The sequence below is a fragment of the Pogoniulus pusillus genome, chromosome Z (genome assembly GCF_015220805.1).
Source record: "Pogoniulus pusillus isolate bPogPus1 chromosome Z, bPogPus1.pri, whole genome shotgun sequence".
In the NCBI taxonomy this organism is placed as follows: domain Eukaryota; kingdom Metazoa; phylum Chordata; class Aves; order Piciformes; family Lybiidae; genus Pogoniulus; species Pogoniulus pusillus.
In genome coordinates, this window is record NC_087309.1 from 55,623,017 (window position 1) to 55,911,374 (window position 288,358).

The 288,358-nt window shown below is 43.0% G+C and overlaps 5 protein-coding genes across 7 annotated transcripts; 3 read left to right on the plus strand and 2 right to left on the minus strand.

Moving 5' to 3' along the window:
• Nucleotides 1–24,056: 24,056 nt before the first annotated feature.
• Nucleotides 24,057–157,233, plus strand: JAK2 (Janus kinase 2). Of its 3 annotated transcripts, XM_064176463.1 has the most exons (26): nucleotides 24,057–24,145; nucleotides 24,974–25,041; nucleotides 81,959–82,012; nucleotides 86,224–86,474; nucleotides 106,470–106,593; nucleotides 107,213–107,330; nucleotides 107,897–108,042; nucleotides 109,107–109,428; nucleotides 112,767–112,886; nucleotides 116,604–116,761; nucleotides 117,962–118,073; nucleotides 119,571–119,757; nucleotides 122,138–122,265; nucleotides 122,796–122,930; nucleotides 124,720–124,807; nucleotides 127,075–127,202; nucleotides 127,955–128,093; nucleotides 130,948–131,099; nucleotides 133,587–133,737; nucleotides 134,926–135,062; nucleotides 136,724–136,913; nucleotides 137,438–137,562; nucleotides 143,090–143,262; nucleotides 144,543–144,660; nucleotides 145,678–145,791; nucleotides 152,913–157,233. In XM_064176463.1, the coding sequence occupies exons 4-26, from the start codon at nucleotides 86,255–86,257 to the stop codon at nucleotides 153,018–153,020; spliced, it is 3,393 nt and encodes a 1,130-aa protein (XP_064032533.1). In that variant the 5' UTR covers nucleotides 24,057–24,145; nucleotides 24,974–25,041; nucleotides 81,959–82,012; nucleotides 86,224–86,254; the 3' UTR covers nucleotides 153,021–157,233. The 3 variants fall into 3 exon arrangements, with proteins under 3 accessions (XP_064032533.1, XP_064032535.1, XP_064032534.1); XM_064176465.1 differs by lacking the exon at nucleotides 112,767–112,886; XM_064176464.1 differs by lacking the exon at nucleotides 24,974–25,041 and having other exon boundaries at nucleotides 24,111–24,145.
• A 12,867-nt stretch (nucleotides 157,234–170,100) lies between these two features.
• On the minus strand, nucleotides 170,101–173,334 carry LOC135193246 (relaxin-3-like). Its single transcript, XM_064176825.1, has 2 exons — nucleotides 173,044–173,334; nucleotides 170,101–170,779 (listed from the first exon to the last, which is right to left on the minus strand). The coding sequence occupies exons 1-2, from the start codon at nucleotides 173,273–173,275 to the stop codon at nucleotides 170,412–170,414; spliced, it is 600 nt and encodes a 199-aa protein (XP_064032895.1). The 5' UTR covers nucleotides 173,276–173,334; the 3' UTR covers nucleotides 170,101–170,411.
• An 8,876-nt stretch (nucleotides 173,335–182,210) lies between these two features.
• PLGRKT (plasminogen receptor with a C-terminal lysine) lies at nucleotides 182,211–227,887 on the minus strand. The gene is made up of 5 exons (XM_064140163.1): nucleotides 227,828–227,887; nucleotides 227,452–227,538; nucleotides 188,273–188,403; nucleotides 187,173–187,282; nucleotides 182,211–182,569 (listed from the first exon to the last, which is right to left on the minus strand). The coding sequence occupies exons 2-5, from the start codon at nucleotides 227,530–227,532 to the stop codon at nucleotides 182,448–182,450; spliced, it is 444 nt and encodes a 147-aa protein (XP_063996233.1). The 5' UTR covers nucleotides 227,533–227,538; nucleotides 227,828–227,887; the 3' UTR covers nucleotides 182,211–182,447.
• A 16,818-nt stretch (nucleotides 227,888–244,705) lies between these two features.
• On the plus strand, nucleotides 244,706–254,187 carry LOC135173277 (programmed cell death 1 ligand 1-like). Its single transcript, XM_064140067.1, has 7 exons — nucleotides 244,706–244,774; nucleotides 247,080–247,433; nucleotides 248,235–248,516; nucleotides 249,568–249,678; nucleotides 251,627–251,677; nucleotides 252,757–252,822; nucleotides 254,063–254,187. Exons 1-7 carry the CDS (start codon nucleotides 244,720–244,722, stop codon nucleotides 254,083–254,085), a joined length of 942 nt encoding a protein of 313 aa, XP_063996137.1. The 5' UTR covers nucleotides 244,706–244,719; the 3' UTR covers nucleotides 254,086–254,187.
• A 21,512-nt stretch (nucleotides 254,188–275,699) lies between these two features.
• On the plus strand, nucleotides 275,700–284,055 carry LOC135173584 (programmed cell death 1 ligand 2-like). Its single transcript, XM_064140578.1, has 6 exons — nucleotides 275,700–275,754; nucleotides 277,302–277,658; nucleotides 278,724–279,008; nucleotides 279,545–279,685; nucleotides 281,736–281,777; nucleotides 283,973–284,055. Exons 1-6 carry the CDS (start codon nucleotides 275,700–275,702, stop codon nucleotides 284,053–284,055), a joined length of 963 nt encoding a protein of 320 aa, XP_063996648.1.
• Nucleotides 284,056–288,358: the final 4,303 nt, after the last annotated feature.

Below are 288,358 nucleotides of genomic sequence, written 5' to 3' on the forward strand. Positions count from 1 at the left end.
GGGGAACATTTCCAGAAGAGGTTTTAGGTAATAGCTTTCTTAATATTCTTTGAGCTTCACATTTCGTGAGAAGTACTTATTAGGAGGAAATTCTGCAGATAAAACCTGTTTGTTTCATGTCAGAACAGCAAGTAATAGCTGTTTAGATCATCTGATCCCACAAGCAGTAAAATAGTTTAGTTTTACATCTAGGTAGAGGAACAATTTTTGGTGAAGGCAATTCATACACCTTAGATTCAGAGACTTTATGGTAAGGGTGTTATTTACTAGGAGATACATCTTTCATCTCAGTCCATCATGGCAGATTTGATAGTAAGGTGACTTGAGTTTGAGCTGATTATCTGTTTGTGAATAATTCTGTACTCATTGAGCAATTTAGTTAATGAGTTTGGGTGCTGTGATCAGAAACATTTCTACTTACATAAAGCTTCAAGGTTGTGTTGTGAGGAGGTACAGGCATGGGACGGGACTTATTAACTAATTTTGTAGTGTGCACTTTAGTTGCAGTGAACACGGGGAGAGGGTAAGAACACACAGAAAAATGTTTTTTGGAAAGAATGAACCAGAGTGCCTGGAATGTGTCCAGAGAAGGTGAACAAGGCTGGTGAAGGCCCTGGAACACAAACCCTATGAGGAAAGGCAGAGGGAGCTGGGGTTGTTTAGCCTGGAGAAGAGGAGGCTCAGGGGTGACCTCATTGCTGTCTACAACTACCTGAAGGGACATTGTAGCCAGGTGGGGGGTGGCCTCTTCTCCCAGGCAACCAGCAATAGAACAAGGGGACACAGTCTCAAGTTGTGCCGGGGTAAGTATAAGCTGGATGTTAGGAGGAAGTTCTTCCCAGAGAGAGTGATTGGCATTGGAATGGGCTGCCCAAGGAGGTGGTGGAGGCACCGTCCCTGGAGGTGTTCAAGACTGGATGAGGCACTTGGTGCCATGGTCTAGTTGATTGGATAGGGCTGGGTGCTAGGTTGGACTGGATGATCTTGGAGTTCTCTTCCAACCTGGTTGATTCTGTGATTCTAACAGGAAAGGCTCCTATAGTGGTGGTGTAAAAATTATTTGTCCTTTTAACTTGCACTTGTTTCTCCTTTTATAATGCGCTGTCAAATTCTTCAGTTTATAAGCTGTGACAGAAACTTGACTGCAACTTTGATGATTGTCAGAAAATTCATATCAACTTGCTGCTGGACAGGCCCTGGTGTAGTAGAGATTATGCTGAGGGTGAAATTGCTTCAATCCAAGGCAGTGCACTTTACTGAGAGCATACTACTAGAAGACAGAGTAGTAGCTGTCTGGGGAAACACAGCAGTTAAGTTAGCTATGCCAAAACAGTGAGTACATGGCTGTCCTGGGTAACGTTTTCAGAATGGTGATTATGTTGCTGCCAGACCATAGAAACTCTCTTTTTCTTCTTCCCTACAGGTGATGTTATGAGTCAAATGGATTTTGTTTCAATCCACTGAGGTGTAATTCTGTTGCTTGCACGCTCTGACATTCACTTCCCTGTTTTTCAGTGATGATGTTGAGACAGCAACAAAAGGAAAAGAAGTACCACGTTTCAGGAGACAGGATTTTGCTTAGGAGTTTCTTGTTTTTTGATAGTGCATGGCCATTCTTACACTTTGATTTTGTATTTCTCAACCATTTCTCTTTAGTCTAGATCCTAGAGAATACCATGTGAGATGTGCAGCTACATCAGAGCAACTCTAAAAGGTAAAAGTGCAAGTGGCATTTGTTACAGTTACTGCTTACATCTTGGTACACACTGTCTTAAAAGATCATTCTTGGTGGTATGTATACCATTTTCCTTATGTCTGATATAGCAGCAGCACCGACAAGCTCTGAAGAAACACCTGTTACCTGTTGTAAAAAACAGTAAAAAGGTAGAAAGTCCTGTAGGGAAGAGAGTGTATGGAATGAATTCTGGTTACATCATTGTATATGTAATTCATGCACTGCATCAGAGCATCACAGTCTTCAAGTAGCTCTTGTGCTAGGTAAAATTGAATTGTGACGTATTTGTTAGCATGATTTGTAGTATATCTGTAGCCACAGATGTTAAGTATAAGTGTGTCCTGGAAGGCTAATAAGCCTACTAGATGTCCTGGCTTGCCCCATCCTTCTGATGATGGGCGAAGCAAGGGTGGGAGGAAAACAAAGGCTCGGACCATTATGTCTCCTTCCAAAGTGATAAGTAGATACCCATAGGTGTTTAGGTACTTGTTGCTGTCTTACCCAAATAAGGCTGAGCAAGCCCTGCTTTCACCTAATATGGTCAGTTTTGGAAATGCCATTTTGATGGTGAATCTCTGTGGCCAAAGGAGCCATTGCACTCAGGTGAATAATATAAAGGGAACTAAGTTGCAAGCAGTTCTGCTGCTTCTGCCTTGCTGCCTCTGCCTCACTGCCCTTGGACAACAGTGTTGTGCTCTGCCTCGTGCTTCAGACCAGCTTAGCCCTGATATTTTGGGCTTGAACTACCTGGAGACTTAAGTGCCTCAAGTTTCCCAGGAGAAGCATTTAAGTGCCTCATGACGTGGCAAGAAGTACCACTGACATGGTGCCCTCTGCACATCTGCAAGAGATCCTGCCTGCACCTCTGCAAACCTTCATGCCCTGAGGAACCAGGATCAGGTCAGAGATCGTCTGCCTCTTTCCCAGCACCCTGGGAAGATGTAGGAGCCTCTCAACAGCTGTGAAGTTCCAACACTGCCACAAAGGAGCCAGGGACTATCTTGACATTTCTACTCCACCGTAGTGAGTAGAACAGACTTTCCCTAGGACTCCAGGCTATTTCTAAGTGGGGCAAAGCCATTTTGTGGCTAAACTTTAGCAACTTCCTGATTCTCCTAAATGAATTAATTGCCCATAAGCATCCTTGTCAAGATTTTTCCCAACTGAATTAGAACCCAAATTTCTCTAATTTGTATATAGTTGTGGGCGGGGCTTTCCAGAAAGTAAATTAGCTACATATTTTATAATTCCTTCCTTAATAATTGCCCCAGCTAAATCAAAGTGCTGATCTGTCTCCTGGAAGAGTAAGATGATTATATGTACACACACGAAGAAATCTGGCCTGGCTTATATTCCCTGTGTGCTACAGCATATAGAAACAATTGCACTTGTGGGGATAGCAATAAGGACATCTATGAAAAAGGACATCCATGAAGAGCATGTTTTGTTATAAAATGGTATTGATCAAGGGTGTAAACACAAGAACACAATAACCAAAAGCAACTCTTTGCATCACAGTGAGTGGTGGCTGGGAGCCTCTCATTGCACACAAACCTGCTGCACAACTGTATAGCTGCTAATGGGTGGGTCCATTGTGCATGCCAGGCATGCAGTGGTGTCTGTACATTTGCTTTCATGCTGCCAGGCATGCAGTGGTGTCTGTACATTTGCTTTCATGCTGTACATCTGCCAGACTGTCCACACTTGCCTTTATCACTTTGGACACACTTCTGTCACAGCCTCCACTGTGCTTTTCCACATCAGAAATCTGAATAGTGCCTTAGCAGCCCATGGTGAAAATATGTAGGGTCCATGTGAAACTGATCCTTGTGAAGTAACCAGTGCTTAGTTATAGTCAAGCTAGTAGAATTAAGAGGCTGATTCCAATGATCATCACTACAGACCAGCAACACATCTTATTATACAAAATGTGAGAGGCTCATTAGAGAACCCATATTTGTAGGCTTCATCACCATTTGAGAACAAATGTTTTACTTCTTACTCTGCTTCTGACCCGCAAGCACTCTTCTCCTTGGGAGATACCCAATTTGCCACCTTGGCAAATTCTAAACTGTCTCAATGGGTAGGAAAAAAAACATTTCATGAAAGTAGATCTATTTTGTAAGTTAAGACTGTTCTAAATGGTCATCCCTCAGTACCATCAGGGAAGACAACTCTCTTCCATGTGTCTAGAAATGTAGTTTCGGTAAGATGTAAAGAACTATGCATCTGCAAAATGTATCTAGGTCAAGGAAATTACAGTCCAGTCAGCCTTACCTCCACCCCTGGAAAAGTGGTGAAACAGCTTGTTCTGGGCATCATCTCAAAGCATGAGGAAGGTTATCAGAAGTAGCCAATATGGATTCACCAAGGGGAAGTTATGTTTGACTAATTCGATAGCCTTCTGCAAGGGCATGAATAGATGGATAGATGAGGGGAGGGCAGTGGAAGTTTTGTACCTTAACTTCAGCACAGCTTTTGACATGAACCTTCCTCACCATGCTCCATCCTTTTAGGAATAGACAGTGGAATGGATTGAAAATGGGCTGAAAGATAGAGCTCAAACGGTTGTGGTCAGTGGCACAGAGCCTAGTTGGAGGTCCATAACAAGTGGTTTTCCCTTGGCGTCGATACTGGGTCCAGTCCTGTTCATATGGTGAATACATCAACAACTGAGTGAAGGGGTAGAGTGCACCCTCAGTGAGATGGCTGATGACACAAAACTGGGAGGATTGCCTGACGCCACATCAGCCTATGCTGCCATTCAGTGAGATCTGCACAGGATGGAGAAGGTGGGAAGAAACTAACCTTAGGAAATTTAACAAGGGCAAGTATAAGGAGGAATAACATAATATATCAATGCAAGCTGGGGACTAACTTGCTGGAAAGCAGCTCTGTGGGGAAAAAAAAAGACTTGGGAGTCCTGGTAGGCAACAGGATTCCCATGAGCCAGCAATGTACCCTTGTGGCCACAAAAGCCAATGACACGCTGAGATGCATCAAGAAGAGTGTAGCAAGCAGCTTGAGAGAGGTTCTCCCTCTACTCTGACAAGGCCTGACGAGGCCTCGAATGGAGTGCTGTGTCCAGTTCTAGGGTCACCACCTCAAGAAGAACAGGGAACTGCTTGAAAGGGTATAGCAAAATGTTATGAAGATGATTAGAGAACTAGAATATCTGTCTTAGGAAGATAGGTCAGGGGGGGCATTTTAGCATAGAGGAGAATGGGGGTATCTTATCAATGCTTATTAATACTTAGAGGGTGGGTGTCAGGAGAACGGGGACAGCCTTTTTTCAGTGGCGCCAAGTGATAGGGCAAGAGGCAATGGGCGCAAACTTGAATGTAGGAAGCTCTGTCTAACGTGAGGAGGAACTCCTTTAGTTTAAGGGTGGTGAGGCATTGGAACAGGCTGCCCAGAGATGATTCTGTGGTGAATCTTTCATCTCTAGAGTCATTCAAAACCTGCTTGGATGCTGTCCTGTGCAACCCACTCCAGGTGAACCTGCTCTGGTAGGGAGATTGAAGTAAATGACACACAGAGGTCTCTTCCAACTCCTATCATTTTCTGGTTCTATTAAAATCTGCGTGTTTGGATTATTCTCTTTTTTTTTAACATCTGAAAGTGGGGATGGGGAGGGAAGAGGAGGGTGTGGGGGGAACCCCAACTTTATGGCTTCATTGTGTGTTAGCCTGATTCATTACATTTGCCTGACAGATTTGTTTGTCTATGTATAAACACATCTACAGACTCAGAATGTGTTCGCAGCAAAGGGTTTCTGCTGCAGAATGTTTCTGAGCGCAGAATGTAAACATACACTCAGTAATTCACACCACAAATGTATTATCCCTGTTTTCACAACTTAAGTAATGCATGTAATATACATGCAAATAAAACATCCACAATAAACCAGGACTAAATAAGACAGCCTAGAAAATACTATTCCTGTTTCTTCTGGAAATATGTTTGTTGCATAATGAATAAAAATAATGCTTCCTTATCTTTCACTATTAATGTCAGTCAGAAGTTTTCCCTTGATTTGTTTTAGTGTTTTCTAAGTAATGATGTATGGATTCAAAGTGAAGAAATGCTGATCTGAAAAGGTCTGTCTTTTTCCATGGTGTGTATTGCATCTTAGCAGAACAGGCAATCACACAATTAACACGCTCCCTGACAGCTTCCTATTCAACAAGAGAGTGATGAGGAGTATGCGCAGCTAATCTAAAGCTATGCCCTTTGGGGCTGGTCTTGTCACAGAAAGAATGTGACAGCTGCCTAAACAGTTTTTCCTCTTAATTTTCAGTTTCAATATACTAATAAATAACGACCATCTGTTTCAGCTTGCAGAGTTAATGTAAGCATAGTAACCAGATGTTTTTAAGAGTTGAAATTTATAGTAAGGAGTATTCATGAAAAAGGAGTGTAACATAAAAAGAAGGAGATTGGTCTTACAGAATCCTGTTACCCTTTTTTAACTCTCCCCAGCCTTACAAGTTTACAGAGAAGAGGGCAATTTGGCCAGAAATTGCCAGATACCTGTTGAGACACTATAAGGAAAATACAGGAAACTATCACAATATTCACTCAACTGAGTGAAACACAAAATAAAAAAAAGCCTGTTCACACATTTTCCTCACTGGCCCTGCTTTCAAAGGAAAAGCTGCTCAGAGACAGCTTGACTGAAACTTGCTTCACAGAATCCCCGCATGTCAGGGGCTGGAGGGACCTCCAAAGATCATCCAGTCCACCCCTGCTGCCAGAACAGGATCACCCACACCAGATCACACAGAAATGCATCCAGATGAGTTTCTAATATCTCCAGAGAGGGAGAATCCACAAGCCCCCTGGGCAGCCTGTTCCAGTGTTCTGCCACCCTCACAGTGAAAATATCTTTCCTCATGTTTCTATGGAACTTCCTATGCCTCAGCTTCCACCCATTGCCCCTTGTCCTGCCATCAGGCATCACTGAGAAGAGCCTGGCTCCATCCTCCTGGCACTCACCCTTTACATATTTATAAACAGTGATGAGGTCACCCCTCAATATCTTCTTCTCCAAGCTGAGGAGCCCCCACTTCCTCAGTCTCTCCTTGTAAGGAAGATGTTCCTCTCCCTTCATCATCTTTGTGGCTCTGCACTGCATTCTTTCAAGCTGTTCCCTGTCCTTCTTGAACTGAGGGGCTCAGACCTGGACACAGCACTCCAGATGTGGCCTCACCAGAGCAAAGTAGAGGGGTGCAAGAACTTCTCTTCTACTAACCACAGCCCTTCTAATACACCCCAAAATGGCATTGGCCTTCTTGGCTACAAGAGCACATTGATGACTCATGGTCAAGCTTCCATCCACTAGGACCCCCAGGTCCTTTTCCCCTCTGCTGCCTTCCAGCAGGTCAGTGCCCAGTGTATACTGATCCCTGGGGTTGCTCCTTCCCAGGTGCATGCAAGGCTATATGCTTGCTCTTGTTGAATTTTATTCAATTTCTCTCTGCCCAACCCTCCATCCTGTCCAAGTCTCGATGAATGCCAGCAGAGCAATAACATCAGGCAGTTCTCTCAGCACCCTTGGGTGCATCTCATCAGGGCCCATGGACTTGTGAATGTTCAACTTGTGTGACTGATCTCTAACCGAGTCTGCACTGACCAGTGGGGACCATTCCCTCCTCCAGGCTTTCTCTCCTTCATCCAGGGTCTGGAGTACACAGGGGAGTTCTGCCTTAGGTGTAAAGACTGAAGCAAAGAAGGCATTCAGCAGCTCTGCCTTCTCTGCATCCTCAGTTATCAGGGCTGCCTCCTCGTTCAGCAATGGACCCACATCTTCCCTATTCTTCCTTTCACTACTGATATATCCGAAGAAGCCTTTCTTGATCTGTTTAACTTAAATTGCCAGTACTAATTGCAAGAGGGCTTTAACTTTCCTTGTTGCCTTCTTACATACCGTGACAACTTCTGTATAGTTCTTCCAAGTTACAAATCTCTTCTTCCACGAACTGTAGGTTTCCGTCTTCCCAGAGACTTCATTCAGGAGCTCCTTGCTCAGCCATGCAGTTCTCCTAGCACATCTATCTGATTTTTTATTCAGGGCTTGGGCTTGGAGGAAGTGGTCTTTAAAAATTAACCAACTTTCTTGGGCTCCTTTACCCTCTTGAGCCTTAGCCTATGGGATTTCTGAATGCATGTCTCTGCAGTGTACAAAGCTAGCTCTGCAGAAGTCCAGAGTTGTAATTCTACTTGTTGGTCTGCTTCTACCCTGCATAATACTAAACTCCATCATATCATGATCAATGTCCCCAGTGCTGTTCCCAATCTTATTGTCCTCAACTACTCCCTCTTTATTAGTTAATACAAGGTCCAGAAGTGCACCTCTCCTTGATACATTGCAAGAGCCTTTTGGACTGTCTGTGCCTGGCTGTGTGAGCTTCCCAGCAAACATCAGGGTGATTGAAGTCACTCGAAAGTTAGCTCTAGAGGCTACCTCCAATTGTCTGTAGACACTCTCATCAACATCTTCCCCTTGGTTTGGTAGTCTATAGTAGAATTTTATGAATAGTACTGCTCCCAGTACTGACCCCTCAGGGACTCCACTAGATACAGGCCTCCAACTAGACTCCATCCCATTGACCACAGCTCTCTGATTTCTTTCCTTCAACCAGTTTCCAATTCATCTCATTACCTGATCATCCAGACCACACTGCCTCAGTTTAGCTGTGAGGATGCTTTGGGAGACAGTGTCAAATGCTTTACTGAAATCAAGATAAACCACATCCACTACTCTACCATCATCTATCCACCTCATAAAAGGCTATCAGGTTGCTCAAACATGACTTCCCCTTGATAAAACCATGTTGACTGCTCCTGATGACCCTCTTGTTCTTGATATGCCTAAGGACAGTGACAAGGATAAGTTTCTCCATTACTTTTCCACCTTTCCAGGGATGCAAGTGAGGCTGACTGGTCTATAGTTGCCTGGGTCCTCCTTCTTATTCTATTTGAAGATTGGAGTGACATGTGCCTTCCTCCAGTCCCCAGACACTTCTCCTGTCTGTCATGACTTACAAAAGATGGTGTACAGTGGTCTGGCAATGACTTGTTCCAGCTCCCTCAGCACCCATGGGAGCAACTTATCCTTAGGCATATGAAGGACAAGAGGGTCATTAGGAGGAGTCAACACGGTATGATCTGTTGTAGGTAATCCTGCTCTGGCAGGGGGGTTGGACTAGGTTGGTTTTGGAGATCCCTTCCAGCCTGTGACATTCTGCGATTCTGGATTTATGTATGTTCAGATCACTTAACTGTTCCCTCACCCAGTCCTCATCAACCCAGTCCTCATCAAGAAAAAAAATTCCTTTACCCTGTCTTCCTTTGGGACCTCAGGGGTCAGGGGCTCCTGAGAACAGTCTCCAGCAGTGTAGCTGGAGACAAAGAAGGCATTTAGTAACTGCTCTTTCTTTATATCCTCTGTCACCAAGGCACCTACTTCATTCAGCACTGGGCCTACATTGCCTCTAGTGTTAGGTTTCCCTGCAATGTATTTGAAGAAGCCCTTTCTGTTGTCCTTGACCTCTCTTGCAAGGTTGAATTCCCAGGAGGCCTGAGCCTTCCTAGTTGCCTCCCTACATCCTCTGACAACAGTCTTATACTCCTCCCAGGTGGTGAGCCTCTCCTTCTGTGATCTGTGTCCTGCAAAAGCAGACATTACCACAGAACCCAAAGCCCTGCCTGTAGCACCACCCTCAGAGCCAGGTATTTATGTACTGGACTCTTCTACTCCCTTCCCTAACATGGACAGGTACTGGAAGTAGGGAAGTGAAAATAATTTGTGCCCCTGACTCACCAACTCTCTTGAAATATCTCTTCATTTCCTTCAGACTATGGGATGCAGCTTCCTCCCCACCTGTCTAGAAGATCACTAATAGATAATAGTCTGGTGACTGCACCAATGCTGGGGAGTTCTAGAGGGATATCCCTGATTCAGGCTTCAGGAAGACTTCCCCATGACGAGGATCAATCCTGCATATTGGATCCTCTGTTCCTGCCAGGAGCAAGTCTCCAACAATCAGAATTCTTCTATTCTTCCTTGGAAGAGGTTGATGTATGCACTCAACCCCGGCCACAGCCATGACCCTGCCACCACTCACCTGCTTCGTTTAAGCTTCTGTCTTCCACCTAATAGGGATAGTACACAGGTGCCTCTTATCACACCTTCTCAGGATTCAGTAAAATGAAGTGACTTATTTGTATCCCTGTCAAGGTCCGTTGGAACAGAGATGAACAGTATCTCTGTCCCCAGGAGCTAGACCAGTTCTTATGGGTTCCGTGTTGTGAAATTAAGGTGCAAACGAGACCAGATATCACCATGAAACTGTTTATTAAAGGATAAGGTTGGGCAAGACGGAGGGAGAGAGGGGAGAAGGGGGGGAGAGAAAGATCAGAACAGAGGGAGAGAGGGGAGAAGGGGGAGAGAGAAAGCTAAAGAGAAGGATGGAGAAGAGAAGAAGGAGCAGGGAAGGAAAAAAGCTGTGATCATATTACCCTCAGTTGCAGATGGAGGGGAGAGAGAGACGGGTGCGTGGCCCAGGGATGATCTTCTGTGGAGTTTGTCAGAGTTTCTTCAGGTGGTGTGCAGCTGTGGTGGTCTGGTGATGGTCTGCCCTCGGTGGTCCGGTAGAGGTGCCACAGGTGGTCTGATGGGAATGCCACTGGTAGTCTGATGGAGGTGCCACCGATGGTCCGCTGGGAATGCCACCCTTTGGCAGGCATTTCTCCTGCCTTTTTATACAGTTTTCTGCTCAGTGTCCATCTGCAGCTCCCCAGGGCATCTTCCTGTGCATTCTCATGCATTCGCAGGGGTCTGGCGTCGCTGGGGAGAGGGCCTCCTCCCCCTCCCTGGCTGTACCTGTCCATACCCTGAATACACATAAACCTTTTCCCTTGGGGGTAGCTGAGATAAGATGTAGGCCTCCTGGGCATTCCAGCCAGGCTGAGATCCAGGAGTTTTGAAGGTGTTGTCTGTTGATTTGCATCCCTGAGCTTTGGGCCAAGCCCCGAGTCTGAGTCCCAGAAGTAACAAGATTAAGAAGAGATGATGCAATCTTTGTTGATGAACAAGAGAGAGGATTTAGACTCTCATAATCCCACAGTGAGGTGGACTAGAAAATATGGAGATCCACGGATTCATAGGTCTGTATAAACATTTCCCTCACCTTACAAAGACTACAAGCGTGGTGTGACTCTACAAGCCCGAATCTCCCTGGATTATTTTTGCTATTTGGTTTGGGTTTGGTTTGCTTTGGCTTGGTTTTGTCTTTTTCTGAAATTTGTGTCTGTTTTAGTCATAGAATTGTCTACATTACATACATTGTCTATAGATTCTTATAAAGAATACCCCATGCCATTTTCAATGAAGAAAGATTTCCTTTCTGGCACAGACTTTACTCTGCTGATGTATTCTTCCTCTTTGGGTCAGCTCCACATTCTTTCCTCCACTGCAGAATCTGGAAGAAGAGCACCCGTCATATTCATGTAGGGTTTTGAGCTGATGGATCATTTCTCTTCTCTGTTCCTTGGTACATACAGACTATCTGCAGGCTATCTGTCTCCCTGAACACTCACCCAGACAACTTCTCTTTCTTTTGTCCAGTGGTCACTGATCTGCCTCACTTTCAGGGACTTTCATGCAGGGTTTCTGTCCTGCTATGAGTTATAACTGAATGGATTCTATTCTGTCATTTTACTTTTCAGCTCAATCTCTTCTCAGTAACTCACTTCCTCACACTAAGGGCTTATTTCCACAATTTCTGGAAGTGATAATATTCAATGTTTCTACTTAGTGGTAAGAATTATTATGCTGATCACAGTGACTGCTAAATTCTGTGTACTGCATGGAGGTGCAGAATAAAAGGCTGCACCTGCAGTAAGGAGCACATGGGCCAGCTGACCCTGAACTGACCAGTGAGATATTTCATATGCACTGTATCCAATATAAACCTGAGACATCATGAGGGTCAAGCTCCCTTCACTGGCCAGTGTCAGAGGAGGACTCTGTCCATTATGCTTTTAGTTCTAATCCACAACTCCTGAATCTGGTTGCTGTCTCCCATCTCCAGTCAGGAGTTTCTGCCACAGTGTCAGTGGTGGTGGTTTGATTCAATATTAATTTTGTATATATTTGTGTATATTTTATATTATTATTATTATTATTATTATTATTATTATTATTATTATTATTATTATTAAAGTAGTTTTAGTTTTATTTTGTCTGTGACTAGCATGCAGAAGACCTCAGAGGAAAAGGATTTCTGATTTGGGGTCAAAGCCTTATCAGACACACAGAGGAAAAGTAATTGTCTTCTATCTGAATCCTCTGATTTTTGAAGTAGAGCAAGAATGCATGCTGTTTACCAGTGCTGATTTGCACTAAAATGTATAGGCTGCTTTATAACTGGTGGTAGGTCATGCTACTAAATGGACAATGGGTGCATTCTTATGAAGCCAGGGCTATGGAATGTACAAGAGAAACCTTGACACACAGCTCTGCTATTACGAAGCTGAAAGACTGTGGTCTTTTAGGACTCTCTGTTAAGGAAGGAGAATTCGTGTTGTGTTTATTTTGCACTCTTGTGTGTTTTTCTCCCATTACACTGGCACTGGTGAAATCCCTGACCGTGCTTCATTACATAAAGTATCTACCACAGCTATTACCAAGAGTACTCCCAACACAGTCAGCCACTGGCTTAAGACTAGTGGTTCTGGAGACGAGATATTCCATTTTAGCTCCTTGCTTCTCAAGGAGATAGGGCAGGGAATACAAATTAGAAAAAAAAAAAAAAAAAAAAGAGGTGAAGAACAGAACTACAAAAGTACACAGATTAATGTAGCTGTGGTAGTGTTTCAATTATTCCTTATATTTAAAGCAGTTAAAACTATTTATAACTATTGCTCTTTATCCCACTAACATATTACAGGGAATAATAACAAACAAACAACAGCAAAAACAAATCATAGCCCCTGCAGAATGTTTTTGCAGTACTGGTTCATATAACAAACCTAGAAATGCAGATACTAAGAATTTCAGTAGTTCTATGTCACTCATCATTCTCCTGGCATTCCACTCTTGATAGTGTCACTGCAGCCGCTGGCCAAATATTAAACCCAGCAAGCTGTGTGTGTCATAAGTTAGTTTCACTTTTGAGGGAAAGCAGTGGCAGTTCCAAGTAAAAACAGCCTTCCATGCAATCTTTTCATCTTACTTCTCCTGCCATTTACTAAAACGGTAGCCCATTCATAGGTCAGTAGAACATCTATTTATGTTGCCTGCTGGAGCATCTCTTGCACAGAAACTAGCTCCCATTTTCACGATTTCTGCTGAGTAAATGTATCTCCAGCTGGGCTTGGAGGTAAGTCTAGGTTTCCCACCTGCAGCTGACTCAATTGTGTAGCTGCAGAGGATGTAGCAGAGAAGATATTCAAAACTATGAGTGATAGACTAGCGCAGCTCATCTCAGAGGATCAAGTTTAGCTCCCAGGACCAGATATGTCAAAGGTGCTGGCAGGGCTACAAGGCATTCTTGTGGCTTCTCTGGCCCTGGGAATACCAGGTTCAACATCACTCAGCACTGGATAGAGCAATTAACAGAAACAATTAAAATTTCCTTTCCTTTATGTCCGTGGGTAAGAACTGGTTGTACTCTTTCAAGCAATTACATAAACACTTCTAATCAGTTTGGTCCTTCACATGAAATTTACCTTTGGAATGACAGACTTGAAGGCTACTTCCTGTGACGATCAAACTGAGTTAACTACTGTTCCCACCTCCCATACTAGATCAGTGATTTATAAATCCACAGGAGGTAGGTTAGGAACCTTAGTAGTTGCTGATACACATCTCTTTACCTAAGGAAGAACTTTCATGTTTTGTCCTGCATGTTTGCCTTGGTATGAGGGAACACTCACTGGAACTGCTTATTTAAAAGTCACACTCCTCCAAGAAAAGGAGTTTGTGGAAGCTGCTTCTAGATCCTGAAATGCTTTTCCTGAGAGGTACAATATGTTCTTTACTTTTTTTTTGTGTCATAAAGTAGAATAGGGAACCAACAATTTAAAATGTAATAGTTTATGGGTAGCTTTTGTTTAAATGGAAATAGGAAATGAAAACAGCTGAATTTATCATTTTAATTACAAAGAAAACACGTAGCTGATGTGACTGGAGATCAAAAATAAAGGAGAAAAAAAAGAGGAGTGACTGATTCATGTGGGTTTGATTTGTTTGCATCAACGTAAATGCAGAGCAAGAGTGAAAGCTGCTAATTAATTAATGTCGAGTCTGATGGCACAATTAATTAATTTAAGCAGTGTTATCCAATTGGTGGCCTGTGCACAGGTCTCTCTAAGAAGTGCTTCCTTATGCTGGTTTGCACAGGTACCTAGCAAGGTACCTTTTGAATTTTGATAACATGAAATTTACTTTGTGAAATCTGGGCCCCTGCTAGCTTGAACTGAAAACAGCCCAAAGATTCAAAAGCAGCTATACTTAAGCTACTAAGATACTTAATAATTAATGTTGATGTGAAATGTTCAGACGTTACAGTTTTGCCAGTGTGCCTATTTGATACCAACATGGATATTAATGCTTCTTGAAGTAACTTACCTTTTCAGAAATACTGATAAAGCTAAGCACCTCACACTGACTCTCATTTGAGACATAACTAGCACTTTTGAAAAATCAGCACAATAGATGGTTTCAAACTGAACTGTGTTTCTGATTTTAAATTAAATTCTGATCCTCTTTTTCCAGGGCTGTGAATCAAAACACAACTTGCTATTACGTTGTACAATCAGCAGAAATAAAGCTGAGTAGAATCCAAAGTGAAACTCAGCAGCTTTGCTTCATTGCAAAGGATACTAAGATGAGAATACCAGATGGAAAAAATAACTACAAAACATATAGTCCTAGGTTAGGCTGGATCCCTCCCCCAGTAGACTAAACATGGATTTTTTGGAAAGTCAGGAAAAACGAAATTGTATTCTCATAGTTTAAACTAAATATAACAGTATAAGGACAATTCTATAACTACCATAGAAATATAACAACCTTAAGGAAGATGGGGAAGGAGTCAGGCAGCAAACAAAGCAGCAAAAGCAGCAGCAGCCAAAACAGCGGCAGGGGAAGATAGCAGTGGGCACAGCAGAAGCAGCAAGGGGCAGGTACAAGCTGTGCTTCCAGACATAAAGCTCTTGATGCTCCAATGAAATTAACCCTAGAATGGTCATGTCTCCACTCAGAGCTTCTGCTTCTAAGTTTCTCTGTTCTGAATTTTTTTCATGTCTGAGCTAGAAATCTAGCTCAAATGGCCACACGTACAAAATGTTTAGCTTTGAATTTACTATGAGGAATTTGAAGAGTTTTAGAACCAGTTCTTAAAAGGTTCTAGTTTTTTACATTTGTGTATGCATTAAAGGGTCTTGCTCTTCAAGGTCTCTGGTACTAGATGTGAATACAGTATGCAGTTTGGAAGATGCATAAGCTAAGCTTGGTTCAGTTCTACAACACTAACTTCCATGTTGCATTCTAGTAGTCTAGTAATTGTATCTTAATCATACACAAAAAGGTTAGAAAACAATCTTAAAATATGATGATAAAAAAATATGGTTTATCTCTTCAGAAGGAAAATTCCAACATTTCAACAGTTGACCTCACAGAAATGTTCTTCTCTCTTTTGACCTTTAGGTTTCTAGTGGTATCGTAGTCATATTCTGTCACGCTGGATAAACCAGATTAAGTTCCACAAACAGACTAAATAATAATAAAAAACCCCAACAGGATATTACTAACTGAAATGAATTTATATAAACATTTGCATTTGAAGCTTCCTGACATTCACAGGTAGATAAGTGCTGCTGAACAAGTTCACAAGTTTAACTTTCCATAACAATGCTAAGTAAAACCACCTTGACAGATCTGCAGTTCATTGCACTTAAAACCAAATATCATTAATCAGTACATATTTAACTTTTAGAAACCCTATCTATATGTCCACAGATACCTTGAAACATAAGAGATATTCTAATACACGTAGACAAGTGAAAATGTGTATTTCAAATAACAAATATAATTTTCACAGATATATCTCAGGTCATTATGCAGCTCTGAACACCATACAAGATGAAGTCCTGGAGAAGGCATTCGCATAAACCTGTGGGGGAAACTTCAGCATTTGAGTATTTCTGGTGAGTTTCTGAGCCCCTCCAAGGCCTAAAGTAGAAATATTTGTTTGTTTACATGAGAGAAGTGGGCCGGTTCCTGTGTTTGGCTAAAGAAAGGCTCAAGTGGTTTTGCTTAGATTTTTCCAGAGGAAAAAAAAACAAACAAAAAAACCTGCCCTTGCCCATCTCAAAATCTGTTATGTTTTCAAGTTAGTAGACTTGAAATCTCCCAAGGCAATTTTGAATGAATTTTCAGTGCAGCTATAATCTATTGTCCTGGCATTAGGCAGGCCTGGGAAGGTATAAGTTTAACTTACTGTGAATACAAAAACATTCAATGTACACAACAGTATAATAAAAGCCCATATGAAATCATGTGCCATTTTGTTTAGGAACCAGTTAAATGCAGATGATATCCTGCTCTAAAGATGAAATGACAATGGAGAAAAGCACAATAAGCCAAAACAAAACCTATGCAAAATTCGATTGGGAAATAAAGTGGTAAAGTGTAACTCAGCGCAGACCTACACCAATGGACTCCAGAAGCATCTGTACTACTCTCTAGAGCTTCTCACTGCAAAGGCACCATCAAATTCTGCAAGCTGAGGTTTGCAGTGTCTATACTTCAAGGTTCTTCAACTCAGGTTGCACTTTTCTTGTGTTTACTTTACTTCATCTTGTTAGCAGGTTATGTTATAGAAGGAGAACCTCAAACTTTCCTTATCAACTGTTTTCCTCAATGGATGATGCTAGCACACCTATCAGTTTACTCCAACACCAAGTAAAATGCTCTGAAAGTAATAGTGACAGTATATTGTTCCCTGTAATGCCTCAGTGGACTTTTCAGTATTTTGTCATTTCTTTTCAAGAGGTTCTACAGTTAAGGCAATTGCCTGCACTTATTTGCCTACATGCTGCTTTTGCAATCTGTGTAACAGTTGTCTCCATGCTAGGTTTTATCCTGTTATAGGAGGAAGACACATGTTCCTTACAAGGAGATTACATGATGCTACTCAGTTAACTTGACAAGAAATTAATTTATTCCAGCTTGTGATGGTTTGGGTGTTCCCCCCCTCCCCCCCCCCCCCACTTTAGAAATCACCCAGACTAGACTCAGCCGGCTCTGGAAATATGAATGAAGCTTATATTTACAGCTGGCACAATAGACAAGCAGATATTTACAATATATACAGTTATACACAGAAATATACAAGGCAAAAAGGTAATACAGAAACACAACAGCCCTCCCAGAAACCTGAGTCCCCAGGAGGGGCTCTCAACTGCCCCTTCACCTTGCCCCTACCCCTCTCAACCTTACCCCAGTCCCAAGGAAGAATGGAGGTCCAGACAGGGGGTTAGGAAGCAAAGTGGATTAGCCCAAAATGGAGGGTGAGGTTAGAGAGATGCAACTCAGCCAGCAGCCCAAGGGAGAGTGCTGCTGAGTGAGTTATCTATGTTTTGACTTATGTTTTTATACATCTCAGCAAGCCTATGAAGAAAGTAGACATCACCATTGTTTTCCTTTTACAGCCTATAATCTAGTTCTTCTCACCAAAGCATTCTAGCTAGCTTCAAACCAGCATACAGCTCTAGATCAGATCCACACCAACCTGTGCTGAGCCATATGAATGAGAAGGTTAAAAATCTTGGAACATCTTAATAGAGCCATAGGTAGTGAATGTGGAGATCAGCACAGGCACTGTTGCTCATACAAGGCAGTCAGCTTCACTGAAATGAAAATAATAAAACTGCTTCATCTTTCTCTATTTGTAGAAATCCTGTCAGAAACTACTGAAACCACAATAGCTTTACATGAAAAAAATCTAAAGATCTTACATGCTACATGTTGTTGATTTGTGTGTATGCTACCAATACTGGTAAACAACATGGCAATACTGCTATGTCAGTGGTTTTCGTCATCCAGGTTTCATTGGCATTGCACATCTTAATCACTTAATCCAAGAGTCTGCCAGGTGCAGCCCTATTCTTGATCACTGTAGGCTACAAAATGGACCTTTTCACTGTATTTCTCTTGTATCACCCAAAGGGAACTCAAGAAACCTTTTGTAAAGTAGCAGTTTACCTGGCCCTGGACAATGTTGTGGAAAGAAAATGGGGCAGCATTAGCAGATTTTTTTCCCTTTCTGTTTCATAATTGTCCTTGAACTGATAGTCACTGTAGTGTCTGAGTGTTTTTCAGTTGCTCTGCAACTCAAATGAAGTCTGTTCTTTCAGGTATTTTCTGTCTTTTGGTTAGTTGGTTGGTTTTGGTTTTGGGTTGGGTTTGTGGCTTTTATTTTTTTCCCTTTAGGATTGTTTTATGATGCAGCATATTGTACATGAACAAAGACACAAAGCCCTGTTAGAGAAGGTAGTGTCAAAGAAGAGCATCTTCTATCAAGAACAATGCTAAGAGTAGAATTTAATGCCTGAGGAAGTGTATGTTGCATTCTTTGGTATATTCTTAGGTGCTCTCTACTCTCTTTCAGAGGAACAGTCATTAAGTGAATGTTTAGCAGGGGACAGACACATACATTCGGACACTCCTGTCCTTTCAGGAGCTGAATCATATGTCCTATACTCATAGGTTCTCTTTTTTCTCCTCTAGGAAAGTGAAGAAATAAGTTTCAGAGAATGACTATAAGTAATTAAAAAGGTTCCTTCATGGATGTACTTTGTGCCATATATTTAAAGAAAACGCATTGTTTTTTTTAGCCCAAGCATGTTTTTCTCTGAGGCTAGCACTACAAACAGACAAGGAGAAACCCATTACAACATATGTACTTATCTTTAAACACTAAGAATTTTATATCTTCCTCCAAATGTAGAATGAAAATCAAAATGCATGCAGCCTGGTTTCACAGATTTTACTTAAATGAGTAACTTCCTCCTCAGGCTTGTTCTAATTTGTGGTGGTTTTGTAAACCATCCACGTGATCCTGAATACAAAAGGTACTTAGAGATTAGTTTCAGATGGAAAATAAATCTAATATGAGAAGTTTTCTAGTAACTACAATAAAACTGTTTATATCATTTTTAGATGTTTGAAAAATGAAACAAAATCTGTTACTTGGTCTGTATATTAATGTCAGAATTTGGAACACAGAAGTAATAAAAGTAAAACAAAGTCTCTTGCATGGATGGCAAGTTTTGTAACTTACTTTGAATAGCTATCTGAATCTGAAGGGAAGTTGTTACAACAGCTGTAAAAATCACTTTTCAGTATAGCTAGTGATATTTTTGTTCAACATTTGGGGCCATAGGTTTGGTAAGTTTAGTGTTTTACATCCTTACTTAATTTAGAATTCTGTGGCTATGGCTTCATACCATACACATATTTGTGTTTGACATGGTGCAAGCATGTGAAATGAAATTCATAAACAGGATGTAGATAAATGTTCCTGCAATCCTTTCAATTTCCTGTGTGTCATAGGCTGACACTTGTAGACAACCATATCAACATGCAAACATATGGAGATTGTGCATGGTCATTCAGCAAAGAAAAAGGGAAAGGGGATGCTTAAACGGTAAGATGCAAAACTCAGATGTTGACAGTTTTTGGGTGCTGATGCTTTTGAATGGACTTGTTAAAGCAACACTCAGGGAAGTAATGAACGACCCTGAACAGAGTAGTGAACAAAAGAGTATTTTATAGGACAAGAGAGTTTCTTAATATACTATACTAAATTGTGTTTAAACTAATTGTAATAGAAGACAAGAAGAAGTTAAAACGTCGGGTATCATTAATTAAACTGTAATGTTTGGAGTCCTAGCACAGATCAGACTTTCAATCTTATCAACTGATGAACAAGTTTTATCAGTCAAGAGTTTGGCAACTTTTGCAGATACATCTAAACCTGACCCTGACAAAAAGTTGAAACTTCAGGATTTCCCACCTGTTTTGGTAGAATTCTTTGCTTTTGAAGTGTTCTTCCCACAGATACCTTGATGAACAGAGTCTTAGATATGCAGTGAGCACAGCCAACATAGGACACCACTTCTGTATTCTTTTAAGTGGTCTAGAGTTATTGTGGAGGTATATTCAGCAATTATATTAAAGAGTCTAGATAAGATTATTATGTAATGGTCCAGAACACAGGTCTCATGAGGAGTGGCTGAGGGAAATGGGGTTGTTCAGCCTGGAGAAAAGGAGGCTCGGGAGAGACCATATCAGTCTCCACAACCATCTGAAATAAGGCCGTAGCAAAGCGGGATTCAGACTGTTCTCCTAAGTAGCAAGCAATAGAAACCAGTTTCAAGTTGTGCCATAGGAGGCTTATATTGGATATTAGGAAAAAAAAATCCTCACATAAAGAGTTGGAAAGCACTGGAACAGGCTGCCCAGGGAAATGGTGGAGTCACTATCTCTGAAGGTATTTAATAGTGTAGATGTGATGCTTAGGGACATAGTTTTGTGGTAACCTAGCAGTGCTGGAATAATGGTTGAACTTGATGATCTTGAAGATCTCTTCAACCAACACTGTTGTATGATTCTATGATTTTGGAGGAGTCAGAATATTTTCATTTTACATGGTGTTTCCCTTTCCTGCTTGCAAGAAGTTCTGAGCGTCACTGCAGTACATGCTTGTAAGACTCTTCCACATTGCAGCCTAGAATGACAAAGACTTTGATAATGAAAAGCAAATTACACAAGGATGCAGTATCACGGAAACTCTCAGCAAGATCAGCATTTAGACCTACTAGGGGAAAAAATGCTATAACTAACTTTTACTTCAGAATCACCAGGTATCCTTTAAACTGCATGTTCAAGAAAACCAAATATGCAAAGCAATGTACATACCAAATTCAATTCTAATTCTGAAATAGCCTGGTTTTTTTTTTTTTTTTTTCTGTAAGATGCTGTTTGAAGCGCGAAAAGTAAAAAAAAAAACAAACCCATGCGCAGCACCACAGAAATGGTAGTTACATGGTTGACATTTTATTTGACAGCACCAAACTGTTAGCTGACAGTTAACAGGTTACTTTGAAATCACTGAAAATTATGACTGTGACTTCTTTGGCAGTTCTAAGACTCATCATCTATCATTTACATGTTTTCTTAGTTCTTCCCTGCCACAGTTTCTTCCCTCCTGGATAAAGGCACCACAGTACATACCTGTAGATCAAGTACTAGAATGTTAGGACTTTTTCAATTTTTTCAGGTCAGCAGTCAAGCTGTTTTACTGTTTGCTCATCCGCAATAGACACCCTGGTCCAACAGCTTTCAGATGAATCATAATTACATGCCATGAACAAGAGAAAAAGGAAGAAATTTGTCACATGAGAAGCTGCAGAAGAGTATACCTTTGCAAGATCAGACCTGTCCCTGGGAGTTAGGACAGATGCAATCTATCCTAAGGTGAAGAGAGAGTTGGCAGATGAGCTGGCCAAGCTGCTCTCCATCATTTATCAAGAGTCACGGCTCACTTGGAGAACTCCCAGATGACTGGAAGATGGCTGATGCCCACTCACAAGAAGTGTTGGAAGAAGGACCCACAAAATTACAAGCCTGTCAGCCTGACCTTGGTGTCATGCAAGATTATGGAACAGATCATCCTGAGTGCAATAACAGCATCTATGGCATGGCCAAGGGATCAGACCCAGCCAGCATGGACATGCTTTTATCACCAGGTGACCTGCCTGGTGGATGTGGGGGAGGCTGTGGGAATCTACCTGGACTTCAGCAAGGCCACTGACATTGGCTGCCAAAGCAAACTCCTGGCAAAGTCGACAGTCTATGGCTTGGACAGGGGCACTCTATGATGGGTTAAGAACTGGCTGGATGGCAGAGCCCAGAGAGTGGTGGTGAATGGTGCCACATCCAGTTGGCAGCCAGTCACAAGTGGTGTCCCCCAGGGGTCAGTGCTGGGCCCAGTCCTGTTCAATATCTTCACTGATGATCTGGATGAGCCGATTGAGTCCATCAGTGTCTTGGGTTCTAATTCAAATTCCCAGAGACTCTAATAAATTTGATAGACCCAATAACAATTTGTAAAGTGCCTTCCCCTCTTCCCCCTCCTTTCCCAAAGATAGGGATTAGATATAGGGAGAGAAAGAGATAAGCACACCCGAATAAATCAATCTCACTCGATTTGGAACTTAAAAGTGTAACAATAACTTAGAAAGGTATTGGAGTTATTGGAGGTAGGGAGGTTTACAAAGGATAGGGAAGGGAAAAATAGCAAAAAATACAAAAGGTATAAATACAACCCGAGTGGTGTGATGGTGGCTTTGTCTGCCTCGTGGCTGCTACATGGTAAGCTGGCATGCAGACAGAGGTGTGCAGAGTGTGGTGTGTGGCGAGAGAGAGCGGGAGAGAGGAACAGGAAGCCCCTCTCCTTTATAGGACAGGAAGTGTAGGGGAGTGGGCTAACCATCACCTGGAGTGTGACCCACCCCTGAGGAGGAGCCAAGACCCCTAGGGTCAGGTTCAGGGTTACTCCCCCTGGAGGGTTAACCCTATACAATCAGTAAGTTTGCAGATGACACCAAGCCGGGAGAAAGTGTCAATATGTTAGAGGGCAGGAGGGCTCTGAGGAGGGACCTGGACAGACTGGCTAGATGGGCACAGTCCAAGGCCATGATTTTTACCAAGTTCGAGTGCAAGGTTCTACACTTTGGCCACAACAACCCCACACAGTGCTACAGGATGAGGATAGAGTGGCTGGAGAGCAGCCAGGCATAGAGCGACCTGGGGGTGCTGACTGACAGCAGACCGAACATGAGCCAACAGTGTGCTCAGGTGGCCAAGAAGGCTAACAGCATCCTGGCCTGTACTGGGAATAGTGTTGCCAGCAGGACCAGCGAAGTCATTCTGACCCTGTACTCAGCACTGGTTGGGCCACATCTTGAGCACTGCAGCACCTCAATTTAAGAGAGATGTTGAGGTGCTTGAACGTGTCCAGAGAAGGCTGATGAGGGGGCTGGAGCACAAGCCCTATACGGACAGGCTGAAGGAACTGGGGTTGTTTAGCCTGGAGAAGAAGAGGCTCAGGGGAGACCTTCTTGCTCTCTTCAGCTCCTGAAAGGAGGTTGTAGCCAGGTGGAGGTTGGTTTCTTCTGCCAGGCACTCAGTGACAGAACAAGAGGACACAGTCTCAAGCTGTGCCAGAGTAGTTTCACTCCAGATGTTAAAAAGTTCTTTGTAGAATGAGTGATTTGCCACTGGAATGGGCTGCCTGGGGAGGTGGTGGTGTCACCATCCCTGGAGGTGTTTTAAAAGGAGTCTGGACGAGGCACCGAGTGCCATGGTTAACTAGAATGTATGATAGGTTTGACTCGATGATCTCGAAGGTCTTTTCCAAACCAGTTAATTCTGTGATTCTGTGAACTAAGATGCACAAGACTTGCTTAAAAAAAATACAAACTGCATTTATGCTTTGACCCCAAACCCACACAACACCGTGAGGTAAGATCACAGCTAAGATGCACTGCTTCTGTTCACCAGGGCTGAAGAAGGCAAGGACTGTCCCCTCACACTTGTGCTTGCCTGCACAATGTCCTTCGCCTCAGTTTATTTACAGTTTTTACCTCACGGCGGCTACCACGGGCGAGGGCAGACTGAAACTTGTGGGAGACAAGGAGACTGAGCTCTGCACCGAGACTGGAGAAGGCGGCAAGACAGCAAAAACTGCCCGGCGAAGACAGGTTCTCCTTTCCGCCTCTACAAACCCCTGGTACTTTGTACTGGTACGTACGAAGGAGCCTGCAGCCTCCACAGGCCAGCTGCTCTGTACGTACCCCGCGATGGCTGCGCTTACAGCGCTGACAGCCGGGACCCCGAACGGGACCCCTGGCGCGACTGCTGGCCCTACGCAAAAGGGAAAGCCCACCAGAGGGCGACCGTGCGCGGGGCCGAGGGGTGCCCCCTCCGCCCAGCCACGGCAGCTCTCCCGCCGGGAAGCGTCGCACGCCCCGGGGCGGCTCCGGCTCCCGCGAAACCGGAACCCGGCGCCAGCACGCCCCTCCTGGCAGCTGCGTGATGACGCATTTGGCGGGAGCCTGGCGGCTCAAGCCCCGCCCCGAGCGAGCGGGCGGCTCCCCCGCCCCTCCCCCTCTGCTTCCCGCTCGGGAGGGCGGGACGGACGGCCGGGGGGAGCGGGCAGAGCGCTGCTCGGCACGGCGCTGCCGCCGCGTCCCTCGGCGCCGTGCATGGCGAGAGAGCAGGCTCCTCCGGGGAAGCTGTCTGCGCACCCCTGGCTGCTCAGCACCGCTGGGGTGAGTGGGGCCAGCGCTACCCGACGGCTGTGCTCCGCTGTCCGGAGTGGCTGCTGGGGGGAGGCGGGTGGCCAAGGAGGCGGGGAGGGGGGTGGCCGAGGTGGTGGTTGCACCTCGGCGTATCCCACGTCTCGTCCCGCCAGCGAGGAGTTCCGCTGACCAGCCCCAGAGCTGTGTGTGGCGGCTGCCCATTCTCTGATATCGGGGCGGGTGAGTGCGGGGCGCCGGCGGGCGGGGGTGCGGGGCGAGGCTGGCGCTAGGCAACGCGGCGGCGGGGCCCCGTGGGAGGCGGTGGGCAGCGGGACAACCGCTCTTCTGTAGGCTGTTACCTGAGGCGGGAGAGGGACTGAAAGCCCCTCGGTCGGCACGGAAAGCCCTCCTTGCGTGGCGGTGTTTGTACAGGTCGGTGTTGCGTTTCCCCAACACCCCACGTAAACATTGCTCGCCAGAGGCTAGCCAGGCCGGTTCGGACCTCGCCGGGTCGGAGCTGAAATTCCGGCGGCCCTCCTCTGGGTGCCGCACCTCTGTGAAGGTGCTACATTTTGCTGGGGAACTTCTCGAGAAGACTTGGCTTTGCCGTTGGAAACGGAAGGGCAATCCGTCATCTCGCTGCAGAACCAGGGCAGGCAGGCACAGAAGCGGCTGTGGCTTTTTGCCATTGGCCTCTGTTGAACTTGCCCCTGAGGAAACATTCCCTCAGATGTGGGTTATGAATTAATTAACGTAATTTATATTTTCCTCTGTGTGTTGTTGCCGTTTTGTTTGCTTGTTTTGGAAAATAATTGTGGATAACGTTTAAGAAATTATTTTTTTGTGTGTACAACTCAGGTCTAATTAGAACCTGATTGGCTCTGTCTTCAAATTTCCCCTTCTCACCCCTGCAGTCTCTGTGACAGGTGAGAGAGTAACACTTTACTTTGGTTATTTGTAATTTGTTGCTGGAGAGACATAGGTCATATTCTTCTTTTTCGTTGTTGGGCAGAGGGAAACATAACTGGGAAGACTGTCATGACTGCTTACAGTTTTAAATGTGATTTTGCACTTGAGTTTAGTTCCTTAATGATCAGTGTTTATGATTTCTCAGTCCTTTACAGCTTTCCAGTTTATCATCTGCTTCACCACTGGCCCTGTGTTAGTTGAATTCTAATATATGTATAGTTTAGGTGAGAGAGATGTCTCTAAATTTCGTGTGTTTTTGGGAAAATCAATATTTGACAAGAGACTGTGGAAAGATCACATACTCTGCTGAAAACGATAATCTGCCCCAATTATATAGATCAGCTGCTTTTCCTTCCCCACTGCCCAGCCTTCCTAGTAATTGATGTGAGAGAAATATTGTAGTAGTATTCCTCATACATGTTTATCTTCCCTTCTTGGACCTGGTGACAGTAATTTGAGGATTCAGTAGGAACACAGTAGCCATCACAGTCCTCTGCTTGATGAGAATGAGTCCCAGGTGACTTCAATGGTGTCAGTAGAAAAATTTATGGCAAACAGCTTCAGTAGTATATGTGAAATGATAGGGATTTTAAGCAGAGATATGCTTTCCAGAGAAGCTTTGAATCTAAACTACAGAGTTTTTCATTTTTGCAGGTCCTAGTGACAGCAATGTAAGGAAGTAGTTTCTGCTGCTAGATGGGGAAGTTTAAGGGAGCAAAAAACAGAATGCAGATTGACTGAAGCTGCAGAATGGAAAATGAAAGGAGGCTACTGCATTTTCTGGGGTGTAGATGTTGAGAGTGGTGATTTGGCTCATAAAAAAACAAAGCTGAAATCTCTCTGGATTAACCATTTCCAGCCTGTGTGAAGTTAATGTTGTGTATGACCACTGAATACTACTACAGTGACTGTCACTTCCATCTTATACTAGCCGTGGCATCTTCTTGCTGAAGCTGTGAGAAAAACAATTACCAAGCGATGCCACTTTTGCTGTTGCTGTCTCTATCTCTGCTCTGGGGTGTTTTTGCGTGTTTACTGTATGTGAACAAAAAGCTTCAGTGATGATGTTTGCAGTTGTTACAGGAAATAATTTAGCTTCTTGGTTTAAAAAAAACCCAAAACTTAAAAGGGAAATAAACATGACTCAGAAATAGGGTAACGTCAGACAGATACATGAATTAAATGGTGATAGTTACGGTAAAAGAGAACTATTATTCAGAGTTACAAAACTTTCATCAAAAAGCCAATTAACTTAAACACTCAGTAATTTAAAAAACTCCACGTTTGTTTTGATGGTATTTTGAAAATTTAAGGGGAAGAATACAACCAGAGCTTCATAATTTTTTTGAGGGGGGAAGGGGATGTAATAAAAATAACTGGAACTTTGAGTCGGGAGCTCAACTGGATGACCAACTGGTGTGCCTTTCAACCCATTTTATCCTACTCTAGTGCTAACTATGCTGTTACAGGCTAGCATTTCTGTTTTAACACCTCCCCTTCTTTTTACTTTGGCTCATATGCAAATATTGACACTGTTACTACTCTATGCACAGTTGTGTTTTTTCCGTGTAAGTTTGTAGAGCTGCTGTTTCAAAGCCTCTGATGCTGGCTGTGCACTGATTTCAGTGGGTTCCAGATTAATTCATGTGTCCACCCACAGGGTTCTCAGCGACTTCAGTAAGATGAGTAATGTCAGTAAGAGTAGCAAGATCTGAGTCAACATTTGAGCTCATTTGTATTTCTCTAACTTGTGTCATATGTGATTAAAAATAAAATCATCTATCAGAAGTTAAATGAGCTGTCTTGAATTTCTGGATATGAGAATTTGCAGATCATTCCATATTGTAAATATGGCTTTACAGGGACTTGAAAAGCAAAGCAAAAATGTCTATATGTGATGTGTATATATGCTTCTTTGTAGTAGTTCTGCTGGAAGAATAGTAATCATATTTGTTTGCAACATGCGTTTTGATGCATGCGGTGGGTTATATGCATTGCAATACAGTGAGAGCTGCAAGATACCAGTGTAAAATACAGTGAGAGCTGCAAGATACCAGTGTAAGGTAGCTTGTCATTGTCAATAGCAACCTGTGAGATGCTGGAAGAAAAAGATGATGCCCCTCCAATTTATGCTCCCTGGGTTATGCAGTACTGATGTAGGGAGACCTGATCTGCACGGACAGTGATATAATCCCCTGTGTTATTATGGATATTGAGTTGCAGCTGATTTAACCTTTAAAAAATTATTCCAAGCTTGCTTTCTATTCCATTGACCTGTGCAGAATGCCATTTTCTGTGGAGGAAAATCTAAGTACTTTTTGAGTAGACAAGCAGAATGACTTGCTTGGAAGATAATTGTCCATTAATTTTCATTGTATTGCAGAGTCAAACACCAGTCAATATGTGACTCATATTAAAAAAAAAAAATCCAGTGAAATACAGCCAAAATTTGATTTAAAATCAATACAAACATTGTCCTTTCATGATGTGAGTTGTCTTTGCATCTGTGTCTTTGGCAGTGACTTCCACAATAGTATTACACTGTTCTTTTCATTGGTAATAGATTGCTTTTTAATCATGGTTGAATATTTCTTTATATTGGGGAAGCATTAGCACTTGATGTTTTGATTTGCTATACCTTGGTCCCTTCCTATGGGCTTCGGTGTGTTTCGTGTGTTTGGCTTGGTGTTTTATTTTGTTTATTCATTTCCTAGTATGTTTAGTATTCATCCATATCTCAATTAAACCTTTGAATTGCCTCTGCTTTTTCTGCAGTGCCACAAGAGGCAGTATCCCAGGTGAAATGTTTTCAATCTTTGGACACTGGAACACTTTGGGTTTTGTCATGAGTGTATGTGTATTAAGCAGGGATTCTGTTGAGCTGCACATCGTGTACGTGGTTCTTTTGCATATCCATTTATGTTTGGATTAAAATTCAATGCCGTGTGGCATGTGCCTAAAAGGACAACTTGCAGCAGTTTACTATGTTTGTTGACATCAAATGCTATCTGTAGTCAATGTTTTGGGTTTTTTTTTGACTTGGCTAGCTGTTAGTTTTGATCCTGCTCAAATCCTGTGTTGACTGGTTATCACCAAAGCTGGTTTTATGTTGCTGTTAATACTTAATGGCAAGCTGAAACTACCAGGCTTAGAAAACAGCTGAAATATTTTATAAACTTTCTAAAACTAAGATTGATTACTCAGACTGGGACTTAAGAAGTGCTTACATGCATACATAAGTGTATATATAGTGCCCTCTGTGTGCATCCCCATGTAGAAGCTTTTCTGATATTTATCCTGATCTACGTGTTGGCAGGGATGTAAATTTTTTTATTGGCAGTTTAGTGGAATTGTCTTATCTGATACTCCCCTTATCATTTTGCTTATGTGCTCAAGCAGTTGCAGTAGATTTCAGTGTTTCAGAAGTGTTTTAAATTAGTATATGTATGTTAAAATCAATCATTTGCATGTGTAATCAAGAATTTAAATGTTTCTTTATGTGGCTTTGATCTTAACAATTTTTTTGGTGGCCTTGAATACAAGTAATTACCCAGTTAGTTTAAAAAGTCTGTGAGGTCTGCTTGTTGTGTTGTTTTGGCTTTTTATTTAAAAAATATCCTGTTTCTCAAAAGTATGGGGACAAGAGATTTAAAAAAAAAATCTTGTGTTTTTAAATAACTTAGAGCAGTATTATTAACATTTGCTAGACCTTTAAGAACATGGCTAGTATGCTTTAAATGGGTGTTTTCTGTCTTTGTTCTTCATTAGTCTTATTTGTCTGCTAGGATTTTAAAGTTAGGAGCAAAATGTTCATCAGTTGTCTGTGGTGTGCCACAGCCTGTGTTTCCAACACTGTGAGATATTTTTAAAGTAGAAAAAAAAGCTTTAACTTTCAAATGTATTGCATTGGAATATTTCTCAAACAATTTTTAGAGGCCTTAATTGTTCAAGTGTATTTAGACTAGGAGCCCTGCGAACTCCAGCCTGAAATTGTGGGATTGATTTAATGAATTCAGTTACAAAGGTAGGGCCACAGGTGATGCCTGCATTTCATTGAATTTATTAGGTAAAACCTGACTGTGAGACTAAAGCAAGAACATTAGAAGACAAAGGCTACTGGAAAACAACTATTAATTTCTAATAAAAGAGGAGGTTTTGTAGCTTAAAAACATGCTTTGAAATCTATTAAGACAGTAAAATAACATAGGATGCACTGAGGTTATATAGACAAAAGCCTTTTAAAAATACAGATTTCAAGTGAGGGTTCTCATTGAGGGATGATGTTAAATATAGTCTGTTATGTGTGGTATAGTTGGCATATTGCATACTGCATTAGACAGTACAAGACAGCAAAAATGTTCTCTTTTGCAGCATTTCCCAATTGTGGGAAATGAGGACATTATTTAATATGTGTGGTGCTGGTTCTGCAAAACATAGCAGTACTGTATTACATTGGTTCATAAGTCAACCATAATGCAGTTGCAAAGGATATCAATCCCCATCTCTCTATAAGGTTTTCTGAAGCAAAGGAGGAAAAGGTTGCCAAAACGCAGAGAGGAAATGAAGCTGCTTACGTGTTTGTTGCATCCTGTCTGTATGAAGGAGTACTCCTCTCTGCTCAGAAATCAGGAACTGGAGCCAAATAGCAGCTGATCTGTACAAGGGAACATCCTCTCAGGACCAAGCAGAATCAGAAACATTCTAATGCTGTAGTCTACAAAAGATAAATAAGGAAAAATATTATCCTAAGAAACTGGAGTAAGTAGAAGGAGTTATTCCTGACACTACTTTGTCATACTTCACATCACCAGAACTGCAGGTTCTCTTGTAAAATCAGTTTCAAGCTAGCCCCTTAGACCTGTACTCTAAATAGAGTTTTGGTTTTAGTTGTGTGAGACTGAATGCCCACTTCTGTGTATTAGGGTCAGTGTTAATATATGGGTTTTAAGCAACGGATTTATTTTGATTATATTCACAAGTTGTGTGCTATGCAGAGTTTTCAGAACAGTGAAACTCTTATGGGTATTTCATATTTTCATGACTTCATGTTTTGCTCTTTGGAGCACTGGAAAGTAGGCTCTGCCTACTTAGCAACTGATGGCCAAAAGACAAGACAAATAGGGGGAAATCCAAACTCTGAAAGAGTTTGGGCCTTTCTGTCAGGAATTATAAACCATGAAGTCTCAAAGATCTGAGAGTAAGATAAAGGTTGTGGTTTTATGATGTGTGTTAAGTGTCCTCTTAAACTGTCTCTGAGGCACAAGCTGTTCCCTCGGCCTCTTGCAAACACTAGGATTGGCTGCCCCTTCGCAACAGCTCTTTGTACTTCTGTGCTGTAAAGTGTTATCAGAACACTGACCTAAGTGATAGGGTGGTTTTGGGTTTTTTTTGCTTTCAGAACAAGTGGTATTAGGGAAAGGGAATAGACAGGATAACTTCTTAAGCTGGCTTGCAGTGCCAGACAAAATGTTGTGTAACCACATCCTGGATAATCCCAAAGATGGACTGAGCTACAAAGGAAATTCTGGGTTCCCAGTGGAATCTGAGGACATGAGATTGCACAAGACCCCTATCCTCATCTGTGGGCAATAAAGCTGTGTCAAACCAACATATGTCTTCCAAAAGGCAAAGATTTTGGAACTATTCTAAAAAAAAGATATAATTGGGTGAATTTCCAAATGCACCTATTTCTGTAGGTTCCAAAGTATCTTTTATTTGCTTTATGGGTCTTCATACATCTTTCTAACTATGCTGTATGTCAGGGGATTTGTGAATAGAGACTTCTGGTTGCTTTTATCTTGGCTTTAGTTAAAGGAGATTTCAAGGTAGCTGGACATTGGACATTGTATTCCTGTGAGTCTTTGGATCCCTGAAACTTAAAATGATGCTTTGGGAATTGGTCTGAAGTTGCACTGAATTCCAGTGTGTATTTTGGAAACATCCTTGCAGATGTAGTGGAGAAGCATGTAAGGTAATGAGAATGTAGAACTTTAGCAGGATTCACAAGACATGTGCAAGGTGGGTGTAAAAAAATATCTGAAACATTCACTTTTCATTGTCATGCATTGTCAGACCTATAGACAGTGTAATAAAATATAGACTCAGATGTAAGTGGAAAATAAATAATCCAAGAAGTCTATTTGGTTGAGGTTAATGAGACTATACTAGTGTAAGTCAGAACTAAATCAGTCTGAAGCTATGTCTGTGGTATAGTGGCATTCATGATTGTGACACACATAAATGTACCTGAATCTGCTCATGTTTCACCAGCTGGAAGCTGTGGCAGTGTAAATTACACAGGACACTTGCAACTTCATGTTGCCTTTGCTACCCAAGATGATTCAGTCATTTTAACATTGTTTAGAAGCATATCTTTAGACTGCAGCAGAGATAAGCCATGCCATAATTTTCATGTGCTTTGGTATTATTCCAAGACTGTTTTCTAAGACCTCTGCCATTTGCTTACACTTACCAAAACTTTTGCCTGTGAGCTCATAAGACTGAGTTTTAAACTAACCTCAGAATGCTAAAATATTTTTACTTTTGTTTCCTATAAAAATGTTGTAGTATTTGTCAATTTTGTGGTGGTTCCGTGAGTTTTGACACAATTTTTTAAACTCTTCAACCTGGGGTAAAATCGTTTGGTTAAATTAATAATACATGGTGTCTGTTTTTATGGTCTAAGATATTATGCTGTGATTAGAAGACTGTGCATGGTGATGAAATAACATTTTTACAGTAATTTCTGGAAATACTGAAAAGCTTTATTTTTAAACTACTTGTAGGGCATTTGGTGTTTTGTGTTAATGTGTCAAACTGCTTTTGTCCTTCTCCCACATTTGAAGTCTGTCTTGGCTAAAAAGTGCACTATTGTTTTGATTTCCCACAATGTAGCTGACAGAATGCCTAAAGAGAAGTGACCTCAAGTGTCCTTCATCATACTGTTAGCACAATAGGTTAAATATGCAAGAAGCCAGGAAAAGTGGTGGAGTTGTTTAATGCTAAGGGAAAACAATTTAATACTAAGAAAGAAAACAAGCATATAATCTCTGATCTTGGGTGAACAGGTGGTTTATACAGCATTGCTTTGAACTGCTCTTTATTTTAAAGAAAATATTTGGGAGGTTATTGTTACAATTCTTATAAGGTATAAATAGAGTCCAATAATGTAACTTTTTGTTAAACAGAGATACTTTATTCATGGAATCATAGAATACTTTAGGTTTCTGTTCCAAACTCCTGCCAAAAAGCAGGGTTATTAATGAGACCTATCACTCTGACCTCAGTGCCAGGCAAGGTCATGGAGCACATCATCCTGAGTGCCATTATGAAGCATGTGCAGGACAACCAGTCAGCATAGGTTCATTAACAGCAGGCCTTGCTTGATGAACCCAATGTCCATGTGCAACAAGGTGATCCACTTAGTGGATGAGGGAAAGGCTGTAGATATTGTTTACCTGGGTTTTACTGAAGCCTTTGACCATCTCCCACAGCAGCCTCATGGAGAAACTGGTTGCTTGTGGCTTGGAATGTTAGATGAATCTCTGTGTTGATATCTACCTGGATGTCTGGACCCAAAGAGTGGTGGTAAATGGAGTTAAATCCAGCTGGCAACTAATTGTAAGTAGTGTTGTCCAAGGCTCAGTTTTGGAGCCAGTTTGTCTTAACATTTTAAGCCATGATCTGGATGAGGGGATAGAGTGCACCCTCATTAGGTTTGCAGATGACAACAGATTGGGTGGGAACCTTGATCTGCCCAAAGGTAGGAAGTCTCTGCAGAGGGACATGGACAGGCTGGAATGATGCAGTGAGATCAGTTGTATGATGTTTAACAAGGCCAAGTGCCAGGTCATGCAGCTGGTTCACAGCTCCATGCAATGTTACAGGCATGGGGAAGAGTGGCTGGAAAGCTCCTGGAGTGCTGTCTGACAGCTGGCTGAATGTGACCCAGCAGTGTGCTTAGGTGGGCAAGGAGATTAGCAGCATCCTGGCCTGTGTCAGAAATAGAATAGTGTGTCCAGCAGGAGTAGGGAAGTGAACATGCCCTTGTACTCAGCACTTTTGAGGCTGAACCATGAGTACTGTGCTCAGTTTTGGATCCTCAGTGAAATAAGGACGTCGAGTTCTTGGAATGTGTCCAGAGAAGGGCTATGAAGCTGGTGAAGGGCCTGAGGAACATATTTTGTGGAGAATGGCTGAGAGAACTGGGTTTGTTTAACCAGGAGAAGTAGGCTGAGAGGAGACCTCATTGCGCCTTACAGATACCTGAAAGGTTGTGATGAGGTGGGGATTGGTCTCTTCCCTCTAGTATAAAGCAATGGAACAAGACGAAAAGGCCTCAAGTTGTGCCAGAGGAAGTTTATATTGGATATTATGATTTTTTTTTTTTGCATGAAAGAGTGGTCAGGCGTTGGAATACACTGCCCAGGGAGGTGTTCAGTAAGGTGTAGACATGGCACTTTGGGACAGGGTTTAATGACTTTAGTAGCATTAGATTGATGGTTTGGCTTGATCTTAGAGGGCTTTTGCAATTGAAATGATTCTGTGGTTCTATGTGTTAAAGTCAGACCATAAAAGCATCCGAGGATGGACACAACCTCCATTGCTGAGCTGTCCTTAGGATGACAAACTTTCTCCTTGTATTGTTTCTGAGCCTCTTGTGTTTCAAATTCTGCCTGTTGGTTCTCTTATCCTGTAAAGAGCCTGGATACATCTTCTGAATAATCTTCTTAGTACTGCAAGCTGCTGTTAGGTTTCCTCAAAGCTTTTCTTTGCTTTAGGTGGAAGAGGTCCTGCTCCCCAGCCTATTATCCTCATAAGGTCTGCTATAGTCTCTGACTATGTTAGTGGCCTCTGCTGTGAACTCATTTTAGCATGTCAATGTTTTTGTTGTTTTTTTTTTTTTTCTCTGTCCTGGGGCAATAGGGTAGGGCATGGACACAACATTTTAACTTCAAGTTCTGAAGAAAAGCCAGGACAGTACATGGTCAGAGGCTTCTCAGCAACCAAACTGGGAACATATCCCTCTCCCAGTTTGTGTATAAAAATAACTGTAAGATGATGAGATACAACGGTTTTAAACCGTTGGAGGACATTGTGACCAAAAACAATCTGTTCAGTTCATATAATTATAGTGCTTCCTTTCTTTAAGGAACTGCTCATTTTGTAATGCAAAATGTATTTTGTTGGATTTCTTTTGGTGGTACAGCATTTCTTTAGAAGCGTTTTTAATAATGTCAATTGTGCATTACTTTTGCTTTAATGTTGTGTATGTTTTTATTATATTCCCATTTTCTAAATGCAACATACTAGAAATAAAAATTATCCTCTTGAAAACCATAGCCCATATGATTGTTAGCATAATGCATGAAATCTAGATGGAGCACATTGAATTCTATTGCTTTTTACATTAAAATGCAACGTAATGGGTCTTGTTAGATTAAAAAATAATTAGTACAAAGAATGATTTGACTGCTTCAGTGGTTAAGTGCACAGAACAATAGCTTTCCAGGTAAACCTGTGAACTGAGTGTTTCCCATTAAAGGTTTTCTTCAATTTCAGTCATTACTTAAGCTATTGTAAGTTAAGCTAAATAAATCAGTGCCTTGCCTTCAGAGTACTTAGTATAGAGTTTCTATGCATTTGACACGTGTTTTTGGTTTTGTTGTTTGGGTTTTTTTTAACTCCTTTTGGCTTTACAAGTTTCATGGACTAGTAAACCAACTGGAACTTTTGGAATATTGCAACCTTCTGTGTTTTGTCAGGTTGTTGAACTTCAGCTGGTTGAGCCCAATATGTTCTGTTTTGTCAGAATATCTTCTAGAGCTGGTTACAAGGGACTTGGTTGTTTTATCAAGCTGGATTCTTGTGTATGTGTTCACGAGTCAAGTTTTAGTATTTGTTTCTTTCTTAACAATTGCTCACTAACCTCTCTACTTACATTCCACAGTTGCCTTTGTTAGCAAGTTTCTTCCCTTGAGGAATATAAATGTTTGTTGAATAAGTGTGCCATTTTCCACACAATTTCATCGTATGTGAATTCGTTTAATAAGAGTGCATACTATTGATTTATTCCTAAAATTCCTATATATGTAATGTTAGAACACTTGCCTTCTGCTTCTTTTCATTTTGTCTTGCTGCCTCTGTTATCAAATTAAGACGAACTGAAATGTTGGGCTTTCTTCTGGATTATTTTAGATTAGTTCAAAAGGGGAATGAACAAATTTTAAGATATCAGAAATTAAGTACAATGTATTTGCCTTAACATTTTTAGTCTGTTTGAGAAATACAGAATCACAGAAACGGTCAGGGTTGGAAGGGACCACAAGGATCATCTAGTTCCAACCCCTCTGCCATGAGCAGGGACACCCTACCCTACAGCAGGCTGGCCAGAGCCTCATCCAGCCTGGCCTTAAACACCTCTAGGCATGGGGCCTCAACCACTTCCCTGGGCAGCTCATTCCAGAGTCTCACCAAATACATCTGTTTGGAAGCAGCTCTGAAACCGTTTGCTTATTTCTTATTCAAAAGCACAAATAAATTGTTATCTAGTGGTTATTTTGTGGTAGTCCATTGCAATTAATTTAGCATACATACTGTTTGGAGCAGCATCTTTCTCAACAGAGTTTCTAATTATTTACTGAACCTTTAAAGAAAGAAACAAAGCTTGATGTATGTCAGGAAAATGAAACAGGAAATCATCCTCCCGGGTAGCACATTAAGGAGAAGAAAGAGAGAATAAGGGAACCAGAACAGTATAAAAGCCTCTGTGGAAAGAACAAACAGGATGCACTTGTAGGCTCATTTGTTAAGCATACACAGCAAATGGAAGGAAAAGTGAAAGTTTTTTCAAATTGTAAAAGTGGGCTTTCTAATATGGACGATGCTGCCTCACACACAAGATAACTTTTGAACCTACAAATGAAAAAGGCAGCCTCAGTCAGAACCACTGCGAGGACATTGTGTATCATTACCCATTTTGAATGGTTAATGTTTCCTCTGCTGTGAGGAAAAAGAATTTTCTGCTGTTCCCAAAATAGTTAAAGTATCATTGCTTTCCTTCCTCTCATTAGTGAAGCAGGAGGTGAATTTAGAGACAGAAGCAGGAACTCAATGAGATTCTGGAAAAAAATATGGCTTAAAGTGAGGATGGAGCAAGTATGTAAACAGCTTTGTCTCTTCATGCCACTAGATGCCTCTCTGTTCTTTACTTTCTTACCTTCTCTTCACCCACTTTCTTTCAGGACTTTTCTGTCTTGTTCTTTTGTGGCTTTATTGGTTTTTCATAGAATTAACCAGGTTGGAAGACACCTCCAAAATCATCCAGTCCTACCCAGACCTGTCCAATCAACTAGACCATGGCACTAAGTGCCTTATCCAGTCTTTTCTTGAACACCTCCAGGGACGGCAACTCCACCACCATCCTGGGCAACCCATTCCAATGGCAAATCACTCTCTCTGTCCAGAAAGTCCTTCTAACATCCAGCCTGTATCTCCCCTGGCACAACTTCAGACATTATATTTTTTTTTATATTACTTCCTCCAGTTCCACAATAAATGGATCATTAGTGGTGCTGTCCTCAGACCCAGATCTGGGCAAGTATTTTCTCTTTCAGTTTACATTGGTGAAACAACCTTTCATTGTTCTGTATCCATTGTTATCCTCAGATTTGCTATAGCAGACTCCACAATGAGCACCTCTGGATGAAAAAAATGGAAAAAACAAACCCAAGCAAACAAAAAAAATGCTCTCCAACCTCCTTGCAGAACACCCATTACATAAAACAATTTTTGAGATCAGAGGCTATATGCCAAATACAGTTGCAAGCTGAGCTAAGCTATATTAAAATTGTCTGGGACTTTGGGGAGTTCATTTTCAGTTGAAGGAGGAGTATTGCTGTTTTTGAAGAGGAAATTAGTTTTGATTTGTTAGTGGAAGAAATAAATTGCTTGTAGAAAACAGATTGTGAGAGGACTCAGTTCTATTAGCCTCAGTGGGTAAGGATGTGGTATTGTGATCAGAGTTTATGTTGATCTCTGAAGAATGAGAAGTCTTTTTTTTTTCTTTTTTTTTTTTTTTTTTTAAAGGAAAAAAGCCTGCCAGGTGGCTTGGCAGTATGCTGGATGAGAACTGATCTGTAGTCTAGAATACAAGAATAATGGGAGGGAGATGAAATGTGAGTGTGAGGGGGAAAAATACCATGACACAGATGGGTAAAAAAATAAAAGGTGTGGGTAGATGAGTGGCTCTGTACTAGAAATGCAGACAGTGGAAGTCCTTGTATGTGTCTCTTTAACCTTACCTGTTAATTATTTTAGCAGTTGTGGCTATATAATTTCAAATTTCAGTGAGGCTGATGTCTTGAGAATACAGAAATCTTTTCTTGTGGTAAGACTATGGAAACTTTCTTCTGTAACTTCAGTACAGGCAACTGATGTAGAAAATACCAGTGCAGATAAGCTTTTGTGGCTGCTGATCATGCTGTGTTCCAGTGTCTTGCTCACTTTTAATCCACCATTTAGCTATATATAAGCATGAAAGAATTAATAATTTGAACTAAAATTATCTCTAAAATCTATATTGTATTTCCCCAGAAAATGCTGTATCTAACACATGTGCACACACACTTTCTTTACTAGTCTGATTATCACAGTAGTCTTGACAGTATACTGTAAAACTTGTTCTTCACTTAATCGGAATTTCCAGGCTGGAAGAGCAAAAACAAAAAGACAGACAAATTAACAAAGTGACCGTCCCACATCTGTGTAATCCACAGCTGACCTGCCATTCCTTTCATTGCTTGTACACACCGTTTAACACTAAGTATGTCTGTAATCACATAATGAGATTTGCTAAAGCCAGACTGTGTGTTAACTAGTCCAGCAGCAGCATTTCAGTGATCTACGTGATAAATACCAAGAATACCTTTGAAACTATCAGGAGCAGTAGCATTACTGTTAATGTATTTGCGATGCTCTAATCACATTTTGAAAGCATATGAAATTCTCTCATGGTGATGGAGATTAAAGCTGTTGCATTCCTCTTTTATGGAGTTAAACAGTGAGCAATGTGTGTTTATGCATGCAGTGATCACTGAAAATTCCCTCTTAAAAAACCCCATCAGAATTGTATAACATTGCACTGTAAACATTGCATTTACAATTTTGTACCTAGAGCATAATATTGCTTCAGTAACTTGAACAGTTCTAGTCTTATGTAGCAGTTCACTGCCACTTCTGAGTACTGTGGCTTGGTGTTTTAATTATGCCTTCAAAAGGATTCCACACAGATTAAAAAAAAATGGAAACAGAAGTATGTAGAAACAAACAGGAAAGGAGAGATCACAAATTACATTTGCAAAATTAATCCTGTACGCTATCTCTGACAGTTAAACGGAGATGTGATAAACCTAAAAGGTTTGTGAAACTGCTACTTTAATCCACTACATTGCCTAAATATGGAAAGGACCACAATGTGAAATACATACTTCTGCTTGTTGCATTATTAAGGAATTTAAAGGCTGTTGGTGAAAATTTTGAAACAAACATGGTATTTAGACTCAGTAACACACATCGTTTGACATCTGCAATTGTGTCTGTCACATGAAAAATAGAAGATGAAAAGAAAGATTACTTTTCTAGCTTACTAGCAGTGCTGGAACTAGTGCAAGTGTAGCACTATTAAACTTGATCAAGATTTGGCAGGAAATAATTAATTTGCAGAAAAGGAAAAGAATGGAAATGCTGTTTCTTTGATAGCATAAGAATTAGTTTTCTGGAACTTTTTTCCTAGATACATTTTCTGTGTATATTTATTTCTAAGGTTTGTATAAATTTCTAAGTGAACTTGTTTCCTCATTATCAGTCAGAGTGCAGCTTGTTTGTAGGTAATCCTGTCTTATGAAGTTCAGTGGTCCCATAAATAGCCTAATCAATAATTTGTACTTTCCATGGATTATTTCTAATTACTGACTTGACAGCCGTTACACGAGAAGACATTGCAGATTATCTACTCCAGAAGCAACTTGTATGCTCTTAAGTGATAAGGAAGAAAAATGCTAGGGAGAGCTGTGGGGTTTTTTTGTCTTCTATGGAAAGGAAAAAATAGCAACTCAACCTCACAAAGGGGCAGAATGAGTTCCTTTGAAGGAGTCATGCAGAGAATCGCACAGAATGAACCAGGTTGGAAAGGACCTTTGAGATCATTGAGTCCAACCTGTCACCTAACCCCTCTAATCAAGTAAACCATGGCACTAAGTGCCTTGTCCAACCTCCTGTTAAACACCTCGGGAATGGTGTCTCCACCACCTCCCCGAGCAGCCCATTCCAGTGGCAAATCACTCATTCTACAAAGAATTTTTACTCTCATTTTTTCCCTCCCCTTTTGTCTTTTTTGAGGGTGAGGAGAGGGTTACAGAATCATTATGATTGGAAGAGACTTTTTACAGTCAAGTCCAACCATAACCCAGCTACCATGATCACTAAGCTATATGCTGAAGCACCGCATCTATACACTTCTTCAACACCTCCAGGGTGGCAACTCCTCCACCTCCCTGGGCAGCCTGTTGCAAAGCCTCACCTCTCTTCCAGTAAATAAATTTTTCCTAATATCCAACCTGAACCTCCCCTGACACTATTTAAGCTCAGTTCCTGTTGCCTTTCACTTGGCAGAAGAGAGCAGTACTGGCCTCACTACATCAGATAGTTGTAGGGAGTAATAAGATCTTCCCTTAGCCATCTCCAGTCCTCTCAGCCACTCCTTCTATGACTTGCCCTCCAAACCCCTCACCATTCTCATTGCCCTTAGAAGGGAAGATCATAAAACCAGAGGAAAATGTTGACGTCAGTTTAGTTGCCAGCGTAATCACAGTACTGCTGAACTGGTTGCTCAGTGTGAGAAGCATTTTGAGGCTTTGCAAGGCTGTATGGGCAATATATCTGCATTTGTGCAATAAAGGGAGAGATATTATGTCAATTACTTGAGTCATGCTACTTCATTGGAAAAGTTTGTGAAACAAAAGGCCAGCGGAGGAGGTCCTCAGCAAATGAGCAAAGGCAATACAGGAAGAACTGATTTGAGTACAACTGGAATTGTAGAAAAAAACTTGAATTATGTGTATAATAGCTTTGATTTTGTAAAAGGAAGGAGATGTAATGCCATTTTCAGCTGTTTTGGCTGTAGTGGAAAATACACTCATTTCAGTGAGCATATTATCCACTCCTGAGGCTCTAGGCACTGGCATGTGAAGCCCTTGACTCTAGCTCTACTTCCCTTATTAGTGATGTGATGTAGATGTCCCTCTAGCATGCCAGTTACTCAGAAAAAGGTAAAAGTAGTGTATAAAGGAGAACAACAGCACAAGTGTTTACTAGTGGTGTTTGCTTCTAGAGTAGAATTGGTAATAATCTGTGGTAGACAGCATTAAAGAGAAGAGGTTTGGCACAACTGGAATGAGAAAGTATGTGGAAGCTTAGTGTCACTGTTAGCAACACTTCCTACAGACAAGCATGGTGAACAAGAATGATGAACCCTCAAGCAGAAAGCACTGAGGGGTATTAAAAAAAAAGGAAGGGTTAAAACTTATGGGCACTGATGGTTTCTTCTTTCATGTCAGAGACCTAGGAGAAGAGTGAGGCCATACTACAGCAGCCGTTCCAGAAGAGCTTTGTGAGACAGGTTTGTCAATGGTGAAGGGCTCCTCTGTTGATTCAGTCAAGGGACACCTTAATTAACTGGAGCTAATGGAGAAAGCTAGTGGCTTTCTATTAATCATCACTTTATTTCTAGTACTGCTGTTGTATTGATAAGGGTAGAGGTTTAAGCTGACAAAGTCCTTGCACCTAGATACAGAATATTGTTAAAGTAGTTGCAGGAATTCAGATAAATACTGGTTTAAGGGGGTATATGTGTGTGTATATATATATATATAGATATGGGTGCTTTCGTCAAATACAGATGTTATTTGATAGCATTCAGTATAAAATAACATTTGGAAAAATTGTAACTGTATATTATTACAGCCCTTTCAGCAGACAAATTTCCAGTGCCTTTAAACAGTATCTGCAACTGCATGGTGTCTTGTTTTGGTTTGTTTTTTATTCCTGTGTATTTAAAAACTACCGAACAGCCCAATTCAACAGATTTGGTGATATCACTAGAAACCTGTCTTCAGCTGTTTATATAGTTTAAACTACCCATCTCTTTTGGCACTTACATTGAAAACCACATCAGATTAATATATAAAAAGTAAAACATCTTAGACTTCTTAATCTGATTGACCTGCAGCTTGTTTAATTAATTTTTTTTTCTGTCAGGATTCAAATATTGTTTCATAGAATCATAGAATCAACCAGGTTGGAAGAGACCTCCAAGATCATCCTGTCCAACCTATCACTCAGCCCTATCCAGTCAACTAGACCATGGCACCGAGTGCCTTATGCAGTCTTTTCTTGAACACCCCCAGGGACGGTGCCTCCACCACCTCCCTGGGCAGCCCATTCCAATGCCAGTCACTCTCTCTGGGAAGAACTTCCTAGAGCTTTCAGTCAGAGCCTTATGAAATCAACAAAATTAATTTGAATGCTTCTCCATTGTTGAGCTATGTGAACATGATAAACAAAAATATTTGAGTAATACATGACTCAGCTAATAGCTGAATAAATATAAGCTTTTAGATAGCAATAGTTTGGTTTTTTTTTATTAAGATTGATGTCTGCATTATTGCTGATGTAATTAAAAGCTTGTTCTAGATAGAAGAGAAGGTAAAACCTTTTGGAGGCAACTGCAGGTACATTTAGTACTCACTGGACTTGCTGCTTTCACAACATTTGTGCATGGCATGCTATGTTTTTTGTTACTGAAGCCTTGGAGTTCTTGGTATAAGTTTAACAAGTTTCTGTGTCCCATATCTTTCTTACTCTGTAAGTTAAGTGTTGGAGAGAGGTATTGGAAAACTCAATTTCTGCGTGACTTCAACCTCCTGAAGGTAGTGGAGAGCAGAGAGAGTGGACAGCACAAAGCAGCTTGTAGTCCTTGCTTGCATTTATTGGCAGGCTAGATTGCAGAAGTAAAAAAACGCTGTCTTATAGTTGCAAAGGGAAGAAAATTCTTCAATATCCAAACACTTTAGAGTTAGGAGCATCTTTTCCCTTTCTAAAATGGTTGTTTTCCAGAATTACTTCACTTTTTTTTTTGTCAAATTGAGAGTATTTACTGGCTGGCTGGTATAAGCATTCCATGACTTGTCCTGGTGAAAATAGTGGGTTTGAATCCTCTTCTACATTTATATGGAATCCAAAGAGGTACTGTGCCTTTTCTGGAATCAGTTTGTTAACCCTTTTTTCCCCATCTAGATGTTGAATTTGCTTGTCATTGATGTTATGTGAAGTGAAAAATGAGTTTCTCTCATAATCTACCAAAGTGTATTAAAGTTACTGTAGCTGCTACTTCTGGGCACATTCTCAGTTGCACACTCCATTGTTTCCTAGGTATCGCCTGCATTTTTCTTGAGTGTCTGATTTTGCATTTGTATTATTAAAATGTATTATTTTCCAGATAATGTTTTATTTGAAAAGACAGTAATTTTGTGTGATTGTGTTATTCCAGTTCAGCGTCTCTTAATGTTATATTGATGCTGGGATGCTGCAGTGAGTTCAGTGCAGAACCATGAAAGGTGAATAGGTGTGGAATATGTTATGGACAAGAGGCTGAGAGTATTGTGAGTGTCCATTTGGAGAAGCCTGAGGAGATATCTGTATCTTGTGTTTACCTGATGGGAGCTTATATCACAGTATCACCAAGGTTGGAAGAGACCTCACAGGTCATCAAGTCCAACCCTTTACCACAGAGCCCAAGGCTAGACCATGGCACCAAGTGCCACGTCCAACCTTGCCTTGAACAGCTCCAGGGACGGTGACTCCACCACCTCCCCGGGCAGCCCATTCCAGTGTCCAATGACTCTCTCAGTGAAGAACTTTCTCCTCACCTCGAGTCTAAATCTCCCCTGGCGCAGCCTGAGGCTGTGTCCTCTCATTCTGGTGCTGGCCACCTGAGAGAAGAGAACAACCTCCTCCTGGCCACAACCACCCTTCAGGTAGTTGTAGACAGCAATAAGGTCCCCCCTGAGCCTCCTCCAGGCTAAACAATCCCAGCTCCCTCAGCCTCTCCTTATAGGGCTGTGCTCAAGGCCTCTCACCAGCCTCATCGCCCTTCTCTGGACACGCTCAAGCATCTCAATGTCCCTCCTAAACTGGGGGGCCCAGAACTGAACACAGTACTCAAGGTGTGGTCTAACCAGTGCAGAGTACAGGGGCAGAATGACCTCCCTGCTCCTGCTGACCACACCATTCTTGATGCAGGCCAGGATGCCACTATAGATGCCATATATAGAATATGGAGCTGGAGTTTTTGTTGGTTATTTAGAAAGCTGTTTTTTTCACTAGCAGGATGGTCAAAGACAGGATGAGCTGTTCAGAGTGGCTTTGAAATATCTATTTTACAAGATTGCAAAAACTTCACTCAACAGGCTTTGAGCCTGGCATAATCCAACCTTGTTTTGAGCAGGGATACAGGATCAAATGACTGCAGTATGTCTCTTTGTTCAACTTAAAATGTCTCTGCCTCTTGCAGATTAAACTTGAATGTTTTTTATTTCTGTGTTGTTCTTATAGAGTAGGTATTTCTTAAAGAAATATGTAGCTTTTAAAAGTGCTTCAAACTGGAAGAAAAGACAGACTAGTATGACTCTTGCTGCCATTTGTAGTTTTGTGTACTGAAAAGATAGCATGTGGAGGAGTTAATCAAGAACACACCCTGAAAGGAACAGAATATAAGGTAAGGCTCCATTGGACTTCATAAGTTGCATATTGATTCCCTTAGTTACTCAAAAAGATCATGTCGAAAGTTGCAATAGTGGTAATGTTTGCCTCCTCTGCTTCCACAGCTTTGGCAGCATCTCTCTTATTTCAGTACTGCAAATTGCAATGATGATTTCAAGAATGCCACCTTGCATAAGAACTTTTTCAGATCTCCAGCTCTACAGAACTGCCTGTGTTTTTCTCATGTGTTAACAGTGTGCTTAACAGTTGTGATAGTTGAATGAATGTGTTGCTGTGGGTTCAGTTTTCTTGTTCTGTGTCTGTGTGTGTACCAAGTATGCATACCTACTATCTTTTGTCAGTGGTGAAGGGACAGAGTGTATTTCAACAGGTTTGCTGATAATGTAAAACTGAAAGGAGTGGCTGACACTCCAGAAGGCTCTGTTGTCATTCATTGAGACCTGGACAGGCTGGAGAGCTGGGCAGGGAGAAATATCATAAAGTCAGTAAGGACGAGCAGAGAGTCCTGTGTCTGGGAAGGAATAACCCCATGCAACAGTACAGGTTAGGGGTTCACCTGCTGGGAAACAGCTCTATGGAGAAGGACTTGGGAGAACCGGTGGGTAACAGATTTGTCAGCAGTGTACTTTCATGGCCAAGAAAGGTAGTGATATTCTGGAGTTCATTAGGAAGGCTGTGGCCAGTGAGACAAGGGAGATGCTTCTTCCTCTCTACTCTGCCCTGGTGAGGCTGCCCCTCAAATACTGTGTCCAGTTCTAGCCTCTTCAGTTTGAGAGGGACAGAGAACAATTGGAAAGAGTCTGACAGAGGGTCACAAAAATGGTTAGGGGACTTGAGTGTCTCTTATGAGGAGAGGCTGTGAGATCAAGGGCTCCCTATCTTGAAAAAGACAAGACTGAGAGGGTATCTTATAAATGCATGTAAATATCTAGAGGGAGGAGGTCATGGGGATGGGGCTTTGCAGTGCTGGTCAGGGATAGGACAACAGGCAACAGGTACAAACTGCAACACAGGAGGTTGCACTTAAACATAAGGAAAAACTTCTCTACTTGTAGAGTTACAGAGCACTGGAAAAGGCTGCCCAGATAGGTTGCGGAGTCTTCTTCTCTGGAGATTTTCAGACTGTGCCTGGACATGTTCCCATGTAACCTGCTCTAGGTGTACCTGCTTTCACAGGGTGTTTAGATTAGATAACCTCCAGAGGTCCCATCTAGCCTCTACCTTTTGTGATCCTTATCTTACATTATTAATTAAATGCTGTCCTGACTGCTGTTCCAGATAGGGCACCAGTCAACAACAGGCTATTTGAGGAGCAGGCTTTTCCAGTTGATGCAGCTCTCTCTGCTGGTCGGTCTGTATAATCAGATGTGCCTTAAGAAAAGTGAGACCAGAAATTTTCCTGTAATATATGCTCATCTTTTTCTACCTAAGAATCAGGAGCTGTCATTGGAGAAGATTACCTTTCTTTTCAGGTCCTTTCAAGATTGCTGGATACTTAAGTTGCATAATTCACCCTTACCTCTTGTTTTGTTCCACTGCGAGTAATTTTCCTTGCCAAATAGATTTGCAGCCCTGCCTAGTTTTGCTGCCCTGTTTTATGTCTTTCTTTGAGAGGGAAATGTCCTGCTTTCTTTTCTTTCCAGAATAGTAGAATCATAGCTGTAGAATCACAGGCGCTGTAAGGGGCCTCCGGAGATCATCAAATCCAGCTGCCCTGCCAGAGCAGGGTCACGTAGGAAAGGCTGTGCATCCTGTTATTTTATTGTTGTTATTTTAGAATGGCTTGCCTTCACAGTAGGTGTTTTCTTCATGTCAAAAAAATCTGTGTTAGATGTGCTCCTTTGCGTTTGATTTCATTATTTGCAAATTGGCTGGGGTGGTGTGGTGGAGGGGCAGCAGCCCCAAAACTGAGGCTTCACCATGCCTCTACATGCCCGGACATGTTTTCCTGCCAGGACCCACGAGGCAGCAAACAAATTGTGTAACACACACACGCCCAGTGCGTGTACCCTGGGGTCCGGGCAGGTAATCCCCTATTGGGAGGTCCAGGCATGTCTCTATTGCCTATTGGGGCAAGGTTTGGCTTGCGGCCAGCCTGATTGGTCATTTTAGATGTCCAATGAGCCACGAATCTTGACCCAGAGTCCATAAAGAGGGGTGCACAGCAGCACCACGTGGTCAGACGTGTTCAGACCGTCCAGAGGTTCAAACCGTTCAGAAGCTTAGAGCATTTAGACTCAGCTCTGATCCACAGCAGCACCCTGCTGCACTGACCTGCTTGCATGGCCTAGACAAAGGATCAGGCCTTACTCACTTGCAAGCATTACAGAGGCTCAGACCTCATGCACTGATCTCAAGGCACAGTCAAGCTACCTGCGAATCCTTTGAGAAGCAGAGCACATTCATGCCTGCACACCATACATAAGCCTAGAGCTATCTTGATTCATCTGTGGAGCTCGTCTCCATGCAGCACGGCATAGACCCTGCTTGCCCGGCATAGATATTGCTTGCCAGCTATTCTGTAAGTCTGGAAAGACCCAGAGCCAGCAGACCTCTTTCCAGATGGTCTGCAAACCTGCAAACGCAGCCTGCTAGCTGTGAGACCGTGTCAGAGGCTACATGGACCAATCCTTCCCCTGCACCTGGGAATTCCTGCCAGCTGATCATCCCTGGACACGCACAGCATCCAGAAGCCGCAGCACCGAGGCAGAGACTACTTCACCCCAGGAGAGAAGGTTAGAGAAATACTGTTACCCCAGAGACTGGGAAGAACTTTATCATCCCTGCAAGCCGGGACAGACTCAAGCTGCAAAGACCCCAATACTGGGCACACACTGAGACAGATTCCCGGGAGGGTGATTAATGATTAATACTCAAGAGCAACACACTTTTAAGTAAGCTTTAAACCTTTGTGATATAAGTTACCTCTATCTAAAGAGCACACACAGTTTCAGCCCTTGCTGGGCAAACACTGGAGTTGTTAAGAGGCATTAAGCCTAAGAAATCTTTGTCAATAATTGTTAATAATTTGATATTTCCATTTAATAGTCAATCCCTGTAAATATATCCCAAAGCTATTTTCATAAACTTGCATAAGAACCTGATTTCATAGTGGTTGGGGGTGGTACAAATTTGTAAATATTAATGTTAATAAATAATTTTATAAAAAATCAAAACCACCTCAAATTAATTTCTCACCTCCCCCTAACAGGGGAGGAATAGAGAAATCCCTTCCACGACAGGTGGCCAATAATGATTCAGTATTTTCTAAGTTAGCTATGTTTCTATGATTCTCTTTCCCTTTGAGTTGCAGAAAAAGCAGAGTGCCCAATCAATAGGAAGGGAGAAAAAAAAAAAGCATAGAACAAGGCAAGGAAAAATGAGGAGGGAAAACAGAAGAAGAAATTAAATAGGGAAGGAGATGAAATCTTGCACCAAATTATTAACCTTAAAAAAGGAAAAAACCCAGAATAGAACAAAACCAAGCAAAAACCAAACTGTATCTCTAACTTAATGCTAGAATTTTAATACCTTCCAGTCTTGATTTTCATTTTTGAAGGCAAAAGAAAAGTTGGCCAGAACTTTAAGCAGCCCAAATTGATGCCACAGAATTTGCAAGATAGATGAATATGCATCTGAAGTAATGATCTAGTGGATGAATATTGAATATGGAGTGTTAATCTGGCAGATATATTACCTGTCTGTATATTGCTACACAAATGTGTTCCTGAGATTTTTTTTTTTTGTACCAACAAACCTGCCCCCACTGATGATTTCAGTATGACATTATCCTGAGTCTAATTTTCAGTGAGAAATGGACACTGAATGAATCTGATAAAGGTGACAGAAGCCTAGAATCTTGCAGGTGTTAAAACACCTATAATACTCACTATACTTTTCTCCTTTAATGTAATGCCTTATCTGATTTCTAAGAATCTGTTCATTTTTATGTTATCATATAACATAAAACTGAGTGGGATACACCCATAAGTACTGAGGGAGTTGACAGACAAGATCACAAAACTGCTTTCTCTTGTATTCCATAAGTCATGGCAGCCTGGTGAAGTCCCCGCTGACTGGAACAGGGGAAACATAGCACTCACTTTCAAAAAGGGAAAGAAGGATGATCCAGGAAGCTATAGGCCACTCAGTCTCACCTCTGTTCCTGGTAGGATCATGGAGCAGATCCTCCTGGAGGCACTGCTGAGGCAGAAGAATAATGAAGAAATGATTTGGTACAATCAACATGGCTTCACCAAGAGCAAATCATTCTTGACAAACCTGATTGCCTTCTGTGACAAGGTCACAACATCAATAGGCAAGGGGGGAGCAGCTGATGTCATTTATCTAGACCTGAACAAATCCTTTGACACTGTCTCACACAACATCACGGTCACCAACAAGGTAAAATACGGGTTTGACGGAGGGACCGCTCAGTGGATAAAGACCTGGCTTAACGCCGTGCTGAAAGAGTGGCCGTCAACGGATCCATGTCTGAGTAGAGGCCAGTAACAGGTGGAGTCCCCCAAAGAGGTGGGCCCATGCCAACCTCATGAAGTTCAGCAAGACCAAGTGCAGGGTCCTACATCTGGGCTGGGGCAATCCCAAGCACTGATACAGGCTGGGCAATGACTGGCTTGAGAGCAGCCCTGAAGAAAAGGACTTGGGTGTGCTGCTAGATGAGAAGCTCAATATGAGCCACCAAAGTGTACTTGCAGCCCAGGATACAGTTGGCTTTCTGGGCTGCATCAAGAGAAGTGTGGCCGGTAGGTCAATGGAGCTGATTCTCCCCCTCTGCTCTGCACTGGTGAGACCCCACCTGGTCTACTGCATCCAGATCCGGAACCCCTATTACAAGAAAGATATAGACATGATAGATTGTATCCAGAGAAGGGCCATGAGGATCATCAAAGGGTTGGAGCACTTCTCCTATGAAGACAGGCTGAGAGAGGTTGTTTGGGTTGTTCAGTTTGGAGAAGAGAAGGCTCCAAGGAGACCTTATTGTGGCCTTTCAGTATCTGAAGGGGCCTACAGGAAAGTTGGTGAGGGACTTCTTAGGATGTTGGATAGTGGTTGGACTAGGGGCAAGGGATCCAGGCTAGAGGAGGGTAAATTCAGATTGGGTGTTAGGAAGAAGCTCTTCACCATGAGGGTGGTGAGACACTGGATCAGGTTGCCCAGTTAGGTGGTGGAAGCCCCATCCCTGGAAGTTTTTCAGGCCAGGCTGGATGGTTCTCTGAACAACCTGATTCTGGTGTGAGATGTCCCTTCCTATGACAGAGGGGTTGGAACTGGGTGGTCTTTGAGGTCCCTTCCAATTCTGACAATTTTGTGATTCTGTCATATTGTAGAAGCAGGCAACCAAAATCACTTAAGTCCCATCCCATGTACTTCATTGCACATTTTGTATATTTTAGATTACTTTCATTTTAGCTGTAAACTCAGTTTGCCAGATGCTGTTATTCTTCATTATTAGGGAAATGGGTGAGAATGTTAAATCTGCTTTGCAAATCGGGCGTATTCCAGTAGGAGTTTGTTAGCTGTTGGGGTTTTTTTTCTGTCTTCATTCTTTTTAAGCAGGAATATAGATATATTTTGGAAACCTAATAATGTTCAGATTTGTATTACTGGTGTCAGAAAGCAAATAATCATCATTTGCCTTAGGCATTAGAACTGAGTATTTAATGCAGTTCAAAGTTTCAAAGAAAAAATAGCATGGTTGTTAGGAAGCAGAATTCTTGTCAAAGTACTGTAGAAGAAATGACATCTAGCATTTCATATGTGTTTGGAACAATAAATGTTAACCATCTTAAATGTTCACATAAAACACCAAGGTGATGAACTGGCCATTTTAAATTAATCACTTTATCAGGAAAGCATTCATTGTAAAGTCAAATAATGAAGAGAATGAATCTATTCATGTTTAATTCATCCACCCAACTATTGTGACCATAAATCTAAGACTTACATGCATGCTTGTGTAGGAGGAAACAGTAGTTTTCTAGTTACTACTCTCAAGCAGTTCTGTCTGTCCTAAAAGGCTTCCCTGAACCTGTTAGGTAGGTTTAGTGGTGCAGTATTTTCTTATAAAGTATTTTCCTAACTGTAATCAATATGTGTCTAGCTTCTGAGAAGCTATAAATTAAGGCAGAGGCCACAGCCATGTAGTTGATATACAGACAGAAAGGCTGGCCTGTGACCTTACACTTGAGTCAGTATACAGCCAGTACAGCCAAATTAGGAGGAAGGGCAAGGAACCAGTAATGGTCAAATTGTCAGGCAGCACTCTGATAACTTGTTAGGGTGGTTGGGGTGTTTGTTTTTTGTGGTTTTGGTTTTGGTTGGTTGGTTGGTTGGTTCTCGTGAAAGCATCAGAATTGTAAGATGGAAACTAAATGTAAATGCATCACTGGTTTGGTGGTTATTTTAAGGTGCATTCCTCTTTGTCAGGAGAAGCAGTGTGGAAAGAGGCTTGTTTCAAACCACAGTTGGGATAGGGAGACTGGTTTTTTGCATCAGTCTGCTGGGGTATGAATAGGAACCAGAAACTGCCTGTGAAGATGGAAGGTAGAACAACAAGAAATAATAAGCAAAGTCAGAAAATTGAATGAAATTATTCGAAATACAAAGATCAAAGATGAGCTGAGGCAGATGGCATCAGTTTGTGACATTATCGACCAGAGGAAAAATAGTGGAAGGATAAAGCAACGAGAAGGGTACAGAGGTAAGACGATTTAGCAGTTTTTTCACACCAGAAGGAAGATGGGATAGAAAGCAGCAAAGTTAGGAGAATGGAATGTAAAGCACAAGTTAAGCAGCACAGGGTTCAGTTATGCTGGAGAGAAAGTAATTTTCCTAGTAAAATTTCAATGTTAGGGAAGAATCATAGGTACTGGCAATTTAGGTTAATCAGTTGCAAGCTGATTCTTGGCCTAAGTGGAAACAGGAGCTTCTGGATATGCTGCAGTGGAGATGAGCAAGAGATTGAGAGCAGATGTGAAGAGGGGCAGAAATACAACAGTGAGTGAGTGGAGAGATTCAGTAATCAGCTGGTGAATGAGCCAGAGGGATGGCTCTCTACTAGACCTGTCCTTTGTAAACAGAAAAGGACTAACAAGAGATGCAAAGGTTGGTGGCTGTCTTGGACAAAATGATTGTGAGATGGTGGAGTTTTCAATTCTTAGTGAATTTAGGTGTAGAGTCAATACAACTACATCCTTGGACTTCTGGAGGGCAGACTTTGACATGTTTACGAGATTGGGTGATGTCATTCCCTGGGAGGTAGTCTTGCAGGACAAAGGAGTCCAGGAAGGCTGGACATTCTTCAAGGGAAACTTTCAAGGCACTGAACAAGCTCTCCATGTGCATCAGAAAATGAGCTGGTGGGGCAGAAGACTGGCCTGGCTAAGTAGAGAGCTTTGTACAGAACTCAGGAAGAAAATGAAAGTCTTCTGGCTATAGAAGAAGGGGCAGGCAACTCAGGAAGAGTGCAAGGCTCTTGCAAGGAGATATAGGGAGAAAATTAGAAAGGCCAAAGTTCAACAAGAACTCAATCTGGTCAGTGTCACTGAAGATAATGAAAGTTGCTTTTGTAAGTATGTTAACAGTAAAAATAGAGCTAAGGAGAATCTCTACCCACTACTGGATTTACAGGGGAAACTGGTGACCAAACACAAGGGAAAGGCTGAGCTGCTGAATAGCTATTTTGCCTCAGTATTTGTCAGTGACACCAGTTGCTCCTTGAGGGTTTAGCTCCTGAAAGTGACAGACAGGGATGCAGAGCAGAAAGCAGCCCCCACAATCCAGTATGAAATAATCAAAGACCTATTGTGCCACTTAGATGTGCACGAGTCTATAGGACCAGGTGGGATCCACTGAGCGGTACTTGAGGAGCTGGCAGATGTGGTCACCAAGCTATGTACCGTTACTTGTCAACAGTCCTGGCTAACTGGGGAGGTCCCAGCTGACTAGAGGCTGGCAAATGTGACACCCAACTACAAGAAGGGCCAAAAGGATGATCCAAGGAACTAAAGGCCTGTCAGTCTGACTTTAACACCAGGGAAGGTTGTGGAGCAGGTCATCCTGAGTGTCGTCATGTGGCACGTACAAGACAAGGCTGGTCAACATAGGTTTATGAAAGGCAGATACTGCCTGACTAATCTAATCTCCTTCTACAGTAAGGTGACATGCCTAGGGGATGAAGCAAGGGCCATGGACATTGTCTGCCTGGACTGTAGTAAAGCATTTGACACCGCTTCCCACAGCAGTCTCCTTCAGAAACTTGGCACAAGGCCTGATAAGTGCACTCTGCACTGGATAAAAAAACTGTTTGGATGGCTGGGCCCAAAGAGTGATGACCAGTGGAGTTAAATCTGATACCCAGTTAATAGTGGTGTCCCCTAGGGTTCAGTACTGGGGCCTATCATCTCTGATATCTTTATCAGTGATCTGGATGAGGGGATTGAGTGTACCCTCAGTAAGTTTGCAGATGATGCCAAGATGGGTTACTGTGTTGATCTACTAGCGGGCAGGGAAGCCTTACAGTGGGATCTGGACAGGTCAGACCAATGGCAAGGCCAAGTGCCAGGTCCCGCACTTGGATCACAACCCCATGGTAAACTACAGACCTGAGGAAAGCTATGACTCAGAAAGGCACCGGGGAGTACTGGTTGATAGTCAACTGTATGTAAGTCAGCAGTGTGTCCAGATGGCAAAGAAATCCAGGAACAGGGAGGTGATCATCCACCTGTGCTCAGCACTGGTGAGGCCATACCTTGAGTATTGCATTCAGTTCTGGCCCCCTCACTACAAGGACATTGATGTGCTGGAGCTTGTCCAAGAAGAGCAATGAGGTTGGTGAATGGCATGGAGCACATGGTCTGCAAGGAGCTTCTGAGGGAGCTGGAGTTGTTCAGTCTGGAGAAGAGGAAGTTGAGGTGAGATATTACTGCTTTCTACAACTACCTGAAAGAAGGTTGGATCAAGGAGGGGGCCAGTATCTTCTCCCTGATGACAAGTGACTGGACTAGAGAAAAAGGTTAGAAACTGCACTGGGTGAGGTTTAGACTGAAGATTAGTGAATTCTTCACAGCAAGGGTTATCAAACTTTGGAATGGTCTGCCCAGGACAGGAATGGAGTCACCATCCTTGGAGGTGTTGATGCAGTGTGGACTTGGAACTTAGGGATGTGGCTTAGTGCCGGATCAAACTGGAGATCTCTTCCAACCAGATACATTCTTTAATTCTGGGAAAAGACCAAGAAAGGAGCAGAAAGGAAATAAAATGAGAAGTGGCTAGTGCTGATGGAGAGAAGTTGTGAGATGAGTGTCAAGCAGGATTACATGGCTGAAAATTACTGAGGAGGGATTTGTTGTCAGAGTTGTTGTTTGATGGAAATCCTTTGGCTGACTGTGAGAATTAATATCTCCTTTGTCTCAGTGGCAGATCAGATAGACAGGAACATAGCAAAAGCTAGCTGAGGATCAGAGGTTGACTGTGTGGACAGCTAGAGAGACCTGATTATTTAAGGGCGAGTGTATTATGAAAAGAAATGGAAATGAGTGGAAACTGAGGAGTAGGGGTATCTGCTATGATAGGTTCTAAGAGAAGGGCATAGGACATCATACATAAGTATAAAAATCTCTCTACAATAATGAGCCCAACAGAATCTGAACAGTATGAAGTAATTTAATCCAGCATCTGACAATGTGAAGATATGTTAACTTGCTTGGCTTTGTTTCAACAATACAATGATGATATTTTCTTGGTTTAAAATATTCTGTGTGCTATTGCCAGATGACCTACAGTAGTGCAGATCAGTCACTACTGACTCAGAAATTATGTAAAATAAAACATGGGCTTTCCCCCCTTGTGCATTATGCCAGCTCTTCTCCTCTCCCTGATCTGCACTTAACCAGCTGCTGATATCTTTATTCTGCCAAGCAGTTAAAGCTCTTTCCTTGATGTTAATCTTGATCAGTGTCCAAAATGCTGCTGCAGGCTTTTTGCAGTGACATAGGGTGATGCTGCTAGGCAAAAGATTAAAAATACAAAATACTAGAGTAGAGTGAAGTATATGGGACAAAATGAATGAAATTCCCAAACAAAATACCTTTGCAGGAAGTCTGACTACTCTAAAAAGGGGAATTAAATACCATTCTGTCTTGATTAGATACCAGTCTATCCTGACCACTGGTAAGAGATTTATTGAAGGTACAGGAATACAAGGAAGTCTTGAGTGTGACACTAATAAGGATTACTATAACTGTACTGTTGTTCTGTAAATAGCCTGATAAACAAAAAAGCACTTAGAATAATAGAATCATAGAATCAACCAGGTTGGAAGAGACCTCCAAGATCGTCCAGTCCAACCTAGCACCCAGCTCTATCCAATCAACTAGACCATGGCACTAAGTGCCTCATCCAGTCTTTTCTTGAACACCCCCAGGGATGGTGACTCCACCACCTCCCTGGGCAGCCCATTCCAATGGGAAATCACTCTCTCTGGGAAGAACTTCCTCCTAACATCCAGTCTGTACCTCCTGTGGTACAACTTGAGGCTGTGTCCCCTTGATCTATTGGTGTTGTTTGTAAAGAACACAAAGATGATTTTTGTGTTTATCCTGGCTTAAGAGCACCTCTCCTATGAGGACATACTGAAAGAGTTGGGGCTGTTCAGTCTGCAGAAGAGGAGGCTCCCAGGTGACCTTATTGTGGCCTTTCAGTATCTGAAGGGGGCCTACAAAAAACCTGGGGAAGGGCTTTTCAGGATGTCAGAGAGTGACAGGATTAGGAGGAAAGGAGCAAAGCTGGAGGTGGGTAGGCTTAGACTGGATGCGAGGAGGAAGTTGTTCATCATGAGAGTGGCGAGAGCCTGGAATGGGTTGCCCAGGGAGGTGGTTGAGGCCCCATCCCTGGTGGCGTTTAAGGCCAGGCTGGATGGAGCTCTGGCAAGCCTGATCTAGGGTAAGGTGTCCCTGCCTGTGGCAGGGGGCTTGGAACTAGATGATCTTCAATGTCCCTTCCAAGCCTGACTGATTCTATGGTTCTAAGATGTTTGTGAATCCCAGATCACTGTGAAGCTACATTGGGAAGGTATTGTTGTCGGCATGTCCATTCCTCCTAAGCTTTTCCCTAGGTGCTTGTTCTTGGCTGTTGTTAGAATAAAAGCTACATGTGTCTCTGCTCTGATCCTCTATGCCTGTTCTCAAACAAGCAAATGGCTTGTGAAAACCATTCTGTGAGGGAATTAACTCCCAAAATCATGTTCTGTTGCAGTTTAGATGCAGATTAAATAAAAATAACAGAGTTGCTCCCTAGACAGTTAAAAAGAAAAAGCAGTCTGAAAACACACTGTGCACTGAACATTGATGCTGGCTGAGGAAAGTCTACCTTTTTGCCTTGTAGGTGACTTTGAAACATGCTTACTGGATCTCTTACTGCTAGTAAGCAAAAAATCTTTCTGCATATTGCTCAGAAAAACAAAATATGACTAAGTACATGGAGTAAGCTTTGTGTGCTTTAAATCGAAACCACTCCAAAACCTGCTATAAATGTATATTTGTAAGGAAATACAAGAACCTTAGTCACTGTAGCATTTGAATTCACAGGTGGTTGTGTAGCAATTTGAGGAAAGGGAGGAATGATTACTGCATGTAGCTGAAATAAATGGAAGTGATAAGCTAATGAAAAAGTCTTTTCAGATGTAGGAGAGTGTCCAGAGAAGGACAGCAAAGCTGGTGGAGTGTCAGGAGCAGCTGAGGGAACTGAGTTTTAGTCTGAAGAACAGAATGCTGAGAGGAGACCTCATTCCTCACTGCAACCACAAAAGATGTTGTACTAAGTGGGGGTGAGCTGGGTGTTTGATGTGTTCTCCATAGTATCAGGTATCAGAACAAGAGGAGCTGACCTGAAACTGGGCCTGGGAAGATTTAGATTGGATATTAGGGAAAATTCCTGGAAGACTGGTTAGATGTTTGACTAAGCTGCCCAGGGAGGTGGCAGGTGGAGTAACCATCCGTAGAGGTGTTCAAGAAACATGGGCATGGCCTTCTGGGACATGGTTTAATGGCCGTGGTGGTGTTAGGTTGATGATTGAACTGGTTAACCTTGAAGGTCTTCTCCAACGGAAACAACTCTGATTCTAAGAACTTAGCCTTTCTTTTTCCTTTTGTTCATTAGTTATGATGGAGTGTAGATGGTCCAGAAATATTTACCAATGCCTCTTTATTGTGGGGAAAAAAATAGCATCTTGATTATGAGAATCGAGGAACATTAAAGACCAGAGAAGGGGATTCATTTGGAAGATAGCAGGTATTTAGAAGCTCAGTTTTGAATCAAGAAAGATATCTGTTCTAAGTCTTTAATGAAAAACAATGGAAGTAAAATAATTGGGCAATGGCTACAGTGCCATATGCATGCAACAAGGCAATTTTTTGATTATCTGCCTATCCAAAGTATGTCCTGTTTCTTATCTTTGTTGTCAAATTTACTTAAAATTTGGATGTCTGGAAGTACTAATTGGTTTCTTTCACTCTATGCTAGTAGAGAATATCAGTTTATACTCTGAAAGCTGTTGCATTGGCTTATATGTCTGCAGTGGCCACTGGGCTTCAAGCAAAAGCTGTTGCAATAATGAAAGAAGTATTAAGTAGTAATAATTAATTATGAGCTTTTAGTGAGCATCACTCTACCAGTTTCTTTTCCTATATGCTGGACAGTTGAATCTGGACAGTAGTCAGCAAGAAATTCACATCATGTACAGGTGTTGAGAGGAAATCAAATTTTTCAAGTTCACCACACTGATAGTCTAGGGAAACTGTTAATAATCACAAAATCAGTTGGATGAACTGTGTCTTGCTGTGGTACCTACTGATAATAAACCTGATATTTTACTGATCGTAAAGACAACATACTATTAAGTAAAAAAGCCTTGCACTTCAAACACTTGCAATTTAGGCCAGTGCTTGAAGTGAAAAATACAGCTACCAGTAATTTTCAAAGATTGAAAAAGAAAATAACTACTTGAAAGACAGCTATCTATCTAATTTTCCATAAATCCATAATAAATATTGTGTTAATGGTGTGTAAAGCAGGTGAAGGAAGGAGATGTACCACAAGTGCATTTAAATAGCTTTGTCAGCTGTTTCAGTGAGTAGATAAAACATTATGGTAAGGCTTGCCATATGTTTAGTATCACACAGCCCTTCTCAACCCTAAATGACCAGGCTGGCTGAGGAATAGGGGAGCAGAAAGATCAATGTTAATTTAGCATTGGCAGGTGGGGATCAGCTAATTGTGCTGCCCTTTCAGTACTTTAGAGTTTATAGGTTTCTTTTTTCCTCAGTATTTTTTTTCTTGAACCTCCTCAAGTTCCGCAAAGCTTTCAGGCTTATATTGCATATTCAGGGCGTACTAGGCAGAAAGCCCTGTGGCAAGAAACCGGGAAACAACAAGCTGCTTCAAAAGCTGCCTGGGAGCTGACTGCTCGTTAATACCCATCAGTAAGGAGGGTGCCAAAACCCATAGTACCGATTGCATGTCTGTTCGTCTAGTGAAGAAACTGGCTGATATTCATGTGTTTTATTCACCTTTTCACAGATTTGTGTAGAATCACCTGAAGAGCTAGCAAAACATTCTGAAGGCTGTTTGTGTGTGAGCAGGATGTTCTAAGAGGTGCGTGGAAAATTAGGTAATTTCTTGTGTTGAGGAAGAAGCAAAACTGATCTGTCTGAGCAGATGCTTGCATAGACTGTCAAACTACAAATGGAACAGCTGTGAAATCCACTCACATGAACTGGTGTATTGTGCAGAACCTCTTCTGTTTTGTATGCACTTGTGAGGCAGCCAAATGCATATAGCCTTTTGTAGTTGGGCTCATTTTATGTTTCAAGTGGTAGGACAATAACGCAACTACTTCCTTATCTTTTGGTTCTGCTTGAGACTGGCAGATCCTAGAGTACCTGGCTGGAACCACAGGAAATAGAATGGCTTTGTTCTTTTGCAGGAGGATATTGCTTTGGGCATTAACTGTTCTGGTTTCTTCCAGTAAGACTAGTTGCCTCTGCAACAGGTAACATTTTTCAGTCATTCAGGCTGAAAATTCTTTATTCTGTCATTGAAATGTGTGTAGCCTGTCCTCATATGCCCTGCTGGGTCGAGTTTGTTGAGAAATAAGTCCATTTTACTGGTGTTTTACATACTACACAATCAGAAGGGTCAAAAGGTGATTTGGACATCTGCATTAACTTGGTCTTACTCAAGTGTTGTGCTGGAAGACAAACCTTTTTTTGTTTGTTTTGTTTGGGGTGTTTTTTGTTGTTGTTGTTGTTTGTTTTGGTTATTTTCCCTCCCATGAATCACCATAGTGGTGTCTTCTTTTCCTGTAAAGATGTTTTCTCTCACTCCTAATTTTCTATCTGTTCAAAATACAATTCTATAGATTTCATTTATTCTAGCTTCACAAGAAAACATCTGAAAATGTCAACAACAGGATGTTGATACTTGTGATTTTAATGCTCAAAAGCAGTAGCTGCCTTCGAGGTGTCTCTCATTTAGTGCCCATGTTTGAATAGGGAGAAATGACTGAAATCCTTGGCTTAAAGATCCTAATCATCACCCCCTGAGGCTCAGCAATGTTAATCAAATTCTCTGTCGTAAACTTTTTCCAGCACTCTAAGGGAATAAGTAAACATTGCTTGGAGGGTGATGGAAGAACAAGAAGAATATTTCATGAGGATTAAGAGGAAGTTAAAAAAAAAACAAAACACCCAACCTTCTATGATACATTTTAAACAGCAGCTATTCCTGCTTCTTCTTTCTGCTTACATGATTTGGACACCAAGGGAATGGGAAATTTATTAATTTGTTACTGTGTGGTGTGGGATGTAGTCCTTGCTATATGCACTGCAGTATCTGTTTTAGAAGCCTGAGAATGCTGGGAAGATTCACGGAACCTAGGGGAACTGGGAAAGGAGTCACATACAATTGATTCACTTAGATGAGTTTCAGACCTCATTAGGAAAGACTATTAGTGATGGGAGAGGCATGAGAGAGTCATATATACCCTTTCTTGCAAGACAAGAATGCGTGGGTGCAGAAGATAAAGTAGAACAATTATTTGCCCTTTTACTAGTTTCCTTGACTTCCAGTCTTTGTGTGACTCAGTGTGCTGTCTTTATTTTCCGCTTGAACTGAGTGGGATTTGTGCAATGTCTCATCCATTTCAAGTCTGTTACTGCCTCCAAGCACCTTCTCACTGTGAGAAGGTGCTTTCTTTTCAGAAGTAATTCAGACTTCTTCCCAAGTTTGCATGTTGTTGGCATGCTAATAATTTTCTTAATGTATGATGAGTTTGGTCAAGTCACAGATCTGAGTGGATGCCCCATTATTGACATTCTTCACAGTCCTATAAATACTGCAATTCCTTTATCTGATGCTGAGAGAACTGGGTTTGTTGAGCCTTGAGAGGGGAAGACTTAGACAAGACCTCATAACCATGTAGAAGTACATAAAGGGCAGCTGTCACAAGGAGGAAAACTCCCTTTTTATGAAGATTCATGTGGTAGAGACAAGGGGTAATGGATACAAGCTGCTACTGCAGAGATTTAGACTGGATGCCAGAGGAAAATTTTCACCATTCAAACTGTTAAATATTGGGATAAACTCCCAAGGGAGGTGGTGGATTCCACTACATTAAACAGCTTCAATGCCCAGCTTGGCAGGGTGCAGGGACGTCTCATTTAAGCTGAATTCTTACCCTGAAAAATTGTACTAGATGATCTTTGAAGTCACTTCCAACCTGGTATTTTCTGTGTCTATGACTAATTATGTTTTCAAAGATCAAAACAAAACAGAATGATTTGTCAGAAGTTGATTGTGGGAGGATGCCTCAATTTCTTTCCTTTTTTTTGATTTTTCTGGGAGTCAAGTATAGTCCAGGGGTTTGGTCATGTTCAGTAGTTACTCATGTCCAGTAGTTACCACATATTTTCCTCTGCCTTCCTAGATGAAGCATGTTCTAATCTGATTGTTTTTTTTTTCATTTGCCTATGCACAATCACCTGTTTCACTTTGCATGTGTGAAGGTTATGCCTGCCTAGCAATCCACAAACTTTTAATTAGTTTTAAACAATTTTAATTAGTTTTTACTTAGCTTTAAGCAAGGTGGAGTAAGTGCTCTGTGACTGAGGTTGTTTCAGTTAAGATTCAAATCTGATTCTGTATTCAGTTGTGGGTAGGATGTGAGAGACAAGAGTTTCTGTTGGAAACACCTGATGTAGAGGAGGAGTGGGAATGGGGAAAGAGGAAAAGCAACTGTCTGAAACATTTGGGCTCAGTCTTGGCATACTGATACGTGCTTTTGTGCTAATAACATATGACAAATTTAAGGATTATTCAAGTGATATCCAGGTTTTAGAATAAGGGAGGGGTCTCAAATCTTTGTAGAAGATATCAGATTCCAATATAACTGTCAGTTTCTGATATATGTCATGCTCTTCTCTTTTGAGTCTTTCTCTCTTTTTTTCCTTGAAGAGTTTGCTTGCCTTTCCTATTGCCCACTGTCTTTCTTCTTTCTGGCAGAGACTGTGTACAACACATAAAATGACTGAAACTATTCAGGTGTGACTTAGCTGCTGTGCATGTTGCTTAACAGGACATAGTCCAAAACAGGTAATTTGTCTTTTGGCAGTTTCTGCATGAGAGGAGATGGGATCCTTCACCAGAGGATAAATCCTTCCACCGCACTGTCTCACTGTCAACAAACACTTGCATCTGATAAAAGGAAGTGCTAAGGAAGGCATCACTCCACCAGTTCTTATGTGATTTTGCTTTTGCAACCTTTCTCGTGTCTGCTGTTGATTGCAAATTTCGTCAAACTCTTTTAACTTATCTCAGAAAACACTGCCATACCATTTTTTTCAGTTCTGACTGTGTCTGTCTGAGGTGACTGGCCAGATCTGTCCCAGTTACGCTGCACTCATGGTGATGTATGCTGCTTATGCCAGTAAGCTTGATGAGGTCAACTGTTAGATGGTAATATTGTCTATGACAGTATGTTTATGTCCCCAGTTTTCAGAGGAATAGGAGCATCTGCTAAATGAGATAAACTTCAGTTCTTTTAGAACCCATCAGTGCTAAATGAGGATGGAAGAGTAACAACAGCTCATTTCTGTGAATTTGTTTTATTTACTGCTTGGAATAATACAGAGGCATTACATCTATATAGTAATGGCAATTAGGCTGGGTCAGTACCACAGAAGCACTAAGAATCCTATTTCTGTTGAAAGCATGAGGGATATCGTATATCAGTAGGAAAAGGAAGAACAGGGCAGGTGTGGGGCCACTGCTGAACAAGGAGGCAGTCCTGATAACTGAGGATGCAGAGAAGGCAGATTTGCTGAATGCCTTCTTTGCTTCAGACTTTACACCTAAGGCTGAACTCTCCTATATACTTCAGACCCTGGATGAAGGAGAGAAAACCTGGAGGAAGGAATGTTCCCCACTGGTCAGTGCAGACTGGTTTAGGGATCAATCACATAAATTGAACATTCACAAGTCCGTGGGCCCTGATAAGATGCACCCAAGAGTTCTGAGAGAACTGCCTGGTGTTATCGCTCTGCCACTCTCCATCATCTTTGCCAAATGGCAGCAGACAGGAGAGGTGCCTGAGGACTGGGGTAGAGCCAATGTCACTCCAGTCTTCAGAAAGGGCAAGGAAGAGGTTCCAGGGAACTATGGATCAGTCAGCCTCACCTCCATCCCTGGAAAAATGATGGAATGGCTCCTTCTGGAGGGCATCTCAAGGCACTTGGAAGAGAAGAAGGTTATCAGGAGTACTCAGCCTACTTTTACCAAGGGGAAGTCATGCTTGACTAATCTGATAGCATTCTATGATGCCATAACTGAATGGGTAGATTCAGGAAGACCAGTGAATGTAGTCTGCCTTGACCTTAGCAAGGCCTTTGACACTGTCTCCCATGATATTCTAGTGAGCAAGCTCAGGAAGTGTGGGATGGAAGAGCAGACAGTGAGGTGGATTAGGAACTGGTTAAAGATAGAGTTCAAAGAGTGATGATCAATGGTTCTAGGTCCAGCTGGAGAGCTGTGATCAGTGGAATCCCCCAGGCATCAGTGCTGGGGCCAGTCCTGTTCAAGATCTTCAACAATGACAATAATGAGGGCACAGAGTGTCTGCTCAGCAGGTCTGCTGATGACTCCAAACTGGTAGGCTTGGCTGATACAGCTCAAGGCTGGGCAGCCATCCAGCAAGACCTGGACAGACTGGAGAGCTGGGCACAGAGGAACCAGATGAGGTTCAACAAGGACAAGTGCAGAGTCCTGCACCTGGGGAGGAATAATAAACTGCATCAGTACAGGCTGGGAGGTGATCTGCTGGAAAGCAGCCCTGTGGAGAGGGACTTGGGAGTCCTGGTGGATAACAAGTCAGCCATGGGACAGCAATGTGCCCTTGTGGCCAAGAAGGCCAATGGGATCCTGAGTGTATTAAGAAGAGTGTGTCCAGCAGATCAAGGGAGGGTTTCCTTCCCCTCTACTCTGCCCTTGTGAGACCTCATCTTGAGTACTGTGTTCAATTTTGGTCTCCCCGGTTTAAGACGAGCAGAGATCAGCATCTGAGGGCTGGTCAGGAGTAGAGGGGACAGGCTGAGCTCACTTGCTCCCTGTGATAGGACAAGGAGCAATGGTGTAAGTTGCAGCATAAAAGTTTCCATTTCAATGGAAGGAGGAACTTCTTTACTGTAAGCGTCACAGAACACTGGAACAGGCTCCCCAGAGAAGTTGTGGAGTCTCCTTCTCTGGACACTTTCAAGGCCTGTCTGGATGCGTTCCTCTGTGATCTGTGCTAGATTGTGTGGTCCTGCTCTGTCTGGTGGGTTGGACTCAATGATCTCCTTGGGTCCCTTCCATCCTCTAATATCCTGTGATCCTGTGATCTTGGTCACTTATGAAGTAGTGAGCAATGCACCCACTAACATTGATGGAGATGTTCACAGTAGTGTCACATTTATTATCTAATTCTTTTCACTGAACTCTAAAGACTGAGAATGGAAATCTTAAACAGTTCACAGAATTATTGTGTCGTATTACTCTGAGACATGTTCAATATATTGCATTTGTGTGTTTCCCTCTTAGTGCTGTCTTTTCCATGGTATGTTTGGTTGGGTTTTTTTCTTTACACATGCCCTTTGTAATGGACTCTGTGTGTTTGAGACAGTTTTTTGGGTTTTTAGTGGGTTTTTTTTGTTTCCTTCCCTGTCTGAGGTTTCCTCTGTGTACTAAAAGAGAAAAATGAAACTAAGATGCTGTGTATGGGGAGAGCTGTGGTAAGGGCTGAATTTTAAAATGGATTTCCTTTTGCAATGTTTAAACAGTTTGGAGATTTCAACAGCACTTCCTTTATGTTACTTAGTTTTTCAGCTATTTACTTTCTTCCAAAGGAGTTAAGAAGTAGTTTTCTTCTGTCACAATGAAATTTATTCTATTTACTGTTTTGTGAAACAAAAAAGTTGTGTTTGTATCTGAGCTACCAGTGACTTACAGTATAAACCTAAGCAAATTGTTTAGACCCTTGTACTTGCATTACATACAGAAAACAAGAAAAATGAAAATGTTATTTATGAAGAACCCTAGCACTGAAGTACAGTGGAAACTGAAAACATGATTACTATGCATAGTTACAGGGTTGTGCAAATAAGTAAAGGTAGCCTAGAAGACTGGAAGTGAGCTGATGGCATGGATGGAGGACAAGCCTGTTGCTCACAGAAGGATGGTATGTCTCCTACTACAAAAAAGGACCCTCCCTGTGGGGTTTTGATCTAGCTTCTGTTGTTTGAGCATTTTTTTCATATTTGCTTGTCTATGTGCCAGTCAGAGGGACATAGTTGCACTGTAATCTTATTCCATAGAATCATAGAATCAGTCAGGCTTGGAAGGGACCACAGGGATCATCTAGTTCCAACTCCCATGCCCTGGGCAGAGACACCAAACCCAGATCAGGCTGGCCAGAGCTCCATCCAGCCTGGCCTTAAATGCCTCCAGGGGTGAGGCCTCAACCACCTCCCTGGGCAACCCATTCCAGGCTCTCGCCACTCTCATGATGAACAACTTCCTCCTCGCATCCAGTCTAAGCCTACCCACCTCCAGCTTTGCTCCTTTCCTCCTAATCCTGTCACTCTCTGATATCCTGAAAAGCCCTTCCCCAGGTTTTTTGTAGGCCTCCTTCACATACTGAAAGGCCACAATAAGGTCACCTGGGAGCCTCCTCTTCTGCAGACTGAACAGCCCCAACTCTTTCAGTATGTCCTCATAGGAGAGGTGCTCCAGCCCTCTGATCATCCCAGTGGCCCTTCTCTGGACATGCTCCAGCATGTCCACATCCTTCTTGTAATGGGGGCTCCTGAACTGGACACAGTACTCCAAGTGAGGTCCCTTGACCTGCTGGACACACTTCTTCTAATGCAGCCCAAGATCTGGTTAGACCTCCAGGCTGCGAGTAAATTATTTGTACTAATAAAATAAGACTCAGTTATTCTTTGAATTTTCAGACAAATATTGTCATGTTTAGCTTGGGTCTAGGTGTGGGTAGTGTTGCTTCCATGTTACTGGTGGTTGAAGTCCTTACTATGTTCCAATTTTAATAAATCTATTTTAAAAATCATGTACTCCTTGGCAGGCAGATGTGGCAAATACTTAAGGGCAGGAGAGAGTAGAGGGATATCCATTGGTAGGTACTGTGATGCCTGATCAGAAATGCTGTATTCAAACATTCTAAAGGCAGGAGTTAGTTTAATTTGCTGACTGAAATACACATTTTACAAATCAAATAACTAACAGCATTTGTATGAATTTGTAGTTTGTTAAGGAATATCTTCAGGAGCTCAAAGCATGCACAAAGAGCAGAGACTCTGCTCTGCTCTGCTCTGCAGAGACTGCAGTTGGTTTTAAACTTCTAGCTGATCTTGGAGAGCCTTACCAATTTGTTTTGCCAGTGAAAACATATGTATAAAAAAATCTGTTGGAGTGATTAGTTCAGCTGGTGACATGTGGTATTTGGTGTAGTTTACAAGTTACAAAACCAAATTGACCGTGACATGCTGTATTTCACTTGCACTCCCAACTTGGCACCAACATACTTCTAATGAGAAGTAATTGCTTTCAGTGAAATAAGTACCAGAGACACTGCAGTGTATTTAATAGACCTTCTGAGAGGGCCCAGCAGGGCCTTTTGTTGCATCATGGTTGTATGTGGTTTTGCCATCTCTTCATTATCCACACATTGTGTAGCTTGGGATACTTACTCTTTTATGTATTTTACTTGGGAGATGGTTCTTGAAGTCTTTAAGTGAATGCTTGTTCCAAACCCTGGAAGAGAGGTCTGAAATTCTTGAGCTGAGGTGAAGCTGCAAGCAAGAATGTGTAATGCCCTAAAGTTCCATAGGAAACAAGTGGTTTGTGAGTTTGAGATTGATCTAGGAAAACACCTGCCTGATTCTGCCTCTTAGAGAATGGAGTGTCCTAAAGTATTGAACAGACCAGCCTCAGTAGATTTGAATTTTCCATTCAAAAGTAGATGGGGAAATACTAGCTGCAGGCAAGATTGAACAGTATTATTTCTGACATGGAGTGGAATCATAGAATCATTTCAGTTGGAAAAAACCTCTAAGGTCATGAAGTCCAACCTTTAACACAACACTAGCGTGGCCATTAAACTGTGTCCCAAAGTGCCATGTCTGTTTTTTGAGCAGCTCCAGGTACAGTGACTCTACCACTTCCCTGGGCAACTTATTCTAATGCCTCCCCACTCTTTCAGGAAGTAATTGTTTTCCTAATATCCCATCTAAACCTCTGCTAGAGTCACTTGAGGCGATTTTTCTGTCATTCTATCACTTGATACTAGGGAGAAGAGACCAACACCAACCTCACTACAAACTTTCAGGTAGTTCTAGTGAGCAATGAGGTATCCCCTCAGCCTCCTCCAGACTAAATCCCAGTTCTCACATCTGCTTCTCAGAAGACTTTTCGTCTAGACTCAAATGAGCCTCCTTGCCCTTCTCTGGACACACTCTAGCAACTCAATGTCCTTCTTGTAGTGAGAGTTGAAAACTGCCCTTCTTGTAGTGAGTTCAAAACTGAATGCGGTACTTGAAATGTGGTCTCACCAGGGCTGAGTACAAGGGCATGATCACTTCTCTACTCCTGCTGGACACACTTAGTGATACAGGCAAGGATGCTGTTCACAGAATCACAGAGTATCGTGAGTGGGATGGAGGGGACCTCCAAGGATCATCTAGTCCAACTCTCCTGCCAGAGCAGGATCATCTATACCAGATCACAAGGAACACGTCCAAGTGGGTTTTGAATATCTTCAGAGGGTGAGATTCCACAACATCCCAGGGCAGCCTGTTCCAGTGTTCTGTCACCCTCACAGGTTCGAAAATTCCTCCTTGTGTTTACATGGAACTTTCTATGCCTCAGCTTCCACCCATTGCCACTTGTCCTGTCATCGAGTATCACCAAGAAGAGCCTGGCTCCATCCTCCTGGCACTCACCCTTTTCATATTTATAAACATTGATGAGGGCACCTCTCAATATCCTCTCTTCCAAGCTAAAGAGCCCCAGCACCCTCAGTCTCTCTCTCCTCCTAAGAGATGTTCCATTCCCTTAATCATCTTTGTATCTCTGCACTGGACTCTCTGAAGCAATTCTCTGTCCCTTTTGAACTGAGGAGCCCAGAACTGGACACAGCATTCCAGATGCAGCCTCACCAGAGCAGAGTGGGAGGAGAACCTCTATGGACCTACTAACCACAGCCCTTCTAGTGCACCCCAGAATGGCATTGGCCCTCCTGGCCACGAGCACACATCCCTGGCTCATGGCCAACCTCCCATCAACTAGGACCCCCAGATCCTTTTCTCTTTCAATGCCTTCCAGCAGGTCACTCCCCAGCCTATGCTGATCTGTGGGGTCGTTCTTTTCTAAGAGCAAGACTTGCCTTTGTTGAATTGAATTAAATTTCTTCCTGCCCAACCCTCCAGCTTGCCCAGGTCACACTGAATGGCAGCACAGCCTTCTGGTGTGTCAGCCACTCCACCCAGTTTGGTGTCATTAGCAAGGATGCTGTTGGCCTCCTTGGCCACCTGAACACACCACTGGTTCAAGTTCAGCTGGCTGTCAATAAGCATCCCTAGGACCTTTTCTGCTAGGCAGCTTTCCAACCACTCTTCCCCAAGCCTGTAATATTACGTGGGGTTGTTGTATTCCAAGTGGAAGACCTAGCACTTGACCTTGTTTAAACCTCTTACAACTGATCTTAGTGCCTCAATCCAGCCTGTACAAGTCTCTCTGCAGAACCTTTCTACCTCTGGGCAGGTCAACACTCCCATCTAATATAAATGATAGTTGAGTGACACTCATGTGGCATAGTTTGCATTACTGAGTGGGCACATCTGTGGAACTTTCTTTACCATGGTAACTTGCCCAAGACTGAATTGTACATGAATGGCTTACATTTAAGGACTCAGAGGCAAAGGAATTTTACTTGGATACTAAGAGACACAAGTGTTTTAAATTGCTGGGGTTTTGGGTTGGATTGGTGTGTGCTTGTTTGGGTTTTTCTGGGGGGGTGTTGCATTTTCTTTGTTTTGTTTTCTTCCGTCAGACTTTAAGAAATAGTTGAATAATTGTTTGGTGGGAATTTTGTAATGTAAAACTTTTATAAACAGCAGATCAAAAGTATTGTTGTGCTGTAAATTACTCATTTTTATTTTATAATGGCTCCTCATAAAAGAGCTGGCAGTAGCACAATCTATGGAAGCACATTTTGGAATCTGAGAACGCTGTATCTCATTTGATCTTAGAATCATAGAATCAACCAGGTTGGAAGAGACCTCCAAGATCATCCAGTCCAATCTATCACCCAGCCCTATCCAGTCAACTAGACCATGGCACTAAGTGCCTCATCCAGGCTTTTCTTGAACACCTTCAGGGACAGTGACTCCACCACCTCCCTGGGCAGCCCATTCCAATGCCAATCACTCTCTCTGGCAACAACTTCCTCCTAACATCCAGCCTATGCTTTCCCCAGCACAACTTGAGACTGTGTCCCCTTGTTCTGTTGCTGGCTGTCTGGGAGAAGAGACCAACCCCCACCTGGCTACAACCTCCCTTCAGGTAGTTGTAGACAGCAATGAGGTCAGCCCTGAGCCTCCTCTTCTCCAGGCTAAACAACCCCAGCTCCCTCAGCCTCTCCTCACTTGGTTTGTGCTCCAGGCCCTTCACCAGCCTTGTTGCCCTTCTCTGGACACTTTCCAGCACCTCAACATCTCTCTTGGATTGAGGGGCCCAGAACTGGACACAGGACTCAAGGTGTGGCCTGACCAGTGCTGAGTACAGGGGAAGAATAACCTCCCTTGTCCTACTGGCCACACTGTTCCTGATGCAGGCCAGGATGCCATTGGCTCTCTTGGCCACCTGGGCACACTGCTGGCTCATCTTCAGCCTACTATCCACCAGTACCCCCAGGTCCCTTTCCTCCTGGCTGCTCTCCAGCCACTCTGTCCCCAGCCTGTAGCACTGCTTGGGGTTGTTGTGGCCAAAGTGCAGAATCCTGCACTTGGCCTTGTTCAATCTCATCCCATTGGCCTCTGCCCACCCATGCAGCCTGTCCTGGTCCCTCTGCAGGGCTCTCCTACCCTCCAACAGATCAACACCTGCTCCTAGCTTGGTGTCATCTGCAAACTTACTGATGCTGGACTCAATCTCCTCGTCCAGATCATCAATAAAGATATTGAACAGGACTGGGCCCAGCACTGATCCTTGGGGAACACCACTAGTGACAGCTGCCAACTGGATGTGGCACCATTCACCACCACTCTCTGGGCTCTGCCATCCAGCCAGTTCCTGACCCAACACAGAGTGAATCTTCTATACATCATAGATGAGTTAGTTACATTTCAGCTTTCTTCCTCCTTCAAGGTCGGTCTCAGAGGGTTTATCTAAAGTCTGTTTTGCAACAGTGTATCTATCCTTGATGTTTTAAAAGCAAATGTTACATAATCTACTGCTTTTTTTTTTGTTGTACTTCAAATAGGTGTTTATTCTGCAGACATTGTATCTGCTGTTTAAATCGTTATTTGGTCATCTGTTACACTTTTTTCTTGTATCCATGTCAGGCCATCAGTTGGAGCTATTGGGTCTTTCAGGGCACAGTTCTCACGCTCTGGCTTTCTGCAAGTTTCTTCTGCTTTTTGATGGTCTGGTATCGAGAATCATGGAAAATGGCATTCTTCACAACTTAGGGAGATAGGCAGTATGAACATAGGCAGTTCAGATTAACTGCAGACTAACGCTTGGATGTTTAGATAGTGTTGTTTTGGTTTTTTTGGGGGGTTGGGTTTGGTTTTGTTTGTTTGTTTGTTTGTTTTTAATGGCAGCAAGCAGGAGTGTATAAGGGAAGGGTTTGTTTGCTTCAATGATAACTTCCCAACCTGCTATTGCTATGTGAGTGCATCTTAAATGGGAATATTTTCTCACTCTTTAAAAGATACAATTTAATTGCCTCACCATACTCAAACCACAATTTTGTAAGTACTGGGCCCATAACATGATAATGTGACTTTTCTCCAGTGGGGGAAGGAAAGAGCCAGCCTCTGTTCCTCTTCTTCTTCTTAATATACAAGAGACCATAGAGTGTTTAAAACATTACGTTGCGAAGACATTGTTGCTGTTTTAAATTATTTTTGCTGTCGTTTTTATTGGAGCCTTGCAGAATCTCTGCAAATGGTACACACTTTATGATGGACATTTGTTTACTTTCAGAGTTTTGGGCTTCCTTTTTCTGTTTTTTTTTTTTTTTTTGTTGGGTGTTTTTTTTTTTTTTGGCAATCTGTGTTTGCAGAGATAACATGATCTTGGCAAAGCACGTGATGCTATATCTTTGCAGAAGCTGGCTGGTGTTTCAGATAGGGAAGAAGCAGAGAGCCCTCAGGCCATTGATTAAGGGGAAGCATTGAGCAGACTATCAAGCAAGTGCATTTTCCTGAATTGTAATGATTAAAAAGTTAAAATTGTTATCGTAAATTGTTGAAAAATATAAAGCATTAAAATAGCATTTTTTTTAAAAAATCCTTTTAAATAAAAATGCTTCAAGTCTTCTATCAAAGAATAACAGAAATGGCAATATTTATATATACAGTAATTGAACTCTAAATCGTTATTTGGTAGGCTTCATATAGTTTTGGTGTTTGGAATGTAAATATTAAATTTCACTTACAAAAATCACTTGATTTTAAATATGTTTGTGGCGCTCTCAGGAGATTGTTGCCTGAATGTCTGATTGGTCTTTTCCCTGTTCTTTTGTATTGCATTATGTGACAAGGCCCTGATTCTATAATGATTTGTAACTGTCATTTGTTTCATACACAGTAGCCATTCGTCACCTTGGCACAGCTGTATAGGATCTAAGCTGGGAAGGCAGGAGAGAGGTGGCGTGGTTTTGTTCTTTGGTTTGTTTTTTTAAGGGTGATTTTTATTGCTGTTGTTGTTATCGGGTTTAGAAATTCAGGCTGTAGTCTCACCTAATTTTTTAGCTGCTTCTGCAGTATGAAACAAAACTTAAATAAAAATGCAAGACATCTTACACTGCATTTCATGGAATCACATTTTTTACAAGCAAAAGTAATTCCAAGTTAAGCACTTCTGAGTATTAGTGTTACAAGTTTCTGTGGTTGTTGTGCTGTCTTTTCATAGGATGTTAGGGGTTGGAAGGGACCCAAAGAGATCATCGAGTCCAGCCCCCCTGCCAAAGCAGGACCATGCTATCTAACACAGATCACAGAGGAACACATCCAGACAGGCCTTGAAAGTCTCCGGAGAAGGAGACTCCACAACCTCTATGGGAAGCCTGTTCCAGTGCTCTGTGACTCTTAGAGTAAAGTTGTTCGCCCTTGTGTTGAGGTGGAACCTCTTTTGCTGCAACTTACACCCATTGCTCCTTGTCACAGGGAGCAAGTGAGCAGAGCCTGTCCGTCCCCTCCTGTTCAGCCTTCAGATACTTATAAACATCTATCAAATCCCATCTCAGTCTTCTTTTCGCCAGACTAAAAAGCCCCAGGTCACTTAGCCTCTCCTCATAAGGCATGCCCTCTTGTCCCCTAATCATCCTTGTAGCCTTCCACTGGACCCTCTCCAGCAGATCCCTGTCTCTCTTCAGCTGGGGAGCCCAAAGCTGAACAGAGTGTTCAAGACGAGATCTCGCACTTCAAGTCCTGCCACGATTGGTTGTGATCATTTTTGGAAAAGAATTGCTTATGAGCCTTTGTCTGCAGCTGTGTATTTGATGATCTGTGGTACATGTGCTTTATCCCTCACAACAACAAAACTTTCAGCACTCTTCCAAAAGGAGAGGGGATCAACTCATGTGCAACACTACCAAAATCCCTTAGAAACTCACACGTCTTGATGAGAAAATTTGTATATGAACATTGCATCAGGTCTGGCCTACTGACAAAAAATTTCTAATCTGAATCTGAAAAAGTAGTTTAGACACCTGAGAATGCAGAGATGATGCTGGCACCCATTGTTCTTGGCTGTTTTGTAGCCATTGCTGATTCACTCTAGTTTAGATATTCTCCTTTTTACATTGCTTACAGTTATCTCTGCCAAGAGCTAATTTGTTGAAGCATGGGTTTTCAGAAGATAACCTCATCTGAGTGTTTTCATGCTTTTGATGACTTTGTTTCAGATTTACTGCCCTTCCCCCCACCCCTGTATTTCTCACTTAAAAAGGTTACAGTGAAGAAGATCGTGCGTGTTATGTCATGCAGCATATTATGCAATGTTCTTGTCCAAAACTACTTTCCCTTTGCTTATGTCAAATGGTAAAAACTGGGAGAGGAAAGAAACTGAGTGCACAAAATGGGACCATTAGAAGGGGCATTTTACAGTACTTAGAAGGATACAGCAGATTTTATTGTTGTTGCTGCTTGCACTTTTGTACACAGAAATAGTAGCTGAGGTTGTGATTGTATCCTCCATAGTGCTTTACTCTGTGTGGCAAAGCATAAAAGTGTATTTTTAATCTCTAAAGCTAGAGATTTATAAGTTTGACAGAGAACAGTGGTCTCAACTACACTGTTGAAATGGGAGATGCTTTTTTAATCTCAAGCAATGTAACAAAAGACATAGCAATACTGTTATGATCTATTATTTCTCACTATCCATAGGGTGACTGAAGATTTCCTTAGTATGTCTTTGGGCCTCAAGTAACACTACAGAAGCTATTATGAAACCTGACCAGTAATCAAAATCTGGTTATGTGTTGTTCAATTTTTTCCTCTCCTTTTATTCTTTTATCTTATATTATACTCCTAAACCCAATCTGTGTTGGAACACAAAAAAAAAAAGACCAAAATAAAAGCCAGTGGCCATCTGTGGTGGGGAAAGAAGGTTTTAAAATGTAGTTTTGACACTTATTTTTTGGTCTTTGCTTTGCTTTTTGCCTCTGTGTACCCACTACTTGCCTTAAGGAGACTAGTGGTGTCACTGTCCTCACCACATAATTTTTTTGCTCCTGGTTCAGGGGAAGAACATTCTAGTTCTTTGGCCTTCTTGAGTTTCTGCCCACGGTGTAAACACATATGACAGTTACTGTAGAGGCAGTAGTTTTACTAACCTCTCAGGAGGGAAGTTGCCAGACTGGGGAAGTGAGATAAGGGAACAGAAAAAGGGAGCTGACAGAATTCAGAAGGAAAGTTTTAAAAAAAAAAGTTGTAATTTCTTAAATCCAGGCCTAGGGAAAAGCTGCCTGAACGTATGCAAGCTCAGCAGATTATGGTAGTAGCCAATGACAGTTGGAAAGAGTTTTCCTCAAAAAAACACTTGCTGTGAGAAACTGTTTGTATCTCCTAGGACATAACTCTGCTTGATGAAACTGCTGCATTATTTTCCTGGAAGAGTCCTTTTTCATAGGCTTGGAACCCCAGAGCACTCCAGTAGTTGGTGAGGATAGTGAACTTAGTTGAAGGTCTGAGGTCCTTCAGAAGTACCAAAGTACAGCAAGTAGTGGGTCTTGGCTATTCTTTTTCTTCCACAGTTCAACTCTTTAAAGCAGATATTAAACCCTGTCTGCCACAGGAAAAATGACAGGTCTTTGGACTCTCAGTGCAAAGTAACAGTTTTGAAACCTTTTCCGTTGCAGTATGACTGGTGTCTGTTTTGCCCTTGCTCAACGCTCTCGGATTGTAACATGAAGTGTTGTATACCTTCTGCTAGCTTAGTGTAGCCTGCCTGGCTCTTGACAGCATCTGCTAAACCAGCACTGCTTTTGCAACTGTTGATTGTTATTCTTTGGCTGTGCAGTGATGTGTCAACAACTACTAGTACATGTTTTGACAAATCCTTTTTCAATTGTAACACTGGGAATTGGGTCTGGAGAAGGGAGTTTGCCTTCTTCAGAAGTGTCTTCCAGCATCACCTCCCCACTATCTCAGTCTTGCAGTGTTTAAGAAAGCCGACTGATATGACCGATTACTTCGCTGATGTTGCTGTTGCACTTTCTGCTTTTGGTTGAACCATCAATACTTATTTTAACTTGCAAGTGTAGCTATAACTGGCATAGATATTCTCTAGAGGTATTTGAAAGGTGTTTTTTATCCTCTGGACAAGGTTTTCAAAATAAATGCCTTTTAATAGAAAAGTTGGCTTTTTTTTCCCCCCATTTCAGTGGTGAGATGGAATACTGTTCTCCATTTTGAAATGCGATTTGTTGTTTTAACAGGTTTGGGGTTTTTTTGTCTCCTATTTTCTTGGTAATTCACTGGTAGTTGTTTTTCCATAAAAGCCATTGCTCTAATTGTTCAATATAGGATAGTTGTTCTCCATTTTCTGTAACCAAAAGCCACCAGGCAGAATGAGACAAGTAGTGACTAATCCTCAGAAATACTCAAGTGGACACAGAGCAAATTAACTTTTCACATCTTTGTTGAAAGAAATTAAATAACCAACTAATGAGGACATGTGCTTTACTAATTAACCCTTATTTTCATGGTCTGAGCTAACAAAATTGAGTTTTCATTACAGTTCACAAAGCAAAGTCTAATATGAGGTGACATAGTCCTAATTATATTGTTGTCATCTTCTATTGCATCACTTTAGAATAATTTGAGAGATGTGTAAGTGAATCATGGGAAATAGGTGACATCTTTCACATATTTCAGGCAAAAGTTCTTTCTGACCAGTTGTGGTCAGTTTTCCTATATCCCTGGTGCATGTAAAGCTGTACAGATAATGGTGGCTCTGAATGAACAAACTAAGGATACGCAGATGATGCTGTGTTGGGAGGTAATCTTTGCCAAAGCAATTGGGTACCCATTTGCTTTGCTTGGAAAGTTTCTGATAAAATCATGTTTTGCTGAAATGTATCAGTATGATGAAACTGAAGTGATTTGAAGACATGGACTGCCTTTTGCCAAAGTTATGATGGTGCTGAGATGTTTTTATTTTGGGCAGGGTTTTGATTTGATGGCTTTTCTAGTGATGCTGAGATTTCTGGCATATACTATTCCTTCCACTTTGCCGACAGTGTGCCCAGATCCCTTTCTTCCTGAGATAAGCTAGAGCTTCATTCTCACGTGAAGAACTTTGAAGTCTTTTTTTCACTACTAATATGAATGAAAAAACTAAAATACTTATATGTAATAGCTTTTATCCACTTAGTCCCTATGTGTCATGCAATTGGATTAGGCCAGGATCATAGAATCGCAGAATGTTAGGGGCTGGAAGTGACTTCCAAAGATCATCTAATCCAACCCCTCTGCCAGAGCTGGATCACCTATACCAGATCACAAAGGAATGCATCCAGGTGGGTTTTTAATATCTCCAGAGATAGAGACTCCACAACCCCCTGGGCAGCCTGTTTCAGTGTTCTGCCACCCTCACGGTGAAAACATTCCTCATTTCTTCCTGGAACTTCTTCTGCCTTGGGTTCAACCCTTTGCCCCTTGTCCTGTCATTGGGCATCACCAAAAAGAGGCTATCTCCATCCTCCCTTTATATATTTATACACATTCCTGAGGTCACCCCTTATTCTCCTCTTCTCCACACTAAAGAGCCTCAGCTCCCTGAGTCTCTCCTCGTAAGGAATCATTCCACTCACTTCATAATTTTCGTGGCTCTGTGCTGTGTTCTTTCAAGCAGTTCTCTATCCTCCGTGAACTGAGAGGCCCAGAACTGGACACAGTACTCCAGATGTCACCTCACTAGGGCAGAGCAGAGGGGGAAGAGAACCACAGCCCTTCTAATACACTCCAAAATGGCATTGGCCTTCTTGGCCACAAGAGCACATTGCTGGCTCGTGGTCAAACTTCCATCCACTAGGACCACCAGATCCTTTTCCCCTTCACTGCTTTCCAATAGGTCAGTCCCCAGCCTATCACAGTATCATCAGGGTTGGAAGAGACTTCACAGATCATCAAGTCCAACCCTATACTGATCCATGGGGCTGTTCTTTCCCAGGTGCAAGACTCTACACTTGCCCTTGTTGAATTTCATTCAGTTTCTCCCTGCCCAACCCTCCAGCCTAAGCCTGGCTGAATGGCTGTACAACCCTTCTGTGTGTCAACCATTCCACCCAGTTTGGTGTCATCAGCAGACTTGCTGACAGTACACTCTGTGCCCTCATCCAGGTTGCTGATGAATATACTAAATAGTACTGGCCCCAGTACAGACCCCTCAGAGACTCCACTAGATGCAGGCCTCCAACTAGACTCTATCTCATTGACCACAACTCTCTGATTTCTTTCCTTCAACCAGTTCTCAATCCACCTCACTACCTGATCATCCAGACCACACTGCCTCAGTTTAGTTAAAAGGATGATGTGGGAGACAGTGTTAAATGCTTTACTGAAATCAAGATAAACCACATCCACTGCTCTACCATCCGCCTGGTTATCATTACTCTTTACTTGTACAAAAGTTCATGGGTTCTTGCTGACTTGCTGATACTGGCAGTGTTTTGCCAAGCGAAAACTATAAGCAAATGTAATCTTTGCTTCTCCAGGTTCTTTTTGCATATATTTTATCATTAATGTCTTAGTCTGTCCTTTTCCTTTTCTTCCTTCTGTATGTGCTTGCCAGCGTGTGTAGTCACAGGATCACAGAATTAACCAGGTTGGAAAAGACCTCCAAGGTCATCAAGTCCAACCTATCACCTAACACCTTCTAATTAACTAACCCATGGCAGTAAGTGCCTCATGCCGCTTCCTTTTAAACACCTCCAGGGATGGGGACTCCACCACCTCCCCAGGCAGCCCATTCTAGTGCCAATCTCTCTTTTCATGAAGAATTTCTTCCTAACATCCAGCCTGAACCTGCCCCGGCACAGAATCATAGAATCAAGCGGGTTGGAAGAGAGCTCCAAGCTCATCCAGCACAACCTAGCATCCAGCCCTGGCCAATCAACCAGACCATGGCACTAAGTGCCCCAGCCAGGCTTGGCTTCAACACCTCCAGGCACGGCCACTCCACCACCTCCCTGGGCAGCCCATTCCAATGCCAGTCACTCTCTCTGCCAACAACTTCCTCCTGACATCCAGCCTCAACCTGCCGTGGCACAACTTGAGACTGTGTCCCCTTCTGTCCCTGGCTGCCTGGCAGCAGAGCCCAACCCCACCTGGCTACAGCCTCCCTTCAGGGAGCTGCAGACAGCAGTGAGCTCTGCCTTGAGCCTCCTCTTCTGCAGGCAGTCAAAATCTGATTCTGCAATCAAATCTTGATACATTACAAATCCTTGTGTGGTGTTAACACATAGCTGACAAAACAGGAAAATTAATTTTAAGATTGTTCCTTGGATGTGCAGTTGTCTTCTTGTGTCACTGGCTTTACCTCATGTGAGGGTGATACTTAACTCTCTCAATAGGCAGAGTCTGTTAGAAAGATCATGAAAAATGAGACCATCCTTCTCTACAAAACGTGTTTAAATGTGTTGGCAATACAGTGCTTCATATTTTTGTGAAAGCTGTTTTCTAAAGTCAGAACAAATATTACCTGGGAAAAGACAACAGAACATGATACAGTCAATGTACTGGTTATGTGTAAAGTAGGCATCTTTTATCTAAGCAATGGAAAAAATTCTCAGGTCGTAAATGTATTTGATAAAGTACTCAACAATGTATTTAAAAGTTAACCAGGAGAATGGATGTCATGAATACGTAGTGAAAAGATGTGAATCTGTTGCTGTCACTTTTTGGTGAAATGCTGGTGTAGCATGTTCTGGCTGAACAAAGATTTAGGAATCTCTTCACAGTATCACAGTATCACCAAGGTTGGAAGAGACCTCACAGATCATCAAGTCCAACCCTTTACCACAGAGCTCAAGGCTAGACCATGGCACCAAGTGCCACGTCCAATCCTGCCTTGAGCAGCTCCAGGGACGGTGACTCCACCACCTCCCCGGGCAGCCCATTCCAGTGTCCAATGACTCTCTCAGTGAAGAACTTTCTCCTCACCTCCAGCCTAAATCTCCCCTGGCGCAGCCTGAGGCTGTGTCCTCTTGTTCTGGTGCTGGCCACCTGAGAGAAGAGAGCAACCTCCTCCTGGCCACAACCACCCCTCAGGTAGTTGTAGACAGCAATGAGGTCACCCCTGAGCCTCCTCTTCTCCAGGCTAAACAATCCCAGCTCCCTCAGCCTCTCCTCGTAGGGCTGTGCTCAAGGCCTCTCACCAGCCTCATCGCCCTTCTCTGGACACGCTCAAGCATCTCAATGTCCCTCCTAAACTGGGGGGGCCCAGAACTGAACACAGGACTCAAGGTGTGGTCTAACCAGTGCAGAGTACAGGGGCAGAATGACCTCCCTGCTCCTGCTGACCACACCATTCCTGATGCCGGCCAGGATGCCACTGGCTCTCTTGGCCACCTGGGCACACTGCTGGCTCTTCTTAGCCTGTTAAGGAGCAGTGGCACTTCTGCATGTGCTGATATTTAAAAAACTGCAGTACTTTATTGCCTGTCAAATTGGCATATGCATTTGAGAGTTCCTTGAATTTTGTGTTTATAAATACCCACCAAAACCAACCTGCATATACAAAACAACTCAGACCAGGTCTGCAAGGAATTCTGCATGTCACGTGCAGGATATGAATGCTGTACATTCAAACTGAATTTTGATGACTATATTTAATATGCATATTAGGTGTAAACCAACACTAACTAACAGTAGTAGTTACATGTAGAAGATGACTGACTTCTTTTCTTAGTCTGCTCTTGGATTTAGAGGCAGAAATTGTTGGTCTTTTTAAAAGACACAGTACTCTTAAGAATTTATTGTTGTTCTCCCATTACTACAGACTGATATGAGACTGGTTAGAACTTATTGTGAGACTTTTCTAGTCTTTTACCTACAATCATAGAATGCTTTGGGTTGGCAGGAATCTGTTCCAACCCTTCTGCAGTGAGCAGGGACATTTTTAACTAGATGGGGTTGCTCAGAAGCCCCTTCCAGCTTGACATCAAAGGTTTCCAAAGACATGATATGCTCCAGCTATCTGGGCAACCTGCTTCACTGTTTCAGTGTCATTGTAAAATAAATTTATTTGTTGTATCTAGTCTGAATGTGCCCTCTTTGGCTGTAAAACCATTACCCCTGTGCAGCAGGCTGTGTTAATAAAAAGGACTGTCCTCATCTTTCTCAAAGGCCACAATTAAGTTTCCATGGAACTTTCTCTTCTCCAAGCTGAACAGCCCAAATTCTCTCAACCTTTCTTCACAGGACAGTTGTTTCAGCTCTCTGATCATTTCTGTGGCCCTGCTCTGGACCCACTCTAACAGATCCGTGTCTTGTGCTGAGGACTCCAGAGCTGGATGCAGCACTTCAGATGGAGTCTCACCAGAGTGAAGTAGGACAGTCTTAATCACCTCCCTAACACTGCCTGCAATGGCTTTTGCAAATGAGTTTGCAGTGTCATTCAGATTGCTTGAAAGATGATATATAAAGACAGAAGATGCACATTTTTTGGTCATCTTCAGTTTACACAAGAACACCAGATGTCCTCATCTGCTGACGATAAGCATGTTGAGTTGTTGGGAGACAGCCCATGTCTTCAAGGGCTTGCATGTCAATTGAAAATGCTGTTTTGATCTTTCTCATGTCTCATAAATTGAGTGTTCGAGGTAGCCGGGAACATGGGCGTAACAAACAGTAACTGTATTTATAGGAATCATGAAGGTGTGCTGAGAAGTCACTATTTCAGGTTGTAGAACTTCCTCTACATAACAAATAAAGTATTTTGTTCTCTGCGGATAAGATGGAATTATTTATTTTGACTGGGTTTCATTTTGAAATTGAGCATTAAGGGTGCTGCACTTTGGCTACAACAACCCCATGGAGAGATACAGGCTGGGGTCAGAGTGGCTGGAGAGCAGCCAGACAGAGAGGGATCTGGGGGTGCTGATTGATACCCACCTGAACATGAGCCAGCAGTGTGCCCAGGTGGCCAAGAGAGCCAGTGGCATCCTGGCCTGCATCAGGAATGGTGTGGTCAGCAGGAGCAGGGAGGTCATTCTGCCCCTGTACTCTGCACTGGTTAGACCTCACCTTGAGTCCTGTGTTCAGTTCTGGGCCCCCCAGTTTAGGAGGGACATTGAGATGCTTGAGCGTGTCCAGAGAAGGGCGACGAGGCTGGTGAGAGGCCTTGAGCACAGCCCTACGAGGAGAGGCTGAGGGAGCTGGGATTGGTTAGCCTGGAGAAGAGGAGGCTCAGGGGTGACCTTATTGCTGTCTACAACTACCTGAGGGGTGGTTGTGGCCAGGAGGAGGTTGCTCTCTTCTCTCAGGTGGCCAGCACCAGAACAAGAGGACACAGCCTCAGGCTGTGCCAGGGGAGATTTAGGCTGGAGGTGAGGAGAAAGTTCTTCACTGAGAGAGTCATTGGACACTGGAATGGGCTGCCCAGGGAGGTGGTGGAGTCACCGTCCCTGGAGCTGTTCAGGGCAGGATTGGACGTGGCACTTGGTGCCATGGCCTAGCCTTGAGCTCTGTGGTAAAGGGTTGGACTTGATGATCTGTGAGGTCTCTTCCAACCCTGATGATACTGTGATACTGTGATTAAAATGCCAGAAAAGTAAGCTCAATATAGATGTGAACAGATTAGAGGGAATGAGGAAACGAGAGAGCTCTGTTACTGGTAAGATGGTACACTATGGGATTGGTGCAGCCAGGAATGTAGGTAACATTCTTTCCAACACCACTGCTGAAAAAACAAGTTGTCAGATGAGACTTAATCTGAATATTTTTACAAGGTGTTGATGCAGATCTTTTTAAGTATGCCTGTAAATGTGTACAAAATAAAAAAATGCTTGACTCTCTCTTAAAAAGAGATAGAGGAATGTGTTTCTATAGGCACAGTGAGTCTGTTTAGCTTGAAGTTTTTAATCTCCAAATTTCCTTTTTATTCAGACATATGAGCTGCTCTTTCATGAACAAATGGGCATATTTCTGTGTGTCATGCAAAGAAGGATAGGCTTGGTAATAGGCTGTTTTATCCAATTTTTACTTTCCAAATGCAAGCTGCAATGTCACTGAGCTTGTTCAAAATGTTGCAACTTGCGTTCCACTGGGCTTAATCTTTTTTTCTCATCAGTTCAGCAGCAGCAGTCTCTTATAGCTAATGATGTTATTGTGCAATTCATCAGGAGGTGATGGGAAAACTACATAATAAGTGACAGTCAGGTGAATTTCATTTCAGTTTTGCTTGAAGTCAAGAACTCAACTGGTAGTGGTGAATACAAGTCAATTCCAGACATGGAACAGTACTTGGAGAATGCCTACAAATGTTTCCTGATCTGAAGCCTGCATGAGCAGGTTGAGGGTTTGGGCTTCATTTGAAGCCAGTGCTCTTAGATCAGTATGGATGGAATGTGTGCTCAGGTCAGTGATAGACTGCTTTGCCCCAGACAACACCCCTTTGAGACAAGATCTTAATTGGATGACTAGACAACATTTGAAGGAGCATACCTAGAGATACATACAAAACACACAGCTGTGCAAACAAGGCAAAACTGCTTATCTCTGAAGACAGTATTGCAAGGGAAGAAATGCTAATCATTGCCATAACTTCTGTGAGAAAGGAAGCTGAATTTATTGCTCATTGATATGGGTTCCTTTTTGTGGAGGCACTGAGAAATGGTGGACAATAGACGCTGGACACGGTGCTGAGGAAATTGTTGATTTCCTTCTTTCCTGTTCAGGGAGAACTTGCATAGTTCTCCCATTCTGAATTTCACTCACTTTGAAACTTCTACTTTGTGCTTTTTTTTCCTTTATTCAGCTTGGCAATATTAATTTCTGTTTCTCTGTCAGGCATTCTTCTGTGATGGAACGGTCATGACAGGGAATTTATTTTTTTTTTCACTGATGCAGGAAACTGCTCTTGTGCCTAAGTGTTTTCAAGTAGTGTTTCCTGCAACCACAGAAGAGTTGTGCAAAATGAGCAAGGGTGGGTGTGCCCTTGTCCTTCCTGCTATGGGAAACCTGATGTTGACTTCCACTTGAGTTGAAATCAGTGGCTGTTGTCACTTTTCAAAGAGCTAATTGTTCCAGCTAGAGGGAGTGTTACCGCATGACTTGAACATACCATGTCTCTTTATGTAATTACCTTCCCTTTTCATTTCTCTTCATGTAATGCCATCAACAGTTTTATTAAACTGATGCTGTATTCACAGAAAATAAAAACATGGTAAGTGCAAAAAAAAATTACTGGTAATTGTATTTTGTCAGGTGCTTATTTGTTTCATGCACCAGTTATTTCACAGAACAGAGGAACAATCTCTACCAAAACCCCCTGAAATGTCATTGGCAAAGAAAGCAGGCATTTGGGCAAATGAGATAGGAGTTGATCATTTTCTGTACCTAATACAGATTTGAATTCTTAAATAATTGTGCTTTCTGAGTTATGTATTGTTCACAGCCATTAGCTTGTTTTGTTCTGGGGTTTTTTTTTGCTCATAGAAGTGTATTTTTGTTTCAGATATACGATGTTCCACCACTGCTGTGTCTGACCTCCTGTGGATACCAGCAGCAGGTGAGTGACTTGATGTGCTTATTTAAAGGGCTTCATCACTCTCATGTTCACTACAGTGGTTTACAAAGTGGCAGAAGGTCATTAACAGTGGAGATTTTGTCTATGGTGAGAGAATTCTCTGATTTTTGAACCTCCAGAGCTGTATGTTTGGAGTGGCATGTCTTAAGGTCCTAGCTCTGCAAGTTTTCCTAGAAACTAAAAAAAAAAAAAAAAAAAAAAAAGAGAGAGAGAATAAACTGGAGAGAAGATTATTTTCAAAAAGAGTTTAGATTTCAGAAAAACTGGTAGAGCCCATACCTCAAAATGTCTGTAAGAAGAAAAAAGTGTTATGGATAGGGCTGAATGCTGCATATTAAATCATAAGGATTTTGCTTGTTCTCCACATGTCCATGACATGTACTTCATAAGTGAAGATTTTCAGACCTGTTAATTATTTTTTTCCTGGTTGTCTTAAAAAGAACCATGTGAATTTGTGCAGCCCAGTGTGGCTGGTAAAGTTAATCCTCAGGTGCATTGGAGGTGCAGACAGCAACTAAGGATTGCATGTGAACATGTTGCATTTTAGATGCTACTGGTGGTTAGAGAAATAATGGGGAATGATTAGTCATTTGTTAATCTTCAGCTCTTTCGTACCACCAGTGAGTTGTGACCGTGTGTTTCAAGTACTGCACATGTGAAGCCCTGTCCATAAAACTGATTTACTTTGACGTGTAAGGCAATGACCAGTTTTCTGATTTTCAATGGAAAAACATTATTTAGGGGTATTTCTTGCTTTTATCCATCAGCACTTCAATATAAAAGGCAAACTCGAAACTTGAAAATTATTTCAACTGAAGTGGTGACACAATTACACAAATAGTATCTCTGAAGATTTTTTTACATTGTCACATGGAACCTTTGAAATTACTGGGAAAAAAAAACTAAAAAGGAAGGAAGAGTAGAATATTCTGTCACAGTATTTATTTTTTACTGCATTTTCTTGGTATTTCATGGGTTTAGTTACAATTAATCGAGTCCCCCTTTTTAATGGATTTTTTTTTGGTATACAAACAAGGAGAGCAAGTTTTTTTGAAATGGCAGTGTAAATACACAAATACACAAAATGTAAATACACAAACTTTCTGAAGGAGGGCTAGCACAAGGATGTCTGTTTAGTTAGTTTTTGAAATTGGCCAGGTTTTCATTCTGCAGGCCCATTCAGTGTTGGATAGACATAACAGCAAGTCAGCAAGATGAAAGGATCTGTCACTGTGAAGGTGTGTATTTAGCAGAAGGGTAACCTTAGAATCCTTTGGAAAAAATATGCTATTAGTTAAGGTAAGAAGCTTTCCTCCAGAAATTCAATCTGTGAGTGTTATGTATAAGCGAGTATCAGAGCACGAACATTACGTCTTCAATATTCTCGACAGGTGTAGTGAGAAAGGTTTCGAGTATGTTTTTAGTGATGTGATGGTTATTGTCTTCTAAGCAACATGACTTCCTTGATAGGTTAAATGTATGTCTGTTTGTTTGTTGTTCCTTCCTTGAATACTTAGTTGCTAACTGTGTGCTGCTTTTGCAGCTGAAGGCAAAAATGTTCTCTATGAATGAGGCATTGTGATTTCATCTGCTCCCCTTGTATCAGGAACCAAGGAATATAGTGAGTGACACTTGCACCTCAAAATTCATATTTCTGTCTGTCATACACTGGCTAGGTGTGTTGCTTAGTTTGGGAAATAAAATAATGCCCTTTTCCCTTAGAATCATAGAATCAACCAGGTTGGAAGAGACCTCCAAGATCATTCAGTCCAACCTATCACCCAGCCCTATCCAATCAACTAGACCATGGCACTGAGTGCCTCATCCAGTCTTTTCTTGAAGACCCCCAGGGACGGTGCCTCCACCACCTCCCTGGGCAGCCCATTCCAATGCCAATCACTCTCTCTGGGAAGAACTTCTTCCTAACATCCATCCTATACCTACCCTGGCACAACTTGAGACTGTGTCCCCTTGTTCTATTGCTGGTTACCTGGGAGAAGAGGCCAACCCCCACCTGGCTACAATGCCCCTTCAGGTAGTTGTAGACAGTAATAAGATCACCCCTGAGCCTCCTCTTCTCCAGGCTAAACAGGCCCAGCTCCCTCAGCCTCTCCTCATAGGATTTGTGCTCCAGGCCCCTCACCAGCTTTGTTGCCCTTCTCTGGACATGTTCCAGCACCTCAACATCCTTCTTGGTGATGATGGAGGTGTTTTTGGATTTTGGGGTTGGGTTTCTTTTCTCTGTGTGTGTTTGGTTTTTTGTTTGTTTGGGTTTTGGGTTTTTTTGTTGTATTGTTACTTTTTCCCCCAGAATTGCCACCATGGTAGTGCAGTTTTATCCTGTATGTACAATTTAAGATTTTTGCCTATCACAGCTCATGAAGTTTATGTTCTTCTCCTTTTAAGGTATTTAGCCTTTTTTTTTTTTTTACTGCCAAATTGACTGTTGTGATCAATTTCCCTATCACAAGTCATCTTTAGCCCCACAGATGTACTCTTATGTTTTCCTCATTAATTGTATTTAGAAGCAGAAAATTTTGAAGCCTCTTGTTACAAACAGCTGTCTTCTGACAAAGCTAAACAATAGCTGTTGAAAGCTGCACTCCAAGCAAAACAATAAACATTAACATTTTCATGTCTTTAGTAATTGCTCAGTGTCTTCATCAATGACTGAGTGCATTCTCAGCAAATTTAGCGATGACACCAAAATGAGCTGCACACTTGATAGGCATGAGCGACAGTAAGCCATTTGGAGGGACCTTGACTGGCTTGAGAAGTGAGCCTATGTAAACCTCATGAAGTTAAACAAGGCCAAGTGCAAGGTCTTCATTTTGGGGTTGGAGTAGTCCCCAATACCAATACAGACTGGGGGATTAATGGATTGAGAGAAGCCCTGGGAATGACGATCTGGGGATATTGGTAGACAAAAAATGAGCCGTGAGCTGGCAATGTGTGCTTGCAGCCCACAAAGCTGATTGTGTCATATATAAAAAGCATGGCCAGCAGACTGAGGGTTGTGATTATCCTCCTCTGCTTTGTTCTCATGTGAGTCCACCTGGAGTACTACATCCAGGTCTGGTCTGCCCAGCACAAGGAAGACATGGACCTGTTGGAGCAGGTCCACAGGAGGGCCACAAAATGATCAGCAGGCTGGAATACCTCTCCAGTGGAGAAGGGCTGAGAGAGTTGGGATTGGTTTAACCTGGAAGAAAGAAGAACCCAGGGAAAACTTAGTGCAACCCAACCCACTCTGCTATTCTGAAAAATGGAATCTTTATAATTGGTGTCTTGTTTAGACCTCTTGTATGTTTTCAAAATATAAAATGATGAATTGCAGGTGGTAGTTACTTGGAATCGGTTTTAGTTAAAGCAAGCTTTCTAAACTATGGTCAAAGCTTATAAGCACGAATTATACTGGTTAAAATCAGTGTGGAGTCATGGAAGAGCAAAGATATTCTTCAGATGGCTTTTGGAATATACTGTCAATCTTACTTCTTGAAAAAGCCTGACCAAACAAACAACTTTATTTTACATTTTCAACTATACCTGTGGTTATATATTGGCTTATTAGTCTCTTTCTTTGATTGCATTTATCAGAAAGGATTTTTATCCTCAAACTCCTTATGAATAGACTTAAATGATTAGTGTGAAAGGAGGAGGTCTTGGAAGTCTGCTTATTTAGAACCTCACCTCAGCACATGTTGTAAGTGCGAGCTTAGGACTAAAATTCAGTGAAAGATGCTAGTCTCACCCTTCTCTTCATCATTGACAGGTTGTGACCTAGCTAGTTTCTATGTCTTTTAAGTTCTCAGTGCAATGTTTCTGATTAAACTAGGAATATAATGAGTTGCTCAGATGTAATTAAAGGGTTTCTTTTGGCTTTCAGGTTGAACTGGCATGTTTCACCTCAACAGGTGAACATGCACACTGAAAGCCAGTGAGAGATAATAAGTCCTGTGGCTGGACTCCTAGTTTATCTCTTTGTTTTTCCCATTATAGCGTCTCTTGATTTTCAGGAAAGGACTATGTAGCACATCAAGAGGAAACTCATCGTTTAGTAAATTTACTAAGCCAGTCTCTCATCCTTATCTGTCCATGTTTTTCCTTTGTCAGAACAGTAGTCTCAATAATAGGAGTGTTACATGCAAACCCAAATAGAGTTAGTCAAGTACTCCTCATTACATTTCTTTTAGGCAAATGCTCTGAGCAGAACTGAAACAAGCAATGGCCTGTCTTACAATGACAAACGCAGAAGGTACAGCAGCTTCTACTGTCCACCAGAATGGTGACTTCCAAGGGAATGCCAATGCACCTATGCAGATGGAATCATCGCTTCAAGTGTACCTTTATCATTGTCCTGGGAAGACAGGAGGTGATTACCTTCCATTTCCACCTGGAGAATATGTTGCTGAGGAGATTTGTGCTGTTTGCTGTAAAGCCTGTGGTAAGTATCTGCATAACTGTTTTCGTGCTAATTCCGCACATTTTAGTGTCTCTGTACATCTTATACTTTAGTGACTTTTGTCTTTTGATTGATGTACTGGTTTTAAACAAGTTTTTAATGACTCTACTTTTGTAAGGAATCTGTCGTTTTCTTCTGTGCTGTTGAATGTTTTATTCTGACTGAGCTGCATGCTCTGCATTGGTAGTTTGCTTGTATATACTAGTTCCACAAAAGTTCTTCTAGGATTGTGCCCTGTTGTTCCTTGGAGTTCTTCAGGCACGGTGGAGTCTGACTAAGGTCCAAGTTTGTAGAAATGCTTTTCATGTAATGTGAGAGTGTTAGACAGATGAGCACATGTGTCTTGGGTTCAAATGCAGGTTCCCAGAGACTCTTATAAATTTGGTAGACCCAATGACAATTTATAAAATTTATAGAGTTTATAGAGTGCCCTCCCCTCCTCCCCCTCCTTTCCCCAAAAGACAGGGAGAGAGATAAAAGGTAGGGACACCCCAATAAATCAATCTCACTCGATTTGGAAGTTAAAAAAGGAAAAGTTTAACAATAACTTAGAAAAAGGGATTGGAGGTAGGGGAGTTTACAAAGGATAAGGAAGGGAAAACAGCAAAATACAAAACAAGGATGGATACAACCCGAGTAGTGTGATGGTGTCTCTGCCTCGTGGCTGGTATGCAGTATCAGTGTGTGTGCGATCATGAACGCAGGTAAAAGGAGGAAAAGAGCAAGAGAGCGAGGAGCAGGAAGTGCGCCTCTTTTATACCGCAGGAAGTGGGGGGAGTGGGCTAACCATCACCTGGAGTGTGGCCCACCCCTGAGGAGGGGCCAAGACCCCTAGGGTCAGGTTCAGGGTCACTCCCCCAGGAGTGTTAACCCTATACATTCCACCCCTTGGTTAGACCACTTCCACCTTCCTAAGAACAGTCTTCTTCTCCAAAGATGGGAAAAAGTTGTCCATGGGTTAAGAGTTCTTGAAGTCCTTCTTGGTCCCCGGCTGTATCTCAAGGCGATGTGCTCCTCTGGCCCGGTGCAGGTTGGTGAGGTGTGAGCAGGGCAGGAACGGAGGAAAAGTCAGTGAAGCAGGAACAGTTCTTGTTGGAACTCAGGAAAAGAGTCTTTTCCCTCTGTGAAGAAAAAACATCAGGAACAGTCTCTCTTGGTGTCTGGCATCAGGGGAACAGGTGTGGATGAGATGGCTGTAGACATCCTCTGGAGGGAAATCAGGAACAGTCTCTCACTGCAGGGCATCAGTGACGAATCAGATGCAGGGTTCTGGTTGGACGCCGTGGTGTGATGTGATGTTGTAGGACTCTGGATAGCTGCTGCTGTGATGTAGGTTCTGTTGGACGCCGTGTAGTGGTGAGGGTATAACTACAAAAACAACTTGTAACCCCTTATGAACTATAATACAAGTATTGCACAACTATGATACAAGTATTGCACAACTATGATACAACTATTATACAACTATAATACAAGATAACCTGAAAGTATCTGGAACACATGGAATCAACTCTGAGATTTCAAAACCTTTTCAGCTAAAGAGAGATTTCTCTGAGGGACACACTCGATAACACCAGTTTCCATCATCACCCAGTATGTGTGACCAGGACCCTCTGCAGATACCACCCCTTTGATAGGTTTTCCCCCACCAGAGGCAGGAGCAACCCACACAGTCTTTCCCAGTAGATTCCTTTCACAGACTACAGGAACTCCATCTCCCTCAACTATGGGCAGTAGGGCAGACTGAGCAGGACCAGCTCTGTTAACTGATCCCCTGCTGTTCACCAGCCAAGTGGCTTCTGCAAGGTGCTTCTCCCAGTTTCTGAGAGTTCCACCTCCCATAGCCTTCAGGGTGGTTTTCAGCAGACCATTGTGTCGCTCAATCTTTCCTGCAGCCTGTGGGTGGTATGGGATGTGATAAACCCATTCTATCCCATGCTCTTTTGCCCAGTTGCTTACAAGGTGGTTCTTGAAATGGGTCCCATTGTCTGACTCAATTCTCTCTGGGGTACCGTGTCTCCACAGGATGTGGCTCTGCAGGCCCAGAATGGTGTTAGGGGCAGTAGCATGAGGTACTGGGTAGGTTTCCAGCCACCCCGTGCTTCCCTCCACCATGGTTAACACATACTGCTTGCCACTGCGAGACCGAGGCAGAGTGATGTAATCAATCTGCCAGGCCTCCCCATACCTGTACTTTGACCACCTTCCCCCGTACCACAAAGGCTTCATGCGCTTAGCTTGCTTTATGGTGGCACAGATGTCACATTCATGGATAACCTGAGTTATGGCCTCCATGGATATGTCCACGGATCTGTCTCGGGCCCATTGGTATGTGGCATCTCTTCCTTGGTGACCAGAAGAGTCATGTGCCCACCGAGCTAAGAACAGTTCACCTTTGTGCTTCCAGTCCAGGTCAATCTGGCAGATGTGGGCAGCCTGGTCAGCTTGGTGGTTATGCTGCTGCTCTTCAGTGGCTCTGCTCTTTGGGATGTGAGCACTGATGTGTCAGATTTTAACCGGTCGTTTGTCCAGGCGTGCAGAAATGTCTTGCCAGAGATCAGCAGCCCAAATAGGCTTCCCTTTTCTCTGCCAATCATTTCTCTTCCACTCCTTCAGCCACCCCCATAAGGCATTTGCTACCATCCATGAGTCAGTGTAGATGTACAGCATTGGCCACTGCTCTCGTTCTGCAATGTCCAGGGCCAGCTGGATGGCTTTCACCTCAGCATACTGGCTGGATTCGCCTTCTCCATCTCTTGCCTCTGCAACCCTGCGTGTGGGGTTCCAGACGGCAGCCTTCCATCTTCGCTTGCTGCCTACCAGGCGGCAGGATCCATCTGTGAAGAGAGCATATGCCTTTTCCTCCTCAGGAAGGTCACTGTATGGGGGGGCTTCCTCGGCATGGGTCACTGCCTTCTCTTCTGCTGGCTTTCCAAAGTCAGTGCCCTCTGGCCAGTTGGTGATGACCTCTACAATGCCTGGACGTTCGAGAGTCCCCATCCTAGCCCTCTGAGTTATCAGAGCCATCCACTTACTCCAAGTGGCATCTGTGGCATGGTGCGGAGTCGAACCCTTCCCTTTAAACATCCAAGTCAGGACTGGAAGCCTTGGAGCTAAAAGGAGTGGTGCCTCCATCCCAATCACCTCAGAGGCAGCTCTGACTCCCTCATAGGCAGCCAGGATTTCCTTCTCTGTGGGGGTGTAATTGGCTTCCGAGCCTTTGTATGCCTTGCTCCAGAACCCGAGTGGGCGGCCTCTTGTCTCATCAGGAGCTTTCTGCCATAGGCTCCAGCTAGGACCATTCTCACCGGCTGCTGTGTAGAGAATGTTCTTAATCTCTGGGCCGGTTTGAACTGGTCCCAAGGCCATGGCATGGACCACCTCTCGTTTGATCTGGTCAAATGCCACCTGCTGCTCAGGTCCCCACTCAAAGTTATTCCTCTTTCTTGTAACGTCAAAGAGGGGTTTCACAACTTGACTGTACCCGGGAATGTGCATCTTCCAAAAGCCCACAAACCCCAGGAAGGATTGTGTCTCCTTCCGGTTAGTGGGTTCCACCATAGTGGCCACTTTATTCACCACATCCATAGGGATGTGGCGTCGGCCATCCTGCCATCGAACTCCCAGGAACTGGATCTCTCTGGCAGGCCCTTTCACTTTGCTTCTCTTAATGGCAAAACCTGCATCCAACAGGATATTAATGATCTTCTCACCCTTCTGGAAGACCTCCTCTGCTGTCTCACCCCATACAATGATGTCATCGATGTACTGCAGATGTTCCGGAGCTCCACCCTTCTCCAGTGCAGTCTGGATGATGCTATGGCAGATTGTAGGGCTGTGCGTCCACCCTTGAGGCAGTCTGTTCCAGTGGTACTGGACTCCTCTCCAGGTGAAGGCAAACTGCGGCCTACATTCTTCTGCAATGGGGATGGAGAAGAAAGCATTAGCAATGTCAATTGTGGCATACCATTTGGCCTCCTTCGTTTCCAGTTCATACTGCAGCTCCAACATATCAGGCACGGCTGCGCTGATTGGAGGAGTCACTTCATTCAGGCCTCGGAAATCCACCGTAAGTCTCCACTCCCCTGTCTCCTTTCGCACTGGCCATATCGGGCTGTTGAAGGGCGAGTGGCTCTTGCTGATGACAATCTGCTGCTCCAGGCGGCGAATCAGCTGCTGTATGGGTAGCAGGGAGTCTCTGTTGGTGCGGTATTGCCTGTGATGAACTACACGAGAAGCAATGGGTAACTTGACATCTTCCACCTTGTGGGTACCAACCACGGAAGGGTCATCTGACAAGCCAGGCATGATAGACAGCTGCTCTTTGTCTGCAGTCTCTACAGCTGTTATGCCAAAAGCCCACTTGTTCCCCTTCGGATCTTTAAAGTACCCTTCCCGGAGAAAGTCGATCCCCAGGATGCAAGGTGCATCAGGGCCAGTTACTATGGAGTGCTTCTCCCACACATTCCCGGTGAGGCTTATCTCAGCCTGCAGCACAGTCAACTCCTGAGACCCCCCTGTGACTCCTGCAATTGTAACAGTTTCTGTCCCCCTGTGGCTGGAGGGGATCAGAGTGCATTGGGCACCAGTGTCTACCAACGCTCTGTACTTCTCAGCTTCAGAAGTGCCAGGCCATTTCACAAACACGTCCCAATATACTCTGTTATCCCTGGCCTCCGCCTGGCTGGAGACAGGGCACCTCTAATGCTGAGCAGTGTGACCGCATGAGGCACATGGACCTGAGTTACTGGCTTCACCACCCCTTGAGCGAGAGGGCTGCCTGCGGGACACTGGGGCAACCCCTCTTCTGGAGGAGTTATTCCCTGTGTTTGTCCCCTGCAGTTCCCTTACCCTGGCCCATAGAGCTGAGGTGGGCTGGCCATGCCATCTATCCATGTTTTCCCCATGGTCACACAGTGTTCTCCAGAGTGACCCCCTGTGTGTACCCTGTCTGCTCTGGGCTGGTCTCCTGCGGGGAGGAGGAGGAGCACAGCGGCGTGTGTTCCTTACAGCTGAGACTTGCACCCATTCTGAAGGTGAAGAGCAGTCATCCTCTGCCTTCTGCAGTTCAGAGAAAGAGGCTTTCAGCTCGTTCATTTCTTGGGTGAGGGTCTCTACAGTGGCAATTAAGGTTTTCCTCGACAAACTGTCTTCAAACTGTCTTAGGTCATTCACAAACTCCCTGATTGTGGGAAGGTTGTTGGGGTCTCTGCCCAGCAGCAGTGCTCCCAATGTGGGGGCATATGTGGAAGGGGCACACTGAGTCAGTTTCTTTAAGAGGGCTGGCTTCATGCGGACATCATCAGGGTCCGAGGGCCTCTGGTCGGCTCCATAAATTATCTCTTGAACCGCCATTTGCCTCAGGTATGAGATACCCTGTTCCATATCTGTCCATCTAAGGGGATGGAAAATCATGTCATCCTTAGTCGGGTACCTGTACCTCACAGCTATCAGAAGCCTGGCCCAAAGTGAGTGGGTACCATCGAGCCTTCCCAGCTCCTTATCCACACCTCCATCCCTCGACAAGGATCCCAGCTGCTTTGCCTCCCTCTGATCTAGGTCCACTGTTTCTGCTCCTGCATCCCAGCATTTCAAAAGCCAGGCTAAAAGGGACTGTCCGTTTGCCCTTGCATACTCCTGCCTTATGTGCCTGATTTCCTTTCTGGGCGTGGAGCTGATAAGGATCACTCCATTATCAGGTCCATTTCCAGCTGGTTGCTGTTGCTGGGGGGTGCTGGTTCCCGAAGAGGTCCCTTGCCCTGGATCGGTATCTGCGGGAGGGTTTTGATTTGATCTTGCTGGCCGCGTCGTAATTGGCGCCAGGTGAAGGGGGCTGGGCTGAGGGGGCAGGGTCCGGGGGGCTGCCCTGGGCGGGACCGGAGGCGGAGTTCGGGGCGGAGCCGTGCTAGGGGCGGTGCCTGCGCTGGGGGCGGCCGGAACGGCCTGACCTGTCGCCCAACCCCCGCAGCTGCAGCTCGGGCAGTGAGGACCACCCCTCCCCCTAAGCACCCTAATGGCGGCGCCCACCCGATATTTCCACGTGTCCCAGTTCACCGCTATCTTATTAATTCCCAAACCCAAATTTACACACAGTGAAATAACAGCTATCCAGTACCATTTCTCGCCCAAAATATCTGGGGCTTCTGTGCTCCAATGCATATACTCAGATTGATTCCATGTTCCAGAAACATTTCTAAACACAGTGATATTACTAACAGAATTCAGGAAATAGGCATAGACTCGGGCAGGCAAATGCTTAGAATATTCCCAGAGCATATCAATGACAATCCAGAAGACATGGTAACTTATAAACTTTAACAGCCAGCCCCACAACAGCCATGCAAAAGCATTAATGATTAAGACTGTCAGAATATCCATTTTTTAACTTCCAAATCTTCTCTGAAAGAATTCTTTCTACCTAGCCCCACGTTGAGACGCCAAATAAATTGTCTTGGGTTCAAATGCAGGTTCCCAGAGACTCTTATAAATTTGGTAGACCCAATGACAATTTATAAAATTTATAGAGTTTATAGAGTGCCCTCCCCTCCTCCCCCTCCTTTCCCCAAAAGACAGGGAGAGAGATAAAAGGTAGGGACACCCCAATAAATCAATCTCACTCGATTTGGAAGTTAAAAAAGGAAAAGTTTAACAATAACTTAGAAAAAGGGATTGGAGGTAGGGGAGTTTACAAAGGATAAGGAAGGGAAAACAGCAAAATACAAAACAAGGATGGATACAACCCGAGTAGTGTGATGGTGTCTCTGCCTCGTGGCTGGTATGCAGTATCAGTGTGTGTGCGATCATGAACGCAGGTAAAAGGAGGAAAAGAGCAAGAGAGCGAGGAGCAGGAAGTGCTCCTCTTTTATACCGCAGGAAGTGGGGGGAGTGGGCTAACCATCACCTGGAGTGTGGCCCACCCCTGAGGAGGGGCCAAGACCCCTAGGGTCAGGTTCAGGGTCACTCCCCCAGGAGTGTTAACCCTATACAACATGTAATGAGTTTAGCAGAAGTGCTCCCTAGGATTCAATCAGGAGACACCATGAGGAAGTAGCGTGGTGTTTAACAGTTTGCAGAGCTGTAGCTGCATGAGATTCCACCACTCCAGTGGCCTTGTAGGTCTGACTTTGATGGACCTGAGAGTGTTCTGAAGTTAAGGTGTCTTTTTGATGGTGACTGAAACCAAGAGCTTCCCCTGTGTTTCCAAGGTTCTGTAGTCTTTTTCATCCAGGTGAAAAAAAAAGTGTTGTCTTCGTATGTTATTAAATATGCCCATACTCATGTATCACAGTATCACAGTATCACCAAGGTTGGAAGAGACCTCACAGATCATCAAGTCCAACCCTTTACCACAGTGCCCAAGGCTAGACCATGGCACCAAGTGCCACATCCAACCTTGCCTTGAACTGTAATAAGGATAGATTTCTTTGCATTGGAGCCCACGGTTTTTAGGCTTCAGTTTTGCTTCTGTTAGGCTTGTCAACTTTATTCAGACCCTTAGGTACAGCATCTGAAGGTCTATAAAGTTAGTATGGGAAGGAGGTTCTCCATGTTGAGTGTTTAATTTGTATTGAATTTTTACATTAGGTGACAGTAATAGTTTATTTTTTTAAGTAGAAATATATACTCTTGTGGTCACTGTGGGTATTGTTAAGGGAGTAAAATAAAGAACAATCTTACTAGGTAGTGGTGGAAAAAATGCTTGTTTAATATTTGTGTACCAGCTTGCCAGAATATTGACCTTTTGAGGGCTTGTGCCCATCAGGTTTAGTATGTTCAAAACAGCATAGTCTTTGAGAGAATGTATTGTACCATTGACATGGCTCCAGGTGCTTTGCTTCCTATCTGAACAGATTTATTTGTTTTCCTTTGATAGAATTAAGAGTGATCTGAACACAATTTTTATTTTCAGTTACTCTTGCAATGAGTCAGTCAGTACAAGGTCACCTTCCAGAAAATCATAGAGTGGTTTGCATTGGAAGAGACCCCAAAGATCATCTGGTTTCCCCCTGTCTTGGGCAGAGACATTTTCCACTAAATTTGGTTGCTCAAGGCGCCTTGAATGCATACAGGGGGAGGGCATCTGCAGTTTCCCTGGGCAGCCTGTTCCAGTGTCTTGCCACCCTTACTGTATATAATCTCTTCCTAATACCTAGCCTAAAACTACCCTCTTTTCATGAGAATATCCCTGTCCTATCCTATTTCTCAACCCAGTCTGAATTCATGGGAACAGTAACTGCCTTGGTAGTTAGTTTCACCTTTGCTCTGCTTTGAATTTTCCTTGTTTCACTTTTCAGATGTGTGTTCAAGATAAGTTTTTCTCCTGTACCTGTCACCAACCCTAGGGAGATATTTGTAGACCATATTCAAATATCTTTTGGTCTTATTATTGATAAAACTTAAATTGGCTGATTCCTTTAACTTGCATGTCATATCTCTTCTACTTCTTTTGCTGTCTTCTGCACTATATCCAGTTCCATACAAAAATGTGCAGCCCAGGCCATGTATGATTTTCTTCTCACTCACATCACAAATGTACAAAATCTGGTTCCTGCTAATGCACAGATCCAGTCGTTCATATTTCCTGTGATATTGTCTGAAGACTTCATGCTGCTGTCCCATCTGTGGTTTTTTTTACCCAATGTGCAAACACTGATCAACGTGCAGAAGGAAGATAGCTGCTTTATTTAAGTTCTGTGCAGAAAAGGATGCTAGGTGGTAACTCCACAAAGCTAGCACTCAGGTTGAAATTTGGGGCAGGTATTTATACAATAAAATGTATTAGTTTTGCCTGAAGGTGACACCCCCTGCCTAGACAGTGGTTAGCTTGATTCTTACTTCATCTTAAAATCACTGTGCTTGCTCTAAGGGCAAGGGCCTTGTAGGGGTAGAAAGCTTCTCTAGGTCAGAGGTGTGGGTGTTTTTTATTATAAGGATACTATCACCAGTTTAAGGTGGCCAAAGATTATGTTTGCTTTTATCATTTATCAGTGTGCCCATGCTCACCCTTGCATTTTGTTATTGTTCCTACCCAAAATATTGTACTTTTAAATACAGTACATCTGGTTTCTGCCAACTACCACTAGCTAGGAGACCACTCAGAACACTATTCTCACAGACCGGTTGTCCTGGTTGCCTTGGTTTCAAAACAGGGTCTTCATGGCTACCTGATTTTTAATAATTGGAACTTTTTCTTGACATCAAATTTCCCTCCTTGAGACTTGGGAAACATTCCACATTCGTGACAAGTCTCACCTCATATTTTTCCTGAGAAAGACTCAGATTCCTGTTCTGTTTTCTTTAGAAAGAGATTGCCCTCTTCAGAAATAGATTGCCCTGTAATTAATCATTTGTTGGAGTGTTCTAGTTCCTGTTGTCTATCGACAGAGTTCTGATTATATTGGTAAACACTGAATGATACAACAATTTAGCAGCAAAATGTAGTATATAGTTTAGTCCAACCTTACCAATCCTTCTTAAGGCTTCTAGCTTTCTGGGGTACCGGTTTCTGTTTTGCTGGCATGATTGGTACCTAGCTCAGAGGTGTAGCCTTTTAACTGTTCTAAAAAGATTTTTTTTAATCGCAGTATCACCAAGGTTGGAAGAGACCTCATAGATCATCAAGTCCAACCCCTTACCACAGAGCTCAAGGCTAGACCATGGCACCAAGTGCCACGTCCAACCTTGCCTTGAACAGCCCCAGGGATGGCGACTCCACCACCTCCCCGGGCAGCCCATTCCAGTGTCCAATGACTCTCTCAGTGAAGAACTTTCTCCTCACCTCCAGCCTAAATTTCTCCCAGCATAGCTTGAGGCTGTGTCCTCTCATTCTGGTACTGGCCACCTGAGAGAAGAGAGCAACCTCCTCCTGGCCACAACCACCCCTCAGGTAGTTGTAGACAGCAATGAGGTCACCCCTGAGCCTCCTCTTCTCCAGGCTAAACAATCCCACCTCCCTCAGCCTCTTCTCACAGGGCTTGTGCTCGAGGCCTCTCACCAGCCTCGTTGCCCTTCTCTGGACATGGTCAAGCATCTCAATGTCCCTCCTAAACTGGGGGGCCCAGAACTGAACACAATACTCAAAGTGTGGTCTAACCAGTGCAGAGTCCAGAGGCAGAATGACCTCCCTGCTCCTGCTGACCACACCATTCCTGATGCAGGCCAGGATGCCACTGGCTCTCTTGGCCACCTTGGCACACTGCTGGCTCATGTTCAGGCGGGTATCAATCAGCACCCCCAGATCCCTCTCTGTCTGGCTGCTCTCCAGCCACTCCGACCCCAGCCTGTATCTCTGCATGGGGTTGTTGTGGCCAAAGTGCAGCACCCTGCACTTGGAGCAATTGAACCCCATCCCATTGGCCTCTGCCCATCTGTGCAGGCGGTCAAGGTCCCGCTGCAGAGCCCTTCTGCCCTCCAACCCAGCCACATCTGCCCCCAGCTTGGTGTCATCTGCAAACTTGCTGATAACTGACTCGAATGAATACTACTCCTTATCAAGTCATGGGGTTGTATTGTTTTAACAATCTTCACTGGAGTTTAAGTAAAGACTGTGAAGTAGTGATTTGTATAAATAAAATGAGTAGAGCTGAAGCAGAGCAGTTTCTGCCTGGTGACTACTACAACAGTATCATACAACCTTTTTGTCAAGAGAATTTCTGATTTCATTTCTTTAGAAACTGGTGTGAAAGGCTGAAATGGCAGGTTTTCGTTCTCCTTCAAATCAGTTATTACCACTTAAATCAAGAGGTACCACCTCAGTATTTTCTGGTTTTTCTAGGAGGTTTTGTGATTTTGCAACAGAACACCTAGGTCTGCAAAGCTTACAGTCATATAATGTTCGTGTTGGCAAGGCTTCTTCCAGGACTCAGCTGTGAAGCAGAGTACTTCATAAAGAGAGTGGTTCAGGTAGTAGGCATGTCTGAAATACAAAGTATTTGCTGCTGGTAATGAACCTTCTCTGTGATCTGATTCATTGTTAGATCTCTTGATAGCAAAGCTGGTTGCATCAAAGTGTGAATGACTGCTATTGATGACAAAGAAGACTGGATATAGGCAAATATCAGCAGTCACAGACAGAGTCTTGTCATGTTCCTTATACACAGTTCACACAACTGACAGTTTTCCATGCTGTGCTTAGATATGGCATGCATTTGCTTTATAAACACTAGTCTGTCTAAATACTGTTCTGTAGTTGTATGCTAGTTTGAGGCATGCATGCAGTAGCTGTTTTATAATTTTATTTTAATTTTTTTTTAATATAATAAATATGAAAATCTTAATAGGTTTGTATTTTAATGTGAAAAACTGTTGAACTTGAAACTGAATATCACATTTTCTAACCAGAAATGGACAAACAAATGGAGTGTTTGGAAATTTAAGTTGGCTAGTTAGTGTCATGGTTCATCTCTTGTATGTTAACTGTTATGGTAATTGCTGTGTAAAAAAATTATTAAAGCCACTCCAAACCCAAGAGAGGTCTTTACTCTCAGCCAAAGAGAGGAAGTAGTATTAGAGGAAATAAAAGAAGTGGTGAAAATGAAATATGATGGGAAAATTGTTCTAGTGATTACAGAATTGATTTGTCTTCTAAATTCAGTATCAGAGGTCTGATGTCCCAACTCATGAACTTAAACCTTTTAATTTCCTTCATGCTCTCAAATCTCAAATTAGATTTCTCTGTTAATGCATTTTAAAGTCTTTACAATCAGTTTCTAATACTATTAAGCAGTCAGGACCCTTCAAGCAAAAGTAATAGTAATGGTTCAGGGAAGCCACCAGCTGATGCAAGTGATAACACAAGCTTCATGTGATATTCTACAGAGGAAGTAAATAGAATTGTCTATAGATTTACTATAAACTTTGTTTAGAATCGTTTTACTCAAAGTGTAAATGATAGACAAAGCCCTAGAAATCTGTGTTTAGAAACAAACAGATGTAGTTGAAAATGGAACTGAAAAATGAACTGAATTTTGTTGTGGTGTAGGTGCATCAGCTACAGACTACTTGGAGTGTCTGAAGTCTTTGAATTTGAATCTTGACTGTATTTATTTGTGCAGATGTTTTGCATGCTCAATTAATGTGACTATGCTATAGGAGTAATTTTGCAGTGACACTGCCCAGTCTTTTTTAAGTGGATTTTTTAAGAACACACATCTGTAGTAAGATTATTTTATCATCAGATAAACATTGAAAAATAGAACAAAAACAGAAAGAAAATCCCCACACAACCAGGAAAACAAAAAACTCCCATTAACAACTGTGTACTGTACATTGTAATTTACCAGAATCATACACAATACCTTGTGCACAAGACCAGTATTACATAGAAACATGTTTTTTTTCTTAAAGTAAACATTCATTGCTTTAATCTATGGGCTGGAAAATATGTGTAAAAATTACATGCATCACTTGTTTGCCTGATCCAAATTGTTACTGAATTGAAGAAGTTCAACATCTTCATCTGGACGAGGGGATTGAGTCCAGCATCAGTAAGTTTGCAGATGACACCAAGCTAGGAGCAGGTGCTGATCTGTTGGAAGGTAGGAGAGCCCTGCAGAGGGACCTGGCCAGGCTGGATGGGTGGGCAGAGGCCAATGGGATGACATTTAACAAGGCCAAGTGCAGGGTTCTGCACTTTGGCCACAACAATCCCAAGCAGTGCTACAGGGTGGGGACAGTGGCTGGAGAGCAGCCAGGAAGAAAGGGACCTGGGGGTACTGGTAGATAGTAGGCTGAAGATGAGGCAGCAGTGTGCCCAGGTGGCCAGGAGAGCCAATGGCATCCTGGCCTGCATCAGGAACAGTGTGGCCAGCAGGACAAGGGAGGTTATTCTTCCCCTGTACTCAGCACTGGTCAGGCCACACCTTGAGTCCTGTGTCCAGTTCTGGGCCCCACAATTCAAGACAGATGTTGAGGTGCTGGAGCATGTCCAGAGAAGGGCGACGAAGCTGGTGAGGGGCCTGGAACACAAACCCTATGAGGAGAGGCTGAGGGAGCTGGGCCTGTTTAGCCTGGAGAAGAGGAGGCTCAGGGGTGACCTCATTGCTGTCTACAACTACCTGAAGGGAGGCTGTAGCCAGGTGGGGGTTGGCCTCTTCTCCCAGGCAACCAGCAACAGAACAAGGGGACACAGTCTCAAGTTGTACTGGGTTAGGTCTAGCCTGGATGTTAGGAGGAAGTTCTTCCCAGAGAGAGTGATTGGCATTGGAATGGGCTGCCCAGGGAGGTGGTGGAGGCACTGTCCCTGGAGGTGTTCGAGCAAAGCCTGGATGAGGCACTTAGTGCCATGGTCTAGTTGACTGGCTAGGGCTGGGGGGTAGATTGGACTGGATGAACTTGGAGGTCTCTTCCAACCTGGTTGATTCTATGATTCTATATTTTTATATTGTTTTTTAGACTTGAAGTTTGAGAGATAAAATTCTGTGTTAGTCTTTCACAAAGTTATTTGATAGTCTGTATAGCACGATGCAGCTCCTTTTATTCATCCTTCATTACTGACATGGGGAGATCAAAACCCAATAGCTGATAGCTATTAAGTCAAGGTATTGCCTTCATTAATGGCATGCTGGATGTGAAGGGATTGCCCTCCTAGTTCACATAACCAAAGATGGATTCTACGTGCCTTATGGACACATAGTGATACATATTCAGTGCGTTTTCTGAGGATTATTCTGTGTAGAATCATTTAAATAGATAATTCTTTTTACTTCTTGGTCTCTGCTGTCACTTTCTGACCTTTCAGCAGCATTACAATCTCTCATTGATGTTTGGCTGTCTTCTCAGTATGTGAATTTTTGTCGCTTTAGCTCCTTTGTTCTCTGCAGCTCTGTCTTTTATTATCTTCTCTTTTAGCCAGCTCAAGGCTTCCAACTAACATTTCTGCTAAGAACTACATGAAGAGAGACATTTCTGGCTGCTCTGCTTTTGTCAGACGTTTGTATATAACTTTTGCAACTGTAGTAAGGGATATTATTCTATTTCAATAATTTCAAGTGCAGCAATATTCTGGAACAAATGCATAATTTTTAAGAGGAAGAAAAACAGTGTAGCTCCATTTGTTGAAATAAAAAATCAGGTGATCTGTATGTTACTGGGCATGGGCATTGAAAGGTACAAGTTAACATTCAGAATTATAAATGCTAACAAGTGAAGGACAGACAAGGGCTCAATTTACTCTTCATACAGACAAAGACAGCAAAGAGGATTCTTTGTTGTGGTGTGGTGTGTTTGTTTTTGTTTTTTCCTCTTTCTTTGTTTTTTTGTTAATGCCAGTATTTCTGATTTGTAGAGGGAGTTCCAAAGTCACGTTCCTTGCGTAGTTAAAACTTCAGAGTGACAATTACATGCTCTGGCTTGAAGTGTCTTTACTAGGTTTCTTTAAGAGATGGAGTTGTTGGCAATGACTACTGTAATGTACTTGGTGAAACCTACCAGCTTAACATTTGAATTTAAGAATATGACTTGGAATTTTTATCTTGTTCGGTGTGTTTTCATGGGATCATTAATAGTTAGGGAAAGATGTGTTACTGAGATGAGGTAAATATTCAGCATTGGCCTTTGTTAGCTGGGGAAGATGTATTACTGAGATGAGGTAAATATTGACCTTTGTTAGCTGGGGAAGATGTATTACTGAGATGAGTTAAGTATTCATCATTGAGTGGTGTTTAGTATTTGGCTGGAATCCTGAAATGGGCTGGTGATTCATAGGCTAATGCACTGTAATTGAGCTGAAATTATTTGGAATACAGACAGCCATGCCTTAAAACAGCTAAGTCAATGCTTTATAGGCAGCTGATCTGTAATGTAGCTGATTGCACTTTACTCATCAAATGAGACCCATGGGATAGATTTCTTTTTGACTCTGTAAGATGGAATTAATTCAATATAAAAACTCTAATTGATCAAATGTGCCTTACTGCATAATAAATTTGAAAAGTTTGGATGTACGGCTTATTAGTCAATTCAGGGTTATTCCCTTGGAAGTTTTGTTTAGTTTTGGTTTCTCTTTTTGACTGCCTTACGTAGAGTTTTCTGTTTCTGTGATTTCCTGTCCCTTTTCACAGAAAATCATGTGTTAGGGCCTGTAGTTTAGCCTGGAGAAGAGGAGGCTCAGGGGTGATCTCATTACTGTCTACAACTACCTGAAGGGGCATTGTAGCCAGGTGGGGGGTGGCCTCTTCTCCCAGGTAACCAGCAATAGAACAAGGGGACACAGTCTCAAGTTGTGCCAGGGTAGGTATAGGCTGGATATTAGGAAGAAGTTCTTCCCAGAGAGAGTGATTGGCATTGGAATGGGCTGCCCAGGGAGGTGGTGGAGGCACCGTCCCTGGAGGTGTTCAAGCAAAGCCTGGATGAGGCACTTAGTGCCATGGTCTAGTTGACTGGATAGGGCTGGATACTAGGTTGGACTGGATGATGTTGGAGGTCTCTTCCAATCTGATTGATTCTATGATCAGATGATTAGCCTGTAGATTTCAGCAGTTTTAATTTGGCATCCGTAGTGGTTTGGGTGCTACCTGCCCCCCCCCCTCCCCCACTTTGTAAATCACCCAGACTAGACTTGGGTGGCTCTGGAAATGGAATGAAGGTTATTATTTACAGCTAGCACAATATACAAGCAGATATTTACAGTATATATACAGTTACATACAGAAATATACAAGGTAAAAGGTAATAGAGAAACACAACAGCCCTCCCAGAAACCTGAATCCCCAGGAGGGGCTCCCCAACTGCCCTTCCACTTTCTCCCACTCCTCTGCCTTACCCCAGACCTTGCCTTGTGCCCCAAGGAAGAAAGAAGGGTTGGCCAGGGGTTGCGGAGGGGAGTTTGTCTGGGTTTTTGGGGAATGAAATCTGAGGCCAAATTTGAAAGAATTTAAAAAGATTTATTGTTATAAACACTAGGAATCCCCTTCCCCAAACGTATTTGTAACTACCCCACGTAAGTCCTTCACATGCGGTTGCGAATTGAATTACAGAAGGACTACGTATGAGAAATCAGGAATTTAGCAACAGTTTGAAAGAATTATAGGAAGAGTCTGTAACTTGAGAGAGTTTCACTGGAAGGCTTTGAGAGATTATTCTGTCTTTAGATCAAGGTTTCTCCGTTACTCGCTGTCCGAATTCAGTTCTGAAATGTGCTGAATGTCGTGGATGGAGCGCGCTGTCTGAGCCTCCGCGGGTCCGGGCCAAGCTGGGCGTTGGCTTCCGAAGGCTGGCGAGGATCGGAGCGCTGCCGAGTCGGCTGTAGCTTCGGTGCACACGCGAATGCCGTGCGAGTGCCAGGCTGCGCCGTGCGTGTGTGTGTGAGAGCGAGCGAGCAAGCAAAAAGGGTGCTTTATTAAGGCAATGCAGCATCTTTATAATGTCCAGAAGAGGGGTGTCAGCCAGACTCGGGTGAACATACGTGAACAGTACAGATTGGTTCAAAGTTACGAGTAAGACAGGGATAGGCTATTTTTCACCAAAAGCAACCTGTGGCACCACCCTAGAAGGCTAGCAGGATCAGCCCCCAGCAGGTATGCGTAGGGTGCTCACAATGTCTGAGAACCAAGGTCCCTTTCTCAAAATAATGGCCTATGTTTACAGATTATGCCCCTCTGTAGGAGAAATTCTCCCGCAGGCTGTAATGGCCATAGTCAGTTCCCAGGCAGATGGGTGATTGGGGCGGGGGGGGGGAAGTAAGATTTCAACTATGTGATTGATGGCCTTTTGAGCCATAATTCTGTATAAATGAGGGCTTTGCAAGAGAGCTTTATAACCCTCCACCACACCAGGGTGGGTAGGAAGCAAGTGGATTAATCAGAGAGACAGAGGGTGAGATTAGAGAGAAATGCAGCTCAAAGCCCAGGCTGTGCCCAAATGCCTTATCTATGTTTTTACTGTTGTTCTTACACATCTCAGCAAAGCTATGAGTGAAGTAGACATCAGTGTGGTTTCCCTTGCACAGCCTGTAATCTCATTCTTCTCACCTAAACATTCTAGCTAGCTTCAAACTAGCACAACAGCTTATTAGTCAATTCAGGGTTATTCCCTTGGAAGTTTTGTTTAGTTTTGGTTTCTTTTTGATTGCCTTACATAGAGTTTTCTGTTCCTGTGATTTCCTGTCCCTTTTCATAGAAAATCACGTGTTAGGGCTTGTAGTTTAAGCTTTAACTTAACGTCAGATGATTAGCCTGTAGATTTCAGCAGTTTTAATTTGGCATCTGCCCATTAGACCTGGCTATTGTCTCTCCACAAAGATGGAGCCTTTCTTGTAATGTATTTGGGTTGTTATGTAGGACTGAATTGCTTTTTATTCCACCAGTTTATGCAATTTCATATGTGGAGTTGATGAGTTGTTTCTAACTGATTCTTGCATGCACTTTCAATGTGATGAAAGAAATTTGGGGCTGCCCCCTTCAGTAGTTACTTAGATGTTGTTCAGAACATCACAAATAAACAAAGAATTCCAAACACACACACACACACACAGAGCTACCTTCTGGTCTTTTGTGTGAATTTCAATTATTTCATTAAGTCTTTGGGCAGAGTTGTGAGTATTTTGCATTCTCCCATGTTTATTTTGTCTCTTAGTATTTTAAGTTATTTTTGTTAACTTCATCTGTTACTTTTGTCGTCTTTTTCCCCCCCAGAGTGTCTTTAATGTAAGTACAGTTTTCTTTCATTATTAGCTACTGTGACTCTCACACTGTAATTTTAATCCCACTTTTTGACTTCTAGACCTGCATCTCTTCCTGTGTTTGTCAGTGGTTGATGTTCATCTTTCTGTGCTGTCAGTGCTCAGGTATTTAACCTGTCTTACAGCTTGTAGTACTGGCATTGCGTGGAAGCATAGCATTGCAGCATAGTATGGTGCTGTGGCATCTGTTTTATGTTAAGCTGCACTTTCAGTTGGGGGACCCAAAGGCAGATCAACATTCTGGCGTCACTCAAGGCTCAGTGCTCAGTTGATTTCTGTAGTTTGTGGTTAAGTGGAATTGCTTGACAGTATTCATTAAAATGATCTGTGTGCCTGGTGGGGTATTGGTAGTGGGGGGAAGGGGCTACTGGCATGGGCTTTTGTAAGAATCTTCTAGAAGCTCTTGCAGCTCCTAGTTGGACCCACCTGTGGTCAAGGCTAAGCCAGACAGCACCTCTGTGAGAATATAAGGAGAAAAATCTGTTGGGTTAATTCCTTTGTTTTGGGCTTTCTTTTGTTGTGGAGTGTGTGGGACATCAGAGAGACAACTGTGCAGACACTGGGTTTGGTGAGGAAGGAGTGGGAGAGAGATACTGGAGCAGTCATTCCCCTTCAGCCTGTAGTAAGAGGCAGGCTGAGTCCTTACAGCTCTTAGGCGCCAACAGTGAGGCAGAATCCAGTCCACAACCTGTGAAAGACCTCACACTGAAGCAGGACACTGATCCCAAAGACAACCATGACTCTGTGAGAAGCCTGCACTGAAGCAGCCCATTGTAAGAATTGTGGCCCAGGGAAGGGACTGGTGCTGATGGGAGAAATTCATGGAGGACTGTGTCCTATGGGAGGGATGCTATGTTGCTACCAGGCAGGACTCAGAGGAGTTTTACCCCTGAGGGGGAAGGAGCAACCGAAATAACACAGAGTGAATTGGGACTTACAGCACCCTTGTCCTCTGCCATAATGGGGCAGGAGGTAGCAGAGCTGGGCCAAGGAAGAAGAGAGGGGGAAGGATTGTACTGAGAATCCAGTTGCACTTATCAGTGCCCCACTGAAATTGGTGAGTTGGTAGTGGTTTTGTGGATTTTTTGTTTCCCTATGACCATAATTGGTGTCTGTGCCCTTTCCTGTCCTTTGTTTTGATCCTCAAGAATTTGTTGTATTTTCTTCTGCCCTTTCCTGTGGGATGAAGGGGAGTCAGTGAAGAGCTGTGTGGTGCTTTGTTACTGTCTGGTTAATCTCAAACCACAACACAATCCTGGCTTGTTTAGGAAATTAGGTATTCTCCAGTTCTGATTATTTAACAATGCATGTTTAATTTTGTTCTCAACTGAGCTACTAAAATGGAAATGACACATCATGGTGACTTGGTATTGTGTGACATTTACGTACTCGCTGGTCTAAAATCTTAAAATAGATGCCTAGACATGACTTTGCAAAAGGTAAGGAGAAAGGTAATGTTGTTACTTAACCAAGAGGCAGACAAACCTTTTCATTAAAAGCCATGCAGAAAAAAAATCTTGTAATCCAGCAGTGGAGTATAGAATAACAGATGATGAATGAGAAAATAAACCACCAAAAGAATCTGCAGGTTATAAGATGATTATTGCAATGCTATGGACAGTTGTGATGGTTTGGGTGTTACCTGCCCCCCTGCTCTTATGAAATCACCCAGACTGGACTCAGCCAGCTGAAGATTAAGTAATGAAGCTTTACCTTTACAGTTTAGCACAATACACAAGCAGACATTACAATATATACAGCTATACAGAGAAATATACAGGTTAAACAAATGTAATACAGAAACACAACAGCCCTCCCAGAAACCAGAGTCCCCAGGAGGGGCTCCCAACCACCCTTACACTACCTTTACACCCCTTTACCTTATCTCAGATTTGGCCTTATGTTCAAGGTGAGTTTGGAGGATCGGCTAGGGCGGTTAAAAAGCAGAAGGATTAGTTACACAGAGAGCAGGCCAGGGAGAAAAGTACAGGCACCAGCTGTGACAGAGAGCCACTGCATCTATGTTATCTGTGCTTTGTGTTCTTGTTTTTATACATCTCAGCAAGCCTATGAGTGAAGTAGACATCACCACTCTTTTTCACAGCCTATAATCTATTTTCTCTCACTAAAATATTCCAGCTAGCCTCAAACTAGCACAACAGTGATAGAGGAGTGCAATGAAAGGTTGGAGAACACAGGCCAATCTGCTACTTTTAACCCACAATTACTTCTTGTGAGTAAGGTTGATTCTTTTCAAAAACTATTTTCTATAGGTGTTTGCTTCTCTTTTCTTTGTTTAGGTATCATGCCAGTGTATCATAACATGTTTGCACTCATGAGCGAAGCAGAGAGAATGTGGTATCCCCCAAATCACATCTTCCATGTAGATGAAGCAACCAGGCTTGTCCTAATTTACCGGATAAGGTAACCTAGATCAAGTGTTAGATGCTTGTTGTGGTAAGCCAAACATAGTTATTTGAACTGTAGATCCTATAAGAAGTTATGGACAGATCATTTGTGATATCTGGATAAGAGATAGGTAAAATAATCAAAGTTATTGGAGCAGGTTTGAATAACTTACCATATCTGTTGTCTCTATACTGTGTATTTGCTATGTCACATTGCAAAACCAGTGGGAAATACATAATCAATGTATGTATAATCAACAACTGAAATGAAATTAATATTTTTCCTAGTAGTGATACAACTCATCTCCCCTCTGCTTGCCTGTTTGAAATTAGTGGCAGTTCTGAAATTCAGAATTATTATCCTGTGTAGTCGTATGTGTCTGCAACAGCAACTTTTTTTCTCCAAACTGAGTTTTGAATGTGGATGTCTAAAGCTACACTTGATTATTTACATTGAATAAAGTGGGTTGAGTGTTTCTTTAGGAAACTGGAAAGCTGTAGCACACAGTTCTCTATATTCTGACTAGTGTGGATAAATTTGCAATGTAGCTCATACCTACCCGTACAATATACCACCTGGTATTGGTAAGTGGAAGTATCTGTTTATTAGTGCTTGCTTAAATATTTCCCTTCAGGTTTTATTTTCCCCACTGGTATTGCAATGGCACCAACAGAGCGTATCGATATGGCCTTCTCCGTGGTGCAGAGAGCCCTGTTCTTGATGATCTTGTCATGTCTTACCTATTTGCACAGGTATGATTTGCTTGATTATTTTTTAATACAAGTTGGTAGAGGTTGTTACCATTTGTTCCCTTTCACATTTTCTTACGGTAACTGTGTAGACTCTCTTGATAGCTTGAAGCCCACTCAAGATGGAAGTTAAGTTCTATGTCGTGTGTATTTGGTGAGTTGAAGTTCAAATGCCAATTGTGAAGAAAGAAGTGAGGGTGCATAGCTTCTTTTCATAAGCCGCTTTCATGTGGATGTCTCTCAGTGTGGCTTTCATTTTGGACTGACACAACATAGAGCAACATCCTCCCAATGTGGACCTTTTGGAGATTTTAAACAAAAATGTTTTGAAAACAGTGTTTCTAAGTGTGGTCCTAGCAGGTACAGGTATCTGTTATTAACACATGCAGCTTTTTGTGGATGAAGGGGTCCATTCACCAGAATGCTCTGTTAGAAAAAAATACACACCGATCAACCCCCTTCTAACAAAACCCCAAACAAAAAATCCACGTAACTGCCATACCCTGAAAAAGTCCTATTAAAGGAAAGGAGTTCTATGGTTTTGATTTGCCTTTTTCTTTCTTTCACAGTGGCGAGCTGATTTTTTGGATGGGTGGATACAGATGCCTGTTACTCATGAAACTCAAGAAGAATGCCTTGGAATGGCTGTTCTGGATATGATGAGAGTGGCCAAAGAACAGGACCAAACACCACTGGCTATTTACAATTCGATCAGGTAGCTCTGTAATTCCTGACTGTATCACATCTATTTGATATCCAAACCATGTATTTTTGCACATTAACATCTAGGAGATGCTGAGCTGTGGGCAATTGATTTATTCTAGCATACTAATTCCATAAATTTATCTATATTGTAAACCAGAAATTAATAGCAACTTTGTATCATGATGGCCGTTCATGTTTTTAGGTAGATGAATGTGATTCTTTTATTAAGAGGTAAGACTGCAGCTACTCATGTGAGAAAGAATGTCTGCAATAATTTGAGGTCAGAGAGAACTCTGGAAATCATCACATCCAGCCCCATTGTCAGGTTAGGGTCTGCAGCTTTTATTTTCTCCAAGGTGAAAAAACCACACTCCTTCTATCATGTCCTGTGCTCCAGGCTCTTAGCCATCTTGGGCAGGTGTATGCTAAACTTGCTTGAGTTTATCACTTCACTTTGATCTTTTGACATAATCAGTGTTCTCTTCAGCTGAGTTAAATCTGACCCAGCTTGATGTTTGTCTTTTAGTAAAACTTAGCCAGAAGAGTACAAACTATGAGACAATGAATTGGCCAGCTCATTGCAGGTGGCAAATCAGTCTTCTATGACACAAAATAGGGACTGTGATACTGGAACTTCAGAGGGAACCAGCCACAGTGTTGTATTCTAGCACCACAATTTTCAGCCAGGAAATCTGTCATCTGTCTGCACAGTTGCCCATGTCAGTGTAGTATTTTCATTCTAACTTGTACCTCAAGTGAAACAATTGTGTAACTGCTGCCTTACCTCCAAAGTTTCAGTAATAACTAGAACAGGAATTATGGAAATTGTATTATGATGCAATATGTTGAAACTGAAGCAGGGTGGGAATAGAAAACAAAGACAGGACAGGGCTGTGTTTGAAAGAACATGCTACAGACTGAGGAAGAGATCCTTGCTATCTTACATTAATAATTAAATAAAAGGTTACATTTAGAGGAAAAGATTTTCACATTGACTTGTTTAGCACAGAACTAATTCTTTGCTGTATTTAATTGATAAAAATAGTGATTTTTTTTCTGGTTGTGTATTCACAGCTACAAAATGTTTTTGCCTAAGTGTGTGCGAGCAAAAATCCAAGACTACCACATTTTGACGCGAAAAAGAATAAGATACAGGTTCCGCAAATTCATACAACAGTTTGGCCAATGCAAAGCTACTGCCAGAAACCTGAAACTTAAGTATCTTATAAATCTGGAAACCCTTCAGTCTGCCTTCTATTCAGAGGTTTTTGAAGTTAAAGAGCCTGGTGGAGATCCTTCTGGAGAGGAAAGTTTTGCAACCATTGTAATAACTGGAAATGGTGGAATTCAGTGCTCAAGAGGAAAACTTAAAGATTGTGAGACGCTTGCAGAGCAGGTAATTTCTTTAGTTTAATGTTTTTGTGGTTTATCATGTAGCAGAGTGATTTACACCAGGTAAATTTGACAGATTTTGCTGCACAGTGATGATACAGTTTCCATATGGCTGAGGCTCACAGAAATGTATTGAGTTATACATGGGTTTAAAATTCATCATTCATTGAAGTGTTAAAAGAAAATCAATACTTGAACATGTAATAACTTGACAAGTGAAAAATTCAGTTTTGGACCTTCATTACTGTAAAAAAAAAATTGTTGGATAGTAATGGCCCTGCCCCCAGGTATAGATAAAATGCATGAATTCCTCAAATTTCTCTTTGAGAGCAGGAGTTTAAGGACTTCAAACAGCAGATAAATTCCCCTATACTTCTTCTCTGGTGCAGTTAAACTCATACCAGTTCCTGAGCTGGCAAATGGAAAGTGGATGTTTTCGTGACTGCAGAATCCATTTTCACTTTGTTCAGGAGTTAATCATGTGCTGTTGCATTTTATCAGTTTTATTTCTGTTGTATTATTTCCCATCATGGCTATTCATTTGGTGGAGTTTACCAGAGTATGATATGAACTCATGTCGGTATGCACTGAGAGTGTGGCAGTTTTCCAGAGGTAAAATTAAAGCCAAAGTGGAGCACTTACCAGTTTTCAAAAATAATTACATCTGTTAGTTTGATAGTTTTGATACATAACACATAGCAGTCAAAACCAAACTGCAAAACGTTATGTATTTAGTATGCTGTAATAGTTTGTAAAAGCATCTTTTCTCTTTCTTTAGTATTTAAAAACCATCTGATTACATACCCAGATTTTTCAAGTGAGTTATGCTTAGAGTATTTGTATATTGTCAGTAAGTCCAGTTATGTTATACATAGCTGTTATGCATAACTACCTGAGGGGAGGTTGTAGCCAGGAGGAGGTTGCTCTCTTCTCTCAGGTGGCCAGCACCAGAACGAGAGGACACAGCCTCAAGCTACTCCAGGGGAAATTTAGGCTCGAGGTGAGGAGAAAGTTCTTCACTGAGAGAGTCATTGGACACTGGAATGGGCTGCCTGGGGAGGTGGTGGAGTCGCCGTCCCTGGAGCTGTTCAAGGCAGGATTGGACGTGGCACTTGGTGCCATGGTCTAGCCTTGAGCTCTGTGGTGAGGGGTTGGACTTGATGATCTGTGAGGTCTCTTCCAACCCTGATGACACTGTGATACTGTGATCAGCCTTCCATCTCTTCTAAGGTGTTTAAGTGCCACTTGCCCTGATGGTAGCCAACATAAGTATCAGATTTTGCAGTTTCTGGTTTGGTGCATGTTGCAGTGCTTGTGCCTGGCAACCAAGCCCTTAGCAGAGGTAGTGTCTACACTGATGATTTTTTTCTTATGCATATTACTAAAATAATTTTCATAATTGATCTTATTATAATCTTGCTTATTAGCAGAGACACGGTGTAGGCTGTATGTGGTTTTAGAGATGAGAAACCTGGTTAAGAAAACTTAGTAAATTGTAGAATCATAGAATGGTTTGGGTTGGAAGGGACCTTAAAGATCATGTAGTTCCAACCCCCCTGCCATGGGCAGGACACATCCCACTAGATTAGGTTACTCAAGACCCCATCCAGCTTGGCTTTGGACAGTTCTAGAGAGGGAGCATCCACAGCTTTTCGAGGCAATGAATAAGTCTGCTTTTAAATGTGATCAGATCTCTCATTTCAGCAAACTGTATTGGTGAAACTTTATTAAGATACTGAATGGAAACATTTTTTTTAATTATTGTTTATTTATTGAGGACAGGAACAAAATGTGGCTTAAATTGTGAAGAAATTTGTCTTGCCAGTTCACATTTCCATTAATCAGATGAACAAACAAAACTCAGGGACTTCAGTGTTGGTGAAGTCTAGCTGATACCCACTTACAGTCTTGATTATTGTACCTGTTTATGTATTAGGATATGCTTGCAACTGTTGAAATGAGGCTTTCTAACCTGAGTAAAATCTGCCTGCTTTGAAATAATTTTAAACAGATAAAATTCTCTTTATTAGGGGATGTTACTTAGCATCTGAAATTCTAATGGAAAACAAAGCATGGTGATTTGACTTGGTAAAGACTGAAGGATGTGGTGCAGAATATCATGGTATCAAAAATCACCTGAAATTGCTATCAAAGGAAAACTTGCCTTAAATTCCCATGTAATTGGAATCGATGCTGCAAGTTACTGATGGGAGAACCTTCTCTTCTGAGATCCTTTCTTCATTTATGCTCCATCACTTTCTTTTTCAGCTTGTATCACCCTGAATGAAACTGACATTTTGGATTTGTCACGGGCCTTTTAAACCTCTTCAATCAGGATTCACACACAAACCACCCCTCCCCCCCCAAAAAAAAGAAGCCTCTCAAAAAATTAATCGAAATGTTGCATTGTTAACCCTCACCAAATACTACAGAGCAAAGAAGTATCTACAATAAAAAAAACAACAAAAACAACACACCCACCAAAACAAAACAAGCTAACCAAGCAAAAAACCCCAAACAACAAAATTAACCCAAAAGCCTCCAACAACCAACCAACCACACAAAAAAACCTGACACTTATGTATGAATATTTCTACTCACAGGTTCCAGCGTCACAGTATCACACAGTATCACAGTATCACCAAGGTTGGAAGAGACCTCATAGATCATCAAGTCCAACCCTTTACCACAGAGCTCAAGGCTAGACCATGGCACCAAGTGCCACGTCCAATCCTGCCTTGAACAGCCCCAGGGACGGCAACTCCACCACCTCCCTGGGCAGCCCATTCCAGTGTCCAATGACTCTCTCAGTGAAGAACTTTCTCCTCACCTCGAGCCTAAATTTCCCCTGGCACAGCCTGAGGCTGTGTCCTCTCATTCTGGTGCTGGCCACCTGAGAGAAGAGAGCAACCTCCTCCTGGCTACAACCTCCCCTCAGGTAGTTGTAGACAGCAACAAGGTCTCCCCTGAGCCTCCTCTTCTCCAGGCTAACCAATCCCAGCTCCCTCAGCCTCTCCTCGTAGGGCTGTGCTCAAGGCCTCTCGCCAGCCTCGTTGCCCTTCTCTGGACACGCTCAAGCATCTCAATGTCCCTCCTAAACTGGGGGGCCCAGAACTGAACACAGTACTCTGCATGCATGTTTTTTAATGAATGCTACTAGTGATGGCCCAGTAAATACATCATTCCTTTCTGTATTTGTAATGGTCTTCTTATCAGTTTATGATCCTATTTGTGACCATCTTCCAAGTTCAGAGTTGCAGAAATTCTATAGCTGCAGTTAAGTGTCAGTTTTAGATGCTATTTGTGTTAGTTCTGCCATTCTCTAACCAATCTTTATTGCAGGATTTGCAAACATACTGTGATTTTCCTGATATCATCGATGTCAGCATTAAACAAGCAAGCCAAGAAGGCTCCAGTGAGAGAAGAATCGTCACTATTCACAAACAAGACAGCAAGAATCTGGTCTGTTTACTTGTTGTTTGGTTTTTTTTTTTCTTCCAAATAGGTATTGCTTTGAGGAGACTGACTCCTGGTATTTCTAGTACGTTATACTGAATCACTGTGTTAATTAAGCACGAGGTAAAACTTAAATGCATTTCAGCAGTATAAGTGGTGTATCGGAACAGCAGAGGTCTTTTGTTTTCAGAGCTCTGTGGGTGGACTGAAATAGATATTTCTAGCTAGGGATAATTTCTTTATTAGAGTGCTAAACCTGAGCCTGTGGCGTTAGCTGTCAAGCGTCCTATTTCCATGCTGTCATGGCTAGTGACCAGCACACTGAAAAACGTTTCTGAATTGTCTGAAGGCATTATGTTACACAGGCAGTGCGTACTGTGACAAAACTCATGTCGTTGCTCAGTTCTACGCAAGAACATTTAAGTTGTTTCAGTTTGAATTTGAGTCAGCCTTTCTAGCAGGTATAGCTGTCACACGGTTGTGTGTTGGATTTGCCTTGGGTGGGTGCCAGATGTCCCTCAAGGTGAACTGTCACTTCTTCTGAACTGAACGGGGGAGAAAAACACAATAGAAATCTCATTAGTTGAGGTAAGGACAGGGCGAGAGAGCTGACCAGTTACCATCACTGTCAAAAACAGACTCAGCTTGGGAAATTAATGTATTTCAAATTAAATCAGAGTAGGATAATGAGAATGAAAAACCAATCTTTGAAGCACTTTCTCTGCCCATGACTCTCTTCTTCTCTGGCTTAACCTTACTCGTCTATCTCCCCTGCCTCCTCAGTGAGGTAGGGAATGGTGCTCATTACACATCAGTACAGCTTCTTTCTTCTCACTCTTCTGTGGTGCCAGTGTGCATTCTCTCCCATGGGACAGAGTCCTCCACAAACTTACCCAGTATGGGTCTTTCCCACAGAATGCAGCTCTTCATGAACTTCTCCAATGTCAATCCCTTCCACAGGCCATAGTCACTCAGGATGAGACTGCTTCATCATGGATCCCCACTAAGATCACAAGTCCAGCTCCAGTGTAGGCTATCTTTGTGGGGTCACAGCCTCCTTCAGGCATCCACCTATGCTGGCATAGGGTACTCCATGGGCAGCAGGTGGATATTTTTGCCACTATTAACCTCCATGAACTGGAGAGCAGCACCCTGTCTCAATATTGTACTTGAGTCAACCTTTCTAGCTGACATAACTGTCTTCTTCATGGGTTGCAGGGAAGTCTCTCCTACAGCACTCTGGTCGCCTTCTCCCTCTCCTTTACTGACCTTGATGTCTGCAGAGGTGTTCCTTTTTCATGTTCTCGCTCCTCTCTCCAGCTGAAGTTGCTGTCACACAGACATTTTCCAGCCCCTAAAGGGATCTGTTATCCCAGACACCCTACCAGTGTTTCACAGATTAGCAGAACACCAGGTTGGAAGGAACTTGAAGGATCATCTAGTCCAACCTTTTCTGTAATGGTAATTTTTAAAAATTAAAAAATATTTGAGTAAGCATTAACTAGATTCATTGTCCCTCGTGCTTTTTTTAAACAAAAACATGTGGTTTACTGCCATTTATGGCAGAATTTTGATTCACATTAGTTTCCTGAAATCATAAAGTGGGTTGGCTTGGAAGGGGCCTCCAATGGTCATCTAGTCAACCCTCCTGCAGTAAACAGGAACATCCTCCACTAGATCAGGTTGCTCAGAGCCTTGTCAAACCTGACCTTGAGTATCTCTAGAGATTAGGCCTCAACTACCTCTCTGGGCAAACTGTTGCAGTGTTTCACCACCCTCACATTAAAAAACCTGTTCCTTACATCTGATCCAAGTCTACTCTTCTGTAACCTAAAACTATTGCCCCTCATCTTATCACTAGAGGCCTTTGTAAGCTGTCCCTCTTCTAGCCTTCTTGTAGGCTGCTCTTAGGTATTCTTGGAGCCTTCTCTTCTCTGGGTCCCTCATCCTGTCCTTGTAGGTGGAGTGTTTCACCTGCTGATCATCTTTGTGTCCCTCCTCTAGACCCACTCTATCGGATCCATGTCCTTCCTGTGATGAGGTCTCCGGAGTTGGTCATAATACACCAGGAGAGGTCTTGACCAGAGGCAAGAGGCAGAATCGCCTCTCAGCCTGCTGGCCACACTTCTTTAGATACAGCCCAGGACGTGATTTGTCTTCTGGGCTGTGAGTGCACACTTGGCTCATGTCCAGCTTCTCATTCACCAGAACTCCCAAGTCTTTTTCTGCAGGGCTGCCTTCTATCACCTCATCCCCTGGGCTGTACTGATGATGCAGATTATTCTGACACAGGTGAAACAATGAATTGGAAATTTTTTCAAGGCATTGTATTCAAACATGAAAGTAGCTGGAATATGTCTGGCATACATCTGTGATTCTGAGAGTGTAATAATATTTTGATTGGTGGAGGAGGCTTCCTAAATCTTATGCTATTAACATTCTCCTTAAAAATTCTCCAAAGTGTTAGTTAGGTACTTGGCTCCAAGTGCTTTTGAGGATAAAAGTGGCTTTCCAAGAGCTTGTCTAAAACAGCTACCGAAGAGCAAGGCAAAGTGGGGAAAAGTGCAGTAGCTGTTGTTCTATTTGTGGTTTGTTTGTGGACAGTTTATGCACCAGATTTAGCTGACATGTAAATTAGAATTCAGGACTTAGTTTAACCTGGCATACGGCTGGTAGAATTCGTTACAGAAATGTAGTTTGCACAGTGACAGGATACAGGGATTGACTAAAAGAGCCAATTTTCTCTTTGTGCGGGGTTTCTGACCGTGTTGGAACAACTGGAAAGGTAGTTGTTCCCAGGTCCTCTCTTAGTAAGAAATTTGAAGACATGTAAGTGTCATCCCCAGCATCATGGGCAAGTTTGTTCAGCATGTAGTAAAGCCTGTTCTGTTGAGATGTGCTACTGAAAGAAATCTAATTTGACTGTAGATGGCTGTTTTTACTTCAACAGAGAAGTGTTGCTGCTATACCTTTAATGCTCTGAGACAATTCTCAAATATTAAGAAAATACAGATTAAAAAAAAAACAAACATAGTTACATAAAAATGGACTCTCCTTTACTGGCAGTCGTTAATGTGCTGTTACAGATGGATTTAATTTCGCCCTGCTTTTACCTCTTCAAAAGATTTTTGCACAGACCTTTTCTGCAGCCTGTGTTCCCTTGACCACTTTATTCTTCTCCTGACTTCCACGTATTACAGGTCCATTCATAGCATTTAAAGGTCAGCTTCTATCTATGATCTAGCTCAGGTTGCCAGTTTTCTGCTGACTACCAGTTAAGTCTTCAGGCAGCTATTTTTCTAGAGAATTTTCTTTGGGACTTGAAGACAGCCCCAAAAATCATAGATAAACTGAGTGTGGTGCCAGTGCAATAACTGTCTATTATGCTTAGTTATATCTGAGTGGGTTTTGCCTTTCAAATATTCCCTCACCAGCATTCCTCTACTCTTCATTTAGAGTAAGCGTCTTTTCATGTGGCAGTTTTGTTTGGATAGGGTTTAACTTTGAATGTTAAAAAGTTTTGGGTGGCACAAGTAATGCAAAACTGTACAAACAGTAGTGAGGAACAATCAGGATATCTTTAATGTATGCATGCATCTTTTTTACCACTACTACATCCAGAAATTGTGTTATGTATTAAAAATAGAAATTCTCTTTTTCTCTCACTCCTTCCCTCCAACCTCTTCCCCTCCCCCAATCCATTCTCCCCTGTCAATTCAACAGGAGGCTGAATTTCAGTCATTAAGAGAAGCTCTCTCCTTTGTATCGTTAATTGATGGATATTACAGATTAACTGCGGATGCTCACCACTATCTCTGTAAAGAAGTAGCACCACCTTCGGTCCTTGAAAACATTCAAAGCAACTGCCACGGACCAATTTTGTAAGCAATTTTTAGCATTATAACAAGGCAATGCTATGTTTGAAAGAATAACTTTAGTTGACTGTAAACAGTGATGGACATCTTTAAAATACGTATTTATGTCATTTATGTAATGTAAAATACTTTGTATTTTTCCTCTTTTGTGTCACAAAATACAGTACCTTCTTGATGCATTGTAAGTGGAAAACAGCAGAAAAATCAAGGTGCTGATTTTACAGAATTACAGCTACTATAATGGCAACAACATACAATGTCATAGACAGAGGGTCTCATGTTTTCCCTGCAGCCTCTAATAATTGTGTTATCTGTGTTGCCAAAGAGAAAAAGGCAAATTCAGCTCAAACTTTCCGCAGTATTTTAGCAAGAATTGCAGTGAACTGTTAGCCAGATTTTAAGGAATGTTGTCTTCTTGTTTGCTTCCTTTTGTTGTTTTGGGTTTAACTTTTTTTAGAGGAAGATTTTAGTGCCCTGATGGATTATTTTAGTTCAGGGTTTTTTTGTAATTTTTTTTTTTGTAGTCCATATATAATATTGTTATTCATAGTAAGGAGTAGGAGGCTAGAAGTGTTTTGTTAGGCAGAATAAAATGGGTATTTGCTTTAGCTGCAGGAAGCTTGACAAATGATATATGCAGATGCATGGAAGTAGCCTTATCTACTTAGTCACAAAACTATTCTGCGTAAGACTTCCTAGTGACAGAAAGAGAATAGCTACTAAAATCTTCAGAAGATATAAAGGAAGAGAGGGATGGAGACCTATGCAGTTCTAATCATTTTCTGAGCCATTCTATTCCTCACTCCCTAAGCAGGTTAGAAATCAGTAAGTCCTCTTTTTCATTATTTCTTTCCTAAGTTAAAATTACCTTTGCCCTTAAAACGACCTTGCTTATTAGGATGTGGAAAGTCATATGATAAGCCTAGGGGGAAAGTCCTATTTTAGTCTGTGAGATTTCTCATCAAACAATTAATTGTGGTGGTTTTAGTATTAAGAATTTTTGAAATGCTGCTTCCTCTGCGTAAGAAGCCACTGTGAATATTGGAAAATAAGAAAAAGGGACAGAAAGATGAACTGAAAGGGAGCTTAAAACTTCAGAGTTTTAATTGTTGTGTTAGGTATGTGATAATAGTGCTCCCTGGCTGATCTCTTAACATTCCTGAGTTTTTAAATGATGTGATAGTAAATGTTTTCTTTGTGCTGCAGCATGGACTTTGCTATCAATAAGCTGAAGAAAGCAGGTAATCAGACTGGCTTCTACGTTCTTCGTTGCAGTCCTAAAGACTTTAAAAAATACTTCCTCACCTTTGCCATAGAGGTTTGTATCTTGCCTTATCTAATATCTGTGTAACCTTTATTACATTACATTAATAACCATGGCATAATCAGTAAATTACTGTGAATTTTCTTTTCAAAGTGTTTGTCCGATAGGTGTATTTTTATAGCTGCTTCTGTCAGATTGACAGCTTTCAGGGTCTTGTTAAAAACATCAAAACACTTGTTTGGTGGAGAGTTGCTAGCGACACATACCATATGCCTAAGGGAACAGGAAAGGTAGGTGGGAAGAGAGCTTGAGAGCTGTGACGTTGGTGACATGGCTTTTGGGACTGTAGTAAATATTTGGATGGTGGAGTGGTTTGCAGATTGTTTGGGGATTTTTTTTAAAGGCTTGGTATGTGGGATTAAGTTGAATTTGTGCACGTCAATCCCAAACTGGTCTCATTGAGACTGATGGGACAGTTTTTGCTGATCTGATCATGTAGCTGAAAACCAGATGTACCTCTGATCTGTGAGACTGCAGTTAGTGATAATACAGTACTCCAGGATTACTGTTACATAATTGCATGAGCTTGTTTCAAGGAAGGAACTCCTTCCAGGATTTTAAATAGGGAAGGTAATATATGGGGTTTCTGTCTGGCTGGTAGCCATCTAGCAGGCTTGCTCAACACTTTGAGCAATATGTACATATCTGAAAATGACAAAATAATGTTGATGTGTGAATGGAGAAATAAACAACTGTTTTAACATTAGTTCCACAGAACTTTTATGTCCTGTTGGTGAAGTGTGTTTGGTAGCAAATTTTCAGAGATCAGTCCCTCAGCAAGCTTAGAGTCAGTCTAGGGGTCAAGCTTGTGAGTTAAGGATCCTACAAAATGACCAAGCCACAATTATTTTGTTGTTGTTCTGAGTCTTTCTTGAGAAGCTTGTAGAAGGCATTTTGGATTCAGAATTTGTTGAAACTATTTCCACACTGTTGATATGAAGGACCATGAAAGCACTGTTAAGAGCTCCTCTTACTTAAAAACGTTTAATGGGATCTTTTCAAGACTCAATGTAAAAATAATTCAGTGCGTATTGAAAACCTGTGCTAGTAGCTAATTGCTTGGAACTGTACTGTAGATGAGAGAAAAATAGAAATACAGCTGAGATCTCCAGATGCTTGCTAAAAGAAAACAGAGTGTGAGTGTTTGGGCTAGTGCTTGCCACAAAATTCTGGTTTGATATTACTCCATGTAAGGGTAAAGAAGCTTTCATTGCTGTCTCTGAAGGATTTTTCCTAGAATCCATTATCTGTTTTCTCAGCTTCTTGTGGGTTTTGTAACATCTGTTTTCCTTAGCATCAACATGCTAATTCCAGTGATGACTGTAGAGTCATGTTTTCTCAGAATCAGTATTACACAGGGAGAACAAAATAACCAATAATGTAATATTTTGCTGAAGCATACTTTATTTAGTAGAATGCTATATATTAAAATAAGCCTTCAAATATGACATACTGATCAGTTCTATTTTTAATGAAAAAACGTCTCTTCAGCGTGAGAATACCACAGATTATAAGCACTGCTTAATTACGAAAAATGAGAATGGAGAATATAATCTCAGTGGAACCAAGAGAAGTTTTGCAAATCTCAAGGATCTGTTGACCTGTTACCAGACAGAAACTGTCCGTTCAGACAGCATCATTTTCCAGTTCACCAAATGCTGTCCTCCGAAGCCAAAGGGTAAGAGAAAGATTGTTTCTGAACTGAAAGATTCCTGACTTTTAGATTAAAGGTTACAAAACAAGTCAACATTGAATAACTCTCAGGTAAGTGAAAAGTTGTGCCAGGGGTAGGTATAGGCTGGGTGTTAGGAGGAAGTCCTTCCCAGAGAGAGTGATTGGCATTGGAATGGGCTGCCCAGGGAGGTGGCGGAGTCACCGTCCCTGGAGGTGTTCAAGAAAAGCCTGGATGAGACACTTGGTGCCGTGGTCTAGTTGACTGGCTAGGGCTGGGTGCTAGGTTGGACTGGATAATCTTGGCGGTCTCTTCCAACCTGATTGATTCTATGATCTTTGTGGACACCAAGCTAGGAGCAGGTGTTGATCTGTTGGAAGGTAGGAGAGCCCTGCAGAGGGACCTGGACAGGCTGGATGGGTGGGCAGAGGCCAATGGGAAGAGATTTAACAAGGCCAAGTGCAGGGTTCTGCACTTTGGCCACAATAACCCCAAACAACGCTACAGGCTGAGGACAGAGTGGCTGGAGAGCAGCCAGGAAGAAAGAGATCTGGGGGTACTGGTAGATAGTAGCTGAAGATGAGGCAGCAGTGTGCCCAGGTGGCCAAGAGAGCCAATGGCATCCTGGCCTGCATCAGGAGCAGTGTGACCAGTAGGACAAGAGAGGTTCTTCCCCTGTACTCAGCACTGGTCAGGCCACACCTTGAGTGCTGTGTCCAGTTCTGGGCCCCTCAATTCAAGAGAGATGTTGAGGTGCTGGAAGGTGTCCAGAGAAGGGCAACAAAGCTGGTGAGGGGCCTGGAACACAAACCCTGTGAGGAGAGGCTGAGGGAGCTGGTGTTGTTGAGCCTGGAGAAGAGGAGGCTCAGGGCTGACCTCATTGCTGTCTACAAGTACCTGATGGGAGGTGGCAGCCAGGTGGGGGTTGGTCTCTTCTCCCAGACAGCCAGCAACAGAACAAGGGGACACAGTCTCAAGTTGTGCTAGGGGAGGTATGGCCTGGATGTTAGGAGGAAGTTGTTGGCAGAGAGAGTGATTGGCATTGGAATGGGCTGCCCAGGGAGGTGGTGGAGTCACCATCCCTGGAGGTGTTCAAGAAGAGACTGGGTGCGGCAATTGGTGCCATGGTGTAGTTGACTGGCTAGGGCTGGGTGCTAGGTTGGAGTGCATGATCTTGGAGGTCTCTTCTAAGTTGGTTGATTCTACGACAAGATGATATTTTTCAGTCCTAGTATCTGCCAGATTTTGCTTTGTTACAAGATGGCCTTCCAGAAAGAATCATGGTTCCCAGTTTCACAATTAGAAACAAAACTGGTTTCTTAATTGCAGTGCGCAGCAGCATTTCTTCTTGATTCAGATGTTTCTGTGTCATCGTGAGGAAAGTATAATCTTAGCTGAATTATGCCAAGATCATAGCATAATTCCAAGTTATTTTTAACAATGAAAAATACATGTGGAAAGGACCTCCTGCCATAGGAGTGGATTTTCATTGATTTTACATTTTACTCTAGCTTTGATGTTCATGGTATCTTTCTCCTTTACAAATTCTGATAACGTGTGTTCTTTTCTGCTTGTTGTAAATAGTACTACTTAACACCTAATATTTTTCTCTATCCCAACCCTAATTTGAACAAAATTTTGAAAGAACTGACAGCTTGATACCATTTTACTCTCAGCTTTTATTGAAATTAGGAAATGGATTCAAAGGCTTAGGAAATATTTGACAAAAAATACTTATGCATATTAATGAGAATTATTTTGTATGTACATTTCCAGTGAAATAAAACAATGTACATCCATCAGATGCGTAAGTTATTTAACTAATAGGCATTGCATCTGTGTGCGCAGATACACTCAAAAATATGTTTTTATCAGCTTCACTTTTTATTAACCTTTACTTTGTAGAGAGTCTTTTTTTCAAAATGACTTGAATAATTATTCTAGCAATTATCAGGCAATGGGGATCACTACAGTGTTTCTGGGGCAGGAGTATGAAAAATCTCTAAAGAGACATCAGGAAAATACGCACATTTGTAACAGAATAACTTCATGATATAAAAGAAGATGATGACTTATGCTTCCTTTTTCAAGCCCTGATTGTGACTGGAAACACAGGAGAAATCAAAATGCGAAAGGAGGCAAGAATATTTGTCAAAAGTAGGAGTGCTTAAAGTTAAAATAGCAGAGTGAACCTAAATGTTTTTGCTGGTTGGAAAAAAAAAAACCTACAGACTTTGAATTTGTTTAATGAAATGCTGTTGCGCTTATTGAATAAACTGACCTCAGTGTGATGCCTTCTTTTTGTTAGTTTAAGAGTTTCTCGTTAATAATGTGTCTTGGGGCTTACACTTTTGTTTTTCTTTTCCCCCTGCCCTCTTTCTTGTAGATAAATCAAATCTCCTGGTCTCCAGAAGCAATAGCGTTTCTGATGTACCTTCGTCGCCCACGCTGCAGAGGCACAATAATGTCAACCAGATGGTCTTTCACAAAATCCGGAATGAGGACTTGATATTCGTAAGTCAAGTAGTTGCTTTTTCCACTGCAGGTGTCTGGGTTAAAGCAGACATGAGTTTAAAAAAAAAAAAAAAAATCTATGTATATTTAAACAAGCCTTATCTGAGCTAGGAATTTTTGCTGTCATCTTCCCTTAGATTTGTGAGAGAGAAGAAATGTATTATTGTTTTTCTTTATGTGTTAATTATGTTTCAGTTTGCCCTTTAAAAAGTAGGAAGTGTCCTTTTAACTGCTATAGGAGTTGTTTTTGTCATGTCTAGAGGTATGTTTAAATACATCTTTAAGTGAAAGTCGTTCCTCTGTGGTTCTTGCAGTGACATGTTTTCTGAGATCCTTAAGGAATCAGTACAAAATAAGCAAAGATTTAAGCTGTTTCTGATACAGTTGCTTCCTTGCCCCCTCAACCTCACTAGCTGTAAAGATTTGCATGTGCATTACTTTGTGTAAATACTTTGATTCAAGAGATCTTTTGCAAAACAGGCAGAAAATTCTGATCTTTTTTTTTTCCCCCATATGATTCCTTCTTTTAGGAGGAGAGCCTTGGACAGGGAACATTTACTAAGATTTTCAAAGGTATAAGGAAAGAAGTGGGAGACTATGGCCAGCTCCATCAAACTGAAGTTCTTTTAAAAGTGCTGGATAAAGTGCATAGAAACTACTCTGAGGTTAGTGTGGTTGTTGGCTGCTATATAATGTTTATCCATGCTATGCTGAGCATTACTTTTCTTATAATAAATGAGTATTTGTTACATGGTGCAAGGTTGTATTTTGAGCCAAGGTCATTCTTGGCCTTGTGACACTGCGGAGATGGCTTTGAGACTGGTTTTGGAAAACACACCTATGTACTTTATTTTCCCCTCTTCCTACCAGAAGTCAGAAAATTCAGAAATACCCATTTAGACAGTGAACAGCTTCTTTGTACTATACAAATACCACAGGAGAGGTGGTATAGCTACAGAATTGCCTTTACCCATGAATTCATTACATACAGATGACAAGCCAACATTTATGGAAAATTACTTTATTACCGTGGACTTCTTTCAGTGTTTTGGAGTCACACTGTTTCTCTCATCAAGTCATAAAGAATGAGAAGTGTTCATGAAACACTTGCCCTATGTAAAAACATCCATATTCACTTAAACTTTTCACTGTTTGAGTGAAGCTGTGAGCACACTTGCAATGTTTTGTGCACCAAGTACACTGGTAGTACCGCTGAGCCCAAGATTGTATATGTCAAGGTTCAACTTTAAAGACTTTAAAAAGATGAGGTAGTGTTTAATATATTAACATAACCTTTTATGACTGTTTATTTATTTATTTAGAATCAGACTTATCACAGGCAGGTTTGAGTTGGAAGGGACCTTTAAATTGCACCTAGTCCAAGGCTTCTGCAGTCAACAGGGACGTCTACAAATGTAGCAGGTTGCCCAGAGTCCCAGACAACCTGAGCTGTAATGCTTGCAGGGATGAAACATCTACCACTTCTCTAGGCAACCAGGGACAGTGTTTCACCACCCTCAGCATAAACATTTCTTCTTCTCTACCTAATCTAAATCACCCTTCTTTTAGTTTTGAGTTTACTGTGATTATATAACTTTATAAAATTCCCATTAATCTAGCTGTCCGTTGTATACTGAACTTTTAAGTTACTTAAGGGAAATATATATGAAAATGTAAGGAAAAAAAGAAGACAGTTAGATAGTATTCACAATCCGTGTAAGTGGTACTCTTTGGACAATTGAAAACAATAAAGCAACTACAACCCATATTTTAATAAGCTGAGTAATACACTTACATTTTAAAGGTAAGTGAAAATCAGATGCTAAAAGGACTGTGAATACAGAAGTACAAATATAGGCACCTGAAGGAAAATGTCTTTTGACTCTTTTTTTGTTGTGTGAATAACCAGTACATGAGCAAGTGTAATTGGAGATGCCACTAATGAGAATTTAAGAATTACTAAGGAAATAAAAGCATCTGCAGCCTTCCTGTCAGGGTTGGCTAAGGTCTTTCAGTAGTGGATGAGTGATAAAGGACAAGAGTTATTCTAAATTAATACTGTGCTACTAAAGAATAAATTGAGAATTTAGTAGTGCATTATGAAAGAATAAATTCAGTGTGTTGTGACTTTGTGTTTTGCTTTACTTAGTTAACTGACACGGAAGCAAAGATCCTTTTAAGAATGTTGATATACACTTGCCTGCAGAAAAAGAGATTTCTATCCTCTCTGGAATGTGGACTATGGGTTATTTTGGGGAGAAAAAAAACAAATCAAAACATCAAAGCTGAGACAGCCAGAAACAGTATAAAATATGTTACACGAGGTCTTTGCAATGAGAATGAAGTTGAAATGTTTTTCAAATGCACATGGGCTTAATAAGTTTATTATAAATCACGTAACATTTTAGGATTTCATTTTTTATTGACATTCTCTCACTCTCTCCTTCCTCAAAGTCCTTCTTTGAGGCAGCAAGTATGATGAGCCAGCTTTCTTACAAGCATTTGGTGTTAAATTATGGAGTCTGCGTATGTGGAGAAGAGAGTAAGTAGAAATTAATTGTCTTTTTTGTACTAGTTTTATACAACTGTCATTAGATTGTGCCTTTGTTTCTGGGTAAAAGCAGAAATAAAAACAAACAAACAAAACAAGACAATTTGTCAGACCAGTTGGACACCCGATACATGTTCACACTGCAGTAGCATTAGTTGTGGTGTCTGGAAGCTGGTTAATATGGTGATAACAAGGTGGGAAACTTGTGTAATTGCAGGCTCACAGTCATGCCTGTTAATCTGAAAATCTCACTTTCAAAAAGTTCTGCTGAACTTCTGAAACAATCTTTTGAAGTGTCAGAAAAATTGCAGCTCTCGTTGTTATCAGCTGTGGTTAGCTAGAAAGGGAAGTACTTGACTATTAAACAAAATCTGTTTTTTATTCTTCTCAGAAAGAGAAACTGCCCTTTCCCACACATGTGCTGACTTTGTGAGCACAAATACAGCTTTGGGAAGCTTGGTTTAGAGATCTGTCTCTGAAAGTTTGAGCCCCATTGTTTCAACAAAAGCATTATAAAATCTCAAGGGTGAAAGTCATTGCATTGTCTGCAGAGGTAGAGTGTATTTTTGATTTAGCTTACTGCATTGTGACACCTGAAATACAGTTTGCCCTAGAAATATTTATTTCTTTGTTCTTTTTCCTTTTTCTGTGATTAGATCTATCTATATATGTAAATCAGCATATTATGACTATATGACCATGTTATGTGCACTGTTGCTTGTATTAAGAGATGTAACCTGCAAAAGGGAGAGTGGATTTTGTATCATGAGTTGCTTCCCTTAGGAGGTTGGAAAAGGCACAGCACTGTGTTTGTCCAAAAATTTGTTAGTCCAGTTTCTTGATAAAAATGTCCATTAGTGGCTTTTTGAGTTTATGTATTTTACTGTGCATGGGGACCATGTATAAAACTTCAGGAACAAAAAAAAAATTTAAAGGTCTTTAGGATCAGTTATCCTTTGCAGATAGGTCTGTTTCTGAAGGCTTACTACAGTTTGGTAAGAGGCAGTGACTGGGTAGTAGGAAGGGAGGCTGTTATTTATTTTTTTCTTGGTGTCACACTTTATGTACAGATTTGATGAATGTTGCTTCACAGAGTGTAAGAGGTTTGCTGTCTATAAAACAAACTTGGTATATAAATCAGTTGTTATAACCAATGTAATACCAGTACTTGTCAGTGTCTTTAGTGTCTAAATGAGAAGCACAGCAATGTGAGCATCTTGCAGCTCGAGGCAAGGGCTCACGCAGTATGAAATTGCTATATTGAAACTGATGAAGACTGTGCTGTACTGCGAAACTGATGTTGTTTCTTGAGCTGTTCGCTGGATGACTGCCTGGAGGCATGTCATACATATGCACACTTGTTTTTAGTGCAAATATCACTCTGGTTTCCAGAAGAGTATGTTTTGCTAGCAAAGCATTGTGTTTTTCACTAAGAATATGGATTTTAAACATCTGTGAAGTGAATTTCTTCAGTGTTACTGAGCTCTCTACTCTGAGCACTGCTATGCTTCGTCAGAAATTATGTTAAGTGAGGGAGGAAGGAGGCTCACTGGATTCATGAAGGTGGAAAACTACTCCATACAAAACTATTAAATCTAGAATCATAGTATGGTTTAGGTTGGAAGAGACCTCAAAGATCATCCAGTTCCACCCCTCTGATATAGGCAGGGACACCTCCCACTAGAACTGGTTGCTTAAGGCCTCATCCAAGGAAGGAGCATCCACAACTCCCCAGGGCACCCTGTTCCAGTGTTTCACCACCCTCGCTGTAAAGAGCTTTTTCCTAACATACAGATTAAATCTTCCCTCTGCCAGTTTAAGCCCATTACTCCTCATCCTGTCATTACGAGACCTTGTAAATAGTTCCTCCCCAGCCTTCCTGTAGGCCTCCTTCAGATACTGGAAGGCTACTACAAGGTCTCCTCAAAGCCTTCACTTCTCCAGCATGACGAACCACAACTCTTCATAGCCTGTACTCGTAGGAAAGGTGCTCCAACCCTCTCATCATCTTCGTGGCCCTCCTCTGGACTTGTAACTTTGTGTTTAGAAAGAAATTAGGCAAATATCCACACCCTGAAGGAGTATAAAGAATATAGAGTATTTGTGGCAATACTCAGAGATCTTAGAGCTTCAAATCTGTAGTAGTTCACTGTCAAGGTATGAAAAAAATTAACTACTACTGAAGTAGTTAACCTCTCCAGAAATTCCATTATTTGCTGTCATTTTTCATTGTTATTTGTTTTAATATTTCAAATCAGACATCCTTGTACAAGAATATGTAAAATTTGGATCCCTGGATACATATTTGAAAAAGAACAAAAACGTTATCAACATCTTGTGGAAACTGGAAGTAGCCAAACAGCTGGCCTTAGCCATGCATTTTCTGGTAAGTTGTTTGTTCTGCAGTTTTATTAATGGCTCAATTCAAGTGTCTCAGGATAATACATGTAGAATGGCTGAGCTATCATCCTGCCTCTTGAAACTGAAGGAGGGGCCTGTATTTTAAAATATGTGGGGCACATACCAGGCAGTGTATATCCAAAGACAGACCTTTGTATCTTGCACAAAGTGTAATTGAATTTATCATTCTTCTTTAAATTTCACGTTTTACTGTGAAATAAAAACATACCCAGTAAATATTCTTCCTTTCCTCTCCCCACCTCACCAACAATCAGTTCTTCTGTTTTTTCCCACCTCAGGTCTCATTACATACTGTTAGTAGTTAATGACTGTGTGGGGAAAACATTGTCCTGTTCTAACTGTTATGTTCTTTTTGTGCTTTTGATCCTCCTCTTACAGTTTAATTCAGCATGAAGGCCATTATTAAAGACAGGATGTATCATTAGATGAATCATCCCTTTAACAGAGTTTAAATGCTGCTACTATTGTTTTAAATGGATCATTCTGATGGATCAATATTCTTCTGAGTTTGACATGTCCAATAGTATTAAACTTGAAACTGAATGGAAATTAGCTACATACTATAGCTCTGAGAAGAACTGGTGAAATGTCTGGGATTAGATAACTTAAGGTGTGATCGTTTTTGTGCTGATGTCTTCCTCATACTGTGAAGTATTGATTCAACTCTAAAACCATAAGACTTTAGGCAGTGTGTAAAAGATGCATTTCTATTCATAGGAGGATAAAGGCCTTGTTCATGGGAATGTCTGTGCAAAAAACATCTTGCTTATCAGAGAAGAAGACCGGAAGTCTGGAAACCTTCCGTTTATAAAACTAAGTGATCCTGGCATCAGTATTACAGTTTTGCCAAGAGATAGTAAGTCTTTGTGTCATCTTTATTGTTTAAGGTTTCTGACTTGAAAAATAAGTTTTATTTTGTTGGTGTTTTTGTTGATGTTGTTGATGGTGGGGTTTTTTTCTGACTGCTACCTGACATGATTCTGTTACAGTAAGTTCCTTCATCCACCTATCACTTCACAGTAAATTCTGCAGGTTCTAGTCAGCACTTTTGAGTATATCTTCTTTGTCAGCAGCTAAAGCCACAATTCTCTCTTGTGTGATGATTTTGTTTCCTTCTGTGCTCATTTTCAATTTATTTTTTTTACTTGATCATAGAATCAACCAGGTTGGAAGAGACCTCCAAGATCATCCAGTCCAACCTATCACCCAGCCCTATTCAGTCAACTAGACCATGGCACTAAGTGCCTCATTCAGTCTTTAATAGTACTATTAGTATATTATATTTGTAGTATAGTATTAGTATACTATAAGTATACTCTGTATACAGTACTATTTAATAGTACTATTAGTGTGCTATAATGTACCATGAATAAGTTCACTGCCTCCACAGATAGCTGCTGGACTTCTTATCCTATCTAAATTCTACAGCTTGAGAAGCTTTCAGAGCTGAAAGTAAATACTCTTTTGAAAGTTCTGTCTGGCAGTTGGCAATCATCTGTAGTGCATTTCTTGGTGAATACCTGAAGCCACTTGATGATGCTAAAAATACTGGATTAACATCTGCCATTGAATTTCTTCTAATGCTTTATAAACAGCAGAATGAATTAAATGAAAAGCTTTGAGAAGTGTGCAAGATTGTTATGCTAATGAAACTGAAGTAAATTTACTATTCTTTATATAGTCTGACATGGGTTAGGAACTTCCCCTCCCCTGCTAATGAAATTTACCAGATTAGCTCAGACAGCATGTGAGTTAACATTTTCATAGATGATCTGGATGAGGGCATGGAGTCAGTCATCAGCAAGTTTGCAGATGACACTAAACTGGGGGCAGATGTGGCTGGGTTGGAGGGCAGAAGGGCTCTGCAGCGGGACCTTGACCGCCTGGACAGATGGGCAGAGTCCAATGGGATGGCATTCAATACCTCCAAGTGCAGGGTGCTGCACTTTGGCCACAACAACCCCATGCAGAGATACAGGCTGGGGTCGGAGTGGCTGGAGAGCAGCCAGACAGAGAGGGATCTGGGGGTGCTGATTGATACCCACCTGAACATGAGCCAGCAGTGTGCCCAGGTGGCCAAGAGAGCCAGTGGCATCCTGGCCTGCATCAGGAATGGTGTGGTCAGCAGGAGCAGGGAGGTCATTCTGCCCCTGTACTCTGCCCTGGTTAGACCACACCTTGAGTACTGTGTTCAGTTCTGGGCCCCCCAGTTCAGGAGGGATATTGAGATGCTTGAGCATGTCCAGAGAAGGGCGACGAGGCTGGTGAGAGGCCTTGAGCACAAGCCCTACGAGGAGAGGCTGAGGGAGCTGGGATTGTTTAGCCTGGAGAAGAGGAGGCTCAGGGGTGACCTCATTGCTGTCTACAACTACCTGAGGGGTGGTTGTGGCCAGGAGGAGGTTGCTCTCTTCTCTCAGGTGGCCAGCACCAGAATGAGAGGACACGGCCTCAGGCTGCGCCAGGGGAGATTTAGGCTGGAGGTGAGGAGAAAGTTCTTCCCTGAGAGAGTCATTGGGCACTGGAATGGGCTGCCCGGGGAGGTGGTGGAGTCGCCGTCCCTGGGGCTGTTCAAGGCAAGATTGGACGTGGCACTTGGTGCCATGGTCTAGCCTTGAGCTCTGTGGTAAAGGGTTGGACTTGATGATCTGTGAGGTCTCTTCCAATCCTAATAATACTGTGATACTGTGAGTTATTTGAAGCTATATTTAGAGCATGGCAAAATTCAGAAGCATATATACACAGTGTTTTTACAATTATATACAATTTAGAGATATTACAGCAGTCCAGACTCCCTCTTGGACAAAGAAATTGCCCATGATAGCTCAAAGCTAGCCCTGTCTTTCTCCCTCTGCTTTCTCAGACAGACAAACGAAACAACCAGCAAAACTTATGTTGTTTTCTGTTAGCCAAGAGTAGTAAAAAAGATATTAGAGCAGAGTGAGGAGGAAGTGAATAAATCCAGCATCGCAGACCAGACTGGGACAAACCACTGACATTTTGGCTTTTTATCCCTCTCAGCAAACCAATGAATGGTACAGACTTCGTCATTACTTTCTTTTCACAACCAATGATCTCATTTCTCTCATTAAAATATTCCCATTGGCCTCAAACCAGCACATAGTCTTTTTAATAACGTTGGAAAACTGAACACCTTTTGTGCTTGGTAATTCTATACGTACCAAGAAGTAATGCATCTAAAAGACTGCAAGCAATGCGGTGTCATTACTTTCCAATAAACTGTTTAAACTCTCCCTTTTTAAATGGGAAGTCTACATTAATGTCATGAGGTTTCATTTTAAGGAGCTCTAAGTCTACATCAGTACAATACTGCCTTTTAACTTGTTACCACAGTCAATTCCAAAAGTTTAAAACACAAACAGTATGAGAATCCTTGTTGGGTCACCTTTTCTGTACCATAATGTGCTAGCTACTGTTGAAGTACTTACTGCTCTTTACAGTCTAGTTCCTTTGGTAACTTTTGAGGAAATGAGAAGCTGGAGCAAAAATGTAACACAGAAATTATATTAAGGCCATTTTATAACATTAGGCTTATTTTACAATAAAATCAGTGGTCCTGCGTTGTCTGTATTCTGTAGGTTCTTTTTTCTCTTCAGTTAGAAACAAAAACGTGGAAAGAAAGGTTATTATATCAAATATGTTACAGAAATGTCTGTTATTATTCATCTTTGCATAATGTTTCCTTTGCACAGTTCTTCTTGAGAGAATACCATGGGTTCCACCTGAATGTGTAGATAATCCCAAACAATTAAGCCTGGCTACAGACAAATGGAGTTTTGGTACCACATTGTGGGAAATTTGCAGTGGAGGAGACAAACCTCTGAGTGCACTGGATTCTTCAAGAGTAAGTATTCCTGGGTCTGCAGCCATAACAGTTCTTTGGGTTCTTTTGTAAGTAATGATCAGAAGTGATCACTGGCAGTTTGTTTGTTGTTGAGTTTGACTTTTGTGAGGACAAAGTAGAGAACTGCCCATATATTACCTTGTTAATGTTTCTGTTGCTTTGTTGCTGTAAAGTATTGCTCTAAACAAAAAAGTATTCCTAGCAATGTGCTTGCATTTTAATTGACATTATGCTAGTAATTGAACATCTTAAATACTGTAAGATTTTGTGTGAGGAGAACAACTGACTGTTTTAACTAAACCAGAAATGCCAACTCTGCCTCAACTAGGGGCAGGATGGGGAGGGGAACACATTCCCTGGCAACAGCATTTGTTATGTATTTCTTTTGTTGGTTGGAAGCAACGAGATTATTATTTCCTTTATTTCACTGGGAAATAATGTACTTGTAGTATTATTTTTATAAATGGATTGCTAACACTTTCTTGCAAAGCCTTATCTAATTTGTCAGCCGCTGCAATCCAGGTCTGCTTAGACATAATTCTATGTATACACATATATATACACCTCTTTCCATATCATAGAATCAACCAGGTTGGAAGAGACCACCAAGATCATCCAGTCTGACCTAGCACCCAGCCCTAGCCAGTCAACTAGACCATGGCACTAAGAGCCTCATCCAGGCTTTGCTTGAGCACCTCCAGGGACGGTGACTCCACCACCTCCCTGGGCAGCCCATTCCAATGCAAATCACTCTCTCTGGCAACAACTTCCTCCTAACATCCAGCCTATGCTTCCCCCAGCACAAGTTGAGACTGTGTCCCCTTGTTCTGTTGCTGGCTGTCTGGGAGAAGAGACCAACTCCCACCTGGCTACAACCTCCCTTCAGGTAGTTGTAGACAGCAATGAGGTCATCCCTGAGCCTCCTCTTCTCCAGGCTAAACAACCCCAGCTCCCTCAGCCTCCCCTCACAAGGTTTGTGCTCCAGGCCCTTCACCAGCCTTGTTGCCCTTCTCTGGACACTTTCCAGCACCTCAACATCTCTCTTGAATTGAGGGGCCCAGAACTGGACACAGTACTCAAGGTGTGGCCTGACCAGTGCTGAGTACAGGGGAAGAATAACCTCCCTTGTCCTACTGGCCACACTGTTCCTGATGCAGGCCAGGATGCCATTGGCTCTCTTGGCCACCTGGGCACACTGCTGTCTCATCTTCAGCCTACTATCTATCAGTGCCCCCAGGTCCCTTTCCTCCTGGCTGCTTTCCAGCCACTCTGTCCTCAGCCTGTAGCGCTGCTTGGGGTTGTTGTGGCCAAAGTGCAGAACCCTGCACTTGGCCTTGTTCAATCTCATCCCATTGGCCTCTGCCCACCCATGCAGCCTGTCCAGGTCCCTCTGCAGGGCTCTCCTACCTTCCAACAGATCAACACCTGCTCCCAGCATGGTGTCATCTGCAAACTTACTGATGCTGGACTCAATCCCCTCGTCCAGATCATCAATAAAGATACTGAACAGGACTGGGCCCAGCACTGATCCTTGGGGAACACCACTAGTGACAGCTGCCAACTGGATGTGGCACCATTCACCACCACTCTCTGGGCTCTGCCATCCAGCCAGTTCTTGACCCAGCACAGAGTGAATCTGTCCAAGCCATGAGCTGCCAGCTTGGCTAGGAGCTTCTTGTGGCAGACAGTGTCAAAGGCCTTGTTGAAGTCCAGGTAGACTACATCCACAGCCTGCCCCACATTCACCAGGCAGGTAACCTGATCATAAAAGGAGATCAGGTTGGTCAGGCAGGACCTGCCCTTCCTAAACCCATGGTGGCTGGGCCTGATCCCTTGGCCATCCTGTAGGTGCTTTGTGATGGCACTCAAGATGACCTGTTCCATGACCTTGCCTGGCACTGAGGTCAGGCTGAGAACTCTGTAGTTTTCTGGCTCCTCCTTATGACCCTTCTTGTGGATGGGTATCACACTGGCCAGCTTCCAGTCTTTGGGGACCTCTCCAGTGAGCCAGGACTGTTGATAAATGATGGAGAGTGGCTTGGCAGCTCAGCTGTATATATATTTATATATACAGAAAGAGATATTTCAGAAATTGTCTTCTCCTGTACTAATCTGCATGTTTTCATGATACTCTTGAAGCTTTTAACAACTTGTGCTCTGTGATCTCACAGGTAGAATTTTCTGTGGACACATTCATTTGAGGTTTTATAGAATTACCAATAAAGGAAACATTGTCTTTCTTGTTATCTTTCCCTGTTTTCTTATCTTCCCCAAAGAACTGACTGGGAATTTCTGATTACTGTAAACTAGGCCAGTCTTGATACGTTGCCTGCCTTTGCTTTTGATGTAGATAGGTTAGATGTGCATTTGATGAGATAACTAGTCTAAATTGAGAGCTGTATTTTTTGGCTGCTCTTGTGAGAAGTTAAGGCTTCCACAATTCCTCACAGTTGTATATTAAAATGGTTCTTATCTGTTTGACTCCAGAAACTGCAGTTTTATGAAGATAGGCACCAGCTTCCTGCCCCCAACTGGACAGAACTTGCAAACCTTATAAACAACTGTATGGATTACGAGCCAGATTTCAGGCCTTCATTTAGAGCAATTATACGTGACTTGAACAGTTTGTTCACTCCAGGTGAGTCTGTGATACAAGAACACAACAAGAAAAATCTTAGAGTCGTAGAATCAACCAGGTTGGAAGAAACCTCCAAGATCACACAGTCCAACCTATCACCCAACCCTATCCAGTCAACTAGACCATGGCACTAAGTGCCTCATCCAGTCCTTTCTTGAACACCTCCAGGGGCAGTGACCACCACCTCCCTGGGCAGCCCATTCCAATGCCAATCACTCTCTCTGGCAACAACTTCCTCCTAACATCCAGCCTATACTTCCCCTGGCACAACTTGAGACTGTGTCCCCTTGTTCTATTGCTGGTTGCCTGGGAGAAGAGACCAACCCCCACCTGGCTACAACCTCCCTTCAGGTAGATGTAGACAGCAATGAGGTCATCCCTGAGCCTCCTCTTCTCCAGGCTAAACAACCCCAGCTCCCTCAGCCTCTCCTCATAGGGTTTGTGTTCCAGGCCTCTCACCAGCTTTGTTGCCCTTCTCTGGACACTTTCCAGCACCTCAACATCTCTCTTGAATTGAGGGGCCCAGAACTGGACACAGTACTTACTGGTTCATTTCCCTGTGATGTCTGCCTTGTTGGTACATTGACCTACAACCACTCTTCAAAGTATTTCTGGAAATGCTAAATGAAGAGGGATAGAAGGTTACTACTTTTTATCTTAGTTGAAAAGAGAGCACATTAAAAGTTACATTAAAAGTTAGCATTGTGATTCAAGACAATTTCCTGGTTTGCTTAATGTATATCCCCAAAACACTCCAGTGTCTTAACCAAGTATGTTATGTTTGTGACTGTTTTTCTTTTTCCCCCCGATAAAATAAATCAGTATCTTTCTTTTTCCAAGTGGAAGACACATGTTATCACAAGTCTTGATGTAATTTACATTTGTCCTTTCTGAGGTTCTTGTTCTCAGTTGCTAAATTTGAAGTACTGTATGCCTACAAAAAAGAATAATAGGAAGTTAAGGCAAGGCTTGTTACAGGTCAAGACAAGTAATTTGCTGGTTTGGAATACATTTTAGTCTTTGAATGCCTATTACTATATAAAAATTAAGGTAGTTAATATTCTGCTGAGCTTGGAGTACACCAAGCAAAACTAGAACATGCCGTGATGGTGACGTTTCTTCATTCTCCCATACACTTCTCTGTGTCTCACTTCTCCTTTCTTTTTCCTTCTTCCTCATACCTCTCAGATTATGAGCTACTGACAGAAAGTGATATGTTGCCAAATATGAGAATTGGAGCACTTGGATTTTCTGGTGCATTTGAAGATCGGGACCCAACACAATTTGAAGAAAGACATCTGAAGTTTTTACAGCAACTTGGCAAGGTATGGTGTTTCAGAATTCTCTAATTGCCCAGGAATTAGCTCTCCTTTTCAGATGTCTTCTGATGACATTATCTACACTGATACATTATCTACACTGAAATTTCTGTTACAGAAATCAATAATTTCAGTCATACCTGACCACAATGTGCAAGTCCTTTTTTAAATACCTTTTTTAGTTTCGTTAGGGGAAAGATGTCTGACCTCTACAAAGAATCCAGTCACACCAAAAAGCCAAGATCTTTTTCAGCAATACAGAGTGGCATCTGATATTATTATCACAGTATCATCAAGGTTGGAAGAGACCTCATAGATCATCAAGTCCAACCCTTTACCACAGAGCTCAAGGCTAGACCATGGCACCAAGTGCCACGTCCAATCTTGCCTTGAACAGCTCCAGGGACAGCGACTCCACCACCTGCCCGGGCAGCCCATTCCAGTGTCCAATGACTCTCTCAGGGAAGAACTTTCTCCTCACCTCCAGCCTAAATCTCCCCTGGCACAGCCTAAGGCTGTGTCCTCTCGTTCTGGTGCTGGCCACCTGAGAGAAGAGAGCAACCTCCTCCTGGCCACAACCACCCCTCAGGTAGTTGTAGACAGCAATAAGGTCACCCCTGAGCCTCCTCTTCTCCAGGCTAACCAATCCCAGCTCCCTCAGCCTCTCCTCATAGGGCTTGTGCTCAAGGCCTCTCACCACCCTCTGGACATGCTCAAGCATCTCAATGTCCCTCCTCAACTGGGGGGCCCAGAACTGAACACAGTACTCAAGGTGTGGTCTAACCAGTGCAGAGTACAGGCCCCCCCTCTCCCCTTTACAATTAATATTAATTTAAAAATGCTTCAGAGCAGCCCTGCATAGAACTACTGGGGTTGGGGCGATCGGGGAGGTTGTGCTTGCATATTCTGAGAAGTCTGCATATTTAGTCCCTGAATTTAATAATGTCTTCTGAGATATATGTAGGCTATAAACTTTGGGGGCTTTAGAAATCACTACTTGGTTGTTAGTTTTGCAGGTTAATGCATCCCAGCTGTGTGAAAGCGTGCCTAGACAGATGACCAAAGGCAGCTGGCAAATTATCACCAAGTACCATGTTTCTTAGCCAGTTTATGGTTTTTTTGACACACAGCTATATATTTAACTCCCAAGTACTAGTGAAAGCAAGCCTTAAAGCAGATGTTTGGTTGTTGACTGCACATGGTAGCATAACACAAGGTAGGAACATGTGGAGGATGAGTTATGAAGAAAAGATAAAGAACATACAAAGAAAAGGAAGAATGTAGAATACTGAAACAAATGGGGGAAGAACCAGCAAGAAACAGAAGAGAATTAAGAGCCAGGAAGCATCTAAATGAAGGGAGTTTTGCAAGTGCAGGAGGAGGAGTATGACAACTAACAGAGTGTAAATCAGTGAAGAGGACAACAAAATTAATGGACATCATCCTCCTCCTTGTTCTCATTTCCTCATGTGCTGTTTGCTTCTTTTCACAAACATTTCTTATTCTTAAAAAACTCTTGTTCTCTGAGGGAGATTTTGTGGCATTTCCCTTAATTGTGGTCACCTTAATGCTAATGCAGTGAGCATTGATGAAGTATGAAGAAGCACTAAGGAAGAGATAATGATGTGGACTTGTTTTTAATTCAGATGTTTCCATTTGTGATCTAGGGAAACTTTGGCAGTGTTGAGATGTGCCGATATGACCCACTGCAGGATAATACTGGGGAGGTGGTGGCTGTGAAAAAGCTGCAACATAGCACAGAAGAGCACCTTAGAGACTTTGAAAGAGAAATTGAAATACTTAAATCTCTGCAGCATGATAACATTGTTAAATACAAAGGAGTATGCTACAGCGCAGGTATGTCCTTTATCGAATAGGCCTTCAGGTGTGCAGCTAAGTTTGCATACTGAGAAATTCAGAGGTAAGAGTTTGTGAAAATCACTGGCTTGTCCTAACTTTGTCTAGGCTTAGAGAGTACAAATCAAAGAAAGCAGTGTCTGTTGTTTGCAGCATCTCAGGACAAGACAGACAATTTATTGAGCCAGCTCATTGTATAATTCGGTTGATTTACTACCTTCTTGTCTGGTTTCTTAAAGCATAAAAGCAATCCCAGAAAATCAGGTTAAGTCAGAAAATGCATCCAGTATGTAACTGTTGTTTTTTGCTCAGTGTAATGTCCTGGGTTGGATATTGCCAATTCTCTTACAACCTATACAGTACAAGACTAGAAAGGAAAAAAGTTTCAGAAACAGGATCTCGAGGTTTGTGTTAAGGTTATTTTCTGTTACTTTTTTTCATAGATGTTTGTATTTCAGAACTTGTCTTGGGAAAATAACAGAAAAATTAAGTGTATTTTGTTGTTGTTGTTGTTGTTGTGTAAGGTCGTAGGAATCTACGATTAATTATGGAGTATTTACCACATGGAAGTTTACGAGATTATTTGCAGAAACACAAGGAGAGGCTGGACCACAAGAAGCTCTTGCTATATGCATCTCAGATATGTAAGGTAAGAAATTTCAGATGATTGGTATTTTCCAGAAAATGTTTACCTCTTTGGTCTTGTCTCTTTTGTCTTGGAATGGCCATCATTGGTTCTTTCGGTGCATCCCTTATAGCACTCTTGGGCTGCTAGCATCACAACTACCTGAGGGGTGGTTGTGGCCAGGGGGAGGTTGCTCTCTTCTCTCAGATGGCCAGCACCAGAACGAGAGGACACAGCCTCAGGCTGCGCCGGGGAAATTTAGGCTGGAGGTGAGGAGAAAGTTCTTCACTGAGAGAGTCATTGGACACTGGAATGGGCTGCCCAGGGAGGTGGTGGAGTCGCCGTCCCTGGGGCACTTCAAGGCAAGATTGGACGTGGCACTTGGTGCCATGGTCTAGCCTTGAGCTCTGTGGTAAAGGGTTGGACTTGATCTATGAGGTCTCTTCCAACCTTGGTGATACTGTGATACACAATGCTAGAAAAAGTAGCAACAAGTACGTACTCAAGTTGGGCAACTTTTGGGTATTGTAGTACAGGATGCTGAGTCTGGCCTAACTGTTGGCTGAAGCAGAATATACTCCTTTATTTTTGTTTGCTTAGCTTGTATTTTGTTCAGAAAGATTAAAACCCCTTCCCTTTCTAATGACAGCTGAAAAAAATCTTGCAAGTGTTAATATACTCATCCAGGCAAACTGTTTGTGACATACTGTAACTGTTTTCAGAACTCTAACATTCAGTCATAAATCCACTGTAACAGTGGATTTAAGAACTCTACTTTGAGTACTGTTAACAATGAGTATTCAGGGTGTGTAGCCCACAAAGATTCTTATGTTTGGCAGTTGTGCCCTGCCACATTCAGAGACTTCCCCTATGCAATATCTACAGAAAAGGCCTGACAAGAATCAGGCAGGGAAGTCTCTGCTAGAGCCACACTATTCTCTAGGCATGAGGACTTTCACCTGGTGAAGAGGGCTCAACAGCTGCCTGCTTGATGTCCCGGGTTTGGGCTGATCCCTCCCCCGGGAAGAAAATTCACAACACAAACCCCCCTACTTTTTTTGAAAGTCAGAGAAAGATGAAATTGTATTTTCTTATAATATAAGTATAACAATGTAAAGAGAAATAATAACTAGAGAAGGAAGGAAGGGAAAAAAAGAAAACAATACAATAACCTTAAGGGAGATGGGGGAGGGGTCAAGCGGCGGCGAAGCAGCAGAAGCAGCAGCAGCCAAAACAGCAGCCGGGGAAGATAGGCGAAGCTGCAGCAGCAGAAGCCAGCGGGAGAAGGGGCAGAACAAACTGTGCTTCTAGACATTAAGTTCTTGATGCTCCAATGAAATTATATTAATTTATCTATTGTTGCCATTTATGTGGCCTATCCCTGGAATGTTCATCTCTCCCCTATGTCTGAGCTAGAGGATCAGCTCAAACGGCCACAATTGAAACTGAACTGACTCTAAACCTTTTACCTGCTGAACCTGGGACAAATACCTGGGTGCTGCAGGCACCTTTAGCCACTGATCTCACCTGTTGATGTGCCTCACTGAGGCAAGGCTAGGTGGATAGTCTGCAACTGCTTGTTGGGCAAGCAATGTGCAGTGAGACTGGGAAATGGAAAATGTTCACAAGTCATTCATGGATGAGAGGGATTTTAGTGACCACCCACTCAGTATTAAACCCCCTTTTCAGTATTATTTCTGCAATAAACTGTCAATGCTGGTAAGTCACTGAAAACAATTTTTCCTTCAGGCAAAGAACTGAAATAGTCTAACACTCAGCACCACCTAGGAGGACAATGAAAGTGAATGTTTCAGAAATTCACAGAATGGTTTAGATTGGAAAGAATCTTAGAAGTCATCTTGTTCCAGCCACCTACATGGGTAGGGACACCTTCCAGTAGACCACATTGCTCAGGGCCTCATCCAGCCTGGCTTTGGACACCTCCAGGGAGTGGGCATCCACAGACTCCCTGGGCAACCTGTTCCGGTGTCTCACTACTCTCATTGTCAATAATTTCTTCCTAGTATCTCTCTAGTGTAAATATGCCCCCCTCAAGCTTAAATCCATTCCCTCTCATCCTATCACAACAAGCCCTTGTAAAAGTCCTTTCCTGGTACTGGAAGGCCACTATAAGGTCTTCCCAGGACCTTCTCTTCTCCAAGCTGAATAACCCACAGTCTTGCAGCCTGTCCCCATACAGGAGGTACTTCAGCTCTCTGATCTTCTCTGTGGCCCTCTTCTGGACCCACTCAAGCAATTCAATGTCCCTCTTACACTGAGGGCACCAAAACCAGATACATAGTCCAAGTAGGTTCTCATAAGAGCAGAGTAGAGGGAGAGAATCACCTTCCTCATCCTGCTTGTCATACTTCTTTTGATGCAGTCCAGAACACCCAAACTATTCCTCACCCAGCCTACATTTGTGCTTGGGATTGCCCCAACCCAGGTGTAGGACCTTGAGCTTGACCTTGTTGAACATGGGCCAAACTGTCAAGCTTGTCCGGGTCCCTCTGGATGGCATCCTTTCCCTCCAGTGTGTCAATAGGACCACATTAGTGCACTCAATCCCACTGTCAATATCACTGACAAAGGTGTTTGATTGCATTAGTCCCACTACTGACCCTGGAGGGACACCACTTGTCTCTGGTCTCCATTTGGAAGTTAAGCCGTTGACCACAACTCTTGTAGTGCAGCCATCCAGCCAATTCCTTATCCAGCAAGTGGATAAAACAGCAAAGAGGCAATGGGAAATTTTTAATATGCAAATGTTGCAGCCACTTACCTGATTTATTCTGTGGCCATTTCAGCCTATGATCTGAAGGGTCACAAGGTGCTGTAAAGTGTCTTTACTTCGAAGGCAAGCAGAGTACTACGAGTTACAGTGTATGTGTCTGCTTTGCATAGTTGTTGCTATATGACCTGCAAAATGCAGGTTATAGTCATCATTTTAAATTTTCACTCTCACCTGCAGCACTCTGCTGATTGAAATTTACATGAGCAAAAATATAGTGAGCACCAAACATTATGAAAACAGGATCTGAGTGCCTTTTCTTGTTCTTTTCTCTGGCCACATTTCCATCTTTCTTTTAGCTGTTTTTGCTTCTCACAGTGTTTTGCTCTTCCAGCATCCTACGTGCCTCTCCTGTGCAATTATGTCAGTGTCATTTTTGATTTAAAAGTAGTTTTTAAAAAGCTTTTCTCCCTTTGTCCTTTGGCTCTTCTTTCAAATATCTGGAAGAAGGTATACCCATACCTGAGGGTTATGTTGCATGTGTTTGCTTGTTTGCTGTGTTTTGGCTCCTCATTACTGTACCGGGAAAGGATTCCTGACTTAAAGGTGGTATGCTTTCATGTGTATCACACACTGAAAAAACACCAAGGTGGTGTTCCCTGATGCTGATGTTCTGTAGATGCAAGTTAGTGTAGCTGTCATCTGGTGCAGCTTGTCTGATGGCAAGCAGTAGGATTCTGCATTCAACTCTGAAGAACTCTGGCGACAAACTTGCAAATAAAGAAATTAATTTCTCCACGCATCTGATTGCTCTTTTGGCCCTGCATTTTGTTAATTCTGGCTTATAGTGAAAGAGGCTAAGAATGACATTTGTCCACCCACATCTTCTCACTTGAAGTGCTTTAGGTATCTATACTGGAGAGCCCAGTTTTAATGATAAGAACTATTTGATACCACCTAAGTAGATTAAACTCCGTTGTTAAGAGTAGCGTCAGAGGATTCTGTGCATCATTTCAAGTAAGTGTCTTTCTTAGAACAGCTGTTTTACAGGGTAACAGAAAAGCTGCTATCCTCAGAGAAACTTTAGGACTGTTTTCAGTAGCCTGTATAGTAGTAACAGAAAGTTACAGCATTTACTCAGACCGTATCGTAAAACCAGTAGTCTCACTTTAGGAAAGCGAGCTTGGTGTTCTCGGGATCGCAGTGGTACCAGTGGCTGCTGCGCAGCTGGGCGGTTTGGAGCGGGACGTGAGCAAACGGCAATGCCACCAAGTGGTCCAAGGAGGTAACGAGTCCAAGAGAAAAGTTAGTCTGTCACAACTATTTCAGAGGTTTCTTACGTTTAAAAATAAACATTTTGGCTATTAATACTATAACCTTGATGCTCAAAACTTCTGCATTCAGCTTTTAACCTACTGCTTTTCAGTTGTGTTCAAGGAGTGAAGCTGTGAAACTGACAGCTTGCTTCATAGAATCATAGAATCATAGAATCAACCAGGTTGGAAGAGACCTCCAAGATCATCCAGTCCAACCTATCACCCAGTCCTATCCAGTCAACTAGACCATGGCACTAGTGCCTCATCCAGTCTTTTCTTGAAGACCCCCAGGGACAGTGCCTCCGAGGTGTCTGTTGACACTCTGCACTTGTCAGCTTCTGCCCACCATTCTGTCCACCTGTTTTGCTATGCGAGCAAAACATTTTTAGTAATGCCACTACACCCACTAACTTCTTCCACATTTTGCTGTTCACAAGAAGAATTAATGTGCCTTGGTAATAAGGGAGCAGCAGCAGCAAAAATCAAGATGCCTTTTAAACAACATTTTCCACAGCAAGCCATGGAAATACAATAGCAAGTAGTACTGTGTTGGTGAATGATGGCACAGGTTGCCCAGGGAGGTTGTGGATGCTCCCTCCCTGGGGGTGTTCAGGGCCAGTTTGGATGGGGCCTTGGGTGGCCTGTTCTGGTGGGCAGTGTCCCTGCCTATGGCGGTGCATCTTGAGTGCTGTTTCCAGTTCTGGGCCCCCCAATTTAGGAAAGATGTTTGAGATACATGTCCAGAGAAGGGCACCAAGGCTGGTGAGGGGCCTGGAACACAGCCCTGTGAGGAGAGGCTGAGGGAGTTGGGGGTGTGCAGCCTGGAGAAGAGGAGGCTCTTAATGGAAAGAGAGATTGGCATTGGAATGGGCTGGCTGGGGAGGTGTTGGAGTCTCCATCCCTGGAGGTGTTTAAGTGGAGGCTGCATGAGGCACTTAGTGCCATGAGTTAGTTAATTAGAAGGTGTTAGGTGATAGGTTGGACTCGATGGTCTTGGGAGTCTTTTCCAACCTGGTTTTGTGATTCTGTGATTCCATATAGAAGAGAAACAAGACATACAGGTGGAAAAACAGTTAGAGAGCAGTTGTCAAATTCAAGGAATTGCAATACAGAGTTTCATAAAGCAATGGGAAGGCAGCTGTACAAAGTGAAGAAAAAAGATTAAATGAAATAGATAAATAGGACACTGCCATCTGCCCTGGATTGTGGGGTTTTGCCAAGACTGTTTTTGGCCAGCTGTCCAACTGTTTTGTGTTATCCAGCTACACAATAAACAAAACCACTTGGTTCTGACAGGTGCTTAGTTTATCTCCTTTCAGTTAAGAGAAGTGTCTGCACTCGAAAAATAGCTCCTCGGAGGAGCCAAATGTTCAAGCACACCAGTTTTGATAACACTTTGTGTTTGGTTTTAGCTTCAAGATTAATGCTCGCCTTTTGGGGAAGTGCAGCTGCTTAACGGTGGAAGTAACTCTTTCCTTGTTGCGTTTGTGAACTTTCCACCTAGGGCATGGAGTATCTGGGTACCAAAAGATATGTTCACCGGGACTTAGCAACGAGGAATATCTTAGTGGAGAACGAGAACAGAGTAAAAATTGGAGATTTTGGATTGACGAAAGTCTTGCCACAAGACAAAGAGTACTACAAAGTAAAAGAACCTGGTGAAAGCCCTATATTTTGGTAAGTTGGGTTTTTTTGGTGGCTTTTGATACGTGCAGTCGTGCTATGTTTTCATTTTTAGCAGTTTCAGCCAATTGTTTTGCATATTTTTTTAGCTCAAACACCAAGTCAGTTGTCCAGCATTGCGAAGATGATGTTTGGCTTTAAGAACAGCATGTGGGACTTATTTCTTAAAAACCCAAACCTTAAAATTACTACAATATTTAAAAGAAATATCATGAAACGGGGAAGATATTAAAAGAAATCTGACAGAGCTCTTCTACAAGGTGCTTTTGGTTCCCTAAACTCTGGTCATTCACGTCTTCTGTTGGAGATCTCTTGGATAGATCCTCTGTTGACTAAGTGGAGTTAAAGCTCACAGACTGTGCATAGCAAGGATAAAGTATTAGGATGACTATTTGGGCAGGTCTCTGTATTTGGACATTGAACTTCTAGAGAAGGTCTGAGTTACTCCAAAATGCCATAATACTCCAGTGAGCTGCATTTAATTGAGAAAAGGAAAGAGCAAGCTGTGTTTAATTTAGAAAAGGAAAGAACAGTCTGTATAGCTTTGTGGGAGACTGAAGGAGTATGAAGTGGAAATTGGTAGACTATATTCAAAATGCAATATATATACTTCAGTTTTTCTCCATAAAGACACAAAAATACCATAGAAAATAAGCTGCCAGACAATTGCAATAAAACCCATTTTATGTCCTGATAGCTGGCAGCAAAATAAAGTTGCTTTCCATACATCTGCTTTTAGTCTATTTCAGTCTACCTTAGGCACTGTGAAAATGTCATATCTTAAAGATAAATAATGCAAAATGGCATCTTAGTAAATGTTATGCGGAACTGTAAAATGTAAGCTCAGGAGTACCTGGAGCAGAGTTCAAGACTCACTGAAAGTGATGGAGTGGTGCTTATTAGATGTAATTGCCTTTCTTTCCAGGCCATATCACATCAAAGTCTTGTTTGATTGCACTACAGATAAGAAAAAATACCTACAACTTTTTTTGTTGAAGAAGAAACGAAGCAGACCTGGATATAGTTATAATTAACTGTGTTTTAGTAATAGTTAATTGGTACTGAGTACACAAACCACCCTAAACAAACACAGTTAGTAATAACTGTAACTTCCCTACTAGTGAAAGTAGTGGAGTGAACTGAGAATATCCAAATGCCTATGAAAAAAGAACACTAATTCATGGGAGAAATAAGTCAGTTGTCTTGAAAGAATTATCTTTAAAACTGAAAAGACACGCTGCCTGGAACAATATTCCTTTTATTGTGTCTTGCAGGTATGCTCCTGAATCTCTGACAGAAAGCAAATTTTCAGTGGCCTCCGATGTGTGGAGTTTTGGTGTGGTCTTGTATGAGCTCTTCACATACATTGACAAGAGCAAAAGCCCACCAGCTGTAAGTACATAGTTAATGGTTCTTCCAAGCAGATGCAGCAGCACACTATAAACAAGCAAAGGAGATCTGAAAACTAACTGATAGTCCACATAGATCTTATCCATCCTATAACTCCTAATGTTTGAAAAAGCAATTGGCAGGCACCTTTAGAGGCAGATTTCCAGTGGATGGAGAAAAATACTACCTGTATGCTGAGTATCAGTTCTTCAGATGAAATTCACCTAGTAGTCCTCTGCAGGCATAAGAGAGGAAAGTTGAGCCTTATATATTTATTGCAGTTGTCCTCAGTCGTGGACAGTGTCTCAGTCCTGGCAAATGTACGTGAGAGCTAAGCAATGATGAGCAAATGCACTTGGAAGATCTCTGTGTTGGCCGCACTGGACCTCTTAGTAATTCAGTACAATGACTAAGTTATCAAGGAGGTACTCCCAAGGCAGGGACAGCTCTTCCTGCATAATAACAAACATTGCAAACACTTGGAGTTCTTCTTCAGAAGAGTTATGAAATGGAAAGTTGTAGAGTAAGCTATGGGCTCAGGTGGAATATAGTTGCAGTAAATGTGTGCATTCATCATTCCATCAGTGAGTGATGGGCAAGCAATCTAGCTGCCATAGCCTTTATTGTAATACATTGCGCCCTCACCTTTGGCCATGTGCACTTCTTACCAAGAGCCGTTTTACATTTTCCTCCAAAGGGTCATTAAAGAAATTTATGCAGTATTGGAGGAGAAAAAAAAAAATCCTTTCTGTGTCACTTAGAAATTATTTTCAGTTAATAGTACTTCTGCATTTGCTTTTCCTCTCTGGTGATCTGAGCAAGATTTTCACCTAGTTTCTAGGTTACATTGATTTTTTTTTTTTTCTCTTTAAACATCACTGTGATACATACCTGTTTTCTGTTTGACTGTGAGTTTTTGAGTGCATCAAGATCTTGTTTTAATGATTCTCCCTTCGTAAGACTATTGCAGCATCTTTTCTTCCTTTAAAAACTATTTCTGCAACTTGCCTTTTGTTTCAGGAGTTCATGCGCATGATTGGCAACGATAAACAAGGGCAGATGATTGTGTTTCACTTGATAGAGCTTTTGAAGAATAATGGACGACTACCAAGACCAGATGGATGCCCTGATGAGGTGAAGTATTGTATTCATATGTTACTGTAGTTGAAAGGTGCTTAGCCAGGGTGAGTACCTGGTAAATGCAAGCTTGTGCTTCATTCTGCTCGGATTACTGAAGCAGTTATTTTATCAGTTGCATGATGAACCTATTCATGTCTCTTCTCTGATTCCTTGGATTGTATTCCTCCAGGAGCCTAGGCTGTAGTCTATAGATGTGTGGAGTGGAACTATTCTAACTGACTGCTGTACTGGAGCACTTGGGCATGTATTTCAAATTTTAAGTTTATCAAGACAGTGAGATTAGTATCTAGAGCTTCTTCCATGAAAGTCCCATGTAGAGAGGTTCTTGTTCAAAGCTATGAAGTGAGGGTTCGTTTGAAGTCTAAGGATTTTGGCATTTAATTGCAAGGTTTAAAGAACTTCTTATCTTAATTATTTTCCTTCTCTTCCTCTTCTGTCCTAAGGCTTAGGAATACCTGTGTTTATTGTGGGTTAGCAGGGCTCATTAAGAGAACTTTAAACTAGATTTGAAGGGGGATGGAGATGTAACTGGGCTTGCCAGAGAGGCACCTGGGTTTAGTAACCCAGCACTTGTATGGCAGCCTGTGATAACCAGTAGGTCAGCCACTCCTCAAGGGCAAAAACTACATCCTCAACTACCTTCCTGAAATGCTTATACATACAGCATGTGGAATAAGCAGGAGGAGCTGGAGATTGGTGTGCTTTTGCAGTTACTGAGACATGGCAGGATGGCTGCAGTGCTGTCATAGGTGGCAGTGTCCATTTTAGGAAAGAGGTGGTGGGATTGTTCTTGGAAAGACCAACTGGAATGTATTCATCTCTCTCTTGGAGAAGATGAAGAGCAAGTTGAGAGCATGTGGGTAAGTTATGGGGCAGGCTAATATGAGAGACAGTGTTGTGAGTGTTTATTACACACCACCTGATCAGGATGGAGAAATTGATGAGGCCTTCTACAGATAGCTGAAAGGAGCCTCACAATCGCAGGTCCTGGTTCTCGTGGGAGACTTCAGTCACCCTTATCTTCTGGGAAGGCCATGTCCAGCAGGCTCCTCCACTGTATTGATGATAACATTTTGACTAGAGTGGTGGTGGAGCCAGCAAGGAGAGGTGTACTACTGGACCCAGTACTGACAAAGATGGACAGGTGGAGGACGTTAAGTTTGGGAGCAGCCTTGGCAGTAAGGATCGTGATAAGATAGTTCAGGATCATAAGCAGTAGGCACAAAATGTGGGATTGTAACATTGGCCCTCAAGAAGGCTAACTTTGACCTCTTCAAGGAGCTGCTTAGACCAATCCCTTGAATTAGAGCTCTGGAAGGTAGGAGTGGTCAGGAAAGCTTCCTACTGCTCAGGGGCAGTACATGCCTAAGAGCAAGAAATCAGAAGGGAAGCAGCAGACCTGCATGGTTGAGCAGGGAGCTTCTGAAAAGGATAAGTGAAAGGAAGAAGTTTACAGTACATGGAGGAAGAGACTGGCCACTTGGGAAAGTTACAAGAGTGCTGTCTGTCAGAGTTTGCAGGAATGAAACAGGGAAAGCCAGGGCCTCCTTGGAACTGAAGCTGACAAGGGATGTCATGGGTAGCAGGAAGGTTTTCTTCAAAAAGAAAACTAGAGAGAATGTGAGCCCACAATTGAATGAAGCAGGTGCCATGGTGATGGAGGATGCAAAGGAGGAGTTACTACATGCCTTCTTTGCTTCAGTCACAGGATCACAGGATGTCAGGGGTTGGAAGGGACCCAAAGTGATCAAGTCCAATCACCCTGCCAGAGCAGGACCATACAATCGAGCTCAGGTCACAGTCTGTACTGCTCAGGCCAGCAATCAGGACTCCCTAACTTTGGAGGTAACACAGAGAGTCAAGAGGAAGCAAGACTTTTCCTTGGTTATGGAGGATAAAATTAGAGATCAGTTGAATTAACTGGATATCCACAAGTCCGTGGGTCCTGTTGGGATGCATCTGTGAGTGCAGAGTCAGAAGTCATTGCTGGGATGCTCACCATCATCTTTGAAATGTCCGGGAGAGCACATGAGGTGTGCGAGCATTGGAGGAAATCCAGTGTCACAGAATTAACCAGGTTGGGAGAGATCTCTAGGGTCATCGTGTCCAACCTATCACCTAACCTTCAGTTAACTAACCCATGGCACTAAGTGCCTCATCCAGCCTCCTTTTAAACACCTCCAGGGATGGTGACTCCACCACCTCTCCAGACAGCCCATTCCAATGAGCAGTCACTCTTTCCATGAAGAATTTCTTCCTAACATCCAGCCTAAACTCACCCTGGCACAGCTTGAGACTGTGTCCTCTTGTTCTGTCACTGGGTGCCTGGCAGAAGAGACCAACCCCCACCTGGCTATAACCTCCTTTCAGGTAGTTGTAGAGGGCAATAAGGTCTCCCCTGAGCCTCCTCCAGCTGAACAACTCCAGCTCCCTAAACCTCTCCTTATAGGGCTTGTGCTCCAGCCCCCTCACCAGCCTTGTTGCCCTTCTCTGGATGTGTTCAAGCACCTCAACATCTTTCTCAAATAGAGGGGCCCAGAACTGGACACAGTGCTCAAGGTGTGGCCTAACCAGTGTGGAGTACAGGGGCAGGAGGACTTCCCTGGCCCTGCTGGCTACACTGTTCCTGATACAGGCCAGGATGCTATTGGCTTTCTTGGCCATCTGGGCACACTGCTGTCTTTAAAAATGGCATGAAGAAAGGAAGACACAGGAAACTCCAGCCTGGTTAGCCTTGCCACCATCCCTGGAAAGGTCATAGAATCAGTCAGGGTTGGAAGGGACCACAAGGATCATCTAGTTCCAACCCCCCTGCCACAGGCAGGGACACCCTACCCTAGATCAGGCTGGCCAAAGCCCCATCCAGCCTGGCCTTAAACACCTCCAGGGACGAGGCTGCAACCACCTCCCTGGGCAACCCATTCCAGGCTTTCACCACTCTCATGGTGCAGAACTTCCTCCTCACATCCAGTCTGAACCTACCCACATCCAGCTTTGCTCCATTCCCTCTAGTCCTGTCACTCCCTGATAGCCTAAAAAGTTCTTCCCCAGCTTATTTGTAGGCCCCCTTCAGATACTGGAAGGCCACAAAAAGATCACCTGGGAGCCTCCTCTTCTCCAAACTGAATAGCCCCAACTCTTTCAGTCTGTCCTCACAGCAGAGCTGCTCCAGCCCTCTGATCATCCCCGTGGCCCTTCTCTGGACATGCTCCAGCACGTCCACATCCTTCTTGTAATGGGGGCTCCAGAACTGGATGCAATACTCCAGGTGAGGTCTCGCCAAAGTGGACTAGAGGGGGAGAATCACCTCCGTTGACCTGCTGGCCACACTTCTGATTCAGCCCAGGATCTGGTGGGCCCTCCAGGCTCTAATTGCACTCTGCTGGCTCATGTTGAGCCTCTTGTTCATGAGCACCTGCAAGTCCCTCTCCTCAGGGCTGCTCTCCAGCCAATCACTGCCCAGCCTGGATTTGTGCTTGGGATTGCCTCTACCCAAATGCAGGACCCTACACTTGCTCTTGTTGAATCTCATGAGGTTGACTTGTACCCACCTCTGCAGCCTGTCCAGGTCCCTCTGGATGGCATCCCTGCCCTCCAGCCTGTCTGCTGCACCACACAGCTTGGTGTCATCAGCAAACTTGCTGAGGCTGCACTCAGGTCATGGAACAGCTTGTTCTGGGCATCATCTCAAAGCATGTGGAGGAGAAGAAGGTTATCAGAAGTAGTCAGCATAGATTCCCCAAGGAAAAGTTATGTCTGACTGATTCATAGCCTTCTACAAGGGCATGACTGGGTGGATAGATGAGAGGAGGGCAGTAGATGTGGTCTACCTTGACTTCAGCAATGCTTTTGACACCATTTTCCACAGCATGCTTATAAGAAAGCTTAGGAAGTGTGGGTTAGATGATTAAACAGTGGGGTGGATTGAAAACTAGCTGAAAGGTAGAGCTCAGAGGGTTGTGGTCAGTGGCACAGAGTCTAACTGGAGGCCTGTAACAAGTCGTGTTCCCCTGGCGTCAGTACTGGGTCCAGTCCTGCTCAATATATTCATCAGCACTCTGGACAAAGAGACAGGGTGCACCCTCAGCAAGTTTGCTGCTGACACACCGAGAAGCTGTGCTGCTATCCAGTGAGATCTGGACAGGCTGGACAGTTGGGCAGAGAGTGACCTTCAGAAATTCAACAAGTGTAAGTGCAGGGTACTGCATTAGGGAGGAATAACCACATGTGTCAGTCCAAGCTGGAGACTGACCTGCAGGAAAGCAGCTCTATGGAAAAAGATCTGGGAGTCCTGGTGGACAGCAGTATGACCAAACAGCAGTGTGCTCTTGTGGCCAAGAAGGCCAATGGCATGCTGGGATGCATCAATCAGAGTGTGGCAAGGAGGCTGAGGAAGTTCATCCTCCCTCTCTATTCTGCCCTGGTGAAGCCTCATCTGGAGTACTGTGTCCAGTTCTGGGTACCCTGGGTCAAGGACAGGGAACTGCTTGAAAGGGTACAGCAAACGGCCATGAAGATGATTAGGGGACTAGGAACATCTCTCTTAAGAGGAAAGGCTTGGGGTATTTTAGCCTAGGGAAGACTGAAGTGGGATCTTATAAATACTTACAGGGTGGGTGTGAAGAAGATGGGGGCAGTCCTTTTTTTCAGTGGTGCCCAGTGATGGAACAAGAGGCAGTGGACACATATGTGAACGTAGGAAGTTCCATGTAAATATGAGAAGGAACTTCTTTACTTTGAGAGTGGTGGAGCACTGGAATAGGCTGCCTAGATAAGTGGTGGAGTCTCCATACCTGGAGTCATTCAAAACCCACATTGTGTCATCTGTGCACCTGCTCTAGGTGAACCTGCTCTGGCAAAGGTATTGGACTAGATGATCTCTAGACATCCCTTACAACCAGTGTCATTCTCCAGTTCTGTGATCATGCATGTTATTTACTACAGAGCATTTTCAGCCAAGACCTACCTGTAGACTGTAGGCACAGCCGAGTACAGGAACCAGATCTTGCCTTTGGAGTTGTATTCGTGTTCTTCAGATACTGAAGTGTAAAGACATACTTGGAGCACACAAAGTAATTCAGTGTTGCTTTGGTTTTGCTAATACTCCACAGGTATTTTGTCAAACGTTTTCCTAGTACACCTGAGCCTGGTAGATGTCTGTTCTTCAGATCAGAGTGCATTCCAACTCCAGCCATTGGTAGGGCTAGGTAGATGAATGGCTAGGTAGGGAAGGAACGTCAATAAAAGAGTTAAACGTAACTTCCAGTTCAGATCAATCCCCGTGTCCCTTTTAAAAGCAAGCACATTTGACAGTAAGGTAAGAAATAATCCATTTGAAACTGGAGAGAAAGGAGAGATCAGAGTCAAGTGGTCAAATAGAGGGAGGAAACAATGGTATGTGGGACAGAGAAGCCACAGAGAAAGAAAGAGTCTATAGAGAATCAGAAGAGAAGTCTTCGAAGTAACCTTTCTTGTATTATGTGTATGAGTACAGCAGTTGTTGAATTGAAAAGATTTGGCTTCATGTAGATAACCTGAATGTCATATGGGTAAGATAACACATTACTGAAACTGTGTCCAGACTAATGCAAAGGTCTCAATGTCTGACATTTCTTCAGATATGAAAGCAAGTTGGAAATGTCTGTCTTTTGTCAGAAGCTGTGCCCTTCCCAATTTGATCCTGAAAGGCCAGTCATCCCAGATACTCATCTTCCAGATGCCTGTAGCTCACAAGTTGCTTGAGGCTTTCAGTTGAAAGCATCTCAGTCGATGCAGGATTTTCAGACTTGCTTAAAAATAAGGAACTGTTACTACTTTGTTTCCTGGGAGGTGTGCAGATTGTTCTTAAGCAACATCTAAAATATTCTTGGAAGTATGAGAAGTTGGTAGTGTGATGGTTTCGGTGTTTCCCACCCCCCCACACTTTAGAAGTCACCCAGACTAGACTCAGCCAGCTCTGGAAATATAAATGAAGCTATTTATTTACAGCTAGCACAATACACAAGCAGGTATTTACAGTATATACAGTTATAGACAGAAATATACAAGGTAAAAGGTAATACAGAAACACAACTCTCCTCCCAGAAACCTGAGTCCCCAGGAAGGGCTCTCAACCCCCCCTGCACCTTCCCCCTACCCCTCTCAACCTTACCCCAGTCCTAAGGAAGAATGGAGGTTCAGCCAGGGGCTTAGGAAGCAAAGTGGATTAGTCCAAAATGGAGGGTGAGGTTAGAGAGATGCAGCTCAGCCAGCAGCCTGGGTGAGAGTGGTGCCGAGTGTGTTATCTATGTTTTGACTTATGTTTTTATACTTCCCAGCAAGCCTATGTGGGAAGCAGACATCATCCTGTTTTCTTTCCACAGCCTGTAATCTAGTTCTTCTCACCAAAACATTCTAGCCTGCTTCAAACTAGCACAGGTAGTAACGATCTGGGTTAATGTAGTGGGCAGGACCTATCAAGATTTTTGTGGCCAGGTATCACGTACGTGTCTGGGAGAAGAGAAAACTTGCCAAATTCTTACTGCATTGGAAATCTTCTCCAAAAATCATTTAAATCCACTTCTGATAGAATTGGGTTCAGCTTACACAGTGACTTTTCTGGGTTATTTCTAATTCCCTATGGAGAATGGTTAAGAATTTAATACAGATGTGCAGTAGTGTAACTTAACGTTTCAGGGGAGGCTTAAGTGAGAATCACTGTCTTTGTAAATCTGATTTTTGGGCCAGACTTATAATGCATTTGTAATTTTAAACAATAATGAGTTTTTTTTGGGAAAAAAGGAAGAGCAAGCAAGAAGATGAAATCTTAGCAAAATAACACAAACCTCCTAAAAGTTTCCAAAAATAGCTAAGTAAATTTCCATGTTAATGTTTTTAAAATCAAAAAAACCCTCCTTTTGTGATAAGGACTTTTGCAGAGCTAACTGCCCTCAGTTCTTGCTGTCACTGGGATAAAGGAGATAAACTGATGCAGCAAGAGTTCAGGCACGCTTCCATGCCACTGTTTCTTGAAAGCATAGAGCTAAGTTTCACATTCTTTGGACAAGTTCAAAGCAGCTATTAAGTATTTGCAGCATCTCTTTACCTGCTACTAATTTTCTTTGTTTCTTCTCCAGATCTATGCGATCATGAAAGAGTGCTGGAACAATAATGTTGGCCAGCGCCCTACCTTTAGGGATCTTGCTCAGCGAGTGGATCATCTAAGGGAAAACATGGGTGGATGAGGAAACTCGCCCTTCTTCAGAGGATCTGTTGGAATCCAGAGCAAAATGTACTTGGTCTGCTGTGTATAGCTGGCATATGTACACACACACATCTTACCTTTGCTGGAAGTAGCATATGTGTGGCAAATATGCTGTCTCAATCTGCGTACTGAGGAATCCTGCTGGTTTTCTTTATCAGGATGTATTTGTTATGATGAGGACATGTTGCAATTCTCAGTAGGGAGAGAAATTATTTTTCTAAATAAAATAATCTAATATATGGTCAGTCTACAACACCATTATTTGCCTTACTTGGCAATGCAAGAAAGGAGATGACTTAGAACAATGAAAAGACAGTGTATTTCCCTGTCAAAATGGTGATGCCATTCTAGAAGTGTTCTGACACTGCATATATAGTGACCTGGCACCGTGTTTTGTGTGTTGCACAAGGGCTTGTGTGTGATAATACAGTTTTACAGTTTTTTTATTGTTGATGCAGAGATGGCTTCTCTATATAACAAAACAGAAGAGGTTACTTAACCCAAAACTTTTACTGTGCCTGTCTGAATCCGTTATCGGCCAGCAGTATAAGCAAGGAGATATAAGAGGCTGTGTGATGCACTCTTAAGTATTTTGAAGGAAAGGGAGTGAATCATTCTCAATTTGGAGAGCCAGAAAACCTACTCATTCATGTGAAAATTCTAGTCTAAAATGGAAAAGCAAGCATGTTACCCACTTCTTCTTAGCTCTTCCTCCAAGTATTGGATTCCCTTTATGTAATTAAAGATACAGTGATAACAAGCAGAAGTGAGCCTTTTTATAGGAGGCAGTGTCTTCAGTTTGTTTCTGAACTTCAAAAAACTACTTGAGTGCTGCTTTTAAATTCTTTCCATCTATGTAAATTTCCTGCAGCCAGAAGCCTGTCTATAAACTGAGAACTCTTTGAAGCAGAACTGAAAATCTAAAAAATGCCCTCCCTTTCACAGTTTGTCACTTTGCCATTCAGATGATCACCTTATACCTTCCTTCCAGTATGTAGAAAAGAGTGCTTATGGCCCAGGATCTGAGACAGCCCACGACAACCACATCGAGTCTATCTTGTAATAGAAGTGGCCCAAGTCACCTCCTGTTTCCTTCTGCAGTAATGCCCAGCATATGATTACTTGAAAGGAAGAATGACAAGTGCAATTGCTCCACACTCAGTGGGAGGCAAGAAGGCGACCCCAGTTACCGAGAACAGGAAGGAGGTCAGAGCTACCTGAGCAGACAACGTGCGCTGTGTAACTCGGCTTTCAAATAAGCCTAACAAAAAAAATCATGGACAAGACAACTTTTCGGTTTTGCCTCCAGGCATAAAACTTGGGGATAATTTTCATATGAAAGCAGTAAGTTTCAGGATTTGTTTGTTTTTAGTCCAAATAATATCTTCTGGTTGTTTTTACTTAAGCATTATTGTTTGTAAAGTACAGTACTTGTTCTTCTTGGACTTTCTCTGAGAGGAGTCCACTTAAGGGGATATGCAGTTTGACAAACTGACCTGACATCCAGATTTGTGTCTGAAATTAAATACTAACTTCTTTATTGATTTGTGGCAGTGAATCAGTGAACAGAGCAGTTACTTTTGCTGTGGGACCTCCCTAAGATTTGTGGTTAACCACATCCAAATTAACAAAAGTGGCCTCTTAAAACCTTTACTTCGTGTAACGTAGTGCCAGTATCGCCATGTTTTGTACCACTATGACGTCTCCGTCCCACAATCGCTCATGTGAAATTGCTATGTTAGGACACAGGCGATAGCTAAATTAGGAGGTCAGCGTCAGCCCTCATTTTGCCTGTTGTATTTAATAATCATTCTGTTGGCTTTCTTGCCACCAAGAACTTGCATAAATAATTGCTTTCAGCTAATTTCATAATCAGTTTCTAAGCTGCAAAGAACTCTGAAGTGCTTTGTTCAACTTACCGTTTGCTTTCTCCGTTTCTCTACATTGCTTTGAAGATTTCAAATCTTGTGCAAAAAAAAGTCTCTGCATTTGTAGTCTGAGTTGCGTGGATGTGGGTTTTGTAGCAAAGGAAGATAAAGCTTTAAAGCGTTGAAACAGCATTTTAGCTGGATAACATGTGCAGGAATGATATAAAATTTGCAGCGTATGACAGTAGCTAATTGGTTTCTGGTATGTAGTGGATTAGATGTAATTTATATAAAAATCTCAGGGAAGTTTGTGAAATGCAATGAAGAAATCTTCCAGTCTGCTATATATTTTTTTTTCAAGTGAATAAAATGTCTTTTTGTTGTTCTACTAAAGTATGACTGATTGCATAGTCTGTTTGATTGCATAAATAGCGTTGAGCACAAGGATCGCTCTTAGGTGTCTCATGGATTTTTGTTGTTGTTGTTAATACTGCATAGGTTTTAGAGGGAGCCTTATCTTGACACTGCAGTGTAATTTTGTTCATTTGGTCAGGAGCACACAGTCTTTTGTAACAAGTCTCTCTGTTTGTCCAGAGTGTTCTTAGCTGGGTGAATAGGACCAAGTAATGCTTAGGACCCTTGGGGGGATGTCTGATTGTCTGTAACATCAATGTGTAGGTTCTGGAGCAGACCAAATGGTTTTCTTGAAAAGCTGTTGGGGATGCAGATGCAGTGATTTTGCTGAGTTTGCTGCTGTCTATTGTAGTAACCTTTTTTTAAAAATAAAAACCAGAAAAACAAACAGAAACCCAACAGCCCCACAACAGAAAACCCTAAACAACTGCCCTTCAAAAGCTCTCAGCAGTGTTGTTTAATGCTGTATTTTTATCTAGCTTTTGTATTAGCAGACTCTGTTCTGTGTTAGAAACTCTTCAGTTGGCATTGCATTTTCTAACACTTTTCAGTGTAATCATTCTGCTACCAAAAATACTGTGATGATTTTTCTCTCTTCTGTAGAAGAAGTGCTGGTTTATGCATACGTGACTGCTGCTGTGATGTAGAACTGAAATATTAACTACTGCTTTGCACTTAATATTTGATGTGAAAGAATCTTTCTGTCAGTGCACAATATATCTTGTAGAAGCTTTGCCAATAAGTGTTGTCTACTATGTAACTGATTTGTTGTCTCTCCTTGCAACTACGTTAAGTTTCAGGAGTAGTTCTTTGAACATACTCCACAGCCTTGCCAACAGTCACGTTATAAGCTAGAGGAGGAATGAATTTTCAGGAAAAGAAACCAATATTCTTGTTGAGTCCAAGGATTGATTAAAGGCTTCCATAGTTAATTGTTACTGAGTGTACAGACTAATATAACTGTAAAGATATCTTTAAATTATTTTAAATTTTCCAGAAATTGTTTCTGATTGTTGCATTTGGTTGAGATGTTGAACTGCTGCCTTGAAGTGTATGGGGAAAAAATGTTACTTCGTGGACTATGAAGAAATGTAATTCCTGTGTGACGAAAGCAAGCCTTTTAGGAGTGTATGATCACAAAGACCTGGAGATTCTTCACAGAGAGAGTGATTTGCCATTGGAATGGGCTGCCCAGGGAGGTGGTGGAGTCATCATCCCTGGAGGTGTTCAAGAAAGGACTGGATGAGGCACTTAGTGCCATGGTCTAGTTGACTGGATAGGGCTGGGGGATAGGTTGGACTGGATGATCTTGAAGGTCTATTCCAACCTGGTTGATTCTGTGATTCTATACTGAAGAGAATGAAAGCAGAAGCACAGAAGAGTAAGACTGACAAAGAAAAAAAAAGGCTGATGCTCCACACAGAAGAAGCTTTCTGAAATGTGAAATGCAGAATGATCTATGAAAAACCGATGTCTACTGAAAAGGCCATACCATGAAAAATATGTGCTAATAGACTTCTAAACTGTGTATTGTCTGCCTTAAATCTAAAATACAGAGACCTAACTTGACTGAAAAAATACAGCTATTACTATACCAAAAGAAACTCCTTAAGGTTGTGCCATGCCAGGCAGCAATTCTGAAAAGGCTCAGAAGTTTCTGAATTTCGCTTTTCGAATTAAGAGGTTTGCAGTACTTTATATTAAAGTAGAAAAGGTCTTTTTAGGGAAGGGTAGAGAAGAAGGCTCCAGCTACATATGGTTGGACTGCCAACACTTGAACACAGAGTTTACTGAAGAGAACATGGAAGGGATACTTTTTTAGAAAACTCTGTATTGCTGTCTGAAATTTAACTGTGTGTTTATTTTGAGTTTGGATAGCGAAAATAAAATAACTAAATACACTGAATGGCACATGCCTGCCAAGGTTTTCTTTCATGTAACACCTAAAATTAATTACTGCTGTTTGAAATTGCTACGGAAGAAAACTGGTCTGGTTTAAAGGGGTGGAGTGCAGCACATACAACTTGGTGACTTTCCCTGAATGGCCATACGTAGTGTGTATCTTTTGGAAGGAATTCACATATACCAAAGTAAGCCATAATTGTTTCTTTTGTATTAATTCCCGTGTTTGTGCATGATGTATCTGCTCTCGGAAAGCCATACCACCTGTTTTAACTGCACAGCACATCTGACTTGCACTCATGTCATTCACATGGTATGCTGCACAGGACTGACTCTAGAAAATACAAATTTGAAGGCAAACAGCAGCCTAGAAAGCAAAAATTTTCATATTAAAGACAAACAGCATTGTAAAACTTGGGGAAATCCAGGTTTAATATAACCCCACACATGGACTTCACAGACTCATGTTGCTGATACAAGGAGGTTGAAAGAAACAGGACTGGAGACTTAAATCTGGAAAACGTTGCAGTAAGTGATAGGATGTGGGAAATGTGACTCAGTCATAAGCCAGGCCCTATTTTGTTTCTCACTTTTCCTTCCTAGAGTAAGTGTAAAACCTTACCGCTCATTAAATGTCTTCAGAACTAGCAATAGGACGGGAGGAAATGGGTTTAAGTTGTGTCAGGGAAGGTTTAGATTGGACATTAGAAAAAGCTTTGCTAAGAGAGTGGTGAGGGGTTGCCATCCCTGGAGGTGCTCAAGAGGTGTGTAGATATGGCATGCCCAAGAGGTGTGTAGATGTGGCACTTGAGGACATGGTTTAGTGGCCATGGTAGCTGAGTTTCAGTTGGACCCGATGGCCTTTAAACCTTTTCCAGCCTTAGTGGTTCTGTGATTTTAAGTGTCTCAGCTATATTTAAACTAATGCACACATGGATCCCAAGGTGCATAGAGTCTGGAGGTGTGGGAGCAAAGCTTGCTTGCTCTGATGGGGATGACTAGGAATATAAAGGGGGAAGGATCCTTGAGTCCCTAACCTATGTGGCAACCAAGAAAGGTCATCATGCAGGGGCCCTTTCTGCTAGGCTTTCATGAGCCCTGGGCTCATGTTTCTGGAGTGCATACTTCTGCACTATGACTGTGGTGAAGATTGTGGCAGGTGGCATAGAGAATTACTCTTTTGTAATGCTATGATAAAAAAAACCCTATCAACTACTTGAGCTAAATTGTAATTGCTAAGGAGTTTCAGCAAAAGATGCAGAAAGCACATCTGTACTTAAAACCTAAAAATGCACATTAATGGAGCAGGAACTGGAGCATGTTCAGCTCATATTCAGGAGTATGATGTTGTCTTTAGAACAGTTTAATGAATGGGTGGCTGGTATTGAGCTTCATTGCTGCATTTTTCTTCCATGAATCATAAATGGAAAGCAGAATGGTATCTAATATTGAAAGGTCTGTATGAGATTAAATGTCAGATCTCTGGAGAGGATCTTTAAAAAGCATCTGCGCATCAGCAAGACACTGGATATACTCTTTGTTTCTCAGGGCTGAACAAGGCTTTATTGCTTTGCTGTAAGCTGTGTGACTTAGAAGTTACAAGGAAATTCATACAGTAAGGCCATGGCCTCTATGTGAAGGCTCTTGAGACATCCCATGTTACAAGTCTTTTGGGCAACCACATTATTAGAGGAGCAATATTGCTTAAGAGGGCTGTCCTGGAGGGTCTTCACCTTCCTGTATTGGGACTTCTTGGCCCTTAGGAACCTGCAGCTCCAGATCATGTCCCACTAGTGTGCTTGTCAGTAAGCATGTGATGATTTAGACCAGGCCAATCAGGATTGTGAATGAGCTAGCAAAGGTAAAGCCTGGCTTTAGAATGGGAGGGGGACAGTGCATGGGCATGCTGTGCTGCGGTGCAATGCAGCACAGAGGCGTATGGAAGGGAATGTGATAATCCAGCACAATGCAGAGGCAGGGTGTAGCTGACAGGGAGTCACTCCACATGGAGCTGAGCTGCTGTTTAAAAAGGTCTGTGGTGAAGCAAGTGGGTGGGAGGGAATGAGGCAGTCCCCTGGGCTTAACCCTGCTGGTACCTAGGGATGACAGATTGGGCTGTTTGCAGATGACTGTGGGTGAAATGACTGAGTGGAAATCCCATCTCATACTTGGTTTGCTTAATATATAGTAAGCTTAGCAGCATCAAATGGCTTGATGTTACCTTCTCCCTCACAAACAGAAGTATGCTGCTATTTCAGTGTGTGTTTTCCATTGCCAGTCTCACCCACCAGACTGAGGGCTGACCAAAGCAGACCTATTAGGTGCTGTGCAGGATAACCAACCCACTTTCCTGGCAGTGAATTGCACTTTGCCTTCTGAAACAGCCACCAATTCACATACTAATTAAAAGGCTTTGGAGCATCAACAAAAGTCACAGTAGTGCATAGATTATTTCATTGGGGATGAATTGGCCAATGCAGGAATTATAAGAGGAGGCTCAGGAGTGATCTTATTACTGTCTACAACTACCTGAAAGGACATTGTAGCCAGGTGGGGGGTGGCCTCTTCTCCCAGGCAACCAGCAATAGAACAAGGGGACACAGTCTCAAGTTGTGCCGGGGTAGGTCTAGGCTGGATGTTAGGAGGAAGTTGTTGGCAGAGAGAGTGATTGGCATTGGAATGGGCTGCCCAGGGAGGTGGTGGAGGCACCGTCCCTGGAGGTGTTCAAGCAAAGCCTGGATGAGGCACTTAGTGCCATGGTCTAGTTGATTGGATAGGTCTGGGTGCTAGGTTGGACTGGATGATCTTGGAGGTCTCTTCCAACCTGGTTGATTCTATGATATGATTCTATTTTCAGATTCAAAATTACATTCCCACAGTCTAAACACACTGCACGTTCTCCTACATTAGTTGTGTACAATTTTTTTCTTGTCTTCTGCATTGCATTTCTTTACTGAGAAAGTGGTCAGACTCTGGATCTGGCTTCCTCCAGAATCGCAGAATTAACCAGGTTGGGAAAAACCTTTAGGAACATCAAGTCCGACCTATCACATAACCATCTAATTACTAAGCCATGGCACTAAGTGCCTCACCCAGCCTCCCTTTAAACATCCAGGGATGGTGACTCCACCACCCCTGCGGGCAGCCCATTTCAGTGGGCAATCATACTTTCCGTGAAGAGTTTCTTCCTAATGTGCAGCCTAAACCTCCCCTGGCACAGTTTGAGACTGTGTCCTCTTGTTCTGCCACTGGGTGCCTGGCAGAAGAGACCAGCCCCCACCTGGATACAACCTCCTTTCAAGTAGTTGTAAAGAGCAATAAGGATTCCCCTGAGCCTCCTCCAGGCTGAACAACCCCAGTTCCCTCAGCCACTCTTGTAGGGCTGTTCCCCAGCCCTCTCACCAGCCTTATTGCCCTTCTCTGGACACATTCAAGTACTTCAACATCTTTCTTAAATTGAGGGGCCCAGAACTGGACACAGTTGATGACTTCTGCAAGTTCTTGACTCAGTTTTATTTGGTATGCATAAAACAATTTCCATTTCCACAATCCTTCTTTGCAAGCCGTATTTTTCATATCTTTGATAACTCATCACGGTTCTACAGAATTCCTCTTTCCTGAATTGTGGTGTCCAAAACTGGGTGTGTCAGAAAATTTCTTCCTGAACTGCAGCTCAGTTTCATGCCAGGTAATTCCTCCTTCACCAGGGACACTTTGTAAGGTTGAGATTCCTTACCTGAGATGAAATCTTTTATTGCCAGGCTGGAGAGATCCCTTATCCATGACAGACCCTCAGTAAGTGAGCATGCTGAATTAATACCAATTAAACGTTAATGAATCCATGTAGTTACTCAGTATTATTATACACATCATGTAGATAATTCCAGACATAAAACCTTATCCAAGTCTGAGACCAGTATTGAATCTAGCCACACGTAGGCTGCACAAGGAGTTTAGAAAGGAGAGGGTTACACTGAACCTCATGAGAAGGTCCCTCTATGCTTTGTGTCTCACTTCTCTGTGTGAGCCACTTTAATATTCCTTTCTACTCTAAAAAGGACTGCTCTAACGTGGTTATTCTTTCTTATGATGCCCACCGTGCCTGCTTCAACAGCCAGATCTTTGGTAGTGGATATGATTGAACAGAATAGTCTCCTCTGGTTGTTTTCTCCATTTTCTGCACAATACTTCAACACTTTCCCAAAATCTGTCCTTATGTACTGTTGTGTTGTCTGTCCTTATGTACTGCTTTCTCATTAAAATGATAATTGAGATTTCCCATTAGTAAGAAGTTTTTTATGCTTTAGATTAAGTCACAGTATCACAGTATCACAGTATCACCAAGGTTGGAAGAGACCTCACAGATCATCAAGTCCAACCCTTTACCACAGTGCCCAAGGTTAGACCATGGCACCAAGTGCCACATCCAACCCTGCCTTGAACTGCCCCAGGGACGACGACTCCACCACCTCCCCGGGCAGCCCATTCCAGTGCCCAATGACTCTCTCAGTGAAGAACTTTCTCCTCACCTCGAGCCGAAATTTCCCCTGGCGCAGCCTGAGGCTGTGTCCTCTTGTTCTGGAGCTGGCCACCTGAGAGAAGAGAGCAACCTCCTCCTGGCCACAACCACCTTCAGTAACTCAGAGAAAGACTCATATCTGTTAGCTGTATTTACAGCTTACCATAGTGCCCCTACATGACAGCAATATTGCTTTTGTGTATCTCTATGGGAAATACCTCAGGAGATTCCATTGCTTAGCAGAGGGAGAAAGAGATGTAAAATTACAGAGACAGAGAAGCATTTGAGCAATAACTTTTAGTGCCAAGACCAGCTGCTGCTGGGCTCAGTAACTTCTGCAACGCTGGTAGCATTTTAGCCTGGAGAAGAGGAGGCTCAGGGGTGACCTTATTGCTGTCTACAACTACCTGAGGGGTGGTTGTGGCCAGGAGGAGGTTGCTCTCTTCTCTCAGGTGGCCAGCACCAGAACGAGAGGACACAGCCTCAGGCTGTGCCAGGGGAGATTTAGGCTCAAGGTGAGGAGAAAGTTCTTCACTGAGAGAGTCATTGGACGCTGGAATGGGCTGCCTGGGGAGGTGGTGGAGTCACCATCCCTGGGGCTATTCAAGGCAAGATTGGACGTGGCACTTGGTGCCATGGTCTAGGCTTGAGCTCTGTGGTAAAGGGTTGGACTTGATGATCTGTGAGGTCTCTTCCAACCCTGATGATAATGTGTGATACTGTGTGATATACTCACAGGCAGAGTCTTTACACCTGTTCTAAAGGGACACAGGTAACAATTTTGTGTTCACATTCGAACATGCCACTGCAGTATGATACCAGGAGAGGTGAAACCGTGGTGATCCAGTTCTGGTGCAGGCTTTCTGGACAAACAGCTTGTCTGGATAAAATAGGTGCTGAAAAGTTGGTCCTCAGTATCATTCGTTGGCTGAGATTTCACAGAAACTGCAAGGACCTGGAGAGCCCCAGGTCAGACAGTATAAGCCACTGAAGTCAATCCGGGCAAGGAAAACAGTCCTGTCCTGCTGGGGCCTGCTTTTGGGTGGCCTACTTCAAAGGACAGTATCCAGGTAAATTTGCAAATCATAAAAGCTGTAAGCTAGGCTTTGGGTCTCATCTGAATTTCTGTTTGTGAGAGATAGACACACTTGACACACCACACTCAGCTGTTTTAGCAGTGAAATACCCCTGAAGGGTCGTAGGCACACACCAGATGTTATATATTTGGGTTGAAACAGGAGCACAGACTGCAGCTGAAATTTCAGCACTGCAAATCAAGTGCAAGAAACAAACAAGAAAAATGTAAGTAGCAGCTCATGCACAGACTAGAGACTTTATCACAGAATCATAGAATCAACGAGGTTGGAAGAGACCTCCAACATCATCCAGAACAACCTATCCCCCAGCCCTATCCAATCAACTACACCATGGCACCAATTACCTCACCCCATCCAGTCCTTCCTTAAACACCTCCAGGGACGGCAACAACCACCTTCTTGGGCAGCCCATGCCAATGGTAGATCACTCTCTCTGGCAAGAACTTCCTCCTAACATCCAGCCTATACCTCCCCAGGCACAACTTGAGACTGTGTCCCCTTGTTCTGTTGCTGGTTACCTGGGAGAAGAGTCCAGCCCCCTACTGGCCACAACCTCCCTTCAGGTAGTTGTAGACAGCAATGAGGTCACCCCTGAGCCTCCTCTTCTCCAGGCTAAACAGGCCCAGCTCCCTCAGCCTCCCCTCACAAGGTTTGTGCTCCAGGCCCCTCACCAGATTTGTCACTCTTCTCTGGACACATTCCAGCACCTCAACATCTCTCTTGAATTGAGGGGCCCAGAACTGGACACAGCACTCAAGCTGTGGCCTGACCAGTGCTGAGTACAGGGGAAGAATAACCTCTCTTGTCCTACTGGCCACACTGTTCCTGATGCAGGCCAGGATGCCATTGGCTCTCTTGGCCACCTGGGCACACTGCTGGCTCATCTTCAGCCTACTATCTACCAGTACCCCCAGGTACCTTTCTTCCTGGCTGCTCTCCAGCCACTCTGTCCCCAGCCTGTAGTGCTGCTTGGGGTTGTTGTGGTTAAAGTACAGAACCCTGCACTTGACCTTGTTAAATCTCATCCCATTGGCCTCTGCTCACCCATCCAAGCCTGTCAAAGTCCCTCTGTAGGGCTCTCCTACCCTCCTCCCTACTGGTGCTGACTCTGTAGAATATATAAGGCAGAAGACAGTACTGGACAAGCACACTGTGATAGTGCAGTGTTTGATATCAAGACCTGACCACAAACAAAGTGGAACAAAACAGTCAAAGTAACTGTGAAACCTAAAATCCAGAGAAGGGAGCTGACAGCTCTGGTATTTGTTCCCAAGATACATAAAACTTTCCACGTGTGATGTTATTGTGACACAAATGAGAGAAGGACCCTCTTTCAGCTACCTGCTGATACTGGTGAGTGGTTGCAGAGCAGCAGAAATTTATCCAAACCTTCTTCTGCTGACTAGGAAAGGCGTTTGCATTTTCAGTCAAATCTCTGCTGCCTGCTCTGGAGCAAAGAGCATAACCTCCTAAAAGTCTTCCAAAAGCTCAGGGTGCTGGTAACTCTAGGTCCATCTCTAGGTTTAGCACAGTGCAGAAACAAAGGTTATTTTCCTGCCTACCCAGCATAGGTTTAAAAAAAAAAAAAAATCAAAAAGGATTTATGAGGATCCTATATTTTTTGCTTTGTGATTTAAACATCTGTCAAAGAGAGCAACTGACCAAACAAGACAGGACACAAAAGGGAGCCATGACCTCCAGATCTCTGACTTTTGTTAGATAGCTCTCCATTGCACGTTTAGCATTGTAGGATCGTAGAGTCATAGAATCAACCAGGTTGGAAGAGACCTCCAAGATCATCCAGTCCAACCTAGCACCCAGCCCTAGCCAGTCAACTAGACCATGGCACTAAGTGCCTCATCCAGGCTTTGCTTGAACACCCCCAGCGATGTGTGTCACACATCATCATTTGAGGTACTTGGCTTGAACTACACGATCTTAATATTACTTAATGCTTTACATAGAGAGTTCTGTCAAGTTTTAAATGAGGTAATAGCAGGGAACAGAGCTGGAAAATCTGTTGTGTATACTGCTGTGGATTATTCTCATGTCTTTGGGAATTGTTCAAGGAGTTCATAGTCAGACTTCACTCAGCAAAACATACTCTTGCAGACGCAAATAGCAGTGCTTGTATGGGAATGTGTTGATGTATCATTTCGTATTCACAAACACAGCTGGTCAGAAGATGGCTCACACTTCTTAATAAAATAACCTGGAAACTGGACACTTCCTGTGGGTTAAGACTACATCAACAGGACTGTAATTTCTGCAAGTAGGAATGCTAAAACATTGCTTTTCTCACTCACTAATTGCCCTGTGTATGAAACAAGTATGGGGGGTGAGGGAGGAAGATTATTTCTTGTGGAAAAAACAAACAAACAAACCAAACCACTTATTTTTTTTCTGACCAGATATGATGGTAAACACAGTGTGCTGCTTTCAGCTGCTGCACTTACATTTGTGCCGCTATATACACGTGGTGGTACTCTCCAGAGGAGATTTCAGCAGAGACAGTCTGGTCTGCTGTTTGGACCAGTGCGCCACCTCAGAAATTAGACACTTTGAGTTGTCTGCTCCAATGTCTTTGCTTTCCCCATGTAAGTAGTTGGACAACTCATTTTACGTAAAATGTTTGCTACTGGCCTTAAAAATACGCGTTTGGATACTGAGTCACATGAGCAGCAGCAGATGGCATCCTCTAGACCTGTTGCAATCAAGCTACCCACAACTGTTGTTGTATAATAACAAAACATTATACAAAACAGCCTACCCACACAGAAAACCATAGAGGCCTTTGAAAACTCAATTTGCTCTTAAAAAAACAAAAACAAACACAAACCTTTGTACACACTAGTGTATGCACAGCGTCCAATACTCCCCTTACCTTAAAACACTGAGTAAACTCCACGCCATGGCTGATCTGCTAAAGATGTTGCAAACTATGATGAGGCCCATGCACTAAGAAGCCAGAGGAAAAAAATGCCACCATTTTTCTGGGTTACAGACACTGACTTATACCTCTGAAAAATGCCTGTTGAGCTGAGATAAGGGCTCCATTTTCTGTTTATAATTCTCCCTTGTCCTGGAACAAGCAATCTTGAACAGTGCTTTCTACTTAAAGATGTAGTTAAACCCTTTAATTTGTGGGCTTAACTTTCTAACAGAACAAATGTTGCCAAGTTAGACATAGCCTGTTAGTAACAAGTCCAAGTAATCCGTTTCAGAGTATACGAAAGCCTGCCTCACTATGCGTGTGAGCTGGGTACCTGGACAGACTCGTGCTACTGGAGTAAGCAAGGACAGCAAACACCATCTTCACCTTTCTCAATATTGCTTTAAAAAAGTTTAGAAGAAGGTTTTCTAACAAAATGAATGAAGCGTACAGACTGCATGCTTCATTCAGTCTGACAGGGCTGAATCAGGAGAAGTGTGGCCAGCAGGTCGAGGGAAGTGATCCTCCCCCTCTACTCTGCTCTGCTGAGACCTCACCTGGAGTATTGCATCCAGTTCTGGAGCCCCTATTACAAGAGGGATGTGGGGATGCTGGAGCATGTCCAGAGAAGGGCCACAGGGATGATCAGAGGGCTGGAGCAGCTCTGCTATGAGGACAGACTGAAAGAGTTAGAGCTATTTAGTCTGGAGAAGAGGAGGCTCCCATGTGCTCTTTTTGTGGCCTTCCAGTGTCTGAAGGAAGCCTACAAATAAGCTGGGGAAGAACTTTTTAGGCTCTCAGGGAGTGGCAGGACTAGGGGGAATGGAGCAAAGCTGGTGGTGGGGAAATTCAGACTGGATGTGAGGGGGAAATTTTTCAGTATGACAGTGGTTGCCCAGGGAGGTGGTTGCAGCCTCGTCCCTGGAGGTGTTTAAGGCTTTGGCCAACCTGATCTAGGGTAGGGTGTTCCTGCCCATGGCAGGGGGGGTTGGAACTAGATGATCCTTATGGTCCCTTGCAACCTTGACTGATTCTATGACCAATTTTTAGTTTCATCAAGCATGGCATTTTTACATCTTCCCATATCTTATGGATTCTATGCAGGACTTTGCAGTCTTCACCTTACTAAGGGATTTTACCTCCTAAAGCACTAGATCTCACTCGAAAATAAGGAATACTTCCCCTCCTTCTGTATTCTGTAGAAAGTTTCTAAAATATGTGGAGGATAACTTCTTATGTCAGCTGTTACGTGAGCCTACCAGGGGTGCTTGACCTGCTGATCACAAATAGAGAGGGGCTGGTGGGAGATGTGGTGGTTGGAGGCTGCCTGGGGTCCAGTGACAATGAAATTGTAGAGGCTTCAATATATGGAGAAACCAGGAGGGGCATCAACAGAACTTCCACACTGGACTTGCGAAGGGCAGAATTTGACTTAAGGAATGAACTTGGAAAGTTCCTTGGGAAACAGCCCTTAAAAACAAAGGGGTCCAGGAAGGTTGGACCTACTTCAAGAAAGAACTCCTGAAGGCACAGGAGCAGCTGTCCCAGTGTGCTGGAAGATCAGCTGATGAGGGAAGCAGCGAGGCTGGATGGGCAAGGAGCTGCTGAAGCAATGAAAGAAAAAAAAGAGGATGTATCACCTTTGGAAAAAGGGGAGGTATCCCAGGAAAAGTTCAAGGATGTTGCTAAGTCTTAGAGAGCAAAAGCCCATTTAGAGCTTAGGTTGGCCACAGCTGTTAAGGAGAATAAAAAATGTTTCAGTAAGTATGCTATGGCAAAAAGAAGGGGCAAGGACAACCTCCAGTCCTTATTAGATAGAGAGAGGAGTATAATGACAAAGGATGAGGAAAAGGCAGAAGTGCTTAACACCTTCTTTGCTTCAATCTTCAATCGTGGGACAGGTTGTCTCCAGGACAACTGACCTTCTGAGCTGGCAGATGGAGTCAGGGACCAGTATAATCCCCTGTAATCCATGAGGAAGAAGTAAGGGACCTGTTGAGCCACTTAGATCCTCACAAGTCCAAGAGACCGAATGGGATCCATCCTAGGGTGCTGAGAGAGCAGGCAGCTGAGCTGGCCAAGCCACTCTCCATCATTTATCAACAGTCCTGGCTCACTGGAGAGGTTTCCAGAGACTGGAAGCTGCCAATGTGATGCCCATCCACAAGAAGGATCATAAGGAGGAACTGGAAAACTACAGACCTGTCAGCCTGACCTCAGTGCCAGGCGAGGTGATGGAACAGGTCATCTTGAGTGCCATCACAAAGCACCTACAGGATGGCCAAGATATCAGGCCCAGAGATCAGGCGCAGCTAGCATGGATTTAGGAAGGTCCTGCCTGACCAACCTGATCTTCATTTACAATCAGGTTACCTCATGAAAATAGAGCAGGCTGTGGATCTAGTCTACCTGGGCAAAGTCTTTGTCACTGTCTGCCACAACGAGCTCCTGGCAAAGCTGGCGGCTCATGGCTTGGACAGATTCGCTCTGAAATGGATCAAGAACTGGCTGGAGAGCCAGGCTTGAAGAGTGGTGGTGAATGGTGCCACATCCAGTTGGCAGCCAGTCACTAGTGGCGTCCCCCAGGGATCAGTCCTGTTCAATACCTTTAGTGATCTGGACGAGGGGATTGAGTCCAGCATCAGTAAGTTTGCAGATGATGCAGATGCCAAGCCAGGAGCAGGTGTCAATCTGTTAAAGGATAGGAAAGCCTTGCAGAGGGACCTTGACAGGCTGGATGGGTGGGCAGAGGCCAAGGGGATGAGATTAAACATGACCCAGTGCAGGGTTCTGCACTTTGGCCACAACAACCCCAAGCAGCACTACATGCTGGGGACAGAGTGGCTGGAGAGCAGCCAGGAGGAAAGATACCTGGGGGTACTGGTAGATAGTAGGCTGAAGATGAGCCAGCAGTGTGCCCAGGTGGCCAAGAGAGCCAATGGCATCCTGGCCTGCATCAGGAACAGTGTGGCCAGTAGGACAAGGGAGGTTATTCTTCCCCTGTACTCAGCACTGGTCAGGCCACACCTTGAGTCCTGTGTCCAGTTCTGGGCTCCTCAATTCAAGAGAGATGTTGAGACACTGGAACATGTCCAGAGAAGGGTCTGGAGCACAAACCCTATAAGAGGCTGAGGGAGCTTGGGTTATTTAGCCTGGAGGAGGGTCAGGGGTGACCTCACTGCTTTCTCCAACTACCTGAGGGGAGGTTGTAGCCAGGTGGGGGGAGTGTTAGTCTTTTCTCCCAGGCACCCATCAACAGGACAAAGGTACACAGTCTCAAGTTGTGTTGTGGGAGATACAGGCTGAATGTTAGAAGGAAGTTCTTCCCAGAGAGAGTGATTTGCCATTGGCATGGGCAACCCAGGGAGGTGGTGGAGTTGCCATCCCTGGAAACGTTCAAGAAAAGCCTGGATGAAGTACTTAGTCTAGTTGATTGGACAGGGCTGTGTGATAGGTTGGACTGGACGATCTTGGAGGTCTCTTCCAACCTGGTTGATTTTAGACTAGGATTTTCTGGAAGAATCATAAACTAGGGTTCTCTATACCCAAATTCTTTGCGAGGTGAAGTTGTTAGAAACAACAATGTCATGTTAGGAAAAGGAATAAACAAGTGATGCAATGATTTAACTAAGCAATAGTTCAACTAAAGAAAGGAAGAGTGATGCCAAAAGTACCAGTTGTGCACTGTAAGCTATGAAGTATATTCTGAATCATTTACTACTTCAAAGCTAAGTTACCATAAGTATCATAAAGGGCAGCAAGACAAAACACCTCAAGTCATCAACAACAGATAGAATTATAATTCTTTAGGGCTGAGTGAAACGTGCAGGAAGGCAAAATTTTTAGCAACTACAAAGATTAAATTAGCTATTTATAAATGCAGTAGCAACTAGAACCTTAGAAAAACGTCTGAGGTAGTGCAGACCAACATACCATAAAACACACACAGGAAGGTGTCCTAGTATCTGTAGAAGCTGAAGCACATATACTTTCACTTAGCAGTAGTAAAAAAATAGGTAAGGTAAATAAAGATTAATTACAGTGTTACTACTTCAGCCACTAACTCTGTTAGCTCATCTGCGAGTATGAAGAAATATTTTGGCTGCAAGTGTTGTATTGTGGTAATGTTTATAGAGAAATGACATTGCATAAGACCATTCTGCTGTTACAGAGAAATGGAAAAGGTGTGTTCAAAACACTCAAGCTGAGTCAGTGCTGAGTGGAGTTTCAAATGGCAAACTGTATACAGTCTACTGCTTCGTATCACGAGTCCCATTTTAAGATCATGGCTGGATGTTTTTTCTTTTAACAGAAAAAGAACAAGTTAGTAATTGTTACTATAATAACACTTTAATGAAACAGTGAAGTTCTTTCTACAGTGTTACAAAGGTATAGTACTTTTGTAATGTAAATTTTAAGGTCTGACAGCGAAATTAAGAGACTTAGTAAAAAACACAGAATAAAAGTTACTGTAGCAAAACAAGGTAAAGACAATTACACCGGTGATTTTTTAACTTTTTTCTTAAACAAAATCATCAGTATTGACTGGCACATACAGATAACACAGTGAGAGTTTTCTTCCTCCATAGAAGTAGCATTGCAATAAACACAGATTTCATGCGTAAGTGCAGAGAGGATTTTAAACTCTGCATATAGTACTAATTTCAGCTTTTGTACAGCCCCATTTGCAACACATTCCTGCCAAACCCAGAGATTCACGTTTTCTTCTAGGATACCCAGCCCAAAGATAACTGTTTGATCCCATGGGATTTGCAATTCCTGTTCCTCCTCTGTCATTCTCAACGGTTTCCTCTAGCTGTTGAACAAGTTCTTTGAAGTCATCTGCCACAGGTACATATTCATTATAGTCATTTAAACTATATAAGTCCTTAAAAACCTCCCATCCAAGAAACTGTTTGCTTCTCTGCAGCTGCTCCAGTTCAGGACCCAAAATTGATTGCAGCTTCAAGTTTCCCCAGAGTTTGTTATTTGCTGTTCTTGCAGAATCTGTTTAAAAAGAAGAGTTTTTCAAGTTCAGTCTGTAGGAGTACCAAAGGGAGAGGACAGCTCTAAGAATAACAGTAAAGCCCATTCACTTAGTAATAAGCAAAGGACTATTATGTAGAATTGCCCATACTGCAGTCTCACAGTATCATCAGGGTTGGATAACTTACTTCTAGAGAATCTTTACATCTTAAAGGCTATACTGCCTGATAAATAGGGATAGTTACAGGGCTACAGCTGTGGCTGAGGTATAGGCATCTTGTCAGAACTGCCATGTTACTGATACAAATGTCTCTAACTTTACAGAAATAATTTTGTTGCAAAGGCACACACAGATCTGTCATGTGGCTCATTACTTCAGTGAGACCACTACTCTTCTATTCAAAAGCACACTAACTGGCATCCTATGAAGGGCAAATATACAATGGACTAAATAAACAGAATTTGCATGTAAACTGCTTTTCATAGCTATTTTCAGCCCATATTTTCCACTCAAGTATTTAATTTCTCAAGACATAGCAGAAGCTTGCAGGTTTTACTTAAAAACACACTTTGTGTCACTGACTGTTCTCAAAATATCAGCTCTACTTCTGCAAGGCAGAATTGCTTACTTCAGCTTACATAAAAAAAAAACAGCTTTTTTCATTGTAAAGTTAAAATAGTCAGACCAAGTGGCCTTAATTTTGTTAACATGTTTCTGGTTTCAGCAAGCCCAAAGCACATCCAGTGAATGTTACCTTCACTTTAATATGTGTCATGAATGTGTAGATGCTAAACTTCAAATATAGCAGCTGCCTGAACGTGTAGTTGTAGCTACACTGAAAATTAATCGATTACTCCTCTTTAGGAGTCTTTTTAGGGACAGAAGATTTTAGTTAGTGGGCAGCACAGTCAGAGCTCCTTCGTGACTGGTGTTCTCAAAAGCTACTGTTAATAAAAAAAAACAAACTTTGCTGGAAAAGAATACAGAAAGAGGCCAACCACACATAATTTGTTGTAATTAAAGGTAAATTCCATTTTCTACTCAACCTGTTGCGAGGAGAGAGAGGAAGGGCAAAAAAACCAGGGCAAAACACTCCAAAGAAACCCAAAATTCTGGTTTCATTAACTGCCCGAGGCAGTTAACCCTTGTTTAAGACTAGCTGTTTAAGCCAGGGAAAAAAGAACCTCTTCCATAGCACACTCTGGCCATAATTCCAACTACTGTCCTTTAAAAAGTGTTACTTTCACTATTCAAACCACCAACATAGAGTTATCATTTAAAATTACTCTGTTAAATCACCATAGTTGAGAACACAGCCTAAACCCTACCTGCATACACTTTCTTCAAATATTTGGCTTGGAACACGTAACAATAAAATTCTGAGGAATATTTTACTCATTAACTGTTTCACCAAACATCCCTAAAATTGTTGCCCATTTTAAATCATAACCTAACGGTCCCATCCAGCCTTCAACATGCAAACTCATTCGCAACAGCACAAAAGATTCTACATCCAGTAACACCCCTAGCAGAGCCCAAGAAGAGCAGCACATCTCTAATGCTCCTGGCGACAAAGGAAGCGGAGCGAGGTTTCCCCAGCCTCAAGAGTTACAGAGCTTTGCGAAGGGAGCAAAGCCATAGCAAGACCTACTCCCTACTGGTGCACTTGGTGCCATGGTCTAGCCTTGAGCTCCGTGGTAAAGGGTTGGACTTGATGATCTATGAGGTCTCTTCCAATCCTAATAATACTGTGATACTGCTTCCAAGGTGCGCTACACCTCCCTGCATGGCCAAGAAGCAAAAAACTGAGCTGCTGTATATGGCTTACTTAACTAGAGTTTTGCGAGTCTCGGCCGCCGTGGGGACTGCTCGGCCCTGGGCAGAGCGATGTCTTCTGCACAGACCTAAAATTAGCTTCCAAGGCTATCGAGTCTACTAACGGCCCAGGGCTTGCCGTGTTTTCCCCTCCAAGTCTACACGATTCCTATCATAAATCACGGGAAATGCTAATCGGCATCGAGTACGAGAGGGGGGAAAGAGAGAGACGGGGGCGCGGGCAGCTCAGGGCGGGAGGAGCGAGAAACGCCGTGGGGCTCTCGCCCATTCTCTCTCCGTTTCTCCTCACAGGACTTCTGCCGAGCCAGGCAAGGCGCCCCGAGAGCCACCTCTGCCCACCTGGATGGGCAAGCAGTGCCGCAGCGCCCAGACCTCCTGAAAGGGCTGCTCCGTCCTGCGCTGCCCCTGACCTCACCCCGCCCACGCCCTTTGCTCTTCGCACACTCACCGACCGCGGGCGCCGGTTCCATCGCTAGCAGGGAGAGCCGCTTCCAGCGGGACCCGCCGCAGGTGAAGATGACAGCGCGGATAAACTCCCGTCCGCACAGCTTCACCCCGTAGCCGTCCCCCTCGCCCGCGGGGAGCACAGCGGCCGTCGCGCTCCGTGCACTGGGCCGCCCTGGCGGCACCGCGCAGAGCAACGCCACCGCGGCACAGAGGAGTCGCAGCTTGGCCCCCATGGCGCCAGCCGCCTGCCCTGCCCCAGTCGCCGCCAACCGCCCGCGGCCTCGAGGCCCGCCGCCGCAGTCCCGCGTGCCGCGCGCCGTAGCCGCGGGCTGGCTGCCTCCCGCCTTTTATGGCTGAGGGCGGCGCTGAGGCACCGCCCCGGCCCGCGCCCCGGCCCCGCTCCCTGACGCTGCCGCGCCCTGCCCGGGCGGTGCCTGCTGCTCCAGACGGCGTCGAGACTGCCTCGCACTCGCTTTCTGTCGACCCGTTGCCTGCTGTAGCGGCTCTTCGCACCTCGGTGAAGAGACACCTATCTTCAGCCTGCCTGCTCGGGCTCCCGGCTCCCCGCTGGCGCGGAGACGTCCGCCATCCACTCCGTCTCGGCTTTTCCCGGACCGGTTGCCCATGCCCTCTCGAATGATCCTTACATTGTGAAAAATTTCAGCTCCTCAGCTTTATCCCTTTGCAGCGCAGAATCTGCAGAAGTACTCCTGCACCCTAAGGAGTAGGATCTGCAGAAGTACTCCTGCACCCTGAAAATGTTGGCCAAAGCAACAATGGAAGCAAGTAAAGTAAAACCAAGTAAAACCAAGTAAGTTAGAAGCAAAAAAAAAAAAAAAAAAAAAAAAAAAAAAAAAAAAAAAAAGCAAGCCCGACTGCTTCTCGAGTTTGTCACTCCCCAGAGCTGCGTTCAGTGGCGTCCGAGTGTCCCAGATCTCGGCTTCCATCCTAGGACCTGGAGTTCTATGCACGACTGTTTCAGCAGCAGGCCCATGCAGGCTCTCCATGAAAGGCTGATGTTCTTTGGACTCACCAAGCAAAAGCAGCTGTCCTGGGAAGTAAACTCTGCTTTTGGGTGCCTTGCCTTTTTTTGTTTTTCTCCTCAGTACCAGGAGTGGCTCGTACTGCTGGAAAACAGAAGACTTCATCTTTCTAAACAATTATGCTCAAGGTTTATGCTTTCTAACCCTTGAGTATTGTTAGTGTATGCAGAAAATGTCTTAAAGCTTAGTCTGGGAGGAGACACAAACAAGACATACAACCACAGTGTAATAAAAAAATGAATATTCACCCATACTGGTGAAGATATAGACTCCAATTACCTTTTAAGGGAGGATTTGGATGCTTTACCTTGAACAGGACCTGGAAAGAGTCTGCAAAGGGCTATAATAGTATGCAATTTGCAAAGCTTATACTTGGGCTTTCTTTTCAGCTTAGTCTTAAGTGTTTCAGAGGGTGGTATCACTTCAAGAGTAGACACTGTCTATCATTCAGACTGCTACTAAGATGCAGTCTGCAGATATGGAGTCTGCCAATCCAAAATTCCTGAAGAATAAGCCTGTCGTTTCTTCCTCAGAGTCTTAACTCCTACTCTGTTGCAGACAACTTGTGCAAGTGTAATCACAGAGTGCATTTTTAAAGGGGGCAACAGCTTGATCTTGTTCATGTGGACCTTTTGCACAAATATTCATCATATCAGGTCCACATCATGAACTCTAAACAGTCTTCTAGGCAAGGGACTTGTTTTCACTGTCTGCAGAGCTGTAATCCTGTGCAAGAACACTCCCAGGACTTTCAGGCCAGCAAGGAAGGTGCTTCCTGAGCCAGGCAGCGACTGACCTGGTCAGTTTGTAAAATTAAGTTCTGAAGTAACTATTAGCTTGTAAACTAATATAATTTATTTTATACTCTACTCTGATATGCATGCCCAATATTGGTTCCAGTCCTTAAAAGGACCAAAGTGTCAGCTATGCCTTTCTCAGAGCTTTTACCAGGGAATTTGAGAAATGGTCCCCAAAATACCAGACTAATTTGTTGCTCTAGCTGGCTTTCCACTTGTTTGAGTTTCAAATTTAACTGGACCATCAGTTACTGTGGCACTGCATCTAACTCTCCCTAAGCAAAGGCAGGCATTATGATGGCCACCTTTAGGTTTTGGGGTTTTGTTTGCTTGTTGGTTGGTTGTTTTTGGTTTTCTGTCCAAATAATTTTTGCTGTCGTAAGAACATAACCTATGACTACATCTGCTAATGCAAGTTTTCAAGAGACTGGAAAACCAATAGTTCAAACCATTTTTTCTGACCTCTTCATCATGGCTACTGAATGTGATAGAGAATGCTTTTTGTGCTTTGCATCATGCTTGTTGGTAGGTGATAGAGAAGAAGTTGTCTAAAAGGCCCTGGGGGGAATACCTTTTCAAAGACATTCGTCATTCCTCAGAGGAGCCCATGATGCATGACCCTTTATCATGTGTTCAAAAGCACAGACTATGAAGGCTCTCTTTCTAAGACCAAAGACAGCAACAACAGGCAGCAAGTTAATTTGTTTTATTAAGGATCACATCTGAAAGAGTTGGCATTAGTTTGGCATTGCTTAATGCACTTTTGCTAGTAGGGTGTATTGCTCAGCTCTTCTTCCAGCCATATTTTAGCAACATTGGCTTTGCTTCTAAGCCTTTCCACTCTATCTACTGTGACTTGAATAGTAGGTTATAAAGAAAGTTACTCCTAGTCATATAACTTTAAATCATACAGAATTTGAAAAAAAAAAAAACAACAAAAACAAAACAAACAAACAAAAACTCCTCATAAAAACCTAACTGGCAATCCCTCAGTAATTTGCCATGAATTTAAATGAGATCAGAGGCTAGGTTTATCTGTTCACCATAGCTAGAAAAAACAACTTCTGCTCAAAACCACACATGTAGAAGAAAATAAATAATTTAACTTTACTGAAGTAACTATCCACCTTCTTACTCTTTATGTTATAAAGAATAACCCTGAGTATTCTTGCTTTCCCAGCTTGTATCAGGAAGAACGTGGCCAGCGGGTCTCACTCTACTCACCACTGGTGAGACCACACCTCGAGTATCAGTTTGGGTATTAGGAAAATTTCTTCACAGAAAGGGTTATCAAGCATTGGAATAGGCTGCTTAGGAAAGTAGTGGAGCTACCAATTCTGGAGGTATTTAAAGATTGTGAGCTCCAGGCAAGTGGCTGGACTTGATGATCTCAAAGATCTAACCTCAATAGTTCTATGCTTTAATGAAGAACAAACAACAGCAAAGAAATTAAATCCCATTTGCAATCTGCAGGATCCTCCAAGATAGGTATATCCAGTGTACGGACTCAAAGCAAGTATTTGGTATTTTTTAATTTCCTAAAGTAAGGGTGATTGTACCATTTTTGAACCTTACACTGAATTCTGAATCTGTTGGCCAACAGCAATCAAAGTTTATTAAGTGTAGAGGATGTGTCATGAAAACAGGTGGCTGAATAGAGAAGAAACCCCATAACAATACCTTGATAGGCTTGAATATCTTGAATGAGAGGCTTACTCATATAAAATTATTTTGAAGACTGATTAAACAATTAATAATGCAGAAATTACCTCATTTGTGTATGTCTAAATAACCACTTTCCCCTTCTACTTTTAGAGGCAGCGATATACAGTTATGGCAATACAGGAACTTAAAAACATTTAGGAAGGACATGTAGTAATCAACACTCCCTATCATAAGGAATGTTTCAGAAAAGTTAAATCACTCACCCAGCTAGGGGCCAATTACAAGTGGTGTCCCCCAGGCCTCAGAGTTGGGACCACTTTCCTTTAACATCTTTATTGATGATCTTGATGAAGACATGGAGTGTGTTGTCAGTAAGTTTGCAGATGATGCCATGTTAGGTGGCAGTGTTGATCTGTCAGAGTGTAGGGAGGCTCTACAGAGGGAGTTGGATAGATTGGATCCATAGGCAAATGTTAATGGGATGAGCTTTAACAAGGCCAAATGCCACATCCCGCACTTGCGTCACAATAATCCCAAGCAATGCTACAGGCTTGGGAAAGTGTGGCTGGAAAGCTGTCTGGCAGAAAGGGACCTGGAGGTTCTAATCAACAAGCAACTCAATATGAGTAAGTAGTGTTCCCAGGTGTTGAAGAAAGCCAATGGCATTCTGGCTTGTATTAGAAATGCTGTGTCCAGAGGGAGTAGGGACTTGATTGTCCCTTTGTACTTGGCTCTGATGAAGCTACATCTCAAGTACTGTGTTCAGTTTTGGGCATCTCATTGCAAGAGAGATGTGGAAGTGCTGGAGTGAGCACAGAGGAGGGCAACAAAGGTGGTGAAGGGCCTGGAAAATAATTCTTATGAGGAGCAAATGAAGGAACAGGGGCTGATTAGTTTGAAAAAGAGGAGGTTGAGAGGAGACCTCATTGCTGTCTGCAGCTATCTGAAAGGACATTGTGAAGAGCTCGGTGCTGGTCTTTTCTCACAGGTAAATAGTGATAGAACAAAAGAGAACAGCCTCAAGCTGTGAAAAAGTAGGTTTAGACTTGGATGTTAGGAATTTTTTTTTTTTTTCACAGAAAGAGTGGTCAGGCATTGGAATGTGCTGCCCAGGGAGGTGGCTGAGTCACCAACCCTGCGTGTGTTTAAAAGTCATTTGGATGTGGTGCGTGGGGATAAGGTTTAGGGTGAACCTTGCACAGTAAGGTTAATGGTTGGACTTGATGATCCTGAGGGTCTTTTCCAACCTGACTGTTTCTATGATTCTGTAAAGGAAGGGCCCCCCAAAATGGACCCCCCCAGTGTGACTTTGCTTGGTTCTCAGTACTCATGCCTCCTATTAAAAAGCATATTAGCAGGAGAAGTGTGGGACAAGCAGCTGTGGTTCACAGGAAGTGTGCACTTTCTTGGATTCTGAACAAAACATAGACATAACAAGAACACAAGGTATTTAATGCTGACATCCTAATCGTGTCTGACTTCTTACTTTCCCAGAAGAATCCTGTTCCAAGTGACACTGATTCAGGATACATGGCTCTGAGACACTACCACCAGAAAAAACAACAGGATTAAGGTGGTAAGAGTATTACTCTCAGGTCAGAACAAGCTCCCCTTGCAAATGTTCCCTATCTTTTTCTCAATTATTTATTAAAAAGAAAAAGAAAAAAAAAGACAGCTGCTGTGACATATTAAAGTCAATCCTGCAGCTGAAGCCAGTTGAGCCAATTGACAGAATGGAGCAGGATGTTTTAGGTGGTTGCTTACTTATTTATTTCTATGAGTACAACTATAGTACGGCAATTATGGGTAATGATCACCTGGAGAACCTGAACATGTTCAAGTCCATGGGACCTGATGGGCTACACACATGGGTGCTGAGGGAACTGGCAGATGAGGTTGCTAAACCCCTCTCTATTACATTCCAAAAGTTATGGTAGTCTGGTGAAGTCCCCACTGACTGGAAAAGGGGAAACGTAACTCCCATTTTCAAAAAGGGTAGGAAACCAGGGAATTACAGGCCAGTCATCTGTGCTCAGTAAGATCATGGAGCTGATCCTCCTGGAGACACTACTGAGACAGGAGAATGGTGAAGAGGTGATTGGCTACAATCAGCATGGCTTCACCAAGGGCAAATCCTGCCTGACAAACCTGATGACCTTCTATGAACAGATGACAACATTAACAGATGACAGACGAGCAACTGATGTCATTTACCTGTACCTGAGCAAGGCCTTTGACGCTGTCCTGCACCACATCCTGGTCTCCAAGCTGGTGATACACGGGTTTGATGGGTGGACCACTACATGGTTAAAGAACTGGCTTGATGCACCTGAAGAGTGGCTGTCAATGGGTCTATGTCCAAGTGGAGGCCAGTGACAAGAAGAGTCCCTCAGGGATCAGTCCTGGGACCAGTCTTGTTCAACATCTTTGTTGGTGACATGGACTGGTGACACTGACTGCACCCTCAGCAAGTTTGCTGACAACACCAAGCTGGCGGCAGACACGCTGGAGGGAAGGGATGTCATCCAGAGGGACCTGGACAGGCTGGAGAGGTGTGCACAAGCCAACCTCATGAGGTTCAACAAGACCAAGTGCAAGGTCCTGCATCTGGATCGAGGCAATTCCAAGCACAAATCCAGGCTGGGCAGTGAGTGGCTGGAGAGCAGCCCTGAGGAGAGGGACTTGGGGGTGCCCATGGGCAAGAGGCTCAACATGAGCCAGCAGTGTGCACTTGCAGCCTGGAGGGCCCACCAGATCCTGGGCTGCATCAGGAGAAGTGTGTTCAGCAAGTCAAAGGAGGTGATTCTCCCCCTCTACTCCGCTCTGGTGAGACCCCACCTGGAGTACTGCATCCAGCTCTGGAGACCCCATTACAAGAAGGATGTGGAGATGCTGGAGTGTGTCTAGAGAAGGGTGACAAGGATGATCAGAGGGCAGGAGCAGCTCTGCTATGAGGACAGACTTGAAAAAGTTGGGGCTGTTCAGTCTGGAGAAGATGAGACTCCAAGGTGACCTTATTGTGGCCTTTCAGTATCTGAAGGGGGCCTACAAAAAAGCTGTGGAGGGACTTTTTAGGCTCTCAGGGAGTGACAGGACTGTGGGGAATGGAGCAAAGCTGGAGGTGGCTAGGTTCAGACTGGATGTGAGGAGGAAGTTTTTCAGTATGAGTGGTGAGAGCCTGGAATGAGTTGCCCGGGAAGGCAGTTGAAGCCCATCCCTGGAGGTGTTTAAGGCCAGGCTGGATGAGGCTGTGGTCAACCTGATCTAGGGTAGGGTGTTCCTGCCTATAGCAGGGGGGTTGGAACTTCATGATCCTTGTGGTCCCCTACAGCCCTAACTGATTCTATGATTCTAACTTGTGCTGCAAATGTCAATTTCCCTGAAGTAGACCCTGTCAAAGGTAAAGCATTCCCACCTTCCTTCATCATCCTTTGAAGGAAATCATACAGTTCAGCCACTTCGTAGCTGGATATTTATGTGGCAAGTATGACTGGGCTTAACATATACAATTATATTTGATGAACACACTAGCAGCAGAATAAATACACTGTAACAAAGAATGAGCATCTTCAGAATGAAAGCATATATTTGTCAAGAAAAAAGTACAGTAAAAAGGCAGTAAAGGTGACTAATCCTTGGTGATCTTTGGCACATTCTGTGCAGCCCATTTAAATCTATTTCTGGGTTTAGATTTAAATAGATTCGAATCTATTTCTGGGTTTGCTCTCTGTCTTAGAACCTGTTGCTTTTTCCTTACAAATTTAGTAACTTCCACTGATAGTGGGTAACACTGAATTAAACTCAACCCACTTCCATCACTTTCTAGTGTGGAGTCTTGCAATTGATTAATAGTATTGATTTCAGTTTAACTTCTAGGAGGAAAAAAATCAAATACAGCTATGACAGAATAGTAGCTATCCTATTATAACCTAAAACTGTTGCCTAGGTCATTATGCTGCTTAGCCTGCTTGCTTCCTTTAACACCATCTTTGATCCAACACCAGAGAAATCTATTGCAAATACACAGATGTTAATTCTTAATTCACAGTGAGCAGCACTACAGCATTCCCTAATTTTCTAGAATTTGTACATCAAACTGCTATATGGACTATGAAAACTGCTCTCTTGTAAAAATGTCTTTCATAGGATTAAAAGGTGGGTTAAAAGGCACAGGTCAAGACATACAAATACCAAAACAAGGTGATTTTTTTTTTTTTTTTTAAGAATGAGTATTAGTAGACAACAGAAATCAAAACATGAAAGGCTGCTACAGCTTCTTCAAAACAAAAGCAAGGTCGGCTTCAGAACCTAAAGGTCGTATGTTATTCAAAGCAAAACAAGTACACAGGAGTACATGTGTCCTGGAAGCAGTACATAATATAGCAGCAAGTGTTGGGAGATTATGTTACAGGACATGCACAAAATGTGAGGTGGTATTGGGCTGCCTTTTGTCAGTTAACAGAACATGAGCAGCACCATAGGCTGAGTTGAGGCATGGCTTTTCCAAAGCTATTACAACCACTGCTTTAAATCCCACTCAGAGTATAGCCCAAGCAATAAACAGAAAAGCTGTTGCAACCTAGTTAATCACTCCCCATATTAAAATGCATCACATCTGAAATCTGTTACAGATTGCACACACTGGTAACATGCAGAACCAATTACAGAAGTGATTCAATGCAGAAGTGAGCGCACTTTGAGAAATCAATCCTACACAGCTGTGGAAGTTGTGCTATAAATGTCTTCTACACTGTGCAACTTTCATTTCATTATATATTCACCTTATGGTAAAAATATTCTAATTTTAGCCAAGCAGTCTTCAAAACCAGATTCAGAGCCTTACCTCTAGGTGCAATTCAATTTTCCACTCAACAAATTCTTAGTACAGGCTTAGGCTTAATTCATTATTAGATACTCTTCTTAGCTCTGATATTTCATTCCACAATTAAACTAAATCTAGAAGAATTTCCATCACAAACACACACACACACACACACAATCTGCATTAAACCAAGATTTCAAATATTGAAAAATGCCTTTTTTTTTCCTCCAAGTGGAACATCAGAACACCAAAGTGTACTAAAATTGCATTCTCAGAGTAAAGGCATAAAAAAATAAAATCCCCATTTAACACTTGTAGGGCCCCTTGAGTCTACTCATTTCAAAAAAAGAAGGGAAAAAAAAGGGCAAACACATTAATAATTTTGGTTGCTGATAGCTTGAGTTAATATTCATCTTAGTAGTGAACTTCTGATTTCATATAAACAAATTATCCTGAGTTTCAGCATGTCGAACAAGCAGAAAAAAAGATTCAGGAAATAGCTAGATAATTTGTTCTCTCTTCGAGAAATTATCTCTGTTCGTGCTTCAATAGAATGGTTTCTAAAAGTAAAACACAGTTAACAAGTGACGTATTTACTTCTGAACCTACTTCTGATAAAAGCTGTTTATTGAAGCATAGACGGTGAGTCCACTGCCTAAAGAACAGCAAACTGTCTTATTTTTGAAAGAAGCTGACTGCCTATGCCTGACAGTCTCAAAATTATGACCACAATCATACAAATTTGTAACTTTCAATTTAACTTATTTTTGTTGATCAAAACATGTTTGGTCAGTACCAGACCTTTTTCTTTTTGACAAGTGAAGGCAGTTTTCAGACTCTAAGTAGGCAGTGGAAAGTCAGTATTTCATTTCTAAACAAGAAAAATACAATACAGCAACAATAGATATTTCAAGAGATACATAACATATTAAATCCTTGCTTTAGAAAGTACTGATGCAAACCAATTATATTTTGCTTTTATAAAAGCTCATGGTTTTCTCAACATTTTAATGGCAAATTTATGTCCAAAACCAGTATTACGATCACATTTCAGATATTCAGCTTTAGTACTATCTTCCTATTTTTCTATGAAGAACTTGCTCTGAGATCTTCTGATTTTCTCCAGGTCTTCATAATTCAGCGGTCCTTTTGGCAACTGTAGCAAAGCACTTTGTGTGTCCAGTATGTTCTCTGCTTCACCTTAAGAAAAAAAAACAAAACAAAACAAAATTACTTTTTTTTTCACTCTTACTGTGTGATAGTTAAAAACAAACCCCACAAACCCCAGACCGACCACCATCAACGACAAAACCCCAACCTGCAAATGTAAGAAACTATTTAGCTATTTGTTTGGGCCAAAATAACAAAATACCAGGTCATATCTATGTAGTGGACAAACGAGATTAGGTCTATATGGTATTAAAGCTGTCTTCTAGGAATTTTGGATGGATGGGATAACTGCACTCTCAAAGGGGTTTGATCTTATGTGTGCCTCAGGCTTCATGGGTTTGAAAGAATTTCAGTTGTAACAATCAACACTGTTGCTGCTGTTACCATTTCTGTTAGCCTCTTTCTCCTAAAAACTACACTGAGTTACAGTAATGTTTTGTTTAGAGATTTGGAATGGAGGCAGGAGATGCACTGCAATGTACTTTGTACCAACCTGATACTCCATCTGAGAAGGCAGTGGATCAGACATAAACATAAAAGTGTACATAAACTTCCCCTGTACACAGAATCTTAGATGTGAAATATTTGGGCACTGTATTTCTTTATGTCTCAGGCTTAGGCTAAAAGATGTCAGGCCACAGAAAGAAAGTGGATAGCTCTTCAAAGTGTACTACTTCCAAGCAGGTTTTCTAAGACAGTTACCAAAACGGCAAGTATTAACAGTATTGCAGGGAAAAGCTGTAGCGTGCAGAACACTCAGGGTAAGGCTGGAATGAAAACATCTAGGACAGAGAATGCAAAAAACAGATACAGAATGAACATCACACATACCCTGTACTGCTCTGATTGTGATATAAGAAAAAATGAAGATTAGGCAAAGAATGTGCTTGTTTGGGCTGATGACATTTGATACAATGCCAACAATGTTGTTTCCTTTTACCTTAACTCCTAGCTTAAAGATCGTTATTGCAATGATTTAAAGCTGTATTTAGGTGCAATAAACCTGACTGAATATTGTAATGCAGTTAATATTGTGTTCTTTAAAACATCTCCAAGTGGTGAGATCTCCAACTGCAGTTCTTGTAGTATTACAAGCATTTGGGGATCTCCATACATCAGTAATATTTTACAGGATGACACTGGTCACCATTCCCAGTAAGTGGTATTAACACTATGTCAATAGTTGCATATAGCATCTGGTTATGGAATAATACAAGATTTTAGATAGCAAACAGATGTTATACATAGTCAAACTTCTACACCTGTCACTCACATGCACCATGGCAGACTGTCCAGTCACCATCCACCCTTCTCAGCTCAGGACAGCAAGCTATCTGAATCTTGGAAAAGACAGACAGAGCTTCATTGCTCTGTGGAATTGGAGGCTGGCTGTATAATCCTTCCTTCTCTAATAATTTGTCCTCAACCACTCAGAGAGGATAGTGCACCTGGGGGCTGTTCTGTAACCCTGTCATCCCAAACAGATTTAGTTCTGGTACATGGCCCTGGCACACTTACAGCTTTTCAACAGCACAAGCAGAACTCAGAACAGGTATATCCCCCTGTGTCCTCAATTTTCACTTTATCTAGTCCTAGATATAAAGCAGGAAAAAAATCTCTCAATTTTAAATATGGGAAAACAAGGAACAATGAGAAAATATTTAGACAAGTAGGCTAGAGACTGAAGGAAAAAAATGTAAGCAAGATCAGAGACAAAATGCCTAGTATAAACTGACTCCAAAGGATGCAAGACTGGAGATGCAGGGCTATTTCATCAAGACGATTCAGACAAAAGGAAAATTGTACAGCATGGAAATATCTGCATATTAGGTTAGGAGAGAGAATTTGCTGTGAGGCTGAAGATAGGCATACCCTGGAGGAAACAGATCAGTTAAAGAGGGAACAGTAAAGGGAATGGTGTATACATTTGTTCTTACACCGCAGAGATGAAGCATGGCATGCACCAACAGAATGCACTGGCAAGCAGAGAAGTGATTGAGAAGTTAGTATGGAAGTGGATGCAGGGATCAGCTGAGTAATAAGGATAGGCTTTGTGGCTGCAGGTCAATTATGTCATAAAACCTTCAAGTACTTAAATTTAATCTCAAAATAAAAATGAACTCCTGAACCTGATTTACACATAATTACAAATCTTCTTCTGATTTCCAGCCCAGATTCATTCAGGCTAGTCCACTTCCTTTCATTCTAGTGCTGATATTAGTAATTAGTTTAATTTCCTTCTGCACTTTTCTTTATCCTGTCCTGCAAGTAGGATTGTAGACCCAAATCTCTCACATCTTTTTTAAGGCTAAACACATAAATAATTTTGTGTGCTTTCATAAGGCAGCTCAGCATTCCCAAATAATTTTAACTCTTCAGTCATTTTACATTTCCTTATACATATCTGATCCAAACTATGTATAAATTTCCAAGGAAAGTATTACTGTTTTCTTGAATCAAAATCTTTCTACCTTTAGTTGTGCTAAGGCTGTAAAATATTCACCTTACATGGCTCTAGGTGATCCTGCTTAAGCAAAGGAGGTTGGATCAGATGGTCTCCAGACATCCCTTCCAACCTCAACCATACTGTGACATTAGGAAACCTCAACTTGTTTCTAGATTTTGCTTGACTCAACTGCATTACATTACCGCAGTATACTCATTCTGTGATCACTTAATGCATTCAGGTTTTCCCTCTTTTTATTTTCCAGTCTGTGATTTCAGATGGCAGGAATTCCTATTAATCTCCAGTTTCTCAATGACCTTCATATCAAACTGAATTTGGGTTTACTGTCTCAGTTTATCAGGTCATCAGTTCTTCTTGTACTATGGTTTATGTCTTCTCTGTTGATGACATCAGTTAAGTTTGTCATCCACAGATTTGATTAATAATTTGGCTCAATTTCTAATGCAAAGTAAAAGCAGATCCAGACCAAATATTCAGGAATACTGCTAATAACACCACTAAAGCTTAGCCTTCCTCTACAAGCTAAAGCTTTACATCTTTTTACTCCTGTGCTTCCATGTCTACTCACTTGCATGTCTTTCTTGCACACTTGATCTTCCCGTGGTACATAATAAATGCTTTAATGAGTTTGTAGTAGATATATCACACTTTCTCCAGAAAAGAGAAACGTTTTCCTGGAAACAATAGAGTTAATCTGGAAATCTTTGTTCTAGCCTATTGTCCAGCTCCACAGCTTCTTTCCTCCAAAACATTTTCACAAGCCTTGTATACTGCTGAAGTTGCCCTAATGGATATGAAGTTAAGAAGATGACTTTTCCTGTTTGGAAAGCAACAGAGTATCACATTGTCCCTCCTCAACCTATAGAGGACCACCTGGTTCTCAATAAACGCATTACACACTTTTGCAATGGGTTATGATGTGCTCACTCTCTCAAAGCAGTGAGGTGAAAACAACCTCATTAAAAAAAAGAAAAAGCAGAATTCCTAATGTTGCTTCTGCATTTTATGTACTAATCTCTTTTCAATGCTGTGATTTGCAAGAGCCACACAGTTTTAATCCTTGTGTGTAGCTTCACCTAAAAAAAAAAAAAGAAATCCAATAAATAAATAAAAATCAATTAAAAAAAAATAAGTCCAGTTAGCTTAGAGTTTAGGAAATGTTCACAGATGCTGCATATCTAGACACATCTGCACCTTTATGCAGTACCTTAGAGTTTGTCTAATTAGCCTATCATTATTTTCAATGAAGTACAAGGAGTTGGGAAACCTGGCTCTTAGATCTGGACGCTAAGACCAAGGGCTGAGACAAATTTTTATTTTGCTTCAGTATGTTTGTGTCAGTAGTACAGAGGAAAATCAAGATAGTTCACTAGAATGATTTGAAAAGGCAACAAGTCATAGCCCAAAGCTGTCTTCACCTGCAGTGAAAACTCGTGGCGTGTCTCCTTTATAATGAATCAGAGGTAACATAAATGCACCTCTGTAATCCTCAGCACCCACCACTTAATCACATCTGCCACTGGCAACTCTGAGCCAAGATCTCATCTTCTGTGACTCACCTTTCTATTTTCCATCTTAAGCAGGGCACTGAGGCAAGATGATCAGATGACAAGGCAAGATTGGACGTGGCACTTGGTGCCATGGTCTAGCCTTGAGCTCTGTGGTAAAGGGTTGGACTTGATGATCTGTGAGGTCTCTTCCAACCCTGATGATACTGTGATACTGTGACAACTGCATTTAGCCACAAAGGTGTAAGGGCATGACTCCTGTCTGCATCTCTTTAACTGTTCTTATCATCCCTACCCCTTGCCAAAACAGCAGCATTGGAGTGGAATACAGAAGAAAATCAGTTACTTATCTTAATTGTGCAATGCTTAATTTATCTGTATTTATGGCTGTATAATTAACATTTTTTAAGTAACATAAGAAAGGAACAGTCTTAACTGGAGGGAAAAGCTGTAAGCGTAGAGTGAGTACTCTTGAATGGTAAGGTAACCTGATTGTAACAAAGGAAAACAGAAATATAAGTATTAGGCTTCTGTCATATAAAAAAAAATAGAAAAATCTATCACAAGTTCTCTCCAAGACAAATGGTAAAGGTAACAGGAGATCTGAAATAAGAAATTTTGTTCAATGTGTCAACTGGACAGGCCTATACACACATACCTTTCATCCTTTGCAATAGTGTCCCATAACCCATATCATACTGATAGGCAAATATGAAGCTCAAAGGAACTATTGGCACCAAAGGTCCTGGATGCCTCTTTTTTATTGCTCTTTTATATTAAAAAAAAAAAAAAAAAAAAAAAAAAAGATTATTTAGGACCTTCAGCAAATTAGCCACATTAGTTTATGTTGACCTTGACTGTCTGGGACTGGGTATCCTTGTACACTCTCTAATCAAAGAATAGTAAGTCTTCGTTTCCTAAGAAACATTTGTCTTTTGGTTGCCTTCTTGCTCAACTATCAACCCAATGATATTAACAAATAACTCCCCCCCACAAAAAAAAAAAAAACACCCCACAAAAAAGCTTCAAGTGAGTTTTGAATATATGTAACTAAAATGGAATTATCTGACTCATATAGCATGCATGTGCATATGCATATATCCATCTAGTCACATGCAACACGTAGCGATCAAGATACTATGCTCAGTTCCAAATGCATCTGAGTCCACAAACAATGAATAATGCATAAAGTGCATTTAATCTGTGCTATGTATACAAAAGCTATGTAATCACATTATAGCACAAGAAAAACACATTACCAGAGAGAAGTCCTGTAAGGCAAGGTCTTCCCTGTGCAATACAGCTGTAATAGATGGGAGGGTTTTGCCCTTGGGTGTTTCTTGATTCAAATTTTAAATGAACCCGTTTCAGAGTAATTCCACATATTGACTGGCATTAAAACCTCCAGATGATGGAAGATTCAGTTCATTAGATCACAACACGGACAGAAAAATAGCATGACTTTTAAGCAGTCCCCGCTGTTCCACACACAACTTCTATTTTACACTAAACTTTTGGTACCTCAGCTGTAACATTTTACTGTCCGCTCACATATCTCTGCTTTTATACAAGTCTGCATTGCAGACATAACCAAACACATCCAGAAGCAGACAGAAATCACAGACAGACTGCCATTTGATCAGCCTCTGAGCAATTACTGGATAAAGATCACCTGCTATGAAGCAAAACGAAAATTCAGCAACATAGAAATACAAAAGGAATATATTTATGTGTTCTATTAGGAAATAAACTTCATACCCAGCTGTTAAACCTACAGCAGCAAATGCATAAAACGTCCCAAAATATTTGAGAAATTCCCGTGTCCAAGCAATCTGCATGGCTGTTTGTCTCTCTCTCATTTCATTCTGCATCAGTAGTTGCCTTTCCAGCTAAAAGAAAGCAAAGATGTTAAACAAAATTGTCATTCATTTGTTTAAAAAAAGGAGTAAATCTCTCATTGGCCTATAAATCCAAAGTACTGAGGTGTTTCTTTTATGTTCTTCAGTCAGTCATAGCTTTTGACTGAGAACAGTCTTCTTCAGTAATAACTCAGAATAGTTTATGGCAAGAATTAATTTAGGTCAATTAGCAGATGCTTTAATGCAGAATCCTTCTAATGATGATTCTCACGGTGAAGAAAATGGAAAACTCTAGACTTGAGTTTCAAGAGCTCCCCCAGTTTCAGCAGCATGACTAAGTTAAGGTTCTCTGACTTTTGCATTTCTGTAGCGATCTAAATGGTACTACCGGAGAGGTCCCAGGAGACTGGAAAATGGCCAACGTGGTCCCCATCCACAAGAAGGGTCGGATGGAGGAACCTGGGAACTACAGACCTGTCAGCCTGACCTCAGTGCCAGGGAAACTGACGGAGCAGGTTATCTTGGGGCCAATAACTGCGCACCTAAGGGATGGCAAAGGGCTCAGGTCCAGCCAGCATGGGTTTAGGAAGGGCAGATCCTGCCTTTCTAACCTGATCTCCTTCTATGATCAGGTGAGCCGCTTGGTGGATGTGGGGAGGCCTGTGGATGTGGTCTGTCTGGACTTCAGCAAGGCCTCTGACACTGTCCCCCACAGCAAACTGCTGGCTAAGCTGTCAGCCCATGGCTTGGATGGCAACACTCTGTGCTGGGTTAGGAACTGGCTGGAGGGCCGGACCCAGAGAGTGGTGGTGAATGGTGCCACATCCAGCTGGCGGCTGTCACTAGTGGTGTTCCTCAGGGATCTGTGCTGGGCCCCATCCTCTTTAACATCTTCATAGATAATCTGGATGAGGGCATGGAGTCAGTCATCAGCAAGTTTGCAGATGACACCAAGCTGGGGGCAGATGTGACTGAGTTGGAGGGCAGAAGGGCTCTGCAGCGGGACCTTGACCGCCTGCACAGATGGGCAGAGTCCAATGGGATGGGGTTCAATAGCTCCAAGTGCAGGGTGCTGTACTTTGGCCACAACAACCCCATGCAGAGATACAGGCTGGGGTCGGAGTGGCTGGAGAGCAGCCAGACAGAGAGGGATCTGGGGGTACTTATTGATACCCACCTGAACATGAGCCAGCAGTGTGCCCAGGTGGCCAAGAGAGCCAGTGGCATCCTGGCCTGCATCAGGAATGGTGTGGTCAGCAGGAGCAGGGAGGTCATTCTGTCCCTGTACTCTGCACTGGTTAGAGCACACCTTGAGTACTGTGTTCAGTTCTGGGCCCCCCAGTTTAGGAAGGACACTGAGATGCTCGAGTGTGTCCAGAGAAGGATGACGAGGCTGGTGAGAGGCCTCGAGCACAAGCCCTACGAGGAGAGGCTGAGGGAGCTGGGGTTGTTTAGCCTGGAGAAGAGGAGGCTCAGGGCTGACCTTATTGCTGTCTACAACTAGCTGAGGGGTGGTTGTGGCCAGGGGGAGGTTGCTCTCTTCTCTCAGGTGGCCAGCACCAGAACGAGAGGACACAGCCTCAGGCTGCGCCAGGGGAAATTTCGGCTCGAGGTGAGGAGAAAGTTCTTCACTGAGAGAGTCATTGGACACTGGAATGGGCTGCCCGGGGAGGTGGTGGAGTCGTCGTCCCTGGGGCAGTTCAAGGCAAGGTTGGATGTGGCACTTGGTGCCATGGTCTAGCCTTGGGCACTGTGGTAAAGAGTTGGACTTGATGACCTGTGAGGTCTCTTCCAACCTTGGTGATACTGTGATACTGTGATACTGTGATACCCATCTGCTTTCCAGTTTATTCTGCTTGATTTAAATGTATCTGGTAGTATCTTTAAATTATAGTATCTTAGATGTCAATCTCAACGCCTCTTTGTCTTTTGAGCATTTCTGTTCTTCGTGAACAAGCTAACGACTCTTTTGAAACACTTTTACCAGTATAAAATAAGGTAAAGAAACAAACAAACACACCCCCCCCCTCCACACACACACACACTCTGAAGATACAAGGTATTTCAAAGATACTAGAATATATATCAGAAACCCTTGAGAAAATATTTCTGGCACCAGAATTAAAGGCAGTAATACAAAACGTAGCCACACATCAAGGTAGAGCTTTCCATGGTGCACAAGAATTAAAAAAAGAAAAGACTGTTACACTTTATGCATTTTGTTTAAATTACATGCCCCATCTAAACACACCAGTACATTTCCATAATATAAAGGTAAATTTATTATTTGTTAAAAGTTCCTCTTCTTTTTACAGAACATCAAAAACTCAAGGTCTTTCCTCCTTACAGTGACGCGGAGAATAAAAACTGTGCCAAAACCAAGCAGTCTGAAACAATGGCACAGAAGCTAATAAACACAAAAAGAAATCTGCTTCTTCTCATAAATGTTTATAACTCACTTTTTGTGGTATGTCTGACTTAGCTAGCTGAGTTGCATAAAAAGTCTAGCCTGGTACAGGAAACCGTGTAGCAGCTGCCTGAAGAAGCATATGCTAGAAAAGGAAGAACAAAAAGCAATTTCATAAAGTTCTCTTCTCATGCATCTATGAAAGTAATTAAATCTGTTCTTTCCTTGTGCTTTCTAATTCAAGAATAATTTAAAGGATTTGCAATTACTTAAGGTTTCCACCCATTTATTCATCTCCATTACTATTGCTTTAGCCTCAACACAAAAAAAATTCTGTTCAATTGTTACTAATTATTTCTTCAGACTGTGTTGGTCCTGCTACCTTATTTACAAGCTCGTTCAGTACCTATATAGGCAGAATTAAGTTTTTAGACAGCATAATAAAAAAGGACAGATCTAATTACATATAATTGTACACAGTAGGAAAAACAACATTCTCTGTAGTCTCACAATACCATTTCATCTGTTTCTCTTTCCTCAAGACATATTGCAATTGTTATTCTCACTAAAACATATCAACGGGCTCTACCTTCCTGATATCTGTAATTTGCAGAAGCAGTAATCATGTAATGGCTATAAATTACATAATAGCTGACAAATCATATCAAATGGCCAACAATAAAGTATCAAAATAATTAGATTTTATTTTGTCACCTACAAGACACCTGGAAATTCTGAAGTAAACAAGCACACTACCCATTAATTAGCCCTATTGCAATCCCCAGTACCCTAAAAGCCTGGTAAATTAGTGAGGGTTGACATGACAAGACAAAATAATGACATCTAATATCAATTTAATCACCTATATTTTCCCCTTCAATTTGATTACGTGTATAGTTTGTATACGTGTGGAAAGTATTAAGGGATTCTTTGTTTGCCTGTCAGCATGGACCAAGGACCCTACGCTTCCAAGATGCACAGTACTACTCTAAATGACTTCCAATTTGAAGAAGTATATGGGCGAGGAAGTGGGACAAGGACATGCAGATGAAATACAGGTCTTGCTGAAAGAAAACTTAATGATGAAGAAGAAAAACAGTTTAATATGTACTCGGTGTAGAAAGAAGCAGGAATGGAATAAAAGGAAACCAGTAATTTTAAATCTACAAGAGCAAACTAAAGGAACTAACATTGTTTCTTTTACAAAAATCCAACAAACCACCACCACCACCTCCCAAGTTACTCTTTGATAACTCTATAAAATCAAAGTACTAAAATGAAAAGACTTTACTTATACACATAAACGAAAGTCAAACAAACTCCTTTCTATAGGAGCCTGTCATATCTCATTTCAGAAGCCCAAGGATACATTCATGTTTATCCACAAGTAATTTACATACATAACTTACTAGAGATGAAAACAATTTGGTTTGGATATTATAAACAGAGGTCAGACAACATAATTGAAAGAATAATAGCATATTCTTTTCTAATCAGAAATATTTTTTTTCACCCCACTTAAAAGAAAACCCTCAACTTCCTACAAGGAACTCAATCCAAAAACCAGGTGGGGTGGGGGGTGGGAAAAAAAGCACATTAAAAATGCTCATAATTACTTTCCATTGAGCAAACTTCACAGTTTAATTTATTTTAAAAGGCTGTGTTGGAGGAAAGCTTTAGACTGATTAAACTTCAGAGGAGTGTGTTCTGTGTACATAGCCAGAAAACGTGGCATAGCCAAGAAGGAAAGGCTTCAGAGGACTCTTGATGCACAAAAGGCAGTAAATAAGTAGAACCATAGACTGCTTTAGATTGGAAGGGACTTTTAAAGGTCATCTAGTCCAGCCACTCTGCATGCCCAGGAGCATCTCTAACTAGATAAGGTTGCCCAGAGCCTCATCCATTCTGACCTTAAATGTTTCCAAGTGCATAGAAAAAAAATCCTCATATCTTCCTTTCTGTAGTTTAAAACCATTGTAAAGGGTTAACCCTCCTGGGATAGTGTTCTTGACCCTGACCTCAGGTGGTCTTGATCCTTCCCCAGGGGTGGGTCTGAACACTACCAGGTGTGGTTAGCCCACTCCCACTTCCTGATTAAGATCCATAAAAGCAGAGGGACTTCCTCTTTGTCTCTCTCTCACCCTGCCTCCTGCTTGCCAGCAACCACTGCTTCCTGCTGCTCTTTGTTTTACCAGGTGGCCATCACCCACGAGGTGGACAAACCATTGCCATCAAATCTGGTTGTATTTACACATTTCCTATCTTGTTTTCCCTTCCTTATACCTTTGTATCTTCCCTGCCTCATACTTTGTTATTGCTAAACTTTCCCTCTTTTAACTTCCAAATCAAAGTGAGATTATTTATTTGGGTGTGTTTACCTTTCCTCTCTCTCTACACCCAATCCCTTTTCTTTGGGAAAGAAGGGGGAGGAGGGAAAGGCATCCAATAATTGTTATTGGTTCTATCAACTGTATTTGAGTCTCTGGAAAATTTAAATTAGAAGTAGAGACAATTTGGTATCTCAGTGTGGGGATAGGTAGAAAATAACTATTTTAGACAAGATTTGGAAGTTAAAGAAATATATGTTCTAAGAGTTTTAATAATTCAAGCATTTGGATGGTTGTTTTGGAGTTGGATTTATAAGTTCATTAACACATCATGTTGTCTGGATAATGTTTGGTATGGCATGGGACTATTTTAAGGGTTTACCTGTGTGGGTGTATGGATGTTTAATAGTTTCTGGTGGAAACTTAACCAGTTTTGGGAATGCCTCTGATACATGGAACTACTCTCAGAATGTGTGCTGGGACATACAAGGTCCAGATATGTTGGGGGGTAAATGATACTTCCTAGCAGTTTCTGATTTGGGGGTTTTCATTGCTGTCCTAGCCTGGGCCATGCGGCAGCCACATGTAGCTGCCATGATTAGGACGTTTAGAAAAGAGATAAGCAGGGGCAGGGGTGACCTCCTGCTGCTGTGGGGGTTGCTGCATCAGCTCTGAGACCAGCCACTCTCAGATGGGTGGTGCTCAGACCAGCCCTTGCAGCACAGTGGCAGCCTCGCATGACTCCTGGATCCTGAGCATTGCTAACAGCCTGGCAGGCTGCGGCGGGGCAGTCCCTGTCCCGAATGCTCGCCCACCCCAGGCTCCACCCCCACAGACAGCCATCTATGAATAGAATCACAGAATCAACCAGGTTGGAAGAGACCTCCAAGATCATCCACTCCAACCTAGCACCCAGCCCTATCCAATCAACTAGACCATGGCACTAAGTGCCTCATCCAGGCTTTGCTTGAAGACCTCCAGGGACGGTGCCTCCACCACCTCCCTGGGCTGCCCATTCCAATGCCAATCACTCTCTCTGGGAAGAACTTCCTCCTAATATCCAGCCTATACCTACCCCGGCACAACTTGAGACTGTGTCCCCTTGTTCTGTTGCTGGTTGCCTGGGAGAAGAGGCCACCCCCACCTGGCCACAATGTCCCTTCAGGTAGCTGTAGACAGTAATAAGATCACCCCTGAGCCTCCTCTTCTCCAGGCTCAACAACCCCAGCTCCCTCAACCTCTCCTCATAGGATTTGTGCTCCAGGCCCCTCACCAGCTTTGTTGCCCTTCTCTGGACACATTCCACCACCTCAACATCTCTCTTGAATTGAGGGGCCCAGAACTGGACACAGCACTCAAGGTGTGGCCTGACCAGTGCAGAGTACAGGGGAAGAATAACCTCCCTTGTCCTACTGGCCACACTCTTCCTGATGCAGGCCAGGATGCCATTGGCTCTCTTGGCCACCTGGGCACACTGCTGCCTCATCTTCAACCTACTATCCACCAGTACCCCCAGGTATCTTTCCTCCTGGCTGCTCTCCAGCCACTCAGTCCCCAGCCTGTAGTGCTGCTTGGGGTTGTTGTGGCCAAAGTGCAGAACCCTGCACTTGGCCTTGTTCAATCTCATCCCATTGGCCTCTGCCCACCCATGCAGCCTGTCCAGGTCCCTCTGCAGGGCTCTCCTACCTTCCAACAGATCAACACCTGCTCCTAGCTTGGTATCATCTACAAACTTACTGCTGCAGGACTCAATCCCCTCATCCAGATCATCAATAAAGATACTGAACAGGACTGGGCCCAGTACTGATCCTTGGGGCACACCACTAGTGACAGCTGCCAACTGGATGTGGCTCCATTCACCACCACTCTCTGGGCTCTGCCATCCAGCCAGTTCTTGATCCAGCACAGAGTGAATCTGTCCAAACCATGAGCTGCCAGCTTGGCTAGGAGCTTCTTGTGGCAGACAGTGTCAAAGGCTTTGCTGAAGTCCAAGTAGACTACATCCACAGCCTGCCCCACATTCACCAGGCAGGTAACCTGATCATAAAAGGAGATCAGGTTGGTGAGGCAGGACCTGCCCTTCCTAAACCCATGCTGGCTGGGCCTGATCCCTTGGCTATCCTGTAGGTGCTTTGTGATGGCACTCAAGATGACCTGTTCCATGACCTTACCTGGCACTAAGGTCAGGCTGACAGGTCTGTAGTTTTCTGGCTCCTCCTTCTGGCCCTTCTTGTGGATGGGTATCACATTGGCCAGCTTCCAGTCTCTGGGAACCTCTCCAGTGAGCCAGGACTGTTGATAAATGATGGAGAGTGGCTTGGCCAGCTCAGCTGCCTGCTCTCTTAGCGCCCTAGGATGGATCCCATCCAGTTCCATGGATTTGTGAGGATCCAAGTGGCTCGGCAGGGTCCTTACTACTTCCTCATGGGTTATTGGGGGATCATACTGGTCCCTGACTCCATCTGCCAGCTCAGGAGGTCAGTTGTCCTGGAGACAACCTGTCCCACGATTGAAGATTGAAGCAAAGAAGGTGTTAAGCACTTCTGCCTTTTCCTCATCCTTTGTCATTATACTCCTCTCTCTATCTAATAAGGACTGGAGGTTGTCCTTGCCCCTTCTTTTTGCCATAGCATACTTACTGAAACATTTTTTATTCTCCTTAACAGCCGTGGCCAGCCTAAGCTCTAAATGGGCTTTTGCCTCTCTAATTCTTTTCCTACAAGACATAGCAACGTCCTTGAACTTTTCCTGGGACACCTCCCCTCTTTTCCAAAGACAATACACTCTCTTTTTTATCTTTAATTCCTTCAGCAGCTCCCTGCCCATCCAGTCTGGCTGCCTCCCTCATTGGGTCGTCTTCCGGCTCAATGGCACTGCCTGCTCCTGTGCCTTCAGGAGTTCTTTCTTGAAGCAGGTCCAACCTTCCTGGACCCCTTTGTTTTTAAGAGCTGTTTCCCAAGGAACTTTCTGAGTTAGTTCCTTAAATAGGCTGAAGTCTGCCCTTTCGAAGTCCAGTGTGGAGGTTCTGTTGATGCCCCTCCTGGTTTCTCCATGTATTGAAAACTCTATAATTTCATGGTCACTGGACCCCAGGCAGCCTCCAACCACCACATCCCCTACCAGCCCCTCTCAATTTGTGAGCAGCAGGTCAAGCAGGGCTGCACCCCTGGTAGGCTCACATAGCAGCAGACATAAGAAGTTGTCCTCCACACACTCTAGGAACCTTCTAGACTGCCTCTTCTCTGCAGCATTCAAGTCCCAGCAGATGTCTGGCAGGTTAAAGTTGTCCATAAGAACAAGGGCAGGTGATCTTGAAGCAGCCTCCAGTTTCTTAAAGAGTAATAAATCAACCTCTTCTTCCTGGTTGGGTTGCCTATAACAGACTCCAACCAGGATGTCAGCCCTTTTGGCCTTCCCCTTAATTCTCACCCACAGGGACTCAACTTGATCATCCTTAATTTCTACCTCCATGACATCATCCAGCAGCTTGGGTCCATATGCCTCATGTGGTAACCAGGTTCAGCACTGGAGGTGCCCTGTCTCCAGCCAGGCAGAGGACAGGGATAACAGAGTATCCCGGGATGTGTTTGTGAGATGGCCTGGCACTTCTGAAGCTGAGAAGTACCAAGTTTTGGTAGACACATGTGCCCAATGCAGTCTGATACCCTCAAGCCATAGAGGGACAGAAACCATTACAATCTCAGGAGTCACAGGGGGGTCACCAGAGTTGACTGTGCTGCAGGCTGAGATGAGCCTCACTGGGAATGTGTGGGAGAAGCACACCATAGTGACTGGTCCTGATGCACCTTGCATCCTGGGGATCAACTTTCTGCAGGAAGAGTATTTTAAGGACCCAAAAGGGAACAGGTGGGCTTTTGGGATACTGGCTGTAGAGACTGCAGACAAGGAGCAGCTGTCTGTCATGCCTGGTCTGTCAGATGACCATTCTGTGGTTGGCACTCACAAAGTGAGGATGTAAAGTTACCCATTGCTTCTCGCATAGTACATCGCAGGCAATACCGCACCAACAGAGACTCCCTGCTGCCCATACAGCAGCTAAATTGCCGCCTGGAGCAGCAGCTTGTCATCAGCAAGGGCCACTCACCCTTCAACAGCCCAATATGGTCAGTGCAAAAGGAGAATGGAGGCTGGAGAATGACTGTGAACTTCAGAGGCATGAATGAAGTGACTCCTCCAGTCAGCACAGCTGTGCCTGACATGTTGGGGCTCCAGTATGAGCTGGAATCAAAGGATGTCAAATGGTTTGCCACAATTGACATTGCTAATGCTTTCTTCTCCATCCCCACTGCAGGGGAGTGTAGGCCTCAGTTTGCTTTCACCTGGAGAGGTGTCCAGTATCATTGGAATAGATTGCCTCAAGTGTAGAAGCACAGCCCTACAATCTGCCACAGCAAGATCCAGACAGCACTGGAGAAGGGTGGAGCTCCTGAACACCTGCAGTTCATCGCTGACATCATTGTATGGGTGAGACAGCAGAGGAGGTCTTTGAGAAGGGTGAGAAAATCATCAGTATCCTTTTGCATGCTGGTTGTGCCATAAAGAGAAGCAAAGTGAAAGGGCCTGCCAGAGAAATCCAGTTTCTGGGAGTTCAATGGTGAGATGGCTGCTGCCATATCCCTATGGGTGTGGTGAATAAGGGAGCCACTATGGTGGAACCCACTAACCAGAAGGAGACACAATCCTTCCTGGGGTTTGTGGCCTTTTGGAAGATGCACATTCCTGGGTACAGTCAAATTGTGAAACCCCTCTTTGACATTACAAGAAACAGGAATAACTCTGAATGGGGACCAGAACAACAAGTGGCATTTGACCAGATCAAACAAGAGGTGGTCCATGCCATGGCCTTGGGACCAGTTCGAACCGGCCCAGAGATTAAGAACATTCTCTACCCAGCAGCAGGTGAGAATGATCCTAGCTGGAGCCTATGGCAGAAAGCTCCTGATGAGACAAGAGGCCGCCCACTCGGGTTCTGGAGCAAGGCATACAAAGGCTCGGAAGCCAATTACACCCCCACAGAGAAGGAAATCCTGGCTGCCTATGAGGGAGTTAGAGCTGCCTCTGAGGTGACTGGGACGGAGTCACCACTCCTTTTAGCTCCAAGGCTTCCAGTCCTAACTTGGATGTTTAAAGGGAAGGGTTCAACTCCGCACCATGCCACAGATGCCACTTGGAGTAAGTGGATGGCTCTGATAACTCAAAGGGCTAGGATGGGGACTCTCGAACGTCCAGGCATTGTGGAGGTCATCACCAACTGGCCAGAGGGCACTGACTTTGGAAAGCCAGCAGAAGAGAAGGCAGTGACCCGTGCTGAGGAAGGCCCCCCATACAGTGACCTTCCTGAGGAGGAAAAGGCATATGCTCTCTTCACAGATGGATCCTGCCACCTGGTAGGCAGCAAGCAGAGATGGAAGGCTGCCGTCTGGAACCCCACACGCAGGGTTGCAGAGGCAAGGGACGGAGAAGGTGAATCCAGCCAGTATGCTGAGGTGAAAGCCATCCAGCTGGCCCTGGACATTGCAGAGCGAGAGCAGTGGCCAATGCTATACATCTACACCGACTCATGGATGGTAGCAAATGCCTTATGGGGGTGGCTGAAGGAGTGGAAGAGAAATGATTGGCAGAGAAAAGGGAAGCCTATTTGGGCTGCTGATCTCTGGCAAGACATTTCTGCATGCCTGGACAAACTACCAGTTAAAATCCGACGCATCAGTGCTCACATCCCAAAGAGCAGAGCCACTGAAGAGCAGCATCATAACCACCAAGCTGACCTGGCTGCCCACATCTGCCAGATTGAGCTGGACTGGGAACACAAAGGTGAACTGTTCTTAGCTCGGTGGGCACATGACTCTTCTGGTCACCAAGGAAGAGATGCCACATACCAATGGGCCCGAGACAGATCTGTGGACATATCCATGGAGGCCATAACTCAGGTTATCCATGAATGTGACATCTGTGCCACCATAAAGCAAGCTAAGCGCATGAAGCCTTTGTGGTACGGGGGAAGGTGGTCAAAGTACAGGTATGGGGAGGCCTGGCAGATCGATTACATCACTCTGCCTCGGTCTCGCAGTGGCAAGCAGTATGTGTTAACCATGGTGGAGGGAAGCACGGGGTGGCTGGAAACCTACCCAGTACCTCATGCTACTGCCCCTAACACCATTCTGGGTCTGCAGAGCCACATGCTGTGGAGACACGGTACCCCAGAGAGAATTGAGTCAGACAATGGGACCCATTTCAAGAACCATCTTGTAAGCAACTGGGCAAAAGAGCATGGGATAGAATGGGTTTATCACATCCCATACTACCCACAAGCTGCAGGAAAGATTGAGCGACACAATGGCCTGCTGAAAACCACCCTGAAGGCTATGGGAGGTGGAACTCTCAGAAACTGGGAGAAGCACCTTACAGAAGCCACTTGGCTGGTGAACAGCAGGGGATCAGTTAACAGAGCTGGTCCTGCTCAGTCTGCCCTACTGCCCATAGTTGAGGGAGATGGAGTTCCTGTGGTCTCTGAAAGGAATCTACTGGGGAAAACTATGGGTTGCTCCTGCTCCTGGGGTCAAAGCTATCAAAGGGGTGGTATCTGCAGAGGGTCCTGGTCACACATACTGGGTAATGCTTGAAACGGTTACTATTGAGTGTGTTCCACAGAGAAACCTCACTTTAGCTGAAAAGGTCTAATCTCAGAGTTGGTTCCATGTAATCTTGTATCATAGTTGTATAATAATTGTATCACAGTTTTAAGTTTCTTTTTCTAGTTACATCATAGTATCATAGTATCATCAGGGTTGGAAGAGACCTCACAGATCATCAAGTCCAACCCTTTACCACAGAGCTCAAGGCTAGACCATGGCACCAAGTGCCACGTCCAATCTTGCCTTAAAGTGCCCCAGGGACGGCGACTCCACCACCTCCCCGGGCAGCCCATTCCAGTGTCCAATGACTCTCTCAGTGAAGAACTTTCTCCTCACCTCCAGCCTAAATCTCCCCTGGCGCAGCCTGAGGCTGTGTCCTCTCGTTCTGGTGCTGGCCACCTGAGAGAAGAGAGCAACCTCCCCCTGGCCACAACCACCCCTCAGGTAGTTGTAGACAGCAATAAGGTCACCCCTGAGCCTCCTCTTCTCCAGGCTAAACAATCCCAGCTCCCTCAGCCTCTCCTCGTAGGGCTGTGCTCAAGGCCTCTCACCAGCCTCGTCGCCCTTCTCTGGACACGCTCAAGCATCTCAACGTCCCTTTTAAACTGGGGAGCCCAGAACTGAACACAATACTCAAGGTGTGGTCTAACCAGTGCAGAGTACAGGGGCAGAATGACCTCCCTGCTCCTGCTGACCACACCATTCCTGATGCAGGCCAGGATGCCACTGGCTCTCTTGGCCACCTGGGCACACTGCTGGCTCCTGTTCAGGCGGGTATCAATCAGCACCCCCAGATCTCTCTCTGTCTGGCTGCTCTCCAGCCACTCCGACCCCAGCCTGTATCTCTGCATGGGGTTGTTGTGGCCAAAGTGCAGCACCCTGCACTTGGAGCTATTGAACCCCATCCCCTTGGACTCTGCCCATCTGTCCAGGCGGTCAAGGTCCTACTGCAGAGCCTTTCTGCCCTCCAATCCAGCCACATCTGCCCCCAGCTTGGTGTCATCTGCAAACTTGCTGATGACTGACTCCATGCCCTCATCCAGATCATCTATGAAGATGTTAAAGAGGATGGGGCCCAGCACAGATCCCTGAGGGACACCACTAGAGACAGCTGCCAGCTGGATGTGGCACCATTCACCACCACTCTCTGGGTCCGGCCCTCCAGCCAGTTCCTAACCCAGCACAGAGTGTTGCCATCCAAGCCATGGGCTGACAGCTTAGCCAGCAGTTTGCTGTGGGGGACAGTGTCAAAGGCCTTGCTGAAGTCCAGACAGACCACATCCACAGGCCTCCCCACATCCACCAAGCGGGTCACCTGATCATAGAAGGAGATCAGGTTGGAGAGGCAGGATCTGCCCTTCCTAAACCCATGCTGGCTGGACCTGAGCCCTTTGCCATCCCTCAGGTGCACTCTTATCACCCCCAAGATAACCTGCTCCGTCAGTTTCCCTGGCACTGAGGTCAGGCTGACAGGTCTGTAGTTCCCAGGTTCCTCCATCCGACCCTTCTTGTGGATGGGGACCACGTTGGCCATTTTCCAGTCTCCTGGGACCTCTCCGGTGAGCCAGGACTGCTGGAAAATGATGGAGAGCGGCTTGGCCAGCTCAGCTGCCAGCTCTCTCAGCACCCTGGGATGGATCCCATCTGGTCCCATGGACTTGTGGGTGTCCAGGTGGCTCAGCAGGTCCTGAACTAATTCTTCATGAATTTCCAGGGGAACACACCGCTCCCCGACCCCATCCCCCAGTTCAAGAGGCCACTTGCTCTGAACTCCTCCCTCCTTACTGTTGAAAACTGAGGCGAAGAAGGCATTCAGGACCTCAGCCTTTTCTACATCATCAGTTACAGTGTTCCCCTCCTGATCCAGTAAGCAGTGGAGGCTCTTCTTGCCCTTCCTTTTAGCATTGATAAATTTATAAAAGTGCTTTTTGTTATCCTTCACAGAGGTGGCAGCCTAAGTTCTAGCTGGGCCTCTCTAATTTTTCTCCTGCATAATCTGGCTATCTCCTTAAACACGTCAGGAGAAGCCTTCCCCTCCTTCCAAAGGTGATACACCCTCTTTTTTTTCCCCACTTCCTTCAGGAGCTCTTTGCTCATCCAGGCTGGTCGCCTTCCCCGCCGGCTCATCTTTCGGCACATGGGAATTGCCAGTTCCTGTGCCTTCAAGAGCTCCTGTTTAAAGTAGGTCCAACCATCCTGGACCCTTTTGTTCTCGAGGACTACTGCCCAGGGGACTTTGGAAATAAGTTTCTTAAGCAAATTGAAGTTTGCCCTCCGAAAGTCCAAGGTGTGGGTTTTGTTGCAGTGCCTCCCTACCTCCCTGCATATTGAAAACTCCACTATCTCGTGATCACTACACCCCAGGCAGCCTCCCACTGCCACATCTCCTACCAGCCCTTCTCTGTTGGAGAGCAGCAGGTCAAGCTGAGCTTGACCCCTAGTAGGCTCACTTAACAGCTGGGACATGAAGCTGTCCTCCATGCACTCTAGAAATCTCCTGGACTGCCTCCTCTCTGCTGAATTAAGTTCCCAGCAGATATCTGGCAGGTTAAAGTCACCCACAAGGACAAGATCTGATCTTGAGACAGCCTCCAGCTGTTTGTAAAATATCTCGTCTGTTCCCTCATCCTGGTTGGGTGGTCTGTAACAGACTCCAACCAGGATGTCAGATTTATTAGTCCTCATCACCACAACATGTCCAACAGAATCCACGCCACAAAAGCAGCAATCCAGAAGTCACAACAAGGCATCCACCAGAACCCATACCATACAAGCAGTGACCCAGAGGAATTCTACATCATCACAACTGCACCTGTTTCCCTGATGCCCTACAGCAAAAGACTGCTCCTGAAGTTTCCCTCAAGAGGAAAAGACTTTTTTTCCTGAGCTTCCCACAAGAGAAAGAACTGTTCCTGTTTCCCTGATTCTTCCTCCATGTTCCTGCCCTGCTCACACCTCACCTCAGACCGACCTGCACTGGAGAAGAACATTGCCTTAGGATACAGCCAGGGACCGAGAAGGACTTAATACATGGACACATTTTTTTCTGTCTTTGGAAAAGGAGACTGCCTGCAGGAAGGTGGAAATGGTCTAACCAAGGAGTGTGGCGTAGGTCTTTTTAAAGAGAGCTGACAGAGATCAAACTCTCAAATCAGACTGGAGAGAAAATACAGAATTATATTTAGAGAGAGAGAGAACAGAGCAATTACAAAGCAATTATCATGGCAACCCCCCTTGAAGTTTCCCCCATCCCCCCAAAAATGAAACCTACAGTCCCCAGTGCTCCAATCCTCCCCCCCTCTAATGCCTCCACCATCCAAGAGGCCTGCTGCTTACATGTTCCCGGCAAATTGGCTCCTGCCACACACTCAGGGCAGGAGGAGGAGAAAAGAAGAATGAACTGACCTTGTTGTGAGTCTATAAAGACACAGCAGGATTATGGGATTGAATAACAATCTTCTAGTCCCCAGAAAATGTTTTTAACCCTATAGCCTCAACCTGGGACAGAGAGGAATGTAAAGGGTTAACCTGCCTGGGGGAGTGGTCTTGACCCTGACCCGAGGTGGTCTTGATTTGTCCCCAGGGGTGGGTCTGAGCACTACCAGGTGTGGTGGTTAGCCCACTCCCACTCTCTAAGATCCATAAAAGCAGGAGGACTTCCTCTTTGTCTCTCTCTCATCCTGCCTCCTGCTTTCCAGCAACCACTGCTTCCTGCTGCTCCTTGTTTTAACACCTGGCTACAACCCACGAGGCAGACAAACCATTGCCATCAAATCTGGTTGTATTTACATACTTTGTATCTTGTTTTCCTTTCCCTGTACCTTTGTATCTTCCCTGCCTCCTACGCTTTTTTATTTATTGATAAACTTTTTTTGTTGTCTTTAACTTCCAAATCAAAGTGAGATTATTTATTTGGGTGTGCTTAACTTTCCTCTCTCTACATCTAATCCTTTTCTTTGGGAAAGAAGGGTGAGGAAGGAAAGACATCCTATAAATTGTTACTGGTTCTATCAACTATATTTGAGTCTCTGAGAAACTTAAATTAGAACTGAGGCAACCATCAAACTTTGTCCAAGATGTGGACAGGCTGGAGAGCTCAGTGAAGGCAAACATCATGAAGTTCAATAAGGACAAGTGCAGGGTCCTCTGTAGGGGGAGGAATAACAGTAGGTGCTGCCACAGACTGGGAGTTGTCCTGCTGGGAAGCAGCTTCATGGATAAAGACCCTGGAGTCCTAGTGGGCAGCAAGTTCTCCATGAGACAGCAATGGGCCCTTGTGGCCAAGAAAGCCAATGGTATCCTGGGGTGCATCAAGAAAAGTGTCCAGCAGGTCTAAGGGAGGTTCTTCTCCCCCTCTACTTTGCCCTATTGAGACCGCACCTGGAATACTACGCCCAGTTTTGGGCTCCCCAATTCAAGAGGGACAGAGATCTCCTGGAGAGAGTCCAAGAGAGAGTCATGAGTATGATTGTGCATCTCCCCTATGGAGAGAGACTGAGAAACCTGGGGCTGTTTAGCCTGGAGAAGACTGAGAAGGGATCTAATCAATGTTTATAAATACGAGAGGGATGCTTTTAGGGATGCTGAGTAACCTGTAGTACTGGTGCAGAGGTTTGTTTACAAAATGATTTTTATTTACAGGATCACAGGATGTTAGGGGCCAGAAGGGCCCCAAGGAGACCACTGAGTCCAACCCCTGTGCCAGAGCAGGACAATACTATCTAACACAGATCAGAGAGGAATGCATCCAGACAGGCCCTGTGGGGTCTCCTATGGAGACTTTCAACCTCTCTGGGGAGCCTGTTCCAGCGCTCTGTGACCCTTACAGTAAAGAAGTTCCCCCTTGTGTTGAGGCAGAACCTCTTGTGCTGCAACTTACACCCATTGCTGCTTGTCCTATCACAGGGAGCAAGTGAGCAGAGCCTGCCACCCCTCTCCTGGCCAGCCCTCAGATACTTATAAACATTTACCAACTCCCCTCTCAGTCTTCTTTTTTCCAGACTAAACAGTCCCAGGTCCCTCAGACTCTCCTCATAAGCTATGTCCTCCAGCCCCCTAATCATCCTCCTAGCCCTCCTCTGGATTCTCTCCAGCAGATCCCCGACCCTCTAAAACTGAGGAACCCAAAACTGAACACAGTATTCAAGATAGAGTCTCACCAGGGCAGAGTAGAGGGGGAGGAGAACCTCCCTTGATCTGCTGGACACACTTCCTAATACATGCCAGGATCCCATCACCCTTCTTGGCCACAAGGGCACATTGCTGTGCCATGGGTAACTTGTTATCCAGTCCAATTTAGTCATAAGCTATATGGAGAAAATCAAATAACAACACAAACACCACCAAATGTGATTCAAAATCTCTCTGAAGCTGTGTACTACCCAAGACTACCTCTCCCAAATGCCAGAAATGCCCTTTATTCTGTCCTCAGGAAATCTGCATTCTTGCTTCCCATTTCCAAGAGAGTTTTTCCACTTGGCACACTTTAATCTTGCCCAAATGAAAGATCACAGTGCTGTAGCAGTAGGACTGCAATGGGATTCTGTATAACAAAAATTCAGTCAGCATTCCTAGGAACTTCCACACTGACTTCAATGGACTTTTCCTCAAGTACAAGGAAAGGAAAATCTGAGCAACAATTACAGCCAGAGTTGCCCGAGAATATACTGTTTCACTGCACATCTTAAACTTACAGTTGCAGAAAACCCAGTCTGGAGTATGCACAAGCTCTTTTCAAGACAGCACTGTAGGCACTGTGCTGCTGAATGATGTGGGTCAATGCTGCTCTCATGCTCCACACCTAGGCTGCAGCACGTGTGTTCATCACAGCAGGGAACACACCATCTGGCAGACTGTAATAGAGCAGACATAAGGCAGGGCACCTTCCTACCCAGTCATCAAAGACTGCTTTAACAGGTCCAGAACGGGCATCTGAGTAGTGAAATAGTTTATGAACAACATTTGATACAAAAAGACATTGAAATTGATTTTGGATGCTCTAAGTCACAAAATAAGCCCCTCGCTGGACATTCAAGCAACCCCTATGTCCCTTGATCTTCAAAGTTAAAAAAAACCCAACCCATCAATTATCCTCCTGCTTACCCACTTAACATGCCAACCCAAACCAAACATCCTGAGCTTTGACAGCTTTGAATGACCAGGAGACTCTAACACTGTAACTTTCTACTGGCAACACAACTACTGGTGGACTGTACAGTGAAACTTTAACATAACAACTGTGAACCTTAAGCAAGCCAGGATCTAAAAGCAGACCTATATGTAGGGAAAAACTTAGGAGTCCACCATGAAAGATGATTCTAAATTAGAAGGAGAGGAGACCAAATCATGTTAGACTGCAGCTCAAATCAATATCCCATTTTCAGCTGTTAATTTCTTAGTAATTGTGTCTTACTTTCCTCCACATGTGTTCTATTGAAAATGCCAGCCACAGTGGGGTAGTAAAAGGGTGGAGAAGACTTTTGACTGATTAACATGCAGATTTTATGGCAAAGGCCTTGCAAGTCCTACTTCCTCAGGACTTACTTTACAATGACGCTTAGGATGACTTCCAGAAACTAGAACTAAGACCAGGAGGTATTAATTTTTCTGCAGAGTACAACTTCATGCACAGAACTTCATACATAAGACAGGAAAATGTGTATCACTCAAACTTAGCAGAAATGTACTGTAGTTTATTTAGAATAATCTTACTGATGGCAGAAGTTGATTACAACAGAAATAAGCCACAGATGCATATCACACACATCCAGTGAACAACAGTTCACTGTTTAAACCATGCCTTAGAGAATAAATGATATGTTAATTTTAAAATACATAAGCCTCTCATCTATGTAGCCGTAACAGCTACAGTAGATCCTACTTACATGACTATACTGTGTGATGGTTTGGGGGTTACCCCGCCCCCCCACACCTTGTAGGTACCCAGCTAACTCAGACAGACCCTGGGAATATAGATGAAGCAATTTATTTACAGCTAGCAGAATTTACAAGCAGCTATTTACAATATATACAGTTATATACAATTATATACAGAAATATACAAAGGATAAACAATACAAAAGCACAACTCCCCTCCCAGAAACCTGAGTCCCCAGGAGGGGGTCTCAAACCACCCCAACACCTCCCCTGGCCCTCTCAACCTTACCCCAGTTCTCAGGAAGAAGAGAGGTGCAGCCAAGAGGTTAGGGAGCAAGGTTAGTAGGAGCAATGTTAATGAGATGTGACCAGGTCTGAAGGCAAAGGCAGAAGTGAAAGACAAAATGGAGAAAGTTTACTTCTTCTTCCCAGAGTTCTCAGTGTAACTGTGAGAGAAGGAGACACAATTGTTTTCATTCCTCTGCCTGTTATCAAGTTCTTTTACCAAAACATTCCAGCTTGCTTCTAACCAGCACATACTGGCATGAAAAATATAAGTAAAGGGTCTCCAGTGCAGGTATACAATGGGAGGAACAGAGATACTGTCATTTTCCCAGCCAGGTTGCTGTGTATGGCACAAGAAAAGTGAAGCTGTGACGTGGACACACGGGTACTGACCCAAGCATGCTTTTCTTGTCAAGCATCCTTTCGTTGTAAAGAAATCATGTCTTTTGCAACAGTGAGGTTGCATTTTAGAGAGACCTATAGAAGTACGTTTGATAGACTAACCTAAAGCCCCCCACCTAGCTAAATTTCTCCAAGTTTAATTCCATAATAACAGATTTTCATATGCATATTGACCACATAATTCTAAAATTTAAGCTTAGTACTACTAGTCAGTAACACTTCATATTTTGTAACACTCTTGTTGAGAGGACCCAGTTAGGAGTAACTTTCCCATTCTTCTTTAAGGACAGCTAGTAGTTTCTCAGCACCATGTGAGAAACTGTAAGGGCTGATTAGCATTTTGTGTCTGCCATGTACCAACTGTTATACTAAAAGGAAATCAATGGGGCAAAATGAAACATGACAGTTGAAGAGAAGTGAGGCGATGAGGGAAAAGGTCAGTTACTGTGAAACTGATAATGCTGATGAACTAGCCAGAGGTAACCATCTTTATCATTTCTATTGATTATTCTTCAGACTGTCACAATGATGTCAAACCACAGAAAAGAGCATTTATGCCATCATTTCGTTGATTAACATCCAGTAGGAGAAAATTCTCATCTAAAATAATTTAATCAACTTGACAACTTACAAAGAAACAGAACAAAACCAAAAAAACCCCCAAACAATCCTCTCTGGATTACAAGCCACATCAGAAACGGTAGACAGATTGGAAATGACTGATATTTTAGACTCTTAGCTTCTTTTCTCTTTCCATCTGCCATTGTCTTTCACGTTCAGGTGCTGTAAGAGGGAACAGATGCTACTTCAGTTTTGTATCAAGGTGAAGCACAAAGCAAAACAAATGGGATGAAAAGTTGTGTACAAAGGCTCAAGAGAAAAGGAAAGCAGAGTTAGTGCAAAATGCTGTTCCTTCACTTCCCAGGTGCCTTAAACGCAATTTCTTTGATGTATTTTGTGCAGGTTAAAGGTATCAGGAGAGAGGAAGTCACAGTGATGCCCCTGGGTAGAAGGGTTGTTGTACATTCATTGGCTCTCCTGGCAGATACACTGTTTTCCTCACCCCTGTGAAACTGCAGGAAAGACAAACAGTTCAGTTCCAAGTGGTCATGACAGAAAACCTATTCAGGGAACTATACTTCATGTCACTATTATTAAGACATAATTATGCCAACAGCCCGGTAATCAGATATTCACACAGAAAATTAATCTACCTTAAGAGGAATTATCATCCAGATAAATACACACCATCTCTGCTTAATTTCTGAAATTCACTATCTAAGTCCAAGAAAACAGAAACGTGAAGGAACTCTGGAATATCCTTAAACTCATGTTAAAACAAGCTCCAGTTCTGTCACAGGCTAATCATTAATCTGTGACAGGCCATGGCTACTGTGCCTATAGCAGGTTATTTTCACTTACAGTTTTTCACTGATCAGAGACTCTGAAAGCTTTCTTTAAGCAACCAGTAACTTCTAAGTACTCAGAAGCACAATGAAGGTAAGGCTTAATAATAAAGAAAAGTGAGTCACATAGAAGAACCTGCAAACCATTTGCAAAACATATAAAAGTCGTGCAGATAGCGTAGCTAAGAAATTGCAGAAGCCCCTTAGAGTAGCCATGCATGTGGTATTTCATAATCAGACAAAAGATAAAAGGCCTATGTGACTCATTTATGTGTCATCCTTCCTAATCAATGTGCAAAACCAGGACCTGCTGCAAATTGTTGTTCAGCAAAAAGAAGTGGAAAAGAGAATAGTGATACCTATGTTTACAGCTCCACTGTAAGCCACCAGAGTGCAATACAGAGATGGCAACTTGCAATAACTGCACAGTGTCTGCTTGGTTTTTATGACTGGCGTGCACACAGGAGCCTCAGAAAATGGGTCTCTAGATCAAACAGTAAAATTAGACAAATGCTTTATCATGCTGCTTCAAAGCTTGTTTGTAAATATTTTTCATATTGAGTACACAGAGGAATTGTTAGCACTGCAAGAAACAACACTGCCTCAAAAACTCAATTGTTAAAGCTCCCATGTGCAAAGACAATAAAACATATTTATAGGGTGAGAGCTACCACAAAAATAAAAGAGTCTCACAGTACTAGACATGAGCCAGAATGTAAACAGCGCTGACAAAAATTTCCTTTATATGCCTGTCGCTGACAAACTACTGGATTTACACACCATATAGAGTAACATCAAAAGCACCTGCATCCATTTGACGTTTTAAGCTATGCAAAGAGAAGCTCACACCAACAGACTGTGGAATGAAAGATTTCTTGTCCGTAACCTAGATTTTCCCATGCTTCTGTCACATGGCCTTCAAGCAATGAACATGTAGCAGATCCAATAATGGTGTCCTCCATCTGCAGATAACAATCTTACCTACAGAGTAAGGAAAGTTTTAAAGTATTGTTAAGAATGTCTAAAATTCTCAGGAGTCGTAGAATTGTTTTGACTGGGAAAGATCTTTAAGATTATCAAGCTCAACCACTACCTAACCCTACAAAGTCTGGTGCTAAACCACATCCCTTAGCACCGTATCTATGAACCTTTCAGACACCTCCAGGGGGAAGCGCAAAGCGAAACACTGTTCAATCACCTCCCTCAGAAGCCTCATCCAGTACTTGGTAACCACTTCAGTAAGGAAGTTTCTTCTACTATCCAACCTAAACATCCCCTGGCATGGTCTAGTTGATTGGATAGGGCTGGGTGATAGGTTGGACTGGATGATCTTGGAGGTCTCTTCCAACCTGGTTGATTCTATGATTCTATGACTTGAGGATGTTTCATAGATTCATAGAATGGTTTGGGTTTGAAGGATCCTTAAACACCATCTAGTACCAACCTCCCTGGCACTGGCAGGGACACCCTTCACTAGACCAGACTGCTCAAGGCTTCATCCAACCTGGCCTTGAACACCTGCAGGGAGAGGGCATCCACGACCTCCCTGGGCAACCTGTTCCAGTGCCTCACCACTCTCACTGTAAAGAATTTATTTCTAATATCTGCTATAAATCTACACTCCTCAAGATTCAATTTATTACCTCTCATCATACTAGAATAAGCCTTTGTAAAAAGTCCCTTTCCAGCTTTCTTGTAGGCCCCCTTACAGGCACTCAAAGGCTGCTGCCATAAGGGCTCTCAGAACCTTCTTTCCTCTAGGCTGAGCAGCCCCAACTCTCACAGCCTCCTTTCACAGGGGAGGTGCTCCAGTCCTCTGATTATATCTGTGGCCCTCCTCTGGGCCTGCTCCAACAGTTCAGTGCCATTCTTGTGTGAGGGCACCAGCTGGGGTCTCAGGAGATCAGAGTAGAGGGGGAGAATCTCCTCATCCTGCTGGTCACGCTTCTGATGCAGCCCAGGATAAAATTTGTTTTCTAGGCTGCAAGAGCACGTTGCTGGCTCATGCTCAATTGACACTCCGAAGACTTTCTCCTCAAGACTGCTCTCAAGCCACTCCTCATCCAGCCTTTATTTGTGCTTGGGATTGCCCTGACCCAGGTGTGGGACTGTGCACTTGGCCTTGTTGAACTTCATGAGGCTGGTTTGGGCCCATCTCTCAAGCCTATCCCGCTGCCTCTGGATGGCGTCTCCTCCCTCCAGCATGTCAAATTTCCTCTTGTCCTGTCAGCCATTACTAGAAAGAAGAGACCAACACTCACATCAATACAACCACCTCTCAGCAGTGGTAGAGAATGAGGACATCTCTCTTCAGCTTCCTTTTCTGCAGAACCCCAGTTCCCTCAGACCCTCCTCATCAAACCTGTCTCCAGACCATCCACCAGCTTCATTGCCCCTTACTGGATCTGCTCCAGAAGAGTAAAATACACCAACCAGTACATGACAAAAGAGTTAACACTCAAATACCAAATCATTCTGAATTCTTATTAGTAACTGAATAGGTAAGAAGTATTCAATGTGTTAATTCTATCCCTCAATAATGCCCCTAGGTGTGCTTCTTGTATGCCTCAGAAATCTGTCTTTCAAAAAGGAAATAAACACTCAGAGCACTGAATCCAAAACTAAAATCACACATAATGGCTATAAAATGATACTGGACTATGACCTAGAAACTGTATATATCTTCCCATTTGTGTCAGATTCTGACTTGCAGAATTACTGTTGCTTTCTTTGTAAATACATATATATATATATATATATATATATATATATATATATATATAAATGGAATGAGAACAGGTATAAGATCTTTTTATTTATCCATTGCTTTTTCTGGGCTCTTATGATTTCTGCTCAATGTAGGGCTCCTGTTCCATCCCTTCCCCTCCCTTCCCTTTTTCAAGTTAGCAATCAATAAATATTATTTAATAGTAAAAAAACCAACCAAACAAACAAAAGAACCACGTTAGGCTTGTTCTACCGAGTAAGGAACTACAGAAATCCAGAGAGTTCAAGGAGGCAGCACCAGAAGGCATTTCTTCTTTGGTGACTTAAATCCTGCCCCCCTCCCCCCCCTCCGCCCCAAAATGAAGCTTGCACATTTAAGGGTATAGGTGCACCTCCAGGCAAGATGAAAGTTACACCCAAACAAGCTGCATTCACAATGGTATGCACTACTCTCAAATATTTCCCAGCAAAAAGACCAGCAGAACCAATTCCACTAAACAGATTTAATTAACATTTATCTCATTACTTGTTGAACAATCAGTCTGGTTTGCTTCTTTGCTGGTAGTGTTTGCATGCGTGAAAGTGATATTAAAATCTGCTCTTTGTATGCCACTGATTAATTTTTTTACAGTGATCAGGCAGAGAATACAATCTCCCAGCTAAGACCAACCTAACTGGTTTTCTTTTCCTGTGAGATAGATTGTTCTAATCTTCCTCAGTACAGGTAGCATTCATCTTGTTCTGTTCCATTTGATGCGCACAAACTAATAAGGATATAGAATTGTTAGCAGAGAGCATTTATTTCCTGAATTAAGCCCAGATCACCTAAGGGGCAAACCAATTTTTCCAATGCTTCAAGACAAATGCATTATAAATGTCATAGACCTTACTAGTATCTTGTCAATAGAGAACAAATCTTGCTGTTTCCCATCCCAAAGGAAAAACAATGGCAGTAGTCAGGAAAGGAAAAGCTTGCTTACACTTTCCTTCACAGGGGAAAAAGAAGGAGCAATTGTTTCTGCTACAGTTCTACTTTAACAGAACTTAAAAAAAAAAAAAGCTTTTGACTAATTCTCAGTCAAGACTCTAGAGAGGACGAGAGTTTAGGAAGGACATTGAGATGCTTGAGCATGTCCAGAGAAGGGTGACGAGGCTGGTGAGAGGCCTTGAGCACAGCCCTACGAGGAGAGGCTGAGGGAGCTGGGATTGTTTAGCCTGGAGAAGAGGAGGCTCAGGGGTGACCTTATTGCTGTCTACAACTACCTGAGGGGTGGTTGTGGCCAGGGGGAGGTTGCTTTCTTCTCTCAGGTGGCCAGCACCAGAACGAGAGGACACAGCCTCAGGCTGCGCCAGGGGAGATTTAGGCTTGAGGCGAGGAGAAAGTTCTTCACTGAGAGAGTCACTGGACACTGGAATGGGCTGCCCGGGGAGGTGGTGGAGTCGCCGTCCCTGGGGCTGTTCAAGGCAGGATTGGACGTGGCACTTGGTGCCATGGTCTAGCCTTGAGCTCTGTGGTAAAGGGTTGGACTTGATGATCTATGAGGTCTCTTCCAACCTTGGTGATACTGTGAAAAGGTTAGGATCTTACAAAACTCTGCAGAAAAATTACTTGGTGTCTAAGACATTTGGAAATTTCAATTTTCCAGGTATCATCACAGAAGTGGCTAATCATTTACTGACAAAGATAAGTTGTTAAATCTGCAGATGGAAAGAATGTCATCACACAGTGTTTTACTAGGCACAAGGAGGACTCTACAGAAATCAGCCTATGCAGAAGCAGGTATCAGTTCTCTTTCTTTTGATTGATGGCAGCGATACTGCACGAGAAGCTTTATCATTCAGCAGCTCACTGGCATTTTAACGCTGGCGATTCTTCCCGACAAAAGCAAAAATACAATTGTTATGTTTCAGCAGCCACCTCACCTGTGATCAGCCAGTAACTCACCAACAGTATCCTGACTGAGTAATGGCCTCAATGAATTTATCCAGAAAAAAAAACCACACAAAACCCACAACAGAATCTCACAACAACATCTGCAAATATACTTCATCTTCAAGCAAAATAGACAGCATCTTCCCCTGTCCTTACACATACTTTCTTATACTGTCTTCCACTCCTACTTTTAGCTCATTACTCAAAAGGCATCCTAGGAACGTATAAAAGATGCGTGGCCCTACTAAGAACAAAATGATAGGCTTGTTAGGTCAATTTGTCTTACCTGTCTAAGATGGAGCACTCTTAGTCTACTACATATTGAGCAGACACTAATATTTTCCTTTCCAAAAGTTTTGTTCTCTTCTCTGTTTGTTTGTTTCCTTTTTGTGTGTGTGTGTGTTTTGCTGGGGTGTTGTTTGTTTGCTTGTTTCCGCAGTTGAATTGCTACAACTGAGGAGGCCCAGTGTCTGCTTTCTCACAAAACTCCTACTGACCTATCCTGTAGTAGCACACAAAATATAAAATTTCACCACAGATACAAATTCTTTCCCAGTTTAAAACTATTTGACAGAGAGGAGGGCAGAGGACATCTAAGTGCCTGATAAGTTGCCTAATGAGTCAGGTCTTCCTCACCCTTTCTTCACTAAATTCTCAGTATGGGCAGTAGTAAAGGAGGTTCAGCAAGGAATGTTTGGCCTGGAGGGGAGGGGGCTCAGGGGTGACCTTATTGCTGTCTACAACTACCTGAGGGGAGGTTGTGGCCAGAAGGAGGTTGCTCTCTTCTCTCAGGTGGCCAGCACCAGAACAAGAGAACACAGCCTCAGGCTGCGCCAGGGGAGATTTAGGTTCGAGGTGAGGAGAAAGTTCTTCACTGAGAGAGTCATTGGATACTGGAATGGGCTGCCCGGGGAGGTGGTGGAGTCGCCGTCCCTGGGGCTGTTCAAGGCAGGATTGGACGTGGCACTTGGTGCCATGGTCTAGCCTTGGGCTCTGTGGTAAAGGGTTGGACTTGATGATCTCTGAGGTCTCTTCCAACCTTGGTGATACTGTGATACTGTGTTACGATCAATGCATAGTAAGAACAGCAGAATGCATTATTCAATCAAAATCTCACCAAGACAGCTCAAGAAAGGTGTACATATTTGTATAAAAAAATATTTCTCTTATTAACTATGCAGGTACAAATACTAGCTGTATTTGTACCTGTACTTTATCTATGCTAAAAGAGTAATCTCATTTTTTCCTTGAACAAATGTTTTAAGTGCTTCAGCTGTCTCACTGTATCATATGTTACCACTGTAACTTCTGTTTCTTAAAAAGGAAGAGCCTCACACATCATTAGAATCATAGAATCAACCAGGTTGGAAGAGACCTCCAAGATCATCCAGTCCAACCTAGCACCCAGCCCTATCCAATCAACTAGACCATGGCACTAAGTGCCTCATCCAGGCTTTTCTTGAAGACCCCCAGGGACGGTGCCTCCACCACCTCCCTGGGCAGCCCATTCCAATGGCAAATCACTCTCTCTGTGAAGAACTTCTTCCTAACATCCAGCCTATTCCTACCCTGGCACAACTTGAGACTGTGTTCCCTTGTTCTATTGCTGGTTGCCTGGGAGAAGAGGCCACCCCCCACCTGGCTACAATGCCCCTTCAGCATTATTATATTAGGAGGATAACTTGGTTATCAGATACTTTCCAGTAAGCAAGCTTAAAGTTCCTGTTGAAAAGTCTAACTTTTTTTTCTTTTCGTGGGCATATGCACACCTTGCAACCACTGTGTACGTTTTCAAATCGGCATTGAGGTAAAACCAACACAAAAACAAACCCAAACCTAACAGTTGTAAACAGCTGTGTAATCAAAGTTAGAACATTTTATAGCTTATGCTAGATAAAAATCTCACTGGTTACAGGATACAATACCATTCTCACAGAAATGAGTGTTAAATCCTGGAGAAAGGGTACTTCAAGTATTTGCAAAGAACCAAATCATCACATTTACTGATATGCATGAGCTGGTTATAAATTGCAAGGTTAGAAAAGAGATGTTGCTAAGGATGAGATCATACTAAGTGTAAAATAAATCCAGGAGAAGGAGTTATGTATTAACCAGCCCTTGGTTAAATGGACCTCTATTCTGTTCACGAGCTTCAAGCTTCTGTGTTTGGATAGTTAAAATGATAACGTTAGAAAGCTTATTCAGAGGTCCTTTAAAGTTAGCCTGCGAGAAGATGAAGTAAGACATTTATTTGTCCCAGTCAAGACCATCAACGACAGATTCTACTGCCTTTCTTAGTAACTCATATAATGGCACTTAAGTACTCAAAATATCCTAAGATTTATCCAAATTCTTCCTTGCTTGCTTTTACAATGGAAAAGACTCAGTATCTCTAGAGAGATACATGAGAAAAATGAGTGGATTAAACAAAAGACACCAACACAAAATTCGTAGCACATGTGTTTATAGCGTCTTACAAACAGGATTTTTGTCTTCCTTTCTTCACAGGTTGTAATACTTTATTATTTTCACTACCTTTCTCTGAACATTTCAAAGTTTGTCTGCTCATTAAAAGAAGTATCCACATCTTTTCATCATCACAGTCATCACCAGTACAAATTGAATCAATTTATCCCCTGGTTAACGCATCCACAATTGTATTTGCTTTTTACAACAACCTGTTCTGTGGACTCAGCTTATCTATTAGTATATATAAATTATTTATGCACAAGTATATAAAAGCTAGGTATTTTTTTAGCTCCTGAAATCTATATACCCCAGATATATCTACATCTATCCTATAATCACTTATATTTGGTTAACCTATTTATCTTTTCCTTCTTGGATATAATGCTCTAGGCTCATACTTACTCTATTACCTATGATACCATTGCTTATTTTTTCAGGCATTTCACCAAGACAATCAAAATACTAAACCAATCCTCTGATCTAAAATCTTACACAAAAAAAATTTCAATGAGCTACAGCCAGATTTTGAAAAAACTGATGGGTGTCTGGGCATAAATTGTTACATTCTGGTCCTCTTCTATCACTTATAATAGATCCAACATTTATGTTTTCACTATTACTATTACTTTAATTCAGAAAAAAATCCAATTCAGTCATAAGACATGATCTATTATGAAGCCTGCTACAGGGATCTTCTATACATTCATTTGAGATTTAAAGACAAGTTGTTGACCCTGAAGAGAAAACTGCCTCATTCTTTTCATTTATTGCCATTCAGTGCAAACCTCTTAGGGTAACACAACCCCATCAGTAAAGTAACACAATCATGGTATGTTTTGCCTCTAACCAAGGGCTGACAGCATAGAGGAAAGAAAAAAGTGGTATCAAATTGCATTTACCTATGTTTTCACCAAGTGTATTTCTATTTTTCCAATTATTTTTTGTCATACCTTTTTTATAACACCAAATTAAAGTCCAATGAAATTAATTTTTTACATATTAAGTGTTATGATGAAATAATGCTCCAAAGCATATTCTCATGAGACTGAGAGCATTAGAGCCATTTGCAGATAGGGAATACACTCAACTGTAGTTTCACTTCAAGGTTAATCCTGAATGTCTGTGCCATAGCTCATATGCATAGTCTAAAAAGCATACATCTTTCCACACAGGCAAGAGCTGATGAATGGATGAAAGCACACTTCAGAGTAATTTGCAAAACCAGATCTCTTGTGATTTATGATTTTGATGAATTAACCAAGTTATTTCAACAGGTTCAGAATCTGCAGGAGTCAAACATGGTTTTGGCATGTCCAACAGAGTAGTTCACTCATGGAACTATTATACTCATTTTCATCTTTAGAAAAGTCAGACTATGCATTGCTATTGCACTGAAGGATGAGTTTCCCTAGCAATGTCTTACACTATCTGCCCAGCTATTACATATAACAGTGTTTACTAACTGGGGAAAAAATGTCTCTAGGGGCTTTTTCCCCTCCTATTGTGTTGAATAAACGCCAAACTTTCAAAATGAGCTGTTAAAGCAGGAAAAAACAAACACGATTTAAAAAAAACAAACCAAGAAACAAAGAGAAGGCAGAGAAATGTATCCAATTAGGTAAAAAAAAATGCAGAGGAACTTCAGCAGCACAGTCCTGTCTTTTTCATAAGAGGATACTGTAATCTTCCCATTGCTCAAAATGAACCCCTATGATGTTGGGAACCTCAAAAGAGGGAAAGAATTTTAAAAGGAAAGGCTAGCATGGATTCTCAGAAATGACAACACCATTTCACTGCATTGTCAAAACAGAAAAATCAGAGCCATACTTTTACAGCTTGACTTGATATTACCACTTTTTTCACCACGGAGCATGAAACCTTTCCCATGCCCACACAGAGAGCAAGTCTATAAACTCCCAAAGACTAACTGCTATGAAAACAGAACTGTAGCTGCTTCCTGGCTATCCAATATTACCTGGGGAGAAGAATGCACTTTACTGTTTGACATAATAAAATAGGAAGAGAATAGGGATGGCAGGAAAAGGGGAGTGAGACTATCCAGAGATTCACATTGCAGACAGGAGGTCATAACCAAACATTTTTATTATGGGTAAATACAGGATTTGTCAGTATATTGTTTTCCTAGCCTGTTTATTTTCTCAAAGGTTACATGTCTCCTGTCAAAGATTAATTTGGAGGATTATCTCTGACTCCTGAATGCAATTATGCTTTCCCACAAAGAAGATTATCTTTCCGTCTGATAAGGAATTCTCTTGCTGAGACCAAACAAGCAAACAAACCCCAACTGAACAAACTCTGAACTGCTATCCCAAAGCAAAACAAAACAAAACAAAATATTCTGTTACCCACAGAAACAGCAATAATGTACCCTAAACACCAACTAGTCTATTTGCTTTCCAGAACTCTCAGTGATTTTCAGCTATTCTTGTATTACTTTCTCCTAAACCTTAAAATTTTCAAGAATTCAAATCCTCTAGCTTTCCACTCTTATCAGCCTGATGTGCCCCTGAAAGTTTGGCAAAGCCAACCTGCTGTGATCTTAAAGCAAGACTTCTGTAGCAAGTTCTGCTTAATAATGGTCACAACTTTTTACTAGAATTGACGACTTTGACCAATTCATGTATGTGCTACTTCAAGATACATACTATTAGGTGCCACTGGGGAAACTTGTCTGTGGATACAGCATTACATATTGCAAAGATTTCAGGAGATTGTAGGAATAATTTACTTGAAAAATAATTGTATAGATGACTACATTTTTGCTTAGGTTTTGAGTCTGACATGCAGGCACAGTGAGGCTTTAAATCTGAATCCTGTGAGGTTACTTCAGTATCAGTATCACACATACCTAAAGTGTGTGATTGTCAGCTCAGTTAAGAATTAGCCCAAGTCACAACCTGTTTGAAAGGACTGAAGCTGTGCATGTAGAGCTCAACAGCAGTGCAGACATCAAGCAATAGCTCATCACAATCTCAGTCTGGGAAGAAGCCGCTGTGAGGATATTCTGCTTCATGGGATCTAGAAAGTACAGCAGGCCACAGTCTATGCCTGCTTCCCGATGGTCAGAGAATCACAGAATAACTGAGGTTGTATGGGGCCTCAGCACTTCCTGCTCAGAGTAAGATCAGACGGAACTGCTAAGGGCTTTACCCAGTCAGGTCTTGAAAACCTGCAAGGATGGAGGTTACACAGCTTAACTGGGCCTTTGCTCCACTGCTGGATTGTCCTTGTGGAGAAAAAGGTTTCTCCTTACCTCCAGTCTCAACTGGTCCCTCTCAACCTCTTTCACTACATGTTCACTATCTCTAATCCTCCTGTGATGCATAAATGTGAACATCCTGGTTCTGCTTTTTTGATAACCTCAAAATTTACTGGGGGATTGCTGTTGGATCCTGCACCTGAGAAGGCATCCCTCTCCCAACTAAGTCAGCACACTTGGCTTCCTCTCTAGCAGTGCTTCAGCCTTTGACTATCTTGATGGTCACTGATAAACTTGCTCCTTTTCATCTACTTTTTTCTCACTACAGGGGAAAAAGGATGCGGCAGAAACTGGTTGCAGTAATTACACTTAAAGCACTGAACATAGAGCAACAGTCATTTTCCTCAGCCTACTGGCTGCAGTACCACTTGTAAAACCCTTGTGGTTGGTCCTTCTGAGTCTCTTTGCGACCAGAGCACGCTGCCAGCTTATGCTCTGGTGGTTGTCTTCCAGCATCCCCTCCATCTCTACAGTGTTACTCCCCACTTATTGTCACCCAGTCTGTATTGTTGCCAGGGCTGTTTGTGTTGTGAAGGACACTGGAGGTTGTCCTTTATAATGTCAGTGTTCCTAGAGGTCCTTTATGCTTTTGAATTGCCTTCTTTGGCATCTCACCTTGTAGTTTTCTGAATAAGACCTAATTTGCTCTCCCAGTGTCCAAGGCCTGAACTGTGCTGTCTTCCTCGATCCCCTCTGGACCCTGATCTCATCACCAAAACCAGGACTGCCTTTGATATTATATTTCCTGTTTGTGAGCAACAAATGCAGATGTGAATGAGTCCTGAAGGGCCAATCCAGTGCCCACCTGTATCAGTTATCCCTCACACTTTCCAGAAATGTGCTAATTTTTTTAGCTCATGTCCTGCGTTATGGACATCCCAGCAGATGTTAAAGCCTCATGAGAACCAGTGGCAGTAATCCACAGGCTTTCTTCAGTTACTTAAAGGCTTCATGCAATTTGCCACCTGGATCAGCACTCCTACCAGTGTCATGTTTTGTGACCCCTCCAATTTTAAACCACAAGCTACTCCTTCACATCATGGGCAGCTCTTCTCCTTTGCTTCCACACCTGTCCTTCCTGAAGAGCTTTTATCTGTCCACTGCAGATTTCCAGTTGCATGAGCTGTCCTACCACAGATGTTATTCCCATGGTGTTGCAGTTTCTTGACCAGAAATAGCTAGTCTTATTACTTGTTTCTGAGCATATGTGTCTACTTGTGCACTGACAGGCCTCCTTTCTCCATTTTGCAGAAGCTTTTAGGAGTTGCTTCTGCAAGCCCAGATATATTCTAGACTTTTTTACTTAACATCTGCTGCCACAGCAAGATGCTGCTGTTGTGCTCCTGTACCAGCTACAATTTCTTAGCTCAGAGGAATGTAATTTATTGATTCATCTGGAGAAAACAGTTTTGTTGTTGTGCTTTTTGGGGGCTGTTGGGGAGTTCTGGTTTGGTTATTTTGGTGGTTTGTGTTTTGTTTGGGCTTTGTTATTTTGTTTTGTTTGTTTTCATCGTCTTATATATATTAAAAAAAAAAAAAAGTAGTAAAAATGCTCTGTGATTGTTTAGATAAGTCTTCATGCTCCAAAGTTACTGGAGAAAGAAGTTAATTGTCTAGAATCTGACCAGTATCACATTTAGCAAATCAATAAAACTGGGAATTAATCTTTTCCACTTGGCTTAAAGTCCAGCTACACAACTCTTGGTCTTTGAGCTATCCTGCCATCACACACTTAACAAGGCAGTCCCCTATACAACAGAATTTTCTCTTCTACTCTCTGATTAAAAAAATAAAAATAAATAAATCAGTGTTTCTTTCTCCCCCCCCTTTTTTTTTTAGAAAAGAGTTTTCCCACAACAGCATCTAGGTGAAAACCTCCAATAGCTTAATCCCTTAGGTATGATTGGTACATATAAAGATATCACAAATAAATCTGTCAGATACTGCCTCCTCATTTTGGTCATCTAGTGTTTAAAAAAAAACCCAGTGGTATAATAAAACTAGAAATGAGTTATTTACATCTCATAATTAACAATATTACAAACTAATATAAGCAAGAGCAAAAAGGCTAGTCATAAATGACTGAAGGTGTCACTCATTCTTTGTTGTGAAGTTACAGTGCAAACTTGCATCTCCCTAAGTAAGAAAACATCTTACACATGGAGATACTGGTGAAAATAAGGATTTCAAATGCTACAAGGGCTCTCCTTAAAAAAAAAAAAAGCCAACCCAGACATTTAATAGACTAAAAACAACTGTTTGCTATACAGTATAATTCACACACAAATCAAGTTATCTTCACGTCATTTGCCTCTCATATGACTGGAAAAATAACCCCTAAAGCCTTTTGAAAACCAAAACCGCAGTCTCCCCCTCTGGAGGGTAACTGTTCCTGTAATTCACTGAGCACTTACAGACTGGTGCCACATCCAGTTGGCAGCTGTCACTAGTGGTGTTCCCCAAGGATCAGTGCTGGGCCCAGTCCTGTTCAATATCTTTATTGATGACCTGGACGAGGGGATTGAGTCCAGCATCAGTAAGTTTGCAGATGACACCAAGCTAGGAGCAGGTGTTGATCTGTTGGAAGGTAGGAGAGCCCTGCAGAGGGACCTGGACAGGCTGGATGGGTGGGCAGAGGCCAATGGGATGAGATTGAACAAGGCCAAGTGCAGGGTTCTGCACTTTGGCCACAACAACCCCAAGCAGCACTACAGGCTGGGGACTGAGTGGCTGGAGAGCAGCCAGGAGGAAAGGGACCTGGGGGTACTGATAGATAGTAAGCTGAAGATGAGCCAGCAGTGTGCCCAGGTGGCCAAGAGAGCCAATGGCATCCTGGCCTGCATCAGGAACAGTGTGGCCAGTAGGACAAGGGAGGTTATTCTTCCCCTGTACTCAGCACTGGTCAGGCCACACCTTGAGTCCTGTGTCCAGTTCTGGGCCCCTCAATTCAAGAGAGATGTTGAGGTGCTGGAACATGTCCAGAGAAGGGCAACAAAGCTGGTGAGGGGCCTGGAGCACAAATCCTATGAGGAGAGGTTGAGGGAGCTGGGGTTGTTTAGCCTGGAGAAGAGGAGGTTCAGGGGTGATCTTATTACTGTCTACAACTACCTGAAGGGGCATTGTAGCTAGGTGAGGGATGGCCTCTTCTCCCAGGTAACCAGCAACAGAACAAGGGGACACAGTCTCAAGTTGTGCCAGGGTAGGTATAGGCTGGATATTAGGAAGAAGTTCTTTCCAGAGAGAGTGATTTGCCATTGGAATGGGCTGCCCAGGGAGGTGGTGGAGGCACCGACCCTGGAGGTGTTCAAGAAAAGACTGGATGAGGCACTTAGTGCCATGGTCTAGTTGATTGGATAGGGCTGGGTGCTAGGTTGGACTGGATGATCTTGGAGGTCTCTTCCAACCTGGTTGATTCTATGATTCTATGACTGTATATAAGAAACCTCGGAATGGACTTGCTTTCCCATGGGTAGAATTTCCAAAGAAAGTGAGGAAAATCAACTGTTTATAGCCAAAAGCTGTGTTATTTCTGTAAGAGCAGGGCACACAGTCAAATTTAAAACTGGGGAGGGGAGGAGGAGGGAACACCATAATACTGAGCTGGTGGGGTTTCATTCAAAACAGAGGAAATAGCTTTGATTCCTCTATATGCAAGAGAAAGCCTGGTAGCAATGTCACAGAAGACTTCAGGCTTTACACCTACACCCCACAGTAAGTCTTTCAGCTGCACTTACAATATCTTTTACATATCAGGCAGAAATATCCTTCTGCAGTATGAAGTTAATTTAGCAAACTTTGCTCTATGCAGTCCTAGAATTGAACTCCTTAGGAAATTAATTCAACATTTTAATCTGTACTGTGGCATGATCTTCTACCAAGACTTAGCTTTAAGTAACACTATACAGAGAGAGCACATGAGGTAGTTTTAGTATTTTTTTAATTTGAGGACAATGTACTTGTGCACATATCATACTTAAGCCCATCTCATGGCAAATAAAGTCTTCAGCAAGCTACAGAGCAAGGCAATTTCCTATGAAGAGACAAGCCTGCCAGTCAAGGAATGTCAATGTCTAGAAATAAAGTCACATTGAAAGTGTTTTAATCCATGATGAGGAATGAATGAACAATCAGCTACAAGTACTGCCATATTCTCAAGTTCCCAGTTTGAAATGTCTGTATTTTTCCAAGTTGTCTTTCTTAGAAAAAAGATCCTGAAATGGGATTTTTAAGGCATACATTTGAGGTTTTGAAAGAAACAGAAAAAAGGAATAAAAGTCTACCCAGAAGAGAAAGTACTGAACACAGCACTATCCCAAAAGAAATGAATGAAGTTTCTGATTTCACTTGCATTAAGAGCACCCACATAGCTCATGGAAATGAGTAATCTGCTGTACATGCTGTGAGACATGGAAAATTCCATTAACCATTCAGCCACACTGAAAGCACTTAGTAAAGCTATAAGTTAGGACTGAGCTGCAGATCTGATACACAAAGTGTTTGGAAGGAATTTTGTATGTTACTCTTTAAGGAGCAGGCTTATGATAAAAATGAAGACTCAACAAACTTCTACCATAAACTTGGTAAAGACTGGTATTTAATTCTGAAGCCATACCAAGACAATACAAACAACTGGTAAGTCCTTCAAAATCAAGGAAAACTGAGAGCTGAGTTTTTATTATTCTTCCAAGAAGCACCAAGATAAAATTTACAAGGCCACAATCCCTTCTTTTCAGAACAGCCTCAGGAAGTGTATAAAGGAAAAATATGCACAAACTTTAAAGCACCTTTTAATATTCTCTTATCCTGAAGTAGTCAAGTTGGCTTGGGTGCCCAGCATAGAATCAACCAGGTTGGAAGGGACCTCCAAGATCATCCACTCCAACCTAGCACCCAGCCCTAGCCAGTCAACTACACCATGGCACTAAGTGCCTCATCCAGTCTTTTCTTGAACACCTCCAGGGACGGTGCCTCCACCACCTCCCTGGGCAGCCCATTCCAATGCCAATCACTCTCTCTGGCAACAACTTCCTCCTAACATCCAGCCTAGACCTACCCCTGGCACAACTTGAGACTGTGTCCCCTTGTTCTATTGCTGGTTGCCTGGCAAAAGAGGCCACTCCTGGCTACGGTGTCCCCTCAAGTAGTTGTAGACAGCAATGAGGTCACCCCTGAGCCTCCTCTTCTCCAGGCTCAACAATCCCAGCTCCCTCAGCCTCTCCTCATAGGGTTTGTGTTCCAGGCCCCTCACCAGCTTTGTTGCCCTTCTCTGGACGTGTTCCAGCACCTCAACATCTCTCTTGAATTGAGGGGCCCAGAACTGGACTCAAGGTGTGGCCTGACCAGTGCTGAGTACAGGGGAAGAATAACCTCTCTTGTCCTACTGGCCACACTGTTCCTGATGCAGGCCAGGATGCCATTGGCTCTCTTGACCACACTGCTGGCTCATGTTCAACCTACTATCTACCAGTACCCCCAGGTCCCGTTCCTCCTGGCCGCTTTCCAGCCACTCAGTCCCCAGCTGTATCACAGTGGCTAAAACTGACTCAGTTTCAGCATGCAACAAAGCTTGGGCTTTGGGAGGGGTCTTTATCAAGTTCTGTCATGTTACTTACCTTCCTATTTTTACAATAGTCTCCTTCCAAGCTACAAACTTTGAGAAAGTAAGTGAATGAACAGCTTTGCATCTTCTATCCAGTTAGAGGAGAGCACACTTAAGACTTTTTCTTTTCCCAAAAGGAAACAAAAAACCCGCCACCAAACCAAGAAACCTACCACCAAAAAATTGTCATGGGATCCAATAGCAAAAAAAAAGCTGTTAAAAAAATCCCATTTCAAACAATTTTTAGTAACAAAATGATGCCTCCTCATCTACAAGAAGCAGGAGAAGCCTTCACAGATTGTGTCACCAACATCTGCTGTGTTTTTTAACAGTTCAACCCAAGGACTTAACAGTTCTCTCTGGAGATATTCAAAACCTGCCTGGATGTGTTCCTGTGTGATCTGGTACAGGTGATCCTGCTCTGGAAGGGGGATTGGACTGGATGATCTTGAATGGTGTCTTCCAGCCCCTAACATTTTGTGATTCTCTGATCCATTTCTGAGCAGTGTCACACCGTCACTGCTAGAAGACAGGGCATTTTAGAGGAAACAGTTTTGATGTCTTCTTCATCCAATAGGTTTGGAATAACAAGAGCACCCTATTCCCTCAACATTTTAATGATGGGGCACTCCAAAGTACATTCAGAAGCTCTGAAAGGCTCTAAGAGGTTTCAATGCCATGCTGTTCCAGGATAATTTCATGTTTAAAGCAAATCAGCATGTTTTAATCTCTCAAAGCAAATACATCACATTAAGTGGAAACTTCTGTCTTCTTGACAAGTATGTTGGTTTTCAGAGAAGAATGGGGAATTGATAGGATCCACTATTTCAGCACAAGAGTTTCTACTGCTCTGTATTAAGCTATTTTGTTCTGGTCCTAATACAACCTAACTTCCCCAGGTATTTTTAGTAACCAATTTTGTCTAAAAGCAAACAAATCAGGCTATACTATCTTCCACAGCTAGCCTGAAAGTAGTTTGTCTAACACTAGACTCTAGATACATCACGGGTTTACTCATGCATGGGAAACACAACCAGCAGCCTTCTCTCCCCTACACTCTCCCTAACCAGAGAAGGGCTATTCTCTTTCATTCCCTTATGACAAAATTTAGTTATCCACTTGCATCTACTGCATCTTTCACACCTGTGTTAACTGCCAACTCTGCATTTGTAGCAGATGTGGATTTTCTAACATGGCTGATATGTCTGCAAGTGCAGTACCAGTCAAATGTCATCAGGCATTTGCAGTATTAGGAACAAATCTACTCTGCTGACTACTACTACTACTGTCAAAAAGAACTACAATGCAGAAAGAGTTACTAAAGAACAACCTGCCAAAAAAATTGTATGCAAGCTTTAAAAGGCTTTGTGGTAACTGACTTCAAAGAAGTTTATTTTTTATGTTAGCCTGTGGATTTAGGTAGAGTTCTTAGCCATCTGGGGTCAAGAGGCCAAAGACTCTTCTATTCAAACCTACAGCATCCCACAAATTCTAGCCTGAATTCTAGCTGTTTCCTGAACTCTGTCTTTCATCTGCACAACAGAGAAACACTTTCATTTCACTGTCATTCTTTCAGACTGAAAACAGTCCTCTCATTTAGAATTCAAAAAATTTTGGGCGTAGGAGGAGCCCCTCTTTAAAGGGGAAAAAGTAAATTTTTAGTACATTAAACTTGTGGTTTCATCTCAGAAACACGTAACCCAGCAGAGACAGAAAATTACGTTTAGAAACTTTGCAAAACGTTGATTTTCTTTAAACAGTTAGGAGCCGTTCAGTATTTTATCATCTCTCCTTATGCTATCTTTCTCCTTCCTAATCATGTTCACAGGGTCTCCTTCAGAATCCAATTTACCCGTGACCCTACAAAACCCCACTGCCTGTGTACTGCTTTGAAAACTAGAATATGCCATCTACTGGCAACTGGATAAACTGGGAGTTCATCCACCACCAACTTGAAGCATTCAAAATTAAACGCGAAACTAAAGGGACAAACTCCAGCTACACCCTACCCAGATTGCAGTCTGGCATTCACTACATGTATCAGTTACAGAGTGCAAGGTACTTAACAATAAATCAGACAGCTATAATTAGTTCTGTTCCAAACGTCTTTCTGAACTTTAGTCCAACCAGTTTTACTTCTTTTTATCTATTTTATTGACAGGGAATGAAAAATGTCCCCATGCAGTCTGAGGTTTCTGAAGGAGCAGCTGTGTAGTGCCGTCCTAGCGGTGTGGAGTGACAGCAGCTGTGTAACTGAACCTAGAGTTGCTTGAAAGACTGCGTACAGTGAAAGAGATAAAACACATTCAGTACTTTAAGAGAATAGTATCTACATTTTAGTAACCTTGCTGTCACCAATACACTTAGCATGTACCTGCTGCTTAACACTGGCATAGCTCAGCTGGGCTACAGACAATTGCCCATGGGAAGTTTCCAAAATTATTTTTCTGAGCTCTGGCTACCATAGGGATAGCTTTTCTACAACTTGTAAACACAGACTTTCCGAGGAGTGGTTAGGTCTAGGGAATAGGGGCCTCACACATCCGAACTTGCTGTCTTAGATGGACCACACTGCAATGGGTAGAGTGCGTGAACGAAGCTCCTTCAACCCTGAGAGGAGAGCAAACCTCTGCGGGTGAAGCCACAAGCCTATTTCTGTGGAGGTAGCTGGCCGCGGGTGACCTTCCTCCACGTGGTCGCCTGTGCGTTACCTGAAGCCGCGAGTTCATGAGCATAAAGTCCTGCTGAGATTTCAGGCTGTCGTTCATGTACTTAGAGAAGATGAACCCCATCGTGCCCTGGAGCAGAGAAGAGGACAGGTGAGGCCGGCACAGCAGGAAACGCGGGCAGTTCCGCGACAGCCTGTCCCCGCTTCCGCCGGCCCGCAGGAGGAGGCTGAGGGGGGGAGGATGGGCGGGGCAGGGCCAGGCTGACGCGCGGGTGTCCCGCCGCGCCCGCGGCCCTCGGCGCCCAGCTTCGGCTGAGGGGGCCGCCCCTTCGCGCCCACCTCCCTGGCGGCGGGCGGCCCCCTCCTTCCTGCCGGCGAAGGCGAGGGCCACTGGCCAGACCTGGCGCCGCCTCACCTACCTTCCGCTGCGCGAAACTCCTCAACCGACCACGGGTAAAGAGCGCAGCGGCAGAGACCGATCCCCGAGCAGGACAGCGGCCACCCAGCGGCCACCCAGCCGCGCACGCCGCGGGCAGCGATTGGCCGGGGCCGGCGGGCGGGGTTCAAGAGGCGGTGCCGGGCCCCGCGGTGCGTGCGGGGCGCTCCGCTCTGGCGTTCGTCCCTGGGTGCCCGGGGCCGTGCGTGCTGCAACCAGCCCACGCGTTGCCTTGCGAAATTCTTGTAATGCTAATTCGAAGCAAACACTCTGGATCCTCCAGCAGCCTGGACGGACCAGCCCGTCCGCTCATGTGGGACTGGTGCCGCTCGGCTTTGTAAGCCGAGGAGCGAGCATCTGAGACGACGTTACAGACCGCGGGCAACCTCAGAAGGCAAATATGCGGCGGGTCTCACGCTGGTTCTTTCAGAAAGCCCGTGCTGAACGGGAAATACCCACCCTGCAGGCGGCTGCGTCTCCTTTTCCTCCCCATACACTTACTTTTTTTCCTGCGAGGGGAAGGATGGGTGGGCTTGAGGTACGGGTTGCTTGATTGCTTGTTTTTCAGTTGGTTCGTTTCATCTACGGAAACTTTTCAAAGAAATTTAGAGGAAATCCCCACTTTAAATGAATACAAAGGCTCTGGCAGATTTACAACTCCAGCATGATGTAACCAGATGCTAAGTATAAATTAGCAAATCAAGAAATTAAATGCCTTTGACGCCTCATCTTCTTGTCTTACTGTGCCTTTCATCATGTGTCAGATTTTTTTTTTTCGTGGCATCATCATCCATAATTCAAGGCTGACTTTGAAATGAAAAGAAATTGATTTTTCATCATTAAAAGAAATGTTGAGACAAAAATTGTGCTCTTTCGTTTGGCTTTTTATATGGTGGTATCATATCCAGTATCAGACACAATTCTTTTGGCACTGAAGAGGGTCTCATTAAAGTTTTCAACACCAGTCCATGACAGTATGTGGCACCTCTGTCACCATCTGGAATTTGACATCTCACTTTACAGCAAGAATTAATCTTTTTTTTTTTCCCAGAAAGCATATTGTAGTTCAAGATGCAAATGTAGTCAGTGTAATTTTCAAGTATTTCCATCTGCTGATATATTCACCTGCAAGAAGCTCTTGCTGCTAGAATTAAATACTTTTCTAAATGCCTTTTTTTTTTCAGATGTTGTGGTTTTGACAGACAAATAAATGATTAATGTGAGAAAGCTTCTGCCTTCCCATATTCCCATTCCCCCTCCTTATTTTATTTCAGCCTGGAAAAGAGGAGGTTCAGGGGTGACCTCATTGCTGTCTACAACTGCCTGAAGGGAGGTTGTAGCCAGGTGGGGGTCGGTCTCTCCTCCCAGGCAAGCAGCAACAGAACAAGGGGACACAGTCTCAAGTTGTGCCAGGGGAAGTATAGGCTGGATGTTAGGAGGAAGTTCTTCACAGAGAGAGTGATTGGCATTGGAATGGGCTGCCCAGGGAGGTGGTGGAGGCACCGTCCCTGGAGGTATGAAAAAAAAAAAAAAGCCTGTGTGAGGCACTCATTGCCATGGTCTAGTTGACTGGATAGGGCCAAGTGATAGGTTGGAGTGGATGCTCTTAGAGGTCTCTTCCAACCTGGTTGATTCTATGACTTTATGAAAAATAGGGGGAAAGTAAAGAGAAAAAAATTTCTATTGTAGAAAATTAACATTTTTACTTCAAATCTTTCCAAGAACTTGATTTTTTTTATTTGTGGGACTTCTAAGGTTTTAAACTCTTCACAATACATGGATTTAGTTTGTAAGAGGATACAAACTTTAAAACCATAATGGTAGGATTTATTTCCAGCTTCAGACTGGTCCATGCAAAAAACTTTCACTGTTGGCACTGTATGGAAAAAATGTTGAGTTAACTGCCTGCAGATGTAAGTACTTGCAAGGACAAAGGCACCTGGCCCAACATTATGAATACAGCATAGAAAACAAGGGTCTTTCAAACAATTAATAGTTCTAATGAAGGTATTATACTGCTCATTTGAATAAAAAAACATAGAATGCACCAGGCTGAAATGGGCTTGTAAAGGTCATCCAGTTCAACACCTCTGCAGTAAGAAGGGACACCCTCACTAGATCAGGTTGCTCAGAGCCCTGTCAAGCCTGACCTTGAAGTCTTCTGCGGTAGGGCCTCCACCACTCCCATGGGCAACCTTTTACAGTGTTCCAGTAAAGAACTTCTTCCTAATTTCCAATCTAAACCTACCATTGTCTAGTTTAAAATCATTGTCCCTTGTCCTGTTGCTGCATGCCTTTGTAAATAGTGCATCTCCAGATTTCTTGTAGTCTCCCTTCGTATACTGGAAGGTCTATAAGGTCTCCCCAGTCTTTCCTCTTCCCCAGGCTGAACAACCCCAACTCTCTTAGCCTGTTTTTTGTATATATGCCCCAGCCTTCTGATCAGTTTTGTGACCCTCCTCTGGACCCTCTCTATCAGATCTGTGCATTTCTTGTGTGGAGAGCCCCAAAGCTGAATGCAGTACTTCTGGTGCAGTTTCACTGGAGCAGAGTAGAGAGGCAGAATCACATCTCTCAATCTGCTGCCCACACTTTTTTGATACATCCCAGGATATGACTGGCCTGGGCTGCAGGTCACACTGCTGGCTCATGTCCAGTTTTTCATGCACCAGTACCTGCAAGTCCTTTTCTGCAGGGCTGCTCTGCATCACATCATCCATCAGCCTGTACTGATAAGGAGGGTTGTTCCACCTCAGGTGCAGAACCTTGCAACTGGCCTTGTGGGACCACACATGAGGTCCCTCTGAATAAATTTTATCCTAATCTCACCATTCAGTTTAGTGTCATTTGTAAACTTGCTGAGGGTGCATTCAGTCACACTGTCTGTGTCATTGATGAAGATACTAAACATCACTGGTTCCTGCAGTGACCCTGAAGGATGTGGCTTGTCACCCATCTCCATCTGGACTTCAAGCCATTGATCAGTACTCTCTGCATGTGACCATCCAGTCAGTTCCCTATCCACCCATCAAATCCATCTCTCTCTGTTAGGAATTAGGCAAAATTAATAATATATATTAATTTTGATATCCAGGAAAATATTGTTAATAACTATTAAAAATGTTTATTAACATTAAATCTCACCATAAAACTTATTTACAATGTTCAAAATGCAGAGTTTGGATACTTATACACACAGAGAACAGGCAAAACTAGAACACTTTAAGAAATAACTAGCAAATGCAAACATTAAAACTGGAAAGAGGTTCTTAGTTTTAATTGTACCTCTTGCCCACCAAGGGACTTGAGAGGCTCCTTTCTGCTACTAAGTCAGAAAGGCACAATAGAATCTAGTTAGAGAATTTCTTAGAGGAAGGCTTTGAATATTTACTCACAACTCATGGGTCTAGTTACAGCTTCAGACATCACCCAAACACTTTCAGGGGGCTCTGTTGATGCCTTGTCAGCTGCTGAGGCTTCTGATTCTTCCCAGGCCAGGGAAAGGAGACAGATGCAGATGCTCTCTGACCTTATCCTGATGTCTCTGGATGATCTATGTGTCCCTTCCAGGGTTTCTCATCTTGGCAAGCGTAGGCAGAATGCAATAAGGCAGTGAGACATAACACTGCCAGAAGCAGAGAGCAATGGCAGCAGACAGCAGCAGCAGCAGCAGCAGTGAGTGAGCATGAATACAATGGCAGAGCATATTGTGTTACCTGCTCATCTCTTTTATCAATGCAGCTTGAGACAAATGGGTCTTTGGACACAGAATAACCAATCAGAATGGCAGTTAGCTGAGCTTGGCTATATTAGGTGAAGCCATCAGCTTGCTTTACCCAAATTTGGGAAAAACACAGGCCTTGCATGAGGCAGGCACAAGCCAAGTGTATGTACCTTGTTTACCACAGGGTGTAAACAGGAGCAAAACAATCTGGGCAAGCCAGGGTGGGTCCAGGTTCTTTGTCTTCCTTCCAGTGGCTGCTTCTCCCATTAGCAGAAGGAAGGAGAGCAGAAAAACCCATGTCTGGGCAAGCCAGGACATGTTCTGTCCTGTTTAGGCCTACCAGTACACTCTCCAACTTAGGGACAAGTATGTTGTGGGGGACAGTGACAGAGGCCTTGCAAAAGTTCAGACAGATCATAGAATCACAGCATCATTAATGTTGGAAAAGACCTTTAAGATCATCAAGTCCAACCACAACTCAACCACCATGACCACTTACACTCTGAAGCACTCCATCTACGGGCTTCTTGAACACCTCCAAGGACGATGACTCCTTCATCTCCTTGGGTAGCCTATTCAATGCCCCACCACTCTTTCAGTGAAGAAATTTTTCCTAATACCAATTCTAAACCTCCCTTGACACAACCTAATCCCATTTCCTTTCATCCTATCTCTGGTTACTTGGGAGAAGAGACCAACACTGGACTCACTACTCTTTTTTAAAATACATGCAATGTTTCCTTTCTTCCAGTCATCAGGACTTCACCTGACTACCAGGACTTTTCAAATATCATGGAGAGTGGCTTTGCAAGTGGCTTGCATGAGTCCTAATTTATCAAAGCTAGCTGTCAGTAATAAGAAAGAAAAGCCCTGTTCTAGCAAACTTCGCTGGGGCTTAGTAAGTGCATGAGACGCTACCTAGAACCAAAACACCCTCTCTCATAAAGATGCAGTGAATGTCAGCAACAACCAAGGCAGAGGGAAACACAGGGAAGCTGACTCGCTAAATTACCTTCCTGGGCAGAAGACTGAAGACTATCACAGTATCACAGTATCATCAGGGTTGGAAGAGACCTCACAGATCATCAAGTCCAACCCTTTACCACAGAGCTCAAGGCTAGACCATGGCACCAAGTGCCACGTCCAACCTTGCCTTGAACAGCCCCAGGGATGGCGATTCCACCACATCCCCAGGCAGCCCATTCCAGTGTCCAATGACTCTCTCAGGGAAGAACTTTCTCCTCACCTCGAACCTAAATCTCCCCTGGCGCAGCCTGAGGCTGTGTCCTCTTGTTCTGGCACTGGCCACCTGAGAGAAGAGAGCAACCTCCTCCTGGCCACAACCACCCCTCAGCTAGTTGTAGACAGCAATAATGTCACCCCTGAGCCTCCTCTTCTCCAGGCTAAACAATCCCAGCTCCCTCAGCCTCTCCTCGTAGGGCTGTGCTCAAGGCCTCTCACCAGTCTCGTCGCCCTTCTCTGGACACGCTCAAGCATCTCAATGTCCCTCCTAAACTGGGGGGCCCAGAACTGAACACAGGACTCAAGGTGTGGTCTAACCAGTGCAGAGTCCAGGGGCAGAATGACCTCCCTGCTCCTGCTGACCACAGCATTCCTGATGCAGGCCAGGATGCCACTGGCTCTCTTGGCCACCTGGGCACACTGCTGGCTCATGGGGTCCATGAAGGTAAGTACGGTTTGTGGGAGGATACATGTAAGTCTGCTATACATGTGAGTGGTGGGTAGTTGCATTAGATATTATGAAAAATGGAGATTATCACAATTATGAGAAGAAATCAAAAACATACATGTTGGCATACTGACAAGGAGAGAGAAGGAAATTTGTAAGAAAGGATCAGCGAATGAGAAGGCAGAGTAGGACAGAAATGAAATAACTGCCAATAACACACCTGCCCATCCTCCGAGTGTGTGGAAGTAGTGACTTGCGTGATGAGCGCGGAGGTGGCACAGGTTTTGCCCTCTACTGGGTGCAGCAGAGACCGACGGAGAAATGTCCTGCTATGCTTCAGCCTTACACAAGGTGGCAGTACAGCACCGGCATCCACTGACATTCCTTAGGGCCTCAGAGGAGAAAACTGATTTTCGTTCAAAACCGGCTACCAAAGATGCCGTCCAACCTCACCCACAGAGCAGCCAAACTAATTATTTTTGTCTGTCCAAAACTCTTATTTTCTTGATTTCAGAGTGCAGCAGACCTCTGTACTGCAGCTCTGTATCGCAGAGAAATGGTTTCTGGGGAGGGGTTAACATGAAGGTGCAGTAGACTGCAATAATATAATAGAGAACAGGGGGAAAACTGTGTCTGACTGCTAGGGAATTAGGGCTATTTTATGAAGAAAGGATTAAGGATTTAAGAATAGCAGAGAGAACAGAGCCTAGTTTCTCATCGGGCATAAGGAGCCACTGTAGTTTATGCATGTGGAGGGGATGCAGGTTTGAGCTAACAGAAAACACTGGGGAAGAGACCACCTAAAACAAGTGTTGCAGCTTCTGCCTCTCCTTGTTGACACTTGCTGCACCAGACATTGGCTAAACAGGACGATTTCACTGCTGCTGTGATAATTCCTGGTATCACGCCCAGGGACATTCCCTGCCCTGTTCCACTTCCCACACCCCCAGCCACATTTCTGCTCTTCATTTCACTGTCTGTCATGGGAAATTAGAAACACCTCTACAGAGCCACAATCAAGTCCAGAGTCTCTGTCCTGCTCGGCTGACTGACACCTGTCTAACCCCTCCAGCTGTGTCTTGCTACCACTGTGTTTCAAATGCATAATGAAGAACAAGAGCTGGGTTAAGTGACACTGCCAAGTCTACTTCAGTGCAGCGCCCTGCTCATGATGTCCTGGCACATCATTGGCTGAGAACCGCTGTCCTGTGGAGTACAGCAGCAAGAAACCTAGGCTTAGGCATAAGCTCTTGTTCCAGTACTGCTGGCTACAGCCTGTTGACCACCAATCGATCAGGTGCACAGAAAAGAATCAGACAAAATCACGTATTGCTTGGTGCTGTTGGATCACTGGCATTCCTGAAGGCAGTCAGTGTTCTGTCAGTCCAGAAAGCTGTAGGGATTACTGCCACTGCAGAAGATCTGCACACAGTCATAAAACGCTCCGTACTAATGCGGTACTGGCAGCCATTAGCTGAGCAGCCACATCTGCCCTGTTCTTGGTATTGTTTTTAATTTAAAAAGATTTAACTACAATGCATTTTCTCCACAAATACTTGGTGTAAAAATTATGGTCTTAGGCATGTTGGTTGTGAAATATAACTGGAAAAAACTAAGTAATGTAAACTGGAAATAACTATAATTTGTGCCAATGAAGATGTTAGTTGGATAAGTTAAATGTGGTGACAAGAAAGAAGAAAGAACATAACAGAACAATCAGAATAAATGTTTGTAATAAAACAAGTATCTACCTTTGTATGTAATACACTTGGATAAATCAGTTTGAATTTGCCATCATGATTTGGGTGTAAACCAATTAATTGTTCATTTCATTTGATAATCCAGTTTAAGAAGGAAGCAAATAATGCTAAATAAATAGAGCTCATACAATTAATGCTTGAAGAGAAGGTTACATCTTTATCTGTTTGCCTAATGAATTCCATCAATCTGGGGAGATTATCTACAGCATTAAATTCCCAAATCAGTAGTTCCCAAAATGGAGCAGCATATACTTATTTAATTCTGTATAATGTTAAAGACAATGAATCAAAATAGTTAATTAATTTGAAAGAGATAAAAATGCCCAAAATTTCTTTAGCAAACCAATTTCCTTGGTTCACCATAGAGTAATATCTGAGTATGCTAGAAGTAAACATTGATGTAAACATGAATGACTGAAAGACTTTTTTAACCCCGTGGCAATTAATATTCTTTATTAATTAGTTTTGTTTTGGGAATGAGTGTTCAGGGGGAAAAAAAAGGGAAGAAAAAGTCCAGATTCCTATTATGTTATGTTAATGACATAAAAAAGGTTACATCCTTGAAGATTTTGGGAGTTTATTTTTCTCTTATTATTCAAATGTGGGGAAAAAGGAAGTGTTTGAATATATATAGATACATGAACTTTGAAAACTGGGGCACGAACACAGACTTAATACAACCCTTTAGCTTTGACACAGCATATATTTTGTTTGCAATAGGGAAACCCCAATGTTATATAATTCCCTTAAACAACCAAAGCATTCATCACATTACTCAAGTTGCTTTTAAACTGGAAGCTTCCTCTTCCTTAGGGGAATGTTTTTGTAGTCACTTGTTGTTTTTACCAGAGTTCTCAGGCCGGTTTGTGACTGTTTTCTCTGGTTTTGTGACTGCTTTGTAACTTTGTGCTTATGAACATTTACAAATGTCATGTTTATTACTAAACAATTTAAAGCTTATTAACCTATGAGCTGGATTATTTGTACTGGTTACCTTCCGTTAGGAATAAAGGGGAAATAAGGGGGAAGGGAAGGACTCATACGATTCTACTGACCCACAGCCCTGGGAGTGAGGAGGTGTCCCCCATCTGTCTCACTCACAGTATCACAGTATCATGAAGGTTGGAAGAGACCTCATAGATCATCAAGTCCAATCCTTTACCACAGAGCTCAAGGCTAGACCATAGCACCAAGTGCCACGTCCAACCTTGCCTTGAACTGCCCCAGGGATGGTGACTCCACCACCTCCCCGGGCAGCCCATTCCAGTGTCCAATGACTCTCTCAGGGAAGAACTTTCTCCTCACCTCCAGCCAAAATCTCCTCTGACGCAGCCTGAGGCTGTGTCCTCTTGTTCTGGTGCTGGCCACCTGAGAGAAGAGAGCAACCTCCTCCTGGCCACAACCACCCCTCAGGTAGTTGTAGACAGCAATAAGGTTACCCCTGAGCCTCCTCTTCTCCAGGCTAAACAATCCCAGCTCCCTCAGCCTCTCCTCGTAGGGCTGTGCTCAAGGCCTCTCACCAGCCTCGTCGCCCTTCTCTGGACACACTCAAGCATCTGAGCAATAGATGCTCAATAGCTCCAAGTGCAGGGTGCTGCACTTTGGCCACAACAACCCCATGCAGAGATACAGGCTGGGGTTGGAGTGGCTGGAGAGCAACCAAACAGAAAGGGATCTGGGGATGCTGATTGATACCTGCCTGAACATGAGCCAGCAGTGTGTCCAGGTGGCCAAGAGAGCCAGTGGCATCCTGGCCTGCATCAGGAATGGTGTGGTCAGCAGGAGCAGGGAGGTCATTCTGCCCCTGGACTCTGCACTGGTTAGACCACACCTTGAGTACTGTGTTCAGTTCTGGGCCCCCCAGTTTAGGAGGGACATTGAGATGCTTGAGTGTGTCCAGAGAAGGGTGACGAGGCTGGTGAGAGGCCTTGAGCACAGCCCTACGAGGAGAGGCTGAGGGAGCTGGGATTGCTTAGCCTGGAGAAGAGGAGGCTCAGGGGTGACATTATTGCTGTCTACAACTACCTGAGGAGTAGTTGTGGCCAGGAGGAGGTTGCTCTCTTCTCTCAGGTGGCCAGCACCAGAACAAGAGGACACAGCCTCAGGCTGTGCCAGGGGAAATTTAGGTTCGAGGTGAGGAGAAAGTTCTTCACTGAGAGAGTCATTGGACACTGGAATGGGCTGCCCGGGGAGGTGGTGGAGTTGCCGTCCCTGGGGCACTTCAAGGCAGGATTGGACGTGGCACTTGGTGCCATGGTCTAGCCTTGAGCTCTGTGGTAAAGGGTTGGACTTGATGATCTGTGAGGTCTCTTCCAATCCTAGTAATACTGTGATACTGTGATACTGTGATGTGTGCTGATTCTCCAGGGACAGCAGCAACCCAGCTTTATTTGAATAGCTCCATTACTACCTAAAAGAGCCTGCTGAGGGTTAAAAATCCAATTCAGTAACCCAACAATACACACTGATAATATGATGTGCTCCACAGCTTTGCTGCTATGGTATCACAGAATCACAGGATGTCAGGGGCTGGAAGACACCTCGAAAGATCACCTAGTTCAACCCCCCTGCCAGAGCAGGATCACCTATATTAGATCACACAGGAATGTTTCTTATGTTATTAACATAACCCTAATGATATCTCTGCCATAACTTTCCAAAAATAAAACATTCCCAAAAATTAGTGTATTACTCAGCACATCAATTTACCAAAGACAGATCTAAGTGGTTTGTGGAGGAACAAGTGTGAGACAATAGAGGGACAGCTGGATAAAAAGAACTAGTTGCATCTAAATAGTTGATGGTCGATGCACTTGTCCAGCCATGCCCTGTGCCAAATCAGTGCAGTCTGTCCTTTCCTGTGGAATGTCTTTCTGATTCTTTTTATGGGTGAGGGGCTCTTTATTCAGTGTGTATGTGTCTGTATCTGAAGGGCTGAGTGACAATTACTGCAGTTTGGTATACCTTAGGCAGGAGGACCTATGTGTCCATGGTGCAGTGACTACAGACTGGAGTGAGTGAATGGAGTGCCAGCAACAGCCATGAGACCTTGGCTGTAGAGGCTCTTGTGGCTGTGGTAACAGCAGCTGGACTGGGCCCATAGGCCAGAGAGCCTTTATGATGGCATCTGGGGAGATCTGAGTGACACCAATGGCCAGCTCCTGGACTGGAACTGGGAGCCAGAGGCCCATATTCCCTGTGTGCAACACCAAGAGCAAGAGAGTGTCAGTGTGTGAGTGTGAGGAAATATTCAGCTGTATGATCTGGTGAGTGCATGTGATGGCCTGGAAGGCAGGGGGTGGGATTCTCTGAAGGGCAATATCACAGACAAAGCTGTGACTCTGTCAGAGAGATCAAGAGTGTCCTAGGCAGATGCTGACAAGATGATAGTATCTGGAGAGCCTAGGGGAAAGGCCCAGTTGAGATGTGTGCATTGATACTGGAGGAGCAGAGGCGTTCTGGCTATAGGTGAAGGTGTGTTTGTGGGGAGTGGGATTTATGTACATGAGGGAGGTGTCAGTACTAACAACTGGAGAGGGGCTGCAGACCTCATGGGCTCTTGATTCTAAATGCAAGGCTTTGAGACTGGGATCCAGGGGCAGCTAATGGGCAGACTGAATGCTGCAGGAGGAATCCACCTTGTATGTATGTATGTCTAGGTATCCCCATTAGCAGACTTCTGTCCTGCTTAATCAGAGAGATGAACAGTATGAAGTGGCACATGCTGTTTGTGTTAGTGCTGTGTGTGTCTGTGTCATCTACGCAGCTGGCTGTGTGTGTCTCTATGTATATAATGTGATGCATACGTGAGCTCTGTGAGCACGTGCCTACTGGGAAGGCATGATCAGCTCATACCAGCCAAATATGTGGTCACAGTATCACAGGATCATCAGGGTTGGAAGAGACCTCACAGATCATCAAGTCCAAGCCTTTACCACAGAGCTCAAGCCTAGACCATGGCACCAAGTGCCACGTCCAATCCTGCCTTGAACAGCCCCAGGGACGGTGACTCCACCACCTCCCCAGGCAGCCCATTCCAGTGTCCAATGACTCTCTCAGTGAAGAACTTTCTCCTCACCTCGAACCTAAATCTCCCCTGGCGCAGCCTGAGGCTGTGTCCTCTTGTTGTGGTGCTGGCCACCTGAGAGAAGAGAGCAACCTCCTCCTGGCCACAACTACTCCTCAGGTAGTTGTAGACAGCAATAATGTCACCCCTGAGCCTCCTCTTCTCCAGGCTAAACAATCCCAGCTCCCTCAGCCTCTCCTCGTAGGGCTGTGCTCAAGGCCTCTCACCAGCCTCGTCATCCTTCTCTGGACACACTCAAGCATCTCAATGTCCCTCCTAAACTGGGGGGCCCAGAACTGAACACAGTACTCAAGGTGTGGTCTAACCAGTGCAGAGTCCAGGGGCAGAATGACCTCCCTGCTCCTGCTGACCACACCATTCCTGATGCAGGCCAGGATGCCACTGGCTCTCTTGGCCACCTGGGCACACTGCTGGCTCATGTTCATGGTCATGGAGTTGTGGCAGTCCTACGTCTCTTGGGCTGTCAGATTTGGCTGATTCTGCTGATATATAGAACTTCTGTTATTTGGAATCACAGGGGTTGGACTTGATGATCTGTGATGTCTCTTCCAACCCTGATGATACCATGATACTGTGAATGCCATCCCCTTGGACTCTGCCCACCTATCCAGGCGGTCAAGGTCCCGCTGCAGAGCCCTTCTGCCCTCCCACCCAGCCACATCTGCCCCCAGCTTAGTGTCATCTGCAAACTTGCTGATGACTGACTCCATGCCCTCATCCAGGTCATCTATGAAGATGTTAAAGAGGATGGGGCCCAGCACATTCCCCGGACTTGGCAGCCACGCCAGATGCTGAGTAACCAGACAGATTTCCAGAGCCTTGACACTGCTCTTCCATCATCTAGGTGGATTTCATTATGCAAGGCATCCGTGTGGGAGGTCAACAATATTACTTCACCCTGACACAGTGGTTCCATCTAAAAATGAAACAGAAATAAAGCAAGCAACCACGCAGCTTGAGGTCGGCTCCCGGCTCAGTTTCCTAAGAAGAAATGGGAGAGCAGCGGCTTTCTCTTTTGCTTCCTGGTAGTCAAGCACGGCAATGACACCGGAGGGGGTCTTCCTACCCAGCTCCGGCTCAGACACCGGGAATCGCTAGTCTGGAGACGGCACCGGGGCTTTTCGTGCTGTTTTTTCTCCCCACGTAAGGCCGCCAGCCGAGAATTTCCCCACGCAGCCTCCACCAACCAACCTGACGTGAGACCACGCGGGGAAGGCCCAGGCCGGGTCAGGATCCAACACACAAGGTCCGAGCGGACAGTCTGGAGAGGGCCGAGGACGGGCGGCACCGCGGAGCTCCAGCCCTTGCAGCCGCCGGGCAGGCGGCCCGCAGCGCCCTGAGGATCCGCAGGTACCGGGGAGCCGGGAAGGGATGGGCTGGGCTGGGCAGGGCTGGACGAGTCCTTATCCCACCACCGCGCCCAGCGAGGGCGGGAGCGGAAGTTTCTTTGCCCCGCGATACCAGCAGCATCCGTGGAGGGGGAGTCGACAAAGGGTCCCGGTGGGAGGCGCCCCGGTCTGGCTCCCGGCGAGGGTCGCCGTGAGGCGTCCCCGGCACCGGCGGCTACCGAAGCCTCCCCGCGTCAGAGGTACTGCTTAGGGGTACCCGTGACAGATGGGACGGAAACAGTTGTCTGGAAAAGGTGTTAGAGAACACAGATCAAACGAGCGAAACGACAGCAACCGCAGGATATAACTGTGCTGCAAAACGTACGTGTGTGTGTGTGTGAGAGAGAGAGAATATCTCTCTCGTCCGTCCCCCCCACTCCGTATGTGAAAACATCCAGCTCAAAACCCACCAAACCTCTCCTGACCTTGTGTTTACTGCTAAACAACTGTGTGACCTCCAAGTAAGGAACGAAAGAGGAAACTAAACTAGTGACTGCCTCGCTACAGCGCTAGGCAGATACTGTGCATGTGCTGTCAATTGGAAAGAAAATACCTCCTGAAAACTTTCACATGGTCATTTCACAGAACTTCAACTCTTCTGAGAATGTCTTTTTTTTTTTTTTTTTTTTTTTTTTGAGATATGTAAAGACAACAGGAATGAACTTATACTGAAATATATGTTTAAAGTTGTGTTTTATGCTGTTGCCCACATTATCCCATTGAAATCTGCAACTTGAGTACATCCTTTGACTTCTAATACTTGGTTTTCCCCTCTGTATTCTTGAACGACCTTTAGAATCAAGAAAAAAAAGAAGACAGTGCTTTTAATTTTTTGATAAGCTAATGAATAGACTTAACTCTTCTTGTACTATACAGTAGCAAGGCAAAGGGGCTTCACTGTGCTCAAATCTCAGGGAGAGAGAATAGCTTTTCTCACCAGAGAAGGGTAGACAATGCTCTTCTTGTTATTCCTACTTGTAAAATGTGCAGCTATGCACAAGTTGTGTAGGATTTTCCAGTCATTATTAGCAGATGTTTGGCACAGCCTGAAATTAATGCTGTTGTAGGGACTCGGTGTAGTTGGGTGACTTACTGACACAGCAGTTCCAAGGACTGCTGCTCACATAGAGCATTGATCAGATGACATGTTTCTTAAAATGCCAGTGGCGATTTTCCTAACATTTCTGGTTACAGTGAACCACTGTTAGCAACAGAGAATTTTCCCTAGTGGGGAATTTTCCAGTAATGGGGAAGTTTCCTGAAGAAGTTGATGGTGTTACATCAATGTGCAAGTTCTGTTACAAAAAGTCGTTGGGCAAATAGTTCTGGTTTTGCTGGTTTTTGTTTGTAAGGGAAACATACAGTAGCAATACTGAAGAGTATTTGGTATGGTGAATATCTTTTAGTTTTTATGTAACTGTTTGCCATAAGTGTCAGAAACAGGAAGGAAGAAAATCACTGGGGCAAGTTCTGTAAGAAAAGTAGTGAGAAGATTGCAGTTTTGGTTAGCATCTACATCTCAGGCTGTTTGAACCAATCCAGCCAGGACAGCCTTCTGCTTAGGGTGAAACAGTAGAAAAGTCTGTAATGGTTGCTGCAGTGGCTTTTTTTGTGTACATCTGGATTTGACCTGGACCTACTTTTTTCCCTTGCTGATAGTGAAAAATCCTGTACAGCAGCAGACTGTCTCAGACTTGAGGACTTTTGTAAGTAATAGTCATACTTCTTTGGTGTGTAGTACTGTTTGTTTTAATCTGTAGTGAAAGAAGGCATGCAAGCTGAAGTTCAGCAATAGCAGGAGATGAACATGTGTTTTAAAACTCTAAAAGCTCAAATGTTGTCGTCTATCTTCCAGGAGTTAATTAGAACAGCTCTCCTAGAGCTCCTGCTGATATTTAGATCTCCTAACAAAAAAAGTGGGTATGATTTGCATGCATAGATCCAGGTATCCTTCCGTGGCTGTAGTGCAAATACTATTTGTTTTGAGCAGTTTCTCAGATACCACTCTACTTAGAAAAAAAATTTGAAGTATTATGGGACTGGGTGTGCTACATCTCTGATCATCCTGGGATGAGGAGCACATAGAGGTGCACACCTACACCTGTCAGTCTCAGTGGCTCACTCTTCTGCAGGCTAGACAAGCATTATCAGAGCACACTTGCGAGTTTGGTACACCTCTATGTAGTTTGAGAAGCTTTACTCTGGAGTTTAGTTGTTGCTCTGAACAGCCTGTTACTCAGGCTGTGGCATCAGGATGGAGACACTCTCGTGGATACACATCATCAGAAACTCTTAAGTACCCACAAGACTAGGCATCAATTTGCTAATGGTTTTAAGATCACTCGTGGCTAAGGAATGAATCTGGCACCTAACCACAACAGCCTGGAATTTGTTTATCCATTAATTTGTATTTTCCTGTCCACATTAGCAGAACATCCTTTCATAATTGCTTCCCTAAAAATGTGTTAGATTGACTCCCTCTCTCAGCTTTACCTGTCTTACCTTCTGCAAACTTAATATTGGGGTCAGGCAGCAGCAATCAGGAAAAAAGTATCTTGGATCAAATTCTTATGAGAAGCCTAACTCCTCTAGGCAGCAACACTCTAAAGGCTTATACGTGTCCTTTGATTCAGGACAATATTGTTACCTTTTTGTCTTCTTAAAGTTGACAACTGGAGAAAGAAAGATGAAACAACTTACCAGAAATGGTAAAAGTCACAGCCTGGATAGAACTCCATCAGTTGGGAAGCATGATGGGTATTACAGTTGTCTAATTTCTTACACAAATGCTGAAACAACAGCTAGAAAGTTGAAGGCAATCTTTCCTTGTTTGTGTGACTGTTCAGATATCCAAAACTATGGCTTTATATAGATAAAGTTCTGCAGTTCTCTTTACTCTGAATTTGAATTTTTCTTTATGAATTTGAAAGATTACAGCAGTGTTTGATACTGCTATTTGCTCTGCTTAAAATACACAATAAGTAGGTATGTGAATGTTAAGGATGTGAATTTACATTAATCAGGGTTTCATAACATTAAAGTGTTGTGTAGAGGTGTGGAAGCTTTATCAATAAAGAGCAGAAAACATCCTGACTGAAAATTGCAATAATTTACATGTTCAAAGGTAAACCATCAGAATTACAGGAAAATAGATTTTTGTTTTACAGAGGCACTATTGTGTAAATAGTCATTATGTGATTAATTGCAGCATGAATTGTGTTCATGATATAGGTAACAACACACTGCATGGTAAGTACTGTGAGACTAGGCGTTACGACATGCTATGTTCACAGCATGTTAAAGTAAGGCAAACGGATGGGGAAGAGCTAAGTTCTCTTTCTTCCACTGAATGCATAGAGAAAATTCTTGATTCTCCTACGAGGAGCAACAATTCCTGCTACAGTTGAGGGGAACTGCAGTTGGGTAGTTGTGAGTCTTTATTTACTAACTGACAGGGTGTGCTAGTTTGAAGCAAGCTGGAATGTTTTGGTAAAAGAACTAGATAGTGGGCAGTGAAATGAAAACAATTGTGTCTCCTTCGCTCACAGTCATGCTGAGAACTCTGGGAAGAAGAAGTAAACTTTCTCCATTTTGTCTTTCATTCTGCCTTTGCCTTTAGACCTAGTCACATCTCATTAACCTTGCTGCCACTAACCTTGCTCCCTAACCTCTTGGCTGCACCTCTCTTCTTTCTGAGAACTGGGGTAAGGTTGAGAGGGCTGGGGGAGGTGTTGGGGTGGTTTGAGAGCCCCTCCTGGGGACTCAGGTTTCTGGGAGGGGAATTGTGCTTCTGTATTGTTTATCCTTTGTATATTTCAGTATATAACTGTATATATTGTAAATAGCTGCTTGTATATTTGCTGCTGTAAATAAATAGCTTCATTTATATTCCCAGAGGCCATCTGAGTTAGCTGGGGCAATAGACAAAGTGTGGGGGGGTGGGTAAGAACCCAAACCATCACACAGGGTAGTGATAAAACATCTATTTTGCCACAGCCAATGACAAATGTTTAAAGCAGATAAAAGTAGTTCTTCCTGGACCCTGCAGGAGGCTTTCTGACTCCTACTGTAGTTAAGAGTGTGATTTTTTTGTCAATAGTGCAATTCAGTGTCTTTTGTCCAGCTCTCTGTATGGGGTAACTACAAAGTGCATTTTACAATGCAAATTAGAAAATTAGCAGATATTTATATTTGTCTATTTTATTATTTTAGGTTCTGTCTACATCATGGAAAAGCCTTTGATTTCGTATATGTTTTTATTCCATTGGCATTTCCTAAATGGTAAGAAGCTGAGTCGTAAGAAGAATTGTTTGTTGCCTTTGCATGTACAAGCACAGAAATATTAACTCCTCTGTTTTCTTTCAAGTGCTAGCATTTGGAGTTTATTTTCTTAGTGGTTTAAATAAAAATGTCTCAGCATGCTTTTACAATAGATATGTGTGCTTAATGAGTGTGGTTTGATACGAGGCTAGATTGAAATCCTTGCTAGTGTTTTAGGAGAGACATCATTTCATACAAGGTACCATTTTCATTACACAAAATGTTTGATTGCCACTGACAAACCTGGGAATTATTAGATGTTCTTTAATATTATGTGTGAAAACAAGTGACATTTATGTAAAGAGATCATTCCCATCTGAGGCACTAAAAGCTGCCTGTGGCAGCATTCTGAGAGCAGCATCTGAGGAGCTGTGCACATAGTTTTACTTGGTTTTGGTACAGCATCACACTGTGTCCCACATCATCCTTACAGATAGGCTCAGGAGATGTGGCATAGACAGCTGGTCTGTAAGGTGGACTGAAAACTGGCTGCACAACAGAGGTCAGTACTCTGCACTGGTTAGACCACATGTTGAGTACTGTGTTCAGTTCTGGGCCCCCCAGTTTAGAAGGGACGTTGAGATGCTTGAGCGTGTCCAGAGAAGGGCGACGAGGCTGGTGAGAGGCCTTGAGCACAGCCCTACGAGGAGAGGCTGAGGGAGCTGGAACTGTTTAGCCTGGAGAAGAGGAGGCTCAGGGGTGACCTTATTGCTGTCTACAACTACCTGAGGAGTAGTTGTGGCCAGGGGGAGGTTGCTTTCTTCTCTCAGGTGGCCAGCACCAGAACAAGAGGACACAGCCTCAGGCTGTGCCAGGGGAGATTTAGGCTTGAGGTGAGGAGAAAGTTCTTCACTGAGAGAGTCATTGGACACTGGAATGGGCTGCCCGGGGAGGTGGTGGAGTCACCGTCCCTGGGGCAGTTCAAGGCAAGGTTGGACGTGGCACTTGGTGCTATGGTCTAGGCTTGAGCTCTGTGGTAAAGGCTTGGACTTGATGATCTGTGAGGTCTCTTGCAACCCTGATGATACTGTGATACTGTGTAATCAGTGGCACAGAATCAAGTTGGAGCCCTGTAGCCAGTGTTGTTCCCCAGGGATCAGTAGTGGGTCCAGTTTTGTTCAATATCTTTATCAATGACCTAAATGAGGGCATTGAGTGTACCCTCAACAAGTTCACTGATGATACAAAACTGGGGGTGTGTGGTGGCTGACAGCCCATCAGGCTGTGCTGCCATCCGATGAGATCTGAACAGGCTGGACATCTGGGTGAAGGCAAGCACCTGAACAGGCTGGACCTCTGGGTGAAGGCAAGCCTTATGAAGTTCAATAAGGACAACTGCAAGGTCCTCCATCTGGGGAGGAATAACAACAGGCACCAGTACAGGCTAGGGACTGCTCTGATGGAAAGCAGCTCCCTGGAAAAAGACCTTGGAGTCCTGGTGGACAGCAAGTTCTGCATGGAGCAGCAATGTGCCCTTGTGGCCAAGAGAGCCAATGGCATCTTGGGTGTATCTGGCAAAGTGTGTCCAGAAGGTCTAGGCAGGCTCTTCCCCACCTCTGCTCTGCCCTTGTGAGACCATATCTGGAATACTGTGTTCAGTTTTGGACTCCCCAGTTCAGGAGGTACAGGGATCAGCTGGAGAGGGTCCAAAAGAGATCCATGAGGATGACTGGGGGTGTTGGGTATCTCCGCTATGAAGAGACTGAGAGACCTGGGGCTGTTTAGTTTGGAAAAGACTGAGGGGATCTTATCGATAGATACAAATATCTGAGGGGTGGGTGTCAAGTGGATGGGGCCAATCTCTTTTTTCTGGTCAGCAGCAATAGGAAAAGGAGGCACGGCTACAAATTGGAACACAGCAGGTTTCACCTCAACATGAGGAGAATCCAGTGGGAGTGACAGAGTACCAGAACAGGCTACGCAGAGAGGTTGTGGAGTCTCTTCTTCTGGAGACTTTCAAAACCTGCTTGGATACATTCCTGTGCAAACTACCCTAGGGGATCTTAGGCAGGGAAGTTGGACTTGATGATCTCTGGAGTTCCCTTCCAACCTCTAAAGTTCTGTCATTCTGTGATTCTGTGTGTATGCACAAAGCAGGTATCAGCAGGTATAAACTTGGGCAAATGCAAGCAAAAATGTTCAGCTTTTCTGAAGAGGGCAGATACCTTTGGTGCTTAAAATGTCTTGTATATATGATATAATATGACTTTAAAATAATAACCTTATAGCTGGAAAATTAAGTTTGCTTCCAAATTTTGTTTTTCAGCTTTATTCACAGTTGAAGCTCCCCAGTCACTCTACATTGTAGAACATGGAAACAATGTGACTATGGAATGCACATTTCCTGTGAATGGGAAATTAAAGTTTAGTGATTTGAATGTCAGCTGGGAAAAGAAAGATGAATCAAAGAAGCAAGTATATGTACTTATCAAAGGGCAGGAAGACTTAAAAAATCAAGACAGTGACTTCAAGGGCAGAACAAAATTGTTGAAGGAGAATCTGAATTTGGGACAGTCTCTCCTTCAGATCACTGATGTGAAGCTCAGAGATGCAGGGGTTTACCACTGTATTATCGGCTATGGGGGAGCTGACTACAAGACAATCAATCTGAAAGTTAATGGTGAGTGCACTGCTTCAGGAAGTTCAGCGTTATCTGGAACTGTTAAAAGATTTGCGAGGAGGGCCTGAAGTAAGACGTGTCTTGGTTAGCATTTCAAGAAACCTCTCCAGAGACAGGAGCTGCCTCATAGCCCTTGTACAGCTGTATATCTTTGTGTTTCCAGTTAGGGTGAATCTGTGTTCTGTCCTTATTTCTCATAATGACTTTCAAAGGATGGTGTTGCAAAACCATTTTGCACAGGACAAACACCAGAAAGCTAATGCAATTTTCTAAACAGCATCAAAATTGTAACAAATCCTGTACCTGCAGTTACTATGAAGAGATACAAGAGGAGGCTCAGGGGTGATCTTATTACTGTCCACAACTACCTGAAGGGACATTGTAGCCAGGTGGGGGGTGGCCTCTTCTCCCAGGCAACCAGCAATAGAACAAGGGGACACAGTCTCAAGTTGTGCCAGGGTAGGTATAGGCTGGATATTAGGAAGAAGTTCTTCCCAGAGAGAGTGATTTCCCATTGGAATGGGCTGCCCAGGGAGGTGGTGGAGGCACCGTCTCTGGGGATCTTCAAGAAAAGCCTGGATGAGGCACTTAGTGCCATGGTCTAGTTGATTGGATAGGGCTGGGTGCTAGGTTGGGCTGGATGATCTTGGAGGTCTCTTCCAACCTGGTTGATTCTATGATTCTATGTTCCTTACAAAGTCCAAGCAGATGTACAGAAGCTTTACCTAGGGGCTGGGGAGAAAGAAAAGTGCAACTCTACTAGCTTCTTTGTAGTAATAATTTCTTCTTCCACTTGTTTAGCTCCTTATAGAACTATTACCCAAGGAACAGTGAGAACAGGAAACAACGAATGGAAGTTGACATGTCGTTCAGAAGGATACCCACGAGCAGAAGTGATATGGCAAAACAGAGAACATGAAGATTTGACTGATAAGGCAAACACAAGCTACGAAACTGGAAGTGATCAGCTGTATTACGTGACAAGTACCCTTACAGTCAAAAGTAGAACTAATGAGGTTTTCTACTGTATATTCTGGAATAAAGAGCTGCAAGAAAATACGACTGCCATTTTACACACATCAGGTAGCATTTCTGTGTTTGATTTAGTGTAATACACTTCAAGGTACTATGTCATTTTGTCCCAGCTAAATCAGCTGTGATACCTTTCTCTTTCCTATCTAATTTTGAAACAGCTTAGAAGAAATACCTGTGTTGTTAAGTTTCACTGTTAGTGTACGCTCCCACCATACTGACATGTTCCTTGTGCACGTATGGATGGAATTCAAGTACAGGAATGGTTTGAGCATATTTAAATCTTAACAAATTGTACACAGATTTTTAGTTGTTTGGTGTTGGGTTTGTTTGGGTTTTGTGTTTGTTGGGGGTTTTTGTTTGTTTGTTTGTTTTTTGTTGTTGTTGTCATTGATTCTGGATTGAAGAAAGGTGCATGAATGGAGAAGACCAATACAATCCCACTAGACCTTTTAATTGGGCATAAACTTTACTGCTTTTGCTTTTGGTTACTCTTGTAAATTCTGCATTGCATCATGATACTTTTCAAGCCAGATGGGAGGACTGACCCAACTCAAAAATAGTACTTATCAGACTGTTAGTCAGATAATTTTCCTGTTCCTCTTCACTAAACAGTATTTAAAATGCCTGTACTGGCACACTTTGGAACTGACAAGGTTTGGAAACAGGCAGCTGAGAATGAGAATGCCAAGTCATCCTTTCAAGAAGTGGTGACGGTGCAAGTTTGTTTTTAACAGGAAATACCTCTGAGATTCAAGGACGTCACTGATCCTTTGCATTCAGAACTTTGCCATATCTGGGGGAATCTCTGCTCTCTATCTCAATCAGCTCTTTCCTGTAGTTCTGCCAGGAAACTAAATTAAATACAGCACTTTGGTGACAAACAAGATTTGTGATGGGAATCACAGGCAGTAGTATCACATGAAGTGCAGGAAGCAAAGATAAATGTGAATGTGCTTTACTTTTTTTTTCCCTTTTATTGGGATAAGATTTGGCAAAGTCCAGCATCATCACCTGACCATAAACACATTTGAAAATGAAAGGGAAAGAGATAAGCTTATGCAACTATGTAATGCCTTTCTCAACTATTTTTTTCTTGAAGATTCAGCTGATGGTGTCCTGTGGACTGAGAGCAGACGCTTTGTTGGAGCATTTCTCATCATGACTGCTTTCTTTGGATCAGTGCTTCTGTCTATATTCTGCATAAGAAAAGGTACTTATTTATTTTAGTGTATCTCAGTTGTTACCCATCTGTTCTGTTAATTCATCCTTGAAGATGTGGAATAAGGTAATAAAAATCTGCCTTAGGTATTTCATGCTGAAACCACTAATTTTTTTACCATATTATTTATTTATTTTCCTTTGTCTGACATAGTTAAATACCAGCACATTTGCAGAGTGGAGCAGGTTGTCAGCCCCTCAAAAATCACTTATCCATGCATTTCTATTATTTTTATGTAGAGATAATGATGAAGAGCAGTAACTGTCCAATCTGCTCAAACATCAAAGCACAGTTTATGCATCTACCAGAAATGGAAGTTTTGATCAAAAAAGTCCTTTTTTTGATTGAGGACCAGAATTCAAGTTGCACATAGAGGCACTGAAGTTTTCTCAGTTTTTATTTTTCCTATGTTCTCTAAAAAAAAAAAAAAAACAACACTGAACTTTGAGCACACTTTTAAAAAGTGATCTAACTGCTATTAATCCTACATATGCATCTTTACTCTGGTTAAAGCACCATAAAAAACAGTGGACTGTATATGAAGTGGTGAATCCAAGATTTTGAGTCTGGAAGACTTTTTCTCAAAGTAGGACCCTCAGGACCACCAAGTCCAACCTATAACCCTACTCTACAAGATTCACCTTAAACCATATCCCTAAGCACCACATCCAAATGAGCCTTAAACACATCCAGGGTTGGTGATTCAACCACCTCCCTGGATAGATCATTCTAGTGCCTGACCACTCTCTCTCCTGTGTAGATGATTATGTATATACCTGTCATAATGTAGATGATCGTAATTACTATGTTGCATATAAATACACACACACACATACATATGTATGTACATACATATATATGTATATACATATGTGCAAATATATATATATATACACATATATGTACATGTATGTGTGTATATTTATGGACATGCACATGATAAACTACAAGTTCTGGGCCCCTCAATTCAAGAAGGATGTTGAGGTGCTGGAATGTGTCCAGAGAAGGGCAACAAGGCTGGTGAAGGACCTGGAACACAAACCCTATGAGGAGAGGCTGAGGGAGCTGGGGTTGTTTAGCCTGGAGAAGAGGAAGCTCAGGAGTGACCTCATTGCTGTCTACAACTGCCTGAAGGGAGGTTGTAGCCAGCTAGGGGTTGGTCTCTTCTCCCAGGCAACCAGCAACAGAACAAGGGGACACAGTCTCAAGTCGTGCTGAGGGAGGTAAAGGCTGGATGTTAGGAGGAAGTTCTTCCCAGAGAGAGTGATTTCCCATTGGAATGGGCTGCCCAGGGAGGTGGTGGAGGCACCGTCCCTTGAGGTCTTCATGAAAAGACAGGACGAGGCACTTAGTGCCATGCTCTAGATGACTGGATAGGGCTGGGTGCTAGGTTGGACTGGATGCTCTTGGAGGTCTCTTCCAACCTGGTTGATTCTATGATTCTATGATTCAGAAACTAAGGTAGTAGCCACAGGTTTACCTTTTAAAATCCAAGCTGTCCTAGACAGCCATACAAGTGATTCTTTGCAACTGGAAGCTCCCTAGAGTATGGGCATTTTTTCCCCCTCAAAAAGCACTGAAAAAGTGATCCCCTTCTTGTCTCCTATTGCCCAATACATATTTATATTTTTGGTGCAAATATACATTGAAAAACTAATATACAATGGAAAACCATTTGAACAAGTATTTTCCATTGATATTAGTGTGTTTCAGTGAAGTTCTGGCTTAAAAATGAGGAATGGAAGTCAGAAATTGACATACTCATACTAGGGGCACTGAAGAAAGCATTTTACAGGCTTTGAGGAAATGCATGTTGGAGAACCAAGAATTACAGTTATACTAAGTGTGTCCTTAGTGCCAGTGTGCCTAAGCTGTCATCATCTCTGAAAAAAGGGGCATTCTGTTTTATTTTTTGTTTTTCTCCCTTGTTTTCTTTCAGCTAGAGCGAATAAGGACTGCAGAACACCTGTGGCTAGTTCATCAATAGCAGGTGTGTATGTATGAGATATATCTAGCTCATTGTGATTCTTGTGGAAATCATCACTTGAGAATTTTCTTTTTACAGTAACAACCAAATGCAGATTTACATTAAACATTCATTTTGCTTTTTAGTTTTAATTTTTCATAGAATCATAGAATTGTATAGGCTAGAAAAGACCTTTAAGATCATGGAGTCCAACTGTTAACCTAAGACTGCCAAGTCCATCACTAACCCATGTCTTTAAGTGACACATCTACTTTAGGTTTGTTTGGGTTTTTTTTTAATACATCCCTGCATGTATTTAGCATTTATTAGATAACAACTGTACTTTTCATTACGATGTCAGCCTCCTGAAAGGAAAACCAGAAGGATAAGCATACCTGTTTCCTGAGCAGGTGCAACCTTAATATGCACAAGAAAAGAACAGAGTGGTGTGCTGTTTTTTGGAAAGTCTGTGATAGAATGGTACATGTTCCCCCTGAAACATATAACCCAGGATGGGAGCAAATCCTGGTGTGCAAACTCTATATTGCAGTCTGAGTCACACTAATGTGATTCTGTGTTTTCTCCAGTCTTAGAGCAGGCACTTGAGGTACTTTGTCACAAGATTGAGAACTAGAGGGTTTGGCTTTATGTCCTATAGCATTTTCTTTTTCTTCACAAGGAGATACTGATGCTATTAGGCATGAGCAAAGCTCTGCAATGGCCAATATCACTGTGACAGTGAGGAAAGAGTGGTGAGAATTCATGTTTACAGCAGCAGAGATTCAAATACTTCAGCCTCCTCATGATGGGTTATGATTCTTGTTTTTCATATCTGTTGGATGGTTTTATGTGGAGACTACTTCAAATTAAACTGCTATATGAAATTTTTTTTCATACTGGCAGTTGGAGTTTTTCTTAAGAAAACCTCTCGTGAGAATACTTGCCCAAGAGGGGCACAACATTTGGTACTCATCTCCAGATCTGTGTTTAAGTCACGTAGTTCCTGGATGCCCTGAGTTAGTAGGTTTTTTCATATAGTGATAAATCTTTATCAAGTTTAAGCTATGCTGATTGTTATCTGTATGTATGTCATTTGTTTAAAGGGCTGTCCAAACATAAGGATATGTATGACTGCAGGGTTGCTTCTATTGAAGAAAAAGAGCTGAAGTGTAAGTATAAACAATTCATGGCTGGTTTATTTAGCCTGTTGCTTCATCAGACAGAACCTTCAGGAGAAGTGTAGCCTTCCATTCTTTGTCTTACAAACTCACTGTCATTGTGTACTTGGAGTTAAATCTACATTTAAAAAGATTAAGAAAATCCATACAAAGGAAACTGTGATGTGGGATATATAACAGCCCTCTAGCTTGCACTTTTTCACACATCCACAGAGTGGTAGGAGCTGCAAGGGAACTCTAGGCATCATGTAGTCTACTCCTCCACCCACAATAAAGCAGGTCCACCTAGATAAGCTTGCACAGGAACACATTCAGGCACATTCTGTAAGTCTCCAGAGAAAGAAGCTCCAGAAGCTGACTGGGCATCCTGTTCCAGTCCTCCTTCACCCACAGAGTAAAGTTTCTCCTTGTGTTTAGGTGGAATTTCCTGTGTCACAGCTTATGCCCGCTGCCCTTCTGTTGCTGGGCACCACTGAAAAGAGTGGCCATATCCTCCTGACACGTGGTTAATTTGTTGAGTACCAGGTCCGTCTCTGTGGTGATGTTTCCAGCAGGTCAATATTTAACCTGCGTTGGTGCAAGCACACCTGTACTTGCTGCAGAAACAGCTGTCCCAGCAGCTGAAGAAGTGGTGATGGCTAAGAGATGTCTCAAGCTGTGAGACTGTGTCTCAGCAAAGCAAGAAAATAAATGTCCAGATCTCTGAAAGCTCTGAAGCGTACTGTGGTTTTGAACAGAGGGAAAAGTTCCTGAGGTTTTTCTTTCATGTGCTTGCTGACTTCTGAAGTATCAAACTCTCTCCCTGCTACACCTTAGTGCAGTAAACATGAACAAATGAAAGACTGCTGGTCTTGCAGTCATAGATCTCCAAGCCAAAACATCAGGACCTGGGGATATGCTACTAGGGTTACTGACAGATGGAGCACTGAATGTGTTTGGAAAACTTCAAAAGAAAAATTGAAAACAATGGGAGACTTCAGCCACAGCAGATTCAATGTATTTGCTAAAAAGCAACTTCCACCAGTGTGTTTGAACTACCAATTTACTTCCTCCCATGATCATAACATTTTTTGTTTCATCTTTAAATTAATTTTGATTTAGGTGTTAAATTTTTACAATTAAAGAGGAAATTTTGATACTTCTCATCTCTAGGAAAGAATCCTAAAGCTGTGGAATGTTCTGTGACTTTTGTAATTTGATTTTTTTTTCCATATTATTCTTCCTTTTACAGACATGCAAATTGAGAAGACCTAGAGAAATCAGGGGAAGCTTTTTCATGTGTGGTGAAGATTCGACGGCTCAGATGCTCTGTGCTGTGTCTATTAAGGGGATACTCTTGTTGTCGTTTGTTCATTTCTTTGTTTGTTTGTTTGTTTTCTATGATGACAATCTTCTGTATCACTGTAAGTCTGGAAAAATGACAATGCAGATAATAGAGTTATTATAGCATAAAAAAATCCCTTGGATTCAGTTGTCTGTATGTGTGGCTAGGTATGCTAGCATTTATTTAAATATCCTGGTGTCTGCTTTTTCGAGATTTCAAAGACACTTTCAGCACTTTCAAAGACATATTTCAGTGAAAGTATCTTTAAAATAAAAAACTTTGGGTCTATGACCATCATGAGCTTGATAGCTACCTCTTCAACAAGCTATCATCTGGGCTTTCTTTTCATTTCTCTCTCTCTCTCTCTCTCTCTCTTTTTTTTTTTTTTTTTAAGCACTTCAGCTTACAGTTCCTGGCAGAGGTTTTGCTTTCCAGCTTTTGAAAGTTTTGCTCAAAATTCGATCCTGACAAAAGATAAGGGTGCAACATGACAAGTTGTCACACAGGGAGCGTGTTTTCTGTGCTTATCATAGACCTTAAGAATATCAGATTCTCACAACTAAGCCTGAAATAGATTCTGTAACCCTCTTGACAACAATGGTTTGGAAATGCTAAGCTTCTGGATTTCTTTCTCTGAAAAAGTGTTTTGTGGATTTAATTTTCTTGTGGCACTGCTGGGTTTACTGCTCCTTACTATTCTGATTTACCATTTGCTGGTAAACACAACTGTTTGTACATTCAAGAACACCACCTCAGGATTTGGACTGGCTTTTGTTCAGAACAGGACAGAACATTCTCTCTTCTCAGACATGAAATACATGCTCATGAGATTACCTCAGAAATGCTGAGGGAACACACTCCTGGATGCCATTTCTTAGACTATTTCTCTGTTACATTTTCCTAGGTGTGTGGCTTTTTGAGGGGGTCATACTCAGATTTTATTTATTGTAATGTCATTCACTTTTTATTTTTTTTTAATAAAATATCTTTTATTGTGTCTTCTTCCTGCTCTCTTTGAAATGTCATTGAGTAGCATTGGCACTACATACAATTTTCCTGTGAGAATCAGGTGTCTAAGATTTAAATGTAGAATAGTGTCTACATCCATGTCATCCCTCTAAGGAGTCTTATGAAAAAGAGACAATGGAGAGATGGAATCTCATTGGACTCAGGTTTTGATATTCAGCTGAAAATATACAAGTCTGTTATGCAGTCCTAAGGATGCAAATTCAGCCCTCATCCCAGGGTTTCACTGCTAGCTCATATTTGATCTATATGATGTGCAGTCTGCTAATACATCTCAGTAAGCTACCCTATGTAGTAGGATAGAGAAACATGTCTCATAACCATAACAGAGTAGGTTGAACTCAATAAACTTAAATAAAGTAGTGACTATAAGGTGATTTCCTTAATTTGCTGCAGAGCCTACCATTTGATCCTTCAAAGATGCTACTTGAACTTGAACACCACCTCCCACTTTCCAACATACTCTTTGGGGCCACAATCTGGGTGTCACTGAAGGCAATAGCCATTTTTTAATTATTGCTGGAGTTCAGGAATGGCTTTGGAAATATTAAGGACTCCAGTACCAAAAGTACTGACTCTCCTCAACACACAAATGTAGTTTTGTATCATCAGAAAAAAGCAGTTCCCCTTTTGGACAAACTTTTCATTTTCAGCTTCCTCTTTCAGACTGCAACAGCTGTTTACACAGTAAAAGGCCAAAGGTCTACTTGCAGTTGTATCAGCCTATGCAGGCAGGGCTATTATTGCATGCTTAGTGTCATGTTTCCAGTTGATGTCTTTATCAACTCCCCTGGCGAGCAGGCACCATCGTCTTTCCCAGCAGGGGAAAAGGTAAGCTACTGTTAACACTGCTGTATATTAGATGACTAAGATAATGAAATGAGGGAATATTAATGTATTTTTTAAATTCTTTTGCTGAATTCTGCTCTTCATGATGCCACTGACTGATCTCCTGAGTGGTTGACAGGAAGCTTGAAATGTTTCCACTTCTTTAGGAAATAAAGATGTGTGGTGGTTAACAGGTGATGTGAAAAGACCTATCCTCTCTAAATAAGCTCTAATTTATAGTTCTCTGATATCCAAAACAGAATTTGTCTAATCTAAGTAATATTACAAATTAGGCTTTTAGGAGAAGCTGTTTCTTAGCTCTATTGTGTGCTAGTTTGAAGCAGGGTAGAATGTTTTGGTGAGAAGAACTAGATCATAGGCTGTGAAAGGAAAACAATGTCTACTCCCCTCAGAGTCTTGCTGAAGAAGAAACAAAAACATTAGATAATACTCTCGCCATTTTTTGTCTCACTTTCTCGCTGGGCTGCATCTCAGCTGCATCTCCCTAACCTCATGTGAGAGTCTGATCCTCTCTCTTGTTAATCAACAAAGATAAAGATTGCATCGTCCCTCCTTAATCAACAAAGATTGCATCATCTCTCCTTAATCTTGTTACTTCTGGGACTCAGACTCAGGGGCTTGCCCAAAGCTCAGGGATGCAAATCGACAGACAATACTTTTGACCTCACCCTGGCTGGACTGCCCAGGAAGCCTACATCTTATCTCAGCTACCCCCAAGGGCTGTGTATGCAGGGTGTGGACAGGTGTAGCCGAGAGAGGGTGGAGACACTCCCCCCAGCGACGCCAGACCCCTGTGAATGCTTGAGAATGCACAGGAAGATGCCCTGGGGGGGCTGCAGCTGGACACTGAGCAGAAAACTGTATAAAAAGGCAGGAGAAATGCCTGCCAAAGTGTGGTATTCCCACCGCACCACCAGTGGCATCCCCACCAGACCAAGCGTGGCACCTCCACCGGACCACCGAGGGCAGACCATCACCAGACCACCACAGCTGCACAGCACCCGAAGAACCTCTGACAAACTCCACAGAAGATCATCCCTGGGCCATGCACCCGTCTCTCTCTCTCCCCTCCATCTGCGACTGAGGGTAATATGATCACAGCCTTTTTCCCTTCCCTGCTCCTTCTTCTCTCCTCCATCGATCTCTTTATCTCTCTCTCTCCTCCTTCTCCCCTCTCTCCCTCCATTTTGCCCAACCTTATCCTTTAATAAACAGTTTCATGGTGAAATATGGTCTCGTTTGCACCTTAATTTCACAACACAGAATCCATAAGAACTGGTCTAGCTCCTGGGGACAGAGATACTGTTCATCTCTGCTCCTCCGGACCTTGACACTTCACCTTCCACTCACCTTTGCTTCTTAACCTCTTGGCCGAGCCTCTATTCTTCTTTAGGACTGTGGTAAGGTTGAGAGGGGCAGGGGGAAGGTGCAGGGGTGGTTGAGAGCCCTTCCTGGGGACTCAGGTTTCTGGGAGGGGAGTTGTGTTTTCCGTATTACCTTTTACCTTGTATATTTCTGTATATAACTGTATATACTGTAAATATCTGCTTGTATATTGTGCTAGCTGTAAATAAATAGCTTCATTTATATTCCCAGAGCCGGCTGAGTCTAGTCTGGGTAATAAGTGTGGGGCGGCGGGGAACGCCCAAACCATCACATATTGTTGAGAAGATGGATCCACACACGAATCCTTCAGTGCCATGGATTGTGCTAGTACAATTACTTTCCACTTGTGACTGAAGGAGAATACAAACCTAACTGAACATGCAGCACATTTAGGTCATGAGAACTAGATTAGGGGAAATCCTTCATATCATTCATGCAGTTAGAGAGTGTCCTTCAGTAAGGCACTGGTATTCTACAAAGATATTTGCTGGGAATTGCCATGATGTCAAATGGGACATCCATCCATCTTTTACAATGTCTCCAGCAGAGGGTTATTGGCTGCCTTTCTCACCTCAAAGTGGGCTCTGCATAACTTGCCTGCCAGTGGAGTGCTTGGGTAAAATGACTCTTTGTTCACCAGTATGGTTAGATGATCATAATCCACTTTATTTCCGTGATGCAGAGACTTATATGCATTCTTACAAGAGGCATGCTCCACTTAAGATTGGTTGCAAACAGAGGGTACAGGGTTACACGTAAGGCATGGGTAGGTCAGTATACCATAACAATCTGAGGGTCAGCCTCTGGGGCTGGCTAAACTCTGCCCACTTGCAGCTGCACTCCACCCCCTGCAGCTGCATGTGGGGGGTGCTGCCCTGTGCCTGGTATCTAACTCCCAAGATGGATTCAAGGTCGCTCCCAGCACGGGTTGCTCATGTTTATGATATCTGTGTCCTCAGCTAGCAAGAATTTCTCCAAGACTTGCCCATCATTCATATTTTCTGCCTTGATATTTTGCTGTTAATAAATAATTTAAAAGTTGTTATTAATTGTAAGGTACTTTCCATTAATACTTCTCCCTAAATGGAGCAGTCCTCCTTTGGGATCGATGATCTTAGAGGTGTTTTCCAGCTGAAACAATTCTGCAATCCTATGGAATAGGGTGCTTGTCTTAGTGTGGAAGGCCACAGAGTAAACAAGATCTTTGACAGTTGCTGCCAGGCAGAGAGTGAAGATAGGTTTAAGAGAAACAGTATACATAAGCATCAGTCAGGAAGAAATGCTTCAAGGAAGATTCAATTCCACCACTAACAAGAATAGCACGGATCTCATTTTGCTACCATCTTTTCCCCTTTGGTTTTACTGGAAGTAGTATATTGGACAAACAATTTTAATTGTAAATCATAGATCAAGTTCAGCTCTGCCCTATGGAATTTTCTCTCTCCTTCAAATGTCCAGTCATCTAAACCATTAACTTCTAATAACTGCCAAAGGGAACACTGGATTTTTTTTCTGGAAAAAAGGGTCAGGCTACCCAAGAATTACTTGTATGGCAGGGCTTCATGGGACAAGATTACTGAGAAAATAAGTAGCTTATCAGTGGTCTGTAACAGGCAGTAGGAGACATGATTTCATGATCTGAGTGAGACTGCAACTCTGATGCATCATCAAAATTGATCAAGGGGTTGGAGCACCTCTGCTACCAAGACAGGCTGAAGGAGCTGGGGAAGAGACCCTGTGGGGGAGACCTAATTCAGCCTTCCAGTCCAGGCCCTACAAGAAGGCTGGAGATAGGCTACATACAAAGGCCTCTAGTAATATGGTGAAGGCTTCGAACTAGAATTAGATTGGATGTTAGGACAAGTTCTTTATTATGAGTGTATAGGAACACTGGAACAGGTTGCCAGGGAAGGTGATTGGGCCCTCATCCTTAGAAATATTCAAGGTGAGGCTCAACAGGGTTCTGAGCAGCCTGATGTAGTTGAGGATGCCTCTGCTAACTGCAGAGGAGTTTGGACTAGATGATTGTGGTGGTTTGAGGGGTTCCAAGTTACCCAGACTCCCAAAAAAATACAGAGACCAAGATCCATCCCAGGGGACAAAGCAGTCACCCCCAGATACTGGAATTTTGTTATTCAATCCAACAAATCCTGCAAACACTTAAAAGCAAGCAGCAAGGTCAATTCATTCTCTTTTCTCCTTGCCTTTACAACTCTCCAGAGGGGTCTTATCTGGGTGTTGGAGAGGGGAAATTAATTGATGCAAGAAAGTATTTTCCAAAATTAATATTTTTTATTAATTTTGATGCTCAGAACTCTTGCCTTCCCCAATCACTAATTTTAATAATATTGCAGTTCTTACACAGCTATGGAAACATTCTATGGATAGTATCTGCATCTAATATAGCCAGCAAAATATATAAACACTAATTGAACTGGAAGAGATTATTCCCACGGTCAAATTCTGCTTGCCCACTAGATGGGCTCAAGCTCTTTCTGCTCTATGGCAGAAGGCAACAGAGAATAACAAAGAGGCATTTAAGCATTTACTCACAGATTATTATTATTGCCCTTGTAGGGGCTAGCCACAGTCCAGACAGTGCCCAAACACTTTCAGGGGACTCTGTCTTGTTGGACGTTGAGGCTTGAATCTTCCCAGCTTCTGGGGACAGGATGCAGACAATCTCTGACCTTGTTCTCCTGGCTTCTTCTGGGCAATCTGTATATATGTCCAGGGATTCCAGGCAGGACCTTCAGGTGCAGAGGTAGATGTTGTGCAGTCTCAGCACGATGTCATGCTGGCCACACAGGCTGATTGTGTGCAGGCATCCAGGGTCTGCTCCTGGTAACTCGCAGCAGTGGAGTTCACCAGGCAGGCAGTAAGGCAGTGTGCAATAGCAGCAGGGCTGGGCACAGCAGAGAGAGCAGGCAAAGAGCAAGGAAGCAAAGCAGGGAAGCAAAAGCAGGTTGTTCACCTGTGTATCTCCTTTCATCAATGTGGGCAGAGATTAACTGCCCTTTGGACACAGAATAGCCAATCAGGATGGCAGTTAGCCAAACCTTACCATGTCAGGCACAGCCACAGGCTGTTTTTTTCCCTAATTTGGGAACAGCACAGGCCTTGCACTGGGCAGGCACAAACTAAATGTGTGTACCTCACAGCACAGGACCCTGGGCAGGCCAGACTCAGCGGCTCCAGGTTCTTTTGTGTCCGTTTCCATGCTTGCCTCTCTGGTGGAGCAGAAGAACATGCCTAGGCAAGGCAGGACATGTATCAGCCTATTTTGGGCCTATCAGGCCTACCACAACACTGGGTAATTATATAGGAGGACCCTGTGGTAGGCCATGACCTTCAAGGCCTCAGGCCGATGCAGTGAATCTGGCCTGTTTGGGGCATAATGGGAGACAATGGGAGGTGGGAGAAAATGAGTACTGGGGTTTGGGTGTTGTGGGTTTTTTAGGTTTGCCTGGGGGCAGGGTTTTGGGGGAATTCTCAGGTATTCTGTATTTGTATTAGGTGTCAGGGATTCATTTATGCTGTAATTTCTGCACTTTTTTAAAAAATACATCCTTTCTGTATTTCCTTCTCCAATTCAGCGAGAGCATTGTTATCTTGCTGCCCCTTGTTCTTAGCAAGAGTGTAAAGTAAGATAATCTCAGTCTGTCATGCTGTCACACAGCAAAACTATCACACACAGTATCACAGTATCACAGTATCATCAGGGTTGGAAGAGACCTCACAGATCATCAAGTCCAACCCTTTACCACAGAGCTCAAGGCTAGACCATGGCACCAAGTGCCATGTCCAATCTTGCCTTGAACAGCCCCAGGGACGGCGACTCCACCACCTCCCTGGGCAGCCCATTCCAGTGTCCAATGACTCTCTCAGTGAAGAACTTTCTCCTCACCTCCAGCCTAAATCTCCCCTGGCACAGCCTGAGGCTGTGTCCTCTCATTCTGGTGCTGGCCACCTGAGAGAAGAGAGCAACCTCCCCCTGGCCACAACCACCCCTCAGGTAGTTGTAGACAGCAATAAGGTCACCCCTGAGCCTCCTCTTCTCAAGGCTAAACAGTTCCAGCTCCCTCAGCCTCTCCTCGTAGGGCTGTGCTCAAGGCCTCTCACCAGCCTCGTCGCCCTTCTCTGGACACGCTCAAGCATCTCAATGTCCCTCCTAAACTGGGGGGCCCAGAACTGAACACAGGACTCAAGGTGTGGTCTAACCAGTGCAGAGTCCAGGGGCAGAATGACCTCCCTGCTCCTGCTGACCACACCATTCCTGATGCAGGCCAGGATGCCACTGGCTCTCTTGGCCACCTGGGCACACTGCTGGCTCATGTTCAGGCGGGTATCAATCAGCACCCCCAGATCCCTCTCTGTCTGGCTGCTCTCCAGCCACTCCGACCCCAGCCTGTATCTCTACATGGGGTTGTTGTGGCCAAAGTGCAGCACCCTGCACTTGGAGCTATTGAATGCCATCCCATTGGACTCTGCCCATCTGTCCAGGCGGTCAAGTAAGATAATCTCAGTCTGTCATGCTGTCACACAAAAAAACTATGACAATGACCTTTGCTTGGAAGTCCCATTCTGACCCAGACCATCCTATAGTTCTTTGATTCTATAATCCCAAAACAGCCAGGATACATGGGAGTAAAGTCACAAACATAACTTATGTGGAGATAGAGCACAATACTCCTAAGTGATGAGGAACTCCCTGGAAACCATATGTGTCCCACCTGTTGTCGGAGGCAGGAGGCTGGTGAGAGGCGACATCAGGGCACTGACGTGTCAACTCCACAGCTTGCTATGCAGCAGTGCACTTTATTAGGGCAGTTCAGCGTCTTAAATAATGCTCAGAGAAGGCGTGCACAATCAGTTTGGGTCTGGCACAAGTGGACAGTACAGATTGGCTCAGAGTTATGTGTAAGGTGCAGATAGGTCGCCCTGTGTCAAAACAACCCGTGGTGTCCACCCCAGGGGGCCAGCAGGCTCAGTCCCCTGCAGGTGTGCGTGGGTTGCTCACTGTCCACAGCTTAGCTTCCAGCTCAAGGACGCTTCCCAGCACGAGTTCTCATGTTTACCAGCTCACATCCTGCTGCAGGAGAATTCTCCCACAACCTGTAGCATCAGTGTACTCAAGAAACCTGGGAAGAGAGCACTGGTATCCTCTGTTACGTCACCCATTCATGGTGTGGCCATAAATTAGAAGAAGGAGTGATAAACTGCAATATGGAGATAAATAATAACCAGTAACAGTAAAATACACAGAGACGTCCATTGGTAAGGTTGTTTAGTAGGATAGGCCACTTTATGTTGGAGAGAAGCTCTGACAGTTGCCTAGTCAAAACAGGGCCACTCAAAGCAGGGCCAGCTGCCCTGGTTTTGTCCTGTCAAATGAGGTATATCTGCTAAATTGTTGCTAGGCAACAGACTTCTTGTCGCACTTATTTTTCATAATATGAATACAGAAGAACAGGAAACTTCTTGTGCAAATGTTAGATGATCTCCTGAGGAATTCCTGTAAAACTTAAGCTGATGAAAATCAATAAAATAGAACTTAGAATCATAGAATCATAGAATCAATGAGGTTGGAAGAGACCTCCAAGATCATCCAGTCCAACCTAGCACCCAGCCCTAGCCAGTCAACTAGACCATGGCACTAAGTCCCTCATCCAGTCTTGAACATCTGCAGGGAAGGTGCCTCCACCACCTCCCTGGGCAGCCCATTCCAGTGCCAATCACTCTCTCTGGGAAGAACTAACTGCCTGTACTTCCCCTGGCACAACTTGAGACTGTGTCCCCTTGTTCTATTGCTGGTTGCCTGGCAGAAGAGACCAACTTGTTAATTTCATGAACACAGAGCAGTCCTAACAAGTGCCTTTCGGATTCCAAGCCTATGTACTACTCTAAACAGGTTAAGCCCAGCACAATGAGTGCAGCTGAAAGCAGAATTTGAGTTTATAGATTCTACTCAATGCTTTGAAAACATTGGTTTGGATGACCACTTTCAGGAACAAACACCACTGAGCATGTTTGGCATGAAATACAAAAATGAAACTGGAACTGCTCACAAATTCCTCTGTCTGAAAATTTGTGGTTTCCTTTTGCAGAGTCCATTGAATAAAACCAGCCCACAAGCTGTGCTATCAGTGCATGCTGTAAATTGATGAAAGTAGGATGGTTTCTTCTGTCGTGCAAGTAAGATAGAGACACCTTGTAAAAACTTTGGATATCTTAGTGGTTATACAAACCTGATTCTTCCAATAACTGCGTAATGATCTGATGTAAGTACAACACTGATAAAATTCACATTTGTATTTACTGTATTTCTGGCTGATGGATTGCAATTTTTCCCCATATTCTTAAGATCTGCTAAAATTAGGTTAATTTTCAAATAAACTGTAGGGAGAGGACTCTGAATCAGAGATTAGGTAAGTTGCTGATCCTAAAACAGAGTTCCATATAACTTCAAGCTGTGGAACATGAAGAGTGTTAGAAGCTGAACCTGTCTAGCAATTCAATTATCTGCTGTAGGCACAGGCAAGATAGTGGTGCTAGCAAGCTTCTTCAGCTTATGTGCTGGGATGTTGCTATTTGGAAATCTTTCATTCTGAATTTCAGGGGAGTGTGAAGGGGGAAACATCTTCATATATTCCTGTCTGCATGTTCTTGGTTACTTTTTGTTATTGTTGTTGTTGTTACTAAACCCCTACCCATAGATAGTAGGTTGTTTCCTTTACATAGCAAGTCTGGGGATTTTCACCTTCTGCATTTCCAGGAGAAGCACAGACAGGAAAGGAGACTTTTCTGTGCTTCATTGAAAGTCTTTTTTTTTTTTCTATAGAAGCTGCAGGTGTGAAATAAAATTTGTAGTACTGTTCAATGATGCAGCCAGGAAGAAAGGGACCTGGGGGTACTGGTGGATAGTAAGCTGAAGATGAGCCAGCAGTGTGCCCAGGTGGCCAAGAGAGCCAATGGCATCCTGGCCTGCATCAGGAACAGTGTGGCCAGTAGGACAAGGGAGGTTATTCTTCCCTTGTACTTAGCGCTGATGAGGCCACACATTGAGTACTGTGTCCAGTTCTGGGCCCCTCAATTCAAGAGAGATGTTGAGGTGCTGGAAGGTGTCCAGAGAAGGGCAACAAAGCTGGTGAGGGGCCTGGAACACAAACCCTATGAGGAGAGGCTGAGGGAGCTGGGGTTGTTTAGCCTGGAGAAGAGGAGGCTCAGGGGTGGCCTCATTGCTGTCTACAACTGCCTGAAGGGAGGTTGTAGCCAGGTGGGGATTGGCCTCTTCTCCCAGGCAACCAGCAACAGAACAAGGGGACACAGTCTCAAGTTGTGCTGGGGGAAGTACAGGCTGGATGTTAGGAGGAAGTTGTTGGCAGAGAGAGTGATTGGCATTGGAATGGGCTGCCCAGGGAGGTGGTGGAGGCACCGTTCCTGGAGGTCTTCAAGAAAAGACTGGATGAGGCACTTAGTGCCATGGTCTAGTTGACTGGCTAGGGCTGGGTGCTAGGTTGGACTGGATGCTCTTGGAGGTCTCTTCCAACCTGGTTGATTCTATGATTCTATTTATTCTCTAGAATACACAGCTGCATTCTAAATGCAATGACATTTTCTCCAAAAAATGTCCCCCTAATCTTATCCTAGCACCTGTGGGGGAGTTTGGGTGTGTGTTGAGATTATAGTGGAATTATTTTGAACCACAAAAGCTATTCTGAAAATAAATACAACAGGTGACAGTTACACGATGCAGGGAACATGAAAATTCACAGCAGAAGTGAGCAAAGAAGGAAGTGAGAAATTACATCCCTTCTCCTGAAAGCTGAAACGAAACAGAGGGCAGAGTGAAACAATCCAAACAGGCTGTCACAGGTGATATGGATGTCAAATATTTGACATTCGCATCCAGTAGATTGACTGCACAGTAAGGTGGACAAGGGACTACTACAAGGGTGCAATGGCAGAGAGAGCGAACAGCAGGTAAGAGGATGTATGGGTGAGGTGGGTTGGAGAGAAGGGCAGACAGCTATGACCACAGAAAATACTGAGACAGGCTCAAGAAGGAGACTTTTAAAGAAATATTAATATGAATTGAACTTTTTTTTACATGAAATCCCCGAAATGGAAACAAGTTGCCTTCTTTCTGATGGTGAGATACAGAGCAGATGTAGTTTCTATAAGGATCTAATGCTGCTTTTTGTGTTGTGTATTTTCTGGCAGGATATTTAAACATTAAAAGGAAATCTCACTGTATGGAAAATTAGTTTAGCCACTTGGTGAAGAGGCTGAAAAGATTGTGTGGTTTTGCCTATGTGAGACTGTTGGAGGGAAGCTTTTGAAATTGAGAGAATAACAGAAGACAAAGGAGTTTCAGTGACAGAGAAATACAATGAAAGAACTCCTACATCTTTTGTAGTGTACATATGCTTAGGCATGGGAAGCAGCACAGTCACATTAGACTGGTATTTCTCTGATGTTTTCTTTCAGCTAAACAGAGACAGGCAGGATGACACCTTAATGCAGCTCGATTGCTTCTTTTACTCAGATAAGTTTGTCTTTTTGGGATATTTTCAGAGGCCACAGCACCATGCTTTGGGCAGGCACTACCTTCACGTTATGAAAATACAAAGTCTGTAGAAGGAGAAGGAATAGGGAAAGAGTAATTTGAATTGATCTCTATAATGTTATAGAGCATGTCAGCAGCAGAGCAAAAATGTTGAATGCAGAACTGAAGAAGTCAGTTTCAAGACTGCTGTTTCAAACCTGTAATAAAATCTTTCATCTCAGGATTCCTCACCAGTGTTTCAGATTACCTGCAATATCTTATTTGCTAAAGTGCAGTAGGCAGCTCACGTGGAAGTGAGCATAGGCCACCTGTCAGCTTGGTGCTGTTACCATCCTCCTCCCAGACCTCAGATGTGGACTGCAATGTTCTTGGTTTTTTTTTTCCCAGGAACTTTGTAAGAACACTTGTGTTATACTGCTAAAACTGAGCATGATCACATTGTAAGTGTTGTCAGTGGTCTGACTTGGTCTGCAGGGAAATACAACACAAACGAGGGTCTGTCTACAACATCTGCTTAACTTTAAAAGGACCATATACCCTTCCCTTAGTTCTCCAATCCTTTTGTACTTCAGAATGAAGCGTGACTGATTATTGTGAGCTCCTGCTTGACTTCTGCTTTAAACCTGCAGAAAAGGTGATGTTCTTGGAAGCATGTTTAGATTTTCCAACAGTCCTGATTACTGTAGAGGGCAATAAGCTCTTGCTCTACAAAAACTAGCCCTGCTTGCTGCTGCTGAGTGTCATTATGTGACTGCTAAGTGTTCTTTTGTGATGTTCTTAGTCATCTACTCATGGGAATACAAATATTTTAACAGCTGAGACAATGTTTCCAGGAAAAGGGTTATCCATGGTTTGTTAGACTGTGAGGTCTCTGGATCAGTGACAGTGCCTCCAGCTGTGTAAATTTAGTGGACAGCATAAAGGTGATTCTTCTAGCATAGACTATTTTGTTATCCTTGTGTTGGCAGCGCTCACAGAGTGGTAGAATATTTGGGGTTGGAAGGAACCCTTGAAGGCCATCTAGTCTAACTCCTCTGCAATGAGTAGACTGATCATAGCATGGCTACTAACCGAAGGTGATGTCTGAGGGTCTTATAGTAAGTCCTTGTACTAAGATAGTCCTTCTATTTAAGACAAGCACCATGATCTTTTAGATGTGTGAATGGAAGGAATAGAATAGAATTCTCAGTTCAAGTTATTGAGATGGGCTTCAATCTTTATTACTAAGAAGATAGCTAAACATTATGTGATTTCCATAGTCTTTTGTTTACAAAGTTTCTTGGAAGCCATTCAAAATTGTCAATACTGTCTAAGCTGTCACTAGCTGAGGTTGTCAGTCCTGACACTTCTGATCAGATTGGTGCCAACTTCCCTCATCAACTCACTGATCCACAACCTGAGCATTCCTCAGAAATAAGATCCAGTAGGCATAAGAATAAACATCCCAAAGAGATCTACATAAAACACACTCAGAAGAAGTATTTCAGCTTTTGTTTGAGAGCTCCATGGTTTAAGCATAGGGTGGAATTTGATGTTTCCCCCTTGGTATCACTTTTACCTCTTGAGAGCATCCATATGACATCAATCTTTGTGAGGGCAAGCACCTCTTCTCTCTGTAGAACTGAATTTATGTGTTGAAAATCAAATAATATGTTGATGACAATATTTTGGCTTAGAGCATGCAGTTTATGCAGTTTGAAATGAGAATACCAGGTCTACATTTTCTGAAGGAAGAAGAAATACCTTTCTCAATCCCTACCAGGAGAACTGTGGACAATCACTTGAGATTTTATGTGAACCAGTGTATTCAATTGGCCAAACCCCACTTTTTCTTTGAAGATACTGTTATAATCCCTGTAGGTATGTGAGCTGGGGTCAGGACTAAAGTCATAGACATGATAACTAAATCTAAAGAAGGGAAACTACACAGAGTGTCATTCTGATATTTGAGAGAACTATAGCAATTTTTTATTGTTGGCCTTTAGCTTTCACTTGGCACTTGCTAAGAAAACTTACCAGCTTGAGGCTGGGGGAGCTGGAGGCTCAGGGGAGGTGCCATGGTCTAGCCTTGAGCTCTGTAGTAAAGGGTTGGAATTGATGATCTGTGAGGTCTCTTCCAACCCTGATAATACTGTGATACTGTGATACTGTGACCTTATTGCTGTCTACAATTACTTGAGGGGAGGTAGTAGCCAGGAAGAGGTTGCTCTCTTCTCTCAGGTGGCCAGCACCAGAACGAGAGGACACAGCCTCAAGCTACACCAGGGGAAATTTAGGCTGGAGGTGAGGAGAAAGTTCTTCACTGAGAGAGTCATTGGACACTGGAATGGGCTGCCTGGGGAGGTGGTGGAGTCGCCGTCCCTGGGGCAGTTCAAGGCAGGATTGGACATGGTACTTGGTGCCATGGTCTAGCCTTGAGCTCTGTGGTAAAGGGTTGGACTTGATGATCTGTGAGGTCTCTTCCAACCCTGATGATACTGTGATACTGTGATACTGTGATAATGTGTTCCTTTGGAGACAAAGAAAGTCAAGAACGAGTTTCAGCTTAGTACTTTCAGTGGATTAAAAAATCTGGGTAAAAAGAGAAGGTTATATTCCTCCTTTTTTTCCATTCACATTGTCATACCTTTATTTCCATTGTTGCCATTCAAATTTCCAGCCTACATGCTCACTAAAACTATTACAACTCATCAAAAGCCATGACGTTTTCTAGATGTCCAATGCTGTTGTTGTCATCACCTCAACCCTCAAAGGTTTGTTCAGCTTCATTTTCATAATCACACAGCACTGTGTGAAAACTTGATTTTTCTTCTGCAGGTTGTTCTGGGAAATTCACTTGCTGACAGGACATGACCTGCAGTTGAAATGTCATGCACTTTTCTCACGTTCTCAGATGTGGATTTCAGTTTTTGACTTTGCCGTGAGAACAGCTGGGTGCTGACTTTTATGGTTTAGTGTTCCTTTGTTACATCCCTGTGAAGCTGTAACAGGCAGGAGATGAATACACTCTAGAAATGACATTTTGCTTCAATCAAAAAAAGAAAAAAAGGCAGTACTGCCTGCAAACTTTTAAGATAATTATGTGCAGAGGACTACTACATAGCACAGTGTGCCATATGCTTTACAAAAGGCAGGGGGAAAATGAGAGCTGTTCCATGACAGCAGGAATGGTTGGTACTCCAAGCTGAGAAGAAATCACCTTCCAGATGCTTGTTCATATTTTCTGTATGGAAGTGCACCAGCATGCCTAGCAGTGCCACATGATTAAGTTACCTGAATGCGTTGCACTGAGGTTGCACAAATGTTTGGTGTCCTCTAGTAAGATCATGGAGATAAAGAAGGATTACTTCTAATACTGATCATTCCTTAGAGATCATTGATCCTTCTGATATGGATCCTTTGTCATCCCCACAAGCATGACTTTGCCTTCAGTATCACAAGAAAAATGTTTCCTGCGGGAGTGCAGAATGCAGAAGAGTTGTGGGGTGCAGGTGCAGAAGAGTTGTGGGAAATGATGTGAAGAAGTAACAACAGGCAGATCCTCACAATAACAAACCTTGGTTCTCACAAGCAGCTGGCTAACGTATCTCAGAAAGGAATAGGTAACGGACACCTCATTAACGAGGAAAACAAGGCATAGGTTATGCTGATTTGGTGGGTTGTCCTTGACTAACTATGCTAGTGTGTAGGTGTGTCCTCTACTGGCTGAGTGCTTATATACTCAGGCTGTACATAATAAAGCATCTCTAGCATAATTCACACTGACTCATCTGGAGTCCTTCGTAGCTAGGCATCTGATCACGTTGGTCCACAGGCCTGGCTGCGGTTCCCGCGGCAAGCAGAGGTTTACGAGCAGCACCATGCTGCAACATTTCCCCATTTGTGCTCTTCTGGTTATTTATGATGTGTCATGCTCTTTTCACATTAATTTAGCTAATCAAGTCTAGATTTATTTGGTGTTTAATAATTATGATTGCTATCTGCTGCAGCTTTGATTATGGATCCTTTTATTTTTGCGCTATCCTTTTTCTCTCAATAATATGTATATTTTAAAAACTCCCATCCCCTATGTTATGAAAGATACAAGATTTGCATTCTCAATGTATTCTGAGATACAAAAAGTGAGTAGATTACCTCGAATGTCCCAAATGAGACTAATCCAGGTATTTAAACACTGATGAGCTGGGGTTCTTCAGCCTAGAGAAGGGAAGACTCCAGATGGAACTTAGAGCTGTATTCCAATACCTGAAGAGAGCTACAGAAAGGCCGGAGAGGAGCTTTTCATAAGGGTGTCTAGCAATAGGATGAGAAGGAATGGTTTTAAGCTGAGGTAGAGTAGGTTTAGGCTTGATAGTAGGAAGAAGCTCTTCAGTACAAGGGTGGTGAGACTCTGGAATATGTTGCTCAGGAAGGTGGTGGATGTCTCCTCCCTGCAGGTGCTTAAGGCCAGATGGGATGATGTTTTGAGCAGCTGAGTGGCACCCCTTCCCATGGCAAGGAGCTTGAAGTAGATGATCTCTACGGTCCCTTCCAACCTAAGCTATTCTATGATTCTGTGATTCTATGATGTGAAATCATGGAATGATAGGTGTTGGAAGGGATCTCCAGAGATCATCTAGTCCAACTCCCTTGACAGAGCAGGTTCACCTAGAGCAGGCTTCACAGGACTGTGTCTGGGCAGGCTTTGAATGGCTTCAGAGATGGAGGCTTCCATCACCTCTCCGGGCTACCTGTTTCAGTGCTCTACCACCATTAAAGCAAAGAAGTTTCTCCTCATGTTTACATGCAACTCCCCATGTTCAAATTTGTGCCTCTTGCTTTCTGCCCTGTTGTTGAGCACCACTGAAAAAAGACTGGACTCATCCACCTGACACCCACCCTTTAATTATTCATAAGCATTGATAAAATCTTCCTTCAGTCTTCTCTTCTTTAGGCTAAAATTCCATAGGACCCTCAGTCTTTTTTCATAAAAGAGTTATTCTACACCCCTAACAATATTCACAGCCCTTTGCTGTACGCTCTGAAGCAGTTCCTTGTCCTTAAACTGGGTTCTGAGGAGCCCAGAACCAGATAGAGTACTCAGATGAGGCCTCACCAGAGCAGAGTAAAGGAAGGAAGGAGAACCTCCCTTGACTTGCTAGTCACACTCTTCCTAATGCATCTCAAGATGACCCTTGGCCACAATGGTACTTTGCTGGATCCTGGTTATCCTGTCTTCCACCAAGACTCTCAGGTCTGGTAGGGATACTGTTCCATTATTCCTCCAGTTCTCCTCAGTATGTCAACTTGCTTCAAGGTAGGCTGTGCAGAGAACTGAACATAGTAGGAGACTGAAGATAGTAAATTTCTATATAGTTTTAATTGTGAAACACTGAGGTGGTTAAATAATGAGTGAAATTTAACCCACCTCTCAGGGCAGTATAGATTTTTTTGTTTCTGCATCCAAGCAATATTGTTGCTGATATTTTTTATTAGCTGCTGCTGATTTATCACACACTAAGTAGTGGCAACTCAGTCAGTCCTCTAATAAAAAGCTTTCATTTGCCAGCAACTGCTTACTGCAGTTTGCTTGTCCACATTTAGAGTCACACAGAAGCAACCTTTAGTTGTGACATCATAAAATTAATTTTAATGTCTAGGAAAAGCCCTCCAGTTTTGTCTTCTAACTTTGCTAAACCTGAAGCCTGACTTCATGAGGTACTGAGAGTTCAAATGTGGAAGCAATCAGAGAAATGCAACACCTGAGAAAAGCAGAGCCAGAATATTTCAAGCTGAGCCAGAAACAAATGGGGAAGTAAGATTAAACCTCCTCTTCAGTAAGTCTAGCTCTGGGGAAGTCTAAAATGTCTTCTCTTCTTTACTTTCTTATGCTTATGTCTGGACCTACTTCAGTTCAGAGACCTGGCCAAGCCGCTCTCCATCATTTTCCAGCAGTCCTGGCTCACCGGTGAGGTCCCAGGAGACTGGAAAATGGCCAACGTGGTCCCCATCCACAAGAAGGGTCGGATGGAGGAACCTGGGAACTACAGACCTGTCAGCCTGGCCTCAGTGCCAGGGAAACTGATGGAGCAGGTTATCTTGGGGGTGATAAGAGTGCACCTGAGGGATGGCAAAGGGCTCAGGTCCAGCCAGCATGGGTTTAGGAAGGGCAGATCCTGCCTCTCCAACCTGATCTCCTTCTATGATCAGGTGACCCGCTTGGTGGATGTGGGGAGGCCTGTGGATGTGGTCTGTCTGGACTTCAGCAAGGCCTTTGACACTGTCCCCCACAGCAAACTGCTGGCTAAGCTGTCAGCCCATGGCTTGGATGGTAACACTCTGTGCTGGGTTAGGAACTGGCTGGAGGGCCGGACCCAGAGAGTGGTGGTGAATGGTGCCACATCCAGCTGGCAGCTGTCTCTCGTGGTGTCCCTCAGGGATCAGTGCTGGGCCCCATCCTCTTTAACATCTTCATAGATGATCTGGATGAGGGCATGGAGTCAGTCATCAGCAAGTTTGCAGATGACACCAAGCTGGGGGCAGATGTGGCTGGATTGGAGGGCAGAAGGGCTCTGCAGCGGGACCTTGACCGCCTGCACAGATGGGCAGAGGCCAATGGGATGGCATTCAATAGCTCCAAGTGCAGGGTGCTGCACTTTGGCCACAACAACCCCATGCAGAGATACAAGCTGGGGTCGGAGTGGCTGGAGAGCAGCCAGACAGAGAGGGATCTGGGGGTGCTGATTGATACCCGCCTGAACATGAGCCAGCAATGTGCCCAGGTGGCCAGGAGAGCCAGTGGCATCCTGGCCTGCATCAAGAATGGTGTGGTCAGCAGGAGAAGGGAGGTCATTCTGCCCCTGGACTCTGCACTGGTTAGACCACACCTTGAGTCCTGTGTTCAGTTCTGGGCCCCCCAGTTTAGGAGGGACATTGAGATGCTTGAGCGTGTCCAGAGAAGGGCGACGAGGCTGGTGAGAGGCCTTGAGCACAAGCCCTAGGAGGAGAGGCTGAGGGAGCTGGGATTGTTTAGCCTGGAGAAGAGGAGGCTCAGGGGTGACCTTATTGCTGTCTACAACTACCTGAGGGGAGGTTGTGGCCAGGGGGAGGTTGCTCTCTTCTCTCAGGTGGCCAGCACCAGAACAAGAGGACACAGCCTCAGGCTGCGCCAGGGGAAATTTAGGCTGGAGGTGAGGAGAAAGTTCTTCACTGAGAGAGTCATTGGACACTGGAATGGGCTGCCCGGGGAGGTGGTGGAGTCGCCGTCCCTGGGGCTGTTCGAGGCAGGATTGGACATGGCACTTGGTGCCATGGTCTAGCCTTGAGCTCTGTGGTAAAGGGTTGGACTTGATGATCTGTGAGGTCTCTTCCAATCCTAATAATACTGTGATACTGTGATACTGTGATAGTATATGTTAGCTTGCTTTAATCAAAGTAATTCTTACTTCTTTTCTGTTTCCTCATTAGTTTTGACATAAATGTTACCCTAGGTTTTGGTAGTGGGTTATTTGGTTGGTTGGTTGGTGGTGTTTTTTTTTAATTGGTGGGGTGTGGGTTTGGTTTTGCTTTGTTTTTGTTTTTAGTTATGTTGACATGCATGCAAAACAGCAGTTTGCTTGTCACTGGAACAGGTAGATACTCACTTTGAAAGTGGACTTTCACCTTTTGTCTTATTTCAGGCTGTTGGTTTACTCTCAGTAATACAAAGGGTGTGTTATGCACTACCGTGTCCTAAGTGGAAGAGTTAATAGCAATAATTCTACATATATAATCCATTCTGAAGCAACCCATAATTTATTGACCCCAAGATTTCCAGTACCTCAGTTTGTGTGACAGATATCTGCTGGTCTTGAGGTTAAAATGAAGAAAATTAAGTATCTTTTTGAAAGCATGCAAAACAGTGTTAAAACAAAAGCAGAGTTAGTGATCATAGAATTGTAGTGTGGTAGGTGTTAAAAGGACCAAGAAATATCATCTTGCCCAATCCCCCTGCCAGGGCAGGATCACCTAGGGCAGGCCACAAAAGAATGCATCCAGATGGGTTTTGAAAGTTTCTAGGGGAGACTCCACAACCTCTTGGGGCAGCCTGTTACAGCGATTTGTCACCCTCACAGTAAATAAAGTTTTCCTGACGTTGAGGTGGAACTTCCTGTGTTTGGAGTTTGTGTCCACTGCCCCTTGTCCTATCACAGGGCATCACTGAATAGCCACTGGCCACTTCTTGACACCCACCCTTCAGATAATTATAGAAGTCAATAAGACCTCATCTCAGTCTTCTCCAGACTAAACAGCCCCAGGTCTTTCAGCCTTACCTAATAAGACATCTAGATCTTCCAGTCCTTTCATCATCCTCATGTTGGACACTCTCTGGTATATCCCTGTCCCTCTTGCATAGGACATCACAGAACTGGACACAGTACTCCAGATGTAGCAAAGCAGAGTGGAAAGAGACCTTCCTTTGACCTTCTGGCCACAATCTTATTAACACACCCCGTGATACCATTGGCATTCTTGGTCACAAGGGCACATTGCTGTCCCATGGATAGCCTGTTGTTCAGCAAGTCTCCCATGTCCTTCTCCATGGAACTTCTTTTCAGCAGGTCAAACTCTAATCTGTACTGGTGCATGGGGTTGTTCCTCCCCAGGTGCAGAACTCTACACATACTCTTGTTGAATCTCATTAAGTTCGCCTTTGCCCATCTCTCCAGTTTGTCCAGACTTCACTCAGTGACTGCACAGCCTTCTGGCATGTCATCCACCTCTTCTAGTCTCATATCACCAGCAAACTTGCTGAGGGTACACTCTATGCCCTCGTCCAGATCACTGAAAAAGATGTTGAATAAGTCTGGACCCAGTTTTTACTCCCAGTAATGGGGAATACCAGTAATTACAGATCTTCAACTGGACTCTGCACCATGGATCATGACCCTCTGATCTCTATTGTTTAGCCAGTTCTCATCCATCTCATCATTCACACTTTATGATCTTGCCTACAAAGATGTTACAGGAGAGGGTGTAAAAAGCCTTGCTCAAGTCAAAGCCGAAAACATCCACTGTTCTCCCTGTATCTACCCACTCAGTCACACCACCACAGAAGAATATCAGATTAGTCAAATATTATTTTCCCTTAGTAAGGCCATGCTGGCTGCTCCTGATGAGTTTCTTCTGTTTGCTTAGAGCTCCAGAATGAGCTGTCCAATCACCTACTGGAGGTAGAGATGAGGACAACTGGTCTGTATCTCCCTGGATATTCCTTCTTGCCCTTTGAGAAACTCGATCAGGTGTCAATGCAGACAGTTTGAAGTCTGTGCATTTTTATGAAGCTCTCTTGCATGTGATTTTTGTAGTTCATGGTTAGGTTTTCAATGTGAAGTCATTGCAAAAGTGCTGCCTTGTCAGACTGTTTAAGACTGCCTGCAAGATAGAGATCCTGGAAGTCTCATGGGTAAAGTTGTGGAAATGCTTTGCTTCTCTTCACTGCCACACACCGCTGCCTGACATTCCATGTGCCTGCACTGTTGTGTTTTTGTTTGTTTGTTGTTTGGGTTGGTTGGTTGATTGGTTTGTTTTAATCAAGATTTTCCTTGTTCCTATGCCCAGTGTTTACTTCTATTTTCGCTGGCTTTTAGCTGTGGTGGGGTTTGAAGTCTAGCAGGGCTCTAAGCCACCTCAGCAGAAGGTATTTATTGCAAGTTCTGCTGCAACCCTGCTTTTGTTTCAGATCCACCTGAGAAAATGTTCCAGATCCTCACAACGCTGTTGCTGGAAGTGCAGCTCTCCACGGCTTCAGGTGAGAGACACTCTCTCAATTCAACGTGAAGAAGCAATGTAGCAAATGTCGCTACACCATCAGCTGCAGGTGCTCCAGCACCTTCAGCAACACCTGCACAAGTAGCCTTTTACGTCTGGAGCCTCTGCTTTGCAATGTCTGACAGAAGGCATTGTGCACTGACTGAGCACAATGTCTGCCACTTTCCACAACCAGTCCTCTTTACAGTACAGTGTATTGACAGCTACAGCACACAGCATTAATTAGTAACTGCTGTGAGAGGGAGGACGACCAAAGCAACCTAAGCCATTTGTAACGCAGAACAACCCCCGTGCAAAGCATGGCTGGAGGAAAGCCACTTGTCCACGCTGCAGCAGGAGCAGCTTGCTAAATATAGAAGGGACTTGGCATTTTTTCATATTACTTTCCCCCTTATTACAATCGTATTACAGTGAGTAAACAAGCATTGCTAAGAGGAGTTAATAGAATCATAGAATCAACCAGGTTGGAAGAGACCTCCAAGATCATCCAGTCCAACCTATCCCCCAGCCCTAGCCAGTCAACTAGATAATGGCACTAAGTGCCTCATCCAGTCTTTTCTTGAACACCTCCAGGGATGGTGACTCCACCACCTTCCTGGGCAACCCATTCCAATGCCAATCACTCTCTCTGGGAAGAGCTTCCTCCTAACATCCAGCCTATACTTTCCCTGGCACAACTGTCAGTATTTCACAAACACGTGAAACAGAGGGAATACACTATAAAGTTGCATGAGTTCTTTTGAGTGTCACTATCAACACATCTAAGTGCTTCTGAATTAGATCTAACAATATATTTTACATCTGATACAGAAAGAGGCAAAAGATACAGAAGTGTTAACAAGGTATATTGAATTACGTATGATAAATAACTCTCCTTTGTCAAGTACACTTTTAAATGGTGAACTGTTCATAACAATATGAATTTCAGATTTGGTCAATGGCTAAGAAGGTTTATTTTGGTATACATTCTGCAATACTGTTCCATGTATCTGAGGAGATAGGTGGGCCCACATGACACCCACATGATCCCAGGCTTGTGGAGGTGCTACACAGCAGTTTTACAGGTCTCATGTGCTTATCCAATGCAACTCTGTTTCATGCAACTTATGCTGCATTTTCTCTTTGTAAAGGACAATGAAATTAGATTTACCATTTCCACAATTAACTGTTGCTTTCACTAGAATCTTACGACTTGTAAGATACAAGACACAGTTTCATAGAAGTACTCTCTGGACAAGCACTGACTCAGCCTTAAAATACTTCTAAAATGTAAAAAAAAAAAAAAACAAACAACCTTGCTCATTTGGTCCTTTTCTTTCAGACTTTGTACCATACAGAATATAGGTTATTTGCTATAAATACTAATGGCATGGTAAATCTTTGTGTGAGTAGGAACCAAATCTGTTTACAGCCTTTAGTCAAACCAGTAACTATATGCCTGACCACACAGCACCTTTCTGCCGAGATTTAAAGAAAATCTGAGCATACTTCAGAACAACAAATGAAACTGATCTTTTCTTGCTTTAGCTTTATTTACAGTTGAAGTTCCTCAGCAGTTGTACATTGTGGAGTACAGGAGCAATGTGAGCATGGAATGCAGATTCCCTGTGAACGGCTCTTTAAACCTAGGACTACTGACTGTTGTCTGGGAGCAAAAAAGGCAGGGGAAATCAAAAGAGGTGTACACACTTCGTGGTGGAAAAGCATTCCCTTCATCTCAACATCATGATTACATAGGACGAGCAGCAGTTCTATGCAGTGAACTCAAACTGGGACGAGTTATCCTTCATATTAACAGTGTGAAGATCACAGATGCAGGATCGTATCTTTGTCTCATTGACTACCAGGGAGTGGACTATAAGTACATTACTTTGGAAGTAAAAGGTTAGTGACTGAATTGTATCTATGTATATATTGACTGAGAAGTCTTTACTAAATTCCTACAAGTGTGTAGCAATTGATCACTTTGGCAAGAATTTGTTCCAAGTTGTGCCACCAAAATCCTGTGCTCAGCCCCTAGGTGAACCAAGCCAACTGTCAGTGCTGACTAATCTTTGTTCAATGGCCAGATGAGCTTCTCCAGGAGCATCCCATGCTAGAGAGGGAGAGTGACTGCTCCTCTCCATCCTTCATCCCTTCTCTTTCTTCCCACACACTCTTCTCCAGTGGCTCCCACCTCTTTCCTGCCTCTCATTTGACCCCCCTGTCCTGTTGAGCTACCTGCTAGTCATCTCTGGCCATTTCCAAGAGTTTCTCAAAGGTTCTTTAATTTGCTTAAGAGCCCTGCTGCAACTAAGTGGTTGGGAATTCGTCAAGTGATTGCAGCTCCCAGAGCAAGGACTTGTGATTTCCTGTGTTCCTCAAAGGCAAATGGTCACCAGTAGTGAAGGTGTATGCTGCTGGATAGCACAACACACTAGTCCTTTGAAAGGCCTCTAACAAGTTTCCAACTAAGGCAGGACTTGTTTCTCAGCCATTTATATAACAAGGATTGTCAAATGCAAAAATGGATACATCTGTTTTTAAGATCCACACTGGTTACTGAATTCTAAGTTTGTTGAGTTTTTTTTTTCCATTTATTTTTTTCCCTAATATGATGAAAATAATGCACTTGTTTAAAGGCTGTGGTAAAACAAACATTAAAACCAGCCTTTCTCTTGTAGTGACATACTAAAAAATTGAGAATAGAGTCCCACTAACCTTCACTTGTTTCCTCTGTATGAATAAATTATAAATGAAATGTCACCTACTGCCTTTAGCATAAAGCAGTGGAGTAAATTCTGTCACTGTAGGCATGAGGAGGATTTAATAATTAATATTGTTCTTCAAGTCATAATTTCAAGTAAGTGTACCTCCAATACAACCATATGGCATTAGAGGGAAGGAGGAAAAGTGAAGTGGGGGAATTACTGGTTTTGCAAAAAAAATTTCTATCAACTTCTTATGCAGCATCCTACAGGAGAATAAATACAAAAGTAATAAGAAAAGCAGGCGAAGACAAGTTTGCTTTTATGTGCCAGTCAGAAGGCTTTCCTCTGGCAGAGGTTTTCTGGCAAAATGAGAAGAACATCAGCCTCAGCAGATCTGCAAATACCACCTATGTGTTGACCACAGATGGCCTCTACAACGTCACCAGCACCCTGACATTCAAACCAAATACGACTGAGAACTACAGCTGTGTGTTCTGGAATAAAGAAGTGGGTGGGGAAACTGCAGCTCACATTTCTACTTCAGGTTTGTATAACCTTCACCTTGTGCAAGCCACAGAAAGTTTATACACACTTTGTGTCCTATGATCTATGATTGGAATTTGGTTCTGGAAAACTGCATAATATTGATGCTCTGAATAACAAACAAGTCAGTATTATTCACAACTGAGCTTGCTCACAGTCATTTGCAGACTGTCATATTTCCGTTTTAGAGTAGATCCCATTATTTGGCTGCCAGTACAGATTGTCTAATCTGCATTTGTGTCTTCCCTGATCTAGACTCCTAATTACTTGTTCTTCATATGGGATACAGATAAGTTTGAGTAGTGCTAACTCAAATGCCATACAAATGAGAGATTTGACTCACTTTTCTGTAAAGTGTCTTACACTAACACTGCAGAATAAAGTGTTCATAAGATGAGTGTAATACACTATGTTGATAAATTTCAAGAATCTCTTCTCAGTCAGAGCAAGACTTTGGAGTATCAGAACTGATAGCTTCATTAAAAAAATGCTCATTCCATAAGTTGTATATTTACTTTCTTTTCATGTTTTTCACAGCCTTAATTAGTACAGACCATAGCGGACAAAAATCCCTGATCTTATTTATTGTCCTCACATGTGTGATTGTAGCTGTCCTTGCCTCTGCACTAGTAATCTTTCAAACAAGAAAGCTATTCAGGAACTGGCGCCCCCAAAAAGGTATCTTTTCTTTCAGATAGCAGATCTTTTTGTATATTCTTTATTTTTCTCATGTGAATGACCTTTTGGAAATGTTAATAATTCTCAGCATCCTTGTGTGACATTTGATCACATTTTATTTCTAGATGTGTTCTCTTCTAAAATGGGAGTTTTAATAAATTGAGTTTTTATTCTCCACACCTTGCTATTTTCATGAGACAAGGAGTATGGGAAGATACTATATTTTTATCTGACCTGCTGTTCTGTAAAGAATATAAACAGGCTTTGTCTTGGGTAAGGATGGCTGTAAAAAAATGTCATTTGAATGGAATTTTTCTTCTTGGCTACAAAGACATTGTAGTTAAAGTATATAATTAAGATTTTTGTTTGTTTGTTTGTTTGATCTCCATTAATGCTATATAACTTAATTGGTATGCTCTTCTGGACTGTAATGAGTAGTGCTTGTTTTCTTTTTCACAAGTGCAGTAGTGGAAAAGCAATAAAGCAAATACACTATTAATCTAGTGTTAGAGACACTAATGTATCTAGCATACGAATAGACACCAGCAAAACCTGCCAAATGTTTTGCCTTCTCCAGTGCTGTAAATGCTGCTTAATGCTTATAGCCAATTCTGAGGAGAGATGACTCCCATTCTGGAAGCTGGACAGCAAGTAAAGGGTAATCAGTGTTTGGAATCATGAACAAACATTAATTTAATGGGTCAATTTTCATTTCCTACCACATTCACCTGTAGTTTAGGTCTACACTTGTTCCTGAGATGTGGTTTGCAGGAGGACTACACCTTCCATGCTGCGGTTCAGGTCTGAGCACTGCAAACGAAAAAGTCTTTGGCTTCACAGATACATCATCTTGGAGGTCTCGTCCAACCTTGTTGATTCTGTGATTCTTTATTCATAATGAAAGATGTAAAATGGTAGGAAAGAATAACAGGATCAGTCTCATAGACAATGATTGGAGTGACCTAAGGAGCCATTATGGGGGGCAATTATTAATGAACTTGTACAGAAGGAAATACTTTGAGAAATTCAAATGGCAACCACTTCAGTTATCATTTTGAAGAGTCAGAACGACTCTTCATCTTGACAGCAGAAGGAAAGTGTGGCTGTTTGAGCTCGATTTCTAGCTCAGACATAGGGGAGAGGTGAACATTCTAGGGATAGGCCCTATCATGGCAACAATGGATAAGTTAATATAACTTCATTGGAGCACTGAGAGCTTTATGTCTAGAAGCACAGCTTGGACCTTCCCCCTGGCTGCTTCTGTTGCTTCAGCTGTGCCCGCTGCTATCTTCCCCCGATGCTGTTTTGGCTGCTGCTGCTGCTTTGCTGCTTCACCACCCCTTGACCCCTTCCCCATCTTTGTTCAGGTTATTGTATTTCTCTAGTAGTTTATTTCTCCTTATACTGTTATATTTAAACTACAAGAAATACAATTTTCATCTTCCTCAGACTTTCAAAAAACATCCATGTTGTGGTGAGTTTATTCTACCAGGGGAGGGATCCACCCTAACCCGGGACATTAATTTTGGCACCCAACATGAATGAGAAATAGCATTTCTTAACCAAGACATTTTAGAACTTCTGTTAAATCAAAATTTACAGTTTCATTTTTTTGTCCCTAATTTCTGGTGGAGAAAGTATTGTGGATACTGCTGGGGAAAAAATGAGATTCTAATGTGTATGTAGCTTTAATTCTCCACAACAGTAAGTGTGTATCATTCTATGATGACTGTAGGGCTATGAATCTTTTTACCTATTGTTTTATGGATTAACTTAGCATCATGGAATCAGTCAGGGTTGGAAGGGACCACAAGGATCATCTAGTTCCAAGCCCCCCTTCTGCAATGAAATTAAAATATTGCTATTAAGAACTTCAGAAGTTGGTTCAAATTTTGTAATATAAAAGAAGTCTAGAGACATTTATGTGTTTGGTCTGAGCTAATAACAAATGTCCTTTATGCTCACTGTGATCTGTAAATTCATTGCATTACACTGTTGATCATGAATCTAGAAATATTTTAGCTAAATTTGTCTATGTTTACTTTAACAGACAGGAGAAGAAAACTGAATCCTAACCAGAAAGATAAGAAGAGTAAGTAATGAGATATTCTATATTTATGCTTACAGCTTTTGACATCTTACAGATACAATCTTTATAAATCTGTAGATGGCAACCTAAATAATGTTATAACAAAACAGAAGCTAGTTTTGAGTTTAAATTCAACCTTCCTTTGATCTCCTAAAGTATCTAACATTGTAACTTTCTCACATCTGATTTGAAAATTCATGAATGTTTGAGCTTGTATGTGCACCTCAGTATACTAACTGCAGTCCTAGTAACCTTGACTGAGCAGAGTACACACAGAAAGCTGATTGCTTTGGAAGATGTAAAGATTTTTGTGGTAATAGCCTGTTACACTTTTGGTTCAGGCCATAGGTTTTAACAACTAATAAAAAGTGGTATCTAATTTATTTAGAATTTCAAGGCACGTCACAGAGCCACTTGCCATCTTATGATGTGACTTTCCTAGATATTCAGGATTTTTTTTACATTGCAAAGGGAAATTAAAGCCTAAAGAATTATCAGGATGCATCTAACTGTCATGTACTGAAATTGAACTGAAAAAAAACCACCAAAAAAACCAAAAGAAATCACCACAGAAAACTGTAAAACAATACAGTAAGAAAGCTCTCAAAACACCTACTTACATAAATGAGTTTTGTTACCTATAAATAGAAATCTGACAGGTTAATGTATTGTCAGAAGACAGGCTGTGGACAGTGTGGTATGGTGGTACTGGGTTCATCTGGGTTTAACTCCTTACTGTCCATCCAGACCCTAACATAGCCTACTGAGGCCAGGCCCCAGGCTGCCTAATGTGCTCTAGGAATATAATTTCTCACACAAAGCAAAACTGGAGCAAAACTGTGATGCAGCTGAACAGTCTGAACACACAATGCATAGCAGTTTCTGGACACATGGACACCTTTGATCCATCTCAAGGACAGGATTCACTTGAGATGCCATCTGTATTCCTCACTGATTAAAAAACAAAACAAAACAAACAGGCAAAACTGGGCAAACAAACAAACAAAAACCCAAACCAAACAAACAAAACCCCAACAACTCCCCCAGATGTCACCCTCCTAGAAAACAAATGGTGAAGGTGAAGTGAAAATTAGGGACTAGACACAGGGCATATATTCACTGATTCTCTTCTGCGCCACAACTCAGATCTTAGTGTTTGCATCTTACCTGCAGCTCTCAAATGCACTGCCATCAGCAGATCTTATAGTCAAAAGGACACTCAGAAAAACACTTTCACCTTTCAGAAATCAGCACTTGCTGTACTCAATGGCCCTTTCTTATTTTTCATGTGGTTATGCAAAACTGCTATGGAATGATGCCATGTGCAAACAAAGAAAGGCTCAAGCAGTCTGGAGGACAGTGTTGGTGCATGTCCAGACATTGGTCCATTGCACATTGTCTGAGCACAGCTTGGCTTCCCGTGCCTATTAGTATTACTGTTGCAGATTTTTTTCCTCTTTGTAGTTCCTAGCGTCCTGGGTGCACTTACTGAAATCAAGACGCTAAAGGAGAGGCAGCTGCTTTTTGTGGGTTTTTCAACTTCTTCATTTTAATGACTGAAAATCGTTGTGCAACGTGCAGTCAGTCATATGACAAGCATTTCTATGTCTCAGCTTTAGAGAAACACTGGAAAGAACCTGTGCTGTGATGAGTAGACAGCTCAAGCATGAAAGTCACAGATATTTCTCCAGAGACCCTTGGAAATGACCCATATGACCTCAGTTACAGGAACAAGAATTGTTCACGTAATCATTTTAACTTACAGCTGAAGTTGTACCATCACCTGAGATTCAGGACTTTTGACCATATCACTGAAGTCCCAGTTCTGCGAAGTTTTATTCAGATGCACAGATTTTACTGACAAGCTTTCCCACGGATGCTATTTAGCCAGATTTTGGTTTTGCTGTTTCATTTATACAGCTGATAGGCAGCGATAGATCTGAGGTAATAGAAAATGTAGAACTGGGACAATGGGTAAGAGACACAATTCTGCATTCTGAAAAGACTGCAGCAAGATGTCTCTGTATTTCATAGCAGCTTTAAGGAGCCATTGTAATGCCAGCACAGCTCAGAAAAGCTTGCATACAGTGAAGGTGGGGCTTTCACTCTTTATCACTCAGTTGCTAAAATCAGGATATTTATTCACTTAAATTATTGCAGATTTTAAAATTAATATTATTGCATTTTCTTTCTTTAAGGAGATGATTTTGAGACTCAAACTGAGGCCTTGCACTTGTCAACTGTCACAGCTTCAAGAGACACTGGAAGTGTGGATCTGTGAAAATTCTGCATCTTACATGCCGTAATTTGCACTTTTTCTATCTGTTTTTGAGCATTCAAAGAAAAATTACAGCACTTTAGCTTGAGATGAATAGTGAAGTCATGGGGATTTATTGGCACTGCAGCAATGGGAAGCTGTGCCTCTCCAGATGCCATAACATGAAGTTACTGAGAATTATGCTGTCATGAAATGTGACTTACCACTGTGAAGAGGTTATCTGAGTGCCTTTGATACACTTCTTTTTTTTTTTTAACATACTGTTGCTCAAGGATGTCTGGGGTTGGTTTTGGGTTTGGTTGTTTGCTTCTTTACATACCTTCATTAATTGTTCCGGTCTTGGGAGTGGTGCTTGGATTCAAACACCTCGTGGGAATTTGAGTAAAAGCTGCACTATATGGAAGATTATTCCACATCGCAAAAGAAACAAGGGGACAGACAAAAAAACCATAACAATAACTCCAACAGTAAATCAACATTATGTCACAGAGGAGAATTTCAATGCACAGTCTGTGTAAAATTCCATAAACAAGCTAGGTAAAACCCCCATGAACTGTCATGCTATATGACAGTAAGAAGTTTTACATTTGAACAGATTACTCAACAGAATTTCCTGTAGAAGGCATTTAGAAGCAAAAACGAAAATGAAGCTCAGGTGAAGCGGTGTTCACAGCAGAGCTACTTTTGTCATCATCTTGCTGTTGGAAGAGTGACGTTTGGTTCACACCAAGTACTTCATCAGTAATGCTAAAGTTTCGTTCACAGCACTTGCCCTGGATTTAGATAGGAGCTGCTTCTCCAGTGTCATATTGTAGCTATTTACTTCAGCATGAAGTGGACCTACAGTGCAGCTATGAGATGAGAAAGGCAGCATTCACACCCTTTTCTGTTTCACCAGGATTACAGGGCTGTGGTTGATTTTTACCTGTGTCATTACCTCTGCTTTACTACCTATGTATTGTACCTTTAAATACTTATTTGTAGCCATTGCATTCAGCTGAGAAAAATCTGCGCTTTTGCTTGCTGTGTCCTTGATGATAGAGTGAATCAGGTGCATCAGGTAGATGTCAGAGAATCAGAAGCAGCGTCTTGAAGCTGTGCTTAGCTTCAATTGAAATGGTAGCTTGGGGGCTGCCCTGACTTGCACCACCTAGCAATACCTAGGGATCACTGCATCAGGTTAAGCAATTTGTCCCCATGCCACACTTGTACTACACATCAGAAAGTGTTAGCTCCTTCTGCCAGCCACAGTGGAAAATCTAACCCATTGTGTTCCAGCATGACTTAGTTTCACATTCTTGTATTTCTTTCTTCCTCATAATCATGAAATTGAAATAATTCAAACTGAATTTATGTTGAGGAACATAAATGGTACATCAGAGACATTTGAAATGAGATTATAGCGATCATCATTGCTGCTTACTGAAACAAAAGTCATCTTGACATTACCTTAAGCTGCTGAGTAAAGGTTGCCTTAGCATGGGCAGGGAAAACCAGATTTGGGCAGCACTTGCTGCCTATTATGTAGGTGCAGCAAACACTACTCTGCTTTCCCTCCTAGCAGCTTATACACTGAAAGGTTTCAGATGGCGTTCCTAGGCAGAGGCAGCTCAGCTTTATGCAACAACCCTGTGCTTGATCAACTCCATTTCATATGGAAAGGGCAGTAGTACTATTTACTGTAGCTCAGCTTCATGCAACAGCCCTCTGCCTGATCAGCTCCATTCCATATGGGAAGTGCAATAGTACTATTTACTGCATTACTAAGAATACCAAGAAATGTACCCTGATTTACAAGTTTCTGTTTTTACCAGCTCCCACTGTATACTAACAAACAGCAATAAAAATAAATGAGGTTGATTGTTATATTGTAATATGTGCAAGTCATCTTCTCTCAGCACTTTGACCAATCTCTATGTGCCTATGAATTAATTCATGCATGAGGTGTTTTTACTGTAAACCACTGAGCACATGATAAATGTGTGACATGATGAGTCCCTGTTCTTTCTGCTTCAGCTACTCTTTTACACACTGTTATCCTGAAACAGCTGAAGCAGGAGTTTTCAGGCACAGATAAACTGCCTGGAAAATATTTGAAAGGGTTTAGGGGGCTTTTTGATAGTTTTTACATTTACAGTGAGTCAAGAGCTGGTAATATTAGACCATAAAATGTTAGCTAATTTTCATAGAATCACAGAATCATAGAATCAACCAGGTTGGAAGAGACCTCCAAGATCATCCAGCCCAACCTAGCACCCAGCCCTAGCCAGTCAACTAGACCATGGCACTAAGTGCCTCATCCAGTCTTTTCTTGAAGACCCCCAGGGATGGTGCCTCCACCACCTCCCTGGGCAGCCCATTCCAATGCAAATCACTCTCTCTGTGAAGAACTTCTTCCTAATATCCAGCCTATATCTACCCCAGCACAACTTGAGACTGTGTCCCCTTGTTCTATTGCTGGTTGCCTAGGAGAAGAGGCCACCCCCCACCTGGCTACAACCTCCCTTCAGGCAGTTGTAGACAGCAATGAGGTCCCCCCTGAGCCTCCTCCAGGCTAAACACCCCCAGCTCCCTCAGCCTCTAACCACAGGGTTTGTGCTCCAGGCCCCTCACCAGCTTTGTTGCACTTCTCTGGACATGTCCCAGCACCTCAACTTTTCTCTTGAGTTGAGGGGCCCAGAACTGGACATAGCACTCAAGGTGTGGCCTGACCAGTGCTGAGTACAGGGGAAGAATAACCTCCCTTGTCCTACTGGCCACACTGTTCCTGATGCAGGCCAGGATGCCATTGGCTCTCTTGGCCACCTGGGCACACTGCTGCCTCATCTTCAGCTACTATCTACCAGTACCCCCAGCTCCCTTTCCTCCTGGCTGCTCTCCAGCCACTCTGTCTCCAGCCTGTAGTGCTGCTTGGGGTTGTTGTGGCCAAAGTGCAGAACCCTGCACTTGGCCTTGTTCAATCTCATCCCATTGGCCTCTACCCACCCATCCAGCCTGTCTAGGTCCCTCTGCAGGGCTCTCCTACCTTCCAACAGATCAACACCTGCTCCTAGCTTGGTGTCATCTGCAAACTTACTGATGCTGGACTCAATGCCCTCGTCCAGGTCATCAATAAAGATGTTGAATAGGACTGGGCCCAGCACTCATCCTTGGGGAACACCACTAGTGACAGCTGCCAACTGGATGTGGCATCATTCACCACCACTCTCTGAGCTCTGCCATCCAGCCAGTTCTTGATCCAGCACAGAGTGAATCTGTCCAAACCATGAGCTGCCAGCTTGGCTAGGAGCTTCTTGTGGCAGACAGTGTCAAAGGCTTTGCTGAAGTCCAAGTAGACTACATCCACAGCCTTCCCCACATTCACCAGGTGGGTAACCTGATCATAAAAGGAGATGAGGTTGGTGAGGCAGGACCTGCCCTTCCTAAACCCATGCTGGCTGGGCCTGATCCCTTGGCCATCCTGTAGGTGCTTTGTGATGGCACCCAAGATGACCTGTTCCATGCCCTTGCCTGGCACTGAGGTCAGGCTCACAGGTCTGTAGTTTTCTGGCTCCTCCTTATGACCCTTCTTGTGTATGGGTATCACAATTTTGTATGCAATATGAAGATTAGTTATATTATGGATGGACTTCAGTGCTTCCTTAGACTCTCAACTAGCATTTTAGAGTGGTATAGCAGACACCTTGTGTAGGAATCATCTGTAATCTTCTCGGATATATGCCTCCTCTCATCTCTGTATTATTGTCCCAACTAAGAGAATGGCATAACCAACATTATCTTAGTATACTCTATAAACACATGAATTCAGCTAAAGTTGGTGGAAGTTTTTAAGAAAGGATGTGCAATCTACTTACTGGTTTATAGTCACCAAAAAATGTAGTTCTGTTGAATGCTAGGCTTAAATTATTCAATCCTTCTTGTCTGCCTGAGGAGCACTACTGACCTGCTTTACTCTGAGTGAGATATTTGCTATTTTAGCACAGAAATTGGGTGATTAATCTTTCTGCTCTTCCTCACCTCTGCTATCTACCATACACTTCAAGGTTTTAAAGTAGGTTCATCTGGGTTTTTCTAACACAGCAATATTTTTAGTATCTGTGAGTTGCAGCTTGCTCTGTGATGAGGAAGCACTGCTTTGTATCACATTCACATTCATACCAGCAACAGCTTAACCCCACTCTGTTTACTTGATTTCCACTAGCACAGACATAGCTGAAAACAGCAGTTAACATCAGGAATGCTGCAGCACTTTAGCTGGGGATGAACGGCCACTTGAAACATGAGTCTACAAAACTTCAGCCTGCAT

Coding starts and splice junctions, on each gene's coding strand:
- LOC135173277 (XM_064140067.1), top strand. CDS start 244,720: ATGGAAAAGCCTTTGATTTCGTATATGTTTTTATTCCATTGGCATTTC. Junction 244,775..247,079: donor CCATTGGCATTTCCTAAATG/GTAAGAAGCTGA, acceptor TTTGTTTTTCAG/CTTTATTCACAGTTGAAGCT. Junction 248,517..249,567: donor TGCCATTTTACACACATCAG/GTAGCATTTCTG, acceptor TTTTTCTTGAAG/ATTCAGCTGATGGTGTCCTG.
- LOC135173584 (XM_064140578.1), top strand. CDS start 275,700: ATGTTCCAGATCCTCACAACGCTGTTGCTGGAAGTGCAGCTCTCCACG. Junction 275,755..277,301: donor GCAGCTCTCCACGGCTTCAG/GTGAGAGACACT, acceptor TTCTTGCTTTAG/CTTTATTTACAGTTGAAGTT. Junction 279,686..281,735: donor GAACTGGCGCCCCCAAAAAG/GTATCTTTTCTT, acceptor TTACTTTAACAG/ACAGGAGAAGAAAACTGAAT.
- PLGRKT (XM_064140163.1), bottom strand. CDS start 227,532: ATGGGGTTCATCTTCTCTAAGTACATGAACGACAGCCTGAAATCTCAG. Junction 188,404..227,451: donor TCATGAACTCGCGGCTTCAG/GTAACGCACAGG, acceptor GCTTTCTTTTAG/CTGGAAAGGCAACTACTGAT. Junction 187,283..188,272: donor GCTGTAGGTTTAACAGCTGG/GTATGAAGTTTA, acceptor TTAATATAAAAG/AGCAATAAAAAAGAGGCATC.
- LOC135193246 (XM_064176825.1), bottom strand. CDS start 173,275: ATGGGGGCCAAGCTGCGACTCCTCTGTGCCGCGGTGGCGTTGCTCTGC. Junction 170,780..173,043: donor GGAACCGGCGCCCGCGGTCG/GTGAGTGTGCGA, acceptor CTTTTTAAACAG/ATTCTGCAAGAACAGCAAAT.
- JAK2 (XM_064176463.1), top strand. CDS start 86,255: ATGGCCTGTCTTACAATGACAAACGCAGAAGGTACAGCAGCTTCTACT. Junction 112,887..116,603: donor AACAAGACAGCAAGAATCTG/GTCTGTTTACTT, acceptor TCAATTCAACAG/GAGGCTGAATTTCAGTCATT. Junction 116,762..117,961: donor AACTGCCACGGACCAATTTT/GTAAGCAATTTT, acceptor TTTGTGCTGCAG/CATGGACTTTGCTATCAATA.